We start from the raw sequence: 288,358 nt of genomic DNA on the forward strand, positions 1-288,358 counted from the left end.
ACCTTGGTGATTAACTATCACCTCTTGAGGTACAAAGCGGTTTTACAAGACTGAACAGGCTAACCAGTAGACACATAATATGGACAAAAGGATCGGGACACACCTCTTAATTATTTAATTCAGGTGTTTCATTCATTCCTATTGCCACAGGTCGAGTCTAGCACACAGTGGAGTGAAATTACATTCCTCCAGAAACAAGGTCCAACATGGAACAAAATAGACAATGCAAAGTGCAAAGGTGTATAAAATCAAGCACCTAGCCATACAGTCTTCCATTACAAACATTTGTCACAGAATGGGTCTTTCTAAAGAGCTCTGTTAATTCAAGCATAGTAATGTAACAGGATGCCACCATTGCAACATGTCAGTTTGTAAAATTTCTTCCCTCCTAGATATTCCATGATCAACTGTAAGTTGTGGTATTATCGAAAACTGGAAGCATTTAGGAACCACAGCATAGTGAATAAACGTCGCCAACACTGCTGACTCAATGACTGCAGGATTCCAAACCTTCTCTGGCATTATCATCAGTACAAAAACTGTGTGCTGGGAGCTTCATGGCATGGGTTTCCATGGCCGAGCAGCTACATTTAAGCCTTGTTAGATCCTAATGTCAGCGCATACTGATCAATGCACAATCCTGAGTCCATGAATATATCATGACCTATGGGGTTCAGGCCTATGGTACGCATAAGGCCTTAGGGCTTGCGTCATACAGAGGCCTCAGCTTATGCTCGTGCATTCATATGGGTAGTTGTAACCCATAGTGACAATGATATCTGATTAGCAATGTTCTAACATTATCTGTTGTTTAGGCTCCATGTTCCTGGACGTCATAAACATCCTTGGGGTCCCTTGTCCACCTAAATCTCTATTTCATCCAATCCTCTCCCTCTATTGTCTTGTCGCATGATCGCGCGATGATCATCTCATTTGTGTGTATATACACTCTGCTATTCTGATTAACGAAGGGGAGAGACTTTCTGAGTTCAGACACTGTCTCTGTGGTCATTTGAGTTTCCCCCCAGCTGGCTGGACTCTTAGAAGGACGGAGGGCTTCTGGCTAAGTTCACAGCTTTGGAATTGAGGTCGAACCCTAGAACCTAAAACACGATCAAACGATTCTAACAACCTGGTGTCAGAAGTGGGATGCTGTGTTGGTAAGTAAGACTTTTTTTCTTCTTCTGTCTTATTACTCGCACAGCATCTCATGGTTAATGTCTGAATGTATTACATAACCCTGTAAAGGCATAAGAAGCCTCCGCTGTAAGCGGAGCTGAGTTTCTCTTGACACGGGCAGGCTGGGATTCCGCCCTGTGCAGGAAAGGGTTGTTTTGTGCGCACTGAGAGAAAGGAGAGGATCACTGCTTGTCCAAATTGGACTGGTTTACTGTTTTTTTTTTCTGTTTTCATGCCTGGGTTAAGCTGAGTACATGCAGTGTTTGTGAACCTGAAGCCTCCCTCCTTCGAGTCATTCATTATCATTTTTCTCATTTTTGTGCCGTGTGTGTTTTCATTCTTGTCTGTGTTTTGTTGTGTGTGTGTTTATTAACCATTTAACATACTGCCTGTGAACCACGGGGTCGGGTGTTAGTTATGTTAAACCTAAAGCAGGGGAAACGCCAAAGGATTGGCTTGAACGTTGTAATTTGGGCTCACATTGCAATCCTTATATCAATTGTTTGGCTGGGTGGACTGAGTGTACAGGACTTAGGCAATATCCAAGAACTGGCTTATTTAAGCAAGAGATGCTAGATTTAACTCACTGGTTGATTCATGGAGTTTATGGGAATCCAAACTGGGATTATGATTATATGGAGGAATCATGGTTGGCTTGGGTAAAAGCAAAAAAGGTGTGGGATAAGTCGCATGGAATAGAACTTAGTAGGATGCCTAAAGCTCTGAAGCAGGGTAGTTTGTCTAGTTTGTCCTCCATTGGTCAAACAAGGGTCAACTAAGCTGGCAGCCTTAGTTAGTAAGTCTGATGTGAACCCTGCAATGGTCTCAGACTCTAATGACATGAAACAGGAAGTCAGCAAGGGAGGGGCCGGTGGCTGTGCTGCCCCCTCCTCTTCATGCTTGTCTCCCTCTTGTCTCATCACCAAGCACAATGCCCAACATCGGATGGAGTCATGTAAAGCACGTCGCCACTGGAGCAGTGAAAGCTTTTTCTGTCGAGTGACAAATCATACTTCTCTATGTGACAGCCTTATAGATTAATCTGGGTTTGGTGAATGCCAGGAGAACATCACTTGCCTGACTACATTGTGCCAACTGTAAAATTTGGTGGAGGAGGGATAAAACTATGGGGTTGTTTTTCAGGGGTTGGCCTAGACCCCTTAGTTCCAGTGAGGGAAACCTTAATGCTTCAACAACCAAGACATTTTGGACATTTGTATGCTTCCAACTTTGTGTGAAGTGTGGGGAAGACCTTTCTCTGTTCCAGCATGACTGTGCCCCAGTGCATAAAGGCGTGGCTGGGTGAGTTTGGTGTGGAAGAACATGATTGTCACACACAGTCCTGACCTCAACCCCATCAAATACCTTTGGGATAAACTAGAATGGAGATTGTGAGCCAGAGCATCTCATCCAGTATCCATGTCTGACCACACAAATGCTCTTTTGGATAATTAGGCAAAAATTCTCACACATTCCAAAATCTTGTAGATATCTTCCTAGAAGAGTGGAAATTGTTGTAGCTGCAAAGGAAGGACCAACTCCATATTAATCCCTATGGATTTAGAATGGAATGTAATAAAAGCTCTTGTAGGAGTAACATGTAGGTGTTTCAATACTTTTGTCCATTTAGTGTATTTCGGCAACATGGTACATAGATGTCTTTGACTTAACATCAAAACTGCTATTTCTTCACACTCTATCGATAATTTGAGTTAATTTTGGAATGTTTTAAACTATAAATTTTGTAAATTGTTCCACACTAATAATTTTTGAAGAGAGATATGTTAATTAGAGAGTGGAACCCTGTGATTTTTCCTTTCAAGATTTTTCAAAGAACTCTACCGCTGATGTCCAAAACTAGGAGTAATCTGGGTTAGAACACCAGCTCTTGGTTTCTCTAAACTGCACTTGAGTGAACTTGAGTGAAATTTTGCATTGGCAGGTGGTCCAGACATAGGCCTGAAAATGTAACCTTGGTTTTAGAGAATTGAATACCAGCCAATCAGCATGAAAAATTAGTCGCTGTTGGAAGCAACTGTTTAAAAGATAATTCACTGCTGGAACTGTTAAATTCAGTGTTGGAGCCTTTCTGCCAAAGTATGCCTCAGTTTCTTGGCCAGAAAATGATAATTAGAACAGACCAAAGTAAAAGATGTGAAACTGTGTAGTGCTTACTCAGCACACTTGCTCTGCAGAGAACAGTGTTCTATATTACTCTTGTTCCAAGTGAAATATTAGAGTACATTGCAAACACATGCAAACAAGCTTCTTCTCAGCATCTTTCTTTGGCTTTAGCAGAAAAGTTCTGGCTAGAATAGCACAACACATTCAGACTCTTTCCTTCTCTCTCTCATGCTATAAATGGAAATGGAGCTGAACACAGACTGCATGGCTTCATTGTTCGAATCAGTATGCACCTGTTTTCTCTTCATTATTGTCATACACTACTGTTTTAACTCATGTACGAACACTCCATAAAGGCACACTCCATAAAAGAGGACAACCCCCACTGGAGATTTTCAGCAGTATTTGAAAAGTAATTAGTCTTTGGTTCTGGTACGCTCTCTGAGCCGCAGCCTCTTATAGCCACGCGCAGCGTCAGGGTTTAATGACCCACCCTGTGACTAATTGCTTAGCAATCAGTGTGCTAGTCATGTGTGAAAAATGCCCCTTGTTTAAGCTGAGAGAAGCACATTTCCCCCAGTGAGTATGTGCCATATGCCACTCTCACACACACATGCACACACACTACTTGCTTGGAGAACAGGATGGGCATTTGATTACATGTTGAGCATTGTGCTGTGTGAGTATAACTCATCACCGTGCCTTTTAGGTCAAATGTATTACCCTCCGCTTTAATGAGACCTTTAATTACACATAAACAAATGTGTTATTTGGGGGACTACATCAATTAGGAGTAGCAGAGATGTTGTACCTGTGGCTAAAAACCTGGTGTAGGTGGACATAAATGGCAGCTGTGGGACAAGAATGTAATGATAGGGGGTCAAAGGTAGAGCTGGACTATGTACACACACACAGATACACACATTTCAGAACCTTTCAGGGATATTCCTACTCAATCAAAATGAACTACAACCAGGGATAATATCCTTAAGAGACAACGTTTTCTTTTGCTCTTCACAAAAACAAATGAAGACATTAGGAAGGCTATTTATGATTTTGGAAAACTGAAAGAGGCACCAAGATTTTAATCAAGTCATTCAGGAGCTGGATTCTTGATCCCTGTTTGAGCTACTTTCAGAGATGCTAGCACCATCTGTAAGGAAGCAGAGGACAACTAATCCTGCTGGTGATTACCAAAAGGTTGTGGTTATTGGTACATAGCTCTTCAGTTATCTTGGTTGTTTCCATGCCACCAGCTGAGATGATTTTTATTGGTCTTTGATTTTGCCTGCAAAAGGACAAATAAAGTGAAATCCAATTTCATTTCAGTTACACATACTAAAATTCATTTTTATTATTCATATACATTGCACAAACATAAATAAATTATGTGTATAGTTAAAAAAGGCTTCTAAATATTTTGCATTATTCTTGTTGATTGTCACGGTTGGCCCCTCCCAGTCCTGTCCATGTGTTTTGTTTTCCACCCCTGATTGCTTTCACCTGTCCCTCGTTTTCCCTGTGTACTTAAGCCCTGTGTTTGCCCCTTGCGTTTGCTGGTCTTTGTTTGATGTCTCGGTCTCCGTTTGTTGTGTTGATTCTGGTTTTTGTCATGTCTGTCCCCCCGATCTGTCCGTGTTGGCTATATGATCCTGGACTGTTTTGACCACAACCCTGGATTTGTCCCTAATAAATCTCGCTTATCTCAGCACATGCGTCCGCCTCCTCGCTCCCCGTTACATTGATGTGTGACAGGCTTTAGGAACCTCATTCTAATACTGTGTAGGACCTCACTTCTGGGAACAGACTAAAGTCTTTGTGGCATTGATTTTGCAAGGAGTTGTAAACATTGTTTTTTTTTTACGTAAACTTAAAAGATAAGGTAAAGGTCAGCTTTTTTCACAGCTTTTTTGAGTTTATTAAACTTAAGGGTGCTGGTGAAGCCCTATTCCCATTTAAGTTGAATGCTCAAGAAAGTTGTTACCTTGAAATTTTAAGATGACACTTTTTCAAATTTTAGTGTTTGGTCCACACTAATATGGTTGTATCACATAATTGCTGCAGATTTGTTAAAATTGCTGCACATTCATGCTGTTCAATTTCTACCAAACTTCAAATGTCCTTTGTTGGATTCAGACTAGGGAGCAATTGGATTCACTGGCCCTGTTCACACTTTAGTAATATGTGGTCCTGTATCTGCATGTTATCCATTTACAAGAGAAGTATAACCATATTTGTGAACGGAATGTGTTCTAGTTGTCTTGATCCTGAGGTAGTTAAGCATGCATTGTGATTGTGTGTGTAAACATAATGAGTGGTCGGTGGGTGCAGAATTAGCTACTTCAGTCAGTTAATGTAGTACAGCTCCTGTCATCAGCATTTCCCAGGATGCACCATGTGGAGGCTTCTGTATGCATCCTCTCCTTTTCAATGTGTACACAAACGACCAGCCCATACCGGAAGGATGCAGCAGGTTCATCTACACGGATGACCTAGCCCTGGCAATGCAGCAGCATGGCTTCTCAGAAGTCAACCCTTGAAAAAGGCCTCTGAGATATCTCAACATAATATCTACAAAACCATCTGCACCTAAATCATGGGAAGACCAAAATCTGAAGCTTCTACCTCAAAACAGGGAAACAAAACAGGAGCTTAACATAACCTGGGATGGCATGAGGCTAGAACACAACCAGTATCAGTATACCTGGGAGTAACCTTAGAATTATTTTATGTTATGTAGAACACATTAAGAAGACAAGAGGCAAGGTCTGCACCAGAAACAGCCTGCTATGACGATTAACAAGCTCTAAGCATGCTGTAAACAATAGCATTAGCCCTGTGTTTTTCTGCCCCCGAGTATGCCTGTCCAGTATGGAACAGTTCCTGCCACACACACAGAATCGACCCCATCTTCAATGAGACCTGAAACATAGTGACTGGGTGCCCTTAGAGAACTTCAGTACCCTGCCTCTATGCTCTTTAAGGCATCGCTACCCCTTACATCCGGAGAGCAATTACCACCTAAGCTGAGTGGACAAAGCAAGCCAATGACATCCAGCACCTACTCTGTGCGCACTCTGTTGCCCATGAACGACTTGGCTCCAGGAGCAGTTTCTTGGATGCCACAGATGCTCAGCCAGTGCCAGCGAATGGAATTGGAACATTGGAACAGCCTAGGCAGTCAGACAGCCTAATAAATGGAGAGAGGGATCACCCCAAATGAACGCCTTGCCTCCGGTCTTGACCAACCCTGGACTGTCAGAAAAACCTTGAACCGACTGCGATTCAGTGAGAGACGCTGCAAGGCATCCCTAAAGAAACTGAATATGATAACATCTGACTCATCCATGTGCGGTGAACTCCAAGCCATGGAACACCTCATGAGATGCAGTTTTGCTCCATAGTGCAGAGCAGGAGACCTGGCTGAACCAAATGCAACAGTGCTCGCCTATGTTAACTACCTGAAGGACATGATATAGATGACGGCTGGACATGAGGAAGAATGGGGCCAACTTGGCTACATTTGTGGTCTAACATTATATGCTTTCCACCCACAATTTTAAATATCCTTGCCACTTCTCTCATGAAGCAAGTTGTTTTTTAGGCTTTGTGTGTGTGTGTGTTCAAACATAGGCGTATTGACACAAAAGCAATTTAACACCTGAGAAGAAAAGTACACAGATCTCTCACCACTCCTGGTTGTAATTTTAATCCACATTTTTTTCAACATTGCTTCAGTTATGGATGCTTAGCAAAACACAACTCCTTTTCAGTTCTTCCTCTATAGTTTAAAAGGCCCAGAGCTAGCTACAGTGAAAAATATATGAAGCATTAAACACACCACAACCTAAATAGACTCTACCTACTCAGCACTGGTGCATTGCTATCCTGATTTTAAAATGTAAATATTATGCAGGGATACAAGATCTAATCAATATCTCAATATAGAAGCTATGTTTGAAAATGGCAAGTGTAAACATGCTATGTCTTAATGAGACTATGATCCAATCAGTCAGATCATGGTGATAATATGTTGATACCAAGTGTAAACAGGGCATTGTCATGGAACCAGTTTAAAAAGACTTGTGCATTGTGACAAAGTGCTGGAAGTACCCATTAGAAGACGCTACCATCTGCAGGTCACAGCAAAAATTCTGATTCATCAGAACAGGCAATGTTTTCACAATCAGCAACTGTCCAGTTCTGGAGAGCCTGTGCCCACTGCAGCCTTAGATTCTCATTCTTGGTTGACAGGACTGAACCTGAAGAGGTCTTCTGCTGTTGTAGCCCATCCGCTTTAGCTCATCTGCCTCTATAATTTAATGTGCTGTTCAATTAGAGATGCTTTTCTGATCACCACTGAACTACAGAGTAGTTATTTGAGTTACTATAGCCTTCTGGGCAACATAAAACAAATCTGCCAAGCTTCTCCTGACCCCTCTCATTAATAAAGCATGTCCATTTTAATCTTCCCATAAAGAAACAAATTGTATTTAAATAATTACAAAAAAACTGCTTATTGCAAGAGATGATCCTACACACACATACACTATATGTTCAAAAGTATCCCCCTAAATAGATACCTCTTCTAAATACTGAATTCAGCTGCTTTAAGGCACCCTTTGCTGACAGGCATTCAATTGTGTAGAGAAATTGTATAATTTGGAAGAAAAGCATTCCTGTCACAATGGGACTCTGGAGCAGCTGCTCAGGAACCTAATATGTTACCATGCCCAATTTCAAGCATCACCCCCCCCCAGCATTGGGCTGTAAAGCAGTGGAACTATGTTCTTTGAAAGTTGGAGGTCCATCCAATAGCTAAGGGATAATGTAGTGGCATTTGATTATTTGATTATCCAACATCAGAATCTGACCTCACTAAAGCATTTTGGCACAATACAGACAAATGCAACATCTAGGAAAGACTTCCCAGAAGAGTAGAGGCTGTTACTCTACAAAGGAGAACAAACTGCTTATTAATACCCTTGATTTCAGAAGAAAGGTTGGCTGAGCAGGTGTCTACAAACTTCTGGAAAAATACATATTCCCACAGGTATTGTAACATTGATTTCTGGTCTAGCTCTCTCTGTCTTTCTCTCTTATGGGCTTACTCTCTGTACACACTGAAGCAAATATGCTATAATCTGATCATACTTTGGCATCATTGTTACAAATCATTAAAATTCCTATTAGAATGTGTGCGCATGTTTATATGGTATAAATCTGCATTCTTATCTCTTGCTCTCTGAGCACAGAGATACTGATAAACATGGATTGGGCCAACAGAAGTCAACACCCTCCCCTTAGTCACACAAAGACACAGCACACACACACACACGCACACACACAGTGGCAGTGTAGTGATGGTGTGCAGAAATACTAAAATATTCATTACTTTCTCCTTCTATTCATCTAGGCTGAATTGAGGAGAGCCTAACCTGAGGGCAGAGAGAGACTCGAGTGTCTGTGGAGCCCACAGGGAAGCCCAGGTATCTACTGTAATAAAAGCAAACTAGTAGTGTAATAGTAGGCAAAGGAGCAGCATAGACATCAAATAGAGGAACCGTATAACAGAGGAGTTATTTTGGTGAGGGAAATGTGGAATGTGATAATCCACAGAGCATTGCAGCAGAGCAGGCGGCACTTTCAAGACCTATATGTATAATCTTCGCTGCTCCTATTGCATTAACACTTGATAAAATTGTGCAAATGTATTATATATTAACTCAATAACTAATAATATGCTTCCCAGTTAATATCACAGTTAGTTTAAACAAATAACACATTCTTCAATTAACTAAAATGCTGACCAGGTCTACAAAGAGCACATGCTCAATATGCTTCCTTATAAAATGCTCCTCTACAGATGTTTTATCTAGTGAAAAATCCATTGTGATCATTTTTCTGAATGCTGAAAAATATATTTTGTCATCTTATACATAATATCTATTAGTAATGAGTTCAAAAACTGACTGTCTTTTTTATTGTCTACTTAGATAATTTATCAAAAGGGAAAATACAACCCCATTTCCAAAAAAGATAGGATGCTGTGCAAAATGTAAATAAAAATAGAAGGCAATGATATGCAAATCATGTAAACCATACTAAAGGAAAATATGACAAAGACAACATATAAAACCATTGAAACTGAGAAATTAGATTTTTTTTTCTTCAATTTGCCCATTTTGAGCTTGAACCCAACAACACATTCCATAACACATCCCATAAGTTGGGACAGGGGCATGTTCACCACTGTGTTTCATCACCTTTACTTTTATCAATACTCTGTGTTTGGGAACTGAGGAGATCAATTGCTATAGTTTTGATAAAGAAATGTTTCCCCATCCTTGTTTGATATAAGATTTCAGCTACTCAACAGTTCAGGGGCTTGTAGTATTTTTTTATTTCATAACCCTCCGAATGTTATCAGTGGGTGACAGGTCTGGACTGCAGCAGGCCACTTTAGCACCAGAACTCTTTTAATACGGGGCAATGTTGTAATATGTGCAGAATGTGGTTTGGCATCGTCTTGCTGAAATAAGGCCTTCCCTGAAAAAGACATTGTCTGGATGGCAGCTTATGTTTTCAAAAACTGTATATATTGTTCAGCATTAATGGTGCCAGTCACCCATACCATGTGCATTAATGCACCCCTATACCATCATGAATACTGACTTTTAAATTGTGCAGTGATAACAAGCCTGATGTTCTTTAGCCTGACCTAACCCTAGTGTCCTTGATTTCCAAAAAGAATTTTGTATTTTTCAAAGATTTTTTGGACCACAAGACCCTTTTCCATTACACCTCAGTCCATTTTAAATGAGCTCAGGCCCAGAGAAGGAGGCAGGGTTTCTGGATCCTGTTTATATATGGTTTCTTCTTTGCTTTTTAGAGTTTTAACTGGATGCAACCACAAAGTGTTTTCACAGACAGTTGTTTTCAGAAGTGTTTCTGAGCCCACTACAGAATCATGTCTTTTTTTTAATGTAGTGCCAACTGAAGACCCAAAGATCATGGCTAGCAAATACATGTTGAGAAATGTTTTATAACCAATTATGTTACTGACCTGTTCTCAATTAACCACCAGGTATTTTTTTAAGCATTACACAACTTTACCAGCCTTTTGTTGCCCCATCCCAACTTTTTCTAAATGTGTTGCTGGCATCAAATTGAAAATGGGTAAATATTTTTCAAAAAACAATAAAATGTATCAGTTTCCAAATTTGATATGTTGTCTCTGTACTATTTCCAAGTAAATATAGGGTTAAAATGATTTACACATCATTGCATTTTGTTTTTATTTACATTTTGCATGTTTCCCAACTTTTTCGGAAATGGGGTTGTATATAGAACAGATTTGACAGGAAATGATCAGTTACACTTTTCATCACATATATCCATATGTCCAGAATTTAAGACTTTATTGAGCAATAAAAAATATACACCAGGGAAAATATTTTCTTTTTTTTCCATTAGTGTTTTCCTTTTTTTAACGATTTTTAAATTTTTATTCTCAAAATCAGATCTTACTCTCCTGCTCGTAGGATCTACAGTTCAAATGATCCAAAAGCATAAGAAGAACAATGCAAGTCAGTCTGTCTTTGTAGCTGACCTAATTTTTTGGCAGGATAACGGTCCAAGAACATTTCACGTTATTGATAAAACAATGAAATCCAGAGTAGCAAAAGAGGCCAGTTTGACTTGTCTTTTGTCTGTGTTGTTCATAGTTTCTGATCAAACTAGAAAAAATTAAGTCTGTTCATCTGCGTCCTTGGTAGTTGATTCGGATTGCACGTCAGCCTCTTCTCCATAGAGTTCGGCTAGTTTTTGAAATTCTGGACCCCATTCATCTAGAAACTTGTAATCCTGTTCTGAATGGATGCCAGCTGACCCCAGTGAGCTGATGGAACCTGCCGGTGACCCCTGACCTTCGTATGCATATGTCTGTAATGAATCATAAGGCGGTACACTGGTGTCTTGGTCCGCCTCTGATAGTCTCTGCTTGATAAAATCACGGACATCCATTTCCTCTTCTGTTCCCAGGGAGGAAAGGCTGTGGGTGCCATGGCGATGGTGTGGTCTTCCTGATGACCCTGGTCGATTGCCCTCAGGTCGTACATCCCGCCTGAACTTGAGCTCCTCGGCAGCTTCTGGGTTTCGGAGAGCGATGATGTCGAAGGCTTCAGTGTCCTCCTCCCCACCTCCTTCATCATCATAGGTAACCACGTTCTCCCGAATGTCTTCCTCAGAGATGATCAGTGGCTCCTTCTTGCTCCGTCGCAGTGTGATGAACAGAATCACAATGGCTGAAGAGAAAAGCAAATATGTCATTAATAAGAACCCTTTTTTGATTGCATTTGCAAACACAGGTTAAGATGTGTTGGCTTTAGAATATAATCACTGAAAAATCAAACAGCACTAAACAGAAAAAAACTAAGAAGAATATTTCAAATATGTATGCTTACTATGCTCCTGCACTTCAAAACTCCTTGTTTTTCTGATATGCTTTCATTGCATTAGTTGACCAACAAGGCAAGAAGAGAGATAAACAAACTCCTTGATAAGACAGATTGACTGAAAGGATGGAAATCAAACCAACTGTCAAGTGAAACCAAGATTCTATAACCATTATATCAGTGTTGATGCTCAGTTTTGGTCACAGCATTATTTAAAATGGTACAGACACTCTGTCTCCCCAGAGGAGTATGAACAGGCTTAAGTTAGAGGACATTTCTGTGGCCTGCAATGCTGCCAAAACTGTAAGCACATCATTACAATACAACCACAAACAGCTGCCTGTGTGGTCAACCATATCAATACAGTGTAACCCATATTTCAGCCCAGTTAAATGGACACTCCAGGCATAATAAAAAGTGTAACTATTGCTACATCTGTTGTAAACATGCCTACTTGCATTCAACAGCAGTCCCACAATAATCCTGAGAGTGAGATTTCCCAGTTTACAAACTAGCAAAATCTATTTCTGATGATGCATCTTGAAGGTGGAAGTAAATTTTGAAAGACTACAACTACTTTGGGGCAGATACTTTAGGGCAGGCCGTTGGCATTTTCCCCCACCAGCTTAATAATGTAGAAGTAGGCCAGATAGCTAGCGTTACTGCTAGGAAGCTGAACATTATTTCTATATTTATTATTGATGTCTCAGCATCAGCAAATTTCCCAAACGTTGCATGACACAATGTATGACGGATACAAAGGATACAAACTTGTTCATTCTGTTACTAATAATATTAATAAGGCTGAAGAATGCAGTGCTGTGCTATGGAATAGCATAAAACATGATAAATAACAGATTAAATGTTTTTAGACTGCAATATCCTTTTAACTAAAGCACATAGACACAAGCATGAATCACAAAGTCCCAACAGTGACTGAAATAGTTGGAGTTAGATTGTATAAGTGAAAACACAATAGAAGTAATAAGTATTGGTTAAATTAAGAACGCATTATCACAACCCTCATTTCTGGCAAAACATGGCATTGTCATTAGAAGCTTATCCTAAACACAAGCCACACTCACAGGAAGGTCCAGAGATGAAGACAAGATAATATAATCACAACAAGAAAACCATCAACATTTAATATTCACTGTAAAGGACACCAAGTAAGAGCTTAGTAACAGTAAAGAAAGAACGGCACTCATAATCAATATTAAAGGTCCTTCACAAGTCTGGAATTAAAAACACATTAAGATCCACTAAGAACTTGCATCAAACATGTGAACGCTACAAAATTAAGGTCAGCCACACAATTTAATTTCTCCTACTGTGCATACACTACTAAAAGTAAATGATTCACCCAGCTGGAATGCCACCATGCATTAAATTAGTATTCAAACGTGGTCTTAACAAAATGTGGGTATCAGTGAACAAACACATTCTGGACCAGAGATCAATGGTGTGAACGATGAATCTTTGATATCCTATTAGAATGCAGAGCTCCAATGAAGCATTGTGGAGCTGTAAGTCAATAACACACATTAGCCTTGATTAGCATGGGTGCAAGTGATGCACTGTTATCTGACTGTAGGCTTTTTGAAGGCGATCCCTGATTATCCCTGCCCAGCTAACCAAAAACATTCAACTTGGGTACAGAATGTACTGTCAAATATGAGGACATTAGCAGATAGTTACTCTGTCACTGGATTTGGCCCTATGATGTTCAGCCTTTGCGTTAATAAACAATTCAGAAAAACATCAATATGTTATAAATAGTAAAGGCGCTAGCTTAATGATGTTCACACAGCCTGTCATTAACCGCAGTTGTTACAAGAATGAGCAACCTACAGCATGTAGCCAAAGGTGAAAAGACATTAAAGTAGCATTTTATTATTAAAAAAAAAAAAATGACAGTTTCATGTGAGTGGATTTCATTTTCATTCCTAAAATTAATCCCCAGCACCGCTCTGTGAAAAGCTGTAAAATGTATATGTGTTCAGGAGGCCAATTTTTATTGCTTTTTATTGTCATGCAGATTGTGGCAACAATGTAAAGCTGAGAGATGTTTTGTTACAGGAGCTGAAGCACACTAGGCTCTGGGAGATATTTTTATCCTAAAGGGGTTGCTTGAGTGAACACTGGAGCTTTCTAGCCTATGAAAGGGTGACTATCACTCATAGGATGTGAGACCTCTCTAATCTATCCAGCCTGGAACCATGGAAGGAGCTGACAAGAAGTGGCAGGGAGAAAGAGAGAGAAAGAAAGAAGAGAGAAAGGGTAGGGGAGAGAAAGAATCATCACGTTGCCTCTGTGTTTTCATGTCTTGCACCTTTTAATACAGACCTGTGACCTGTCAGAGTCCCACATTGTTTCGTCCACTCTCCTGCTGTCCACTGCCTCTTTATACACCTCTATATTCCTCTACTGCTTTTTCCTCTTCTTCTAATTTCCCACCAATTCACTGTTTCTCTGCTCATGTTGCTTAGCTGACTCTATAATCTTACTCTAAATCAGTTGTTATGTGGAGTCTAAGTGCATGTCCACTCTGGGCAGGTTTATTTTACTAAACAAATCTTGCGACTGCTCTGTTAGTGCGGTTCGGTAGAACAAGAGAGAGTGCCCCAGATTAGTGGACTGAAACTAACTGAAGAGGTCAGTATTCGTGTATATACATACATATATATATATGTATATATGTGCAACTTTATTCTTTCATTCTTTCATGAGTTATTTACAAGTTTCTGACCACTTATAAAATGTGTTCAAAGTGCTTCCCATTGTGTTGGATTGTCAATGCAGCCCTCTTCTCCCACTCTTCACAACTGATAGCAACACCGCTGAAGAAATGCTAGCACAGGCTTCCAGTATCCGTAGTTTCAGGTGCTGCACATCTCGTATCTTCACAGCATAGACAATTGCCTTCAGATGACCCCAAAGATAAAAGTCTAAAGGGGTCAGATCGGGAGACCTTGGGGGCCATTCAACTGGCCCTACGACGACCAATCCACTTTGGAAGCTGGCACGTTCCCTGAGTTTTTCCAGCAAGATGGTGCACCACCACATTATGGGTGTCAGGTCCGAGCATTCCTAGATGAACAGTTTCCTGGAAAGTGGATTGGTCATCGTGGGCCAGTTGAATGGCCTCCAATGTCTCCCGTTCTGACCCCCTTAGACTTTTATCTTTGGGGTCATCTGTCATCTGTTATAGCAACTGTCTATGCTGTAATTCCAAACAAACTCTGGTGCAGTCAGTTTGAAATTTACTAAATTTACAAAAGTATTCACTCACTCATTCAAAGCTGTTATAGCTGCAAAGGGTGGGCTGACATCATATTAAACCCTATGCATTAAGAGTGGGATGTCACTGAAATTCATATGTGTGTGAAGGCAGAATACAGAATATGGGCAAATACTTTTGGCAATATAGTGTATGAACACAAAACAAACCAAACATGTAAATGCATTGAATACAGGGTAAACCATCATTTCTTCTCTACATGCCTTCTTTGCTACTTGCAACAGATTATGACTGTTGTCATGTCTCCCCCCTCTGGCAAGACTGACATGGACTCTTCCAGCATCTGCCTATTATCCTCCTCTCCCACACACCTGCAACTTATGTTGATCTCATTAAGACTGCTTTATATACTCCTTTGTTTCTACTGTGTGTATACGAAGGCTTTGTGGTTGTCACTTGAGTTCTGAACCTGTTTATAGTGTTTGATTTTCCCTGGGTAGACCCCTGCTGATCTCTTTGTTTTGTCTGATTATGGATCTGCATCTTCTCCTGCCTACCTACCTGCCTGCCTGTATGTTGACCCCTGCCTGCTATGATGAAAAACAGTCACTTCATGCTTGCAGCCTGCCTCTGAAGTCATGTGTCATTGTGATGGGATTCTTGTCATTCTGGTGCCACTTTATTAAAAACTCTGGGTACATGCTGTTTTTTTCTATGACAGAAATGAATGGTGTTTTCAAAAATTGTTGTTGTTGCATCCTGTGTTGAACTAAAATGCCCTAAAGCTGATACATTTTGTCCTGTGTACACTTTTCCCAGAGTAATTTAACTGGCAAAATACAAATAATGCTAAATGCATGCTAGAAGCACACTGAAATGACATTGTATGAAAGCCAGTCCGCTGTTAAACTTCAACACTATTATATACCAACACCAGCTACTCAAAACTGCCAAAACCTCTAAACTACTTTTGTGTTTGACAAAGCTGTGGGGTATTTTAATGAGGTTGCCAGTTGTACAATGTCATTTCAGTGCACGTCAGTGTTTGCTTGCATATAGCAATAGTCATTTCAGCTCCTTAATGACCTCGTTATTCAGAAGATCCAGCAATGTTCAGAGGGAAAATGTCCGTATGGCAAAATGTATCGGCTTTGGAATATTTTAGTTTACTACAGGAAGCAAGAGTGGCAATTGTTTAAAATGACATTTATTTCTGTTACAGAGAGAACAAGCTTGGACGCAGAGTTCCTTATAAGAACATGATGCACACTTTCAGAGGTCTGTGTGTAAAAGGAACATTATAGCTTTATTTATTAACTATTTTAAAACCTCAGTTAGTGCAGAGAGGGCAGACTAAAAAGGTTGTGTGGTAGAATATTGGAATCAGATTGAGAGAGAGAGGTGGATTCAGCTGTAGTTGAACAGGAACATGCTGAACAATTGTTAACCATTCTGCCAAATGTGGTGAAATGATTTTGGTGCTCTGGACAGGATTGTACTGCGTTTTTTGAACGATTTCTGCAAATGCTTTTCTTTTAAGCTTAAAGCACCATCCCACTTTAGCACACAAACAGTTCCACTTTACCTGAAAAAAACAGAAGCCTTTACAACTCTCAAAAACACAAACATGATTGTGTAGCTTTTATGAGGGTCCCCTGGAGCATTTACCAAAAAGTGTCCACCTTTTGCTGAGTAAATGAGACAGGCGGTGGTGTTGCTTGGGGGATTGTGGAATGAAGCACAGAGAAAAGAAATGGTGAGAATTTCTGAACCCCATGCAAATGTGAATTTTTCTTGAAACTAATTAACAGAAGAAATACATGAAGAAAACTTCCAACCAGTAACCGTGAACCATGTGAATTAAGTAAAAATTACAAACAAAAATAAAAAGCAGCAGGGTTTTTCCCCCATGTGCCTTATTAAGCTGTATTCTAAATGTATTGTGAATACTTTTAATGTGTTACGCAATACATCACTGAATTCATTTAGGACAGTATATTCAGTACTCAGCCATTACTACTGTTTCAAAGTATTCTGCCCAGCTCTGTTTTTAAAAATATAGCTACATAAATAACAGCATCATTATAGAAATAATCTGTGGATATTTTAGTTTATTCAGTTCAACTAAATAAAAAGTGCATTTAGGGTTAAGAATAGCACAGATATCTCAGTAAACTTCACTGTAGTTTCATTAAAAAGCATCAAATGGTCCACCTCTATTATGTATGCTTGTAAAAAATAAAAAAAAAACCCTACAATTTTGTTCTACTTCCCCCATTCTGGTAAGCTAGCCAATGCCACCTTAGTTAGCAAGGTTAAACTTCTCAAACTTCAACAAAAAAGAGAAATTCTCCAAACGTAGGTTAAAAAACTGTGCTCTGTTATTAGATGTACAGAACAATAGTATTTTATTAGGATGACTGGCAGTGGGAGGATGTCCTCTATAAAATGTCATTTTATATGACATTTGATGTCTGCTTTAAATAGTTTCCTCCTTGCATCCCACAGACTCGTTAAGTGCCTGTCATCCACTTGTTCTCTCTCTTCCCTTTGTTTACCTTTCATAACTTGCCCTCTCTGATGTGCCACTCTTTATCCCTCCACCTCAAGCTTTTTTTATGCTTCCTGTTTATCGCGTTATTAGAATTCAGCTGCTGCCCCCTTGCCTCCCCAGCTGATGACCCATTGTGTATATGCCCCAGTCTAAATGCAGGATATGAATATGTATAACCTTCATGCCTCACTGTTCAGGGACAATAACAGAGCTGATCTTCTCTCTACACACACACACACACGCACACACACACCTTTCTGTAATCCTAGCACTGTTGTGTCTGCTCAACAGGAAGGTTTATTTATGTTGGGCATTGGGCATTCATGTCAAAATCTGCCCTCTCTTTGCGAGAGCACTGTTGTTTTCCATAACAGCTCTAATTACACGTCTTGTGGATTTAATGGCATTTAACAGTTTACCAGGTGCAAAGGCAGCAGAGGAAGACGGGGCAAAAGAAAGGTTTGGAGTTTCCTGTCAGCATTGAAGAAGGACAGTAATAAAAAATAATAGTGCTACAGCATTTCAAAATTGTGCAAAGGTGAACTTTAATAAGTTCATGACCTTAAAATGCTTGCCTTGGTGCTCATGAAATAAGATCCAATACATCACATTCCACATTTTCTACTTGTGCAATAATTGTCTATCCAGGGTTAAATGCCTTGGAACTCATGACTTGGCTGGACATTGATCATTGCTGGCTTGTCGTGGAAGAGCCACAGCTTAAGGGATTAAAAGTTATGTTTTTTTGTTAGTGTGGTGGAGCCTAATTCAATAACTTAGAATTAGAGTGATGCTTACTGGCTAAGAGGTTAGAGGTTTAAAGCAGTTGGAGGTCAACATGGTCAGAGGTACAAATACCGCTAAACTAAATGTCACAGCTTAAAGGTTAAAATCAAGGAACAGGCGATGATTTTATGAGTAGCTGTAATGTCTGCAAGGTTTTGAAAAAATATTCTTTGCATACTCTTTGGTCAGTAAAGTGCAGTGGTCAAGAATTCAGTAAGCAAAAGACAAATCAATGGGTGAAAGGGCTTAAGTGATTAAACTCTTCAGGATAAGCTCTAGTGGAACAACTGAGGGAAGAAAGCAGTTCATATGAAGGCCATGAATTCAGAGCACAGTTAACATTTAACTAGTTAGAACTGAACACGTCTAGAGCACCGTTAGCACTTTATTAATAAGCATTTAACCAGTCAAGGACACAGTTAGTATTTACTCAATCAGTATTCAACCAGGTAAGTTATGTAACCTACTATCTTTTAAGTGGTGTGGAGTGTAAAAGTGGAGCTGTATCAGGTGTAGTGGGGAACTTACCCAGCAGTATGAGCACACACAGCAGAATGGCGATGAGCGCTCCGGTGCTGAGGCCGGCAGAGGACAGGAAGGCTTCACTTTGGCAGATCTTCAGCCTAGTTCCGCGCTGACATGGACACACTCGCAGCATTAGAGTGCTGGTGCTGCTTAACAGCGGCTCACCTCCATCCCACACAACCACTGGCAACTCGTATAACTCCTGAGTCAACCTGTGGAAGCGCCGCCGCCGCGCTATAATGCTGGCCGTGCTGTCTGAGAGAGAGAGAGAAGGAAGGAAGGAAGACAGAGGGAAGTCGGTTTGGAGAAAGAAGGACAGAGATATGACAACATAAATGACAGGATGAGGTCAGGAGTGAGAGAGAAAGAGAAGCCGTATTAAAGGTTTGCAGAAAGCATTGAGGAGTGATAGTGATTTGAGGAAAAAATGACAGGATGAGGTAAAAGAGAGGAAAGAAAAAAGAAGCAAATGAGCACAAAAGACAGAGAGGCACACAGGCAATTGCCAGAAAAGAAAGCAGTGGGGACAGGAGAAGGATTTTTTGGGGACAGGGGTGAAAGAGTAATGAACAGGACAGAAATACAGAGGACAAAGGAAATAGACAGTGAGGAAGAGAAGAAAGTGTGTGTGTGTGTGTGTGTGCACGCAAAAGAGATGCAGGGAGGTAAAGAAATATGGTGGTATGGTCGAGACATGAGAAGAAAAGAGAGGGAGATAGAAAAAGAGAAAAAAGATCATTAGATTAAATTAGTCTGGTTTGAGCGCAGGCCAGTCTCATTCAGGCTGTCTGGCTGTGCTGTGCACTTTCAGCAGCGCTTACGAGCCCATTCCCACAGATGGGCTTTTAATGGGGGAATTAAGGTGAGGCGCTGGCACTTAGAGCACACAGCAGATGAGTCCTATCTAATACCTCCAACTTGCAGCACTGAAAGCAAACCACTTAACCAGAGCATCAACCTAACGAGCTTCTCCTACCATGCCCCCCCACCCCACCTCCACCCCACTCACATTTCAACCATATCTGGCATCTCTCAAAATTTCAGCTAACCTGTAAGCGAGATGGTAAGAGAAAGACTAGATACTGAGAATGAGTGGATGGATATTTAAAAATGAATGTAATGGTGTGAAACAGATTTTGGTGATGAGAAGTAATGAAGTGATCAATCAGACTGGAAAATGCAGATGCTGCAGGTGGTGACTGGGCCAGATGACCATAGATGAACTTTTGAAAAGTTTTGACTACTATGATTTAGTCTTAAACTTAAGAACATTTGTGTCCGTTCCCACAATCAGTTCTGCACTCACTTAGAAGGAGGAGGTCTTCCCTGCAATTTTGCTTACAAACATTTCTTCCTAACCATGTGTATATATATATATATATATATATATATATATATATATATATATATATATATATATATATATATATATATATATATGATGCATCTATTGATTGTCATGTACCAACACTCCAAATCACGGCAAGCAGTGATTACTGCTGAGTCTCAGGCAGGAACCCCTGCATTTTTCACTGGGAGAAAATTTTCACACAGACGAAAGTCCATTTTGCTGAATGATCTCAGGACTCAGGCCTTTAGTAAAACATGCAGTAAAACATTAATTGGGCTATTATGTACTTACAGAAGAGAAACAAATATGCTAATTCAGTCACAATGCATTATGCATCCACAAGAAGTATTTGTTATTAGGACTACCCTGAATAAAGGAAGAAGAAAGATTTAAAACATAAAATCATATGAGAAGGTGGGTGAGCCAATCACTTCTGGGCAGCTTTTAGACTTTTTAGCCTTTTGATACACTTCAGACTGTCCAGACTACCATTTTCAGGTGGACCAGAGATAGCTTTTACAGTAGACTATGTGTACAAAACTGTCAATGAAATGGCCTTGGGTCCAGAAAAAACCTTATTGTGAAAACATCCTTAAAAAGAGGGTTTTTTAATTTATTTTTTATTTTTTAGATTTTCTAGATTTTGGAGCATTTCTATGGAGCCCTGCTGGTGGCATCTCATATAAAAAATCATGCATGACCACGACTCAGTAAGGCGTGGGAATGAGACAAGCTGTGGCTGCAACTTAGTAAGGCATGGGAACGAGATCTAATTGTGTGACCACAATTCAGTAAGACATGGGAATGACATAATTAAGCCTTGACCACAGCTTAATAAGGCATGATCTCGTTCCCATGCCTTGTTAAGTCGTGACCACGCATTAGTTTTTCTTATACTGGATGGCTCTGGTGGGCTCTGTACATTTCTGTTGCTCCATTAATTGTGAAATGTTAACACCTTGCAAACGGCCACTGGCATTTTCAAATTCTGAAAAGAAAAAAAAAAATTTCAACAGCGACATAACCATAAAAGTTTTTTTTTTTTATGACAGTGATGATGTACTGAGTTTGATATGAGAAAATGATAGGTTAGAAGTTCAAAATGAATGTAAAGCAAGATTACAACTACAAGAATCATGTTAGGAATTCATGAGGGGGCTGGCAGTCAGAAAGCTAATTACAAATCATGACAGAACTCAGAGAAGGATGTGATGGTAGACTTTGTTAAATTCTCTGGAGCATCCAGGTGAGTCTTTTTATCTGGAATCACCACTGACAGTGTAATTTAGGCCAGTATTAGTCTAAATTTATGCCCAGCATTTGACGTCAATATTATAAATGTTCTCTCAGAAATGTTGCTGTTTACATGCGCAGAACTGGTCTCAACACAGGTCTCTGAGGATGTGCTGTCATTTTGAAGCTCATCATAAACATTCAGATAAGCCTAGAATCTAAGGAATTTTGTCTATTGGGACAAACATCATTGCATGCCTCGTTCCATTGTTTTCTATGGAGCAATGTGCATTGTGACTGAATACCACTCCTCTTGGCTGTGCAATTGTCCAGTTTTGGGGTTCTAGTGCACATGTTCTTCTTTTAGTTTATTTTCTTTTCTCAGTAAAAGCTTCTTGGCAGCTACACATCATTCTAGACCCAGAACACTGAGTTATTCTCACACAGTGGTATGATGGACAGAAACACCAGTGGATTTTTTTCAGATTTGAAGCAAGAGTACAGCTTGATTTTTTTCTTCTCTTTCAAAGATGAAAGCTTTAAGTACACTGTTTATCTCATGGTGACCTACCATTTCTTGCACAGTTTTTATGAGTCCCATTTCACTAAAGCTTTTAATGTTTTTTAAAGTGTTTAAACTGTTTTGTACAATATGACACAGAACCTCAGAGGTTTATTTTAATTTCTGCATATTTGCAACAAGGCTGTCTCAGCAGGGATGTGAACCCATAAGCTCATGGTTAAAAAATGAATGTTGGAATTTGTTCCTTTAAAGAATCTGGAACAGGGCTTGGTATTGCATTTATATAAGTATGAAGTATCTGCTGTACCTGAAGCACTGTTGCGACAGTAACAGACATTTACATGTGATCTCAAAATTGCATAGCACTACTCAGTTCTGTGTTTTAACCTTTATAGATCAAAAGGCATGTGTTTACTGAGTGAGCATGCAGATATTAATGCATATGGAGAGATGACAAAGACCCCTGGTGAGGTGCAGTGAGTGCAAATCCATAGGCATAACATCCCCTGTATGATGTGCTGCCTGCTCTAATACTCATGAACATCACATTTTCATGTTTCTTTCCTTAGGTATGTATTTTCGCCAGGGAAACGTGAATGTGCATGCAGCATATTTGCTTTTTAATGTCCTTTCCATGCTTGCTCTGATTGCATGTGTGTATATGTGTATGGATGCGTATTTCTGTAAACTGTACGCCTACGCAGATGGTGGAGTACCTCAAGCAAGTGGGAAGGTGTGTCTCATATTTATGAGAAGTGTTTTCTTCAGTACACTGTCAAACAACTGCACAGAGCAAGACAGCTCCCACTCCACTCTCCAAACCAAATCCCATGAATAATTATAATGACAGACAGCTGAGGACACAACACAGCTTATTAACTTACACTCAGGAGAGAGAGAGGGAATGAGAGAAAGAGAGTAAAAGAGAGAGGGAGAAGACCAGCTAAGAATCTAAAGCACAAGTGAACTCCAGTCGGCTAAGCTGGGAGATCATGTGATGACAGCAGACCTGCTGTTCATATTCATGATCACACACAACTTCCCAATTGAACCTGGATGTTAGTGAATGCAGGTGCACAGCTAAAGCTCCTCTTATCCATTCAAGGGGTCATTTCGTATAGGTCAACAGTGAGCGAATGCAAATGACTGGTACCCTGCATTACATGATAATTAATGCTTCAGCACAAATCAATGCTTTTGCTCACCAAACAACCAATTGTCAGTGTTTTCTCACACAAAAGACAAGAATTCCATAATTAATAGGATGGTCATTTTGACCATTTGAATTTTACTTTTCTGTTAGAAAAGCATTAGATTACAAATCATTTACTTTCGCATTTGGATTCAAAGAACAATTAGACATAAAAGCAACTTTAACCTTATACTCTCTTCTTGTTGCTGCCTGAATATTCTCGCATATCTTTGTCAAGATATAGATATATATCTTGGACAAAAAATTGCCCACGCAGATGAAATACAGTCTAATGTCTTCTGAATAGCAGCTACAAAAATAGCATCTGACTCACTGGAACAGAGGGAAAAAAAATTTGGTTTACACAGACAAAAGGCATTCTAATGTGAAAATGACCGCTGTGGCCTTACAAAGGAGAAATATTCAGAATCATATTTCGTACTTTGTGATGTTGATCTCATAACCATGTCAGACTGTACATGGAAAAGTAGACATTGGGGTTTCATTTAATCTGTCACGATTGGCCCCTCCCAGTTCTGTCCATGTGTTCATGTTGTGTTTTGGTCTAGTTCACGTGGTGTTTGTTTTGGTTTCCTAGTCCGGCCCCTTGTTTTGTGGCTCCTCCCCTGATTATTCTCACCTGTGTTTCCACCTGTGTCTTGTGAACCCTTGTTAGCCCTCTTATATTTAAGCCCGGTGTTTTCCATAATCTAGTGCTGGTCTGTTATGTTTGATGTCTGGAAGCTTGTTCTGTTTGTTGTTTGATCATGTTTGAAGTGTTTTGAAGTTGTTTGGTGTTGTTTCTTCTGGCCTTTGTTGTTTGTTGATCCTGTGTTCATTTTGTCATGTCTGTCCCTCCTGCTCTTCGTGTTGGCTATGTGAACCTGGACTGTCTTGACCATGACCCTGGATTTGCCCACAATAAAATTACCTCAGCACATGAGTCCGCCTCCTCGCTCCCCGGTGTTACATGAGCAAAATGACTACCTTTCAAAATGAGTATATCTAGTGTTCATAATTTTACATGAACTGTGATGTTAGAGGTGGATGAATTGCAGATTTTAATAAATAAGGTAGATGAGACAAATGGGTACTTGTCTGCAAATTATTCATTCATTTTAGGTCTACAGATGCATAAAGACTGCACCATGAAATATGCCATAAGGTAAGTCCTGCTACATATCCCAGTGTAGTCAGGCGCACACATTTTTCTTATCCTACTGGGGTGCTGGAGCCAATCCAAGCAGTCGGTGGGAGGTAGGCAAGATACACCCTGGACAGGTTGCCAGTTCATCACAGGGCAGACAAGCAATACACACACACACGTGGCAATGTAATTGGTTTAACTGCATGTCTTTCAGGAACCTAACCTAGACCCTTCTTGCTAGTCAGCCAACATCTTATAGTCAGCAAGCAAGTAAGTAGTATAATGGTCTGTCATGCTATTGCAAAGAGAAAAAAGAGAGGGGTAAAAAATAACCGGTATGGCCAAAAGTATGTGGACACCTGACCTTTACACCCATATGAGCTTGTTGGAGAGTCCGTTTCATAGTCATAAACATTTATATGGAATTGGCCCCCTCTGCAGCTATAACAGCCTCAACTCCTCTGGGAAGGCTTCCTTCAACGTTTGGATGTTTATCTGTTGGAATTTGTTCCCATTCAGTCAAGAGCAGTTGCGAGGTCATGCACTAATGCTGCACAAGAAGGCTTGGCTAGCAGTCATTCCAATTCATTATAAAGGTGTTCTTTGGGGTTTACATCAGAGCTCTGTGCACTAGAGTTCCTCCACACCAAATTCATTAAAGCAGATGAGTTTTTCACTATGACCCCACTTTGTGCACATAGGCACAGTCATGCTTAAGCAGTCTTCCCCAAACTGCTGCTACAAAGTTAGAAACATATACTTATCTAAAATGTCTTTGTATGGAATAGCAGTAATAGTACCCTTTACCTCTCTCAAGGGTTGAGCTCAAACTCTGAAAAGCAGCACCTCCTCCACCAAACTTTACTGTTGGCACTATACATTCAAAACCCAAATTTGTCTATAGGCCTGCTAGATAGTGTAGCATGAGTCATTACTAACAAAGTTCATGTGCTAATGTTGCTTCTAGGGATAGATTGGAATATCAGAGGACAGATTTTTTTTTTCTCGGTACGCTGTTCATCATGGCCTGTCTCTGTGAGTGTGAGTCGTATATTACTTTCTTACTGAGCTGTTGTTTCTTGTAGATGCCTCCTTTTCACATTAGTTGTACTTAAAGATGACCAGGCCAGATTTAGCAGGACAGAAACTTCACAAACTGACTTGTGACAAAGTTAACTTCCTATGACAGTGCCACATTTAAAGTCACCTAGACCCATTCTACTATCAGTGTTTGTCTATGGAGATTGCATGACTGTGTCCTTGACTTTATACACCTGTTAGAAATAATATTATTAAAATAACAATCTGATTATTTCCATTGCTCATTTTCTGTAAGTTTTTCATAAAAATAGAAATTTAGCTTTACTTCAGTTATGAGAACATTCAGTTATAAGTTGACATAATAAACAGTTGTTTATATCATTCACCACAGCACTTGATGGGATAATCACAAAGTAAATGACAGTATTTGTATCTAGCAGAAAATTTAGCTTGTAGAGACAAACACAGGAAAGAAAATCACTCTGAGTGATCCCCATTTTTCTGCCACTGTAACACCATGTAATTAAGCTGACATTAGCACAGTGGAAAATTCCTCTGTCATTTCCAACCTGCAAAGTCTTCCCTTGTTTAGGGCACAAAGTGCTCTACAACTTCTCATTATACTGTATTCTAACTTATCTCACCACAGTTGACACAAAAGAACATAACTAGTGCCTGGATAGGTCAGTTTCAATGTTCTGCTTCTTGACCAAAGAGTTGTGACTTAGTAGTTAACTTTATCAGATCAACTTTATAGAACTTCCTTTCATTGGATTTACAGACAGAGATTTCACACTAATAAATTTGTATGAGTAAATATAGCAGCTTAGGCATTTGGCATTATGTTTGCAGTTTGCAATCTAACTACTTGTTTTATACTTTTCAAGGGAATAAAGTTTTGAAGTACTGAAGTAAATTGTGGGCTAAAGCATGCCAAGAACTGCACACTTGCAGACACACACTTTATGGACTTATGGACACAGTGAAGGGCTAGATGGAAAAAGTCACCCTGGAATCAAATCTGGTCACATAGTAATACTGCATACCTATGAGAATATCTTCAGAGTGTGGATCGTTAAGCAACAGCACGAGTGGCTGACTGCCAAATGGCTTTATTTATTTATTTTCTCTCTTCATCAGTCTTTCTGTCTGTCTCTCATTCTCAGTGTACCCTCCCTCCAGGGTAGCTTGGTGGAGTGTTATAGGTAAACGCAGAAAGTTCTGCAACATGACTAGAAGCATTCACTCCCCACGGTACAGGCTAATAGAATGCTGTGTTCTATCATTGATGAACCACTCTTCAGCTGTCTTTTTCTTTACCTTCTCATCAGGGTTTCTACATGGAGCTCAGCATTCTTGTGCATGTACATACACAAAAGCATCCTCTCCTGAGTCTGGAACAGCAAGTCCCTTTAAGTGGATGCTATGGAACATATGATGGTATGCTTTGTCCCTTTTGTCTCTCAAAGTATGAAGGCCTGGTATAAATTGTGAATAATGTCTGAAGAAAAGGCACTGCAGACACTGAGAAGAGCAACAAGCTTAAAAGGAAACACTAATGGAAGTTCACAAAGCACCTTAGTTTAAGAGAGTTGTTTTTGGATCCAGTCCCTTGTGACTAGCAGCAGTATAAACTCTGTTAAAAGTGAATTCCACCAATTTCTCAGAAGTTCTGCATAATTAAATGGTTAAGATGTAAACAAAGTCACTCAGAGTGTTTTATGTTAAATGTGCCAGTCTCTAGAAACTTAACAAGTCAGAATTGTTCACAGTTGTTCAGAGACGTCTGAAGAGTTTAATGCCTCTAAAAGCTTCATAACAGAAAGTGGTTTTATATGAAATGGTTATGAATATGCTGTTTGATACCTGAGACATTGTTCAAGACAGTTCTGAAAGGTTTGGCTTATAATGTTTTTTTTAATCCATTCAGAGATGTATATGCAGAGTGGTCTAAGGCAAAACCTGTTTTTCAGATTTATCACTATTTATCCTTATCAACATTACATATAATAAGTCAGAAGACATGAGTCGGTTCACTGGTCATTCTGGAGAAGAAAAAAATATATTTGCATTGTGGACATTGATCCATTGATCCAAACATTACCACTATAATATAAAAGGTAGTGTAAATAAATTTTCTACAATTCACCATTTTACATCAAACTGCTCTGAATGACTTTGTTTACACATCATAGAACTGAATTAGACCAAATTTGAAAAATAATGGAATTTCCCTTTAAAGCCTTTATACACTGATAACAAGATGAATAAACAACATGAAGATGAGAAATATTCTGAAACTATTTTTCCTACATTAAAACCATACACATTTTTGTTATTTCTGCTGATATTTGCACACAAAAAACAGGCAGATTGCCTTCAAATGCTCCTCAGAAACAAACAAAGTTTGTTTTCCATTGGGGGCTGTATTTTGGAAAAAAAAAATCACCACCTCACTCAGGAGCTGAAATTTATGAGCACTTTTACATATAGCTCTGATGCCCACAGCCCAGTTTGACCTGCTTTTGGTGATGCCACAATGTTTGAATTCATTTATTGACATCTGAATAAATAACACAGATAAAGCTTGCTTGATGTGTAAAGGCCTAAATTCTGAGAAACTAGCAAATGACATTAAAAATATATTTAAAAACGAACTGTTTTTTGGCTATGACATACATTTATGAAAAACCTTTAATTGGTATAGAACTTTTAGATTATGTGGAAGTTCATTGAACTTTAAAAAGATAAGTCTCATTTACAAACATACTTCTTTAAAGAATCACCCATTTAATGGATGCTTAGGGAACCAAAAATGGCTCTTTTATGGCATTACTGCTTAGAACTCTTCTTGGAACCTTTAAAGAACGTACTGGACATTGTTCCCATTCTGTGCTCTACCAAAAGAGTTCTCAAATGGCCTTGTCCTGGGACACGCTGTTCAAAACTGAGTTTAAAATGTCTAAAAAGCTACATCAGTAGGAAAGCATACATGTGCACGTTGTGGGCTGAGAGAAAATGATGGCAATGTTCCATCCCATAAGACCGCTTCAACCGTTTATACTGTGGCAGTGGCAGGAGATGTGTGAGTGACATGTCAGCTAATTAAAATTCCCAAATATCATCAGCCTGACAGCAATAGCTTTCAACTGTGGTGATTAGGGGCTGTTCCTGAAAGCCCCTTTTCTGTATTCAAATGTGAGAAAAGATGCCTTTAGAAATCAATTGATCTATTAAAGTAACAGAGTCATTTAGAGATCAGAGCGTCAGTTTAATTGCCAGAAAAAAAGAAAGCAAAATGTCATTGTGGTGATTGTGCAACAGAGGAAGGATCAAGGGGGAACCTAATTTCAAGTAATTGGGGAGGTGGGACATGCTTCTCCCTGGATTTCATCTTTGATAAGAAAAGTATTGCACAAAAGTAAGAAAATGTATTTATCTTATCTTAGAGGTAACAGTATTTGGAATTACATGCCAAGCAAAATGCCATGCTGGGTGAAAGCAGATTCTTATTTGGAGCAAGCTGCACAAAATACAGAGCACCAAAGATGAAAATGACTCATGAGAAAAAAAAGAAGAAAAGAAAATGAATTCCCCTCTCTGGGTCACACAGCACTTGTATGTCTATAGACAAGACGCCAAAATGCAAGTCTGATCCTTAATGTAGTTACACCTCCGCTTAAATCACCACAACTATTCTGATTAGACTGAAAACTTAAAGGGCAAGTAATAAATTCTTCACTCAGTAGCTTTTAGGAATACAACAAACTGCTCAGAGTCCGTCTAATCTCCTGTCTCAGGAAAACATTAACATTTTTGTAATAGCCTCTAAGTCTCAGAGTGAGTGGCCAATAAATGCGTAACTGTATTAAGGAAATAGCTGCAGACTGAGGAATGGGCCTGTTAAACAGCATCCACAGTCTAATGGGACTTTAATATGGCTGACTGTGTAGTCAGCCAAAACAGGACAAAAATAACACTCTCAAAGAAAACTTGCCTGTATATGTGACTTGGTGATTAACCAGGAGGAAGAAACTAGGAAATATAGGAGTAGTTAACTTTTGCTGGCTTGCTTATGAGTATACTTCTTGTGTGAATCATTGTGTTTGCTTATATTTTGTGCACATGCTTGATTGTAAATATGGTGTCTTCCTGTCCAAGTATAAGTTTCTGTAGGGTTTTTGAGCAGAGAGTGTTCTGACACTGGCTAAAATCTGTCTGCATATTGACCAGTCAGACAGAGTCCCTCTGAGTCCCACCCTCAAACTTAAAGCTAACACAGCCTCCATCAATTACACCTATCCTGCAAGGATACTGTGTGGGCAGTCCGGAGAAACCTGCTGTTTGCCGCAGGGTCACTCGATGCAAAATCAAACACCGACCTATTACTGTGACTAGAAATAGAGAGAGAAGGAGAGAGAGAGAGAGATGGGAGTCTTTATTTTATTCAATGTTGGTAGATGTGCTTGTAATATTGATGCTGGTTCTTATATATAAAATTTGCTGAAAAACATTTTCAGATTGCTCAGAATGACATAAAACTACTGCTTTTTGAAACAAGCGGTGATTTGAGTGCAATGTATTGGCTTCGGCTGCCTGGAAACGAGCACCTCCATACTAGTGCCTTATTTAGATACTGTCGCTGCCCATTTCTGTTGGTCATTTCATCATAAAATTTTAACACAATGTAAAAGACTATGGAGCTCAAATGATAAAAATGAAAACAATGGAAATATGTTTGTTTTTCATCAGTCTCATTAAAATACTAGACCTGCCACATGTGCCATGATTTCAAATTTGATTAACCATAAAACAACCATTTTTCTGACCTGTGTGTGGGTTTGATGAGGCAAATACACCCATGATGAAATTGATGAATAACAAAACTGTTAGTGAAATCTAAGTGTGCTCATTTTCATCGCTCCCTAAACAAAATCTCTAGATAATTGTGATGAAGAAGGGTCAATGACTTATAATTACTACTTCAGCACCATAATCAGATCATCTAAAACCATTTTATGGCTGTTCTCAAGAATACGTGCTACAGATAAAGAGGCCACTTGAAGGCTCAATATTCCATACATGCTTAGTTCCACAACAAAATCTGAGGGTGCATTAGGGTGCATTAGAAATAAACATAGGCACCATGCCCATGAATAGTAAGCTTACTTGCTATCTAGCTTTGCATCATTTTCCAACATTTGCAGACACCTAATATGCTAAACATAGAGGATGCTAACTACATCACAATTAACTGCAACATGCTCAAACATTGTCACATGCCTACATGCTGTGTAATTATAGTCTTTATCCTATAGTACAAGAGCACATCTACTCCACGCTACCAGTATTGTAGTTGAAGTACTTTACTGAAGTACTGCCTTCAATTCATGCCATGAATGTATCTGCAAACAAAGTGACTTCTAGAAATAACTATAGACTACAGTTAATACTGTTAGTCTTGTTGCTCCAGTGCTAAACTAATGAAGCAAGATTTGGGTGCCAAACATGTCTCGGCTGATCACATACACCTTAGAGAGTGGAAAATTTTGTAAATGAGATTTTTTGCCAAACCATTCCTTCAAGTATGCTCCACATTTTCAAACTAATTTCCCCAAAACTTGCCCAAGGATGCAAAAATTCTACATCAATACAGGCCGATGTCTTATTATTCTAATAGTTTAATTATCTCTCCTAACTATTTCATACTAATTGTCATCTTAAAGACAACCCGAGTCCCTGTCTTATGCTCTTGTTTAGTGTGGACACTTAGTATTCATACACACGCAGAGACTCACTCTTGGACAGCAACACAGGCACTTTCCTCGACACTAACCGCATGCTAATGTGGCTGAAGTGGAGCAGCTCCTGCCTGAGCAAAGAGAACATGCTTATTACGGCCTGAGGACAGAGAGAACAGTCATTTATAGGGAGTGAGAGAGAGAATAATAATAGACAGAAAGTGAATGACCATAGAACTTTAAACTTTAACAGAGAAAATAATAATGAGGGATTAAGGGATGGGAAGAATGTAAAGGGGAAATGAGCATTTGTTGTTTGCTGCAGTCTGCAAGAGACCCCTGGAAGTGTATGTGAACTTGATTAGCATTGAAATGATTCTGTTTTTACATATCTGATCCATGGCAGGGATATGTGTCTCCTTGACCAGTGATTGATGCCTCTGGGCTTGTGTCACTCTCTTCTGGGCATGCTCATGAATATTCCCCGGCTAATTACCCTTGATGCCACAACAAAACCAGATCGAGCTGTTCACATAATCAAAGTGAATATCTGTAAGGGCTCCTGCTTATCCTCAAGGCCCTTTAAACTTGTAATGGTATGCACAGAGAACGACATGGCAACTACAAAGCAATTCTTGTACTGAGAATGATAATGTCCATTAAACCCTGGGTTTACAGAGGTTTGTTGCCTAATGAAGGCACACCTGCAAATCTGGAAAGGCAGAAGGACCCAGACAGAGCTTTTTCAATGGCTGTTTAATCCAACTGTGCATGTACATATCAAGGAAGAAAATGAAGGTAGAGTGAGGCAGGAGCAAAGAAATGTGTTTAGTACAAACATTGCAAAACACTACGGCACAAAATGCCTGCAAAGAAAGCATGAAATGTTTCTCATCAAATCCTTCAAAAGACTAAATGACACAGACTAGCTATATTTAAACCACTTCAGCTCTTTATATCCATCTGAAAAGGACTGCGCTCTCTCTCTCTCTCTCTCTCTCACTTACTGATCTCTACAAGCTCTAGCACACCATGACATGGACCACCAACAGTAAAAACTGATAAGCGCTCTGCTTAGAATGGTAAGCACCAAGCATCCCAAAGGAGAGAGAGAGAGAGAGAGAGAGAGAGAGCAGGGGAGAGAGTCTATGACTGTGTGTGTGAGTGGCACTCGGGTAAATGAAGTAACCTCCATACTGCGGAGAGCTCGATAGGAAAAGAGCCAAATTCACAACACTCTCAGCACTCCAACCATTTTATCTTCCATTATCACATCGATTCATCCCTCTCTCTGCCTCGTCTGTGCCTGTGTTTCATTCCCTCTGACTCTCTCTACCCAAAAATCCAAAACCGACCTTTGCTCCTCCTAACCACATCAGCCACATCTATAAACACATCTAGAAGTGTCTCTCTCTCTATCTGACTTTCTTCTCTTTTACTCTTTTTCTACTCTACCCTCTATCCTTATCTTTCTCTCTCACTCTCTCTTTATATCCTAACCTCTCTCAGCCTCTCCTCCTGTATTTCTTTAACATGTTTTCTCTCTATCTCTCTGTCTCTGTTCCCCTCCTTTCTTTTTCTCAATCTCTACCTCTCTCCCTCTCTGTCTCTGTTCTTAACCTACCCTCTCTCTATACCTTTCTACAACTCTCAGTCTCTCTTTCTACCCTAACCCCGCCCCCCCCCCCTCTCTCTCTCCCTTTCTTTTTATCTTTCTTTTCCCCTTTATATGTGAGGCAATGAGCTTGTTTTTTGGTTTTGGTAAAAACTGTGAATTTGTGGATAGTCCCTCTTTCTCTCTCTCTCTCTCCTGCTCACTGTCTGTCTCTACCCCCCCCCTTTTTTTCAACCTTAACCTCAATCCCCTTACGCTTCTCTCTCTCTTTAGCCCCTTTCTGACTGTCTCTCTTTCTTCCTTACTCTCTCTCACTCTCTAGCTGCCAATCTTTACTCTATACTCTATACTCTCTCCCTATGTCTCTTTCTCTCCCTCCCATTCTCTACTGCTTCCTAGCTCTGTTTCTACTTTCCCCTTTTCTCTCTCTACCTCTCCATTTCTCTTCCAACCTCTTCTCTCTCTCTCTCTACCCCTCCTACCCCACCCCTCACTTATGTTGCTCATTCGTTCCCTGTTTCCTTTTGTCTTCCTTTTTTTCCTTCATATATGAGGAAATGAGTTTGTTTCTATGTTTTGGTATATATGTGGGTATGTGAGAGTCCCAATAAAGGGGGGTTTAAATTCAAATCTCTCTCCTTCTCTCTGTCTTTGTCACTCTCTCTTCCTCCCCTCCCTTCCTCTCTGCTCAAATGCCTCACTGATTACTGAGTAGAGCGCCAGAGCCCAGCACATCACACCTGGGACTAGAGCGGTCTCCACGGTAACCTCTAGCCGGCAGGCGTTTGTGTATTAGGTTAAGTCAGGTGGCTCAGGCATGGATGGATCAGGTAATCCGTTTGACAACAACAACGGCTGGGTGCCCAGCCATGGCTAGAGCAATAACCCTGCAGACACCACCACATGGCTTAGATGGCCATGGACAATGATAAAGAGAATGGGGTTTGCTAACTCTTAGTTTGGGGATGCTTAAAAGTAAAAGGCTGTCAGGATAGCAGGGAAAGTAATAAAAGAAGCTTCTGTGCCACGGTTGAGTCAGGAAAATCGACGTGAATTTTAAAAATGACCAAATGAATCAGTGTTTCAGCTTGTTTCTAAAGTATTTATCAAGATTTGCTCAAATGTGCTCTGTAGCTGCAGCAACCAATTCACGCTATGACAAAAGTTATTCTAGCTGGAAGTGCCATTTCTTGTTAAGATTGCAATGCTTTTGTTTGGCAGATTTTCATCAATACCTCACCTTAGGCCTAATTCCCCACACACCAGATTTAATTACAGCTTAAATGTTAGCCTTCGTCAATAGTTTAGTCTATTGACTGAATTTAAATACATTTTGTCACTTTTTCTAAAGGAAAATATGAAAACTTACACAATACGATGCATATTCCAAGTCATGTTTACAACTAATTACCAACCAGCACACGCCCACCCATAATTTAACTCTGAATGAATGTCAGGTTGACTGCACAGCATCCATTATACCTGCATTGTCCTCAGCAGAGGAATTAGGGAACACGCTCAGATACTCATTAGCAAAGTTACTATACTGCCTACCTTCATTGTCCTTTAAGGTAAAATTGGGGTTAACTGGAATTCCTCCAGGGAAAGAGAAGTAAAATCTCTGTCCATTTGCAAAGTCATCCTTATCCACAGCAGTGATCGTCTGTATGACCTGTTAAAAGCAGAAAAAGACCAGATTTTATGCACTGCCTCTCCAAACGCAGCCGTTAGGAGGGGAAAAGCTATTGTAAATCATATTGAGTCTACATTAGTCACCACATATCTCAATCTGTTAATGAGACATTTTAGCTTGTAACCTCTAAAGATTTGGAGAAAAAATGACAATGATAATTAGACTCATCATTAGTAAAAAGCCAGCCTGAAGTCCCTAATATAATCAATTCGGCTCACGTTTGGCTCAAAAAACTTTTTAAGTCTTTAGCTGGAATATGCTAATCAGACGGCACTTATCAATCCCAGCAGTTGTTTCAGGCCATCTGGTTGTTGTGGAACTATCACTCTGCTTCTGCTTTCCTTTTCATCTCAGTTTTTAGTTTTGGCTATAATATTCTCTGCAGCTTCTGTCAACGTGTCCTCAGATGCTGAGGGCTGATCTTTCTGGAACTGTGTCAATCCATTTGGTGGCTGGGGCTGCTGGGAATGCTCGAGAAAACCTAATGCTGCTTTAACGCCTTGTCCTTGTAAAGTGTTCAGGGGCCCTGTAGGCCTCAGCAGAAGACCACCTAGGAAAAGAAAGGTGAGAGCCTATAGGCTAAAGGCCTGCTGCTGATGTTTGGCTAATGGGAGCAGACTGTTGATGTTTGCCTTAACCCCTGGTGATCCCTCCTGCTAGCGCAGGCTCTTTCCATCATCTCTGCCATTGCAGGGAGCCGTTTAGTGATGCTACACTGAACTGAGCTAGCTTTTAGCCTGGTAGTCTGAGCGTACCCTAAAGACTTTAAATGCACAGACAAGAAATTAGCAGATTTTAGCACTCCGCTGTTTTATTCATAATGTCAGTTTTATTCCCTAAGCTCACAATATTGTACTTGACAATTAATGTAGTAACACATGTGGAAGACTTATGGTGATGACACATGCGCAGCAGCATTCCAAAGCATTTCATATCAACCCACTTATCATGTACATTTAGCATGATGTGTAAAAATGCCCCAGAATCTGTTCTGATTGGTCTAAAGTGATGACATTTTGGATGTACATCTAACAGTAGCATTTGAGTTCTTTTTGATTCCAAATCAAATTGAATTTCTTTATTGATTTACTTCATATCATAAAAAAAACAGAATTTAATATAACAAACTGCTTTAGATGGCTGTAGTTAAAATATAGCAGGTCCCTCACTTGTAAAGCTCATGTGCCATTTCTTTTAATTTCATGCAAAATGTGACCCACCACACTGTTACATGGTACAGGATCTTGCTCCATCTATCCTTGCGCTGCTGGTCCATTTTTATATGTGTAACATTACACCCTTGTACTGCAGGCCACTCATTTATTTTATAGATTTGTATGATGCAGAGAGCTACAATATAACATGACACCGGTGGATGATGTCACCCATGTTTTACATCTAATTTAGCTTTTCACTTGAAAACTCTATCCATTTAGAAGACTTTGATTCAGCACATATGAATATGAATAACAGATGCATGCTTTTTTGTTGACCTGATTTCTGTGTTTTAGCATTGCATGCATGATTTATCAGATTTTTATGTAGTTTTGCAACTGTCTTGATTATTAATGATGCATTTCAGACAATCCTGTTGTTTTTTTTTCCTTTTCTCTTCCTCTCCTTCTTTCCCCATCAATTTACCAGTAAATATATATGAAATATATATGTGCATATGTGTTTAGATGGGGGACAAATTAAAGGAAAAAACAACATAAAATGTCTTAGTAGGGTGTTGAGCCACCACAAGCTGCCAGAACAGCTTCAATGCATGTCATTTAATGTTTAGATGATGGTAGTGGAGAGCACTGTTTAAAACATTAGTCTAAAACAGAGTTCACTAATAGGTGGACCGTGGTCTGAGTCCGGACCCAGATACTGTAATGTGTGGATCTGAACCTATAACCAATAAACTATGGATAATTATTTAATTTTGACGAGGTGGTCCTATTTTAATAGGTCTAGCTTTTCTAGCTTTTACGGTTTTAGCAGCCTTGCACACACACCGCTACTCAGCCTATCAGATCTGTGCATTTCGTTGAGCACTGAGACTTGAGTGAGTGATGCGCACACAGGGGAGGGATGAGGCAAGAAACAGCAGTCAGAGAAGAAAGTGATCCAGAGGGAAGTTATTTCACATGGCACACTCTAAAAAGAGAAAACTGACAATAAATATTCTTGAAATATTACTGAATTGTACTTTATTGATTTGACATTAAGTTGTTGACTACATAAGATGTTGATATAACTACTAAGCTACTTCAGTAAACAGTATATGGCACTGAATCATGATGCAAGTTAGACATTATGATGTTCTGGACCTTTGCTTGAGGATATTTTCTCTAACTGGACCTTACTGTATTTTAATTAAAGACACCTGGTCTAAAATCTTCCACAGATGTTTAACTAAACTGAGCGCTGGTGACTGAGAAGGCCATAACATAGGATTGAAGCAATTTTACTCATTAAACCATTCAGGTTTAAGGGTCATTGTCATCCTGGAAGAGACTACTCACATCAGAATGGAAATGTTTCATTCATAGGATGAATGTGATCAATCAGAATAACTTTGTATTGGTTTGCAGTTATCCTTCCCTCCAAGGAGACCCAAGCCAACAAAATGCAACAAATGTGCATTTATTTTTGTAATGAAGGGTTTGTGCACTGCAACCCTACTATAATATCCCTCTCCATGTAGTTGTGGATGGATTGTTCTTGCTGACACAGCATGATCACATTCTTAGTCACTTGAGGAACAGCTGTACTTCAGCTTTTCTTTACATTTCACACTATTACACAAGCAACTGTGAACTGCGAACTGTTAGCCACAATTTCCAACCCTGTTTATTGATGTCTTTCCCATAGACTTCCATGCAGATGTCACTTCAGGCACTGTTTCTAGTGAAACAATAGCCAGTTGAGCTGTCCATGCCCCAGTAATGACATCTCTTTCAAAGTCACTTAAATCATTTCCTTTGGCCATCTTAATCCAAAATTGAGATCAACTGGTCCTTTTTAGCAGTTTTGTAAAGCATCTGCACTCATTATGGTTATCCACTTTATTTATTCAAAAATTTCCTTTCATTTTCACCCATCTGTTAGGACATTGATGCAAGACCATTTTTTTGGCAAATCCAGTGTAGAGAGAGAGAGATCTGAAATATGTAAAAGAAATTCTATGTTTTATTTAAAGCCAGAGATGGCTGCAAGAGTGCTCAGATGAGCCTGAAATTCAGCAATCCCAGACTTAATCAGATCTGTAAGGGCTTCTATCCAGCTCCTGAAGTCCTATATCAATATATGAGCTAGCTTGGCTGTGTCTGACTAACATGGAAGATAACCTGTTTCAAAAATGTTCTGTTGGGAGGGCTACAACACCATTATAGTTTAAATACTGCAAGCATAATGATTCTATGCATTACAAAACCTTATATCTCTGAAATGATAACTTTATATGAGAAGAAAAACTCTAACATTAACATTCTAACACGAATGTATGTTAAAGCAATGAGTTTTTATCCTAAGTAATTTTTGGTCCATTTGTCATTATATGCTCATACAATTCAATGTAAGAGGAAGCTGGCAAAAAGAAGAATGTTGATAGCGTTCATTTGAGGATCAGGCAGATGACAGTGATAATATACATATATACAATTATATAAAATAAAATTGATATAAAATGCATTTCGCATATTTTCAGTATTGATCCTCCCTCTCTTTCACTCTTTCACTTTGCACGCTTCTTTCTCTCTCTTTCTCTCTCTCATTCAATGTAAGCTGTACTTGTGTATCTGCAGTGCTCTTAATTTAAATGAGAGTTCTGTGCAGAGAGGAAAATGGCCATGTGCTCGGAGCTGAAGCAGTCATGCTTGGCTGCACAGATCTTCATTCTGAATGAGGGATGATTAGCGTGCCCTCCCATCTTTCCCTCCCTCCTTCCTTTCCTTTCATTTCTGCTTTTTTTTCATCCTCTCGTCTTGCTTTACATTAACAAATAAACTCTGTGTCCAAATCTGTGCGAGTGAGCATGTGTGCACGCATGAGATAGAGAGAGAGACTTTTGCGGAGGCTTACCTGTCCTGCTCTGGTGCTTTCACAAATGATTATTTCCTCCTCTGTGTTGATTTCTGGAGGGTTGTCGTTTACGTCCAGGACCTGAATTGTGACAGGGACATGGCTCAGAAGACTGGGGTTATCTGTAAATGAGAAAATGCCCATCATAAAATTAAAGGCAGTAGCACAGATTAAGGTTGTCAAGTAAAAGTACATAATGCATAATTCAACTCTGCGCTGTTTCTGCAAGACAAATATATGGCCACATCATGGGACAACAGAAAAGGATGGATACATAAATGGGGTTCTTGGCTTCAATGTAAAGTTCTAGGACAAAAAAAAAAAATAATAATTGATGTGGAGCCTTTAGATTACATAGATTTTCTTTAGACTTTATAAAAGTTTTGTCTTTTAGAAAGAACCCTTTTTGGAACCTTCATTAATCTACATTGCTAAGTTTTAGTATTTACCTCTGTTGTTTTGTTCATTTTTTGACTGTCATATAGCTTCTTGTCTCAAAAGGTTCCGTTTCAAAGAATAAAAACAGCTCTGTCCTACAACATCAAACAGCTTCTAAACAAATCCGTTTTGTAGTAACAAAATGTTTGGCCAGCATGTATGAAAACTGCTTGAAAACTGTCATTGTATGCATAAATATTCAAACTTATTCTCAAGAGGCTCTGAGAGATTCTGTCCCCCTGTTGGGTTTAACACAGTAAATAACATTCTCAGAGTGACACATGATTCAGAGGATAACTAATTAATATTCTTGAAATAATAATACAAATTCAACTCAGTAATCAAAATATGACATTAAGTTCTGATTGACACACATACTAGGGAGCATTCTTATGAAAATATTTTCTGTTTCTGAATTTTGTTACAGTATTTGAAAAAATACATTAATCAAAAGACAACAGCATATTTGTAGAGTTCATTTGGTACCCTAGAGTGTGAATTGGTTAATTTTGACAAGGAACGGGATTAATTACCTGGTAGGAATTCCCCAACACAACTGAGCCCCTGTTGACTTAAATCATCTGAGCCATAACAGAGAAAAGCAAAATCGAAATGGAAATAATAAACTCACATTTACTCATTATAAAAATGAAAAAGACATGCTGATAGGTGGTGGAATTTCTACTGTGTTTAATTCCAGTGAACAACAAATGAAGAAACTGTCAGTTTTTATCTATACTTCTTTTCATAGTTTGCTTTAAGGATCCCACACTGTCAATAACACCACAGTCTCAGGAGGGCTGCTTTCAAACTTTTCAAACAGTACCTGATTGTCCACATGAAGAGTTTTCAGTGCAAATATTTGTCCAAATATTGTCCAAAGCTTAGGTACTTTGTGAGGTATTACTTCTACTTGTCAGAGCTACTGAGTGTTTCATCTGATTGCCCTTGGTCTGTTACAATCTTGCCTTGGACTCGATGACTTTTTTGTTATGCTCAGTCTTTGTTTTTTGGCCTTTCTAGATTTGACCCTTGCCTGTTCAATAACATTGAGTTTTGCCAAACCCCTTTGTAATAAAGGCTCATTTTTCAATTTTTACCATGAGTGCCTGACTGGGTCGGTTTCATTACACTTAACAAGATTACAAAATATTTTATTAGAAAAACCTAAACTAGGAAGACTTTCAAAAGACTTAATCAAAAATGTAGAAAAAACACTATGTTGTAAAAAATGTATATACATAGGTGTCAGTCAGGCAGTTTCTCACTACAAGATCAAGAGGAGAATTTAACGTAAATAAATCTTCATGCATATTGCCAACTAGTCATTGCAGGTTGTTGGAAACATAAAATTATAATCAAAATTGTTTCTAATGAGTAATTGAGTTTAACTGCATAAAATAATTGTGACAGATGTACATCACGCTACAGAACTGAAAAAAAGGCAGTGAAACTGTTTTAATGTATTGTCCTTTTGATTTCATTGATGAGAAACCTTTTGACCTTCAAGCTGACTCACAAATTATTCTTCGATGTGACATATATATTTGTGGTCTGTCAAAACCCCATCTGACTTAAATGTGAGTCAAGATCTCTGCTTTCAGAGGGTGCTGTGTGTTGACATGGCAACCCATTTCAGGTATCCTGGGTGTCCTAAGTAGCACACCTGGATTTCTTTTTCACCTCATTTAGCATGAGAGACATCTTTTTTCAGCTTTTATGTGTGACTTCAGAGGATTAACGAACAGCTACCATTCTTCGTGTGTCCTCCTCCTTTTCACATGTTTACTTTTATTCTTTATATTGGTCTTCTACCATCTTTGTCAACTTTCCTATCTGTCTATCACATCATCTCCATCTGTCTGTCTAACTCTACATCTTTGTTTGGCTTTTTCTTTTCCTTTTGTTTCATATTTCAGAGTGAATATGTGGGAATAACAGCCTATTATAGCTCTTGGAGCCTCTTGTTTCCATGTCGTGTGTACTGCTCACTATTATGCCCTTTTCATCCACATTTCTAAAGGCGTTGGTGGGGAAGGTGCCGTACAATGCAGCGTTTTGTTCTGGCAGCTTTGTGTGTCAAATGCTACTTTTACTTGTTAAGGAAAGAAGGAAAAACTTAATAATAAGGAAAATGTTGGTAGACAACAGCAAGGGGTGCTTCTCTCTAGTGCTGGTTTATGGAGGCACAGAAGCTGTGGCACTGACGATTAGTTATTTCAGGGAAAGTATTGGATTAGCAGATAGAGATCTTGACTTGCTTTTGACCGTTTTTGTGCATTCTTATATCCATCACACAATAGCATGATCTATAAATAACAGAAGTATCCTTGTCCCTACACAAGTACCCTGTCTAACTTATCCCCACACACTATAACACAGCTTTAGCCGAAGTGGCTTACTCTTTAAAGCATCTGTCTGCCGGCAAACTGTCCCCATGGCAACTAACAACATTGTGCCAGTTGAAGATACAAACGTGTTTTCACCTAGTCAATTTAACCCCCAACCGAGGTGGACAGTGTCTGCCTCCAGAAATAATGAAACGTCCACCTTGAATTTCGAATTCCAGCCACAGCAATTTTGCGCTAGTGCTTTTTCACTGTCTGATAGGAGTGGAATATCATTACCAGAGAGTAGACTTTGCTATTAGTGAATCATTAGTACTGGGCGAAAGCTAGGGGAAAAGGGTAATTGCCTAGATAAGATCTACAGCTGAAGTGCAACACGGATCGACTCATATCAGCTACAAGAGCGAGTTGTGATTTTATCATCTTTTTGGGAATTGACCTGAGAACGATGTTGATTTTGTGGTGTCTTGCGTCCAGCAAAAACAAATGCTTATGCTCAAACATGCAGAGACATGAATGCATTCCCTTATCACCCAGACCTCGCTCTGCTCACAGCCTCTCTCTCACACTTGACATCAGCTGTGCCTCTAAACACTTTCTTGGATGATTACTCCCTGTCCACAGCAGGGCCAGACAAGGACCAAAGCTGGGTATTAAATCTGATAGCCTGGGTTTTAGCAAACCTTTGACACTATTCAGCATGACTGGGTTTCATTGAAAGCGCATGGTGATATATTGATTGCACAGGGTCAGTTGAGATGTCACAAGAGAGTAAATCAAAAGGATTTGTGTAACATAAAGAGAGCAGGAAATACAGTGGAGCACTCACAGGTGAAACAGCATCAGTGTAGATCATGTAGTACAACAGCAGGGGTGTAAAAACGAATCAGTACACTCTGCGTCAATCTGAAGGCGACAATTTAACTGCACTGATTTAGAAATTAAGAACTCCTTTTTATCTATTGTCTGTAAATAATCGGTGATCTAAAGTTATCTATTATAATGAATTGCATATTTTAGTAAAAAATAAAATAAAATAAAAATAAAATGTTAAAGTCTAATCCAACGTGCCTGTTTGTATCTGGTGGAAGCACTATATGTAGGTTATACCGTTTCAACATGGTTTCCTACAATTCTCAGATCAAATCTGCAGCATTGGTTCTACATGCTTTGCTTTATTTCTAAATGCCCTTTAAAGAACTATATACATAAAGTTCCCCATCATGTTCATGACTAATGCACAATAAATAGCAATATTTTAAAACAGCAATAGTAAATTGCTTTGGTTCCTAAAACTTTAACACATTATTGCGCGTGTGTGTGTGTACAAAAAGTATTGATCAGAAAAAAAAACTAATTTTAAAATACATACAATCAATATTATTACAATAAGTAAAATCTAATTGTTCATTAACTATTCATATATCTCTCCTCATGGCAGCCCAATATTTCCTATATTTTTTAACCAACTAGCTAATCAATATTTCATTATGTTAAATCAAGTGTGCTGCTGATGGAATTGAACAAATCTATGTGATGGCTGGGGGCATCCAGGAGTAATCTGCATCCAAACTTTGTTCTTCAAGCTAGCTTTCAAGATGTCAATTACTTTCTAAAAATTAAGAAATTCTTATTACTTTTTACTTACATTGTTATATATGTTACATATATATATATATATACACACACACACACACACACACATATATATATATATACATATATATATGTGTAACATATATAACAATGTAAGTAAAAAGTAATAAGAATTTCTTATATATATATATATATATATATATATATATGTGTGTGTGAATTAATAATTATAATAATTATATATATATATATATATATATATATATATATATATATATATATATATATATAATAATTATATTACTAATTGTAATTGGAACTGCATAAATTAGACCATTTTCTGAACTGAATCATTTTATCATTTACATAGTTCTTTGAGTTCTATATATAACCACTGCTGTTACTAAAGCCATTAAAGAAAGGCTGTACTGTTTTTCTTTTCCACACTACTCTGTACAGTGCCTTGAAAAAAGTATTCATACCCCTTGAACTTGAGTCCACCTGTGTGTAGTTTATTCTTAGTATAACTAGAGCTGTTCTTTGAAGGCCTCAGAGGTTTGTTAGAGAACATTAGTGTATTTAAACAGCAACATGAAAACCAAAGAACACACCAGACGTGTCAGGGATAAAGTTGTGGAGGAATATAAAGCAAGGTTAGGTTATAAAAATGAGCCCAAACTATGTATGAACATCTCATGTAGCACTGTTTAATCCATCATCTGAAAACAGAAGGTGTATGGCACAACTGCAAACCTACCAAGATATGGCCGTCCACATAAACTGACAGTGGAGGACACTCTGGAGGAGCTGCAGAAATCCACAGCTCAGGTGGGAGAATCTGTCCACAGGACAACTATTAGTCGTGTACTCCACAAATGGAAGAGTGGCAAGAAGAAAGCCATTTGAAAGCAAGCCATAAGAAGTCCTGATGCAGTTTGCCACAAGCCATGTAGGGGACACAGCAAACATGTGGAAGATGATATTCTGGTCAGATGAAACCAAAGTTGAACTTTTTTGGCCTAGATGTAAAACACTATGTGTACAGAAAACTAACACTGTGCATCAACCTGAACACGCTGCCACCACCATGTTTCACAGTGGGGATGGTATCACGCTGTGGGGATGTTTCTTTTCAGCAGGGACAAGGAAGATGGTCAGAGTTGACGGGAAGATGGATGGAGCAAAATACAGGCAATCCTGGAGGAAAACCTGTCAGAGGCTGCAAAAGACTTGAGACTGGGACAGAGGTTCACCTTCCAGCAGGACAATGACCTTAAACATACAACCAGATCTACAGTGGAATGGCTGAGATCAAAGCATATTCATCTGTTAGAATGGCCCAGTTAAAGTCTAGACCTAAATCTCATTGAGAATCTGTGGCAAGACTTGAAATTACTGTTCACAGATACTCTCCATCCAATTTGACTGAGTTTGAGCCATTTTGCAAAGATGAATGGACAGAAATTTAAGCCTTCAGATGTGGAAAGCTGGTGGAGACATACCCCAAAAGACTTGCAGCAGTAATTGCAGCAAAAGGTGGTCCAACAAAGTACTGAATCAGGGGGACGGAATACAAATACATGCCACACTTTCCAGATTTGTATTTTTTAAAAATTTGGAAAAGACTGTATAATTTTCTTTTCACTTCACAATTACTTGCTACTTTGTTTTGGTCTATCACATAAAACCCCAATAAAATACATTTTATATAATAATAAAATATTAATAATAAAATATATATTTAAGTTTGTGGGTGTAACGTGAAAAAATGTGGAAAAGTTCAAGGGGTATGAATAATTTTTCAAGGCACTGTACATGGTTCCTGTAGTTATATTTGTCTAAAATTCATGATTAAATTGTACCAAAATAATCAAATGTAATGTAATTTTAATAAAATAAAAATAATTTCCTAAAGAATCACAAATTTAACAGAATTGTGAGATTAAAGAATGTACCCTAATTTCATGAGACAGTGTTCAGTATATTTTCATTTGTCTTTCTTCTAACTAATAAGCTCTGAAAGCAGACTGTCTATGGCACTCATTTATGGTACCCACCCTCCTCTGTTGCCATGACAGTGATGTTGTGCCAGGGTGTGTCCTCTCGGTCCAGAAGCTGAGTGGTTCTGATGACTCCACTGACAGCCTCGATGTCGAAATATCCTTCGTCTCCCTCTCTTTGTTCAATGAAATACCTAAATATAGAAGAAATCATGATAATTAATATTGCATGAATCTCTCCATTTCTCCTCTCACCATCATGTGTACAGCATTAAAAGCAATGACTGCATGGATATGCATGATAATAGGAGTGCTCTTATTACACAGGGTTGATATTGGATGCCTCCCTACTTTGCATGTAGCAGGGCGGGGGTCACTGCAGTGGACCCCCTCAGCATATCAAATTCCATCTGGAAGGTTCATATAAATTGTCATAGGAATCGATTACTGGAGGTTTTACAATCTAATCAAGCACAAATCTTTTTAGTGGTCTATATCAAACTGTCTTGCACCAAATGTGTTGTGATTTAATAGAGAAAGATGTAACTGTTGACTAAGGGGGTGTTTCTCATGAGGCACCAACACAAAGTGAAGAAAAATTAAAATAACAGCACTGCACTCTCCTCTACATAATTTACGCCACAAATTTGACTTCCACCAAAGCAGTTGTTGCCATAATAGCAACTTTACAGGCAAATTCAAAACTCTTTCAATGTCAGTTAATAGAAGGAGGATTTGTGATTTTGGAGCATTTTATTGGTAGGGCAGTGAAGGCCAGCTTTAATTTGTGTCAGCCACTGAAAGTATTTCTCTGACATACTGTTTTCATATGTTGTATTACAATTAACAGAAAAAAAATGTGTGAGAGAGAGTGAGAGAGAGAGATGGAGAATGAAAAGAGAGAGGACATTTAATAGGTGAAAGGAAAAAAGAAAGAAAATGAAAGAGTGAAAACACTGAATAACAGAAGTAGCAAGGAAGAGAGGTCAATAAGTAAAAGAAAGAGAGAAAGAGAGAGGGAGGGAGAGAGGAAAGTGTCTGAATAAAAGAATGAGACAAAAAGAGAAATTTATAATGAATAAGAGAGGGAACACTGGATAAAAAAAGCAAAAAAAAAACAAAATGAGAGAGAAAGTAGACAGAATAAGTTTGTGTGAGAAAAGAGAACAAGGAGGAGAGAAATGGACAACTGAACGAAAGTGGGGGGATGGATAAAAGAAAGAGACAAAAAGAAAAGTAAAACAGACAGTGATTGAGAGAGAGAGAGACAGACAGACAAAGCTTAACAGGTGGTAATATTATAATCTGGGCTGAATAGAAAACATTCATATTCTGCTTTTATTTGCCAAGAAATGTGATGACTGACTAATATCAGTTTGACTGTAACACTGTCTGATGCAATATTGACAAGGTTACTGTGTTAACTCACTGTTTGCACAAAACCTGGATGAAAAAATAGGGTAACTGGGAGAGACACAAGAAGAAGACAAGACATAATGAAGTGTTCATGGTGTAGCACACTTGCAAATGTTGTGTTTATGCTCCAGAGAAGACCTGTCATGGCGTGCTATTAACATGCCCATAGAACGCAAATATTTTTTGTGCTGGGACAGACCTTGAAAGACACACTCAAATACATGAAGCATCTAGCATTCACTGCCTGTTCAAAAGACATAATCGCTGCACTTTTCTTTACCCTGACAAGTAGATAGATTTCATTCTGCTTTTAAGAAATTCAGTAATATTTTGCATAAGAAGAAAGCGTAACAAGCTGCTACAAAGGTGGATGTTTTTCAAACACAGAAATGTTTCAATCAAGGTAAAACCACCTTGAAGGGGTTCCATCAGTGAGAGCTGAGCTCCTTTCCTTATAAAGTTTGTTAATGAAGCTAAAACTCCACCTTACTGGAACAAACACATTGGAGCGGAAAAACCTGCCTAACTGGAACCAGTTCCACCCCACGTTAACAAACTCCACCCCAATGGAACAACAGAACTGGAACAAAAAAGTGAATAAACTCCAACTCAACACCCAGAACAATGTCCACCATACTGGAAAAATTGCCACCTGACAAAGTCCACCCTACCTTCACAAACTATCCCACTTTAACAAACTCCACCTTACTGGAAGAAGGCTCAGCCTAGAGGAACAAGATAACCCCATTTTAACAAAATCCACTGCTCTGGAACAAAAAATCTACCCTACTGGAACTAAATAAACTACACATCACTGGAAAAAAGTCAAAACAAACTCCATCTGACTGGAACAAAGTCCAACACCCTGGAACAAACTTTTGGCTGCACTAAACTGTTCTCTCCTGAATAAAGTCACTGATTATTTCTTGTCCATCCATTTTCTCACAAGCTGTGAGTCTCATCGACCTCAGTGCTGAATTCTCTCTATAGCACGGGTGCCTGATTAATAGTGTTTAAGGTAGTGAAAGGGAGTCAGAATAAAGAGAAAAATGGAAGTGGTTATGTAGGATAAGATCTGTTAATAGTGGCAGTTGGGAGGTGAGAACCCAAACGTGAAATATAAACCCAACTCGAGCCTGAAAGATATTTGGGAAAAGGCGTCCAAATCCATTCCAACCCAATGTGAGCAGTCAGGTGGTCTCCCTGGGTTCAGATAAATATTTCAAGTTCTACCTTGCAGTGCGTGTGACTTGAGATGATTTTGAGAAGCTTAGTAAGAGACTCAGAGGCAGCTTTGTTTATTATTCTTTATTTATTTATCACCTGAAGTGCTATCCAAAATGATGAAAGATTTTCTTTAAAAAAAAAGAGGGTTCTCCTCTACTGAAAGGCTCTATTGACATTCTTGAGTTTATCAACAAACTGAGCAAAGCAGTTCAATAACATCAAATGATGCTTCAGAAATAAGCTGCTTTGCAAAGAAAATGGATGCATGGCTTTCGAGTGCGAAAGCCCTGACTGCACTAATTACCATCATCCGAGAGAGAGAGAGAGAGAGAGAGAGAGAGAGAAAGAGAGATGACAAAGGGACACAGTAAAGCCATATGTGTCAATGTGTCATATCATCGCTCTGTCCTCTCATTAAATTTGGCTTTTCTAAAGAGAAATATACAATAAAGGGTATATATACTCTAGTGATATAACACAAGAAAGGAAACAATATGAAAGAGCAGGGTAAATAAAAGAAGAGAGCTGCAGCTATGCCATCAAATTTCCATGAATATATTACAGTTTATGAGCATGCATAATCTTATGATTACTTTTGAATAGTGTCAGGGAGGATGCATTAGTGATTGTGGTTTAGAGGTTATAGTTTGAAGGTCTGTGTCTGAACCTAGAGAAACTTCAACCCCCATGCCAACACCCTCGCTCATGTCCTCACAATTCCAACTCACTTTTCCATGAGGTCCACTTATGATGTTTGAGTTTACGTTCAGAGAAAAGCCATAAAAAGACAATCTCTTTATCCCTCATTATCAAACATTCTCTTTAAGACTGATATACAGTATACAGTCTTAGGCAGACATGAATATTTAAAACCATAGTTAAATAGCAGTAAGTGTGTTTTATGCCAGTAACAACACAATATATATCACAAGAAGAAATTCAGCTACTGCATTTTTTTTGTTTGCTTTCAGTAAATTATCATTATTTTAGAATAATACAGTTAGAAGAAAACAGGTCTGACTTTTTGATGCATTCCATCCACAATATGTTTTCGTTAAAGGAGTTTAATGAAGGCTAGATTTGCCTAGGTATTGGATGACAAGTGTAAATGCTGGGCATCCTTAAGAAGATAAGTATGTGTTACAACAGCATGTCTGTGTGATGAGAGAGAGCCGGTGTTAGACTGGCCTGCCCTCAGTCCTGACCTGTCTGCCTCTAAAGACATGCATTGTAAAGAGCAAGATATGACAATGAAAGCCCTGTATGGTTGCACACCTGAATCGTAGACAATTCTTTTGTCACAACCAGATCAGTTTGTGTCTTCAGTCCATAAATGATTGTGTTGATAAAAGGAAAAGTGATGTAACACAATGGTAAACATGCTCCTGTCCCAAATTTGTTTGAACATGTTGCAGGCATCAAATCTGGAATGAGTTCAAGTTTACTGAGCACTGCTTTCAGTTGTTATTAGCACTTGTTTGGAATTGAGGTTTCTATTTATTCTAATATTAGTGTTTTTCAAATGAATAAACACTTGCTATCCCAAAAAATAGCTGTTTTACACAGTACAGTAAATGACGTGAGAACTATATTTAAATATTCTGATTGACTGCTTCCTCTCCATGGATCACCACCTTATCGTGGTGGAGAGGTTTGTGTGCTTGAAGGACCCTAGGAGCTATGTTGTCTGGAGCAAAAGCTCCTGGTAGGGTCTCCCATGGCAAACTGGTCCTAGGTGACAGGCCAGATAAAGTGTGATCCATAACCACCCCTATGAGGACAACAAAGCAGGACTTGTGTACCCTGCCCGGATCAGGGTTACTGGGGCCCCACCCTGGAGCCAGGCCTGGGGGAGGGGCTCGCCAGCGAGCGTCTGGTGGCCGGGCATTCACTCATGGTGCCCGGCCGGGCCCAGCCCGAAGGAGCTACATGAGTTCCCCCTCCCATCGACCCACCACCGATGGGAGGGGCAGTAGTAGGGGTGCGGTGCATTGTGGATCGGGCAGTGTCCGAAGGCGTGGGCCTTGGCGTTCTGATCCTCGGTTGCTGAAACTGGCTTTTGGAACTTGGAACGTTACCTCACTGGCGGGGAAGGAACCTGAGTTGGTGCGCGAGGTTGAGAGATACCGGCTAGATATAGTCGGGCTCACCTCAACACACAGCTTGGGCTCTGGGTCCAATCTCCTTGAGAGGGGCTGGACTTTTTTCTTTTCTGGAGTTGCCCATGGTGAGAGGCGGCGGGCAGGTGTGGGCTTTCTCATAGCCCCTCGACTCGGCGCCTGTATGTTGGGGTTTTCCCCGGTGGACGAGAGGGTAGCTTCCCTACGCCTTCGGGTTGGGGAACGGGTCCTGACTGTTGTCTGTGCTTATGCACCAAACAGCAGTTCAGAATACCCAGCCTTCATAGAGTCCTTGGAAGGGGTGCTTGAAAGTGCTCCTCCTGGAGACTCTGTTGTCCTACTGGGGGACTTTAACGCTCACGTGGGCAATGACAGTAAGACCTGGAGGGGTGTGATTGGGAGGAATGCCCTCTCTGATCTGAACCCGAGTGGTGTTCAGTTTTTGGACTTCTGTGCAAACCACAGTTTGTCCATAACGAACACCATGTTTGAACACAAGGATGTCCATAAGTGCACATGGCACCAGGACACCCTAGGCCGCAGTTCAATGATTGACTTTGTTGTCGTGTCAGCGGACTTGCGGCCATGTGTACTGGACACTCGGGTAAAGAGAGGAGCTGAGCTGTCAACTGATCACCACCTGGTGGTGAGTTGGATCAGGTGGTGGGGGAAGATGCCAGTCAGACCAGGCAAACCCAAACGTATAGTGAGGGTTTGCTGGGAACGTCTGGCAGAAGAACCTGTCAGATTGATCTTCAACTCACACCTCCGTCAGAACTTCGACCAGATATCGGGGGAGGTGGGGGACATTGACTCAGAATGGGCCATGTTCCGCTCCTCCATTGTTGAAGCGGCTGACTGTAGCTGTGGTCGCAAGGTAGTTGGTGCCTGTCGGGGCGGTAATCCTCGAACCCGGTGGTGGACACCCCAGGTGAGAGATGCCGTCAAGCTGAAGAAGGAGTCCTACCGGACATGGTTGGCCTGTAGGACACCAGAGGCAGCTGGCAGGTATCGACAGGCCAAGAGATCTGCGGCTTCAGTCGTTGCCAAGGCAAAAGCCCGGGTGTGGGAAGAGTTCGGTGAGGCCTTGGAAAGTGACTTTAAGTCGGCTCCGAAAAGATTCTGGCAAACCGTCAGGCGACTCAGAAGGGGAAAGCAGTGTGCCACTAGCACTGTATATAGTGGAGATGGTGTGCTGCTGACTTCGACTGAAGACGTCATTGGGCGGTGGAAGGAATACTTTGAGGACCTTCTCAATCCCACCAACACGTTCTCCAGTGAGGAGGCAGAGTCTGGGGACATGGGAATAGGCTTGTCCATTACTGAGGCCAAAGTCGCTAAGGTAGTTAAAAAGCTCCTTGGCGGCAGGGCTGCAGGGGTGGATGAGATCCGTCCCGAGTTCCTCAAGGCTCTGGATGTTGTGGGGCTGTCTTGGCTGACACGCCTTTTCAACATTGCGTGGACATCGGGGGTGGTGCCACTGGATTGGCAGACTGGGGTGGTGGTGCCTCTTTTTAAAAAGGGGGACCGGAGGGTGTGTTCCAACTACAGGGGAATCACACTCCTCAGCCTCCCTGGTAAGGTCTATGCAAGGGTACTGGAGAAGAGAGTCCGGCTTATAGTCGAACCTCGGATTCAGGAGGAGCAGTGCGGGTTCCGCCCTGGTCGTGGAACACTGGACCAACTCTTTACCCTCTCCAGGATTCTCGAGGGTTCATGGGAGTTTGCCCAACCAGTCCACATGTGCTTTGTGGATTTGGAGAAGGCATTCGACTGTGTTCCCCGGGGTATTCTGTGGGAGGTGCTTCGGGAGTACGGGGTACATGGCTCTTTGCTACGAGCCATTCAGGCCCTGTACAAACAAAGCAGGAGTTTGGTTCGCATGGCCGGCAGTAAGTCAGACTTTTTCCCAGTGAGAGTTGGACTCCGTCAGGGCTGCCCTTTGTCACCGATTCTATTCATAATTTTTATGGATAGAATTTCTAGGCGCAGTCAGGGGATGGAGGGTGTCCGGTTTGGTGACCTCAGGGTCACATCTCTGCTGTTTGCAGATGATGTGGTCCTATTGGCGACATCAGGCCGTGAACTTCAGCTTTCACTGGATCGGTTTGCAGCCGAGTGTGAAGCGGCCGGGATGAGGATCAGTACCTCCAAATCCGAGGCCATGGTTCTCATGCGGGAAAGGGTGGAGAGCCCTCTCTGGGTCGGGGATGAGCTCTTGCCTCAAGTGGAGGAGTTTAAGTATCTCGGGGTCTTGTTCACGAGTGATGGTACAAGGGAGCGGGAGATTGACAGGCGGATTGGTGCTGGGTCAGCAGTGATGCGGGCTCTTTACCGGTCTGTTGTGGTAAAGAAAGAGCTGAGCCATAAGGCAAGGCTCTCGATTTACTGGTCGATCTACGTTCCCACCCTCACCTATGGTCATGAGCTTTGGGTAATGACCGAAAGAACGAGATCGCGAATACAAGCGGCCGAAATGAGTTTCCTCCACAGGGTGGCTGGACTCTCCCTTAGAGATAGGGTGAGAAGTTCGGTCATCCGGGAGGGACTCGGAGTAGAGCCGCTGCTTCTTCACGTCGAGAGGAGCCAGTTGAGGTGGTTCGGGCATCTTGTTAGGATGCCTCCTGGACGCCTCCCTTGGGAGGTGTCACAGGCAAGTCCACCGGGGAGGAGACCCCGGGGAAGACCCAGGACACGCTGGCGTGACTATATCGCCCAGCTGGCCTGGGAGCGCCTCGGAATCCCTCCCAGGGAGCTAGTGGAAGTGGCTGGGGAAAGGGAGGTCTGGGCTTCATTGCTCAGGATGCTGCCCCCGCGACCCGAACCCCGGAGAAGCGGAAGATGATGGATGGATGGATGGATGGATTGGCTGCTTTGTATTGTGCCTCATTCAAAATGCATGCCAAAATGCTCTTTATAACTTTAGCATGAATGAGTGGGGCTAAACATCCATAGGCAGAATAGACAGATCATGAAAGGTCAGATGTTGATCTTTGTGACATTATAAAGAGCTTACTTTCTGTGAATGGAGAACTGGAGAGTGGACAGTACTTTCTGAGATGTTAAGAATACAAATAGTACACCATAGTACATGATACCAATAAGAACTTTTTACATAATGTTCCAAACTTTTAAAGGCTCTTTAAAAGAATGAAGGGGAATAAATGAGTTGATGAGGTGAGTGGTTGGCAGTAGCAGGGTTGGTGAGAATGGATTTGAATATTCTCTTATATTCTATTCCATACTTCAATAAGGAGAATACAAGCAAATCCAAAAGGAAATGTGTAATTCGTAAGATTAATAGTTTTGTCCTCCATATCTTACCTGACTGGGCTGTTCTTGCTGTCTGGGTCCTGTGCTGTTACTGCTCCCACCTCTGTTCCAATTCTGGCATTCTCATAGACATCCATAATATAGTAATCCATAGAGAAAACTGGAGGTTCGTCTACATCACCAACTGTTATCTTCAGAGTAGCGTCGTCCTTAAAAGATCCCAGATGGGTGAAGCGAGGGTCCAGGTGTGTGTTCTCTGCTGCAACGTGCAAAGTGTATTGTCTCTTCTTTTCATAATTAAGAGGCTGCAAAGACAAAAATGGAAAATTAAGGGCTAAACAAAGACCTGCTAGGTGTCTGAGCAGTAGTAGCACAATTACACAACGAATGATTGGAATTTCTGATGTGCTAAACGCAGATATTTCTTTAATTCCATGGTGGTTAACTTCACTCAAAAATAAAAGCTTACAGTAAATGTTTTACAGTAAAGTTGATGTAGGCTTTCTTACACAGCCTTAACAGAAAATTACTGAAGTCAGCAACACTGTTACTTGACTAGAAACTACTTTGTTTCTCCTTAGCCTTTGGCTCTCCTTAGCCTTTGGTCAGCCAAATGACCATCACATAAAATTGGACATGTACTCTTTCTGTTGTTGAGCACAGAGGTTAAAGTGTCTTCTGAATGAGGTCTTGTCAATATGACCTCCAATCTCAGTTGGCTGAGCCTCTGACATGACTGAAAGTCTGAGATTGTTTTTTGGATGTTCTTTGGACCCAGATATCAACCTTGACCAAATGGATGGTGCTTTCAATGGTAGGAGATCGGTGCAGCTGCGATATTAACTCTTATTATGAACTTTACCCAGGAGTCTACAACACTGAACTTTCAAGCTTGAGTAGACATGTATGAGTGAATTTATCTTTGAAGTGACCCCAAGATCCTGGCTCACAACATTACAATGCGAAAAACAGAAAGCAGTTTATTTTCATAACCATGCGTTTTTCCTTCCAAATCTCTATTAAGTTCTTTATGACATACTGAAGAAGGAAGAAAGTGAAGGATGGTGTAATAACTGGGTACCTTTCTTAGACTAATGATGCCCTCTCTCGTGTCTTTGTCTGTAGCAATAGAAAACATGTTGGCTCCTTCAGGGTTGAGAATACTGTATTTGATGTCAGCATTGACCCCCACATCCTCATCGTTGGCTTTGATCTTTCCCACTGGCTTCCCAACTTGAGCAGACTCAGGCACATACACCTGGTAATTCTCTGCAGATACACAAAAATGTAAACTAGCATAAAACATAAAAGCTCTCAAACAGTAACAAAGCTATGGCTGCATGACTATTTAAATGAAATATTTTATATTAGTTTTCCAGATGTTTTTCACTGCAGAATGTGTTATCTTGGTACTTGGAGCATTTTAAATGTAGATAATATGTTTAGTATTTGACATTATGAGATTATTTTAAGAATATTTTAAGATTATTCCACCTATATTAATGTATGTTACCTAATGCAAAGTGATTTTAACATTTCTAAAAGTAAAACTACCTAGAAATATATTTCTCTATATATTTAGATCTCTAAATACCCTCATAATAATCTCTCTTAAGAATCTCATAATGAGAAATATTAGATATTGTCTAAAATTAAGATGCTTTCAATGGATAGGAATCTATTTTATCCACATTTTAAAAGAGAGTGCTGGTAATTATTATAAACAGAATCCGTCCAGATACTGAAGAACATTTTATATATTACAAAAGAATGAAAGAGTGAAAGCACACCTAATACAGAAGTTTCACAAACATTAGCTGTGTTTCTGCAATGTTTCAGTAGGTGGATTCTTGTATTTGTAAACATTAACTGCCAATAAATTCAGATGGCATTACTGAAACTGAAAGAAAAAAAAACAAAAACAACTGACATCTAAATTAACAGCCCACAACTGCCTTCTTTTGCTCTTTATGCATGCTGTTCAGACATCTGCTCTCCAGTAGCTAATGATTAAAAATGGCACTTCAGTGTACCAATGAAATGATGAGTCACACTGTAAAGAGAGAGCATCCATACAAGAGAGGGGAATATTACCATTTCTAATGAGGTATATTACCATTTCTAATGGCTCATCAGTCTAAAAAGGGTCATGCAAAAGGATGGATGTCTGGGAGTTTATAACTAACAATGATGAGGCTTTCAGATGGCATTAAAATAGTGTAAATTATATTAAAAAGTTTGTATTGTATTGTACTAAGCAGCAAAATAACCTAATGAGCTAATGAGTTAATATTGAGTTGTAATGTGGAGACAGAGATACCTTATTCAAGATTCACATTATAGTGCACTGCACTTTTTTCCTCAATCCCTGTCTATTGTTCTGAATAAGTACTTCACTCTAGCTTTTTCTTTTACTTTAATGCTTAAAAAGTTAGTGATGTCACACAGAGATTGACCTGTGAAATGAAAAAATAAAATAGAATCGAGTGTGCTATGAATGAAATACAACAATAATCTAAAAGGAGGCTTACATTCCTATTCCTATTCCTAGGCTTACATTCCTATTCCTTATTGTATTACATTACAGTGAATTTACAATTTTTCTAACAAACAATTTAAAATCAGTAAGGCTAATAGTGTCCAAGTTTTTTTCTACTATAGTGAAAGAGAAGGTAGTGGTTTAACTGGAAAAAAACAATGCTGCCAAACCCTCCCAAAGCTTTTGGCACATCTAAAGGTCTGCTGTTATTAACAAGAAATCCTCACTGTAAGAAATGATCTAATTTCAGTCATATCCGATGATATAAAGAAATTATATCCAACTAAACAATCAATAATCCAGTAAAAAAATAATCCTTGCTGTATCAGTTCACTTTGGCTGAACTGTAACTTGAGTAAGACATTAATAAAACAACATCAGTGCTGTGTTACTCACTTTGGGGAAACTTGGGCGGGTTATCATTGACGTCGGTTAATGTGATGTTGACTGTGGTGGAGCCAGACAGCCCCCCCACCTGTCCCGCCATGTCTTTGGCTTGGATGACCACAGCATAGTGCTCTCTTGCTTCTCGATCCATGTCGGCCAGTGCCGTTCTGATTATGCCTGGACAGAACAGAAGCAAAAGTTTGGTGTGATGGTTAGTTAAACCAAGTTGAAAGTTAAGTAGTGTAAACAATATGTTATACTATTGTTGTATTTTTATTTTTTTTACTGAGCTCCACTTGCTTGTGACATTTCATGCAGCAAAACAGTCAAAATTTATTTTTACATCACCTCTATTTATCCCTTCAAATTAAACAGGCTGTTATTTGTTACTGCGCCTTTAAGACATATATGTAAATGAGCTCTGTTGTAACAACTTGCCCTATATTATAATTTCTTTCAAAATGTAATCCAGGCTGAAGCGACTTTGTGACTTGAAAGTGACTGGCTATAGTACAGTACAGTACAGTACAGTACAGGTGGGGTTGCAGTGTCCATCTGGGATCAATAAAATATTCTGATACAGTACTTTAGGCTGAATACGTGGATATACATGTTGCTCACAGATTAGAGGACAAATCTTAAAAAAAGAAAACAAGAGCAGATGCTTCCACACAGGTGCACTTCATGATACAATTAAGCAATTAACATCCAACTATGCTCTGTGGCACGTGTGCCATTCTGAGCAGGGCCAGGTGACCTCGATTTTAGATCAAGATGGCAAGTGGAAAAGATCTAAGTGACTTGGAAACGGGATTCATTACTGGAGCATGGATGGCAGGAGCTACAGTTGGCTTTACTGACTGGTGTTACAGTAAAATGACATCTGTATTTGTATCTATGGGAAAGACCTTAAGTAAATAGGGTTAGAAACTGTGGTGGAAGGCACAAATTCACTGACTGTGATGCTTGTGCATTGGTGCGTTATGTAAGGAACAACTGTTCCAGACTGTTAATGCAAGACGTGGTCAGACTGTCAACAAGAACAGTCCATCCACTGCTACATAGAGAGGGATATTATAGTAAGGTTGCAGTGCGTGACCCCTTTATTACCACAAACCCACAGTTCAGTGGTGCAAAAACCCAGACACTGATCTACAGAGAAGTGGAAAAAAATGAAATGGTCAGATGAGCCATACTTCACCATGTTCTCCACAAGTGGGTCAGTGCATGTATGGCATACAGCAAAAGAACAGTACAGGCCTACACACTCTTCATCACTATCTCCAGTACAGTTCCAGAAACTTGTAGAATTTGTACCAAAGCGCATTGATGCAGTTCTGGCAGCTCGTGGTGGCCTAACACCATCCTGGGTCGCTTTTTTGTTGGTTTTTCCATTAATTTTTAACCCATCTCTATGTAAATGGAAAAACATTCATTCATTCATTCAAAGAGCTGTTTTTGTGAAGCCTGTTTTGTTATTTCCTTGTTATATAAACAAGGAAATTCTATTTTCCATGATATCTTTTAAAGTTCTTGACATCTTTGCCAGTTCACCGTCTAGGGTTTATAAGTTTTTTATGCAAAACAATACTGTTTGAAATGTATGCGCCGTCACCAGATAGGTTAAGATGTGGACATTTCTTATTCATTAGTTTAAATATATTTATACCTGGTTTGGTTTTCAAGGGCTTTTCGAGAAGTAATGGTCTGATCTGACAGCTTATATAACACACGTAATATAAAACACAAGTGTCCAATGTGCTCTCTATCTTGATTCTCAAGTTCTTTCTCTGCCAAGGCCAGCCTTTCTCTACTTTTCATTAAATTTCAAATGACTGTACAACCTTGGCAGGACACAAACACAACCTTCCACAATACTCATTCCATCATATTTACCATTACAGTGAAGCACAGATACACAAAAGCTGGAGGGGAAAATGAATAACTTGAATTTTTAAAATACATTTTTATGTTTAAAAAAAATTACAGCCAGAAAATTGATGACAAACATTAAAAATAGGCTTTATGGACTTCTTTTGAAAGGCCATTCAATAGAGAATTGGTTGAGGGAGAATGTCCCATTTACCACTCGCCTCTAAAGTATGCCAATTTATGCACTTGTTTAAGGGACGTAAGATGGCCAGACAAAGATATTTGTGTGTGTGTGTGTGTGTGTCTATATATATATGCTAGACTAATGAATAGTAAATTTTGTTTTAAAGCTTCAGAGCTTCAGTAAGTTCTACATGTAGTGGAGTCTGTAGGACAGTCATCAATATGCTAATATCTACACCTCTCAGGTCTAGATCCCAAGGCGATTTGTGTTATTTGCATTTCCTTTGTTAAATGACTGCATGTAGCTAAAGCTTCATTTCCATCAGAAGTGTGTCTAAATTGGTTTGGGGTCCAGGTACAGCAGCTAGAAATCCCAGGAATCATTCCATTGAGTTAATTATAATCAGTGTTCCAACATGCCAATGTGCTTGACCAGTGTTCCAATACGCCAATGTGCTTGAACTTTACCGTTAAGCAGTTCTGATGTGAATGTGTTTCAGCTTTTCTTTATGCAGTGTCTGATTGTTTGGTTCTATAGGCTGTATATTGTGGCATCAGCCATGCGCCACGCTGCTGTGGGGTGTGGTCATGCATGTGGCGTTTGCGATGTGCTACGCTCTTGGTTTAGAGAGGGACTGTTATGGTTGCTGTTGTTACGGATGTTGACGTTGTTATCAGTGTAGATGTGTAGCTTGGTGTAAATTGTGTGTGAGGAGGGTGGGTGTTTAGTTAACTAGTGGTTCTCAAATGTAATGTCCTCTTGTGTTAGCCCCTCATTGTGTTCATGTTCAGTTAGTGCTGGGTTTGGGAGTATCTTGTTTTTGTAAACACTTGCTTTTGAAGTGCCTGTTCAACAAAGAGAATTTGCCCATACACGCCATGTTTTCTATGTCTTCTTCTACACTGATGCTACATTATCTAACCAAAAGTTTAACTTCACTTGATTATTATGATTAGCTCAGATATGTAACACAGTCTGGTGCCGCAGCTCTTTACACAAACATATAAATTGGACTGCCAATATGTGGCATAAGCCTGTTTACATGCACAGCCCTGATTAGCAACATTTTGCTTCAAGGAACAACCATAGTTGTGTTAGTCCCTTTGGAGCAGGACTGGATGGCTTTAGACATAGTTTACTGCTTTGTTTGTAGGCCACTGATGAGTATTTATCACTCCACAGAATTCCTCTGAATAATTGAAGATTTATATTAGTGTATTTAGTAAATGATCTTACTCCGAGTAATTTACAAATTGACAAATAAAAATCTGTACTTTTTTTGTTTTCAAATGCAGCTTTTTTTTTTTTTTGCTTGGTTGTTTACATTTTAATTAAGTTCAGTTAGTAAAATCATGATGGCTGATTCTTGTCAAGACTGATGTATGACATAGACCTGCAGCCCATTAGGATGTTTGATCTGGCCTGCCAGAAACTTAGTGATACCCCACTCCCTCATCTAATGGGAGAAATCTCATACCTTTATACTATACACAATGTAATATATTCTCATAAAAATAAATAAATAGATAAATTGTATGAAACCCACCTACCTTCTTTATTTGTATATTGTTCTATATTTTAGCCCTGGGACCACTATGAACATTGCACTCTAGCCCCTTAGACATAATAAATATGCAGAACCCTCCAGAAAAGGAAATCTTCTTGCAATTTTGGTTAGAAAATGAAAGTTACGATTATGGTTAAAAGTTATGAACTGAGATTAGATTCACAACCTTACACTCAAATAAGGAATTCTGAGGGTTTTTTCTTATTGGAAAAATGAATAGCATTCTTGGAAATCCCCTCAACTGCACAACGTGGTAAACAATTGCACTCCTTCCCATTAAACTGACAATACAAAGTACTACACATTAACACTACTGTAAAACAACACCAGGTATTTTAAAAGGTAGCAATAGTCATAATTTGACTCCTTAACACCCAAAGCATCCAGTGATGTTTGTGGGGATGGGGTATACTCAGGACAAAAGATGTATGTGGAGCACTTTTGTTCACCACATAGTGCTATATATTTTGCCAAATACCATTCGTTTTTCCATTGAGAAAAAGCACTAAAAACTGGAGTTCCTTATTTGGCAATGGCACAGACTATAAAATGATGACACGACTTCAGAGGTGGGTGATTCAAGTGATACTGTTTTGATCCCACAACCGGGGAAATTCCATCTCCGCATTTAACCCATCCATGCAAGTGAAACACCACACACACACTAGGGGGCAGTGAGCACACTTGCCCGGAGCGGTGGGCAGCCCTATCCACGGCACCCGGGGAGCAATTGGGGGTTAGGTGTCTTGCTCAAGGACACCTCAGTCATGGACTGTCGGTACTGGGGATTGAACCGGTCACAGGGCCAGTTCCATAACCTCCAGCCCACGACTGCCCCAATTCATAGAGAAAGCGCAACCAGGCTATTGTCTATTTTATTGTTGCTGGCATTTGTTAGTCATCAAAAGAATAGAAAAATTTTGCAACCACTCACATTGAGTGGACATGGAGGAAAATGTGCCGTCCTCTAGGCTTTTATGAGAAAGAGTATAAAGCATTTAGACAGAAACCTGAGACAAAGCATGTTTTTGCATTTTAACCTGTATCAATGTTTTTCATACTTCTGCTACAGTTTCTCTTCACCCAACATACACACACACATTCCTGTTCATCCAAGAGGGTAATGCTCTGAGCAAGCAAATTTCTCATGTGGTGAACCTGTGAACATTTCAACCCAAAACACTTCAACACAAAACACTTAATTCCAGACAATGATGCCAACATTACATCCTAAGACCACAAATCTCCCTTTCGGTGCTCTGCATGTTTGATTTCATTATTGCATGATTTGAAATATGTCTGTTCAAGAAAAATGACAAGAACAATTGCTCTGTTGTGAAATAGATGTGTTATCATAAAATCCTATCTTGATTTATCTAGCTAGAGCACAGTAGGAAAGCTTTAGTTGCCTGAGGCTGCTTTTGATGGAAGGTATTGACTGTGTGCACATCATTGAATGCACACAGTCATTCACCAGTGGATTACCACTGTCTGATAGACTGCACTCTAAGCATTTTATTCAGTAAATACATCAGAACTAGGCTGACAAAACAGCAAGCATAATACCAATTCATAATGCATTGACTATTTTTTTCCACTTAACAGATTTACAGAAGTGTACATAGAGAATTACAATTCACCTTTGATCAAACACAAACGTTTTTGGTTCACAAACGGGTTCTCTCAGAGCAGTGTGTTGATGCATCTAATGTACAACCCCTATTTCCCACGAGTTCGACATGGATCTGTACTTGGGCCTGTACCGTTTAGATATTAATGAGGTTGGTGGATTAACTGAAAATTGTACAACACATTTCTATGCTGATGATAGTGTTTTATTCTTCTGCCTCCTCTGTGGCTTGCACTGGAAAGAAATTAAAGTCTACCAAATTAAATCTACCAAATGCATTGATTACATATCCTCTGAATGGCCATAAATGAACCTCTGCTTGAGAGTTTTGATAAGTAACTGACTGCCATTCATGTATTTATTCTCAATTTTTTTCAAGTGCTTCTAGAGAACCTTATGCTCACTGCTTCCAAACTTTATTAATTGACTGATGCCTATATGGTATACTTCTACTTTGAACATAATTTACTACAACAGCAATCTAGTGTAGATTTTCTTACTTCATACAGAGTGTGATGGCCCACTAAGGTCCCCACATGTAACATCAACATGGGTTGTGTGTGTTGGGTATTGGAGTGTGCTGGGGATTTCATTTCATTTAGTTTAATGCAGTTTTAAGGTGCTCCATATAAGTATAGAAATACATAAATGTTATTTATACTATGTATATAGGTGTCTGATTCTTTGGAACATTTCTAACATTGCTCATATCTTGTGCTAATGGTTGCTAATTTAACATCGTTAAAATGTATACTTTTCTATGCTAGCAGTGCACACTAGCAAGAAGAGTCAGACCATGGGTTGGAATGGTTTTAACACTTTATTGAGCTCACCGGATGTGTTTTGCCACCTTCTTTGTTTGTTCCCCAGGAACCATGTCTGCAGCGTGGGTCAGTGGGTGGTGCTTAAGAGGGAGTGCAGGCTTACGGAGCATGTCTTTATAGACATGCTTGGAATTCTGGGAAATGTGGACTAGACTATCTGGAACCTTTCTAGGGGGTAAACCAGAAGTACTCAGAGAGCTATGTGAATAATGTGTAACATTTCTGTTTTTATACCTAATATTGAAATATTATTTTGTTTGTTGAGAATGTGCTGTGAAATGGGAAACAGTGTTATTAAGCTAAATGTAATCTGTTAGTTACTGTTGTTGGAGAAGGTACCTTTTGGATTGTTTAATAAAATAAAATAATTAATATAATAAATAATAAAATAAATAATATTAATAAAATAAAATAAAATAATGGGTGGTTTTTGCCTGGCCAGAACCTTGTGCCCCCGTAAGGGGCAATAAATGTTCCAATTGACTCCTTGTTGTGCTCCTTTGCTTTTGGTCACACCCTGACACAGAGTCAGAAACTTTATTTTCACTTAATTTGACAGTTAAACCACTAAATAGTCTCTCCCACACAATTAGATAAACATACAAGCACAAAGCCAGTCATCTGAAAGCAGCTGGCTCTAAAGGTAATTGTTTTCCAGACACTCAGGTCTTGGATATTTCCAAGCACTTTCCTGCAGCTCTGAGCAGACAGGAGGATACCAGCACCATGGTCATTCACACAGGGGTAAACTACATCTCATCCCGTCAGAGCAAAAGTCCTCAAGGAGCATTTTGGATTACTAGACACCATTAAGAAGAGGGCTGAGGCCAGGATCATGAGATCAGGACCTCTGTCCACCTACAGGAGAGGAAGCGAGATGTTCAGCAGGCACTACACACTTTGCTGTTGGCTCCAAGGCTGGTGTAAGAACAACAGCGTCAGTCTCACGAGCAACTGGAGTGCTTTCTAGGAGCGATCTGCCAAAGGGATGGATTGCTGCTGTGGGACTGTCGTCCTCTCTGTGAATGTGGAGTGGGTACTACGCCAGGTCTGACTGGACTTAACAGCAGTAAACAACGGACAGGTGCATAGTATCAACAGCAGACAGGTAAATACTTTTCATGATAGAAACAATGCCTCCTCAATTTCTACCATTCCCCTCTTTCTCTGCAGTTGAAAGACTAAAGTGTCTGATAGCTATGAAGGGAGAACTTGTCCCAATAACGTCATTGGAGTCATCAAACCCTGTGCAATTAAAAATTTAATGAAAAACATGCATGGCCAAAACCCCAATTATTTGATTCATGTACCCCTAAAAAAGACCAGTCAACCAAAACACACGGTCTAGTCTGCAGAAAATTAAACCTCACTTTACTCAACGTAACACTCTTAAAAAAAGATGGCTCTTCGGGAGTTCTTTAGTAAAGAAAATGGTTCTAAATTGAACCACAAACACTTAAAGAACGCTTTGCATGAATAAAGGGTTTTTTTGCATGGTAAAAGGGTCCTAAAGATTGATGGAGAATGTGCTGTAGATGATACTATTTAACATCTTTTTGAAAAGGGTTCTATAAAACCCTCTTTGGTGCTATATGGAACCCCTTTCAAAAAGGTGCTATATAGAACCATCTGCAGCACATTCTCCACCAATCTGAAGAACCATTTCACCATGCAAAAATAACCCTTTAATCATGCAAAGGGTTCTTTGAGTGTTCATGAATCTATTTAGACTCAATGCTTCTCCCAAAGAAAACCTGAAGAATCATTTTGTAAGACTGAAGGTCACTAAGTAATGAAACCTCTGGTTTGAGATTTTATTGAAGAGCATAAGCTTGATTTTCTAACAAAACCATGGCTCAGTGAAAATGGCACAACTACAGATTTAAAACTACAGATTTATGAGGAGAAGTGGCAGGCATGTAACTGCAAAAATAACACTATTGGTGAAGATATGTCTTTTGAATATGTCGTAGTGAACCTTTTAGAGATACTTCTATTATACTAATCATAATATATAAACCTCCACAGCAAATTAGTAATTTTATGGAAGAAATTGTGGAATTAATATCAGTTGTTTCCACAAGCAATAATAAAATTCTTCTGTCTGGGGATTTTAACTTGCATATTGATAATCCATCAGACAGTACTGCATCAGAATTCATCAGATTTCTAGAGACATTTGATTTGAAGCAGCACATGGGCAGCTTGACCCACATCACAGCAGCTCATCACATCCTGGATCTGGTAATCACTAAAGGTTTAAACACAAACTTGGCCCCAATCTCTGTTTTTATCCCAAATCATTTCTGAATTTTCTTTCAAATCAATTTAGAATAAAGAAAAAAGTGTCTGTAAGTAACTTTAAAAGAGTTATATTGACTCAAAAAGAGTTAAGAAGATTTCAAAAATTTAAAAATATGTATAATAGTTCTGGTGATCTGGTGTATAATGATCTGGTCTCTAATCTAAATACTAGATTCAAGGAAACTCTTGCTCTTAAATGGAAGAAAAACTTGTGTAAAATATATGCCAGCTTAGGAGAAATTGTAATAAATCAGAGTGATTTTGGAGGAAAGCTAAACTCCAGGTACATTGTTATCCTTAAAGAGCAGATCTCCATCTACAATAATGCTCTGAAAATATCCAGACAGTCATACCTCTCTTGTGTAATTAATTAACACAAAGATAATACCAAAGTCCTTTTTTCCATCATAGACCGAGTAATTAACCACAGCTTTTCTGCTAGTGCAACTCAAGGTGACTTATCTTGTAAAATTTATGAAGAGCTCAAAATTAATGTCTAAATAAAATAGACTTGATAAGACAAAGCAAAGCTCAGCCGACTGAAACAAGCTCCAATAGCCTTCCTAATAAGCCACCTACATTAGTAATGACGTCTTTCTCTGCCATCAATTATTAGGAGCTTACAACTGTACAACAACAAATTAAGCTTATCAGCATGTAACCTTGACCCTGTTCTTAATTCTCTCCTTCAGATGGTTTTTGATTATGTTTAAAAGGACGTTTTAATTATAGTAAATAGTCTTGTCAATGGGTGCTTTTTGAGATGTTTTTAAAACTGCCTTAGTGAAGCCTCTGCTAAAACATAGTACTAAGTACCTTCCTTACTAAATTATTTTTGACCAATTTCAAACTTTTTTTTTAAGTAAAGCCTTAGAAAGAGTTGTTTTCAAACAGTTAAATGTATTATTTAGTATGTATTAAACAAGTTATACCACTGGCTCATACTGTGAATGTCCTGAGGCTCAGCATTGATGCACAAAATTCTTCTATCCTGGAGAGGCCTCCTTCAGTTATTTGGCTTCTAAACTGTGGAACTCAATTCCACCTTTTATTGGACAGTCAAGCTCAGTTCATACTTTTAAGAAATATATATAAAAATGTCTCTCTTTAACTTAGCATTTAATTAAAACTCGACATCTCTTAGTAATCTTTTTAATTTGATCTGTCATTTTCTTATGATTTTAAATTATTACTCGTAATTTCTCGTATTACTCTTTATTTGAGCTTTGAGCTGCCCCAGCATAAAACATGCTATATAAATAGTATTTGTCTTCTTCTTCTTCTTCTTATTATTATTATTCTTATTCTTATTATTATTAGGACTAGGAAGTCTAATGAATCAGAAAGTGAAAAATAAATCTGATATATGCTGTTCCTAAAACATTCATGATCATATAAAGTAAATAGAATATTCCCTAAATGTCTGCGGACAGACTTGAACTTTTTTTCCTAAATCTCTGTCCTCATTTTGTCCATGCTTCAGGGTCATCAGGTTACCATGTATTCAACAGTGACCTTCCTAACACACCATGTAGTAGAGTGGATATTTTCAGTCTATGAGTTGTTATGCAACACAATGTAAAAAACAAGCACACTGCAACCTCATATATTAATGAAAAATATGGCATTTTATGCATTGCATTTTATGCCATGGGAACATAGCCATTTCCAAAAATGATAACTTTTCAGCAGAAAGAAAACTTAACTGCTAATGTATTCTTACTGATATATTTGTCATTACCTGTTGACAAAATATAAGGGGCAGCCGACATTTTCAAATGGAGTGCAGAGGTTTGTACAACTGTATAAAAACACCATTGTTTCTAAAGGGCTATCCTGGTCATCCATAACAAGTTTTCATAAACCACTATTATAAAGTAGAACCCCCTTCAATATTGTAGCACCAGTCAATTTGTGCCAGTTTGCTCATGAACATCAGTTATCTGGCTGGTAGAAAAGACAAAGAATACTTTACACGTGATCTCAGGAGAAATTTAGCTGGTGGCATAGAAAATAGCCCACAGGCACACACACATATTATAATGAGATTAGTAGGAGACTTTTTTTAGTAATTTAATCTGGTAAAATTCTCAACATTATTTAGTAATTTAATCTGGTAAAATTGTTGTCTTCCTTTGGCAGATGATTTTGCTTGTGTCAAGAAATAATGCTTGAAGCAAAACTATCTACCAATGGAATAGGCACATTCACTAGATAAAATAACTTAAAACAATTTAAAAAAGCCTAGAAATAAGTTAAATAATCTTATAACATCCTCACAATAATCTCATAATGAGAAATATTAGATATGTTAAATATATTTTAAGATGATTTCACTTGCTGAGATATCATAAGTAGTGTAATCTACTCACCTACTCCCATTTTTACATTGTGATATTAGGTTTCTCTCTGCATAAATAGAAGATTGAATTGAATTTCATCCATTATTACTGTGGAGCTTTTTTATGCATGTCCTAAAGCATGTACTTTTCCACATTGTTGATTTCAGTCAACACCTGTATATTTCCTTCTGCAATATGGCTTTTCCTAGGACTTCATTGTTCTGCAGTATAAACATCAGCTCACACCCTAGAACCCCACTTTTTTTTTAGTGAAGGAGATGACAGACAGACAGGTCTGAGGTGGCCTAAGCTTGTCTTGGGCTGATTAGAACATTAGAAGTGGGTCAAGGAGTGAGCAACCGTAACCCTCATGATTAACATTAAGACAAAGTGCTCCTCAGTGTCACCTGCCACAGAGGAGAGAGTCAAGCTAAGTGAGATGGCTGGGCAAGTAAGTGGAGAGAAAGGTGGGGCAGATGATGAGTTGAGGTGAAAGACTGCCAGGAATGTGACTGCAATAATATAGTCAGGGAGGCCCAGCATAAGACTGTGAATTGGCACAGTGGTAATAGGTGAAATTAGCATATAACTATACAAATCATTAAAAAATTAGAAATTCTACCTTTGCAGTGTACTAAGAGATACTTTTGGCAACATTCACAATGCACACAACGCTAGTCGCATTCTCAGAACTTTTGGAAAGATTGAAGAGTGAAGGACATTTTGTCAATGTAATGTAATTTTCAGTTTTGCATTCATACTAGTCCCATAGTTTTTGTTGTTTAGATAATGTCTTTCCCTTTACCGCGATATGTTTTGTGGTTGGTTAGTTTGCATGTTAGACACATGGTCCCTTCCTGTCAAGATTCTTGGCCATGCTGAATGATGACACTTGGCTGAGACTCAGACACTACATTACATTCTTACTAAACCAGCACTGAAGCTGATTAAAAACGTACGCAGTTTTCTTCTCTCTGTAAGCAGACATACCGCGTACACCTCACTGTGAATTTCTGAATAAAGTCTCTTTCATGCATTGCATGTATCCTTTACCAAACACGGAACATAGCAAACCTAGGGATACGTATATTTTTCACCTATTCCCCACCAAAAGAAAGAAAAAAGAGAATCCTAGGCCTCTAGCTAAATCCCATTTCCCATCCTTAATGCCTTAACTCCATTTCACCACAGCCATTATTTCTTCTCCAGTGCTACTGCTGAGAGATATTATCCCAACTGCAGCATTACTTAACCTGGCCTCCTAAGGCAACAAAGGGGCCTTGGCAGACAGCCATCCACTCCATTAAAACAACACAAAAGACTGATGATCTGACCTTTCTCTGTTTCCTTCTATTCTTTAGGCAAGAGGGAGAGTCTCCCCTTTACCATCACTCAGGGTTATTGTTTGGAGGACCCGGTGCACTTGAGGAAATATGAAATGGACTTTGTGGAAAGTTTTGGAAAAATTACTGGATTTATTGTAAGAAAGTGGAGGGGTGCTGGCATGCCAAGATGTCCCAATGTCAATTTCTAACCTTTACATTGATCAGGAGCTGTTAACCCCTTTGAACCTTTGGCTTATTATTTAGTTATTAATCTTATTAATCAGTAGCTACTATGAAACTAATATGCAAGTTGTGTAGTAATCAGGGGCCCTAGGCTGGCTTTACATGGTGAAAATATGAGGCCATTTAATTTCCCTGAAACTTAAATGAAACTAAATTTCACTTGTGCTCTGTAGCAACAGTTGCAACCATCTGAATTTTGTGATACAAATTTAATGAAACAGTTGATCAAAACATGATATCTTACCACATGATCATGTGATTTAATTTCAATAGATTTATTTCAATCAACATAGCAAAATAAAACAGAAAAACATATAAAACAGTAAACTGCTGGAATAATGTTGCTTATCTGCTAATTAGCTTGTTAGCCAGCTAAACAGTGTTTAGCTTTGATTGTGGCAGCATCTGTTCGGCTTTATTAGCGTGTCTTATTGTGGCGCTAATGTAGGCTAAATAACACTGATGCTGATGTCTCGGTAGCTAACTAGCTAAATTTCCTGTTTTACCATAAATGGTGCAGCAGCTTCTGCCACTTGAGGTGGAACAGGGATATTCAAACAAGAAGCAGGCAAACAGTAGACTTTAGCTTCATATCATCAAAGAATTGGGGGTCAGCGATAATATAACCCCAATTCCAATGAAGTTGGGGCGTTGTGTAAAACATAAATAAAAACAATACATTGAAAAATTGAAAATTGAGTGAATATTTGCAAAAAACAATAAAGTTTATCCGTTTGAACATTAAATATCTTGTCTTTGTAGTGTATTCAGTTGAATATAGGTTGAAAAGGATTTGCAAATCATCATATTCTGTTTTTATTTATGTTTTACACAACGCCCCAACTTCATTGGAATTGGGGTTGTAAATAATTTTTGCATCCCCTCTGCCTTTGAAGGCATATGATGCTCTAAATTTAAGTAAACCCCAGCAGTGAGGTCGCTGAGCTTTACCACTTCTCTGCTATCACTGCAGACTGGCAGGGTTACCTACAGTGCACTGCTAGTAGCCTGTTAAAGAAGTAATGTTCTCCTTTATTTGAAGGGTGTCTCATTTTGTAGGGGAAGATTTTAACCACTGCCCCATGTAACTCAATTCCAAGGGGCAAAGTGACACTAGAAAAAAGAGGTAAGGGGTAAAAATAAGAAATGGGACTGGGGTTTGAGAGGTTGTCTCTGTCCAACTGTATGGGAAGATGTGGGTCTCTTGCAGGAGCGCCAGCACAGAGTCTTTCATCACAGAAATACACCTGCTCAAATACAAATGAATTAACTCATCCAAGCACAGTTTGAATGGTCAACAGCTCTGAAAGGCATCTCTGAACTTAGCATTATCTGTATAGCTACAGTGCTCCCTCGCCACCTCTTCACATCTCTGAATAGCAGGCTTTTAGGTGTGTGTGAAAAGGGTGCAGTTAATTCTGCACAGCCATTGAAAGAGAGACAGCTGGTGTGACCTGAGGTCAGTCAGGCTGAGAGAGACTGTTAGCCTTTTGCTCACCCCTCTCTAAGTCACAGAGAAGGTGATAGCATCACTTTCTCTTTCTGTCTCCATCACGGGCTGTACATTTCTAAAGCAGGACCATCTCCAGGGTGCACTAAGGGGATTATGGAAGATTACCTTTGGCTCTTGTTCCTACTGTCAGAGCCTCAGGCTCAGGTGTTACTTGAGTATAGGCAGTGCACTGATGATCTTGAGGCCCAGGTTTGAACACACCCTCCCTACACTGCCTGATATGGCATTAACCCTTTGGTCCGGAGGCACAAAGCAGCTATTTCTGCCTGTTACAGCACTCTTTTTCTTTAAATGCTGTTGTTATTTTGATATGTGAAGAAAGTAATCAGCAAAGCTGAAATCTGTAGTTTGTCATTGTAGTTGTAACACAATTTACCAATTGAACAAGCAAACATATAGAAAGGCATGTAGAGTCACTTGTATCTACATCCTTCGTTTATTTTATCAGGTTAATTTATCACGTAGGTGCACTTTGTAGATCTATTGTTGCACCTAAATGGTAAATGGAGCTGATTAAACAAATCACGACTGATCTGGCTTTGGTTGCACCAATTTTGCATAAGTTTGTACTTAAGTCTTTATTTGTACATAAAGCCTTTACTAAGTCCTTTGTTAACACTAGTTAGTTTTATGCTGCACTTTTACTAAATTTAGCTGCACCACTAATCTTGTCTTAACTAGTAACAACCAACAAATACACAGTGACAAATGCTAAACACTGTTGCTTTAACATCAATATAACCCATTCAGAACCATTCAATAAACACACTGCTATGGTGGCTTGAGCTGTCCTTTTTGCATTCAATGGAAAAAGGAATTAATTATAGAAGAGATTATGAATGAGTTTTATATTTTCACAACTGAACTGAATAAAACAGAATACTTACAAGCAATTTGTTTTTTCTCATGACACCTGAACTTTTGCAGCTTCTTAAACAGTTTCTGTTAGACTGATGGAAATGTGAGTGAGTGACATGTGATTGGGATATGACCTGAACTGAAGATATGATTATTTTCTTGATTTGAGTTGGAAGCTGAAAGTAAATCCATAGCACCCAGCATTTATTGTTAATTACCTGACTATTCTTAGCAAAAAGTGACTTCAGCAATAAGCCTGCTCTGTTTTCTTGTCAGGTCAGGTTTTTGTTCTTCTTTATGCTGTTTATGTGGTTCCTGTTGGTTTAACCAACCTAATTTAAAAACTAGCTCATATGGTGGAAGCTGTTTTGATTTAGTATTGTATAAACCACATGTGTCAGGCTCCAGTCCTGGTGGGCAAAATCACATGACTTCAGCATGGTACCTCAGAAAATAGACCTGATTCAGATTATGAGCTAATTAGCAAGGCCATCATGAACTGAATTCAGAGCATTAGATGAGGGTAAATGTTAATTTTCACTTTGGCCTCCAGTTTGACATGCCTGGCATAAACTCTAATCAACACTTTGCACCCTTGCACCCTGAATTCCATTCTCAGTGTGTAACTTTCTGCATGCTCTGACTGTCACAGTGCATCCAGCAATTGAGGTAACGTTATGCTTTACAGTGACAGAGAACAGCAACACACAGAAACCACCAATTCTACATGCTGATACATTTTCCAATGCTTCAAGTAAGCAGCAAAGTCGCTAAATGTATCACTGACTGTTTGTTAGGTAAGGCAGGGTTAAAGCCCGATGATATCACCACTGAATATGAGAAAAAGAGAGAAAAAACAACACTGCAAGTGCAAATAGCCATCTTTTCTAATAATAGCAAAGCTCGGTCTATGAGACAGAAACATCAGTGCTTACAGATTTACAATAACAACTCCAGTCATATTGTAAAGCCCATTCACTGTCTTTAACTATTTGGAACAGGATGTATATTTTAGATAAAATGATTCAGTTTGACTGGGTTTGGGATTGCCCAGTGGAAAGTGAGAGCTTTTTGTGTGAAGTGGCACTCCAAATGCACTCAGATTAGCTTGATATGTTTCTTGCAGTACTGCTATTCCCCACTTTCTTCATGTAGTGAGAACATGGCGACAGCTAATCAGACTTATTAGCAGCTGGGCAAGGACTCGACAAACTGGCATGCTTTTAAAATTTGATCTGTACAGGAAGTCACGCTAATCCTTCCTTTTAGAGACTCCGTGATCTGTGTCAGAGCAGCTCTACACTCAGAGGCTAAAAACCCTCAAAACTCCCCAATCAGCAGAGAAATTAGCCTACTTATCAGTGTGTGTGTGATATTGTAGGAGGGAGGGGGAGAGAATGAGAGGGAGAGAGAAAGAAAGAAACACAGACAGAGAAAGAGACAGACAAATCAGAGAGAGAGAGAGAGAGAGAATGACAGAGAGAGAAGGAAAGAGGGGTAGAAATGGAGAGAAAGAGACAGAAAGCAAGAAAAAAATAACAAGGGAGAGAGAGAAAGAGAAAAAATAATAAAGAGAATAAAAGAGTGAAAGAGAGAGAGGGAGGTAGAGAGCGAGAGAGAGCAGAGACACGGAGGAAGAAACAAATCAGAGAGAGGGAGAGAAAATAAAAGACAGACGGTGGGAGAGAGAAAGCATAAAGAAAGACAGAAAAACAAAGGGGGAGAGGGGCAGAAATGCAGAGAGACAGAAAGCAAGAAAAAAGCATGAGTAAGAGAAAGAGAAAAAAAAAGAAAAGAGAAGTGAGAAGTCAGAGAGATAGAGAGAATAAGAAAGGATTGAGAGAGAGATGGACACAGAGAGAATGAGGCAGAGACAGAGAATGGAAAAAGAAGAAAACAAGAGGGAGAGATATAAGTTACAGATATACAGCTTGTCTATTAGTTATTTTATTATTTAATGTTTATGTTTAATATTTATACACCATTATTGTGAAAGAGAGAGAGAGAGAGAGGGAGAGAGGGAGAGAGAGAGAGTGAGAGAGGGAGAGAGAGAGAGAGGGAGGGAGAGAGAGAGATAGAGAGAGAGAAAGCGGGAGGGAGGGAGGGAGGGAGGGAGGGAGGGGGGAAGGGCGATGGTCTTTCTTTTGGTAAAACATAAATCATTCTCCTCTCTCTGCATGTGCATTTGAGGGAGGGCTGAGGAAAATGTGAGGGTAGACATTCCACCTGCAGCTGATTACATAATCTGCTGTATTTACTCACGGTGGTCAGTTTGTGTTGATTTTTCTCTGCATTAGTGCTGCTGTGAGATTTCCTTTAAGCAAGCCAGCAGCCACAGCAGCCACACAGAGGCACAACCCTTAAACATATCCTGAAAGATTGCTTACTACCAGAATAACACTGTTTAAACTCTTGGGGCCAGATGTAAGAATATGTCATGATTCAGCCACAGTGAGCGCAGGCAGTATGAGGTCGTTTCACAAACTAGCTAAAATAACAGCCCTGTGGAATGTTTTGGTGGAGAAGATCATAATCTCTTCATTACTGAAGTTTTATTTTCTGTTTTGGCTTGTGCATAAGAGAGAGAGAGAGAGAGAGAGAGAGAGAGAGAGAGACTGTATGAACAATGATGCAATAATGAGTGTGTTTGAGAATAAGATACACACACATTCACTTGTGTGTGTGTGGTGTGGGTGTGTGTGTGAAGGTCTCTGAGGTTGAAAAATTCTCATTGTTGTCTGAAACCTCTCATAAGAAACTGGGAGAGACTATAAGACCCAGTCAGACTTATTAATATACTTTGAGTCTGTCAGCCCTGCTCTGTCTGAGGTGACATATGAGGACATGCTGTAGCGCAGCTATGTAATGAACCCTGCTTGTAATGAAGAAACTAATGCAGGTTTATTTTTTGTTTTTTTTTAAACATCACACTGTCTGGTCTGTCTGTGAGTCTAGTGCAGTCTTGCAGACAAATGAATCTCATTCATAAAACATGGTTTGTTGAAATGTCTTTGTCCAGCTTCAACACAAACACTATGTGTGATTCAGCAGGCAGTTGCAGAAAGATATAATTGTGCAAGAGTGAATGTTAGTGGGGGGAAAAAAGCAGCCCAGAGGAGATAATGGAGGCTTTCACTCTACTTCACTCCTAGCAAAATACAACATAGTTAACAAAGACAAGCTCTGTTTTACAAAGGAAGGGTTATGTATACTGTCACGACACCTCATATATCTAAAAATGGTACATGGAGGCCAGGAGAAGGAAAAACATTTTTAAACATTTTTTCTAACTGGTTAAACAAACAAACAAACAAAATATTTCAAACAGCCCAGCCTTTTTAATCTATTAATACAGCCTCTGCAGTTCTACCACCTTCAAGACATATCATCAGAGTGGGGGTTTCCTAATCTCACACTAGAGACTATGTGGTGCTGTAAGTGTTGAGTGAGCTATTTACAAGAAAAAAAAAACACTGGTTAATTTTTTTTTGTTTGTTTTGGGCAGAGTGCCCTTTTAACTGTAACGCACATTAATGATATAAGATTGTATTATAAGTAATTTTGGTCCTTTTTTATTGGCCCATTAATCATAGATTTTTTACACAAGTGGCTGACATTGGAAAATTATTAACAAACAAACAATTAAATCAAAAACAGAGATATAGGTTTTCTTCCACAGCAATAATATACAATAGGGTCCAAAGGTCTGAGACAACTAATGATAATGCAATGTATTTGTATTTAAATGGCTGCTAAATTTTCTTCGGGATCAATAAAGTATCTATCTATCTATCTATCTATCTATCTATCTATCTATCTATCTATCTATCTATCTATCTATCTATCTATCTATTGATTTGAATTGAGAGTAAAATAGTTTTTAAAAAACTGATAAAGACATTATTTAACAAATGTAAAGATCTTTTATGTAGAAAGGTCTTTGACAGTGGGAACAATACTATGGTGGAGTTTCATGGTGAGCAGGGATGTACATACCAACCAGAACAGAGTCGGGTAAAGTCAGGGTGAGATATACCAAATGACCTTTTCATTCAGTGCGATCATCTTTCTACTGTAATTGTAATTTTCCTACTATGTTATGTGTTTCTGCTTTTCTTTTCTTTTTTCCTTGTGTTTTGTATGAGTTGTTTCGTTGTTATTGCACTATTTTGCAATGTACGGTATGTCTGGATCCCAGGAAGAATAGCAGCTATCATGATAGCAGCTAATGGAGACCCTAAAAATAAACAAATAAACAAAGCGGAGTAAAATGCAACATCTTTAAAATTAGTATTTTATATAGCATTTGTATATTTTCATAGCATTTACTACATGTACATTTTTGTATAAAAGCCTTAATATGGTCAGTGTCACAAATTTACTTAAGACTGAATAGTGAATCTTTTTGTCTTTGGCTCTGGTCATTTCTTCTCCTATGTATGTGCACATATATTAGTAAGTGTATAAGTAAGCTAAGGTGATGGAGATATAAAAAAGGGTGGAAGAGATATAAACACCTATTGATTGAGCAGGGAGATTACGTCTCATCTTGTGGTATTAGACTGCACTTTATGGCAGATTTATACCCAGCCTCAGCCTCTGAACAGTTACAGACAGGCTAAATTAAATTGCACATTACTGAAACCTCAGTGTCTCCATAAATGACAAAGAGGCCTCTCAGGCCACACATTTGTTCTATTAGCCTAACGACCACAATAATCTCAAATTTCAAACTACAATTCCCTTATTCTTACTGTATAATTAAAGGACAACTCAAAGCGGGGATTTGATGATCATGCTGAAAATTATAGTCAGCTTTTCATTGTCTTTTTGCCTCTCCTTCTCTTGAGTGGTCATCTCCTCCATTTCCTAAGGGCAGTTTATATGAAGTTTGTAATCCTATTTGTCACCTGTTTTTGTGTTCTCTGGCATCCAGAGAGATAGCGCTTAAAGACCAATTACCAGCAAAGCTGTTTAATACCATGGTGAGAGATTCAGGCCAAAAGAATCTCATCTCAGGACTTGACTTTCTGATCGCTTTAAAAGCGGATTAGGTATGTTTGAAATTAATGTGGCTGAACCACTAAAGAGCTGTTTTGCAATGTTGCAGAAAACCTTCAGTTACCCTTGCAAAAGAAATGAATCTCATAAATGAAACTGTCGTGCCTTTCACACTTTATTGATGTTAAGGATAATTTTTTTTTCTAAAGAGAAAATTTCTTGGTTCACAATTTCTCTCCCCGTCTTGAATGTTGCTTTAGCTTGTGTTAATAAATCATAGCTGTGATCATATGGATTTTTCTACTGTTTGATCCCATGTTTCTGAAGAATTTCAGTACAGAGTAGAACATACTGTATGCTGATTTATCGGTCTTAAAACGAATAACTGAATGATGCAGCTATAGTTCAAAGGGGTAAAAACTAAAGGTTTTCAAAAATGAATAAATAGGATATCGTTTACAACAGAATCACAATCATGTTGAAAATGCTGTGCTATTTTACTTACTATGGATCACCACCTTATCGTGGTGGAGAGGTTTGTGTGCTTGAAGGACCCTAGGAGCTATGTTGTCTGGAGCAAAAGCTCCTGGTAGGGTCTCCCATGGCAAACTGGTCCTAGGTGACAGGCCAGACAAAGTGTGATCCATAACCACCCCTATGAGGACAACAAAGCAGGACTTGTGTACCCTGCCCGGATCAGGGTTACCGGGGCCCCACCCTGGAGCCAGGCCTGGGGGAGGGGCTCGCCAGCGAGCGTCTGGTGGCCGGGCATTCACTCATGGTGCCCGGCCGGGCCCAGCCCGAAGGAGCTACATGAGTCCCCCCTCCCATCGACCCACCACCGATGGGAGGGGCAGTAGTAGGGGTGCGGTGCATTGTGGATTGAGCAGTGTCCGAAGGCGTGGGCCTTGGCGTTCTGATCCTTGGTTGCTGAAACTGGCATTTGGAACTTGGAACGTTACCTCACTGGCGGGGAAGGAACCTGAGTTGGTGCGCGAGGTTGAGAGATACCGGCTAGATATAGTCGGGCTCACCTCAACACACAGCTTGGGCTCTGGGTCCAATCTCCTTGAGAGGGGCTGGACTTTTTTCTTTTCTGGAGTTGCCCATGGTGAGAGGCGGCGGGCAGGTGTGGGCTTTCTCATAGCCCCTCGACTCGGTGCCTGTATGTTGGGGTTTTCCCCGGTGGACGAGAGGGTAGCTTCCCTACGCCTTCGGGTTGGGGAACGGGTCCTGACTGTTGTCTGTGCTTATGCACCAAACAGCAGTTCAGAATACCCAGCCTTCATAGAGTCCTTGGAAGGGGTGCTTGAAAGTGCTCCTCCTGGAGACTCGATTGTCTCACGTGGGCAACGACAGTAAGACCTGGAGGGGTGTGATTGGGAGGAATGGCCTCTCTGATCTGAACCCGAGTGGTGTTCAGTTTTTGGACTTCTGTGCAAACCACAGTTTGTCCATAACGAACACCATGTTTGAGCACAAGGATGTCCATAAGTGCACATGGCACCAGGACACCCTAGGCCGCAGTTCAATGATTGACTTTGTAGTCATGTCAGCGGACTTGCGGCCATGTGTACTGGACACTCGGGTAAAGAGAGGAGCTGAGCTGTCAACTGATCACCACCTGGTGGTGAGTTGGATCAGGTGGTGGGGGAAGATGCCAGTCAGACCAGGCAAACCCAAACGTATAGTGAGGGTTTGCTGGGAACGTCTGGCAGAAGAACCTGTCAGATTGATCTTCAACTCACACCTCTGTCAGAACTTTGACCAGATATCGGGGGAGGTGGGGGACATTGACTCAGAATGGGCCATGTTCCGCTCCTCCATTGTTGAAGCGGCTGACTGTAGCTGTGGTCGCAAGGTAGTTGGTGCCTGTCGGGGCGGTAATCCTCGAACCCGGTGGTGGACACCCCAGGTGAGAGATGCCGTCAAGCTGAAGAAGGAGTCCTACCGAACATGGTTGGCCTGTAGGACACCAGAGGCAGCTGGCAGGTATCGACAGGCCAAGCGTTCTGTGGCTTCAGTCATTGCCAAGGCAAAAACCCGGGTGTGGGAAGAGTTCGGTGAGGCCTTGCAAAGTGACTTTAAGTCGGCTCCGAAAAGATTCTGGCGAACCGTCAGGCGACTCAGAAGGGGAAAGCAGTGTGTCACTAGCACTGTATATAGTGGAGATGGTGTGCTGCTGACTTCGACTGAAGACGTCATTGGGCGGTGGAAGGAATACTTTGAGGACCTTCTCAATCCCACCAACACGTTCTCCAGTGTGGAGGCAGAGTCTGGGGACACGGGAATAGGCTTGTCCATTACTGAGGCCGAAGTCGCTAAGGTAGTTAAAAAGCTCCTTGGCGGCAGGGCTGCAGGGGTGGATGAGATCCGTCCCGAGTTCCTCAAGGCTCTGGATGTTGTGGGGCTGTCTTGGCTGACACGCCTTTTCAACATTGCGTGGACATCGGGGGTGGTGCCACTGGATTGGCAGACTGGGGTGGTGGTGCCTCTTTTTAAAAAGGGGGACCGGAGGGTGTGTTCCAACTACAGGGGAATCACACTCCTCAGCCTCCCTGGTAAGGTCTATGCAGGGGTACTGGAGAAGAGAGTCCGGCTTATAGTCGAACCTCGGATTCAGGAGGAGCAGTGCGGGTTCCGCCCTGGTCGTGGAACACTGGACCAACTCTTTACCCTCTCCAGGATTTTGGAGGGTTCATGGGAGTTTGCCCAACCAGTCCACATGTGCTTTGTGGATTTGGAGAAGGCATTCGACTGTGTTCCCCAGGGTATTCTGTGGGAGGTGCTTCGGGAGTACGGGGTACATGGCTCTTTGCTACGAGCCATTCAGGCCCTGTACAAACAAAGCAGGAGTTTGGTTCGCATGGCCGGCAGTAAGTCAGACTTTTTCCCAGTGAGAGTTGGACTCCGTCAGGGCTGCCCTTTGTCACCGATTCTATTCATAATTTTTATGGATAGAATTTCTAGGCGCAGTCAGGGGATGGAGGGTGTCCGGTTTGGTGACCTCAGGGTCACATCGCTGCTGTTTGCAGATGATGTGGTCCTATTGGGGACATCAGGCCGTGAACTTCAGCTTTCACTGGATCGGTTTGCAGCCGAGTGTGAAGCGGCCGGGATGAGGATCAGTACCTCCAAATCCGAGGCCATGGTTCTCACATGGGAAAGTGTGGGGAGGTGTCACAGGCAAGTCCACCGGGGAGGAGACCCCGGGGAAGACCCAGGACACGCTGGCGTGACTATATCGCCCAGCTGGCCTGGGAGCGCCTCGGAATCCCTCCCAGGGAGCTAGTGGAAGTGGCTGGGGAAAGGGAGGTCTGGGCTTCATTGCTCAGGATGCTGCCCCCGCGACCCGAACCCCGGAGAAGCGGAAGATGATGGATGGATGGATGGATGGATGGATGGATGGATGGATGGATGGATGGATATTTTACTTACTAATAAGAAAGTCAACTTATGAGGTTGTAGTTTTATGTAGCAACACTTTTTTCTTTTTTTTTACATTTTTCCAGCCTCTCTTCATTCCTTGATACTAAACAGGCTGCTTTTGTCACTGCACCTTCAATATATTCAAATGACCTCTCTTCTGATTGTGCTTATTTCTACATCTCTCCTTTTTTGTGTTCAAGTTGCATTAGCAGTCCATGACAACGAAACATTTGTTAAAGGCCAAACATTTACATGAATAATGAATCACGGCACATTTTGGTCCAACAAGCTCAGCGAGAGCCCGAGTAAACATGTATGGTACATTCAAAAAGCAGTCCAGATTGGACCACTGCTTATAAGTTCAAGATGAGCAGAACTAAACTGATGGAGACTAAAAATGCAGATAAGAAAGCTATAGAGATGTGATTTGGTCGTAGGCACAAGCCGAAGACGAGTGCCATAGATCATCGTAACATGGCGTTTAATATGTTTTATTGTTAGTAGTTCCTTCTGCCAAATTATAGTTCTTTAACAAGCAGCTTGTTACTACGTCAGAGTAATGAACTCCGCTCAATCACTGCACAGCCAGAAGTTCATTCTCCAGCTCTTCACACAGACCAACTGACAGTTTTGAAATTTAGTGTAGTCTCATCTTCAGGGTCTGACCAAATCAGCTGTAAGTCAAATGTGATCTTAAAAGTATCCATTTTCTGTTTGTGCTCAAAGTAAGAAGTAAAAACATTCAAATGGCTTGAGCATCTCCTACAGCTGTCAAAGTTGTTGCTTAGCAACAGCATCTCAGTGGAAAACTGAAAAAGTGAAAGTGTTTGCGAGGAAAAAAAACCAGGATGGTATGGTGAAATAATAGCATGGTTAGAATGTGACTCAATCTCAATCAACTGGAGCTGTTGTATAAAAGTAAATGCATTAGTTTTCATAACATCACAAAAAACAAATAATTGGAATTAGGGTGTTTTTGCAGCTTAGTTTTTACAAATGAACTGATGGACTGGTAAACAGTACATTTTAAAACTTTAACAAAATTTACACACCACATCAAACTATTTTATTTAGAAAAAGTGAGGAAAATGTGGTTTTCCTTCAAATGGACACTTCAATACCAATGAGTTGGGAAACAGTAAAATTAACTTTTCTTCCTATTTTAAGCTGCTGTATAAAAATAGAGAAAAATATATTCAAACAACAAACAACACAAAGTAGAGTTCATGTCTTTGGCCAGCAGTGCCACATTCTGTAAGCCCTGCAGTGTCCTAGATCAAAATTACCAGCCAAGTGACAGCTGAGTGTAGAACAGCTCCAGTAACATGTTCACCTGTCACTCTTGCTCTTTCAGAGATGTGGTCGCTAGCTGTGGGACTGCCATGACAGGAAGAAATAGACTCCACAGTCAACCTTTGTGCTTGAAAGTGACAACTTAACATAATTCCTCACAGCTTACTGCCCAAGTGAAGGGTGAAAGATTCAATCTGAGAATGGCACATAGATGTGATTAATGCATAGTCCTCTTTAACTGCTTCACGTTGTTTTCTGGCTTGGTCAATTCAATTTAAATAATTAAATTTTATATGCCTATTATCCAACCTCTCTTTGTCGGTTACAATTACTGTGCCTTTAAGACTGAAACAGTTGTGCAGTAGCTTGGACACTCTTGGCTAAATAATAGCATTCTGCAAATGTTAATGCACAAAAAACAGGGGCGGCACGGTGGTGCGGTGGGTGGCGCTGTTGCCTCACAGCGAGGAGGGCCTAGGTTCAATTCCCCTGCCGGGTGACCGGGGTCCTCTCTGTGTGGAGTTTGCATGTTCTCCCCGTGTCTGCATGGGTTTCATTCCGGGTTCTCTGGTTTCCACCCACAGTCCAAAGACATGCAGTCAGGCCAATTGGACATGCTAAATTGCCCCTGGGAGTGAGTGACTGTCTGTCTGTCTGCCCTGCGATGGACTGGCGACCTGTCCAGGGTGTATCCTGCCTTCCGCCCGATGACTGGTGGGATAGACTCCAGCACCCCCGTGACCCTGATGGAGAAGCAGCTTAGAAAATGGATGGATGGATGGATGAAATGTTAATGCACAAAAAACTTTATATTTGACTTAAAAATAGGAAAAAGAGTAAAATACTAATTGTGACATGGGCAAAAGTTTGAACATTAGTCCAGTTGTAAAGTCTCAGAATTTATTTGTTAGGCTTTACCTGACTCATCAGGACTGTTTAGGCATTGTGATTAGTAAGGTTCAACTGGTGACCATTCCAGAGTGTAATAATTTCTCTTGCTTTTCAAACATTGTGCAAATCATGGGCAACAAAGCTAAAACATATCAAAACACTTCCAGCTTGCAATTTCCATTGTCTCTAATGTCACGAAGGGAATGTTACTGAGGGAAACTGTAGATGTCAAGACAAGATCTGGAAGACCTAGAAAGCTCTCAGATAGAACTGAAACATAAACATTAAGGCAAAGCAAAACCCTCATATGATGGCATAGAATATGCAGGAAGGTTTAGCTAACACAAGAGTGGTGGCTAAGCTTTCTTGTAGGTTCTTTTCTGTCATTTGGAGGTTTTGCTTTGCCTTTCGGTGGTTTGCACTGTTCCTAGCACAAACATCATTTGCTTGGAAGAATCATCTGATGGACACATCACCTGTGACCTCATTACATTGAAAGACATGCGTTACATTTTGTTGAAAAGAATATTGTGGAACTGTTTGGCCACAATTGCCAATGTCTGTTGGGAGATAAAAATGAGCAGCATTTGATGAAAAGAACACATTGCTCACTCTTAAACACTGGGGTGGATCTATTAAGATAGGAGTTGTGTGGCAGCCTGTGGCACAAAAACCACTGCATAGGTAAATGGAAATGGGTTTCACTAAGTATCAGTAAATTCTGGAGGCAAATGTGACCCTGTCAATAACAAAATGAAGCTTAAAAGAGACTAGCTTCTACAAAAGGACAATGTCCCAAATGTAACTCAAAATATACCATAAAGTACTTTAGTAAATGCAAGCTGAAGCTGATGGTTCTCACAATCCAGTGATATGAACATTATCGAAATGTGTGGAAACATATTTCTAAAACAAAACTATAAAGAATCCAAACTGGCCAGAAAAACCTTTGCAATCTGGGAAATCTGCCAAAGGGGGTGTCCGTAAGTATTGAGTACTGTGTCTAAACTTTTGCACATGCCACAATTAGGATTTTTTTTATTTTATATAAAGGTTGTGTTTACATCTTTTCATTTCAAAAACCAACCAATGTGTAATTTGGCCCAAACAACTAATTTTGGCACACAGCTGTATATGTAACTAACCTCTGTTCTGCAGTCCAGGCTGAAACACTGCTTATAACTTCTGCATAACAGTGGGGCTAAAATGCTTTAGGCTGAACAAGGGGATGTATATAATTATGGTTTTCATGAAATCACAAAAGCATTAAATACAAAACAGTCTGTTGTTCTGCCGCTTAGTTTTCATGTGTCAAACTTACTAGAAGAATTAGGGTTTCCATAATGTGAGCCCTTCAAAATAAGAGTTTCTAAATGGCTGGCTTGGACTAGGAAAAGTTCTATGAAAAGCCAGTAATTAATATAGACTACTCATGTTATGTTGGGGTTCTTTAAAAGAGGTTTTTTTAAAACCTTTAAAAAGAGTTGCTGACTTGATATCTCATTTATAAAAATCATTCATCGAAAGGTTGTCAATATGGGACCAAAAGTGGTTCTTCTATGGCATCATTCCAAAGAACCCTTTTCGGCATTTTTATTTTTAAGAGTATACCTCGGTCCTGTCTAGGCAAAAGCAAATGATGAAAAGAACACAATAGGCTTACTTTTGTTTTTGAGTTTTGCGTGTGTGTCCTTCAGAGCTATTGGCTCTCTGCTTGTTTGTGTTTTTGTTTTCTTGCACCTCCTTGGGGCATTGCGGTCTGAATAATACGAAAATAAACTGCTCTGAATATTGCAGGTGCCCCTTTTCATTTGTATTGTCTTCCTGCTGGGGGATCTGAGTCAACAACATGACATGTAGTAAGACAGAGAGAGAGAGAGAGAGAGAGAGAGAGAGAGCACAAAAGTGAGACAGAGAAGAGGGGCAGTGAAAGTGAGAGAGCAAGTAAGTGAGCAAGGAGAGAGGCAATCAGAGAGCATAATAAAAACAGTACTGGGTAAAAGTGCACCAAGATCCTTCCTCTTTTGCCTTTCCAGCTTGAACTTCTAGTCTCTTCTTGCTTAAATGTCTTGTCTCTTCTTGCTTCAATGTCTTGTATCTTGTCTGCGATGATTCTGACTGACTTGAATGCTGCACTGATACTCTTACCCTCCTCCACATTTCTAAAGATTTTTCTAAAGACCTTTCCATGTATCCTAACAAGAAATGTATCTGAAATGCTGAATCTATGTGAATCTTTTTTTTTGTCTGGTACTTGGTATGGACAGTGAGACGTATAACCATTTACACCTGCCATTTCCATAGGTAATTAGATTTGATCACTGGAGGAAGGCTACCATGCATGTTTTTACTCAGGCTCTTGCAATGCTTGTTGGACCAAAATGTGCCACGATTCATTATTCATGTAAATGTTTGGCCTTTAACAAATGTTTAGATCTCATGGATTGCTAATGCAACTTGAAGATCTTCAACACAAAAATGAAGATGTTGAAAGAAGGCACACGGCTCTCAGTTCTGCTGTCACAGTGTCGTAGATTTAGTTCTTTGTTATTGATGGGGATACATCAGGACACTTTAGCATTCACATTACAAATGTTGTGTGGTCACTGATCTCACCTGATCAATAAAGAAAATAAAACAGAAGATGGTTTATTGGATGGTTCAAAGAGAACCACCTCAGGTTTCTTAATGCATAACTTAAAATGGTAACCAGTTGGTTTAACAGCTTTTTTAATGGCTGCTTGTGCCCTGGATTATTCTTCTTCGTTACCCTTCTGGTATCGTAGCAAGCAAGCAAGCAAAGTTTATTTATATAATCCTTTTTACAACCGGTGTTGCCACAAAGCAGCTTCACAGAAAAATCCGGGTCCAAGCCCCTATGAGCAAGCCAGTGGCAAGGAAAAACTCCCTAAGAGCAGGAGGAAGAAACCTTGAGAGGAACCAAGACTTTGTCACAGACTGTGCAATTTATGACAAATACATTTTTAAACTCTATACGTTTTCTGGTTTGGTAAATGATGTTATTAAAGAAAAAGAACAGGTTTCAAGGCTGAAATGGTTTCAGAAGATTCTAGTATCTTAGATAACACTGTCACTAAGCACCTTGTGATATTACAGCACCCTGGACAGGTCTGATAGTTCTGCTCTGCAGTTACCTTGGACAGGGTCAATCCGCAACTACTTCAGCACCATGGACAGTGTCAACAACATAAACCCAATGTACTGTAAAATTCCTTTTCTGAGCGCAATGATGCACAAATGATTCATTTGATTACCAAAAGTGTGTTTCGCCATCTACACACCGCAGAGATAAGTCTCACGTTCTGCTGTGAAAGAAAATTCTCTTTGGGTGAAAAAGTACTGTATTATTAGACCAAAGAATCGATTCTTCATCCATATGTTATGAAGAAGTATATATAACCTGTATAGTGTTTTTGAAAATACACACACATGCACAAAGCGCACATTAAAGTACCTGTTCTTTTTGTTCTGCTTCTTTTTCCTTTTCAACACATACCACTCACAAACAAGTTGTCCCTTCATTAACATTTAATGGACCCTTGTAAAACCTCTCAAACAATAACCACATTTCATGAATGCTCAAACCACTCTGACTCCTTTTTCCTGTTTTTATTTTTTTTCTTTCATCCTCTTTTTTAAGCCTTTTTCTTCTGAAAGCCTCCACACAATTGCTCTCTCTTTGCCAACCTCAAGGGATGCTCTCAATTATAGAGCAGAGAGTGGACAAAGATCTCAACAATACGGTGCACACGTGAGAAGCCTGTTCTCATTAGTTATGGCCCCTGGTAATACTTTGTACTGCAGAGCTAAAGTTGATGTTATTCTGAACACAGGATTTCTCCAACAGCGAAACTCTAGACCTGGAACTCCTTACAACAATAAAAATCATTTACTGAGAGTAATCAACCCCTTAAACTACAAGCCCACTGTTCATTTCCTTAGTCTTGCAATTACATAACTTGGAAATAGCCATTACCAAACACTACAATTTATAGCATTAAGGTTAACACGATTGGATAAAGAGTGGAGGTTTGGTATCTTACCTGTTTTGGGATCCACAGAGAAGTATGGCTGTCCATGTAAAACACTGTACACTACCCGGGCACTGTTTCCATAGGTGGGGTCATCAGCGTCTGTGGCTGTCACTTGGAATACTGATGTACCTAGAAAAATGCAGACACTTTTAGTGCATGTTTCAGAACAGACGTTCTGAATTTGTAACAAAACTTACAATATAAAGACCAATAAAAAGGTCCAGACAATCTAAAAAGGCTTTGTACAAAAGCTATGTTGGTGACGCCAACATTATTGGAATCAAATTGATGTTGTTAGACAATTAAAAAAGTAAAAGATCTATCTGTTTTTATTATTTCACATAGTGTCACATAGTATTTAAATTTTGGAATTGGGGTTGTACAGAGATCTTTTTAATATATCATGAGGTAGAGTTGAGAGAAACATAGCAAGCATCATCTGTGCTTTTATTTTTTTTAATAATTGCATGTGAAGCACACAGTGGATAACACACAGTATGCAGAATGAACGGAAACCGTGTATGCTAGACATGTGCACTCTGTTTACGCCCTGCATGCATCCACCCACAAACAGCCAAAATTCAATACCAATTAAACAGTTTTGTAATTAAAAGTGGTTCACAGGAAGCCATTTTGCTTCAGAAAACAGACTGAGACCACCTGGGGGACTTGTTTACCTACTTAGTTTTTCAATCAAATCTTGCAAGGAATAAAACTGTCTGAACAATTTGAGCACTCTAATATTACCAGAAGACATTGTGCATCAGCCTGGGACCACAAAGATACCGGACAAAAAGGCAGTCTTTTTCATAGGCACCTGCTGATCACCACACATACTTAATGCATTCTTGGTCATACTCCATTATATCTGCACGGCGCACATTGAGAATAGTCCCATCCTTCATAATAAAAGCATTTATTCCCTCGTTCAGAGTGCTAGACATTTGTAGAGTAGCCAGGTGAAGCAGAAATGTCTCTCACATCTTTGTTTGCATTTTCCTGTTGACATTTTGTTTTTGCATTTTTGGCTTTTATTCATTTTTCTTAGTCTTATCCATTTGTTTTATTCCACTTTCTTCCTTCTTATTCTTTCCTCCAGCCGTGGTAGAGCCCTTTACAACTCAGGTCACATATCTGAACTCATTCATACACCATACTCGTCCCCCTCCCCTCTCTCTCTCTCTCTCTCTCTCATTACTGCAAACTGAGCTCAATCCATCTATCTACACTGTCTGATGTTGACTTATTGCCAGCACCACAATACACTGGATGTAGCTTTCAAAGCCCAGGAACAGAAATGGGATTATGGAGGCTAGGACTTTTCTCTACTTTCCTCAGCATTCCACCCCCCATCCCCTTCACTGTCTCTCTCAGGGCCAGATGTACATATGTAAGAAAGCACAGCACACAGTACGACAATGCAGCTGCAATACGTGCTTATAATGCATCTCAAATCAACATTTGATAGGCTGATATGCACATTCAAAGCCATTGACAGGCTCAGGTCAAATTAAAAAGGTTCAGATACAACAATGTTAATAAATGAAGTTATTTCCTAACAAAACATTAGACAGGGGATTAATTATCAGAAATTGTTGAAATTCCTTCTTAGAGTTTTGTCAGATACTCATTATAACACAGCAAATGAGGCGATGTACAAACAGTGCAAATTCATGGATGTTTGTCACATTTCACATTAAAAAAACATGCAGCAGACCCTTGAACACCTCCTGCTGTCTAGTGCACCGCACTGTAAAATAAAAGGTGGTTTTAAGTTAACAGAACAAGAATCTGTGTTTTATGCTCTGCCAATGTATTATTTTAAATTCAAATAATTCAAATATTTAAAACACCCCCTTTTTTATAGTGTGCATCTGAAATACTCTACAGACTTAAAGAAATGGCAAGACATTTTAAATTAGCCTTAGCCTAACGAGGACACTGCAGTGATTGCCAGGCTTCCACTGATATCGCCTCAAAAGCCACCTCACTAGGTTAGCTGCATTAGAGTCTCAGGGACTAGTCTGTGCAACAAGCATGTGCCACTTGCTAAAGGATGAATGACTTTAATATTTTCCAAATTCCAGCGTTGCCTGACAGTTGGAGGCATGAGTGTACAGGAGGCATGTATGAAATAAATGAGTTGAGAAAGACAGTGAAGCTGAAGTTGGCCTCTTATTCTTGTTTCCCATTCCACCTTAATGGTGCAGGTGGCACCTGTGCATGTGTCTGAATTAGCTGCTGCTACATTTAAGGTGTAACATACAATTTGAACAAAAAGCTGGTGAGTAAGAAAGCAACTTCAGCCTGGTCCAATTTTAGACATGAAACAACATCTAGCACAATTTTCCTGCTAGTTTTAAAAAGCAAAATTGACATAGGTTTATCTATGTTCTGTTCCCATTTGCTTTTACTGTTTTACACATGAGGGTGGCATGGTGCAGTGTATATGTCTGTCTGTCTGCCCTGTGATGGACTGTTGACCTGTCCAAGGTGTTTCCACCAATTGGCTACTGGGATAGGCTCCAGCTTCCCCCCATGACCCAGAAGAATAAATGGCTTGGAATATTGATGTGTTTTACACACACACATATATATATATATATATATATATATATATATATATATATATATATATATATATATATATATATTGCTGTCCTTGTTCAGGTCCTTGTGTGTATTGCTGCTGAACAAAACCTCTTATGTCCATTTTTGTCATTATTCAGTTTTTGATACAATTTAAAAATGCCTGTTGTCCCTTAGATTGCTTGTAAATTTCATGCTGAATGGACCAAAAGAAGTGGTCCAAAATTACTTGGAAAAAACTCTGGTTCCATTGAGTTACATCAAGAAAAAGTAAAGTAGGTTTTTTACTTCTCCTGTAAAGTTACTATTCTGGAGATACGAGGTTTTTTTCCAACAACAGTGATATATAGGCAGCTTCTGCCTATAGCTAGAAGGCCAGGCCTCCCTCATAGCTGTAGTAGGACTGAGGACTGAAGAACAGAGAGGAGATACAGTGATAGTAGGGACTACGAACCCATCGTCACAGGAACGGAAGGTGAGGACGTGAATTTATAGGGCTTTAGATTTGAGGAAGGAGGGGGTTCAGGCATGCTCCTACCCCCAAACTTCGGTTGTAACATAACCACACAAAATAGTTATTATTAAAAAGTGATTTTTAACTTTACTTGAACATCTTTTGTCAATATTTAAAGTTGCATTTATTGTGATATAAACTAAAACTGTCTGTAATTTGAATTATATTGTGATATAAAAGATGATTTATCGTCTGTGTCAAGACATTTCATAGGTAAGGTCCATGTATTTTTCCATGTTTTTTTTTTTCTTGACTCAAGTAAACTAGTCTAGGGTACCTAGTCCATTATTTAAAAAAATGGATGTAGCTATTCAAATACACAGGTATTCAAACTCATCTTAGAATTCATGTTGCTTACTTTGGGTATCTGAACCAGGCATGTGTAGTTTGGAATAATTAAAAAAATTTAAACTTCCAAATCTTGCAATTTTTAAATCACTTTTTGACAGTGTCCAAACTAGAAATGCAGAGAATGTGCACATGCACATGAGTTATCTTTGCAGTCATAAATTACATGTATATGAAGTAAAATGTCTAAAACCATACCCTAAGAAGGAAAATGGTTTAGACAGGTAACAGGTAAAGAGGCTCTTTGTAAAATTCAGAGTAAGACAAAGTAAGAATTCTCTAAATTGCAAAGTAAAGAATATGTTACATGTAAATCTCACGAGATCCGAATGTCCTCATTTATGTCCATAAGTAGCATTTAATCCTGCACGAAGAAGTGAATGTGAACCTCATTATGTTTGGTGCTTACATAATGGTGATGTTCATAGATGTGCTAGCTTTATGTTAGAACAAAACAAAAGCTTTTCAAAAAAAGAATACATTATATTAAGAGAGATATTTTCCCTACTGAAATCAAAAATATACATTTGATTCTGATGTACATTAAAAATCAGGGAAAATCATTACAAGTCAATGACATACTTCTGGGTATTACGAAACCTTGGATCAGTGACCTCTGCAGTGCCCCCTCTGTTGGGAATCAAGCAATATGGGCTTAATTCTATTGAGATTCTTTGTAAAGCAACAAGAGGGATTGAGCATATTATTGCTGCTGCATCAAGGGGCTGTGTCACATGCTTATATCGACCCTTTTGATTTGAAATGGTGTTATTCTGCTAGCAAATATTCTTTCAGCACATATTCAAGGTTAGATCCTTTGTTTAGGAGTTATGACTGATGTTATTGTTAAACGAATCTCTCAATAATGCCTTTCAATAGAGATGGCATTTAACCGAGATCAGGCTGATATCAGCAGAAAATTCTGAATCAGATTTTGAATGAAAAGGAAAAAAAATAACACATCTATCCTGAGGAATAAGAATAAATAACACATCTATCCTGAAACAGCATGCACATTGTGTGAAATTATGTTGTTAACCAAAAAAGTTGGGATTCTGTGCACAATATAAATAAGACTAAAATGCACTGACATGCAAATCATTTAACCCCTATATTTAAGTGATATCAAATTCATATCAAATGTTGAAACTGATCATTATATATATATATATATATATATATATATATATATATATATATATATATATATATATATAAAGATAACGATAAAGAAGGCAACAAAGTTTATCTTTATCTTTTTAAAGATAAAGAAGGCAACAAAGATAAAGTTGTGGAATGCTCAAAAAACACTTGCTGGTTGCTTGGTAACAGGTCAGTAGTATGATTGGGTATACAAAGAGCATCCCAGAGAGGCTGTGTCTTTCAGTAAAGATGGGGAGGTGCAACAATTCAAAAATAACATTTCTCAACATATAATAGCAAAGAACATTTGCTTTTCATCATCAACAATGCATAATATCATTAAAAGATTCAGAGAATCTGGAGAACTCTCTGTATGTAAGGGACAAAGCCAAAAACCAGTATTTGATGGCCATGATTTTTAGGCCCTCAGGTGGCACTGCATTTAAAACAGACATGATTCTGTAGTGGAAATCACTACATAGGCTCAGAAACACTTCTGAAAACCACTGTCTGTGAAAAAAAAGTTTGTGATTGCATCTACACATGCAAGTTAAAACTCTAAAATGCAAAACCAAATATAAACAGGATCCAGAAAAGCTGCCACTCTCTCTGGGTTCAAGCTCAACTAACAATGGACTGAAGCTAAATGGAAAAGTGTCCTGTGGTCTGACAAATTAAAATCGAAATTCTTTTTGAAATTCATGCACACTACATAGTCTGGGCTAAAGACCACCTAGTTTGTTATCAGTGCACACCCCAAAGCCAGTATTCATAATGGTATTGGCGGCATTAGTGCACATGGCATGGGTGATGTGCACATCTGTGAAGGCACCATTATTGCACCATTATTATATATAAATATTTTGGCAACATATGCTGCCGTTCAGATGACGTCTTTTTCAGGGAAGTCCTTGCTTATTTCAGCAAGATGATGCTAACACACATTCTGCATGTATTACAACAGCATTGCTCTGTGATAAAAGAGTCTGGGTGCTAAACTGGCCTGTCTGCCGTCCAGACCTGTCACCCACTGATAACATCTGAAAAAGATGACAAAGGAGACCACGAACTGTTGAGCAGCTGAAATCCTGTATCAAACAAGCATCTAAAAACATTTCACTTTCAAAATTACAGCAATTGATCTCCTCAGTTCCCACTAAAAAGAGTTGTTAAAAGAAGGGGTGATGAAACAGAGTGGTAAACATGCCCCATCCCAACTTTTCTGGAATGAGTTGTTGGCATCAAATTCAAAATTTGCATAAGTTAAATTGATTTAATTAAAACACCTCATTTTAAAGTTTAGTAAAGAAGAAATATCATGTCAATATCAGCCAGTACTCAGTGTTTCAATATCAGTATCAGTATTGGAAGACAAAAAGTTGTATTATTCCATCTCTGCATTTCAGATATAATGTGAAATTTACATTTTTTTAAAAAGTTGAATAAATAACCACTGGTCACCAAAAACAGACTTGTAATCAGCCACATTTGTGTCATCACAAAGTTTGTTTTGTTTTCTATCTATCTATCAGTGGTGTTAAAGTAAATGCATTAATGGCATATTACCATGTTAATTATTAATATTGGCATTTTTACTAACACGTTTAATGCATTTTTTCTAGTTAACCCCTTTAAACCTTCTGTTGTTTGCTGTATCTCTGACACTATAGCTATAGTTCCACTTGTAGCTCTCTTGATTGGGGGTTGTGCCACACATCCAAAAGTGGTAGGCCAAAACTTTTGTTTGAAATAAAAAAAGTAAAAAGATAAATCTAGCCACTGGCAGAGTGGCAAAATTCAAATGGACCAATGCCTTTAATCTCTAGCTACTATACAATCTGTATAAATATATTCATAAACAGTGTCTGTGTTTGTTTCAACCCTGCCCTTCATTAGGTTTGGCCTAAAATAGAAACATTTGCCAGCTAACATCTCTGAAGAACACCAGGCTGTTTTCAAACCCAATTAATTTTTTTGTGACATTGTATCTTTTTCAATTGGCTCAGTTTTTCAGGTTTCACACTGCAACAGCAAAAGTGGGCAGATTATACATGAGGGTTCCCACCAGCAGCAAACTGAAGTAGGGATCACTTAAAAGCAAACAGAGACCCACAGTTTAGCGGACCATGGTTAATTGTTCAGTGTTGATTCTTAATACGGTTGGAGGGTTCACACCTCAAAAGGACAGAAGTAAAGAAAAAGTCTGACAGGACTGCACCAAATATGATAGGGGTGAAAGAGCCATTAGATAATAAATATTCAAACTGGAATTTAGTAAATTCACAAAGTGCAGGAACATAAATTGTCCATTACTTTGTGTTTTGCCGCTACTGCCAGGCTTTGAATGTGTTTATCACTGAAATACATTGTGTCTGAAGTATTATGTATAAGGACAACACAACTAATGTCAGTAATACAGAATGAGACAGTGCTCCATTGATTAATCAAGAAGCAGCAAAGTAACAAAAGCATTAGCTAGGCGGAAGATTCCAGTGTTCCTCAAAATAAGATGCAATGTACTGATAATGGGCTACAATCATGGGGGAGTTGAACATGCAGCCACTGTTATTGGATGTCACAGGTTAAAACTGGAAACTGCATTCATCCTTTTTTCTGTGAAAACATGATGCAAGTAATGGTTAAATTAATATATTAATTAATGACTAATATATAAATTACTTACTCATTCATATATATATATATATATATATATATATATATATATATATAAATAAATGAGTAATTAATTATTAAAGGTAACATGCACACTGCTTATTTCGTCCACTCATCTAGGTATAACAACAATGGAAGGGTCGAATTTGTCAAAATAAGACAAATGCAATCAATTGTGATTAACTACACAACAAATGATTGATCCCAATTATTTGAATTGTTTGACAGCCTTATATATGTATGTCAGAGAGAAATACATTTAATGTTTTGTACATGCATAAGCTGCGTGTTTAGGCTCATACACCAGTTTAGTACATAACATACTGGCCTAATGCATCCAGTTTCTGTCTCAGTCTCAGTACACCCCCCCTTTCATCACTTCCCCCTCTCTCCTGCTTATCTCTATTGTCTTTTCATCTCAGTCTCAGAAAAGAATGTATGGTAACCACAGAACAATCCACAAGCTCCCCAACTTTTAACATATGTTCGCATCTCCATGTAATGTATGGAATGATATCTCTTTGATCTGTTTAACAGCTCAGCACAAAGCAGACAGCTGATGACAGTAATCACCTGCAGTGATGCTGCCTTAGAGCACTGTGGTTTTACTTCAGCAGGAGTAGCTGGAATGAGTAAAATCTTTTTTTGTACAGTGTGTAGCTCTCAGGCCCTGGGAAAAACATTTCTATCAGAGTTTGGCAGCCAGCAGAGATGATGAAAAAACTCATCTGACTGCTGACGGGCTGTTTCCCAAGGGGTGCGTTTGTGTGTATGAGTGTGTATCCATGTGTGACTATATATGTGTGTGCATGAATGTGAAGAGGTAATAATCCTACAACACTGGAGCTCAGACACAGGCACTGAGAAAGAACATGGTCAATTGAAATCTTCTTACTAAACAATGCATATGATACAAGTATAAGTGAATGGGTTGTGAGCTGAACTGAATACTATGCAAAATGGTATTGTAACAGTCCACAGTCCAAGCAGCTACACCATTACTATTTGCATAGTGCATCTTTCCTATTTTTTTCCTGTTTGTTCATGTGAAATCTTAGGCCACATGATTAGAAACATATGCTTTAAAAGCAACACAAACCCAGCTGCGCATTTTATGCATGCTCAATAACCAAAGGGCACTGCACAATTTAACATGTTGAAGTTGGTGTGTGGGTGTGAAGGCAGAGAGGGGGGGAGCGTTCTATTACAATAGCTCCATATCACCATATCTGAATCTTTTCTTTGGCTGTGAAGCAATAAAGCTGCACACAGAAAAACACTGTATCATCACTGTCAACAAACCTTATATCTCCAGAATGGTAACTTTATGGTAGAAATAAATGTTATTAATCTTAACATACAGTGCTGTGGCAGTCAGAGACCACCCTTAATTTATTCAACTTCAAAACTGCCATTAAGCCATTATCATTTTTAGCATCAGAAATAGGACAAAACATATTTAACAGAAAAAAATAAATAAATATAATCAATGTTTTCAGTATTGAGTGTCTCCTTTTATCTTTATTGCTGCTTCCATTCTTTTCAGAAGACTTTCTGACAGTTTATCCATAATATCTGCTAGCATATTTTTCATACCTCCAAAGTTCAGTTCAGAAGTTGGTGGCATTTTCTGCTTTGCATGATCCAAGTAAGCCCAAATATATTTAGTGAAGGTGAGATCTGGACTCTGGAGTGGTCAGTCCATTGTTATGAGAACACCAGCAGCTTCTTTGTTTGATCTTCCTCTTTGTCTATTTTGTTTTCTCAATAATGTCAATGTTTTGACAGGAAAGAAGTGTTATCTTTGAGTTCTGCACAGTATATTTAATGTATGTAATGTTGGATCAATGTTTGGTCCATTCATCCTGACATGTTCACACAATGTAAAGGACAGCTGGCAGACATGTGCACAGAAAGACCTAAGGCTGAGCCTCTGCCCTTTTGCCCTTAGACTTTACAAGTGCCCTCTTTGTCAGCATATAGAAAAATTGTATAATATTGTCAATGTTTAAGATTCATTTGGGAGAGTCTCATCAGAAAGCCCCGAAATAGAGCCAGTGGATCGGTTTGGGGTCCACAAGCTTCACTGCTCTTGGGCGACCACCCTGGTGCAGTACCAGCCACCCTGAAGACATGCTTCCTGGCTCTCAGACAAACCCTAATTCTCTTATGGACTCCATCTCCCAAGATGCATCAGTCAGTCACATGAAACAGCCAGCCAATCCTAAAAGAATTCTAATTGTTTTCACCTGTTACTTCTTTTATATATACCTGTCTGTTTGTTTCATTCATTGCAAAGTGTTGCCTCTGTCTTGCCAATGCATACTGAGCCTTTCTCATTTTATGACCTGTTTTGTCTGCTGTTGTTTTTGGAACCTTTCCCTTTGGCTAAGATTGTCGGTTTGTTTGGTCTTTGGTCTAGACTCTCGCTTGTTCCCTTACGACTCTTTTGTTTGACCATATGTACCATGTTCTGTTGGTTTTTGATCTGGTCTGGTGTTCACTGTGCTCTTGTGGATCATCCTCTTTTTAATAAAACTTACGGTTTATTTTACACTTGCAAGTGTTTATTTCATTTACCCAGTGTTGCACTACGGATGCCCAAATCACAACAGAGCTGGAAATCCTACCAATAAACCAATGATAATCAAAACAACAGAAAATGTGCTCATCATTCCGTACAGCAAATTTGCTTGCTATTATTAAAATATCATGTTTTCTTTTGCTTCAAATGAAGGTCTGTGGGGCTCTGTGGAGTTATAATTCACTGGTTGATACCAGGTAGATAGCATTGTGGGTAACTTTACAGTCTTATACGCCAGAGGTAAGCTGTTTGGCCAGTAATACCTCAAAACAGTGTACCTCAAAGGTACAACAGTGGTCAGTTCCCAGGGGAAAGATGAATATATGGAATATATATATGTGTATATTTATTTGGAAAAATAAAATAAAATCTCTAGAAGTAAGACATGGAGTATGTCAGTGCAACTTAAAATATACAATCCCAATGGAATATGGTACAATTATGTTCCATCACTGAAGATCCTGAAGACATACCCTTGAGGGTACCACCCCAGAGACACCTCAGTACCTTTTTTTCCTGAAAGTATACTATTTTTCAATGTCCTGGGAAAAACTCTTTACTTTCCTCTGAAATAGAATTGGACTGTCTCTCTGGATGTGAGTGAATGTAATATGCTGAAAATAAAATTAAAATTTCATTCACATTCAGACCTTTTTCCCCTTGAGCCCCTGTCCCCCCACACATTTGGTACACAGGTTTGAAGCTGCTTTCAATTTATTTCAAATACAGTGTGTTTATATAATAGCAATGATGTGTCTATATACAAATACAGGGACCCAAAGACCTGCTAACACAGTCATACAGACATGTACACTCACACACAGAGTCTTCTTGACAGTATTGGCTGAGTGTGGTGTTGAAGTGGGAAGCCCTGATCATCTTCTTCTAATGGAGTCAGGGGCAGATGAACATCTCGAGTGGAACACAACCAGAGCAATGAACAGAAAACACAATAAGTTATTTTCGTCTTCATGCCTCCCCTGCCTTCCTCAGCTCCCTCAATAGTACAACCCACTCCGACAAGCTCCTCATCGATAATGATTGATTGGGCGTATGTACTGCCAGCTAAAGCAGCTAACAAGCAAGGAGGATTGTGCTGTACCATCAAACTTATACAATAATTTAAATTCCCCTCCTAATCTTTCTTCACCTCTTTACTTTAAACAGAAATGTGGAAAATGCATGCGATTAATTTAAATTAAACTTAAATTAAAACGAATGGCTTAACTCCAGTGTTGTTTTTGCCTGACATCCTGGGCTCAGAAACATAATGATTTAGAGAAATTTGGAGATTTTAATGTAAAACTGATGCATTAGTACTCTACCCACAATTGTGTTCTTTTGTAGCTGTTCATAACTCACATTTTTGTCAAAGTGAATTGTGCATAATTTTTTCATCATGTTGGATGGGATAAAGTAAAGATTGGAATTTGTGATTTTTACTCCAAACACGGGATCAGCAAAAAATTATGCTGTGCCATGCTATGCCTACATAAATATTGTAGCATAATTGTGTCCAACTTGTGCTAAATAACCATTTATCTCATATGTTGATTTTGCTACACAGGCAATTGATACTAATTTTCTGTTTAAAATTTACAAAAACCTGAAAGTTTAAGGGCTTGTCAATGAACAACTAATGTTATTTACTGTATGTTGCAACTTTGGCTTATAAAAAGGCAAAGATGTGATTCATGTGTTCACTTTGTCCGACTGTGTCCAGCTTCTGGTTTTAAATAATAATTAATTGGTCAATGTGGTGGTAAAGAAATCAGATTCAGTCATAAAAAAATCATGGTCTGTGCAGAATAAATATATCTCTAAATCTCTGAATAAAAATATCTCTATTTCATTGTTTGTTTTGAGAAGAAAATGACCTGCTTGTTTTTGAAAAATTCTCCATTTGTGAAAGATGATGCCATAGCCATGGCTCTCTTTGTCCAGGTGATGTTGCCTGGAAATCAGGGCTAATGTGGTATTTATGCCCTTGAATCTTTAAATATCACCCATGGCTACAACCTTTCTCTCTGATTAGAACACAGTAGCGTACAGTGCTCAGCAGTAATTGGCTCACCAGCTGACCAGCTACTGCCACTATAGCCAATTACCTCTGTGACCTGAGAGGAATGACCTGATTCACACACACCTACATACACACACTAAAATCTGTACATTAGCAGCTTTGTTATACCTGTCATGCTCCAAGCTAAAGGTTAGGTCATCAGCTGAAATAGTCCAATTAATGAGGTTCCTATAGGTCTGCCTCCCTAAAGCAAAATATTTTAGCACTATCTACAGAACACGATGGGTACCCACTACATGCTGAGTCTTTGGCCAAAATATGACCCCAGACCAGATGACTGTGTCCAAGCAGGACAAGTTTATCAAAGTTTATTAAGTTATTACGTTTATTATTGCAAACCAGATGTAAAATGTGCATCTTGTGGTGAATGATACAAATTCAGTCTTATTTACTTCTACAAATTTACTGGAACAGACAGTTCAAAGTCTCATTTAAAAGTTAATTTAAAATTGACTCATCTGACCTCCCCGAGTGATTGAGAGAATATATTTTTATACTATGTTGTATGCAACTGTATATTTCTATTCCTAAGTACAAAAAAGTTTGTTTTTTTTTCTTAACCAAGTAATCATGATAGTCCTACTAATGAGATTGGTTCATGTGCTTGGAATTTTTAGCACAAAACCCTGTACATGGGTGGATACTCTGTCAACTCAGCTATGACTGGGCTTTTTACCTACGCTTACAGCTGCTGCATTCACAAAAGCAGTCATGCATCTGATCCACTGAGTAAAACTTTGTTGCTAAGGCAACAGCAACTCGGGATTCAAATAAACAAGAAACAGGGATTCAAAACATGTTGCTCAGCCAATGCACCCAATTGATTTGCACAAAGCAGAAAATAAGGAAATGTACCACTTACATCTATAACACTGCCATTCATGCAGCCCACATAAGTCAGTGCAAAACTATAACCCTCACTAAAGTATAGCAAAGTGTACACTTCAAGTAGTGATGCATAACCATAAATAAACTGTGCAGCACTTAATATATGTTTGCAAATAAGCTGCACCTCACTAACCTATCCATGCTTCCCCAAGTGTATTTGTTCTTAACAGTTGTTGTGAGGTTGGGCAAGCATTACAGAACATTTCCAAAAATAATGACAAATCATAGCACACATTATTTTTTGTGAAATTGCTACAGTAGAAATTATTATTTTGTATATGTGTATACATGTGGGTCATGATGTTAGCACAGATTGAGTTTAATAATTTAACCCCGCCGTACTACAGCTACAGCAAGTATCTGTGTTTAAATCATCCTCTAACTTTACAGAGACTTTGTGTGACTTACCAATTTATCTAAAGATATCCATCTGTGTTTTTCTCTGCATTGCTCATGCTTTCTGTTTTTGCCAAAAGTTTGGTATATATGGAATATGTTGTATATATTCTGCACTTTTAAAAAGGATCAAGGGTTCTGTAGTAAAGGCAATAGTTCTATTTCAAACAATGAGTTCAATATAGAACCATCTGCATGCCTAAATTGTTCTTTGCTCTCAAGAATGACAGCAAATGTGTTGTTTATGGTTCCATGTAGAACCTTAATTTAAAATGGGTCTTTATAGAACCAAAATTTGTTCTTCTATTGTTACAATGTCCAGCTTGTACCAGTAGAAGAATCCTGTTTGGCACTATATAGAACCATTTTCAAAAAGGTTCTGTATAGACACATATGCAACATGGTGAGCAGTTAGATCACATTGTTTTGAAGTAAAATGTTTCCCAAAGTCTGAAAATCAATGTGTAACTTTAAGAATTGTTACTACTGAAGCACATTTTCTGCAACTGAGTAAACTTTTTTGTGTTTTAATTAAACAGATTTATTTGTGCACAACAACTGTTCAAAGCTGTGTTTGCTAGTCGTGTAGTCAGGTATAAGTCAGTTGAACAGCTAAAACAAGTGAACAAGTTTTGTAGAATGATTCATATACTGCAAGTAGAAAATGTTGTGAGCAAATTTTCTTTTTAATAATTTCAGCCATTTCCTAGTAGCTAGTTATCTGACGTTTTACACATCAGTATCATTTGAAATTAATAGCACACTCTAATACTGTACATATTTTGAGGAAAACTTATATCTGGGCTACATTTTGAATGGGTTTGAATGGGTTGATAGCTAGTGTTGTGTAAAACTTGTCTAACCTAGAGATAGAGATAGACATAGAAACTCAAATATGAGTGATTTATAAACACAAGGTCAAATGGTAGCTTTCATGCAGAAGCTAACCAACCTCTTACAAAGTCAATGGTGAAAAAACAGTCAAATGGCCTCTATTTCCACAAATCGAGCTTAGAGTAAGGGGTGGAAGCGAGAGTGAGAGGATCTTTTGTAAGTGTGGGGTAAAATGCAGACTGGAATGGACTGAGTGTAAAAGATGGCTTCTGTGGTTAGGGCTAAAAATGGAATACATAGAACAAAGGCATGAGGATTGATGGCATCGTATGAGACTGAGGAGACTGAGCATTTCAGCAGCTCTGTCTGTGGGGAACTCTTTCTGTCTCTCTCTCTAGGTTTTTTTCTTTGCTACTTGAAGTAGAGGATTTCAGAGAACACAGAGAAGCATTATGGGTAGTGGGTTACTGAGTGCTGTCTAAAGGTTTTAGTGCTCCTGGGGGAGCTCAGTGGGTCTCCTGCAGAAAACAAAAACACAAAATAAGGTCCATTCCATGAATATGGGAGCATAGAGGAAAACCCATTTGACTGTGATGGGAGTGTGGAGTGAAAATGGAATAAAAATGCTCAGCAGTGACAAGTCATGTTTCTTTTGAAAGCCAAACTACTTGGTCTGAATTTGAAATTTTGGTTTTCTGTATCTGTGAAACTTGTAAACAGCATGAAACTAGACTGCATCTACTCTGCTGTCTAACAAAGCATCATATTTGTGTGTAGCATGTACCAAAAAACATACCAATTTCTGACATCTCGGGCACAGATGTGACAAAGGGACCATCTGGAAATTTGGGTGCGTTGTCATTAATGTCTTGCACTTTGATAATGAACTCTGACTCCGGTTCTAAGGGCTTGTTGGTGTTGATGTCAATGGCCTGAGCGTGGAGAACATAATGTGACTTCTTCTCTCGATCCAGACTCTTGGTGGCGTGGATATCTCCTGTTACTTCATTGATGATGAAGATAGTCCCTGCTCCTTCCCCACTTAGGATGTACCTGACAGAACCATCACCTTTGTCTGAATTTGAGTGAAGCTAAGAAGGGAGAAAAAATAGAGAATTGTATTTTAGTTAACATCAGAAAACTGCTGTTGCTCATGCTTTACATTAAGTTTCACTTAATTAATATTATTTAGTGCATTGGTTAACATGAACTTACAAATAATGAGCTTTAGCATTAAAAAACCTATGAATTACTCATCTCATATGAACCTCATATTAAAAACACACTGTTCAGGAACTAGACAGATATCTCAATATTTAGTTGAACGTAAGTTAAAAACAACCAAAACATCTGCAAAGCATCTATGTCAGACCATCATTATAAGTGTTCATTTAAACAACCATCGGTTTATCCAAGCAGCAGTACTTTGTAAACATTACTTATAGTTTATTAATGCTGAAGTGTACTGCTCGCTGAAGCAGGAACAAAATTTAGTTAGTCAAAAGGACATCCAGGCCTAAAACTTCCAATCTTATTTGTTACGTTTTGCGGCCGTCACCTCTCAGCATCATCTATTTGATAGAATTCACAATTCTGTACCCTGTTTGTGTTTTTGTCCATCACAGTTCTGATGCATTATTCAAAAACATTATACAACCACTGGGAATCTCCCCACAGTGATAAAGAAATCCTGACTGCTAGCATAGCATAGCTCCTGACATAGAGACTAATGTCTATAGGTGTGAAATCACAGTGACAGTCTTCCCCAACAAGCACAATAAAGAAGCTGTAGTTCCTCCCACCACTATTTTCCTAGTATTTAGACAAGACTTTCTCACTCTAGAAGGTATTGTGGCACAGCTGTATGATACAAGTAGATATATTTACAGCAGATGTAGTAATGATTAAAATTTTCATTTTGAAGGATGTACTATACACTTGCATTTGCACTCCAAGAAATAAAAAAAAACAACAAAAAAGCAAAAACTAGGATTTGCATTGCTAGAACAGCAGAACAGAGAGAAGAGAGAGAGAAGAGAGAGAGAGAGAGAGAAAGAGAGAGAGAGAGAGAGAAAGGAGAAACTTCAGCTATGCTTCTCTCTTAATTGATAGCAGGAGGATTACCGACAGCTCTCTTGCCGATAGATGAGCTGCCTCTCAGTTATGGCTCATCATAAATGCACGGCAGAAAATGCTTCATGAAAATAAATAACTCAGTCTTGTGCTCCCCACAGACTGCACCTAGGCTTGTATTGTACAATCTTGTACTGCTATAAAACTTTAGCACATCTCTTGCTCAAGAAAATGGATTCAGTGACACAGAGAAGCAGCAGAAATAAATGGTCATTTATTTTCTGTCACCATTTTGTCTAAGTATGTGGGTAAAAATGAAGATTCTGTCCAGAATTAAGAAGAAATAGACAGAGCTGAGGATCAAATTGCCACACACTGCTGGCATAAATCCTTAGGCCACAGTGTTCAGCAAAACATTCAGACACAAGAGCTTTGGGAACAACAGGTTGTGCTTCCTGAGTGCTGTCTCAAGGATCGTTGGCTTTCTGACAACACACAACACGGAGAGGATCTCCAATGCTCTGGAAGACAGTTTATCCCGAGGGTCTTAATGACACCATCTAATAACTGTCTGCCTCACATCCACTGCTGTAGCCTAATGATTCGCCAACAGAGGAATCATAAGTAGAACAGTCCTAACAGTTGAATTATGAAACAGATTCTAAAACTGCACTGTTTTGTGAAAGACTTTTTATTGCAAGTATACAAAAAACACATGTCCTGATATGAATTTGGAGACATAAAATCATTGATATACACACTCTTATGCCAGTAACACAGCAATATTAATATATTAATGTGCATGTTGTATAGGCTCCAGCAGCCCCCCGCGACCCTGAGGGAGAAAGTGTGTGTGTATGTTGTTTGTACTGTATGTATTGATAGATGAGACCAACATCAGAAAAAAAAAAAATATATATATATATATAAAGTAAATGGCCCATAACAGTGCTAAACATACCAGGTTTTGTTTAAATGTATTTTCTTAACAACTACAATTAGACTAAAATTCATAGTTAAAACTGAACAAACATACAAAGTAATATGGAATGCCATACAAGCTTCAAATGTCCATTTTTTGATAGCTCTGCCTTCAGTACAAATAAGTGGCACTATTGTCTTGATATATAACACAGGAAATTGCTTGGTGCCTAACAACATCCCCTACCTTTTCCTTAAATCACTGAGCAAGAAAGCTTATTGCTTTAATTATTATCCATAAACTGAAAATCGTATCATCTTGTATTTTGAGGCCATTTAAAAACATTTTCAACAAATTTCATCATTTCAACAAATGATCACACATCCTCTTGCGGTTTATTGTTTTATTTGACTGAACGTTGGTGTAATGCATCATATTCAATTCTGTTTCCTTTTTAGAAAAGTAACATTGTTTTATTTATGCTTGTTTTGCATGTGTTTATTAATTTACTCATAGCTATAGAAATTGTTCACAAATCTTATAATGTCTTAAATAACAGTGGGTGGAGAACAGATCCCTGCATTTTAGAATGCTAAGAAATTAAAAATAGCCATGGCTCGGGCTCAATGTGTTGAATACTCATTGACCTATTATTGCCCATGAAAACAACAAAGATCTGGGAACACTCTGGAAGTCTAATGAAACCATACAGTAATCATTAAAGTAGAAATGAGCTGAAAAAGAGCAACCCCCAAACACATCAATGACACATTCATGCTATCGGGATGGAAATCATTGCCTGTTGTTCTCAGAGCACTGAGAAGTTGAGAAGAGAGCACGGCAAAGCCGGCACTAATCCAAACAGCAATGCACAGATTAATCACTAATTAAAGAAAGCGGGGGCTGATTGCAGAGCAAAGCCCTCTGCCAGAGTGAACTGTCCTTTCCTTTCAGTAAACACAGCACTCAGACAAGCAGTCAGTAATTAGCTGAAGGGTCAGAGCCCAGACTGCAGTCAGATCTTCTCCAATCATGAGCTGTTAGTTTAAGGTAATGAGACTTTGTGTTAGGAGTCTGTAAACACACAGTGGAAAATTAGTGGCAGATCAAAAAGTGAATGAGAGAAGGAAGGTTTCATAAACAAATCCTAAATAGACTTTGTTTGGAGTGAGCCAGCCTCATGGTTATAGTTTTTGAAGATGTGCATCCCTGGTGGTTTCATTGAATTCTGAAAAAAATATGTGGAATGTCTGAAATATACTTGTTGTTCATGATAATGAAACACACAGTAGATCTAAACCAACAGATCTAAACCAACAGATAACAGACCTAAACCAGCAGATAATAATTTACCCAAAGATGAAACAGCGCTAATTGCCAAACCTTATAGAAGCCAAACCTGTGACTTTAATCTGTATATATACACACAGAACTGTATAATGCATATAGCTACATGGGGATTCAACTTCATTTGGATAAAAAATACAATCCATGCATTAGTTGTAGATCCTAATGCAACTACATATAATGTAATATAATATAATATAATATAATATAATATAATATAATATAATATAATATAATATAATATAATATAATAACAAATTCAGCCTGTAGCATTGCACAGAACTACTGCATTTCCAGCAAGACTGAAAGCAGCCTCTCTCCTCACACCTATGCTCCACAGCCTCCAAACCTAGCCATGGCCTCCCTTGTTCATGAGAGCACATAAATTTCACTTAACCTACAGTCAGGGTTCTAATTTGGCCGCTGACTTACTCTGGCACGGGCTAATATATCACACTCTCTTAGCAACACATCCCCAGTGTTCAGCCAGTCCCTCTCTAATGTCAGGAAATAAAAGTGTCATTGGGTCAATGAGGCTAGTGCTAACTCTCTACAACACAAGGTTAGCAAGTGTTCGGCCATCCAATCACTTACTGAATAATGAGAAGACACATATATTGATTTCAACTTCCAGTGGCAAATATACAAGATGGAATTACAGTGCTTTGGTCTTAATAACTGAAATACAGCCCAAAGGACACATTAGTATGACAGCTCTTGGTTCTACAACATTGGTTAATCTACCACTCGTTTTCCTTAAACATATTCAATAGTAACCATTGTTTAAATGCAAGTTTGTGATTCATTCACAAAGCAGCATAACACAAATTCTGAAACATTTACCATGTCTTTGTATTTACACCATGAATATTTAATATGATGTGTCCCTGGTTCGTACTACATTATTTCATTTATCTGTTCATTCCATAAATTATGTCCATATATTAACTGCTAGGAGAACAAATAATTCCTTCTCATGTTTGTGTGTAGTTAGTAATAAAGCAAATAGTTAACAAGTTTATTTATCATTTCTCATTGCATTGTTAATAAGGAACTGCATTGCAACATGTTACACAAAATGAACACGGCTGCAAAACATATATGCATGTCACTTATAACTTAAAATGAAACAAATGAAGCTGAACTAAAGGCATAATAATGTCACAATACTGCAAGACATTTTCAGAAAACAGATTACATCCATCATGATAAGATGTTTTTCTGATGTTTGATGAGTTAAAATCCGCAAGAAAGAACCATTCATTCATCATTCATTCATCATCGTTAAGCGCTTAATCCAGATTAAGCAGTTGGGAGAGCAGAGAATCCCAGATGACCCTGTCCCCAACAACTTCCTCCAGCTCATTCCCGGGGATCCCCAGCCACTCTCAGGCCAACTTGGAGATATAATCCCTCCAGCAGGTCCTAGGACAACCCTGGAATCTCATACCAGTAGGCCGTGCCTGGTACAATAGCACCGGGAGGCGTCCATGGGGCATCCAGATCAGATGCCCGAACCACCTCAACTGGATCCTCTCAATGTGGAAGAGTAGCTTCTTTACTCTGAGCTCCTCCCTGATGACCAAGCTCCTCACCCTATCAAGTACAGTGAAGCCTACCACCCTGCAAAGAAAGCTCATTTCTGACACATGAATTTGCGATCCCATTCTTTTAGTCTTTACCCAGTGCTCATGACCATAGATAAGGGTCGGGATGTAGACCGATCAGTAAACAGAGAGCTTTGCCTTATGGCTCAGCTCCCTCTTCACCACTACAGTCCAGCACAGCAACCGCATTACTGCTGCTACCCGTCCCAACCTGCGGCTGATCTCACAATCCCTCTTCCCATCACTCATACACAAGACCCTGAAGTTACTTAAACTCCTCCACCTGTAGCAGGTCCTTTCTCCTTACCTGGAATGGGCTAGGACCATGGAACTTGGAGGTGCTGATCTGCATACCAACCGCTTCACACTCGTATCCATGCAATCCAGCCAAAAGAACAACATCATCTGCAAAGAGCAGAAACAGCCTCCTCTTGTCTCCACACATAATGCCCTCTTGACCTCGACTACACCCTGACACCCTGTCTTTGAATATCATGAACAGGAGTGGAGACAAGGCACAACCTTGGCCACCCCATACTCCTGGAGAACCTTCCACAAGATATCTCGGGGAACATGGTCGTAAGCCTTCTCCAAGTCCACAACATCCCACAATCAATGAGAGGGTGAAAAGCTGGTCCATCGTTCCACAGCCGGGACAGAATCTACATTGTTCCTCCTCAATCTGAGGTTCAAACAGTACCACAACCAGTAGTGTCAAAAATATGAGTACAATGATTTTTATTCAAAAGTTTCACTTACTGTACTGCTCTAAACCCAAATAAATAGGCCTAATTATGCTCTCTTTGCAATGAAATATGCAGTTTGTCATTATTCTTTAAGCAAAAAAAGAACATTGTAACATAATGTGACATCATTTATCACAATACAAAAAAATGTCTTTATATTGTAAACTTTAAAGCTGAAGCAAAAGAAGACTAGTTTAGTCTTCATTTAAACGAGTTAGTTCAGTTTCAATAGTTAGTTTCTAGTAGTCTTTGTTTGAAAAGCTGACGTCAGTACATGCATGTCATAAAATTAGAGTGAACGCTACTGAACCATCAAATAGCATAGCTACCCGGTGACTTCAGACTGCTTGAGCCACAAACTTTCCCCCATTGAGCTTATCTCTGTGACATAGAGTGTGGAAAAATGCTTTCCTGCTGTGTTTTATTGATCAAGCCATTGAGTGTGTTACTCATGCGCTTCAAAGGCAGCACAAGCTGCTTTTGTGATCCCTTATGTTCAGTGACCTTTCTAATTGACTTAGTGCCACACACAGCCTGCATCATAACACATATTCATGCGCCGCATAATTGCAGTTTTCATTCATGCGTATGCATCACGATAGCACACTTTGTCATTCATGTCTAACAAATGCAGTGACCTATCACCTGTTCTGCCACAAAGTAAAAATACTTTCTGCAGTGAACAGAATCGCACACCCTCAGGTAACTCGGTAAAAATATCATTGTACATAAAAGGCCTATTTCTGAAGCTGGAATCAAATTGACAACCATAAGCAACCTTGGTGACCCTTTGTTTGATTCTGCTCTTTCTCTACTGCATTAGATTGCTCTTCGGCTGACAGAAGAGAGGGGATTGGGTTTATCTGCCTCTGTACGGTCGGTTTACTCAGTGCAACTGCGACGGGTGGCGGCTCTGATACAGCTGAAGTGTCTGGAGGCTAAGCATTATCCCAGAGTTTACATAAAAGGAATATTTTGGCAGTCTGTGACATGGCCCAGAGAGTAAAAGAGCAGGGGGTAGCAGGGCACAACCCGATGCATTATGGTTTTTGCTAAATATTTTTTTTTTAATATGTGATTAATGGTGCATTCACACGAGCAACTTAGCCAATCAGCTATAAATGATGTAAATTTTGTTTTGAGCACCCACCATTTGTGAACAATTCAGCCAAAAGTGGCACACATCTCAAAGTTAGTACTTACCCTATATGCAGGGTGATTTTTACCATAGTGAGAGGCTGAAGGTTACCCCGCTAGAAACATAAACATGGACCAGCATGCCACATTACCAACAATACCAGCTTATCGCTGCCATTGGAACAAAACCTTGTATGTCCACAAGGACAATTTTACTGGAGAAGGAAAAAAATATTTAACTTGTAATGCAAATAAATCTAAGCAGACTTTCAATCATTTGGGTGTTTTCTTTAAGTCCACTGATCATGCAATTTACACACAACGTAAAGGGCAATGGGCATGTCCAAATTATGTGGAAAACTGGAAAACAAGCTATGAGGTTTTGTTCCAACGTATATGTTGTGTTTTGGATGTTGCTTTGGTTCACCAGTAAACCCAGCATATATTGTGTTGTAGATGTTGGTATGCACTACATAAGCATAAACCAACTTAGACCCACACAGAATGCATGCTGGTCTGTGTTGTTTTTTTCAGCAGGCTACAGTGTTATGTCACAGTCGCCAAGAAGTTGCTAAAAAACAATGTCGTGTATTCTGTGTATGTCAGTAAAAGAAAACCACATATGATAGAAATAGTATAAAAACTATCAGGGTGAGTTTCAAGAAATGCCTGACAGGTAACATAAAATGCTGTTTTCAGATGTACAATTTTGTTTGCTACTAAATTTTCCCTTCATACTGCTGATTTTTAGCCTACTAGCATGAGTTCACCAGTTTATCTTCTTCGTGTGGTTTGAGTAAGAACTAGCGATCAATAATATCAGCCAGAACTCCTCTTTCTTCCAATAACATCGGTCTTCAGAGCCGCAGAACCATGGTTTCACTCCAGCAGTTTCACTACAGCAGAGTCAAGCCAGTGACTTTCAGCACATGTGCCCGCACTTGTTTTGCTTTTTCATAGAGAGCTTTAGGTTAATCAACATTTCAGTCATTTTATGCAGGTTCCCAAAAGATTTGGCATAAATTTGTGTTGGCCTAAAGTTAGATTTTAAGCTTTAGGCTGAAACAAATGCATATAGAGATTCACATGGTAAATATTAAACAAACTACAGCTTATGTGGTCTGGGTAAACAAATAGGTTATGTAGACATATAGCTCTATTAACTGATCCTTAATATGGGGCTTTATGTGTACACTTACATTACATGTACAGGAAAAAAACTTTACCTTAAGCACACTTAAACTGAACATAACATTAAGCCTTAGGCTTTAACAATAGCCATAAGTAAACCATGAGTTTTGGCTCATGGTGTAACTGGTTACCAATGGTTGATTCATATATTGGCAATAATATCCTTTCCTGAATGGTAATATGCACTGCAATACATACAACCAGTACAAACATCAGAGACATTATAAATGAGGAGACCAGCCACTGGTTGAAATCCGAATGGGAACGCCCATAGCACTCAACTTTCCTGTAAGGACTTTGTTTACGTGGCACAATCGTGCTATCCCACTGCACATGCATTCCACTGGCCTGAAGCAGCTGGAGTGAAACTGCAGGTGTAAATCTGCAGCTCTGCAGTCAGATCGCGCTCCTTTCTTCTTCCTCATGGTTAACCAAAAGTCTGCTTTTTATCTGTAAATGGATACTCAAACTTCAAAATTAGCCAGAACATCCCCCCAAGACCGGAAGCAAACTTTACTTTTATTATATTGGGGTTGTTAAGGTGTGCCTCGAGTTCTACAAACTGCAACAGAGGACAGAGGAGAGGACAAGAATACTTTGAGAACACGTAGGAGGGGAGGGGAAGCAGAGAGCAAAGAGAGAGGAAATGACAGTATGAAGGAGGACAGGGGAGGAGAGGGAGGGCAAGAAGAGAGAAAGATGGAGAGTAGAGAGAGGGAGGGAAGGGCAGAGAGGTCAGAGAGTAGGATAAACTCATCAATCAGCCAACCAAGCTTCATATTCACAATTAGCAAGGAGGGGTTGTGTGTGATTAAATCCTCTTTGCAGGAGAGTAAAGGCTTGAGATTTAATCAGCATGTGTGCCTATGTGTGTGTGTGTACGTGTTTCTTTATATATGTAGCACATTATCTGTTAATTATTCTAATTCCTCTCTCATTTACTTTCCTCATCATGTCCACTGGACCAACGCTGAGTCCACTTTAAGACTTCTACAAAGATTGATGCACTAAGCAGGTCAATACTGAAGGATCATTTCAGGGTCCACAGCTAGAAGAGAAAGCATGCTAGTGGATTTTGGGCAGTGTGCATTCACTGTACTTCATATGACTTTATTTAATTAAAGGGGAACTCCAATTATTTACCAAAATTACATTATTAAGATGCAAATGTCAGTCAGAGTGGTTTAATCTGAAATGCTTCATTCTAGAGAAAGTTACAGAGTCAGAATTGTTCATAGTGGTGGTGATGGGAACCAGACATCTGCATTGTTTAATGCCTCTAAAAGCTCTGTGAAAGAAAGTTATTACTTTAGTAGTTTTACAATCATTTTAAGAAAAGCTTTTGGCCTGAAACAGTGTTTTTATGCCTTCTTGGTGGAGAGGTATGTGCAGGTACCCCAAGGTAAGGTAACCCAGTAACAGTTTCTCTTTGATATATCACTATTTGATCATTATCACATTGTTACACATAAAAACTCTGAAGACATTTCGTTTTACTGATTGTTTTGGAGAGTATATAAAATAGCAATACTGAAGTTACAGACACTGGACTCTGCCACCTCTCGTTCCCATCATCAACATTTTAAAGACATTTGAGTTGGAATGTTTCTCTACAATTAGCAGTTTCACATCAAAACACTCAGAATTACTTTGTTTATATCTTGAAGAATTAATTATACAGAAGCTTTACATAAGGAGGAAAAACCATTTAGGTTAATGTAATGTCATTTTATTCCAATGTAATTTTGTATTATATAATTTTGTTTATATTTTGTCTCCTTGGAATTATAAAGCTCTTTCTACATTCTGAGATATTCAGAAATTTTGGTTCCAAATAGCAAAACTGATATGTTACACATGCCTCTTTCATAATTTAAAATGACAGATACCCTAAGTGTACAACAAGTTCTAAATGTACAACATCAAAATCCTATCAAATTTGTAAATTAGTTTTTTATGGAACAGGCCAGATGCAGATAAAACCTATTAATCCTAAGAAAGAAGTTCTATCTGGCAAAGCATGAAAAGAAGCCATAATTTTCAAGGAACATAACAGTTTGTTCGGAATTTGTTTTAAAACATACAATGAGTGTTGTAACAGTGTCTGCTTGGCCATTTATTTTTATTATTTGTTTATGACATTTATTTCTCATTTTAGGATAAATCATATAAATATTTTGTCCAGGGCAAAGGTCCATTTTAGATAGGAACTATGAGTTTCCTTTAGGTTTCACAGCAACCAGCTACTGTAATAGCAAGTATCCCAGCAAGTACGTGTAGCATGTCAGTATAAAGGCAGGCTGTGGTTTTGTTTTATATCAGAAATGTTACTCTAATGAACAAAATGTCTTAAAAGAAAATATGGATGAATTAATGTTTCTTATTTAATGTTTCTGTTGTAATTATAACTATATTAGTGTTAGTCCTAACGTATAAAAATTCAGACAACAAGACTTTTTTTAGAGAACTGCAGGCAGTGTTTCAGCAACATGTTTTCATGTTTCATGACGTTTTATGAACACTTTCCACATTCACTGAGCAGAGCGGTGACATGGCAAAGAAGCAGCACCTGATTGGTCCTCTTGTGTGTATTTGAAGTGTGGATTGGCTCACAGATGAAAACCTTAAAGAACTAACTTAGAGTTTGAGTTTGGAGAGTACAAAAATGCCTACAACTTAAAAAACACCTAACATAATGTTAAGAGGTTGTCACAGAGTAAGAATATGTGAATAGCTCAATTTTGACAAAAATGTCAGATAGAACCTTATAATTCCAAGGGGACGACTGATCTACTGCAGTAGATGTCTGGTGGAATTAAAGCCTCAAAATGATTTTCTTTTCATTTTACTTTTGTATTTGTCTGCTTTCCTCATACAGCAGGAGTCTCATCTTAACAAAACAACTTCTTTATGAAAACAAAACAGCTCTGCAACCTCCTCAAAATTGATATCCAGAGAACGCAGTGAATGATCATTTGAACGCATGGGTTGTGTTCCAAAATGCCTCTTCTTCTCCATTACAGATGGAAGGGGAGAAAGAAAATGAAATCTGTGACAGCGCATTCTATCTCATTGTAAATTACCTCTCACCTGATAATGAGCATTCACTACCTGATGTCTGCTTGCATACAAGGCATGAAAGAAAAAAAAGTAATTTAACTGAAACCCCTGACTTCACTTTTTTTCCCGCCACCCATCTTGTGCCACTAAAGAAGAAGCTGGTTTCCTGTTTCTGTCAAAGCACCTTCCATTTATAAATGTATGAATAAAACATTTGAAGCACCCTTAGTATAGGTGGGCATCGCACACTGCAATTGAACATAGGCAGAAAGAACAGATTCTTCTTATTCTGGTTCTTAGGACACTATCTGTCAAAAGCTTCTGCAAATATTACGGTAAACCTAGTTTAAGCATTAGTCAGGGAACTGTTAGACGCAGGGAACTGTTAGACGCAGTCAACTGTGAGCACAGAAACACAAGGGGGATCAGACTTTTGAGGGAGTAAAAGTTTCTAGCAGGTACTTGACAATATATCCTCTTTAGCCCACTCTGTGCCATCTGGGAGCTGTAAACAACATGGAGATAATCGATTTCTTCTTTTCTTTACTTTTCTCTTCTTTTGTTTGTTGACCAAGTGCAGCAACTTTTCTTAACATGTGCTGTATAACAGTTACTAATAAATCAAGCATGCTTGACAGTTTGCAAAGATCTAATATATTAGTTAGATGTGATGCTGTTAAATCTACATACACAAAAATAGCTTTGATGTAGTCGTCTCCTAAGCAATGTTTCAGTGTAATGTCATTTATTTTGACATATAAAGAAGCTGATCTTAGAAAGCTGACAATTCATACATTTTCATAATTAAATATATAAGCATATGAATAGGGATATATTTCGCTCTTCATTGAACAATTTTCTTCTGATGACAAAAATCATATTGCTGCTGTCCAAATAAAAATCTCCATTTTTTTGCGATTTTCATTTTTCTGCATCATCTAAGCAGGGAGGCCATTCTTTACACTATGTGAAAACTTCATGATGAACGGACCAACATGCATGCATCATAGCTACACTGGCCGCATATTTTAATGAGTTAAAGAGGACAAAGTCAAGGTCTCTGAATATAACGCTGACAGTACCTTAGCTAAGGGAGGTTTCTAATCTTGCCATTTTTCTGAAGAACTGACAAACACTTTGCAGGTATTTAATTACACATCAACGGAAATAATCAAACATTATTCAGTCGGTACATAGGGCTCCATATCTGTTACAGAGTTCCAGCCTTGGCTTTATTTAGTGATGTGCTTTTGTACTAATCTGTCCTAAACTTCCGGTTTAGACGAAGGTGTGTGTGTGTGTGTGTGTGTGTGTGTGTGTGTGTAAGGTTCTGAGAATCTCAAGAGGAGATTAAGGATTATGAAAAGGATTTTCCTTGCCAACCTGTTCGTAAGCTTCAAGAGCAGATAACAGCTTGTCTTGACTGAGTGTTGTGTTGTCTGCAGTCAGCTGAGGACAGCAGATTCCAGGCCTGAACATCTTTTAGCCTCCTAAGAGACTACAGAAACCCTGCAGTAACACGGTTCTTCTGAAGTGAGCCAGGCTTTCAGGTTTATAATGAAAACACCTGCACCTTCACTTCAATCACAGTCATCATGCATATGGCTGTCACTCTTCTGTATGACTTGAACACCTTGCTTCATAGTGGGGCGCAAAGCGAAGTACTCAAAATATCCATCTTTGACAGTTCAGTTCTGATGGTAAGCTTGTTGTAAGTAGGATGTTGCCTACTTTAAAAATAAATAAAGGTGTCAAAAGGGTTCTTTAGAGCTAGACCATAGAACAGTGATCACCAGCTCACCGACTGCTCCTGTAGAGTTTAGTACCAAGATGTATCTAACATGCCCCCACAACCCACCTTATGCTCATGCTTCTGATCCAGCCAATGAAGAACTTCTGAAGAAGTTAATTAGCTGAAAGAGATGATTCTCTGAAGTACCATTTTTAAATAGATGTGTGAGTGCAGGGATAAGTTTAAAGAACTTATACATAATGTAAAGGTTCTATATAAATTAGGGGTGAGATAAAATATCGACACGCCAACATATGTTATTACTTTCTTAAGTGATACATTATCAATGCACTTGCCAAATTTTGATTTATTTATTGAAGCATGCATGCACTGTAAATGCTCTAAACGGACTCCCCCTCCAATTTCATTAACCAGATTTACCACTTAATGACTCCACATGGTGGCGCTAATCAAATGATTAGGGTAAACCTGCGGTGAAGAAAAAGAAACTCACAGAAATACAGTATTGAAGAGACAAACGAAATAGGCAAATAATATGTGATTTGCACTTTTTAGTTAAAATAAAGTACACAGGCAGCACAACGAACATGCATAGCCACCTTCTTCGTCATCATCCTGAAAGCAGCTATCATTGCCACAAAATCAGCCTACAATTAACAGTTTTTAAAGCTAAACTTCCTTTTATGTCCCTGAGAGCTACCACTATCACTATGTCTTATTTACAAGGACCTTTGCCCAAACAGTGCAATCGAAAATTAAGGTTCGACTGGAACCAAGACACAATGTACTGTGATTTATTTATTGTTTCCCTGCAAGTTTACACAGATAGAAAATATTTTAGTGAGGCACAGCTGCGTTCTTCCTTTTGACGTTTTAAACTCAGAACTCTTCTGCTTTCTGGCAGTATATGGCTATTTTATATGGTTACAGTATATGGCAACATGCAACAGCTGCTCTATATACCTGCACACTTTATGAACAGCTGCTCTACATACTTGCACATATGCACACATAACTTTAATTTTTCTTTCAACTTTGTGCATAAAACTGTACTTTTTTACTATTGTTTTTAGTGTTATTCTTATATTGTCTATTTTTTTCTATTTTCTTCTAAGATTATATTAAGATTATATTTGCTGAATGGAGGAACAGCCAAATAAGAATTTCATTGTACAGTACTGTTCTGCTGTGGTTATGACAATAAAACTCTTGAATCTTACACTAAAATGATGAGTGTGTGTGTGTTAAAGAAGCATTAAGCTAAGCTATGCATTTTGTTGTACATTGTTTCACATTAGTTGTTAAATTTTGTGAAACTGACACTAATAAATACATAATTCCTGTTATTTGCCTGTTTAGGGGGATATTATTTTCTTTAGTTACACAGACATTGTGATGTATCATAGAGGATTGTCTTGCAATACATCGCCGTATAATGAGATCATTATTATCATGGGCAACATATCATGATAATATTGTACTGTGAGATGCCCTGTGATTCCCACCCCTAATAAGCCGCTTCTCCGTCAGGGTCGCGGGACCCCTAATATCAATTTTAATAACATTATTTTTAGGAGTGAATAGCAGGTGGTGAATCAGTATCAGCAATAAGTTTGGAATCATTTCAAAAGTCTTTCAACAACTCCATAATCTGCTCCCACAGCACAGCCACAATTATATCATAACACACATCATTAGGATGATTGGTTTGTACTTTTCCACAATATGAATCAAGTGGAGCAGAATTGATAGTTTTCAGGTGTAGGGGGCACCTGGCAGAACAACGACATTCCATTTTTATCTATTTATTCACTCTTTTCTGTTAAATCCAGCTTAGTGTGGCAATGTTTACCAAAGACAATATAACTTCAGCGTGGATTTTTTAACACATTTGTATTTTGGGGACAAAAGGTACTGTACTGTCACTTAATCCTCAGATTTAGTAATTATGGCACCTATAACAACAAATCAGTTCTCAGCCAGCTGGAAAAAAAAGAAAAAAGACAATAAACAGACGTGCTCTGCAAAAGAAAGGCAGTGTGTCATCTCTTAGAGACAGTTAGTCCTCAGGGGAAACTCTGCTAAGCTATATGTATGCATCTTCAACTTTTAATTAAGCAAAGACAAGAAAAAAACACACACATGCACACTCACACACGTAGTGGTGCTGCTGGGTGCTGAAGGATTTATCATCAGACTCTTTCTCAATCTAATTAAGGGTCATTTTGCATCATGGTCATATTTTTGCTGGCCCCTGCGATAGCAGTGCTTGTAATTAAATACAAGGAATTTAGCAACGCTAACAACCAGGGACTTTTTCGCATATGGGCATGTCAAATTTAATCCCTCATAATGACCTGTTTTTGTTCTTAATGACGTTTTCATCACGGATTAGTGCATTTTGTTGATGTCGTATTTGCAGTAATTTCTTTTTTTTTAATAATCTGTGCCAAAGTGATGAAGGTGGGCTGCAGAGCAGGAGAACGGTCTCACTCACCCCGGCACATTTGGGCAACCGACCAATCAACGCAGTTCAGAGCCAGCCACTACGCCACTAACACAGGCCCATGAAAAGTAATTATTATTTCATGCAATTAGAGGCCTGATAAGGTTCCATTATTGAAGAATGCAATTCAATCAGCGCCGTCTCGCTAATGCCCTTGTACCACTCCAGCTGCAATGTCACAGCTATGCTAAGAAAATGCTTTTCATCCCACCGGGGGATTTAAAGTTTACTCAAGCATTCTGAAGAGTCTGCAACTGCACCATTTCATCAACAAGCGCAATGTAACAGGATTTGTTTAGTCAACGCAGCGCCCTACTTAATGATTAATGCATGAATTTGTCACTCTATGTGTTTGTCACTGTGTGAATAAAGTGTATACAGGAACTGGAACTGTTTCATACAGACCCCCCAACCCCCTCTCAAAGATACACCTTGCTTGTGCATGCATAGATTGATACAGAGTTGCATGCCTGCCTGTCTTTCTCTCTCCATTTCTCTCTCTCCCTCTCTCTCTCTCTCTCTCCCTCTCTCTCTCTCTCTCTCTCTCTCTCTTTCTCTCTTTCTCTCTTTCTCTCTCTCTCTCTCTTTCTCTCTCCATCTCTCTCTCTCTCTCTCTCTCTCTCTCTCTCTCTCTCTCTCTCTCTCTCTCTCTCCCTCTCTCTCTCTCTCTCTCTCTCTCTCTTTCTCTCTTTCTCTCTTTCTCTCTCTCTCTCTCTTTCTCTCTCCATCTCTCTCTCTCTCTCTCTCTCTCTCTCTCTTTCTCTTTCTCTCTCTCTCTCTCTGAGGCATAATATGGATTAAAGCACCCAGGTGCATGTTAACACTGCCAGATTAAAACATAATAACTCCACTGTTTTCCATTTTTTAAATGTTATTTTTAGTATTTAGATTTATTTATGCATTTATTTTTTAGTTGAAAATGTCCATTGCATCATGACTGGTCAGAAAAGAGATGGTCCAAAAGGACTTTTTTGACCCATGCTGAGGTTTGAAAGGAGCTGTAGGGTGAGTAACCATATATATTTACTGCTTTAGCTTAGGTTATAAAAGCTAAGCTTGCTGAAGTCACTGCTCGAACTCTGTTAACACTACACACAGCATCCTTTCTGGTCTGATGCTGTCATAACCTCTGCCTTGATCAGGTGCCCCTGCTTGCCTGCCCTCTGGACCACTATGGAGCCTCCTGTATGTCCATTCACTTTCTTGCTGTGCAAAAAGCCACACCTGCATGCTCCACTCCTAATGATACTGGTGCCAGCACAGACTGTAACTAGAACTGTTCAAACATAGACACTGTTCAATTGCCTCACACTAAACTGGGTTTTTCACAAATTCATTCTAAGGTATCATTCTGATAGGCTTTAAACAGTAGTTTTTGCTCTTCATGGATTTAACTGTCATTTTTATTGTGATATGCTTCCAATAGTAGTGACTGACCTTCATAGATCTATTTCTCATTGTTACTCTGATAGCCCTCTAACAGTTGTCCTTTGTTATCATTGGTTAATCTAAATGGTTCTCTCCAATGACAGGCTAATTTATTTTCTTTTGTTCTATATTCACTATTGCATATTAATTGTCAAAGCTTATTTTCATTCATATTGCTCTAATGTTATTGCTTTGCCATCAACTGTTGACCAGAGGAGGATGGGCTCACCCTTGAGTCTTGATTCCTGTCAGGGTTTCTTCCTCTTGCTCTTTCTTTCATTATTGCTGTTGTATGTGGCTCATTTGGGACTTTGGGACCCAAATTTACTGTAAGTGACAATCTGCGTTGCAAAAAGTGCTAAATTACTAAATTCAGGTGTTTCATTCAGTCCAAATTGCCACAGGTGTATAAAGTCAAGAAAAAAATGGGTGGCTCTAAAGAGCTCACTGAATTTGAGTGCGGTACCTTAATAGGATGCCTCTGCTGTCAGTGTGCAAGTCAGTTTGCAAAATTTCTTTCTTCCTTTGACATTACACAATCAACTGTTATGGGTATTGGTAGCATCTAGGAATTACAGCAACTCAGACCACAGAAATTTACAGAGCGGGGTCACTGAGTGACTGAGTGCTGAGGCACACAGTAGATAAAATCAATGCTCTGCTGACTTAATAACTGCAGAATTCTAAACCTCCTCTGTCATTAACATCAGCACATAAAGTGTGCGCCCCAAGCTAAATGGCATGGTTTCCATAGTCAAGCAGATGCATGCAAGCCTTCCATCAATAAGTACAATGCCAAACACTGGATGGAATGATGTACAGCATGCCGCCCCTGGACCCTGGAGCATATTCTGTGGAAACAAATCATGCTTCTTTATCTCCAAGTTTGATGGATGAGTCTTGGTTTGGTGAATGCCAGGAGAACATAACCTGCCTGACAGCATTGTGCCAATACAGTTTGGTGGAGGAAGGATAATGCAATGGGGTTGCTTTTTATAGGGGTTGGCCTAGGCCCATTAGTTCCAGTGAAGCGAAATCTTAATGCACCAAGACATTTTGGACATTTGTATGCTTCCAACTTTATGGGAGGTTTGGGGAAGGCCTTTTTCTGTTCCAGCATGACTGAGACCCAGTGCACAAAGCAAGGTCCATAAAAGCATGGCTGGGTGAGGTTGGTGTTGGAGAACTTGACGGGCCCTCACAGTACCCTGACCTCAACTCCATCAAACACCTTCGGGATTAATTAGAACAGAGATTGTGAGCCAGGCCCTCCCGTCCAACAACAGTGTTTGACTTCACAAATCCTCATGTGGATGAACAGGTACAAATTCCCACAAACACATTAAAATCTTACAGAAAGCTTCCTAGAAGAGTGGATGTTCTTAAGTAGGGACCAACTCCATATTAATGCCTAAGGATTTAGAATGGAATGTCATAAAAGCTACTGTAAGTGTAATGTGTAGCCGCCCCAATACTTGGCCACATCCCCTATAGAGTATTTGGTCAACTAACTGCACTACTGGAATTTCTAACATGACATCCACTGCAAACAGTGCAGTATATCAAGATACTGATGGATTCACAGACACTGTTTACCTATTGATCAGCTGTCTGATTTTGGAGATGCAAAGTTGTATTACAAAGTTTGTAAAACAAAATTCTACAATTCACAAGTCTTTCCAGGTAACAGTTTAACCAAAGTCATTTTGGCTCACTGTGGAAGCCGCTGAAAAGACTCTACTTCAGAGAGAAAATGCAGTGAAGAAAGACAAATGTTAAGAAAGAAAACAGTTTGAAGCAGGGCATGGTTCTTTCTTTCTTTTTTTCCCCCCAAGTCAGTCATCTGTGTGACTTTAAAAGGCACTTACAGTCTGCACAACTGTGTAGCTCTGATTTTGAAACAGTAGGCTGTCAGTCTTTTAAGACGCTTGAACCAGAGTTTGATAGAAGAAAAACCTAAAAGTCTCATCGAAATGAAACATAAAACAGTGAACATACGCATTGCAGTCACAATGTTAAAGCTTTTGTCATAAATAAGTTCTCCTGAATTCATTCCTAAAAGCCATTTTATTTTAGACTACTTCTCTCACCTGGACAAACTAAACAGCAGCTGACTGAAAGTAGCATCAAGACCTTCCCTTTCAGAAGACGTGGAAATCTGTCATGTCATTCTATCAAATCATTAAATTGCAATTACATGACCCAAAAAGCTACACAGACAGATGAATGAAGTGCTCTCTGTTAAATATTTTCTTGGGCCGGGTAGAGCTAATTGAGTTCCAGATGTCACTGTAGAATGATATGATGATGGCTGGAATCACGACCAACTACCCACATACTTCATATGTGTTAACTCAGACTTGAGATCCTTCATTTGACTAAGACAAAATCAAACAGATATATACTTAATAGTACTGGATGTCTACCTCTAAATACATGAGTCTCAAGTATTTGCTTTGTTATTCCATGACAGACCAGATAATCCACAGCAAAGCTCCTCTATCAAACACAGTTGTCCACACCTGTGAGCCCTGTGCTCTTATTTTCTCTGAACAATTAAACCCTTATTGTGGCTACAGTAGATGATAATATTTATTACAGATTTATGTTGAATGTAATTCATACTAAACTTTGTTTCCTTCATGGTAAAATTGTTTTTTAGAATTAATTATTTTGTATTAGTATGTAATGCTAAAACCATTTGATTTAGTTGTATTTATAATCAATGCAAAAACCATAATGATGCGCTTGGTCAAGTTCCAGTAGAACAAAAAACAGGAATACTGTGGTCAGGCAATTAACAGAGGCACCAGGGATTTTCTAACATGACATCCAATGACACCCATTGCGAATAGTCCAGTATATCAAGATGCTAATGGATTCACAGCCACTGTTTACCAGTTGGCGTGGACAAGGGAGCCATGTTTCACAAGTCCGACAAGGCTGCGAGGCAAACATAGAGAGCAGACATGCATCCGGCCAAAATGATGATGGCTGTCAAAACTCCGACCCAAGCCAATAATTCACCCGACTTTTCTGAGCTCACAATGCCACATCCTGCTGCACTAAGCTAACTAGGTACGTAGATGTTATCGATCACGGCCAACTGTTGCACGAAAGTGATGAAATATGGGCAACAAAAGAAGAAGAAGTGACTACTAGATTTATAATAAACTCTGTATACCATGTACAAAAGAGTTTACCTGAACCCTTAGAAGTTGAAATTATTGTAGGTGACATCAGCATTTATTTGTTTCATTTTGTGAAGAGGATAAAAAAAAACAATACATTTGCCACAGTTTGTCTTTTCTTGACATTTTGAAAGATGAGAAAAAGTCAACAAACTCAAAGCTGTCAATGCAGAATTCAAATGGAATGGAAATGTGGTTATTACATAAACTGTGTAATTATGTAATTACATTTTAATATTATGGCAAAACTACAATTTGAGACTTCTACAGTTTAAACAGTCTTGTATAATGACAATACATTTACCACTGCATATGACAGTTTCAAGTCAAGACTTGTCAAGGTTGCTTGCTTAGGCATGTACGAATACTATTGGAAACTGGAAGGAATGGACATAAATGAAGCTTCTTGAGTGTAGTAATACTGTTTTATACAACCCCAATTCCAATGAAGTTGGGATGTTGTGTAAAACATAAATAAAAACAGAATACGATGATTTGCAAATCCTTTTCAACCTATATTTAATTGAATACACTACAAAGACAAGATATTTAATGTTCAAACAGATAAACTTTATTGTTTTTTGCAAATATTCACTCATTTTGAATTTGATGCCTGCAACACGTTCCAAAGAAGTTGGGACATGGGCAACAAAAGACTGGGAGAGTTGAGGAATGCTCAAAAAACACCTATTTGGAACATTCCACAGGTGAACAGGTTAATTGGAAACAGGTCATGATTGGATATAAAGGGAGCATCCCTGCAAGTCATTCACAAGAAAGGATGGGGCGAGGTTCACCACTTTGTGAACAACTGCGTGAGCAAATAGTCCAACAGTTTAAGAACGTTTCTCAACGTGCAATTGCAAGGAATTTAGGGATTTCAGCATCTACAGTCCATAATACCATCAAAAGATTCAGAGAATCTGGATAAATCTCTGCAAGTAAGCAGCAAGGCAGAAAACCAAACATTGAATACCCGTGACCATCGATCCCTTAGGCGGCACTGCATTAAAAACCGACATCATTCTGTAACGGATATTACCACATGGGCTCAGGAACACTTCAGAAAACCATTGTCAGCGAACACAGTTCATCGCACCGTCTACAAGCGCAAGTTAAAACTCTGCCATGCAAAGCGAAAGCCATATATCAACAACACCCAGAAACGCCGCCGGCTTCTCTGGGCCCGAGCTCATCTGAGATGGACTGACACAAAGTGGAAAAGTGTCCTATGGTCTGACGAGTCCACATTTCAAATTGTTTTTGGAAATCATGGATGTCGTGTCCTCCAGGCCAAAGAGGAAAAGGACTGTCCGGACTGTTATCAGCACAAAGTTCAAAAGCCAGCATCTCTGATGGTGTGGGGGTGTGTTAGTGCCCATGGCATGGGTAACTTGCACATCTGTGAAGGCATCATTAATGCTGAAAGGTACATACAGGTTTTGGAGCAACATATGCTGCCATCCAAGACACGTCTTTTTCAGGGACATCCCTGCTTATTTCAGCAAGACAATGCCAAGCCACATTCTGCACGTGTTACAACAGCATGGCTTCACAGTAAAAGCCTGCAGTCCAGTCCTGTCTCCCATTGAAAATGTGTGGCACATTATGAAGGGCAAAATACGACAACTGAGACCCCAGACTGTTGAGCAACTGAAGTTGTACATCAAGCATGAATGAGAAAGAATTCCATCTACAAAGCTTCAACAATTAGTGTCCTCAGTTCCCAAACACTTATTGAGTGTTGTTAAAAGGAAAGGTGATGTAATACAGTGGTAAACATGCCCCTGTCCCAACTTCTTTGGAACGTGTTGCAGGCTTCAAATTCAAAATGAGTGAATATTTACAAAAAAACAATAAAGTTTGTCCGTTTGAACATTAAATATCTTGTCTTTGTATTGTATTCAATTGGATATAGGTTGAAAAGGATTTGCAAATCATTGTATTCTGTTTGTATTTATGTTTTACACAATGTCCCAACTTCATTGGAATTGGGGTTGTAGTAATCTTGTATATTGCTGTTTCACCTTCATAAGATATCCAAAATTATTTCTATAAATGTATTATTTAAGACAGAACCAAAGCTAGTAACTAGATGCAGTGCTTACCTTCCCCACATACTGTGCATCTGGTCCAATGTGCTCCTCCAAGACAAAGAACTGGTTCCATATCCAGCCTCGTTTTGGCCTATGGTGGACCTCTGTCTCCCCATCTTTAGTCTGGTTGTGACTGTGGGTCAGGTTGTGGTTCCTGGAGATCACTTTGGCTTGTCCATGGTGGCTTGCCCCACAGCCCCTCTCCAAGAAGCAGAGACACAAAAGCACAGGGCACAGACAGGACGTTGGGCTCACCTTCATGATGGCGAGTCTGAACAATATTCCCAGTATTCCAAATTCTTGGGATTTCCCAAAGTATCACAATATTCCAAATAATTGAGATATTCCAGGAGCAATTATATTCCTATGGATGTGAATGACCTTCTTGTCCAATTCTTCTTCCTCCTCACCTTCAGCTACCTCCACTGATGCGGCACCCCTCCTTGGTGGTCTTTTAGAAGGGCTAGATCCAAGCAAATAGAGGGCCAGGGTCAGAGGTCCATAAAGCTTCGTGGATGCTCATGTTTCAGTTTTCCATCTCAGGAAGCAGACAGAAGTGCATTTACATAATGGACTCCACAGGGTCTTGACTCAGGAAACAATTGTTGTCACCTTTAGAAAGGCTCTAGTGAAGTTACAAAGAAACACACACCATCTTGAGTATCCTGTGAGGAAAAAAAGGAGAATGTAAGCTTGATATTTATATTATACAATTAAGGGTGTAACACAAAAAGATAATATTACACAGAGCATATTTACAGCCATGTTCACGCACACAGCCCCACTGTATGCTTAATTATTTAGTATTGTACAATGCTGTGCATAAGTCAGAGACCACCAGTTCTTTTCCCAGAGTCACTGACATTATGTTACCTTTCAAAGAGACATTGACTTTCACACAAGCTCCTACCCACATGCACCTTAGCTGCCTTGCAAAGTTCTTTTCTATGTGCATCTGAAGTGGCTAAAGGAGATATTTCTGAGAAAATTATATATAAGATAATCTACTAAGGAATGAGAAAGTCAAAGAAAAATAAATGAAAAAAACAATAGTTTCCAAAAATATTAAAAGATATAGAGAAAATCGCTATGGTCCGAAAAAATGTGTAGCTGTCCAGAAGCTGTTACTGAGAAAAGGACAAAGACAAAATAGGGAACATTAAAAAAATGAACACTTGCACTAAAACACGATAACTGATTCCTCAGATTATGAAAAGCAGGAAGTACAACCTCTAAGACGAAACTTTGGATGTGTTTACAAAAAAAAAAAATTCTTTATGAAGTCTCCCAAATATAAGTGTCAGGGTTCCTGGATCTCAAACAAATGCTATCTTATGGACTTCAACTCCCAAGATGCACCAGTCAGTAACATGACCTAGCCAACCAATCATCCATCATTCATCAGATCTCAATCACCAGAATTCTAACTGTCCACCTGTTTCCTCTTGTACATATACCTGTCTGTCTGATTCTTTCATTGTAAAGTATTGCCTCTGTTTTCAACCCTGTTGTGCCTATCATTGCTGTTTCTTGGATTTCTCCCTTTGACTAAGGTTACTGCTTTGTTTGCTCTTTGGTTTCAATCCTCACTCATTTCCTTACTACTCTTTTTGTCTTATACCACATACTGTGTTTTGCTCTTTTGGATTTTGATCTGGTCTGGTGTTAACTCTACTCCTTTGGATAATTTTTAATTTAATAAACCTTATGACTTATTTTATATCTGCGAGTGTCTGGTTTGTTCATCCAGCATTACAATAAGTTGTAAGAAGGGCAAAGGATGCACACAGTAAATAATAATACTATTAATACTACTACTAATAAAAATATTACACTTATTTGTAGAGGCTTCTGTATCCTGCCTTCCACCCCATGACAGCGGGGATAGGCTCCAAGACCCCCTCGTGACCTAGAAGGACAAGTGGTTTACATGATGTGTGGGTGTGTGTGTGTGTGTGTGTGTGTGTGTGTGTGTGTGTGTGTGTGTGGAGGCTTCTGTGTAATTCTCTATGTTTTCTGCTTTTTTCCTGATGCTAATCCATAAACAATAAATAAAGGCATGCAACTAATTCATCTTTTAATGTTATCAAGGCTGCAGGTCATATTAAGAAAATGCATTTTCCTCTATTGTGGCAGTCTAAATAATAACTGAATCAGAGAAAATGCAATGGGTTGAAAAGGGGAGTGTTTTACCAGCATGAAACATAATAAACCAACCAAATATGGACTAACAAAAGATGAAACTTGAGAGCCCTATTTTAAAATCAATCTGATGAAAACTTAGCTTCCCTAAACTGCACTATTTGTGAGCATTTCAAAGCAGAGATGGAGAGGTTAGCACTGCATATATTTGAGTGCTGAAAATGAATTCGGGTACTGACAGCTCGCATTCACTTACACTAATAGTTTGTCACACACTGGCAGAACATCAAGATTTTGTGAAAGCGCATTTACTGAAAGTGCAAGCTTTTTTTTAGTGTACACTGAAATTAAATACACAGTGTATTAAAATATGGACATGTATACACTCAAAAGAAGTTATCTTAAATAAATCTCAGTTAATTAAATAGTGGCTAAAACTAAAGGGGTCCGTATAACTTTACAAAATATATGAACTTCAATGATCACACATGACATCAAAAGAAGATGCAAATTTGCAAATTCCCTCATTTACTAGTGCTGCTTTTGTGACAACATTAGAAGACACTGATGGTATATTTCAGATGAGTAATTGCTGTGTATAATAACAGCACAGAATACAGATGAGTTGCAGATACACATGCACAAAGCTCTAAATCAGTCAGCTAATAGTGCAGAGCAGTCTCCAAATCTGTAGTCAAAAACAGGCACACTAGTCAAAAAAAACCAAAAAAAAAAAAACCAGGAGAAACATCAACCATGAGAAGTGCTTAGAGTACCAATTAAGATTATAGGAAGGCATCACAAATGACTTAGGAGCTTGTTGATAACTGCATAATTAGACCCAGGTGTGCTTAGAAGTGAAGTGGGTGGAACTGCAGCAGGTATAGTTTCAGAAGGCATAACGCTGCAGCTTTTTCACTGAAAAACACCTTATGAATTCACTGTCCTAACAAAACTATATATCTCCAAATTGGGAACTTTACACATGTTGATGTTTTGAAAAATGTTATGTCAAGTGGTTCCACACAACTGGATTAAATAGCTTCTAAGAAACATGACTGAGTAATGTGTACTCAATAAATTCAAATACGTTGTTCTGAAGCAAGGGTGCCCAATCCTGGTCATGGAGGTCTACCACCCTGCAGAGTTTAGCTCCAACCCCAATCTTGCACCCCTTGCTCCTTGCACAATCTTGTTCTTTGTTCCTTGTTTCACCATGTTGTTCCTGGAGGAATGTGATTTCACTCCACTGTGTACTTGTACATAGATGGAATGACAATAAAAGCCTCTTGACTTGACTTGACCCAGATAATAAAGGCCTTCAATGCCATATCAATATGTCTGAAATCTGCAGGGTGGTAGATCTTCAGGACCAGGATTGGGTACCCCTGCTCTAAAGTGAGTATATTCTAATTGGATTAAACTGGATTATTTTTATGTATTACTACTTTATGCAACTTACTATGATTATGTTCAGCTAATGAAAGAAGAACTATTTCAAGTTAGATCTATGTAGTTTAGCACATGCTAACTTTCACCCTCCGAGCTTGGTAACATGATGTGATATGAGAAGGCCTGGCTAGTGGGTGGAATTGGCAATGACTTAATTGTGGAGAAAACGAGGGTAAACAAAACAAACAAACAAAAGAAATATATGGAAAATATGGAGCATAAGGAAAATGCATATGCAAATAGATGGTGTCAGGACCCCTGGGAAAGAAGTTGAGTTTTATGCTCATTCAACTCAAACTTTTAGCTCATAAATTGTTCATTTCTACTCAGAAAGTAAGGTTTGTGCTCCAAGCTCAGTGTATGACATAAAAATCAACTTGGCTGCTCACATCATCAATAGTAATAAAGTTTTCTTTATTACTCATTTCTCTGCTTTTAAATCATATTTGCTTTAGATCAGTCAACATACATAAATAGTAGCTGGTTAAATCTGTAACACTAAGTATAAAGTTCACTGTTTTGAGAAGGACGTTACAGTTACCACTCATGTTACTAATATTAGCAAGTTTTGCTAACAACACTTGCATTCATGGAGAAGTCATGTTTCTTTCTTCTTTGTAGCTTAAACATGCATTGACTGAAAATGACACAATTCCAAGCTCTGACTTTCCACTTCCAAGTCAAGATGTATGTAGAATTACTGCTCGTCTGACAACTCACTGTATTTCTTTGAAACAAAGTTTTATTTAGTTATATGTATTTATTAATTCACTTCAAAGAGAGGAAACTGATCAAAACCAACAAAAGATTGATTTTGATTTTTGAGATCAGGAAAAGGCAAAAAGGGCCCTTTTAACTTAACTCTTAATTATGTAAGGTAATATAGCAAGATTTTATTCTAAGCAGTTCTGAACAATTTCTATTGGTCCATTCACACAATGTAGAGGCCAGTTGCAGTACTCATAGGATCTAAAGCGATAAATGTCAAATGCAATGGAGATAACTTGGCTTTGACTTTGTTGCAAGGAGATAATCTTATTCTGCTGTGTAGCCACAAACAATATAGCGCAATATAAAAGGCAGCTGTTGGTTAAAAATGGTGTAGAAAATAGTACCAAAAATACAAGCAAAATAAACAATTATGCAGTTTTGACACAGCAGTTTCAAGACACCTTTCACACATGCGATTACATGCCTCAGTTGCAGCCACTGATGACATGTACAAAGGGAGCTAGGTGTTAAAACAGGCCTAATGCCTACAGCTCAGCGCAACAGAGAGAGGGGGAACTGGGCACAGCATCAGAGAAGAGAGGGAAGAAAAGGAAAAGGGTGGCCAGGGATGAGACACGGAGAAAGAGAAAGGACAGGGGAGAAAGGGTGTGAATGCAATGCAGCCAAGACTATATTAACTGATAGAAAACCAAGTTAAAGCTAGACTATCAAGGACGCCTGCTCCGAAAGAAAAGGCTGTCAGTATAGCATTAATTCCACAAAAGTGAAAAAATCTCAGATTTTACCCATGACATGCCTAGAAAAGAAAAAAAAAAATCCTTTGTGCTTTTAGCTTTAGTTCCAAACCTCTACCCTTATTTCACTGACGTGTGTAGGAAGACACTGAGTAAACACCTAATGCTTATTAGCATCAAATCTGATGCTAACAGACAACAGCGGTTTTATTTATTTATTTTTGTTAAACACGGGAGTTGTTGTTTTAAACTACCCTACAATAATTATATTTCTAATGCATCAACCATAAGTTGCCACACAGTAATAAGCCCCTTGCCCTGCAGTGCAGCGCTGTGTGGCAGGGCTAGGAGCACTGTTTGGATCAGCTTTGGCAGTATGTGTTTAGGATTTGGAGAGCTTGAGTGTGAGTGGTAATTCTGGCAGCTTTAGAGGTGCCCTTCAGTCAGAAGGCTGTTGGTCTGATTGTGTTGCTGATTGTAATTAAAATACCTCACTCTACATCTTCTTTTTATAGCCGCCCCAACACCTAGCCCTTTCAGCTCTCCTGCCTTCTGTCTTACAGCTCTATTTACTCAGAGGCTGCAGGCTGGTGCTAGCTTGCTTAACCTCACTTTTTGGTGAAGATTAGGATTCAGGTTAAAAGCTGATGCTAGACCTGCATTAGATAATAAAAAAAAACATCATTGATGGATTCTGGAAAGATTGCATTGACTAGTTTGAAAGCACAGTCGACCTCTCACATTTGTAAAAACAAAAGGTTTTCTATTAGGGATGTAATACTTCACAAAATTCATAATTTTGTTTGATATGATACAGTAGGTTCTACAGTTTTTCAAACAGAATCCACTTTCTATGATAACAATAGGGAAAGAAACTATATATATATGTAAGAAAATGGGTAGGGCAGCTGTAACGTGCTGCATGGGCATCTACTGCCACTGGATCTTATGTTACAGTAACAGTGCATTTTATCACAGATGAGTATCAGCCAGCATCTCATGTGCTGCAAACGAGCAGTGAATGAAAGCCTTCCAGTTCACTTACCACATCACTTCCATTTGATTTATTAATAAAATATATTGGAAGTAAACACATTATGAATCATTACAAATATTTTGCTTTAAAAGTACCAAGTCCTCACACAAATCCTGTATTGAAAAAAAGATGCCTCAAGATGCATTGATAATTGTTTTATAATCGCGTTGCGGCCCTCTGAATCATAAGCTAATCGAATTGTGAGGTGCCTAGTGATTCCCTCCCCTTTACTACTAGGTGTACATACTAGGTGGCTTTTTTCTACAGACATGATATCTGTCTGCTGCAATTGCAGTGCCCACCGTCCCAAGCATATTAAACCAGCGCAGGTTACCAGCCAGGTTTCTTAAAGAATCTCGTCTGCATACAATATCACATCACCCACTATGTTTAAAAGTTTGGTTATGTTCATGTGTGGGAATTGTAGTGTCTTGTTGTAGTTTGCATGAAATAATTTTTAGAACTGATGTGGTAAATCTATCTGGAAGGTAAATAAGGCACATGATTCAGGCAAAGGATGCCAAAATATAGCTAGAGGCAAATATAAAGAGTGTTTGAGAAGAAAAAGACAAGCAATGATGGCAGTAGGTGAAACGTGGCGAAAGGGTGATACTTTTCACATAATGTCATTTTAATTGTTACAAGCACAACTGATTTCTGTAATACTCTTCCAAAGAAAACAGTAAAACCTCTACAACTCATGCAAAATGAGGCAGCATGGATCCTAACAAAACCAAGAAAGAGAGATCATATCAGCCTCGTTTTGAAAAAAAAACTGCACTGGCTACTTGTACCTTTTAGAATAGTACTTTAAAGTTCTGCTGGAAGTTTTTAAGGCTCCAAGTGACCTTAAAGCACCTCACAGAATATGCGCCTGTCAGTTATTATGCTTCTAAACCGTGGAACTCACTTTCCCCTTCTATTACACAGGCAAGCTCAGTTCACGTGTTTAAGAAACATTATAAAATCTCTGTATTTTTTAAACTTAATTTAATTTGATCTGTCATTGTCACGATTGGCCCCTCCCAGTCCTGTACGTGTTTGTTTTGGTTTATTCCATGTGCGTTTGTTTTGGTGTTCTAGTCCTGCCCCTTGTTTGGTTACTCCTCCCCTAATTGTCTCCACCTGTTTTCCACCTGTCCCTTGTTATCCCTGTTGTATTTAAGCCCTGTGTTTGTACTTGGTCTTTGCTGGTCTTTGTTTTGGTCTTTCTTTGAATCTCTGTCTGTGTTGTTGATTGTATTCTGTCATGTCATGTCTGCACCCTGTTCTCTCTGTATTGGCTCAATGACCCTGGACCATTACGACCCTGATTTTGGATTTGCCCTTAATAAAAGTCGCTTACCTCCGCACATGCGTCCGCTACCTCGCTCAGTCACTACTGATATGAAAAGTGCTCTACATATAAAACATATTGTTCTTTTATTATTATACATTTTATTATTCTAGAGATAATTTTAGAGATGGTAAAGAAAATTAAACAGTATAAATGTATTAAATACATTTTCTAAGTCATGCATGAAACACTTAATAATGCACCAGAATTAGAAACAGAGGTGAGAAGAAATTTGGAAAGCAGGGTTACTGACAGAGAGGTGAGGAAAGTCTCATGTTTTTCTACATTATGCTTATTGTAGCTAATGTATGTACACTAACTGCCAAATGGTTCTCAGCCTCCATCATGAAATATACATAAACAGGTGGGATGAGCATACTTGCGCACACACACACACACACACACACACACACACACACACACACAGAGAAAGAGAAATTATCATTCCAAGCCTACTTGAATATTCATCAAGCATGTTCAGAATATCTTCTATTTATGACAACAGCATGGGGGGAAATGTGATATTTTTTGGTCATCTGTGTCCAACTGGCAGGAAAAGTAATGCAACACCTGCAGAAAATGACAGTTTTCTTTTCTGCACACTATTAAAAATGAGAAAACTGCTTGCAACAGATTATTCATTATGGTTGTTTCCACGAGTGAATGATTTCCTGACTGACTCAATTTCCTCCATATCCTCTTCTTGTCAAATGGGGCTATAAGGAACTTAGTTGATACTTAAGAATTTGCTCAAAAAAGATTTGTTCAGAAATATATATATATATATATATATATATATATATATATATATATATATATATATATATATATATATATATATATATATATATATGTATTCTTCCAGCCTGGAATACAAAAGTATCTAATGGTTAGAGACCTGCATTTCATTTATATTTCTAGTTACTAGGTCTGCAAATGTCTGTAAAGTGCATTATAACATCTCAAATTTGATATTTTTTTTCCACTGTCACGATTAGCTCCTCCCAGTCCTGTCCATGTGCTTTTATTTTGGTTCTTTCCCGGTCCTGCCCCCTTGTTTCCAGATCCTGCCCTTGATTGTTTTCACCTGTTACCCTCTTGTTAACCACCCGTGTCCCGTTACCTGTCCCTGTATTTAAGCCCTGTGTTTACCCTAGTCTCTCACTGGCCTTTGTTTGAAGTGTATGATATTGTTTGGTATTTGTTATTCTGGCTTCCGTTGTTTGTTGATCCTGTGTTCCTTTATGCAATATGTCTGTCCCTCCTTTTCTCCGTGTTGGCTCTGTGACCCTTTTGACCCTGATTATGGATTTGCCCCTAATAAATCTCACTCATAAATCTCTGCGCATACGCATCCGTCTCATCATTGCTCCCCAACGTTACATTCACTTTTGATAAAATTCAGAAATATTTTATTCTACAGCTGCTAGCATGCATGCTATGGAGCCCTGCTGGTGACATCCCATATAAATAAAATAATGTATGGCCACACCTTATTAATGCATGACATTAAGATCATGCGTTACTAAGGGGGGGGGGTGGTACTGTCATGATTGGCCTCTTCCAGTCTGGTCCACGTGTATTTGTTTTGGTCTTCTAGTCCTGCCCACTCGTTTTATGAGTCCACCCCTGATTGTCTCCACCTGTGTTGCACCTGTCCCTCGTTACCCTTATGTATTTAAGCCCTGTGTTTTCCCCTGTCTGGTGGCTGGTCTTTGTTGGTGTTATCTGCTGTGTTAATTGTTATATGCTGTATTGGATGTTCTGTTTGTTCTGTTCTGTTGTATTCTGGTTTATGGCATGTCCGCCCCCGATCTATCCGTGTTGGCTCTATGACCCTGGACTGTCTCGACCCTGATTTTGGATTTGCCCTTAATAAATCTCACTTATCTCAGCACGTGCGTCCACCTCCTCGCTCCACGTTACATCAACTCTCTCAAAGGCTAAGACATGTCACTGTTCTGACACGAACACCCGTCTCACTCCGCTGCTCACCACACCATCACATCTCTTTGTCCCTCTTCTTCATATCTTTTCCATTTTTTTTATTCTACTCTGTATCAGCATGGAGCTCCATCCTGCAGCTTTGGGATGAGTTGTGATTCAAAACTAATCACTCACCATCAGTTGCTGACCTCACTAATGCTCTTGTGCCTGAATCAACAAATGAATCAACAAACTTTTGGATGTATAATGTAGTCTCACCTACAGTATTGTATCTTGTGCATTAACAACAGTACTATGATCACTAATCTTAGAGTTTACATCAAATTTGCCATACACATGCTCTGCCATAAATGCTTTATTTTATGTTGATACCGATTCGAAATTGGACAAGCTTTTTAGAACACAAAAATCCCATTCAACCTAGTGAATGATTGTATCACACAACTCAGTTTCTTGTCAAAATACCTGCATTATTAATTACACTGTGCAGCTCAATAGTGTAGCATTTCAAGCTGCAACCTCAACGCTATGCAGCGACTGTAAACAGGGATCGCTACAGTTTCTCATTAGGTTGAATGGGACTTTTGCCAATGTTCTGTAAAGCTTTTTCAGCCTCAAAATCGGCTAATAAAGATAGGTAAGTTGAAAGATATGGCTGTAAAGAATGTTATCATGAGCTCAAGGGTAAGAACAGCTCTTTGTATTCTATCTAGTGTGTGTACGATGTGAAGGTGGATAGGAGGCATTAAAAAGGGAAGGAGGGAGGGAGGAAAAGGCAAAGGGAGTAAAGGGGTTCCTCGTCACAGAACTGTATGGAAGTATATCCATCTGAGAGTCATTCTTACTCAATGAAATCTATTTACTTTCTACACATTCTACTTTCAAATCTCTCTCTCTCTCTCTCTCTCTCTCTCTCTCTCTCTCTTTCTCTGTGCTGCATTGCAGTATACTGTTAGGTATGAGAGCTGGGGGAAGTTTCAGTGATAATGTGTCTAACCAAATCAATCTTCAATAAGGCATTATCCCTACTATCTGTAACTAACAGAAACTCTGTTGTTTGCTCTAGAAGATCTACTTCTCCATCAGGAGATTGGTCAACACAACACTTTTTGTTTACCGCTGAACCTTCATTATCTTTTTTATAACACGATTCCATAATGAGATTAGTATGTAAATTATCCAGCGCTGTCGTGTTTATAGGATTAACCTCGGTTACTTGATTTAATAAAATCATTGATTAAAACTGACCTTCTCAATGAGTCTGCAGTGATTAGTTTGTAGCTTTGAAATAAAGCAGCTTGATCTAGCATGTTAAAGTTTCAAGATGTACCATTCACTCCCCAGTTCATACAGTCAACAATCATGAACCTTATAGATTCAAGAAAAATATAAGATATGGGCCCTTTAAATTAATCCACTCTTTACTTATTTTCTATCAAAGCATTGGAAATGCTATACATGGCTTGTTATTGTCCAGATAAGTCTTTTTTTTTGTTTGGCCACATTTCACAGCTCTGATTACTTGATTAATGAACAAAATTATTGCTGGATCACTCAGTAGATGACTAATGTAATTAATAGTGACACCTCCAAAAATAATACAGTTAGAGAGTGAGGAACTGAAGTGTGGGTTTAAGGGGTTAAGTGTATGACTAACAGTGGTATTCACAATTGCTGTTGCTACGGGAAATGATTAGACATGTTTTTGCACAGTAGCAGTTTTGTCCAATAATGAAAAACAGGTGCACAAGGATGAGCATGCTGACATATATGTGGGTAGTAACCAGTTTGAGTATAATGGGTATATGTGAGTGTGCTGTGAACCTCACCAGGATTGTGAGAGGGGCTGAAAAATAAAGAAATAAGAAGAGCTGAGCTGAAAAAACCCACCATGATTCAGCAGATTAGGAAAGTGAGGAAAGTTCAGAATGTGTTAGACCTCCAGCAGGGCCTAATGATGCTAACTAAATTCAGTCATGAATTCAGAGTCACAATTACTGGATTAAATTTGATTACTAAATAAAAATATTAGATTCAAATTTATATTCTCAATGAATGTGATTAGATTTAAATAACATTGTCCCCGCTGGTTATTATAAAGCTGTGTTTAGTCTGAAGACTCTCCACTGTTATAATGGCAATGCCATTTGGAATGCCAGTGGAATTTTCCCTTTAGCCCAGGGCTGGCAGCTGTACGTTAATTTCTATCTCTTGGTTTTGTTTTCATATTAAAAAGTGTTGATCAGCTGTAAAATAAGCTTGTAATTGTCATTTGCTTTGGTTTCATGATAAAACACTATGTTTAAAGTAGTGACAAATATGCTTTTAACCGTGAAAATAGCAATCCAGAGTCTTTTAGAATTCTGTTGGAGTCCAATGGATTAGAACATTCTCATAATGTAAATAACAGTACCAATTTAATGGTACGTGGTGTGTTTAGTATAGTTTTAGACATTTCGCTTCATGTGTGTGAATTTGTGATTGCAAACAATTACATGGATTCATGCATTCCTTTTTATATAATAATTTATTAATCATTTTATTCCAAACTGCATATGATTTATTCAGACACCTAAAGTAAGCTAGATGAATACTGGGATGAGTTTGGATATCTATATATTTGAAAGGCTACATCCATCTTTATGAAGTAATGGATCAGGATAGCCTAGATTAGGTTGCATTAGTCACAAATTAAAACTTTTATATGGATACTTGCACATGGAAATGTTTTGCCACAGTCCATAAATTGGGTATTGTTGCAGGAAAGCATGGCACACTTCAGCATTTTTCTTATACCTTTTTTTGGGAATTTGCTTGCATTCATTTTATAAAGCAGAGACAGAAAACCAGAGAACCAATATAGCAGCAAAAGGCTTTCCTTTGATATATCAAACTTGCATAAGTTTGGGGAGGGAGGATTAAAACCTCTATTCTCCAGGGTATATTTTGTTTTTTACATCTGAATTTACATGACCAAACCATAAGGCAAATTATTCAGTAACTGCATGAAATAAATGCAAATTTTAATTTTTTATTTTTTGTAAGAGCTCCCCTCAGATTAACAGAAAATGTTTTATGATCACACATATTGCAACATGCTTACAATTTACTGCTGAAAGCCAACAATCTTAGACGCTTGTATTACTTAATAAAAATAATCTTTACAGAATATATCACTGAATAGACACCATCTGTTTATAGTTTATAGCCCTGATTTGTGGAAAAACGGGTCGACTTTCAGTAGACGACAAAAATTCTTCAGCTTCATCTATCATAGGGGTTTAAAATTACATTACCCATCTATTTGACTTGAAAGAAGACAGTTACAGCCTCATATGACACCAAACTTTTGAATGTAGCTTATGGAATATGAAAGTTATGAAGAATTTGATTAAGTGTATTTTGGAACCAGCAGTGGTTCCAAGGAGTTTAAGAGGCTACACTCCTTGGACGTCTGGTTTCTGTCACCATGACCACTATTGACAACAATTCTGATTTGGTAAGTCTCCATGTGACATTGTTTTCATTTTAATGACTTCATTATGTAGAAACTAGTGAATTTCCCCTTTAAGCTTTACCTCAATAAGTAAAACAAAATATTTTTGCCCTTTTCTAAACAAAGCGAATCATGTAGCTATTGAGTCAGGGCCATTTTGTTACCCATGCTTTTCTCTGGCCTCCTACAAAGACAGAACAATTTGTCCTGAAACTGTATGAGAAACACACACACACACTTCTAATAGTGGCATCAGATGGTCTGATAAAGCGTCTGCTGAAAGGGAAGGAATCCCCTGTCTGTCTGCAGCAATAAGAGTGTCAGCTTTCAGCTGTACACTGAACTTTCTACAAAGTGGCTAAATGTAATAAAGCATAGATGTTATGTGTTTATGTGTGCGAGTGAGTGAGTGTGGGTGGGTGGGAGGAGGTGAGTGAGCACGCAGGCCTGGTTGCTTTTATATTGACTTATTTCACTGTGTGGAAGGCCACAGAAATATCCACTTGAGTCACAGAAGGAGAGAGAGTGAGTGTTTGTGTGAGTACATGAGTGTATTTCACATTAGGGCAGATGAATCGAGCTGGATGTGAGGATAAGTTGAGGTAGGTATGTGTGTGTGCGTGTGTGTGCGTGTGTGTGTGTGTGTGTGTGTGCATGTGTTTGTGGGTGTGTGTGTGTGTGTCAAGAGGGATCACTAAGTAGGTAATGTGTGGACAGATCGCCCCATGGCGCTTTTCTCATCTTAGACTGGAGAATCAATAGAGTGAGACTGTCCATCTCTCTCTCTCTCTCTCTCTCTCTCTCTCTCTCTCTCTCTCTCTCTCTCTCTCTCTCTCTCTCTCTAACCAGTGGCTATTTCTTGCTCTCTCCATCTATTTCCTGTTTCTCTCCTTTGCTGTTAAACATCACACTTCATTCCTTTCTTTTTTATGTTTCTTGGCCAAGTCTCCCTCATTCACGCTCTCTGCATGTTTTCTTGCTTTTCTTACTCCTGACTTCCTCTTACCTCCTCTCCCTCTCCCTCTCCCTGTCCCTCCCCCGCTGTCTCGTTACTGTAAAGGCCAATTAACACCCTCGCTCATAGTCTTCCTGCTCATAATCAGGGCTGCCTGTTGCTTTGCCACATCTTTAACACACAGTAATGATTGACAAGGCAGCGTTGTAAGTGTGATTTAATTGTAGCTATTCTTAATCCCAACTACTGAAGTCTTTTCCTGGTAAACTAACGCAAACACTTGAAAGTTTCAGTGTGTCTTATGGCTTTATACCCTTGAATAAGACATGTATACATATACAACGAGTATTAATATTTCTAATTTCTAATACACAAACAGGATAAACTTTGTCTTTTGTTGACTGCTGGACAAACCTGTAAGTATTAATGTTACAGATAAGGCTTGAGTAGTGGATGAACTGATGGTGTTGATAATGAGTAAATGGCGATGACTCATGGGCTTCTAGCTAAACAGATTTTTTTTCTCAGTGGAAAATATGTGGGGTATTAGGTTGTTAAGGTAATGCTGAGAACAGAGAAATATCTTTTCATTGCTTTTGGTTCAAGCTAACATCATCTGAAGTATCTAGAATGCTTGACCAGCAAACAGCTGCACAGTACCTGCCTTCTCAATCACATCTTCAACAACATGTTCTTGGCAATGTGCTTATATTAAGGCAAATGTGTTTTGTAGTAGAAAAGTATAAATTAATATACATCATTGCCTACACTCTCAAAGAAAAGGTATGAAACTGTCAATGGGGCAGTATCCCTCCTGTCACTGTGGTGGTACATTCAAGGGTACATTTCAGTACCTTTAGTCAGAGAACATAATAGTACCATAATTCATTGAAATGACATTTTCTAAGTTGTACTGACTCCACACACCCTGTCTCATCTCCAGGCTTTTTATTTTATTGTTCTGTTCGTCACACCTCCTGCCGAGGACACCTCTTCCATCTGTTCCTTTTTCCTCAGATCACCTGAGTCCTTGAACGGCCCAGAGGACTCCAACTCCCATGAACCAGTGGGAGACCACATGACTCTTACTCCATCGCCACCAACCAATCAACATTCATTTCAGCGTACATCCTTACCAGAATTCGAAATTGTCTCACCTGTTTTTCATTAAACTTCATTAGTCAGTTAGTATATAAAGGCTGTGCTTTAGATTAGAACTTTGCAAAGTATTGCCAATACCTTTGGTTGTTCACTTAAGAGGCCACCCAGGTGCTAGTGCAGTCTCTTGTCATCTTAAGGCTTAACTACTGCAACTCATTCCTGGCTGATCTTCCCATGCAGACCATCAAGCCTCTGTAACTCATCCAGAATGCGGCAGCATGGCTCGTCTTCAACCTCCCCAAGTTCAGCCACATCACCCGACTGCTTCGCTCCCTTCACCGGCTTTCTGTAGCTGTATGCATCAGATTTAAAACCCTAATTCTTGCCTATAAAGCCACTTGATGACAATGGTGAAATCTCGAACTGTACCACAAGCCCTTCGAGCTTTGAGTACAGCTCGGCTTGACCTGCCATCCTTCAAGCCGTGTGAAAGACAAGCATCAAGACTGTTCTCTGTACTGGCTCCCAGGTGGTGGAACGAACTCCCACTGGCTGTTCATACAGCAGAATCTCTTGCTGTCTTTAAATGCAGACTGAAGACACATCTCTTTATACAGCACTTCAATGAGCACTGAATTAAGTATTGATTGTAATGCATCATACTGCATTTATGTATTGTGTTGTATTGCACTGCTCTGTGTTCAACGCTGTTCCTTTTTCTTTGGGTATCAACAGTGACTTTTTTTTTTTCTAGCAGTATATGAGCTCAGGACTAGCTTTCTCTCTAACCTATTGATAACTAGCAAAGCAGTCTTTGTTTAAGTTCTTTTGTGTATGACCTGTTTTATGTATTTATGACCTGCCCTTTTTGTCACTGCCCTTTTGGTTTGTTAGCTGGACATTGTATGAGATTTTGGTTTTTGAACTCAGACTGGTTTTTGGCTACTCTCTGGATGTCCCATTTTGTTTTTGTTCTCTTGCTCTCTGGTTCTGACCCTCGCCTGTGGTGACTATGCTCTGTGTACCTTCATCAAAACATCAAGTAAACTTCAACCTTGTCCTTTTATCTGCAAGCATCTGATCTGTGTTCACATCATAACACTGTTTTAAACATTAGCTTATGAATAGGTACAAATTTATACTTTTCACCTGGGAGAAACGTTTTTAAGGTACACAGTTGGACCATAAACCACTATTGTAGCTTTTGAGTATACATTTACACTGTTTGTACCTTGATGAATGAAAAATGTACGTGCACAGAAGTTTTATTTCTAACTATGTATCTAAGTAAAACCATTACACCTAACAGCCCTGTTAAAACTCGTATAGCCTCCTAAGAAAAAATAAAAAAAATAAATAGGCCTTCAACAAAATCTAAGCCTTCACAATCATTTTATTAGTTCTACAATGAGAAATAGATTAAAAACACTGTGTTCCCTTCACTTTCCTGCACTGCTGCACTGGTTTAAAACAGGTTGTACAGCAGCAAAGCAACAGTGAAAATTTCTGCTGTGTAGAACTATTTCATGGTTTATATGAGGACATCAGACCAGTGATTTGTAATTATTGCTCATGCCAAGTATCAGGAGGGGTACACCATCTGTAGCCATGTTTTTTTAAATAAATTCAGAAACAACAGGGTCAATGTGTACAGTGTAGCTTCCAAATATAGGAATCCATTGCCTTGGACAACTGTTTGCTGTTTATTATGTGTAAAGTTTTATTTATTTACCTTTTTTCAGGTTTCAGTTTTCTGCAATTCCAGTTTCTGCCAAGAATGTTCATTTTAGTGCATCACTAATATTGTCTCCTTAACCTTTCAAGATGCAAAATAATGAATACCTGAAAATGATTTCAGTGGTTCCTGGAACAGTGTACCAAGTACTCAAATGTCTATACATATCCCTAATGACAAGACATTTCATGTCTATTTGGAACTTTTTCCATTAAAAATATTAGCAATGTATGAGTAAATGTCTTATTCCATATTACTCAGACCATGCTTCAACACAGCCAGCATGAACATGTACTCTTGATGTATCAGCAGTGAAGTTAAGGGCTTCCTCCTTATAGTTCCAAACAAAATAAAGCAAATTTGGTAAAAATCCTATGAATGATTCAACTGTAACATACAATAATAATCTACATTCAGAGTTCTTTAACTTGACTTTAATTTGCAGGAGGCCTACTGACAATAAACAGAGATAATGAGAGACATACATCATGGTAGACTAAGTAGATGCTGGAGGCAAACTGAGGTGAAATTATGTTAGTGTACATCAGCAAACACTTGTGAACATAAAAGAACCTGAGTTTTGTTTTAACATGAACCAGGAAGAGGGATTTCAAGTAGTAACTGGGTAGGGTTCTGTGTTCAGCATTAAGCACTTTATATGTGTAGCATCTCCACTCACAAATAACACACACACACACACACACACACACACATGCACACACAGAACTCAACTGGTACTCTCTGCTTTCCCCACTTTCCCCTCTGGTAAGTTCAGAGCTAACAGCAGAAGAGATGATAAATAAAAAAAAGAGGGTGGGAAGAAAAATATAATGCTAGGAGGGAGCTTTGGGGTTCCCTGAAGAAAAGCTGAAATATTATATAACCATGATGCCTCTTAAGTGCTGTTTAAAAATGCAAGACTAAATATATATTTAAAAGTGTGAGCAAACGTTTTTCAACACTGTTAAAAAAAAAAGAATTGCTTTCAGTTTCAAAACATTATGTGCAGCACATATGCCATATACGGCATGTCATACATACTTCATTCCAGTTTAGATCTTTAACTTCACATCTGGAGGCAAGATGACGTAATGCATTTATATAAAAGGACTTTCAGCAGGGTAACAAATGTTTCTTGGGCTCAGAAATCTTTGATTCCAGATTTGTCGTTCTCTCCATCTCTTGCTCAGATATTCTTAGGCCAGCCAGCCAGAACTTAGACCCCAGGGAGGCTTCAGGGGACAAAGTTTCATCAGAAATGGAAACTCTGCATCTCATTTTTTAGCGGGGAGTATCCCCTGCCCCCTCAGGTGATGGCTTTCTGTAAAGAGCTCCCCATGTATTCTGGCTATGCTTTAGACATATAAATAAACCTCAAGACATTCAATTCATACTGCCGCTGCCCTTTCTAACCTAAATGAGTCTTATCAGCCTCCTGGACAGAGGGAAATCAGACACTAACAATGAAACACTTCACTAATATAGCTACAATAACTGCTTTACTATAATAAAGCACCTTTCAATCATTTCCCAGAACTTATTCTGTGTAATGATAAATAATGACAGATTGCTGTAAATGGTAGAGAAATCAGCTTAAACTGTTCCTCTTGGTGGAGCAAGCAGCATAGCATTGATTTAATGTTTATATATATAAAATACACATTTTTTTTACATATTAAGCCGTATGTAAGGTTTTACTATGGTTACATAGTGATAATTATCTTTAAGAGGTATATATATCTGCACTTGCTGACCTCCTGTTTTCCAGTTTTCATAAAATGTGAGGGTAAAGTATACAATCAAACAGAAGATGAGGCTTTTTCATTTATGCAGTGATGGAGCTTATATGTTAATAGTCCTCTTACTAGCAGAATAAACTGCAGATCAATCAGCTTTGTGAACTGTGTACATAAAGAATGCAAAAATAAAGGAAGTCAGGAAGGGGAAAATACATTTTCAAAGCACAGTTTGTGGCATTCAAAGTATGTACATGTATGCTTAATTAGTTGGTGATGTTTTGTTTGTAAAACTTATTCAAAGGCAATGGTTAAATAAAAGCAAAGAGAACAGAAGAAAGGAATTTTGCATAATATTGGCACTTTAATTTAAATTATTAGAATATTGGACAATATTCTTGTCCTTGGCTGTGGTTATAAAATTCTTGCCTTGTTTGTTGATGACTGGTTGATGGTTTTGCATGCATTGCTCATCTACTTATCTTGTGATCCCTGCTTCTTGAAATGAAAAGATGGAGCAAACATTATGCAGTTATTGTCAAATAGTTAATTGAAAGACTGATTAAGAAAAATAGTATTACTTACTTGGCTAATTTTGGACATTGGGAAAAAAGACAACTGCTGAAAGAGGAATTGCTTGGGAGTTGAAAGAGTTGACTCTTGTATTCTTCTAACAAAGGAGACCTGTCACTCCTGTTCAATATTCTTATAGTCTAAATACTTTCTCCTGTGATCCTCTAAATCTAAATTAATTGCTGCTTAAGGAAAATGTTTCAAATTATGGAGCAAGTTTGTAGGTATTTCTAGATTCTCTGTATGTGTGTATTCTAACCCCCTGAGGAGTGTGAGCTTAGGGAAGAGAAGAGATTTCAACTCCAGTTGAAGGAAGAAACAGGCTGGAGGGAGTGGCTTTGGCATGGCACCCAGAGCAGAGGCTTGGCTAATTGGCAAGTGGAGGCACCTGTGAACTCTGCAGTCAAGAGTTTATAAGGCAAGCACTTGTACTGCTCTTTGAGACCGTGCTGGTGCTGAGCTACTCTGAGCTTAGCTCCGAGCAAGAGTGTATCTAGTGGGAGGAAACGAGTCGGATCCATCCATTCAGTGTACTCAAATTTACATCACTGTTGCTGTTGATACATGTGTCCGACACACTCTGTGGACTGGCTCATCACACTCTCATATTGGGTTTTCACTAAAAGTATCCATGTGTGACAGAACCCTGGGAAGTTTCAGTTGGAAGGATGAAGGATGTTTATGGAATGACTAACAGAAGGTGTGACTAGGGTGATATTTTTATAAAGAGAGATGTTCAACTTTCCACAGATGAGCTAAATAAGTCAAATCAGTAAAACCACATCAAATGTTTTTCTGCTGAAGATGTTTGGGGTGGATTTAGCACAGTTTTAGTAATAACATATATATAGTATCAAATATTTTTCATACTTTATGAAAATCTAGAATTCGCTACATGTGTCTCCTTGGGGATCCATCACATATTCTATTTACTGTAGTTTGCAAATACTTTGTAGTAGTTGCTGAATTATATGGCTTAAGATCAAACTTAAGCAGTTTAACTAACTGACCTGCATAGGGTTTGTTTTTGTTTTAATTTGGTGGTCAAGCTGTCCTACCAGCATGACCAAGCTGGTGTATCAGACTAGTCTAGTGGATGTTCACCTGGTCAACTACCCCGACCACCTTAGACCAGCAAAAATGTATATAATGACTATCAAAGACCAACTTAGACAATTTGAAACCAGCTACCAACTTAAGCTTTTTCATCACAGTACATCACATGCAGCCCCATAACATCAAGTTATGGGGTCCTGAGGACAAAAGTTTGTTAGGCCCCTACCTAGCTACCTTTTTTGGGGTGGTCAGTGATTTGTTTTATGATATCACACCAAGTTAAACATGGCCTATGGAGCACCACAATGGCAGCATAATAACTACAGTGTTGGCACATAATGTAGAAATTCAAAACCTAGTGTGATCCAGGGGACGTTGTCTATTGCAGTGAAGTTTATTTTGTTGTGCGCAGGCCACCACACACCCAGCTAGCCCGTAAGACATTGGGCTAATACATTTGTATAGCTGGACTGATGCCAAGATTAGACCCAGGACAAGGAACAGGTGTGACAAACATGGATAAACAAGAATAGACAGAAGAATGTTCTATATACAGTCACAGTACAGGCACACACAATACAAAATATAATGACATAACACAACACTAAACACATTACAGAGCAGTACATTTCCACAACAACAACTATGATCGCATCTCTTTTCCAATTGAGAAAAAACAGTAGCAAGATTATTTACACATTAAAGAGAACACATACATTTATTTTATTTAACAAATGCAACATTTTCCTATAAAGCATGCATCTGTTCTTGATAATAAAAACATTAATTCCAAAGAATACAAGATCATTTAAAATCAGATAGTTGAAATGCCCAGAACACAGACAAAAGCAGCAAACTTTAAACCCAAACAGTTAATCAGTCTAGCTAAAGCATACTGCCACTGCAGGCGTGCTTGTTTTTTGATTTTTTTCCCCCCACCGTCTGGTATCGTACCTCTGATGACACAGATCACTGCTGACAAGGGCAAATCAACTTTTTTAATTCGGGTGCTTAATGTTTTGCATATGGCTTTCAGAATTAGATCTCGTGTTTACAGATCCTCCGGCACATCTTTTGAATACCTGGAGCTTTATATTCATTCATGTTCACAGGAATGTTATAGTTCAATGCTAAAAACCTGAAAGCTTGAGTAAGACAATCAAGGTATACAGTATAGTACAGTGTTTAATAAGCAGTGATTGGAGGAGAAAAATAAACTGACATTTAGGTAAGATATGTAGAGTGTCAGGACTATGATCAGCCATAACACAAAACTACACTAAAGTGGGAGTTCAAATGTAGTATCACATCACATCATGAAGCCTGCAGGTTGTCTACAGTGGAAACACCAAATGTGCTTCGGGTCAAAGCATAGACAAACCACTGACCTATCAAAAGATAACTCCTATCCTGACAGAGCTGTCAGCTGAAGAATTGGGGGTCCGTCAAAAATGGCATTGCATCTCACTGCATCACACTCTGCTGCCTGTAACTAGTGTAGACATCCACACTGATTATATTGGAAATATTTTTGTTTTTGCTTGTATCGCTTGCTGTTATGACATGGTCTTAGCTGGTCTATTTTTACTGCTGTGCCACTAGTAAAGTTCCCACCATGAGTCAAAACAGCTGTTTCAGATTTGCTCATGGTAGCCTTCTAGTGGCTCAGGTCCTATTGGATGATCCGGGCCTGATCTAATGCTAGTCCAGTGAGAATTACTACCTTATACTAGAACTGACCATATGAAACCAGCTAAGACCAGCTGCCAGCAAAGCCTTTTTTATCATAGGATATCACATGGCAGTCCAGTGACTTACTATTTGGTATATTAGTTGGTATAGTGTAGTGGGTAACACTTCTGCACTGTAGATTGGGGTTCAATCCCTGCCTGGGTAAACATCCTACACTATACCAATAAGAGTCCTTGGGCAAAACTCCTGACGCTACCATTTGCCTTCCTGAGCAAAATAATCAAATTGTAAGTTGCTCGCCCTGCAGTGGACTGGTGACCTGTCCAGGGTGTATCCTGCCTTCTGCCTGATGACTGCTGGGATAGGCTCCTGATGTCCAAATGAGTTTAAACATTGTGATAATATCAATCATATCATACAGTAGGACGTTGTTTACCTATAACTGTTGGAGTATTAAATTGAAATGTAAAACATAAATATAGAATTGGCAGCTGTTATTATTTGTTATTGGCATTTTTAAACACCTAACATTGATATCAACCCTATAATTTTTATATTGATTGGGCCTTGTTGCATATGTTATTATTTTCTCTTTGGACATGGCTATGTATAAGTAAAACTGGATTCTAATCTTCAAAATATCTCCCATGTCCACTAGTTTAAGGTCCAAATCAAAGTGTGAACAGTAGGAGCTGGTCATATCACAAGGCTCAATCAACACAAGCTTTGAGCAGGTAGAACTGAAAGAAATGCTGGCATCACCTCCTGAGAATGAGTCACCGCCAGGTGCTCTCGGCCTGCTCGGATGCCTTATACAGTTTAGTCTGTAAGTAATTGGAGACTGATTTTTTTTTTTGGCTATGTATTTCAGTATGCTGAATTTGAAATGAAACAATGACTATGTGGAGCCTAGAACACTGATAGTCAGGTTTAAGGGTACTGAGATCTATATGTGGTGAATTCCATTGAAATAATAATAATTTTTATACATTAGTTTCCCTGTTTTAGGGGATTAAAACTGGATAAATGAACAAACAGTAAAAATAATTCTGTTTACTACTTGGTTGCAAATCCTTGTAGCCAATGACTGTCAGTGAAGTCTGTGACCCATACACATTACACTGCTGATGCTACCCCATGAAACTCAGCTATTTCCAGTTTTTGCTTTTTTTGTAATTCATTTCAGTTTTGTGTTTAATGAGCAAAATGAATGCTCGGTTGGGTTAAGGTGGGGTGATTGAGAAACTTCTACTTTTTGGGTTTGAAAAAAAATGCATAATTGCTTTAGTAGTAAGTTACAGATCATTATCCTGCTACAAGGTGAAGTGCCAACTTCTAGGCATTGGTTCAGGTTGGATCTGAGCCAGTAAAATGGTTCTTATTACTTGAGAATTCATCTCGTTGCTGTCATCAGCAGTCACATCATCAATAAAGACAAATGAACCAGTTCCACTGGCAGCCATACATGTCTTTTCCACCATGTTTCACAGATGAGGTGGTAGGCTTCGGATCGTGAACAGTTCCTTTTTTCTCCACACTTTCCTCATTCCATCAATCACTTTAATCATCTCATCTGTCCATAAGACTTTGGCCCAAAGCTTTACAGGCTTTTATGTATTCTCCACTATTGTGGTCCACCAGAGCCATTCCTATTTCTAACCAGTGTGTGCTTGCTTATTAATAATGCCCCAAATAGTTGGTCCACCTAATATTTTGGCAGTGTTATTACTTTCTCAGCCTCATGATGGCCTGTTTTATGCGCACTAACACTTCTTCAGTCCTCAAATAAACAAATGAGTGGTGCCAAAGCAGCTGTAATTGCTATGGATGCACCAATATAGGGACTGTGGGCTGATTTTCATGTACAGAACATTATAACACAGTAAAAAGAATTTAATGTTTTTAGAATAGCAATCAATAGCTGTTGCACTAGTTATAAGAACAAAGTTTAGTTCCTGACTTCTTCACAGTGCCCTTGGAAATCGAATGGATTTATTAAATTCCACCACCAGCATAGCTGTTTTATTTGAATAAACTATCGATTAGCGAAAGTAGTTATTGTATGATACATGTATAAACTACAAATAATACTTGGCTTCCTCACGGAGAGGTCTGGAAATATATATATATATATATATATATATATATATATATATAGGCACCCTTGATTATAAACAGTCTGCACTTTAGCTTTATAATTTCTTTTGTGCTGCAATGTGCTGGAGTGCAGAGCCAAAACATAAATGTCATTAATATTACTGTGTCAAAAAGTACTGGAGCACTCTGAATATGTCTAAATTGATCAGCATCATCAAAGTGGAATACACATCAAAAATCTTGTTAAACAATGCAGTTTCTCTTTGTATATTTCTCTCTCGCTGTTTCTAGCTTTTGTATATTAGCTCTTCTGTACTGCTCTGACCTGGGGCTGAAAGGTGATTACCATTACTGAATATATATATATATATATATATATATATATATATATATATGTATATATGTATAAAATGTATATGTATAATATAAATATATAAAATGTATATGTGTGTGTGTATATGTATGTGCATATATATGTACATATATATATATATATATATATATATATATATATATATGTGTGTGTGTGTGGGTGTGTGTGTGTGTGTGTGTGTGTGTGTATGCATATATGCATATATATATATATATATATGTATATATGTGTCTGTGTGTGTGATATACTGTATATATGTTTTTGACGTTTTTCAGTTTTTGATATAATTTGAAAATGCCAGTTGTTTTTTACATTGTGTGGTAATTTCATGATGAATGAACCAAAAAAAATGACCCAAAATGACTTGGAAACTGTCTGGTTCCATTGACTTACATTAAAAGTAACGTAGGTTTTTTCCTTCTCCTGTAAAGTTACCATTTTGGAGATGCAAGGTTTTGTTCCAACAACAGTGATGCTTGGCACAATGCTACCTTCAACCATCGGGAAAAAAATCATGCTGGTGTCAATTCTGAACCAGCAGAACGGTCAGCAAATGGTAGCTTTGCTGTGAGTGACTTGTTAGCTTGAGATACCACTAACCTTACAAAAATCACTATCTGGCTCATCATTAGCTCTTTCTGAACAGAATTTCAATTTGTCAAAACATTGCCAAATAGTTTATTGTCATAGCTCACATTCACAGGGCACATTTGAGCATATTAATTGATTATACATCAATTAATTCACTTGAACAATCAAATATCAAAATATTCGTTTTTTTGCAGCCCCACTGTGAAGTGTGTAAAGATAAAAGACTGCATTCCATCAGCTATTATGAACAAAAGTCTAATCTACTTCTGGGTTTGTGAATTGGCATTCCAGTGTACGCGTGCTTATGCATAGAACGATCTGATTTAACGTTACTAATCAAATGCTTAGCATGGCTGGCTCATTTTTTCTTTGATACCCTCTCACAGGTGGATGCGAGACAAAAATTCTGCTAATTGGAGAACTTATTCTGCTTTTGCGAAAAGAAGGAGGGCATGAGATTGTATGCCAAGCTGTGTTTTCGAGGGTGTGCATGTTTGTGTGCAGGGCATTTTGCTCGTTTTGTGTCAATAGCATAGGTTCCTCCGGTGGTGTTATCACAACAAAAACAGTCTAGGCCGAGGAAAAAGATGACAGTTTGAGAGAGGAGAGGAAAGAGAGTAAGTGATGAGCTGCAAATGCTCTCTGTGCAGTGTATCATTTGTTCAAGCCACATTAGTACATCTCCCATTTTCAATTAAACACCAGCAGAAGCATAATTACAGCTATTATGACTTTCATGAGCATTTTGGAAATGCTACGCAGCAGGTGTGGCTGTTAGGATCAAGCCTTTCCTCTATCTTTCTATCCTCTTGAAATGTGCTGTTTCAGTCATGCTTTCTACATGCACTTTCTGAACACATCATTGCACAACTAAAAAGACTAAACATTAGCCTCCTGTAAGCAAAGCTCCAGTCAGCCTGAAATGCCTGCTTGGTGCTGTCTTATTAATGACATCATTTGAATAGAGAGCCGGTTTGAGCTCAGCACTGGCGTGTTTGTTTAATTAGAAAGGGTTAGGGATTTAATAAGCTGTCAGTGAGGACACCATTGCTGGTGATGTCTGCACAATGTGGGTTATAGTATATTGCCTTACCACCATGATGACTCACTAGTGTAGTGACTGCAATAGGGAACTGAGCTCAGCGCCTAAACGGCAGGCTAAAGCTTAAGATCTCTTCAGGCATTGCTTAGAAACTTCACTCAGTGCTTTTAGCCTCCACGTCACGCAGAATGATATTTTAGGGATGCATGAGGTTAAGGTTCAAAAAACCAAAACATAATGCGTTTTATTTTTTTTTACTTTTTTTAATCCGACGTGCCTCCACAGAAATAGTCATTCTTGTGCAGCCCTTTATTTACAGCCAATGTGTCAAACACAAGGCCCCCTTCATACAATCCTTTCCAGCCCACAAAAGTGGTTTAATTTTCTATTAATATTAGCCCATTTCACAATGTGTTACACTACAGTCCCCAGAATGCACCGCAGCATAATGTGCTCCAACTCTCCTACCTCAACAGCTATGGAACAGTGGTTACACCACAATTCTACAAAATTCTGCACAATTCAGCTGCAGTTTAAGCAATATAAACATTTACCATCAGCTCAGGAGCTCAGAAATTAAGCTCAAGTCTTAATGAACTTGTAGGAAAGAAAGGATGCCAGGTATCTAGTTCAAGCAAAGAGCTAGGTTAGAAAGAGCGAGCACCAGGGGACATTTAACTTTTTTAATATTTCAAGTGTCCATGTAATATTTTAAGGTCTGCTATAAGTGTCTACATTTGTCTGTATAACAATGGCCAGTTTGGATGATATCACATTTTTTTTCCTCTGGCCCACTGATTTGATGAGGTTTTTAAATTTTATTGGGCGAGTTTGACATCCCTGATTTACAGATACTATGGCCAGAAACATTATTATGTGTAATGTTTTGGTGGTAATACTGGTGCACTGACTAAAGATAGAGTTGTAAGCAAAGTTTTGGGCATCCTTGGTCAAATGACGTTTTATTGATTCTCTATGTTAAAACATTCTCTACACATGTTTAGAAACGTATATTAGACATAGCAAATAAAGAGTAATTGTGCATTAAAATGTGCAGAAGTGTGTTTAAACTTATTTTCATTTCACTCACTCATTTAACTTTCACTAGTACTGATGAGTACAGGTACTGGGTCAAACTCAGCAGAAAATGCTGGATTGGATATCAGAGGGAAAAAAGAATGAATTCAATCCAATCCTGCCTGAAATTAGGCCTTAGCGATAGCTAAAATATTTAGCATGATATATTTTTCTTTAAACCGGTATTATAATATAATATTGAGTAGCTCATCATTTGGTTAAAAATACTTCACTTCTTGCTTTGAAAGTTGTGACTACAAGTGTGTGTTCATTACATTTTTCCACTGTATGTCGCACTGTGGGAAACCCCCAGCAGAGTCAGCAGACAACTTATTCTAACATAGTCTATGATCATCTTAAGTCTTTGAATTAAACAAAGCTCATCAGCTTAGTAGATTTTAAAGGCAAAATATCAGAATTGTTTCAGCATCACCTGATACTCAAGGTTTGAGTATATCAATGACATAAAAAGAAAAAGTGGTATGTGGCCTCTCTAGCACTGGCTTGGCTTGCTTTAAATCTGTTCATTTCCACATTAATAACACATACTGCATCAACAGAATCATCACTGAAAATACGTATACTGAAAAATAAACCTGTGTTAATGTAATATTTTTTTTTTCATGTGGAAACATTTGTGTACATGTTTTATGAGTGTGGCTTAAGCCTTGATGATCAATACAATCTGGCTGTTTCAAATATTTCTAGTGCTTTTTCCTGTATTCTAAGACTCTGTTCTGATGATGTGATGTGAGGAACCCTTGTTAGTCACCTACACAACAAAGAGACACCTACACTTAAAAACAGGCTTGAGAATTCCCACAGATAATTTTACTATTCCTCTACAGCAGCCTGCACAGAGATAGTTAACGCAGCTTCCTTTCTTTTTGCTTCTCTCTCACAAATCCTAGAGATTTATGTGAAATCATCAAGATTTACCCTTCAGAGAAATGTGTATAAGTGTGTGTGTGCGTGTGTGTGTGCACAGGGTGGAAAGGGGGCAGGGGGGTGTAGCACTGTTGGAGTCCTTTTTCCTCACTCTCATTAACCAATTCAACTAGAGTTGGAAAACATTGCACATATAAAAGAAGAAGGTTGATTAAAGTTGCAAAAATAGAGAAGATGGAGCGAATGTGATAATGTAACACAGTGTTGAGAACATTACTCATATGAATTTTAAAAACCTCAATCTAAGCCCTCCGTGTCTGAGAACCACACTAAAGCAAAGAGATGTGAGATGTGAAAAAAAAATGTAAAAAATACATTCAAAGGAAAAAAATAGGTTCTATACATGTAATGCCACAAAACAACTACTTTTGGTTGCCTAAAAAACATTTCGATAGATGAAAAAAGCATTTTTTGTAAATGATGTGTAAGTATGATGTGCAACCTTCTTGATGAAGGCCAGTCACAGTTATTTAATATAATGCCTGTAGAAGTGGGGCTTATGGCCAAAAATGTATATCAAGGTATAAACAAAAACAAAATCTGACAGTTACGATATATATATATATATATATATATATATATATATATATATATATATATATATATATATATATATGTGTGTGTGTGTGTGTGTGTGTGTGTGTGTGTGTGTGTGGGTGTGCGCTCCTGTGCAGAAGTAAGTCATGCCCAAAATATTAATCATTTTTACTTATGGTATTGGCCTTGTCAGATTTAGAATTCTAGATAATATTTGATCTCAAGCTGAAGACAAATTAGCTTGCAAATATTTTTTAACAGTTTGAAGTCATCAATGCTGAGTGGAATAATACTGACTCTTTTTTTCTGTAAAAGGCTATTCAACAAAGCTGAAGTTGGCTTTTTATTCAGCAGTTTTGGTTTGAATTTTATGTTCCATCTTAAAAGGAACAGCAGTTGCATTCTGGCACCTGCCCAGGTGCATGACATAACAGATGCACCATTAAAGGTACTTTGGCTTCATCAAATTTCTCAAGTCATTAGTCTTATATGTGCTTTCCATAAACTCACGCTTCCGACCATCAGATGCTGCCGGAATCTGGAAAAATTTTCAGTCACTCATGATCTCAGTACTAGCTGGTCTACAGCTTGTTGTGTGGAGATCGCAGTGCTGTCTGATGCAGCTGACCGAGTCAGCCAGGCCTCATCAGAATGGTGTCCATGTAAGGCTGAAGCTAACCCCAAAAGACTGGCAATCCTTTATGTCTGCTGCCTCAAAAACAAAGTGGGCTACCCTTGGCTCAAGCATCCCTGGCTCAACCACCTGGCTAAAGAGGCTATTGTTCGCATGGTTTGCACTGTTTGTGTGTCGCATTATCTGTGTGTATTTGTGGCTTATTGGTATACCAACCCTGCCTGATTCCAATTATTTGAGCTAATCAGAATTATCTGTGCTGCAGTTACTTTCTACAGTTAGCTTTCATGACCTTAGGTTTACATTGCAATGAACATAATGTGAATTGGGTGTGTTTCTCTGTTGAATTGAGGCAAATTCATGTAAATAGATGTCAATGTTTAAAAAACGTCATGGGTCTTCTAACCAGTGCTATAACACCTTTAGAAGGCAGTGGTGAATAATGTTTGTTTATTTGATGTTTGCTAAAAGCACCTTTAGAGGGTAGCAGTGAGATATGTTTGTTTGTTTATTTGAGCTGGAGCTGTCTGGCATCAATTGAGAGCCACTAAGTATTTCCAGTTAACAAGCAAGATAAGCTCAATCACTTTAGGCCTGTACTTTAATAGTTATAATAATGAACAAAAAAGTTTTTATCATTTCTAAAACTGGACTCAGCTTTAGGGCTTATTATCTCTTTAGACAGCGCTCCAAATCAAATTAGTCTTATTAGAGAGAGAACTGAGAATGTGCTGAACACCTTGACATATAACATGTGGGTATCATTTCATATCCAAGAGCCTTTTTGATGCTTTTAAGAATATATGCACAAATCACAAAAATGCCCTCAGATCCCAGAGGGTTAAAGTTGTCTAGTCCTAGTCCAGAGGTTCTATAACAGGGTTTTTCCTAGAACTGAATCCAAGCCAAGAAGCATTTAGGATCCTTTAATTTTAAAAGTGCATGTAACTAGGCCAATTGTGTGTCTGTTGCCTGGGGGTAGTGTGTGGTAGGACAGTGCTACTATACACCACTGAATACTCTTCAAAGCCGTACTGAATGCTCCTCTGCTATTTGCTCTCAGTCGAACCGTTTTGGAACAAGGGAGCCTGTCAGTAAGGGCAGCAAAATCGTTCTCCACCCATTGAAGAACAAAATGCAAGTGTATGTGCTCACTCTCACTGCATCTCTCTCTCTCTCTCTCTCTCTCTCATTTCAGAGATCATGCAATCAGCCCACAGCTCTTGGACTCAAACCACAACGATCCTTTCACGCTTTTAAACAGTCAACAGCGCTCCTTCTGTGTGTGTATCTCAGTGTATCCATGCGAGTGCCTTTGTGCGTGTGCTTCCAGCCTTAACATACTGTACAGTGCAAAAGTCAGAGACCATCCTTTGTTTATTTAAGTTAACATGTATTTAAAATGTCATTTAAATACGTGTTATTGGATATTTCTTAGGAGATTAGATATGAGATAATCTACCTGCATAAAAAAGGGAAAGCCAAAGAAAAATAAGTGGAAAACATGCACACGCCTGCCAGCTGTACATTGTGTGAAAGAAAATGATCCAAAATTTCATACATTAAACATACTGTGCAAAAGTCAGAGACTGCTCTTCACTCATTTTTATTAATTCCCATTATATTAGACATAAGAAAATCAAAGTCAAATGAAAATAAGTGGGAAAACATGTTTCCAAAACTGGACCTCAAAAAATTCCTTATAATAATAATAGCTAGAAGACCACAACTATCACCATCAGATAAACAATATATTTCATCTGTCAGTAAACTTTGAGAGGCAGTAGAATATCAAGCTCCACACTTGCTTCTAGGGCTGAAAAAGTTCACAGGTGTTTCTGACCACTGTAAGAAGACAACACTATGGGTCTGAAAGAACGTGTAACTGTCAAGAAGCCCTTATTGTGAAAAACAAATAAAATTTGCAAATTAAACAAAGAGGTTGCTGGTGTTCTCAGAACAATGACCTGAACAACGACTGACCTCTAGACCTCAACATCACTGAAGATTTTGTTTGAGATTTCTTGGATTGTTAGAGTCAGAAAGTACAACCAACTTCCAAGACTGAACTTTGGAGAAAATAATGGAAGCTGCATTACAGGCAATTAAAATTATATGTAGTTGCTGAAGCTTCTGTGTAATGTTTTGTTTCCTGTTAGTACCTAATGGCCATTTTGACTGGAAATGAAATAAATTAAGAGTGGTGTCTGATGTCTTCACAGTACCATAGCCATCTCAAAAAATGCCAAGAGATGAACTGAAGAAACTGGCATAGTCACAGAGAAATAGAAAAATAAACACACACGCCCTTCACACCCTGTCTTGACAGGGAGTCTAATGAGTAAAGCATTATTAGCATTCAGCTGTGGCCACTCCACTGTCTTCCTCTCTCTCGCCTTTGCAAAGATCATGAAGACATGACCTTCTCTCAGTGGTCTCGCACAGCTGAGTGTTAGAAAGTGGTTGAGAGCATGTCAGAGTGTAAGGTGCACCAGCGCAGATGAGTATTTAAACCTGGCTAAAAGCATAAGGAGGATAAGCTGCTGATAAGACACTGCCTCACTCCTCAGCCACGACTGCCATTGTGTGTGTGTGTGTGTGTGTGTGTGTGTCTGCTGGTAAGCAAAACAGAGTTAGGAAGCAGATCAGACCAGCAAAGCACAGACACGGACACAGCCAGTCCACAGGAGAACAGCAACTCCACAGAAGCTTGTAGTTCATGTAGCACAGCAAGAGAAACACAGCAAGTCTGGCAGCACATGCCACAGATACTGCATACAAATGTATCTCTCTCTCTCTCTCTCTCTCTCTCTCTCTCTCTCTCTCTCTCTCTCTCTCTCTCCTCACTTCTTCTCTCACTCTTAACCACCTCAGATACTTAATTCCTTTTCAGCTCCCTCTTCTTTTCCCCCTTTCTTTTCCTTTCTAACTCTCAAAAGAGAATTCATCATAACCACACTGTATGTATTCACTATACATACATATAGATATCTAATTTTCTCCCTTTCTTTTTAGATGCTCTGTCAGTATCTCTGCACATATACACACTCACTAAAATAGTACAGTCCCAATCCCAGAGGCATCCTCACACCAACCAGCAGCAGTAGAGAAACAGCTTGTGTCATACTATACCTCATAAGATGGATCCATATAAGCATCTCCTCTCTTGCTGGATGCGTCTATCTGCACTTTCCCTGGCTTTCGCACCATTTTCCTCCCGCTACTCTACTCCGTGAATGAGACTATTTCTGTTCCGTGCACAGTGTGTCTGTGTGTGCGTGTGCGTGTGTGTGTGTGTGAGCACGAGGGAGAATCCTCGCTGAATCCTCCACTGCAGCAGCTTAGATAAACTGGGCGCTCTGATTGGCCAGCTCAAAGCTCACAGCGCGTCTGTCATGCAGCACCAACCGTCCAAGATCTCCTCTCTCTCTCTCTCTCTCTCTCTCTCTCTCTCCCCGTCACTCTCGCGCTTTCTCTCTCTCTCTCACACACACACACACACTCGATTTGTTCGCATGTCCTTTTGTTATCACTTCAACTCTCTCATGTATTTTTGTTTCGCAATTGTTCGCTATTACAGAGACGTTCTGGAAGCCATCTATCATTTTCTTCCACTGCTGTCAATCACTGTATTACGAAGCCTCGCTGATGACATCCTGTATATATAAAAATAATGTTAATAAGGCGTGGGAACGAGATCCCAATGCGTGTCCACGACTTAGTAAGGCGTGGGAAGGATATGATTAAGATGAACGAGATCACGCCTTACTAAGTCGTGGCCATGCACTATTTTTACTTATACAGGATGTCACCGGCGGGGCTCCGTACACCTTTCTTTTTTCTCTTTCTGCAAAGCTCATGGAAGCCTTGAGATGCGCTCTCTCTCTCTCTCTCTCTCTCTCTCTCTCTCTCTCTCTCTCTCTCGCTCTCTCCCTCCCTCTCTCTGGTCAGATCCTCCTACTTCACTCTTCTCTGAGAAACACATCGTCTCAGATCTAGACCTCTCTCTCTGTCTCTCTCTTTTTGTGTCTCTCTCTCTATATGTGCTCTAGCATCTGTTTCTCTTCTCTTCTCTCTCTCTCTCTCTCTCTCTCTCTCTCTCTCTCTCTCTCTCTCTCTCTCAGCTATAGCATGTGTGTCTTTCTGTTTCTCCCTCTCCCCTCTCTCTGTCTGGGCTCACTCTCTTTTCTTTCTCTCCACTTTCTTTTCTTCTCTCTCTCTGTACACTAGCCTCTTTTCTCTCTCTCTCCCTCCCTGTATCTGTCAGCTCTTTCTTTCTCTCTTTTCTCTCTCCCATTCTATCTCTATTGTCTAGTCTCTCTCTTTTCTCTCTTTCTCAGTGTTCCAAGTTCCAAGATCCAGCCTTCCCTCTTTTCTTTTCTTTGTCATCTTTCATTTTCTCTCTTTTCTTTCCCCCTCTCCCCAAGCCCTTGCCCTCCCTCTATTCTTTCTCTTTCTCATGTCATTCTTTTTCTTTTCTCTCCCTCTGTTTCCTTCTCTCTGTCTAAGCACAAGCCTCTCTCTGTCTTTTTCTTAGTCTCTCTCCTTCAGCTCTTGAACTCTCTCTTCTTCATTTTTCAGCTGTATATCTATCTCTGCTCTAGCCATCTCTCTCTCTCTCTCTCTCTGTCTGTTGCTCTCACACTCTCAGCTCTCACCCTCACTCTCTCTCCCTGCTCCCTTTGCCAGTTTTACCAGGTACACTGACGGCTAGCGGCAACTCATCTCTCTCTCTCTCTCTCTGCTCTGAGGGGAAATATAATGAATAATAAAGGAAAGGAGAGCAACGAGGGAGCAAAGCAGGGAGAAAGAAGAAATGGGGAGAGGGAGCAAAAGGCCCTTCACCCCTTCGAGAGTGTGCATGGCTTGTGGAAAAAAAAAGAAAGATAAGAAAAGAAAAGAAACGAAGGAGAGTGCAGGCTTCTTCAGATTGTTCATTCATCAATTAGACAGGCAGAGGATGGAGAGCTTTAGTTGGTGGTAGAGAGAAAGAAGGAGGCCAGTGCTAACTATAAGGGGCCTGTGAAGAGCAGGCCGATTTGCCTGGAAAGAGAGAGAAGTGAAGGATGAGAGGCAGAAGAGAGGCAGCAGAGGGACGCTGAATGGCAGCAGATTTAAGACAGCAGCTAACTACTTGACTCCAGTCTGTTCATCATTCACACTCACCACTCAAACCATCCCATGTTCGAGGATTTACCCGATGCCTATCCATTGACTTACAGGGCAACAATATATGTTCTATCTATACTGCTGCACTTTGCACATGAATCTATGATTTTTTTGCTTTAGATAAACACAGTACTTATACACGAAATGCAAACAATGGACCTGAATCATTAGGGGCACCTTCTCTGCACACAAGGTTCTGACCTGGCCTGCACTAAACTGGCAATGAAAACTCATAGGAAATTTGGTCAAGGATAAGGCCTAATCAGTGAGAGATTAAAAATCTGCCCCTATCCCTACTCTTCTACGTTACTGGTCACTTAAAGGTTAGTGTAGTATGATAATCTGTTTGCCATAGTGGCTGCTAATGTACAGTGACATTTTCCATTGAACTGTCCATTCTTCACTCACAAATGTCTTTATCACAGCAACTGTAACAAGATTGGACAATCTTTATAACATGCAGGCAAAACCCTTTTTAGAGTGTAAACCTGTTCACATTGTGTAATTATCAATACAGACACACACACACACACACACACACACACACACACACACACACACACACACTGAAAATAACTCAACACACAGCCATTAATGTCTAAATAGCTGGTAACACAAGTGAGTACACCTCAGAGTGAACATGTCCATATTGTGCCCAACCGTGTTAGTGTCCCTCCCTTGCGTCATGTGACTTGTGAGTTACAAGGTTCCAGGTGTGAATGAGGAGCAGGACTGTTAAATTTGGAGTTTTGGGTACAATTCGCTCATACTGGCCACTGGATATTCAACATGGCACCTCATGGCATGCTCTCCACAAAGATGGCCTAGGCTATAAGAAGACTGTTAACACCCTGGAACTGAGCTATAGTACAGTGGCCAAAGTCATACAGTGGTTTTCAAGCACTATTTACTATTTCAAGCACCAGAGGTTGCCTTCAAAAAATAGACACATTAATGCTACCAGCATTGATGCAGAGGTTGAAGAAGTGGGAGGTCAGCCTGTCAATGCTCAGACCATATGCCTCACAATGCAACAACTCGGTCTGCATGGCCATTGTCCCAGAAGGAGGCCTCTTCTGAAGCTGACGCACAAGAAAGCCCACAAACAGTTTGCTGAAGACAAGCAGTGCAAGAACATGGATTACTGGAACCATGTCCTGTGGTCTGACGAGACCAAGATAAACTTGTTTGGCTCAGATGGTGTCCAGCATGTGTGGAGGTGCCCTGGTGAGGAGTACCAAGACAACTGTCTCTTGCCTACAGTCCAGCATGATGGTGGTAGCATCATGGTCTGGAGCTGCATGAGTGCTACCGGCACTGGGGAGCTACGGTTCATTGAGGGAAACATGAATTCCATGAATGTACTGTGACATTCTGAAGCAGAGCATGATCCCCTCCCTTCGGAAACTGCACCGCATGGCAGTTTTCCAACTCAATAACGATCCCCAAATATACCTCCAAGATGAGAACTGCCTTGCTGAAGGTAAAGGTGATAGACTGGCCAAGAATGTCACCAGACCTAAACTCAACTGAGCACCTGTGGGGCATCCTTAAGCAGGAGAAGGAGGAGCGCAAGGTGCAGTAACATCCAGCAGCTCTGTGATGTCATCATGGAGGAGTGGAAGAGTATTCCAGTAGCGGCCTGTGCAGCTCTGGTGAATTCCATGCCCAAGAGGGTTCAGGCAGTGCTAGATAATAATGGTGGTCACGCAAAATATTGACACTTTGAGCACAATTTGGACATGTTCACTGTGAGGTGTAATCATTTGTGTTGCCAGCTATTTAGACATTAATGGCTGTGTGTTACAACCCAGTATATTTACCATCCTCTGAAAATACAACCCCAATTCCAATGAAGTTGGGACGTTGTGTAAAACATAAATAAAAACAGAATACGCTGATTTGCAAATCCTTTTCAACCTATATTCAATTGAATACACTAAAAAGACAAGATACTTAATGTTCAAACGGATAAACTTTATTGTTTTTTGCAAATATTCACTCATTGTGAATTTTTTTGGTTTTACACAACGTCCCAACTTCATTGGAATTGGGGTTGTACTTTCAGAGGACAGTAAATATACACTGTTATACAAGCTGAATACTGACGACTTGAAATTATATACAAGTTTAATTTCTGTAGTTTTGTCCCATGAAAAGATATAATAAAATATTTGCAGAAATGTAAGGGGTTTACTCAGTTTTTGTGAGATATATATATATATATATATATATATATATATATATATATATATATATATATATATATTATTACAAATTTCTATTCTCTGTAAACCCTAGAGATGGTTGTGCATGAAAATCCCAGTAGATCAGCAGTTTCTGAAATATTCAGACCAGCCGTCTGGCACCAACAACCATGCCACATTCAAAGTCACTTAAATCCCCTTTCTTCCCCATTCTGATGCTTGGTCTGCACTTGAGCAAGTTGTCTTGACCACCTCTACATGCCTAAATGAGTTGTGGCCATGTGATTGGCTGATTAGCTATTTGTGTTAACAAGCAATTGAACAATTGTGTTAACAAGCAATTTACCTAATAAAGTGTCCAGCCAGCGAGTGTGTGTGTGTGTATGTGTGTGTATATATATATATATATATATATATATATATATATATATATATATATATATATATAAATAAATAATATTACACATTTGTGAGTGAAGCCAAGATAAATCTGTTAAAGTCTAGAGTACACTGACCAAACATTTTCCAATAAACACCAGCATTCTAATACTGTGCCTACATACTGAGAATACAGTGGTAAAATATTCTAGAAACTCCCCAGAAACACAACAGGTATGGCACACCTACTTGGGTATATTGGTATTTGTTAGAGGACATTGGATCAGTGTGCTATGTTTTGCTTGGATAGTAGCGATAACCTGAATACTGCATACTACTCTTCATTGGTAGTATACTGTACAGTATCTAGCACACAACACAAGTTGTGTGCTGTACTATAGGTAAGGGGCGCAACTAGACCACCAACATCAGGGACTGAGCCTATCAAATCATTGCAGGTCCTGTCCCATTTTCAGCTCTCCTATCCCTGCTAAGCAACCACTGCTAGCCACAGTGTTTACATTCATAGTTTGGTCAATAGATGTGCCTGTGTGACTTTTAAAAGACAATGATACCAGGCAGGATGCTGTTTTCTACCCATCTCCAAGGCCAAAAATAAACTGTCAGCTTTGGATTGGTGTACATGGCAATCCTGTGTGGTTTTCAAACACACCTGTTTTCCTCTGTTTGTGAGTAATTTAATTTTCAGTACACTCATAGTTGATAATATGAGCTAGTCTGACTGAATAATAAGCAGTTTGGCTCCACACAGGAGATTGAAAAACTAATGCTGAGAGGACTGCTCAGTTGAGATCAACTTCAGTAAGTTACTATTTTAATGGCATTATCTATGCAGTAAGTCAATGTCAGAAAAACCTCTTCGAGACCCGCAGAGAAAGCTGGAGTGCAGCAGCTTTTGGACATTTTTCGCTATTATCAATGTATAGAAAGGCTGAATCCAGGGCTTTTAAACGTCAGTGGTTATGTCCTCCTGAAATGACCGTGCTGATTTATGGAATGCAGTATGTAAAGAAGATAGCTTTGGCTGCATAAATGGAACATTTTGCATATTTTAAAAATTTGCCAGAACATACTGCTTACTACATTTGGGTTCAAGCCGTATGCAAGCAGTATGTAGTAGGGTATTTTGAATACAGCCTTAGACCAGGAGTGCACTTAATTGGAAAGCTAGTCCCTGTATGTACAATATGACAAGCTCAGACTCACTTAGAGCTGAAGATGTTGTTAAAAGATCTCTTGGCACTTGCTGATAAGGTCAAATGGGTGTCATCCATGCTTTATTATGGGTTAGGAACAGAATAGAGAAAAGGAGCTATAACATTTAAACAGCAGAGTAGCCCTGATTGATGCCTCCACATTGATCTCAAATACTCTTTCTCTTTCCTCCAGTGCCTTTACATAGCTGACATTCTGTAAGTCAGACATACAGTCCTATAACAGCCAGATCAGTCATGAATCAAGTAGAAATAGAAACCATATGCTCGAGAGTGACCCAACATGTGTACACAAAGACTGGGAATGAAATGATAACATCCAATGTTTTTGTCTATGTAAAAAAAAATAAAAGTGGCCGTGTGGGGTGGGGGGGTGGGCGTGGGGGAGGGGTTATTTCCACTTTCATGTATTTTGTTTAATGTTTTTTGACTATGGTTATTGTTGTACTGTAAACTATGGCGATGCCTGGCAAATAAAGTTGGGTACTAACTAAATAACTGTCAATCATGTCAGATAATCATACAGTAGCCTGCCATGCTAAGTGAAGCTGTTAAACTATGGAACAATCGATAAAAAAAAAATGGTCAATCTACAATAGTTCCATAGATTTCAGCACCACCCCACACATTATCATTGCTGCTGTTCCCCATAACTCACTCTTGCCTGGTGTGCACAGCGCAAGGACAGAGAGAAAGACACTGCTGCCAGAGGAACTGCTAAATGAGATTTGCATTAATGTTACTCTGAGCAGCATGCAAGGGAATAAATTGCAACAGTCTTGTAAAAGATTTATATTTCTTCCTTTTCCCCTGCAAGATTTGTTACTTGTCGCTTTTTAGAAATAATGTTGCCAAGTTAATAAGGTCTCAAAAGTCACTAAGTCTAGTGCCACAAGCAGGGATGAGGCAGGGATATGTTAACCACAAAAGATTCAGTGGTTGTACAAAGCCATAATTCATATAAATTATTTTGGCAGTAAAATGAGATCCATGAATACAGAAAAAAGACCCATGGCTCAATAAAGTTTGCCTCTACAGGAGCGTGTATGAGAGCTCTACGATATCATTCACAAACGCGTAGGGAAATATTATACATACAAAACTACCACATAAAAATAAATGTATGTAAATGTATTTATCAAATACATTTGAAAATAGCCAGAATACTTGTCTAATGTATTTTACTGTTTGGAATAACTTTTGAAATGAGTTTATATTGCGCCTTTCGCCCAAAGACTGCTGGGATAGGCTCCAGCACCCCCCGTGACCCTGACGGAGAAGCGGCTTAGAAAATGGATGGATGGATGAGTTTATATTGCTGTATCTTAATTTTAAATGTTAGCAAAAGAACCTTTAACATGACAAAAGCAAGTGTTGTAGGTTTTGATATTCTGTGAAAATGCAGTTATAATTTCACATCTAAAATGATTTATTTTGTTTGATTTTGTGTAATTATTTTGAAACAATTTATTTTATGTGAACACTGTCTTACTTGAATATGTACATGGTTAAAGCAAAGTACATTGCTAAGCACAATAGTCAGTACCATTTAGCTATGTCTGTAACCTTTATTAAAACTAAATGCAAAAAATAAATAAATACAAATAAATGCATTTTAAACATTTCCCAGTAAATATTCGGTCATTTTTATACATTGCAAAAATATATTTGATGAATACATTTAGATTATATATTTTCTCCAAATGGGTGAACAGCCAGGCACAGTGACAGCATGTAGTGTTGGAGTTGCTGCGATTGTGCCAAATGTGGGGTGCACACCCTTTTGCCACTAACATTGCTTCAGGTTTGCATGTAGTTTGAGGAGTCTTCTGCAACACTCTGCTGCAAAAGTATAAGTCATCCTTTAGAACTTTGCATATGTTCTTAATTCACAGTTAAAAACTAAGACATTTCAGGGGACAGCTCCAGCCTGGGACAGGCCACCAAAAATGGGGACCATTCCTGGAAAATGGGGGCATCTGATCACCCTAAGCTATTGTGAATGTAGGACCACTTTAAATGTAGAGCGGTAGTGTTAATTTGCCTTACATTGTTGCCAGACTGATTACAAAAAAAAACCTTATGTAATTGTGAAAATAATTAATTGCTGGAATCCCCCATCCTATACTAAATCATATGTAATGATTATGAAATATTTTATGCATTTTGCATGGGTAATGACGTCAAAAAGGTCCAGACAGGAGGTGTCCTATGTGTTCCTACTTTCCTATGGATCACATGATGATAAATATGCAACACTAACCTGATTATGCTTTAACCTGCTGCTGTGGAGTCAACAAATGCGCAAAAACATGCTCAGCTGCTGATGTTATACAAACACAGCACTACGCATGACTAGCTTGTTAGGCTAACATTTCTGTGCATTTGTCATGCTAGCAGTTTCTCTGTAACACAACTTGCCTGTGGGTTTTCAGCCAGTGCAAGAAACATATTCATGTTAATAAACTGACTTTGAACTCACAGAAAGAGAGTGCAAAGTTTTGAGGGCATAAATTTTAGCATTTAATATACAAGCCGGATCTTAACATCAAGTGTTTGTTGACAGCCAAAAGAATGACTAGTATGTAATTCGGAAAATATTTAGCCAACACTACACATCAGTTGGCTATGTTATAATTACAGTATACTTCATTTATGATAAAATCTACTGTCTTAATGCAATAATAATACATAGAACATATTTTATGCTACGTCTACAGCTCTAATAATAAGCCCAAAGCTGTGAGCAGCTCCTTTTGGGCAATTAATCTGGACTGAGCAGAATGGGAAGACATTATGCACTCAAGTGAATCTCATTTGAAAATGCTGGTTCAGGCTCTGGTGTGCGTGGGCTACTCTGAGAGACATGGACAAATGGCCACCAAGGTTGTGTGTGTGTGTGTGTGTGTGTTTGTGTGTGTGTGTGTAAGCGAGAGAGAGAGACAGAGAGAGAGACAGAGAGAGAGACAGAGAGAGAGTGTGTGTGTGAGAGGGAGTGAGGGAGGGGGAATAAGAGAAATGGCTTGGTAAGCCGTGAGAGCAGCCTCTGTAGTAGCTTGGCTGTTAAGGTATGTAACCTAACAGCCTGTAAAACACTGCTGAGGAAGATCCAAGGTTGAAGTGACTAAATATCCACAGGCAAATCCTTTCCAGTTAATTGTGCTGAAAGACGACCCTCTCAGGGGAGAACCCAACACCAATGAAAAGCGAGTTGCAGACCTTGTCAGTGTGCTTTCAGAGAATAAACACGTAAAAAAGAAACCCTGAAACTAAAAATACAAACTAAAGCCAAAACAGAAACACTGAAATATTGAAAACAGTACATAGAAAAAAAATGGAAACATCTCCATCGATAAGCAGTGGCACAATGCATCATGTTTCTAAATATGACTACAGCAAATAGAGACCAAATATTAATATGATTATGAATAATACTGGAAGGCAATATGTCTACTATTCCCTGCATGCATATTCACACCAGCTGTCTTGGTGATGACAAACTTTGCCCAACAGGAAGACATTCAGGCTATTAATTACTCAGAGGATCTTAACAAATGTTCAGTGTCACCACAAGAGGCAAAAAAAATGTCACTCTAAAACAGTATTCTCTATAAGTTCAGCTTGGGACAAGAGAATGCCGCATTACCACTCTGCTATTTTTTCTATTAGAGAATACAAATCACAGTGGATTTTACGGAGTGAAATTACTTTAAAATCCTATTATTCAGCCTTTCCACTTCCTCATTTCCTTCATATGCCAGGGATGAGGGGACTTGTTAGTGCCATCCCATAGCACACACAACCTTTTTTCCCTATCAACCACGGATTTTAACTTTGGTTGATTTATTGAAAGCTAGAATTTCAATCCAATTTTAAATATTTAACAAAAAAACAAACAAACAAACAAAAACATACAATGCAAAGTTTGGAAATTTGAAACGTGCTCTGAATTCCATTTATTTATTTATTTAGCATTATCTGTTATGACAAACCATGCTGAGGGCTTAATCATTATAATTCAGACCAGCTTTGCCCTATAAGATCATATGTTATGATATAGAATACAATAATATCACTATTCCATTCACATGCACCTCTGACCCCTTCCTTTAGTTTTAAAGTAAACGTTACGTAACCATGCCAGATGGAGTCTTTATGCCAGTTTCAGATGTAAATAGGATGTATTCTGCCTGCATGTTATGCAAAGTCAAACTGCCATACAAGCTTAAATGCAAGGTTTATGTTTTACTAACATGGAAAAATGCTAAATGCGTTTCTGGCCCTCATATGTATGCTTGTCGCAGATAATGTATCCTACAAAAATCTATGAGGATGTTGGAAATGCAGTACATTACATATTCTGCTCAATTTATTAAGTTTGCTCAACTAGCTGTGGCCAGTTTTATGTCTCAAAACTGGCCTATATTATGCCAACAGCATAAGACATGGAGAGGAGTCCAAGTGTGGCGACTTTTCAGGAACAAGAAATCACACTACATAAATACGTAAAAATTAAAGCTATCTGAACAGAAAAAGGCAACTGCTGCTGCTGGCACAGAGCTAACAGCGGTGCTTTTGACATTATAATAATTGCTTTATCATTTTCCACAGTATGCACTCACAATGTGCGTTATTGTTTCTCAAATTTTAGTTTTTGAGGTGGAGTATGTAGGAGTTTTTGTTTGCAAAGAGTTTTATTTATTTACAGTATTACCTTTTCATCACTGAACTGGCATTTTCTCTGTTTCCCAAGACTGCTGACAGCTCCACTGTTCAGCTCTGCCTTTTAAACATATCTGTCATAAGAGCACAGGTGATTAACACAGTTGGATTAGATATAGAAAATTGATTGTGACTCCATCAAGACATGCTTTGCATTACATCATTTAATCTACAAATATCAGACCAAGAGTTCATCTTTCAATATTCTGCATAACTGTGTGAACAACCATTACTGAAAGATGTACAATATGATATATACAACAAAGAAAAAAAGCCCAAAGAAAAACATGTAAGCATGTACATAAATATATTTTTAATATTTTAGTTTATTTGGACAGTTATCGTTTACATTGTGTGAACATTTCACAATGATTAGCCCAATAAAAATGCTCCAAAATCACTTAAAATCCTCTTTACATTAACTTACGTAACTTAACTTCAGTGCAGAAACACATGGTCATTAATAATTTGTCTACCAGCACAATACAGAACACAGGAGACAAATGTTGTGAGATGCTTTTTAAATATGCAAAATAGAGAAAGATCAGATCTGATGGGTGAGATGCATTATTTAGATTTCTGTTCTTTCCTCAGATATGGTTTAAAGGACTGATCAAGCTTAAACAACCAGCAATATTAGCTTGTTATTAAAGGTGGATCCTTAAATGACCTTGAAATTCTCCATAGCATATTGCAATAAGTTCTGGTTGACTGCTTCTGTATCCAGTCTACCTTAAGGCTGTAGGTCAAAGGTCCCTAGTGGGAGCCCATTACTTCCTTTCAGAGTCACTTCAGTGACCTTGATCCCTATCTCTACCAGCAACATATGAATAACAATTATGACCGCAGGGGAAAGGGTCTTCACTTATTATTGCATTATAATCAACCCAGTCCCCCTTCATGTAATCAATGCCTCTTCAACAGTTAAAATTCTCTCTTTTAATTTTTATAATTAGGAGCATGCTGACTCATAGCCACTTGAAAATTTTCTAGGGCTTTTGCTTTTTCCATTTATTAACAGAATTCCGCAGATTTCCTGAAAAAGAAATATTGTCACTTGTCGTAAAGCTTTAGTTTCTGGTGTCTGTATCTAAACAGTTATAGCTGTTTTATCTTATGTTAAATCTTAAAGTGTTATTTATCTTAATTTATGTTGCATGTGTTGTGCTGGGCAATACAGTGTTTGGGGTCATACCATGATATTGATTTTCATCCCACTACCTTGAGGTCCTTACTATTGATGAACAAGGTAGAAAAAAAGACTAACAAATGAATGTAGTGAAACAGATGGACTATGTTTTTGTAGAACTATAGCATGCACCCATATGGTAAGTGGACCTGATAAAATGGACAATGAATGTAGAAACAAGGTAGTTGTGCATGATAAAGTGACCAGTGAGCAATGCAGTAAGTAGCCCAGTGGCACAACAAATATATATATATATATATATATATATATATACATGTGTGTGTGTGTGTGTGTGTTCTGCACTCTTTGTCCATTTCTTTATCTTTCTCCAACACTTTGTTGTCTTACAATTGCAGACTGAGCACGGCACAGACCACCACAGATCAGATACTATTTGTGTGGTGGATCATTCTCCATTCTCCATCAGCACTGCTTTTTCTGACCCACTCATACCAGTTTCACTGCAGTACTGAGAGTAACCACCCTGCTCTGTGGTGATCCTTTAACAAACAGGGTGAACAACTGTAGAAACACAAAGAGCTGCTATATGGTAAGTGAAGGTGGTAAAGGGACAAAGAATGTGTGTGCGTGTGTGTGTGTGTGTGTATATATATATATATATATATATATATATATATATATATATATAACAAAACCTCACATTTCCATTCTTGTTGATTTTCAGTTTTTGACTTAATTTGAGGCATGTTGGCCTTTATATTGTGTGTGAATTTCATGAAGGATGGACAAAAACAAATGATCAAAGATAACTTTGATCTATATATATATATATATATATATATATATATATATATATATATATATATATATATACTGTATTGTATTGTATTGGTGTTCTGAAATACCATGATATTTTGCTAATTAAATACATGTATGTTTTCTTCTGTTCAGACACTGGCTTAATTTATTCAGGTCTTGACTAATTGCTTAGAACATTTAACCACTACTTTTCTTGTGTTTGTGTCTTGGTCAGGTAATTATATACTCCATCAATGCCCAACTTTAATTAAAGTCGACACATTTGACCTATTGATGTCATAGATCATGACCCTTTCATCCATGGACGGCTCCTAGTCTTGATTTTTGGTGGATGCGTCTGCTGCTTTCCTTGTTTATTATTATGCAGAGGCTAATGGAGGCATGCAGTGCCCTTTTGATGGAAAGGAAGATCAATATTTAGTCTGTGTGAAGCAGTATTCATCACTGCAGCTGAAACCTGATATGGAACACAGCAAGTTAAGGTCTAGCTCGAGACCTGCAACCAGCAGGCTACAGAATCGCCTGTAATGATGCTGCTGTGAAGGTTACCACAGATGTACGCCTGCATGGTGTAATGGGGTTAAATATATTCAATGGGTTGTATGTTAATTAGGCCTGTTGCATATAGGAGATTGTATGTTGCGTGTGTAGTAATTGAAAATATAGACAAGAAACATAGATTTATAGTCCAGTTACTGGAACATAGAAAGAATGGCAGTTCTACATTAAGGGTTAGGCTTGTTATGTTCCAGAAACCATTCCATGGATCAATGTAGTAACTTCTTATCAAATGCAAAAAGGTATTTGTTCTCTATTGGTAAAAAAAAAAACATTTTCTAAGTCTGTACCAACTTCTTGTAATCTTTTGAAACAACCTGAGTGCTCTGTGTGTACTTGTACTTGTGTTTAGTTTCGTTTTTTTGTTTTTTGTTTTTTTTGACCTGCCTGGAGATATTTGTGGCAAAGTTTCTCCGAGAAAGCCTCTGATCCTTTTACATGTTGTTTTGTTCTGGGTTGCCTCTACAGGGTTGCATTGATACCGCAATATGAAACCCAGAGTACAAGACAAAATTATATCCCAGATATGAAACCCCCAGCCCACCCACCACATGTGAGGCGCCAAATATTGACTGACCTTTCACTCCCATTGTCCTTCAGTAATACTATACAGACAACCACAACTGTGGAGTAAAAAGTAAATATCCATTTACTTTCTACAAGTTCAAGTACAGTTAAATGTTGTGTTTTGAGGGTAAGGGAAAATGGAAGCCTTGTAACAGAATGGTAGATTTTATCTAATAAATTAATCAAAAACTCAAAGATTCATAACCCCAATTCTTTTAGAAGATTTTTAGCACACAAGTTATTCAAAAGCATCTCAAATGGCACAGCTTAGACACTAGTTCTAAGTTATTTCTTTTTTTCAAATGCTCTGTGGGATGTCAAGCCAATGGTTGCAACCCATTCAAAGGCTTCCGTTCTTCTCAGCCTGCTTCACAAATGTTTCATTTACCCTTAGCCTTCCCTCATGTGGAATACTCTTTAAAATCTAAACCATGCATAAAAACAGTCCAGGGAGTGCTTTTAAAATCCCTCACCAACCCCCATCCAATTACTCTGCGCCGGTTCAATGGACATCAATGACAAATTCCTCTGTTCAGGAATAATTAAAATAGATAGGCCTCCTGCCCTAGCATTGTCTAAAGCTTGAAGGACTTTAAACACATTGCTTTGAACCATTCACAAAAAAAAATAAAGAAGACAATTACCCCTATTATTAATTTCTCTCTCCCCTTTTGTTGTGCAATTAGGAACATGTAAATATTAGAAGGTAGTGCCACTAACAGATGTAAATGTGAACCCTAACTTGAGAAGACTTCTAGTGAAAAGAAGCGTGTTATCTGAATGTACCTCTAGGGTAAGTCTGAATGAGTGGGTGTACATTGATTGCATGGAGGAGGTGGTGAGTTTAAAAGGAGAGATTTGCCATTTATTATACACAGTAAGTGTTTAACCTATACACCATAATATGCTGACAGATACATTGCCTGCTGAATACACTTCCCCTAATGACTGGAAGACTCATCAATTATCCTTTTCTGAAGTCATTAATGAATTATGCTGTTTTCATATGTAGCCACTTCAGCTTTATTACCACAAATCTTATGACACATCTTAATCCTTATGAGAATACAACATGTGACAGGGCAAAATGAGCGCTAAACAAGAGTGTAAAGAAATAATTACATTTAATAAAAACTGAATGTCTGTTTGCAAGTAGCTCTGCAATACACTACAGCCACTGAAAGGTAAGCATGCATAAGTGTTCTGTTATCATTCCAACCCAAGTTTTCACCCACCAACTCTCACAAGAGAGAAATCTGTTTCATGTCTGCTGAATATTCTTCATTTCTACTGCAGTATATAATATTTTATGTATCATAATTGTCTGGATGAGACATACTTTAACATTTTGTTACTTAAAGTTCGGAGGTAACTGTATATATTCAGACATTTGTATTTGTCTGTGTGTTCATGCTCACACAGATTTTGAATAAGTATTAGTGTGAAACAATTAGGTAATTGCAAGAAAATAGCTGGATATCTATGCTAATACTCATCAAGACAATACAATTGTGGCTAGCTAGCTAACTGAAATAAAGTTTGGAGGTAACTGTGACAATATGCAGACATTTGTATTTGTCTGTGTGAAATGTAGGTACAAACTTGCGTTACCTAATCATCAGATAACTTAACCATTCATTTTCTCTTTGCAGTGGTGGTAAACTGAGCTACTTACCTATTTTTGTGGTTCAAATCAATTCCAAGACTTTGATAAAATTGAGAAGTTCAGTAACTTTAGTAGCATTAAAATTAGCTCACAGTAGCTTGGCTTTGACAGTAGTGGTAGTTCATCTGTAAGTAACTAAGTAAGTAACTTGACTTTTGACAGGACTCTTGTTGGTCTGAATCAGGAAAAATAAAATCTCCTACCATCACAGTATTTTCTAAGTTTTAGAAATAACAGGGGAAATTATTACAATTGAAAATGTAGCATTGCGTCCTGTGCTTGCATTGGAATTAGCAGTAATTAAGTTCGGTTAAAAGAGTGTAGCTTGTAAAGTTAAAATAGTTTCTCAAATAACTGGCAGTATCTCTTTTATAAAAAATGAAAGTTGTTTTTCTAACTTGCTTTTATTATGTAACTGCTTCATTATGGAGCATTTTGTATTAATGTCACCTGTGAGCTGAGAAAAAGGTGGGAAATTGAACAAATCAATAACTTCTCTAAGATGCAGACAGAATACATTATTAATAGTGGTTTACATTTGTTAAGCATACAGGCTTCACTTTTCCTTTGACTTCAAATATTTATTGTAGTATGTATTAATTACAAATGCAAAAATATGAATGTACATGTAAAGTTGGATAGTTGGTGTTATAGGGCTTTGGTTAAAAATAAACAGTTTTGATGATGTTTATAGACAAAGTATATGGGATTATGTCACTACTACACCCCCAATAATTAAAGGGTGCAAATAATAATTGTTTATGGTGTTAATAGCGTACATTACTACATAAAGCCAAGGGGTAAATCATATACTTTGCTGTTTATTCAGGATTACAGTGAAAAAAAATGAAGTATTAGTATCACAAATTGTTGGTATTAAAGGTCACTTTGCTATTATCTGTATATTGTGTGATTCTTACTATATTTTAAGACTATGTCTCTTGTTCACTGAGTATGAGCCTTAACTGCCAGACGTTCTGCTCAGCCCTAAATTTGTGCTCAATGGCTCTAGACTGTCAGTGGTTGTTGACTCTGTGCTCTACTGCCTTAGTCGGTCAGGTGCCGTTTGAGGTAAGAGCAGGTCGCCTCCAGAAACACCTGCGTGCCCCTGTTATCTTCACGGAGACGGGGAAGCTAATGGCAGCTGACACGGCCCCCTGCCATGACATTGAATGTCTGTAGAGAGCAGACAGAGCCGTCTCACAGTGCTGGATCCACTGTCACGCTGAGTGAGTGAGTGAGGAATAGAGTGAAGACACACGCACACACACACACAAACACACACACACACACATATATATATATATATATATATATATATATATATATATATACACACACACACACACACACACACACACACAGATTTGTGAGATAGGGGCTGCACATGCTGAGACGAACACACAGGCTTTTCCACACAGTCCTAATCTCAGGCAGAGCAGAGGGAAGTGAGGGATGTGCAGTGAAGAATAAAGTCTGATTTCAGATTACTCACTTAGGTTGCTGGTGATAAACTAAATGACCATCAGAATTGGAGCCTCATCTTACCAAAGATATGAATCTGTCCTGCTGCATGATTTTTTTGGTTGAGGAGTAAATCAACTATCGTGATTCAGTTTGGGGAAGCAATCAACACTAATCAAATTATATAGTTACTTTCGCTCCCTGGAAAAAAGTTTTATTGTTTAAAATGTTTAATTCAAGCAAATATAACAGGTTATTAGTTATTGATGTGACAATGACATGTTGTGACAATATGCATGTACATTTTTCTGGTGAGGTTTATTAGATAACAAAATTACTGAAGAACAACTCCAGTCTTACCACTTAATTGTACTGCCTAATGGAAGAACACAGCAGCTGTCCTGAGCAAACCCCGCCTGTGCCCCATTCACTTCTCCTTACAGAGAGATACTGAAGGATAGTTCAATCAATCCTAACTTTAAAATGGCATGGAGATGCAGGCAGGTACACAGTTTAATAAACAGGTAAAGTATGACAGGTGAGGCAGGCATGAAAGTGAAATCTGAAAATAATCTCAGAATATAGATTTAGTATTTTTGCATTGAAATTTTGCATTGAAAAAATGCGTACAACAAAAATTCTAATAACATAGATCTAATCATTAGCAAATAAGTTAATTATTAGATAAGTCCCATGCCTTATGTCTCGTTATGTAAGTTATACATGCACTGCTTACCCCTTCCTGTGATGGACCCACTTATCTTCATAATATAATCAAGGGGGAACCAGGGCACCAAACAAGTGCAGTGAAGTATGAAAATTAAATGACAGTTGATTAAAAACATGCAGTAATGACCCATGAGACAACATCAAAGGTTTTGAACTTCAGTATTGTTTGTTAATGTTAAAACAAAATGTATATTTTAGTGCACTGCTAGTATTTTAAGCTATAAAATAAGGAACAGACTTAGGGAAGCAATATAATTGATGTTAAGCACCACATAAGTGTGCAGACACAGCAGCTACATGGGCAGCATTGTTAACATTCCTATAAAATCAAGCACATAGCTATGCAATCTCCTTAGACAAATATTGGCACTAGAATAGGATAAGATGCCACCTTTGCCACAAGTCAATCTGTGAAATGCTAGATCTGCCCTTGTCAACTGTAAGAGCTATTACTGTGAAATAGAACCATCTATAGTAGACACACAATGAAGTGCATCAGCTGGTGTGGTGTAAAGCATGGCACCACTGGACCCTGGAGCAGTGCAGTGTGTTCTCTGGAGCAATGAATGATGTTTTAGTATGTGGCAGGTTGATGAAGGAATCTGGGTTTGGTGGATATCAGGAGAACGCTACCTATTGGAATGCATAGTGCCAACAGTAATGTTTGGTGAAGGAGGGATAGTGGTCTGATGATGCTTTTCAGGGTTTGGGCTTAGCCCCTTAGTATCAGAGATGGGTAATGTTAATGCCACAACATACACTGTAGACAACTCAGTGGCAACAGTTTGGGGAAGGCCCTGTTCCAGCCTGACTGTGCCCCATGCCCAAAGCGAAGTCCATAAAGACAAGTTTATTGTGGAGGAACTGCAGTGGCCTGTGCAGAACCCTAAACTCAAGCCGACTGAACAACGTTGGGATGAACAGGAATGTTGATCTCATCCAACATCAGTGCCTGACCTCAAAAATGCTCTTTTGACTAAATGGACCCAAATTCTCACAGACACACTCCATAATTTTACGCAAAGACTTTCCAAAATAGTGGCAGCTATGGCAAAATAGAGCTAATAGATCAAAGGGGGCTAACTCCGTATTAATGAAAGAGCTGTCAACAAGCTCATATAGGAGTGATGATCAGGTGTCCACAAACTTTTGGCCCTATACTTTATATCCTATAGAGAAAAGGCCGAAACATTCCTACCTAGCACGTTATCATCCTTCACTACTGCTGCTAATTTTGCACAAAAATGAACATGACAACAGCTGAAGAGCATATATTATTGTTTATAGTGAGAAATTGGCAGAGACAGATGGCAGAAGTGGCTGTTGTCATACTTTGTTCAGTTTGCTGTGGACATCATGTCACGTTGTGATACATTGCCTCCTACATTTAGATTAGTACTGCATTTCATATATATATACACATCACATATTTCTGAGGATGTGCACAACCAATGCTCCAAATGAACATTGAATGTGTGGGATAGTCATTTTGCGTACATGTAGTTAAAATCAATAATACCCTGGCCCTTAGTCAAGCTCTCTGTTGTATAGTGTGGCAGCCTAAAACGTGCAGCACAATGATATTATGATATTTTTCTTTTTGTAGACAGTTATTTTAAATCATGCAGCAGAGTAGGTTTTTCATAAATTGCTGGGCTATTTTTTAGATCCAAACAAAAGACTAGTAACATTAGCTCTGTCTGCATCAGATCTAAAATTAGCATCGTGAATTGAAACATAATGCCTTAATCGAAATCCATGTCTCCTTAGTTGATGTTGGTGAGATTAACAGAATTTCCAAATTACTTACCTGCAGTTTTGCAATTATTACAGGTTTACCATGTTTTGTGACAATGATCTCTGACTTTTAATCATATATTTGGCAATCCTTTCAACATTTCCTGCTCTGCCTCTACCTAAATTAATTGCAGGAATAGTAACTGATGTGTTAAAGGGACACACTGGCCAAAATGAAAAATGTAACCATCACTGCATCTGTTGTAATACTTCCTACAGAGGAGTTGTAGTACTCGCAAAATTATTCTGTTTGAAGATTAGGAGTACATCACTCTGAACTGCATTAAGGTGGATTTTTTTTTTTTTGCTATTTGTTCTTTTCAGAGGCGGACAAATACAGAAGGAAGCCAGATATTTTATTGCAGCTGTATAACTGTGGTTTTCCCATCATTGTTACAGTTGTGGGAAAAAAAGCTATATTGTGTCACATAAGTTACACTAATGCCAGCTTGGTTGTATTTATTAGTCTGTTGTGTTGGTGTGTCGTTTGTGAACAGGTCAGCACTTTTAAGTGAACACTGGGAGCCAACTTGCTTTGAGGAGTGGATGCTCTAGCTGAAAATCACAGGACCCCTGTCTAGGATCACCTTAGAACATTATTGTCCCCACTTGTTATCCCCAAGCCTGCTGCTGCTTAGTTTAGCTCTGTTTTTTGTTCTTAGCGGATTTCTTGCCTTAGTTTGTTGATGAATTTGTCTTTTACCCATCTACTTATGTTGTGATCACTGCCTGTCAAAATTCTTTCAATGAAACTACTTATCAACATCTGATATCTTTGTATTATTCTTATTTTTCTATGTGATGCATTTTTTAATAGATTAGTTAATTAAAAGGTGTATTAAAAGTTTTATTTAATTTTGTTTTATAATATTAAATGACAGATAATATTGCTTACTTAGCTAGTTTTGGGGCAAAAAATGCTACTGATAGAAGAGACAAAAGTATCGGCTCTTATTTATGAGCTAAGCCAATTTATCTGACCCACTGAAAAGAGCCAAAATGCCCATCACTAGTCTACAGCTGAGAATTTAAGCTAGCAGTCAGGATTGCTTGACACCACAGGGATTCCCAAAGGCTGTATAATACATGTGCATGATGCATGCTGGGTACTATAGAAAGAACCCAATGAATGTGGAAAATGAAAAAGATAATTGTGAACTCTGTTAAACTGATGAAGCAGAGGGATACAGTGCCTGAGTACAGAATTCCGCATGTAGTAATACAACAAAAACATATGAAACACTGGTTTTAGGAACACCCCTTTGAAAAATCTAATATATTGTTAGTTGATCAAAATTCATGCATCACATGGCTCCAGAGTTCAGTTTCAGTCTCTGTCACATCCTGGCAGGTGTTACACGGTAAGGAAGAAATGTGGTGTTACTGAGATTACTTATTTATGTGACACCTTGCAAATAAGATTATACACTGCATTTTAATTGAAATCTTGGCTGATTTCAAGAAAATCTCACATCTTCTTTAATTACCTAGTGAGCATTTTTTATGCTGTTCTCTCTGCATCTCTTTCTTTCTTTCTGTTCCCACGATTAACTGATTCAAAAAGCTGATAGATCCATGATATGTGCTCACTTTTGCTTCATATCACCATCAGGCAGTCAGGCAAACAGAAGTAGGTGTATTCTCACATAACATGACAAGTAAATGAACTGGTTTTTCATTTAACAGGGCTGTGTGTGGCAGTGGTGTGATTGCACAGTCACTCAGGGCTGGGCTGTAATCTCACTCAACCTTGCTGCTCCAAAATGAGCCTGCCTGGCATGTTCACTTTGTTTGGCTTTTTTAACAGACACAGTTCATCAGTTTCTGTCTCCTTCATGCAAAACCAGGAGAGATGAACAGGATAGAAAGTGAGGCGATGGCTGTGGATTTCTCTTTTTCTGCTGTTGTTGCTATCGAAGGTGATTTGACTGTAGATTGTTGTCAGCATGCAATATGATTTATGTTTGCGAAAATAGCCCAGGGTTGGCATATGAATATTAATTGAAAACTCAAAACTTTGCAATTTTTTGCAAAAGCCCAAGACTTTTTGTAGCCAAGTCTGAGAGTTAAGACTGAGACCAGGAGTGGCTGACGCTGAGACAGGACCGAGACATAAAATATATGTATAAATAAAATTTGTTTGTAGTTAATTGTATATATATATATATATATATATATATATATATATATATATATATATATATATATATATATATATATATATATATATATATACTCATACATAATATTATGTTTTATACTATATATTGTAAAATATAACATTAAATAATATATAACACAATAGACGTTATTAATTATTATTTATAGTCTTAGTCAAAATTTGAATTGTAACTGGAAGCAGCGGTGAGATTATTCTCTGCTCCTTTCTTCTCTAAGCCTATTCAGTGTAACACCTCATGCTTCCTCTGCCTGTTCTATTTCCCTGCAGGATCACTGAGTCCATGGTCTGTCTAGAGGACTCCAACTCCCATTAACCACTAGGAGATCACATGACTTTCCTTCTATCATCATCTACCAATTAACATTCTTGCCAGTGATTCTCCTCACCAGAAATGTATGTTGTCACACCTGTTTGTTATTTCATTTCATTAGGTAGACAGTATAAAAGCCCAGTCTTTAGTTGAGTATGTTGTGATGTAATGCCAACTCTTTCTGTTTTGGGCTGAGTGGTCTTTGTCTGAAAAGCCTTTTCTGTGAGTGACGTTTTTGACCCGCCCTGTTGTATTTGCCCTTTTTGGTTTGATTGCTGTGTACTTTTGGTTCTCTGGGTTTTTGATCTCAGACTGGTTTTTGGTTTCTCTCTGGATGTCCCTGTTGTTTAGTTATCCTGCTTTCTGGTACTGACCCTAGCCTTTTATGGCCATGATCTTTGTAACACTACCAAACTATCAAGTAAATTTACACCTTGTCTTTTCATCTGTGCATGTCTAAACTCTGATGACTTTTTAACATTCAGAAAAACCCCTGAAGTCAAATGAACATACATTACCTCCATTATTATAGAAAATGTCCAAAGATTAATTCATTATTAATATCATAATTAAAAAATGATGTTCTATCAGTAGATTAGTAAGCATTGTGCTGAGCAGTGAATTTCAGCTAACAGTGACACATTACCGACTCTACCGACTATTACCCTGAGACCGAGACAAGACCATGTCCAAATGAGGTTGAGACCAAGACAAGACCGAGACTGCTAGTTTATGGTCTTGAGACTGATCTCGAGACCAAGACCAGACTTGAATACTACAACACTACTATAGACATGTTTTCTTATTCATTTCTTATTCTTAGCCACAGCATTACCAAGAAATGTGATTTCTGATGAAGATCAAGAAACATCCAGATGTAAACAGAGGAAATATCCACTTTTTGGGGTCTAGTTTTGGGATTAAAGCATGATGTTATGATGTACAACCACTTGAGCGAAACGTGTGAAGCTATTTTTGCTGGACCACCAAGCAGGTGAGCCTACAAGAGTCAGTGTCTCCGAATAAGTCAGTGATTGATTGATTACTTTTTTAAATATGCATGCACAAGTCGCATTAAATATTAAATAGTGTCTACCCTCCCAATGCTACCAATATAATATATAACACAATATAATAGGGTCAAAAAATAATAGAAGAGTGTTATATTTAAATATATACACATATTTACTCTCTCAATGTACATTTTTCTTGACTGAACAAGTGATTCTAAGTAACCATCTAATCTTAGTGGATGATGATTGCGTATCATAGGCTATTGCTATTTTAATAAGAGTTCTGTATATTTGTACTGTTTAAATAAGGTTAATTTTCTTGAAAACTTACTATTAGTATTACTATTATTTTTGTTGCTGTTGTTATTGTTATCATTATATACAGTGATATGATACTTAAGTCATGCTAACTAATGTAACATTGACAAAAAAGTGTGATAAACACATCAAAATATATGCTATGTTGTCCCATTTCTTATCTTGTATCCTGTATCATAGACACTTGCCATGCAGCTAATGGCAGTCCAAAAATACTGGGCTTGTTTAGCTTGTTTTAAATAAGGAAAAACATATTATATTGTGTAAATATATTAAAACTAAAGCAATCATAATGGTAAAAAGCAATGCTGAACTGACATAGTGGTATTGCTTATTGGGGTAATAATTGCTTTATTTTTGTGATCTTTGTAGTGTGGTGATATCCAATGGCAGGAACCAAGATTTTAGATGGGGGGGGGGGGGGGGGGTGCACAAGGGATTAGCAAGAAATTATTTATAGCACAGTGCTTCATTTGCAGAATTTCTGATTTGTTCTTTAGTGCAAAATGGCTACAATTGATATTACTTCATTGGCTTTCTCTATGTAGTTCCTAATACTGCAGCTAAATGCAAAATAGGAATGTGCACTGAGTATACATTTACATTTACGGCATTTGGCTGACGCTCTTATCCAGAGCGACTTACAGTTTGATCATTTTACACAGGTAGGCCAAGGCGGTGTTAGGAGTCTTGCCCAAGGACTCTTATTGGTATAGTGTAGGGTGTTTTACCCAGGTGGGGATTGAACCCCAGTCTACAGTGTAGAAGGCAGAGGTGTTACCCACTACACTAACCAACCACAGTATACCAAAATTACGATGTATCTTCAAACACTTATGAATTGAACAACAGATCATGTTGTCCTGTTTGTTGGTGCTCATACTGGTCAGAAAATGAAAATGGTATTAAAATAGGCATGAAAATATAAGATCAGTGTAAGTAACTCTTGCTGTCCTACGTATGTGCAAAAATAAAAATGTAGAATCATGGCACTCTACATCAGTAGTCCCCAACATAGGCCTAACTTCTTCTAGAGTCTAATTTGAACTATAATCTGCTACACCTGCTGAAGCTAATTAACTTTTTCAGAAGTCCCTGATTTGAGGTATGGGGCTTGGGGATGTGGGCATGTTAGATGCTGGTAGAAACTAAACTCAAAAGTAGGTCTCACTTAGTGGGGTTTGGTAATGACTGCTCTACACCCAGCTTGACTAACTGCATGTCCATGAGCCAATCAGAGGAACAAAGAGCAATCTAATCACACTCGCTGTGCATAAAATGTTACTCAGCTCTGCTTCGAGAAGACACATAAGGCCAAATATGTGCAATTACATCAATGTAAGTAGTATTTTATTTATTTCCATTACTGATTTTGAGATCAGGGTTGAGGTACCAGTTGGGGTTGCAAGGCTTATTTTAAGGGTGGAGGCTACTGCAAATTGCTACCCATGTAGCCACATCCCTGAATGTAGCCAAGCAAAAAATTCACCCTTGTGACACAGACAATCTTGGATTAGACTGAACTGAGCGCAGATTGAAAAACATGAAAATGTATCATTGCTTCATATGCATTTTTACCTATTAGTCCAAAACAATATGAAGTGCTCGTGAAATGGTCAATATCTTTCAATTATCAATAAATACCACTAAGCTGAATATCAATGTAGTTTATGGTATAGATAACATAGCGCTTAACACTAGAGTATAGAGACAGAGACTGAAGAGCTTATTTTGAATTTTCTGCAGCTGTGAAGACATGAACATTCAGCATTGCTATGTGTGCCTCTTACCCCCTGCTACACACACACACACACACACACACACTCCCTACAAAACAGTGCAACATAGAGTGCTTGGTGTATTCAATGTGGCTCAGTAATCTCGGGCTAAAAAGTGCTCTCCCACAGTGAACTGAGACAGATCACAAATGTTCTCTGCCTCTGTATCCACATGCGGGCCCGATTCAGCTCTCTCACACACATTCACAGGCACAAAATACCTCCTCTTCCTGTCTCACTGCTTCTCCAATCAACAAATTGTTGTTCAAAACGCATTGGAACTGCTGAGCTAAATAGGTGTTTTTACTTTAAAATTTGTATGTGCTTTAATGCTGGATATTTGGCCGTGTTTAAATCATTGCCAACAACTGCACTATTGAATGCTTGTCTACCCATAATTACTTTTTTTGTTGAAACAGAAATCAGGATATTAAAGAGCATGCATCATGAAAAAAAAAACAAGTTGCCATGCTTTTTTTACAGTTGTGAGTAGTATTTAAACATTGTTAAAGTTTAAAAAAGTATCATTCACCCCACAGTCCACACAGTCCATATATGAAAACCTGCAGACACAACCATTGTCACAACACACATAGCATTTACATATACAGACAGGTGACACATTAACTGCATTTTAATAGTGCTAGTGGGGAGCACCATCTAACCCATTCATCCAAAATCTCCCATAAGTGTTCAGCTGGGTTGAGTTCTGGTGACTGTGAAGGCCATAGCATCTGATTGACATTATTTTGATTCTCATCAATCCATTCGGTGACCCCTGACACCCTAAGGATGTTATTCTAGAAGAGACCACTCACATCAGGCTGAAAATGCTACATCATAGTATAAAGGTGATCAACAGATGTTGAAATGGTCTGGACTAATTTGCATGAACCCTTTCCTCTCATGAGACTAGTAGACCCAAACCATGCTAGTAAAATATCCCCAAAGCACAGCAGAGCCACTGGACTCCCTCAATACAGCAGTCAAGCATTCAAATATGTTCTTTTGGTGTACGCCACACATGTGCACATGCCCATTTTTGTGCCATTTTACTACAATTTCCAACTCTGTTTACTACAGGTTTAGATGCAGATGTCAGTTTGTACAGAAACACTAGCCAGCTGAGCAGTCCTTGTGATCCATTTGTTCATATCCAATCATCATGGAGTGTTTCAGCACGGACCTTGTGAGTGAAGCATAATACAAGGCAGCCAATCAGAGCAGAGGTCATTTACATATTTTCACTCTACCGCAAAAATGTTTTGTTTTTTTTTACTTGCAAAGCCCAGATACCATTTGCATTGTGTTAAAACTAATGATGAACACATATAGAAAAGCTTCAAAATTAATAGGGTGGGAAAAAATGTTTCATAATCATTACACGTTTTCTTTGCCTGTAAACTTAGCAATTTTACAGACGATTTGTAGAGGGTTTTCTCTGACAACAACAATATAGTAGTAGCCTAAAGGCACAGTAGCATGAACAGCCTATGTAAGAAATTAGAATTGGTTAGATAGATTGGAAAATACAGATGTAAAAAATACTTATGATTTTTTTTACTACATAAAACAAAAAAACAAACCATAGGTGGACCTTAGTGGGAAGAAAAAACAAGAAAAATGAAGAATGTGAGTCTTATAACTGTGCAACAATACAGGGATGAGTGTTAAACACCTTTCTCTTTCTGCTGATGTACAAAATACTGAAAGAGATCTTTTATACCTGCACCATGCTAGTCAGCTGTGGCTGGAATGAACTCAATACCCAAACACACACAATGCCTTGGCACATCCTGTACCCAGATGTAAGCCTATTATTTCATGGTGTCCAAAGTGCCCCCCTCCCCCCACCTCTCTCTCTCTTTCTCTCTCTCTCTCTCTGTTTAACATGAGAGTGACTTCTTGCGGGCTAATCTGCAGAAGGCAGAGGAAGGATTAAGTTAGCGCTTGAGAAATGTCTCTGTAATCCATAGTCCTGTTGTGTGTGTGAGATCTTACGTGTCTGTGAGGCTGCAGAGAAAGGGTTACAATAAATTATAAAAACTCCACAGTTACATTATTAGGAGTGCAAAGGATTTTGTGTTTTACACTTATTTATGTTTTTTTCTCTGTTCTGTCATCTGAAATACTGAGACCTAGAAATGCTGGGTTTGGATTGAGACCACAGTCCGTCAGTTGAGTTGATAATGCTGCAACTATAACCTCTCTCGCTTGTTCATACAGCTCATGGATTCTTGATATTATGGAGGCTCTCAAGGTTGAACTGGAGCTTCCTACTTTGCTGTTGCTTTTGTTATTTTGCTGCTCATTGGTTAGTCCATAGTCTAATAATTGATACTGCCACCATCTGTGTTTTTTGCTTGTAAACTTTACTTTGGACTATAGCGTGTAACAGAATATCACTTCAAAAGAAGATGTAAAAAAACAACAACAAAAAAGGTGAATATTTTGACAGAACAGTGATGAAAACATTGTATCAACCATGCCTCAACATTTAATGCAAACTAGCTAAGACTAGTTCCTGTACAGCAGCTCAGTCTTATTTAACAGATCATAAAATTTCATTATTTAATTTTGTACTCTGCATGGCTAGATGGTCTGAATGCCTCAGACACACTCAATGACAGGTTTTACTGTACCCACTCAAAGGTCATGAAAGATGAAATACAACTTTAGCACTGCTGTAACCCCTGTAGCTTTCTTTGTATTAAAACAGCAAAGTCTGTTGAATTCACTGATCTGTAGACACACATTTGAGCATAATGTTCTACCATGTTCAGGAAATTACTGGCCACAAACGGTTCATTTTGTTCTTTTAAATTACAAAGAGTTTCTCATTGCTTAGAATTCACTGTCCTTTTGAATAGACAGTTCTGGTTTATAGGCCACCACCAAGAGTTATTTTAATTGTATGGTATTTGGAAGTCACCTTCCTCTATTTTTAACATGAATTGAAACATCATAAAATGCACAAAGCTTTGCGAATAGCTGTAGCCAGTCAGTTTAAGGGCGTCAAACATCTAATCCTTCACCTTTCATGTCCCAAGGGCTGACTAGATGTTTGCTCAGTTAGTTCTACAGGTAGACCCTTGGTGCAAAAAGAAAAAGCTTTCTATGGCTTTTTTTTTTCATTTCATCATGTTTGCAGAGGAAGTGTTATTTGCCGCAAAGAAAACTAAAGACGTCAGAGTAAAGAGCTTTAAAGAAACTTCTTTTCCAGTCCCATCAGTTAAAATACTTCCGTACATTTTTTTTTCAGTATTACTACATTATTTCCATCTGTTGTCAAGTTAAACCTTGAAAATTTACACTGGATAGGGCAAATGTTTTAAGTATGTGAAATAATGTTTTTGTTCATCTGAACTAGCATTTTGCTTTGCATTGTTTCTTTCAAAGTGTTTATTTGGGTTGACCGGCTAAATTGTGATCGGACAAACAAGTTTGTGCAGTTTAGATTTTCATATAGTTGTAATAAATATGTAATGAATTTGTAGAATATCACTCTTGTTTGCTGATATTTAATTAAAACATCAAAAACTATGACATGTCTGAAGTCAAATAAAGATTTGATTATGTTTAAATTGAAATACATCTTAATTACTCATTTGGAGTTAGGACTGTGTTTTTCCTGCAGTTCTGAGATGACAGCAATACAAATCCCCATTGATCCACAAAGTACAAGCGTTAATGTCTTAGCCTTTGCACTTTATCAGCCCCTGTCCCTAATAAATCACAGTTACAGAAAACACTGGCCTAATGAAATAATCACTGCAAATGCTGTGCTTGCTAATGGAGTGCTAACAGGAGGAGGCTAACATACTAATCACTTACCTCATTAGCCTGCATAATGTGGCTAATATTCTCACGCCAGAAGCGGGGCCAAGCACTAACCAGAAATGAGCTCCATTGCTGCTGTCATTTTACTACAAACTCAGCATGACCACCAGTACATTGCTGGTTGCATGCTAGTTAGCTTATTTGGTTCGGTTGGTGAGCCAGCAGTGTGTACTCTTGAAAAACTGACACGGTTCTGCTAAACACTGGCTGTTAATTCTTGGAATAATCCCTCTTCATCATCTTACGGAGAATAAATCACATAAAGGGATTGGCTTGTTTATAAATGATTTGCAACACGTCTGTTCGGAGAGGGAATTTGGGCCGTGCCACTTTTCATTACACCACCTGCAGGGTTACAGCAAGACAAGCTTAGAACATGACACTGACACAGTGTGGAGGCAATGAACCTACATTCTGAGATAAAGTAATGGGTTTGGAAAGTGAACAATGATTGGGGCACAGACATACTTACACATGCTTGTTAAATTAATTATGAATTTAGGAGTTCACATTTTCTGTGAAGACCAGAATTTACATCTTTTCTTTTTTTTCTTTTCTTATTTGGCATTTTCACCTCGAAAGGGGTTTTGGATAGCACTTAAGTTTCAGTCAACTTCCTACAGGCTTTTTTTTTCAACTGCCAATGTTTGGAAAATGTATACTCTCATAATGCCACAGACTCTTATATAAAAGCACTTTGTGCACTACTGGAGGTTAATAATGGGCTGTGAGAGGACAACTGTCTGAAATAACAGTATGATGTTATAGACTTTTCCTACTCTTTCTCTCGGTGTCTCAAACACAACTCCTTCTCAAACACAACTCTTCAGCCAGAGGAATCGGTTATAATAGGATCTATGTTAGCATGGCTTGGTTGGGTCAGACAGGTGAACTCTTGCCTTGCTTCCTCTATCAGAGTTAGACTATATTAGATCTGGTGTTGGTCAGCACACTGTTTTGGGTTTGCACTTCAATTTTAAGACCCTGATTGCTGTGGCCAAGCAACACTATTTTTAGACCTGCTAGATACAACAAGGGAAAATGTCATATAGCAAGCTAGGCTGCTGATTGCAATGGATGATATAATGAAATGATGAAAGTCCTGTGGGTTATTCATCTGTACCAATAACTGCTGTAGTTTATTAAAAGGTCATGGACATGTTTTCATTAATTAACTTCCAGCAATTAATGGATGCAGTTCAACTCAAGATTCAAGATTGCATTTTAGTTGAGGACAATTGTAGTTTCAGTTTTAATGATATATCATTTGTATGAAAGGAATGTATAATAATCTATAAACTGTCAGTGTAATTGCAGACATTTGTTCCTGTATTTGTTGTTTCTTGTCTTAGCAACAGAAATACTACATTGTGACCAGTGCTAGGGTAGTTACTCAAAAAAATGACTTACTCCTTCTCTTAAACTGTAATGAAACTCTACTCATTACTTCCTAAAAAAGTAATCTTGCTACTTTGTGTTACTTTCTAACACCTATGCACATCTGTTCCAGCTGGAAAGTATAAAGGGAAATTCCATTTTCAGTACTTCAGTACTTAAATACTTTCAGTATTTAGAAACGAATAGCAAATCAAAGGAATCATCATCTAAAATGTATTTCACTATCCCTGCCTGCCTCTGCTCCATTCAACACATAGCCAGTTATACGTAGATTAAAATGACAATGATAGTTGTATTGTTAAATAGTAATATTTAGACACATGGAGTGTACAAGTAAAACCATGAATAATCTACATAGAGGAAATTTGTTTTAAATGCATCACATAATTAATATTGTTCTGTAAGTAACATAATAAAAATCTTAAGTCAGCAGCAGAAATGATCTACAAGACTTTGAATAATTATTTAACAGCAAAAAGTAATCACAATGTGCAACTGTGTGACCTTATGCCATGTTACTCCAAAACTCATTTTGTGAGAGTTGACTTATTACTGGCTACAGAAACTGGTTACAAAAACTGGCCAATAAGGTGTCACTTATTGCTTTAGACATATTGGTTGGTAATAACATTAGCTGCATAATTCATACAATACACTAAAATAGAACTGGACAAACATATAATATGATAATAAGATAATGCTGGCATTTACATAGCTCCACACTGTCAAGTCATTACTGACAGGGCTGCCTGTCCGGACTGTGCCATTCTCTCAGCATTTGGATAATGAGTGTTTTGCTGGGCATTTCACAATGCTGACCAGCTGCCTGTTGTGAGCTCAGTTTACAATATGAGGCATCTTTACTGTGTATTTTACATTGAAGTTATCCAGTAGAAGGGCAGTGAGGACATGTGTAAATGCTGGAAGATAATCTAACATGAGATAACTAATAGTAGAGGACTTCAGTTCTTTAGCAATTCTTTGGACCCTTTTTCTATCTATTATCACTATTATTATTAATAGTCTCATTTACAGGTCTGACATGGCCTAAATTCAATAAAGTGTCTTGTCTGCACTGTTTAGTTTTTCCAAAAGCCTCTATACATCTAAACCTAAGGCTGGTTTTACTCAGTAAAAATAATATTAAGTGACCCTTATTAGTCCCACAACAGGGAAAGCAGATGGGGGTTAGGTGCCTTGCTCAACGGGATTGAACCCGCAACCTTCCAGTCCCAAGGCTGGTCCCTAACCTCCAGGACGCAACTGCCTCCTGCAACTTTAGTTGCATGACTCCTGCTTAAAACTAAATGTCATATCAGCATCCTGCAACTAATTTAAAACTCACCTGCATGCGCCTGAACTTTGTGGAAGTTTCATAAAACTTTTTAAATTGCTTCATGTAACTGTAAAATTGTACAGAAATTGTTGCAGGCAACTTACACTATGCATCTTTTCATGGTGTAAAGTTAACTACTTTTGGTTCCCTAAAGAATGTTTTAATTCATGGTTCATTGAAGAACTATTTTTATAAATGAGATCAACATTTACAGAACCTCTACATTATATAAAGGCTCTTTGGAACTCATTTTTTTCCATATATCTAAGACAATAATCATTTAAGACCCTTTAAGAGCATATCACTTTTATGGTATTATGGTGCACACTTTAACTTTAGCAGTGTGTCAGATTCAAAGTAAGAGACTCATCATTAACTAAGCAGCACTCAATGTCCAAACAATATCTACATGGAAGGTAATGGTTTGCTCTCTTTTTGCCCAGCCCAAACCAGACAGTGTCTGAATGAGTGTCTCAAGTGTCCCACTCCCAGACTCCATCTCTAAGCTTGCCCAGGATCTCCTCCAGGCTTTCTCGAGCTCTGTAATGTCTACAGGGAGCTCTCCTTCCCCAGGCAGGATGAACCCTCCATGGGGCAGACTGGCACTGGGCATCCCTCAGGCAGAAAGGCCTGGGCATCTTTCCACCACTGGAGTGCCTCCATTATTTGGCTTTGGCATAAGCACAGCTGCCTTCTCTCTCTCTCTGTCTGTGAATATATTCTGTTTTACTCTCTTAGCGAGGACCAAATTTATCTACTGTGATAGAAGGATATGCACCAAATCCCCAGTGTCAGAAAAACATAAATTACTGATGTAGGGACATATTATTGTTTGCTGTGAGGAAACTTTGTGTGGTCTTTGCTAAGCTCTAAGAGTAAACGTTTCCTTTTATTTTCTAATGCTTATGTTAGGTACAGTAGTATTTAGTTTCATGATTGCGTTGTTCAGTGATAATGCAAAGACAGTATTACAAAACTGTGTGTATGTGGCACACACAATCTCTGTCTCTGTGGCAATCTGGCAAGCGGACTTTTGGTTTGCATCCTGCCAACATGCTCATGGTGTGCCTGTGGAGTCACCCAAGGGTGTGTTCGTGAGCACACAAACTCACAGCAGAGAAACCACTGCTTTATTCATGCTGCAGTGCTCCAAAAACTATACAAGCCTTTCAGATGTATAGTGCCATGAAAAGCATTTACTCCTTCCTGATTTTCTGCATGTTTTCTGCATGCATCTTTTTCAAGATGTATGTGTAGAGTCTTTTTAAGGGTTATTGCAGTCATCATGATCATAGTCCATAGGTCAGGGAACAGGCAGACAGTGTATAAGCATTTCCATAAAACAGCCAGGCAAAATCTGGATGAACACAGGATACACAGCTCTTATAGCAGCATAGTTTCTTCTGAAATCAGGTTATTAATAGATTAATAAGAGTTTGTCCCCCTTTCTGGGAAAGCTTGAAACAACATCATTATGGGGATTTGATTGGTTTTAGACACAACAGCATTAGCAGTCAGAACCAAGAGCATTTGTGAGGTCAGGTGCTCAGGTTGAAAGATTAGTTTTGGATGACAAACACCACTCCAACTCAACCCATACTCTCAGGAAAAAAGGTATGAAACTGTCATTGGGACAGTAACCCTCTTTTCACTGGGGTGGTACCCTCAAGGGTACATCTCAGTACCTTTAGTCAGGGAACATAATTGTACCATAATAATAATCCACTGAAATGACATTTTCTAAGTTGTATTGACTCCACAGACCCCGTCTCGTCTCCAAGCTTTTTATTTTACTGTTCTATTTTAGAACGTTAGCTTATGAAAAGGTATAAATATATGTACTTTTCATCTGAGGGGGCAAAAAAAAACTTGTTTAGGTACACAACTGGACCTTAAAACCACTGTTGTACCTTTGAGGGAACATTTACATTGTTTGCACCTTAATGAATAAAAAAATCTACATGCAAAGAACATTTATTCAATTATTAACAGTGCAAATGTGGATGGAACTCCATCAGTCTAGAGAATGCAGTAGCACTGCTCCAGAGCCCATTTCTGGGGTGTTTTACACCAGTCTAGCTATTGAGCATGGTGACCTTAGGCTCATGTGCAGCTGCTCCAGAGCACACAGGTCTATTGGCAGTGCTTTCCTAAGGATCATATATGCTGGGCGTACCTTAAAGTAGGTGAATTCACTATGTACATAGGGTGCCTACAAACTTTATCAGACACATGAACCAGGAATGATATGAAATATTAGTGCAAAATTTTGATTAATACCAGAAATAAAAGTGTATTTTGCATTATGTATTAGCTGTTGTTGTTGAAAATCTTCTTACATCCAAAGTTCACAAATGGATTTACAGTATTTTGGAAAACAATTTGTTATATCATCATTGTCAGAATAAAACCCTGTATCTTCAATTTTTTAGCTTTGTATATCACTACATCACTACGCTCCTAGAACGTGTAAGAAGCCAAAGCAGAGCCTTAACGTTGCATGGTCCACTTGATATTAGTTCCAAATAACTATAGAAATATGTCCTTTAATCAAATCAGTCCAGTTATGAAGATGATTTAGGTCAACATCTGAATACTTTTTAAGCATCTAGTTTGGGTCAGAAAACCTACTTAGTTTATTTTACTAGCTTTAAACTTGACAAAGTGACAAAATGCCATTATCCAAAGATACGCCTCTTTATTTCTGCTGAAGCAGTTTATTCCTATCAGTTTCCAAGTCATTTATGAGAACCATGCAGCTCTTCCAAATAACAGCTAGAGCCAAATAGTCTGCACATCATTAGCCACATTTCAATACCTATGTGGGCCTGTAGACAGGGACAGTTTTGTTCTGGACTGAGTGTTTAATGATGAAGTTTAAAGCTGTGAAATGGTCCTTTTAAAATTCTGTTCTTGAAACCAACCAATGCCACACTGAAAGTATATGAACGTATAAACAGAGTTGCCATACTGCTCAGTCACACTGAAACATAGTTTAAAATGTACAAATTGTGTTTGAGTAAGTGAGTGAGTGTGTGAGAGAGGGAGGGTGTGGCAGTGAAAGAGCAGTTCAGAGAAGCAGAAAGCTTCATACAGTAGACAGTTTTACTGGCTGAAAGTAGAAAGCAAATCATGAATAATTTGACTGCTCTTTTTAATTGAGTCCATACATAGTGAGGGACATTAATTTAGCATGGAAGTCATCCTCATCTGTTGGTCCTGGTGGAGATGAACCCACGGTCCTCCTCTAAATCTGACCATATGGCAGCCACCAGCGGAATGTGCCGGTAAGCTAAGGTTTACGACCTGACACATATGGCACTAGCTGGGGCATCTGCTGTAATGAAAATCTGTAGGAGGCAACAATCAGCGTTAAAACCAATGACCTATCACTGCATATAGAACCCCTTTAGCCTGCTAATATGAAATGTATGAATAGCATAATTAAATATGTTATGCATGTATTATACCAAAGCACCTGCATTTTAGAGCACATTCCTTTGATAACTGATGCAGGATATTTGTAATGCATATGCCACGTACATTATTTTGAAACCCTCAGTTCAGTACAAGCTTTTTTTTAGTTTAAGACATGTGATAAATCAGTTTATGTTAGTCCGCAGGTGCTCAGCAGGGTTAAAAGTCGTTTTGCTAGCGGGTATGCCATCGCACAGACGACTAAATTAGAGTTGAGCTAGAAGTCATATAAGCCATATAAGCCCCTTTTAAATGAAGGGATTAGTATTCACTGTGTGACCTTTCACAGCTTAGGGCTTAGGAGTGCTAATTTAAAAACACAGGATGATGTTGGAAGAATACAACAATATCTTGTGAGAGTTTTATTAATCATAGTTACCATTAATAAATACTTTTACCAGCTTCAAGCATTTTATTTATCAAATGTGTAAGAGCAGAAAATTGGTACTAACAGCTAAAAATATGAAGCCAAATTGAGCTCTACTCTTAGACAGTTTATCAGAGTTTAACATACAGACACTGAAGTGATAAGTGATACTTTTTTGATCCCACAACCGGGGAAATTCCACCTCCGCATTTAACCCATCCATGAAGTGAAACACCACATACACACTAGTGAACACACACACTAGGGGGCAGTGAGCACACTTGCCCGGAGCGGGCGGCAGCCCTATCCACGGTGCCCGGGGACCAGTTGGGGGTTAGGTGTCTTGCTCAAGGACACCTCAGTCATGGACTGTCGGCCCTGGGGATCGAACTCGCAACCTTCCGGTCACAGGGCCAGATCCCTAACCTCCAGCCCACGACTGACCCCCGAACCCCCTGAAATCACACTGTAATCATAAAAAAGTCTGTCCTACGCCCACCGACAACCTAAAACTTTTCGCCCCCTCCTGCCTGCAGTCCTGTATAGCTGGTTTCCATCTGCATTTGTCATGACTGAAAATGACTGCCACATGTCAGAGTTGCCATTATTTGGCTTTATTGTTGTGGACTCACCTTTTTAAAGTGGCCATCTGAATGTGGAAAGCCTGTAATGACTCATTGCTGTAGCCTGCATGAATGCAATTTGATTGTTCAAGTGATTGTTGGTTTCACAACTTTTATTTTATTATTTACGATTATTCAGAGAGTATTAACTGATTTTCATCATATTATAAGACTTCTCTACACATTTGTGTTGTCACGCTCCCACCTGCACTGGGCTGGTTAACTGCCTGCTCCCACGTGTGACATTTTTGATTTTTGACTCTTTGAAATTTGTTCGTGTCAAAGTATTGGCTCATTTTCTCAACGGTTTTACTGATTATGTTGAATGTGTCATTGTCAAAACAATGTCTTATTTGCCACAGTGCACTTCCATGTATACTACATGGAACTACATCAAAAAGCAATATATGTAGCACTGGTCTTCATCATTACACTCCTACATCACTATCATGCATCAGATAACAAAAAAATTTCACTCAAATTCTGGCACCCATCTACTGTACTGTATTGTGTTCTGCTATTGTACTGTATATTGTACTGTATCACTGATAAGCTTGTTTCCTATAGAATCTTACTATAATATCCAAATGTGTCTATATGTATACTACTTTGTAATAATGACTGCATTCCCACAAATGGTGCATGTTTTCTGAGATCATATTTTCTAGAATTTATGAAATGTTATATGTTCATTCCTGAGTCTGAAGAATTTTCTAGAAAGATTTCTTACGTGTATATATGCTTTACTTAGTTTTAAGTCAGAGTAGATTTCTTATTTTTTTTAGATTAGGGTGAAGTAGATTGTTTGGTTTTGTTTAGTTCTTTTTGTTGGTCCCATCTTTTCCCTAGAAAAGCACCAATCTTTTTTTTCTGGACTGAGGCTGACATTGGAACTCTGCATGCTTGTTAATGTTGAACTGTGATGGATTTCCAGCTTAAAGTCTCTTGTGTTTAAATCACTTCTCTTCATCCACCACATCTTCCACACCTACCTCATGGTTGTGAAGCCTATCCTCTAGATTTAAGCAATGTTAACAGACTGGACTTATGCTAGAGTTTGTACTACAAAGTTACATGAACAATGTTTTAGAATAAAAATGAGGAGTATTTTCTTGATTAAACAACAAAACAATCAGATTCCAACAATCTGGTTCCAGTTTCTTTGAAGTGCTCACTGTGACAGAATGTTCACTGTGATGCTTGCTCTACCATTTGAGAAACATCTTTGTGCAAAGATGCCTTCACAAAACCCAGCCCTGTTCTGTAAAATCTGTTCTCCAGACTGTCTGGTAAAAAAAACGCTAAATAAAGAAATAGACTGTCTTTGATTAAAAGCAGTCTGTCCAAGCATAGAAATATATACAGCTTTTCTGTAGCTGTATTACATTTTACTTTATATTATACAAAAAACCCTTCAAAATAATAGTTAGCAATTATTGCAATGCTTGTCAAGATTCCACAAAGCTGTCTTATGAAAACGCATGGGAAGCAGATCCTACGCCTCTCCAACAGTGGGCGGAGGAAGCTTAAATAGGTCTCATGTCCCACTCTGAGCTGGGAGATTTTTTAGTCATAAGAGCTCTCTGAGCGCATTGTTTCCAGTGACTAGCTTAGGGACGCTTGACAAATACTGCCCCAGGTATGCTGAGGAGAGAAGCTCAGAAAAGCCTTCAGTACACTCTTCCCCAAAATACCCACACTACAAAACTGAAACTGAATCATAGGTTTGTGATCATAGCACCTCTGCAGTTTCAGAAACATAGCCAACCACTCAAGGGATATAGGTGGCTATTACTCATATTTCTCCTCCGTAGAGGAGCTTTTTTTTGTGTTTTATTCATTTTATTTAGCTTTACTCTTTCTTCTGTATTTTTACTTTTAAATTCACTATCAAGAGATATTGGTGTTTGAAAACAAGAATCATAAGATCAGAAAAAAGTGAACACAGAATTGTGCTTAAAGCGTTTAAAGCAGAACTGCCTGACGTGTGGCCTGTGGGTTAAAGGTGGTCTGCAAGGACATTTCATTTAGCCCACCAGAAAGCGACCCTTATACTGAGCCCCTACCCAATAAAAGAAGAAAAGCATTTTTAGAGTATATATATTATTTAGATGTGCAAGTATTATCCTGTATTTTCCTTTTAGAACATGTTTTGACATATTTCAGTCAGAGAATATTATAATGATAGATAAACAAACAAACAAACAAACAAACAAACAAATAAATAAATAGATAAATAAATAAATAGATAAATAAATAAATAAATAAATAAATAAATTTGAACCCTGGCTATGTGCATTGGTTTATACTTCTGGCCTTTGACCCACCATAAACATTGCTCTTTGGGCCCCCTCAAGCCAAAAAGGTTGCCGATTTAGAGCAAGAATATCAGAGCTGAATGGTGAGCTGTTTTCGGATAATGTCTAAATAAGATTTATTCACATTCTATTTAAACCTGGCAACATAAATGCATCTCTAGACAATTTTAATTTACATCAGTGCTGGTTTTCCTGTCTTATGCAAATCCAAGGAATTCTCTTCAGGAATCTCAGGAGAAGATGCCTGGCCCCAGAAAGAAAAATAGTTCTGTACAGGTATTCATATTAAAAGAGCTCAAGGAAGAAACTTGCTCTGGCTTTAATGAACTTACATTGTAACAGAAGTAATATTGTATACAGTACTGATATAGTTCCATTTAGGAGGAATAAAGATTATTTATGCAGTTTACAGAAACATTTATACACTCCTAAGTAAGGGTTATTCCATTTTTTAAAAAGAAATATACAGAACCATTAACGCACTCAAAGAACACTTTGCATGATTCGAGTTCTTCATATTGATGGAGAATGTGCTGTAGATGGTTCTAGATAGAGACTTTTTGTAAAAGGTTCTATATAGCACAAAAAAGGATTCCACTATTGTTGCAAGCCAAAGAACCCTAATTGCCAAGAGTGTACTTATACACTGGTACTCAGTTGCACCTTGAATGCATGCCAAACCACTTCCTGACGTAAGAGCAAAAGAAGCATCTAGTCTCCTGTGTATCTTAGCTACATTTACACTTGGCTTATTTGTGATAAAACAGCTATTAGGGCAGGCTATATACAACCACATTTCCAAAAAAGTTGGCATGCTGTGCAAAATGTAATTAAAAATGAAATGCAATGATGTGCAAATCATTTAAACCCTATATTTCATAGAAATAGTAGAAAGACAACATATTGAATGTTGACACTGAGACATTTTATTTTTTTTATTTTTGAAAAAATATGTGCCCAATTTTAATTTGATGTTAGCAACACGCTCCAAAAGTTGGGACAGAGGCAACAAAAGGCTGGTAAAATTGTGAAATGCTAAAAAAACACCTGGTGGTTGATTGGAAACAGGTCAGTAACATGACTGGGTACAAAAAAGCATCCCAGAGAGTCTTTCAGAAGTGAAGCAAATAGTGCAACAATTCAAGAATAACATTTCTCAATGAAAAAAAAGCAAAGAACTTTTGCTTTTCATTATCTATGGTACATAATAACAATAAAAGATTCAGAGAATCTGGAGAAATCTCTGTATGGGACAAGGCCAAAAAACAGTATTGAAGGCACCATTATTGCTGAATGATATATACATGTTTTGGCAACATAAGCTGCCATCCAGATGATATCTTTTTCAGAGAAGGCCTTGATTATTTCTGCAAGACTATACCAAACTACATTCTGCATGCAGTCAAGACCTGTCACCCACTGATAACATTAAGCAAATTATGAAATAAAAGATACCACAAAGGACAGCCCAAACTGTTGAGCAGCTGAATTCCTATATCAAACAAGAATGGGAAAACAGTACAAAATTCCCAAATGCATACAGAGTGTTGTTAAAAGAAGAGTTGACAAAACATAGTGGTAAACATGCCCCCATCCCAATTGTTTTGGAATGTGTTGTTGGCATCAAATTCAGAATGGACCTATATTTTTCAAAATAATAATACAATTTCTCAGTTTCATCATCTGATATGTTGTCTTTGTACTATTTAGAATGAAATATAGGGTTTAAATGACTTGCACATCATTGCAATTTGTTTTTATTTACATTTTGCACAACTTGTTCCAACTTTTTTGGAAATTGGGTTGTAGTTAAAAACATATCTCAACATTTTTTAGCCTTTTGGTGATGCCTAATACCTAAAAGAACATCCACAATTGTAGACTAAACAGAATTCTTCAAAATGAATACAAGGATGGTATGCAATCTCTGGAATCGAATGCACCAGTTTCATGTATTGCTAATACATCAAGGGATGCTGCTGTTCTCTTACTCTCTAAGCCTTGTTCAGGGGTTTCTTCAAGAATGGGCTTTGGGTGCCTTCAATACAACACTGAACCATATGTTATGTAAAGTTCATATCTAAGCTACAATAAAAATATAGTGCACTTTCAAGAGTTCCTTTATTTGACATTAGTTGTTTTTTTTCTTATTGCTCTTTACTTATTTTACTCAGTCAGTGCTGTCATGTAAAACACTTTTACAGTCCCTAGAAGCTTGATTTTGTGTTCAGTAAACCATTTTTGTTGATCTGGACATGTTTTCTGTTTTCTGCTGGAAGATCTAATGACAACCCATTTTTAGTTTCTTAGCAGATACAGATAAATAGTGATTTAAAATGTCCTAGTACCTCATGGAGTTCCTGGTGCCATGGACCCTAACAAGGTCCCAGGGCCTTTGGAGGTAAAATAGCCCCACAACAACATAGACTCTCCATCATGCCAGGTATACAGGTTATTCTTGGTGTAGTCATCCTTCTTTGCCAAACCCACTTTGAGTATCTGTTGCCAAAAAGTGAAATTTTTGCTTCATCTGACCATCTGACCATAGAACAAAGTTCCAGTATTGTACTGCCAACTCCAAACATTTATGTTTATGGCTTGATGACAAGAAAGGGTTTTTTCTGGCATGCCTTCCAAACAATCTTTTCACATGGAGGTGGCATGTGAAACTTTCAAGCAGTAATGCATGACACACGGTAGATGCATGGTCGCATGACAGTTTTGAAGACTTGATGACCCCAAGATGATACTTTTTTGTATAACTCTTTAATAGTGATCCTTGGCATTTTTTTTACCTCTATTACCATCCTCCTCATTGCACATGGGGGACAACTATTTTTATAGCCATTCCCTGACTTCTGAAGGTCAGTACACTTTGTCCTTATTCAAATTGCGTGTTCTCTTGTTGTTCCCATGTTGAATAATGACTAAGGGAATTTGACCTGAATTTGACCTGTGTCAGCTCATATATGAATAGGAAGTCATGCATTACTGCTTAAAAGTTTCTGATCACTAAAAAAATCTAAATAAAAAAAAAAGCTTCAGTTACATTTTGTTTCTAAGAACTTCTGGGAGTGCCAATAATTGTGGCACATGTACTTTGATTAAAAAATACATCTCTTAGTGATTTTTCCTCAGAATAAATTTACTTCAAATAAAGGTTTGATTTTTCTCATTTTTTTAGTGTGAGATTAAGCTAATTCACCATAAGGTGAATTTTGTATAGCCCTTTTTACTCACCTGTGTCAGAGGTGCCGATAATTGTGGACTGTACATATATAGTACAGTATATTGTTTTGACCCCTATGGGCCTCTGGTGTGCCTCGAGAAATTAAGTATTATTTAATGCAAGGGGCTGGAAAGCTTCTACAATTTGTGAAGCTTCATCTCGTCATTCCTGCCTAAAATTTTGAGCTAACTGAAGGTATAATAGTGTAATATCTGGGGTGCATTTATTTAAGAATGGTTGGTTGGTTAGTGTAGTGGGTAACACCTCTTCCTTCTATGCTGTAGACTGGGGTTCAATCCCCACCTGGGTCAGCACCCGACACTATACCAATAAGAGTCCTTGGGCAAGACTCCTAACACCACCTTCGCCTACCTGTGTAAAAATGATCAAATTGTAAGTCACTCTGGATAAGAGCGTCAGCCAAATGCCATAAATGTAAAGAGCTTTTAGCAGTCAACAGGCAGAGGACTAAACACTAGGCAAATTCATTATGAAAAACTGACTGGAAAGAACTAGGGTCAAATCCCGGAGATCACACATAATTGAGCAAGGAAACAACTGAAAACTGCATGGGAATGTTTGCAAGGAGCAAGTATGAGCAGTGGGGTATATGCATTACAATAAATGAGTCCTGAAACAAGTCACAGGTATTAGTGATCTTAAGTACGTGAAGCTATGGTGGAGTTAGGTAGGCCAAGAGCAATGGGAGATTCCATGTGAAGTCTTTCCAGATGTGAGACATCATGAAAAACAGTAAGTTAACAGAATAACAATTTAAGTCATACATTCTTTTAACTTCATTGTTTTCTCTGTTCATATTTAGTAGATGCTGTAATGCACAACGATTCACAAATGCAATTACAGGCAAATGTAACAGAGAGCATTACCCAAGCACTCTTTCTTGTACAACAGTAGGATTTATACCTGGATGACGAATCAAACCCTGGTGAACTGTGCTCAGACACCTTATGTTATCCACTGTGCTATTCAATAATGGCTCTTTTTATTTTATGATTGTTCTTTTGATAATGCTGCTTAACTCATAAGGAGGGATGGTGTGAGTACCTTTTGTCCTTTAGCCACAAAAAAGAAGGAAAAATGGTGTACATAGGGATAGAAGGATGAAGTAAATGGAGTCTTGTGCAGAACTCATTTCAAACAGCAGGTACCTAGACCACAGAAAATGATAAATTAATGAAAGGAGGCATTGATAAGCACTGTGGAAATGGGTTTGGGAGGCTAAGATAAGGGTAATATTTGGTGGGATTACTTTGGGCTTGTTTTGGTAGAGTTTGTTCTAGTGATGCATCACAGGCATTAACTTAATCTTTTCTCTTTGTCTCATTCAGTTCTGCCTTTTAGACTGTATCCCTTTGCAAAAACTAAACATTGAATACATAACACAGCACACAGGGTGCATCATATGATTTTCAAAGCCATCCGATGACTGATAGAGCCACCATCTTACATGGCAGTGTGCTTTTTGTTCATGGTTCATTTTATTCAGAGTTTTTAGTCAACCAGCTTACAGAATTGTCTAGAAGGAGTAAGTCAAGAAGACTGAACTTTTGCTACCACAAGAGTATCCTGAACTACCACTACTAGACAGTATCTTCATCAAAATATTGAATTACACTATTAGATCTTTTGGCTGAACATCACTATCTGGTAGAAACCATCACCTTGCACAGGTTATCTATGACTGAATGCTAAGGATATACTATACTATATACTATATACATTACCTGTCCAAAAGTTTGTAGACACCTGCTCATCCAGTGTTTCTTCCAAAACATCTGGGTTTGTTCCACCTTTGTTACAGCAATAGCCTCAACTCTTCTGGAAAAGGCTTTGCACTAGTTGTTGGGGGGTGACTAGTTCAGTCAGATGCCCACAACTAGTTGTTGTGAGGATATGATTGCATTCAGTCTCTAGAGTATTAGTAAGGCCAGGTACTAATGTTGGATCATTCTTCAGCTCCTCCAAAATGTGCTCCATCACTTCACCCATCAATGCTGGAAAGATTTATATCCCTGTAACTGATGACTGGCATTGGAATTGGTGATCTTTGGTTCATGTTCAGGTGCTCCACAGTGTCCGTTTATATCGGCAATGCTTTTCTAAGGAGATTAAACAAGATGTGTGTGTGTGTGTGTGTGTGTGTGTGTGTGTGTGTGTGTGTGTGTGTGTGTGTGTGTGTGTGTCTGTTTGTCTGCAATAGAATCCATTTGGTAGCACTGGGTGCACCTTAAAGTAGCTGAGTTAACTAATTAAAAGGGTGATATAGTGAGACCCAAGTTGAAAACAGCTTCACTACTCAGATCCATTTTCCTTCTAACTGTATATTTCTAACCTAATACTTTATGTTAAATACTTATGAAATAAATGTAAAAAAAGAAAGAAAGAAAACAGTCTTTCAGCCTGGGTTGCAGAAGACATGCAAATTAATCTGTTTGCATATTATCCACCCACAGTTTTTGTTTTTTACTCATTGTTTTGTGACACCTAGAGGACTGACCAAAACTGCATAAAAATATGAATTTTCATGCTAAAATCAACAGCTTGCCCTGCTGAGAGCAGTAAACCACAGCACTCGCAGCATAGTAAATCAGCTCCCAATGCATTTTGTCAGTACTCACACCATGCTTTCATGCACTAAAATGCCAGCAAAACTTTAGCAAATTAGCATACAGACCAAGAAAATAGCTCTCACCACAGGAGTCCTTAACGACTGACAGTGGTTTTCCAGACACATATTAAGCCATGTTCTAAATGGAGAATCCCCACTGACTGTACAATTGAGCTCAAGAATACACTTAATCTGTTAAATGTCCAAATGTCAAGTCACCGAAAACATCCCTCTTTTGAAGCAATTCCCCATGAAAGCAATGCGCTTTAGCCCAGCTGAACTGCAGAAAGTGGGATGGCAGGCTATGAATCCTGACTTATAAACATCCAGTGCACCATCAATTTTATCTAACCTTCCCAGTCAGACATGTTTTATGTGGACTCTAGGAGGGACTAACAAACACAGGCTCAAACTAAATTCCCCTAGTGTCACTTTCTCTAAGTATAAATCGGCATTAAATCCTACTGGGCAGACCGCGGAGATAAATCCATAAATAGCCATTGTCTTTCTTAGCAATATAGATCAAAGAGCAACAAATCTTTTCTCTCATGAGTTAAAGAGGATTTAGAAATGTTGATATCGACCACGTTTTGGCTTTTTGTATGTGTTAAAGAACGTCACAGAAATTCACAGTGGTAAGATTACAACTACCAGTGCTGCTATAATCTCTGATATTCCTGAACCAACCAATAGTAGACAAAGCTAGACAACATGCAGCATCACCACAACACCCCCCACCCCCCACATACTTGCTGTCTCTCTCTCTCTCTCTCTCTCGCTCGCGCTCTCTCTCTCTCTCTCTGCTCTTTAATTAAAAGCATGTCTTTCATGCATATGTTCTAACAGCAGTTCCTGGCTACATGCCAACTCCTCATAAAACTGCAAATGCAAAGCAAAGAGCTAAAATATGAGGGAGAGTTTATGAGATAATAGTGTTGAACGTGAGGCGAGACATACCCTTAACAATGTAGGTTTAAATAAAAATGTAGGAGAATTAAAAGATCCTAAAAGACTTTTTGCAAGTTCAGACCTATCCTTCAACATGTAGTGGTAGTATGAGGGAAGACTAATTGCTGGAAGGGAGGGACTCTGAAGACTTGGGTTGGTGTTCTGGACAGATTTTGCCTGTATCTAGAAAGCTGGACCCATAATGATGGACCCATGGCTGTTAAAAGGTTTGAGAATATTTTCCTACAATCCAGTTAGCTAATCCATAGAGCCTTGCATTTTCTGCTATGCTTCAGAATTTTGTAGTTTTGTAAATATGCTTCATAATTTTGTAGCTAAGTATCTGTTTTCTGTAAAGGTTTAGTTATTCCCATAAGTCTTACATTATTCCATAGAATGAATTCTTCAGCATATTATTTGAAATGGTTCCAATGTACCATTTTGGTATTAACAATGTACTATAGTAGCTATGTCAGGTACTGCTAATGTTTATTTGTAGTAAAGGAACAGAATATTGTGTGTTCTTTGTGCCTACTCGTAATTACACCTACGATCATGTGTGTAATTGGTGTTTTTATTGATTGTGGAGCTGCATTCCTTTGTTTGCATATGGTGATATAATCAGCATCACAGGGAGAATTAAAACATCTGCCTAATGAACTCAAACAAAAATAGTCAGGGAACACTAACATATAATTTCTAAAGTGCTACTCGTTTGTACAGCGTGCATGATGTGAAATAAAAATATGTAAAACTTACCAATACCACTCAATAGCTGGTGTAAGAGATTAGTTGATACCCCAATACCAAAGAAAGGAGACAGAAAAAATGTGTGTACTACTATACAATTTCCCTTATTTCACACCATATTAGAATTATACTCAATGTCATTCCACACAGATTAGAGTCTTATACTGCAGGGAACAGTCAGATGTGCAAGCGTGATCCAGGAAAGGTAGAGAAACAAGAGATACAATTGCTGATTAACTCTGGATACATGAAAAATCCAGGAATTCAAGATGTCAATACACATTTCATTGTGTACATAGACAGAGTGGTTCCACATCAGCAAGGAAAGAAGACAAGGTTGCATACTATAGCCATGCTTGTTCAACATGTATGCAGAGCATGTACTAAAGGAAGCAGGACTGAAGAATTGAGATGACTGAGAACTCAAAAGCAGTGGAAGGAACATCATTAAACTTTGATGTGTGAATGACACAAGTCTCATAGCAGAAAATCAGGAAGACCCAAAAGCTCTCATAAGGAAAGCTCTAGAGCAGAGTCATGGGGTGGGACTTTATCTCAATATGAAGAAAATAAAGGGTATGACAATAGCAAGGGCTGCTAACTTTACTACTGTTAGTGAAGACATGCAGGGGGTGGACAGCTTTTGCCTGCCTGGATAAATTATTAACAACAAAGGATCCAGAAATTAAGCATCTGACACATATTGGCACATTGGTTTGATAGGATCTTCAAATAAAATAATGTGTATCTACAAACAAAGATCAGAACTGTCCAGGCTACAGTCTTTTCTCTGTATTCACATGAAAGCTGGACAATAAAAAAAGGGGGCAAGAAAAATACAAATGCCTTTGAAATTTGGTGCTGGCAAAGACTTTTAATAATGCCTCTGAGATAAACAAACTGAATCTCTCTTATTCTGGTCATATTATGAGAAGCACTGATTTAATGGAAAAGACAGTGATGCTCAGCACAGTTCAAAGTAAAGGAAGAGAAGATGGCTTACAGGAAAATGAATGGAAACAATCAGAGGAATTATCCACCAGCCATTAAGAAGCCTGAAGACCCAAAGTAGATATTGTATATAACTTATACAAAAATATCTTTCTATTGCAAATTTCTCCCCAGATCTTCATGCTGGGATTTCACTGAATAAACTGAATAGGGAGTGAGGGCTGAAAAGCATATGCATCAATTCAGTATGCATTGAAATAAAATGAGGCACTTAAATATAAATAGTGTTGTAAGCTACTTGAACCTTGTTATAATTAGCTTCCTAATGCAGCAGTCATTTAACTGCACATGAAAAAAGTCCAGGATTTAATTAAACCTGTGGAACATAGAGTACAGGGGGTATGCAATGAAAATAAATGCAGCGCTTCTGAGATTTAACAATGGCCACACTTTAAAGAGTGTAGAAACACCTCTGAAATAAGTTGATAAACATTATTCCACTCATATTCATATCTCACCTTCATGAAATCAGGTATAAAATCACATTGCAATAACACGTGTTGGTCTTAAATCTAATCAACATATTCATGTAAGAGCTGATTGTAAAAATGTTACAAGATTATTGAATAGTATTTATTTACATTTTTACTCATTTTTGATTATTTTCTCTAGTGAAATTGTCTTATTCCATTGGCAGATAATTTGACTTTTTACAAATAATGTTTTAAAGAAATAAGCAAAAATGTGTACCCGTGGAATAAGTCAGACAGTTTCAGCAGATGAAATTACTGAAAGCATGTAAAAATGTTTAGAAAAGATTGAACAACCATATAATATTTATAAAGCAATCTGATGATGAGATGTTTTCATTTTCTGACTTTTAGATGATTTCACTTGCCATTTTTACAGTGCAGGTTTTGGTGCTGCAAGAACAGAGGCTGTTTCCCATGAGTTACTGTCTCTCTGGTCACTGTAATTGATCTTATGGAGTTCTACTTCAGATACGGAGGCCAGAATAATGTATGCAGCCCACACCTTGTTTACCTTATCAGAATTCCACCCCTCAGTTTTATTAAGATTTGCATTTGAAGAGAATTACCTTACATCTTCCTCTCACTCAGTGGGGGAAGAATTCCATCTCACTGCTAAGGAGAAGCAAAGGTAGCCTTTCCACCTCATCCTTATCACCACTGATGTCCAAACTCCACTATAATTTAATGAAAGTCTTTTTTTGGACTATATAAAGTAGATTGTGCCTGTGTATTACGATGCATCCCATCTAAAAATCACGCAATTTCCCAGCCAGCTCCAGTGATTGGCTGATGGAAGAAAGGAAATGAAATTACTCTGCTAACAGAACAGTGGCTTTTTGGCCAGGAAGCTTAGCAGACATTCATCAGCCCTGCTAACTCACACTGACATGCTTTTGTTTGTTTGCAGGACCTTGCTATTATTAAGGCTGGGAAAAATAATTCCTAGAAGCATCGCAATTTTCTTTTGAAAATCTATGAATCAGTTCACAAAGCATAATCAGATTTTTATATAACCTCTGTGTTTCACCTACATCAAAACTCACACACACACACACACACACACACACACACACACACACACACACACACACACACACACACACAGATATTATAAAGTAGGATACTTTTGCACAGCCTGGCTTTGACAAGGGAAAAGTTAAGGATGTCACTCATGCATTTGCATTTGCAGTTACATATTTTGTATTTCATCACTGTCCAATGAAAAACAAATATCTCCAAAATATTAACTTTTCAGGAGAAGGCAAAAACACTCTTACCTGTCAATGGAAGTCAATGCAAAGAGATTTTGTTCCAAGTGTTTTTAAAGCATTTCTATTGGTCCATTCACCATGAAATTGTTACACAATGTAAAGGATGCTTGGTGTGTTGAAATGATGTAGAAAACTAAACTAAACAAAAATGGAGATACATTGTTTTCACTGGACAGAAGTAAAAGGCTTAAAACTATAATGCATATGACAGTCTCACTTGAATGTTAAAATGAATGTTAAAACAAGCAGAGTAAATATTAAAATACTAACTCCATAACATGGGAACAAGGACAAGTGTGATTTTCCATCTACAGCAGAATTCCAGAGCAGACCTGCTATATCACAATGAGTGGCAGTAGCTCATTACAGCCATGACAATATTCATAACACACAACCTTGAGTGTCCTATTGCTTTTATACAACAGTTCTGCAAAATAAATAAAAAGTGAAGCAAGAAATTCTTTTGCATTAGGAACGGTGCTGTGAAGCTTTTTTATTGGACATTCATTTGACTCATTTCAAAAATGTTTGCCATTAAATTTCACTCAAGGCAAAGTTTCAAAAACACCCAGCATGACATATTGTGATCAGCATAGAGTAAGACATGGGTACCCAAAGGTTTCCACTATAAGAAGTGATCTTTATTAAACACCAAAACAGAAAGACACATACAGAAGCATGAGCCCATGAGGGAGGTTACCACTAACCCAGGCTTCACCCTCTTGGCAGATCAACACAAAGCACACTAACTAAACTCACACCCTGACACAAAATAAAACAAATAGCATGCACTTAAAGTAAAGCAAATTAAAGAGATTTTCATTTAAGCCTACTACTAATCCCAGTTAAGGGGAGCTACTGTACTTACTACAAGTGATTCAATAGGATTTTGCTTTCTGTTTGCTAAATACATTGCAAATAAAACTTGAGATTGTTGCATATCAATATAAAACCAATTAAACCACACTGTTATGTACGGAGCCGTGAAACCATTACAACATCTGTCTTTTTCATATTTTGCTGATTAACTTGAATGTTGCTTGTACCAGTCAGTCTGTAAAGCCCTTCACATCCCGTCTTTTTTACTGAATTGTATTCTGTTTGTTTCAGGCTTTTTTTTCAGCCCCGCCTGGCCCGCCCTGAGCCTATAAATTCATATTACATGTGCAATACAAAACAGGTTTTGTCAATATAAGTGACAAAAACAGGATCTGATATGGCCACATTTGCTCTTTTTCTTGGCTAGAATAAAGCTTGTCTGCTATGACTGTGATGGCAGCAACAACAAACAATATCTAAAAGATCTAATAAATTAACATAACTGCAGGGAATGGGACAGTCTGAGTAAAAGTAGGAGAAATGGAGAGGGAAAAGGTGCTACAGCTGTCTGATCCCGAGGAGAGCCAGGCTATAGTAGGCTACCCACTATAGTGCCATTTCAGCTGTGCCCTTTGTTGTGATATATACTAATGTGTAAACACATCCTTTTAATTCTTTCCTTTTTGCTCTTAATTTTAAGTGTTTAAAATATGATTAAGGTGCTAACAGACTGAAGTTACCTAGAGTAAATATTTTAGAGTTTTAACTTGCATTTGTGGATGCAGCAACAAACTGTGTTCATAGACAGTGGTATTCAGAAGTGCTCCTGAGCCCATGCAGTGATTTCCACTACAATATCATATCTGTTTTTAATGCAGTGCTGCCTGAGGGCCCAATGATCACAGCTATCAAATACTGGTTGTTGGCCTTGTTCATTGCATACAGAGATTTCTCCAGATTCTCTGAATCTTTTAATGATATTGTGTACTGTAGATGATGAAAAGCAAAAGTTCTTTGTTATTTTACAAATGTTATTCTTGAATTGTTGCACTATTTTCTTGCACAGTCTTTCGCAGAGTGGTGAATTGCTCATCATCTTTAGTCCTGAAAGAGCCTCTCTGGAATGATGTTTTTATACCCAGTCATGTTACTGTTGTATTGCCAATTAACCACCAGGTGTATTTTCTTAGCATCACGCTTTACCTTTTATCAGCCTTTTGTTGCCCCAATCCCAACTTTTTTGGAATGTGTTGTTGGCTTCAAACATTTATTTTTAACATATTAACATATTTTTAAACAACAATACAATTTCTCAGTTTCAACATTCGATATGCTGTCTTTTTCAATTAAATATAGGGTTTAAATGCATCGTCATTGCATTTTGTGTTTATTTACATTTTGCACAGCGTTCCAACTTTTGTGTGTGTGTGTTTGTGTGTGTGTGTGTGTGTGTGTATTTATACACACCATCAATCACTCTGCAGTTACTCACTGCAGTTTTTTTTTTTTTTTTTCTCACTATATCCCTTGTCAGGCACTGGTCCCATATTACTGTTAAAATGCATACCAATAGGACTAAAATGCAAAGACACACTTTGGGTCATGCTTATACATCAAATCAATGGATTCACATACACGCTTTTGTAGAAGAATTGGCGAGTTCACACATGTTCATGACTGATTAGCTAGTAGGTTTCAGCAGATTTGTCACAGAAATAAAATGGGATAGTAGCAGAACCCCTGAAGGGCAAAGTGTCAAAGCTTTTAATCGCTTCAACATAAAATTAAGATTTACTGTAATTAGTCCTTTCTGTGACTGCTCTCTTAGGCAGCATTAGCGGTGTTCAGTTGCTGTGGTGCAGTGTGAGGGCTCTTACTGGGCTGGATTAGGGGAATAAACCAGAAAAAGCTTCTTAGCCATTGCGACCACCGTAGTGTAAGTGCTTTAACAAGTAAAGTGTTAAGTAGGGCAACCTGGACATAAACAACTGCCGTCTCATAAAATATTCTAGACACACACTTGCAGGAAGAAGGACAGATGCATATTCATATTTAGTCACACCAGTTTTCTCGCTCTGCCTCACACATACACACACACACACACACACACTGTTCCTCAAACAGCATAGATGAGTGATGGGAAATGCTGTCATCATGACACGCTTGCCTCACTCCCCTGTGAGCGATTAGACAGAGTCATCGGAAGCAGACTAACACAAAATGGATGGCGTTTAGAGCAGATCACTAATGTCCCTCCACTGACTTCCTCTATGGCCTGAGAGTCATATTAATAACTGTTTCTCATTCTTTCTCTCTGAGTCACATTTCACTACTAAAATCCAAGCCATGTATATTCTCCCTAGAATTACTCTGAATCTGTATCCTCATTATGCTTCAGACTATAGCTCTGCAGAAGTTACTGTAAGAGGCCTATTTTGTAGACAACAGATTTTTTTTGGAATAAGTTCAATGCAGCATTTAAACATTGTTAAAATGTGAAAACATACTGTCTTTACCTACAGCCCAAGAGTGACAATTAAGCAACAAAATCAGTCCATATAAAAGTCATTATTTTGCGATGCCTCAAAAAATATATTTAGATTAGAATATATTTAGATATATCCACCTATTCCAGCCTACAGCAGTTTAGCCCCACCCATTCACATGGAAGGAGTGCTTCAGCCTAGAATGCTTTTTGAATGAGGCACAACATTGGGCAGCCAATCAGAACCAAAATCATTTGCATATCAGTCTTAAAGGCACAGGAATAAAAAGAGGCTGTTTAATTAAATGGGATAAAAAGAGATTGGGAAATTGTCACCGTCAGCGCTTCCATTATTCATCGGTCCAGTTCTAAGGATTCATTTTATATTTGGAATCAGCTTGGTGCCAACAGGGCCTTATGGTCTTTGCAGCTGAAGCCAATAAAAATGTAGCAGTTACTCTTCCACAAGCACTATTACATCAACAATAGATGCATTGGGTTATAAAGTAAATGGGTATGTGAATGTGTTAATTGGTACTTTATTACAAATATTACTTACATTATGCCAGCATTGCAGAGTCTTTTTACTCGTGTTCTCACTTGACAGAGAAAATTATGAGCTTTGCTTGATTTTACAGTCTTGTAGTCATTTGTGTATGTGTGCAGAGTGATGCAGTATGTTTCATAGTAGCCAATCAGTTAAGAAAACTAGCAAGCAATGAGCTAATTAGCTAAATGAGAAATTTTTGATATAAATTGACCTAAAGGACAATTAAATCACCAATGGCTGTTTTATATGCAGGTACAGCTGTCTCTCTCAAGCAGAAAGAAAATGATCTAGGGCACCAAAAGTTCCATTTGTTCCCATAGATTTTTAATGCCTCTGAATATTTATCATAGTTATAAAACTATAGACTACCCAAAAAGCTTCTGTCCAGAAAATCTTTCCCTGTCATAGACGAACACAACATTTATAAATTACATTTCTAAAGTTTTGCAGAAACTGTAGATTCATTTTAAGAGATAATGTGTTTTCCTTTTAACAGTATTTTTATGGCTTCTTAAAGAGTTCTTATGAGGATTTTATTATAATTAGTTTCTTTCCCTACATATGTGTACATATCAGACTCTTTATCTCTTTTTCCCCAAAACAATAGTGATAGTAAACATCTTCGAACAAAGATTGTAATAAAACTATAAACTGTTGTGGGTAATACATTATAATGATTTGTTTACCTGTGAAGATTTTTTTGGTTTATTTTACTAAAACTTGAAAAAGTGGGCAAGGACATACAGGCTGGACCAGGATTAAAGAAAAAAAAAACCCAGAAACAAGAAAACAACAATGAAAAGTCATATATACATCCACCCCTGGCAATATGCATGATAAGGTGCACAATTTTAACTAAACTTATTGTTTGATGAACACATTTACCTATAAATGCAGACATGTTGAAATGTTGTTTGGTTTCAACAACATATTTTGATATTCTAAAACTATTTCAGTTAATTTGATGTTTCACCGCGCGAGTATGGAGACTATGTGAGAAATATTACGTGAAATTAACTTATTTAGTTATTGATCATGCAGCAGGTTTGCTCAATCCATTGAAGATATGAAGATTATGATGTCACTGATATCAAGGTGATGACAAGCATCCATCTGACCCTGTGCTCATGAAGGCCTGGGACATTTCACTCCTCAGTGGACTCAATCTCCCAGAACTCTAGACAGTCTTCTCACCAACATTAACCAATCTTTATTCTCCTTTGCCTGAATATTGATATGCTTTACCTGAATCTGGTTATGATGTGTTGTTTAGTTAGTATAGAAGGCCAGGTTTGTAGTTTAGTTCTTTGTGAGGTATTGCGTCTTCTAGAGCGCTATTGAGTGTTTTTTCTCCTGTATACCGTTTCTTTTGCCTGTTTTTTCTGAATTCTGCCACTTGTTTTTTCCCATTTGGATTATTTGTTTGGATCTCCTTTATGTACTTTCAGATTTTTCTGGTTTTCACATTTTAATCACACATGTCTGACCAGTCTGGTCACATTACTTTCTTAAAGGGGTAGTTATCCCATGACAGGGTGGACAACAGTTCTATGTAAAAAATTAACTAAAAATGAATTGCTTCACAGTGTTTGTATGAAATTTTTGCAGGGGACACCAAAGGCACATTACGTTGATACCTACCTCTAACACATAAACCTATGCACTAAATCCTATAGAACCCTTCCAAAACCCTTCCCACAGTGCTTGGTGTCCTCACACTAGTTGTGAAAATGATAGGCGCTGATAAAAAACTGAAGACTTGAGGTAATGATGGATAGCAACACGTGCTAAGCAGTGTTTGGAGGGCTAAGAAAATAAGCCAGAGACAAAAATCGCAGACCATCTTTCACAAGATTTAATGCATAGGTTTGGGCAGTTGGGGGCTGGAGGTTAGGGAATCTGAGCTGACAGGACATGACTGAAGTGCCCTTGAGTAAACTGCCTAACCCCCAACTTCTCCATGGATAGAGCTGCCCACCACTCCGGGCTGGTGTGCTCACCACCTCCTACTGTATGTGTTCATTAGTGTGCATGTATGTGGGTGTTTCACTGCATGGATGGGTTTAACTCCTTTGTGTGCACAGTTGGCCAATGGTTCTGAATTCTACCACCACCAATTCTACAAAAGTTACAGACCATCTTTCACTTATTTAATTTCTGTCTAAGTGCAAGCTATTCATTTTCAGTAGATTTTCCTGATTAGATACAAGTAAATCGACTTGTATAAGGAAGAGAAAAGTTAAGCTCCACCCCTGCTTCAGATCTGAAAATGTTAACTGATGTTTTTGTCCATCATTTCACTGTGAGAAGACAACTCAATGGTATAGGTCTGAAAGGATGTGTTGCTGCCAAGAAGCCATTACAGAGAAAGAACTTTAGACTTACAATGAAATAAATAAAATCTCTGACTTTTGCACATTACTGTAGATGTAGAAACTGCTATTAGTTGCAATGCTGAGTTTGTCAAACAAATAGAGCCATTGCAAGCAGCAACAAAGAAAGAATAGCAGTGAAGTATACATTCCACTAGTCACCATAAACCACTCTTGACATTTCATTGCAATACAATGATTAAGAGCAACACAGAGGCTGTTGGAGGCATCAGGAGACAGAGAGAGCATGAATGAGAGAAATAACACCCTTGTGACATAACAGTGAGTGCTGTGCATGTCAAGTTTCTTGTTTTAAGCAGAAATTCTGAGGCCTGGTTCACTAGTTCTTTTTCTCAAAACTCGTTCTCATGACACGCATTTTTGAAAATCTCCACACTACAGTGCAAAAATTACTCAAAAATGCTCGCATGCGCATGTCAGCTCAAAAGACGGTGATAATACTTCATAAAGCTGATGTCACATACCTCACACCAGACAATGTGAGCATGCATATCACACAAAAGCAGATATTTTCTAACAAAGTGACAGTAGTATGGTACAAACACAGCAGGCTTTGACTACAGATTGACAAGTTCAAATATTCAAAGCCTGATTTCTGCAAGAAAATAAAAGCTTTAAAAAGCAAAAGAAGGAATCTTATGTTGCCATGGTTGTGAAAGCCCCTGAAACACTGACACAGTAGAGATCATGTACACTGTTAGAAATAAAGGTACCATGCAGGTACATGATTCGTTTATCAAGGTAAAAACAGTGTAAACATTTCCTCAACAGTACAACAGGGGTTTTAAGGTCTAATTGTGTACCTGAAATAAGTTTTCCTAGTGGAAAAGTAGATATTTGTATCTTTTATAAACTAATGTTTTAAAACAGAACCATTTAGTAAAAAGCCTTGAGGCGAGACGAGGTGTGTGGAGTCAGTACAACTTATAAGAAAATATAATTTCAGTGGATAATGGTACAATAAAGTTCCCTGACTAACTGTACAGAGATGTACCCCAAAGGGTACCACCCCAGCGACAAGAAGGGTACTGCCCCACAGACTTTTTTGCTGAGAGTGTAGAGAAGGCAAGTTTTTTTAGCTTTTCACTTAATTTGAGCTATTGAGTTAAGATTTAAGATAAGATCAAGTTACATATCTTTAGAATCACTTTTTCATGTTTGCAATTGAGTTGTTCAAAAAATTTAGCATAGAACACTAAGCAACATTACAGTTTAATGAAAAAATAAAGCCTGAATGTTAGCAAACCTAAATCATCCCTTTATTGCTGAGCACACAGATATACAGTCATCAGGCATATTTCTGACAGCATTCTGCCAGAGACCCTCCCTGGGGGATAAAAATCACTGCATGTTTCAAAAAGCTGCCTTTTGTCTGGCCACATGAATGAAGTCACTGACAATGAAGTTTCAAAACATCTCTACCCTGGAGAACATGTTCAAAAACCTCTGTTTTCAGTCATTGAAAATGCAGTTGAATCGTTCCATGAAAAGAATGGCATTTGAATCCACAAGATGTGATCAGACTATTGCTAATACATTTTAAACCTAAATATATGAATTCAAAGTTCAGCATTATATACACACACACACACACACACACACACACACTCACACACACACACACACACACACACACACACTCTCTCCTAACACACTCTCAGAAAAAAGGTACGACACTGTCACTGGGGTAGTACCCATCTTGTCACTGTGGTGGTACCCCGAGGTGTACATCCCAGTACCTTTAGTCAGGGAACATAACTGTACCCAAAACTGTACTGACTCCACACACCCCAGTCTCCAGGCTTTTTATTTTATTGTTCTTATTTAAAACGTTTGGTTATGAAAAGTACAAAAATCTACTTTTCCACTAGAAAAAAATACCATTGGACCTTAAAACCACTGCTGTACCTTTTGAGGGTACAGTCACATTGTTTGTACCTTGATGAACAAATCATGTACCTGCATAGTAGGTTTATTTCTAGCAGCTTATGTGTGGACAGGTGTTGTACTGAGCTAAATGTCTCTGTTTAGTTTGTATGTCTGTTAAAAAAGGAGAAAAAAGCTCTCGCATGCAGGCCAAATTGTTAGTGAATATGAATGAACTCTGTGTTTGTGTGTATGCGTGTGCATTTCCAAGCGTGTGTGTTTAGGCCTGCTGGGCAGGCTAAAGGGATATGTATCTGCTTCACATCAGGACAGCGAGTGCTATGCTATAAAGCAGTGATCAAACTGTGCATGACAGAAGCGTGAGAGCACCGAACAGAGGGGTTATTGACCTGCAGCACACAGCACCATGGCGACCTGCCACACGCTTTCAGGCAGACACTCATATTCACTCCCACTTGGTTACACATAATTATGCACAAAACACACAGCAGCAGAAGATTAAAACTTAAACACGCACACACGTCCATACACCCACACATAGACGTACACCACTACATTCCCAGTGAGAGCAGGCGTGCTGTGCAGCATGTTGTTATCAGTTTGCCTGTCACCTGCATGACCAGAGACATGCTGATCTGCCACCTCGAGTCTGAATTGTCTAAACCTGAGCATCACACACGAGAGAGAGAGAGAGAGAGAGAGAGAGAGAGAGACAGAGGCAGAGAGAGACTTATCACTGTGGTGGAAAAAAAGACCTGTCTCTCAGGCAGAATTTATTTTAGCAATTACCTGTAGCATGGGGTGCGAGCACAAGGACTCTAATTGCTTAATGCAAATCCAGCTGACACCTCTCGCTGTATCCGTGTCTTCTAATTCAGTAATTTGTCGACTCTGCTGACATAACCCCGGTAAATAAAAGAATAAATAAATGACATTAAAAAAATAGTTAGAGAGTGTGGCTTTCAAGGGCAGGTTCGAGCATTTGTTGGACTTGATCTCCCTAGGGCTACAACAAGCTGTAGATTGTGAAGCTTACAGTCTCATGGTCTTACTGCTCCATGACATCATTAACTAAAGCATGGAGGGATCTTTCAGCTAGGGCACCAAAGCCACAAGACAACCATTACATCCCGCTCTTTATTGAATTGCAACAAGAAGAGAGAAACCGCAAATGTCTCCCAGTGGAGAGGAGCTGCTTAAGAAATGTGTACAGCAAAGATGGAAAAAAATCAGTAAATAAATCTACATAAGGCCCAGTTCCGACGGATACATGGTAGCAAGGAAGCCCATCTTGACAACATAAACTTACTTAAATATTTCCACTTAAAAGCTTTTAAAGACAATGAAAGCATTAAAGGTGGCATCTGTCATAAAGGCTGATTTTGTCACAGATCAGTTTGTTCAGATATTTGGTTGTGACGTGTGAAGTGACATAGCAAATTAAATCAACTTTGTAGCTTTGTGTATATCCCAGTGACACTATGCTGATGATGTAGCACAGCTTAAATCGAATAAAAGGCTAAAAGAAACTGACAATCAGACCCACTGATAATGTTCACTTTGATTAAATCAGCCTGACTTTGCAAGCCATGTTAAATTATAGGCATTATGACACTGTGAAATACACTGAGCTACAAAGTCTTTCATCATTTGACCCATCAAAGAGTCATGACACAACTTACCATCTGCAAAAAAGTGAGTCATTGTTCAAGACAGAGACCTGGACTCCTTGAATCTGAGTCAAGACCAGGACCAAATTATGATTTTTTCAAAATGTAAAAGTTTAAAAAGAAGAAAGGGGAAAAAATGTATTTGTAGTTTACTGTACATCCATTATCATTCATTATACATAATATACACTGACATTCCTCTTCATTAAGTACACCTCCTTATTTCTACACACATTGTCCATTTTTTCAGCTCCACATACCATATTGGAGAACTTTGTCTTTCTACAATTACAGACTGTAGTCCATCTGTTTCTCTGACGACTTTATTAGCCCCCTTTCACCATTTTCTTTAATGGTCAGGACCCCCACAGCACCACCACAAAGCAGATATTATTTGGGTAGTGGATCATTCTCAGCTCTGCAGTGACACTAACAGTGCTAGTGTGCGTTGCACTGGTATGAGTGGATCAGACACAGCAGTGCTGCTGGAGTTTTTAAACACCTCACTGTCACTGCTGGACTAAGAATAGACCACCAACCAAAAACATTCAACCAACCAACTGTCCTGTGGGCAGTGTCCTGTGACCACTGATGAGGGATGAGAGGATCACATGACCATTGAAGACCAGAATAAAAGGGGGGCATCAAAGTATGCAGAAAAATAGATGGACTACAGTCAATAATTGTAGAATTACAATGTGCTCCTATATGGTAAGAGGAGCTGAAAAATGGCAAATGGATACATATACAAGGAGGTGGTTTTAATGAAGTGGCTGGTTAGTGTATGTTAATACACAGACACACACACACACACACATATACAGTGGGGAAAAAAGTATTTAGTCAGTCACCAATTGTGCAAGTTCTCCCACTTAAAAAGATGAGAAAGCCTGTAATTGACATCATAGTTAGACTTCAACTATGAGAGACAAAATGAGGGGAAAAAAATCAGAAAATCACATTGTCTGATTTTTAAAGAATTTATTTGCAAATAATGGTGGAAAATAAGTATTTGGTCAATAACAAAAGTTCATCTCAATACTTTGTTATATATCCTTTGTTGGCAATGACAGAGGTCAAATGTTTTCTGTAAGTCTTTACAAGGTTGGCACACACCATTGCTGGTATGTTGGCCCATTCCTCCATGCAGATCTCCTCTAGAGCAGTGATGTTTTGGGTGTCGGCTCTGGAACTAAACTCCTTGATAGGGGTTGGTCCCTCTCCTACTCAGGGGTTGCACAGGGTGAGAGGCACTGGACGGGAGTGGAGATACTCACGAGTCCCCGGCTGTTTGGAGTTTGTATGAGTGTGTCACCTCAATGCAAATTAAAATCGCAGAGAGGAAAACTCTGACTGTTGCTTGTGTTTATGCACCAAACAACAGGTCAGAGTATTCGGCCTTCTTGGAGCGAGTGGGCAGGGTTCTGGAAAGGGTCCCGCCTACAGACTCCATAGTCTTACTGGGGGACTTCAATGCTCATGTTGGCAATGACTGGGAGACCTGGAGAGGCGTGATTGGGAAGAACGGCCTGCCATGATCTAAACCTGAATGGTGAATTGTTATTGGACTTCTGTGGCAGGCATAAATTGTCCATAACAAACACTAAGTTCGAACACAAGGATGTTCATAAGTGTACATGGTACCAGAGCTCCTTGGGTCACAGGTCAATGATCGACTTTGTTGTCGTTTCATCTGACACGGTGGGGTGTACCAGGCACAGCCTACCGGGATAAGGCCCCGGGGTCATCCTAGTATGCGCTGGAGGGATTACATCTCCAAGTTGGCCTGGGATCAGCTTGGGGTCCCTGGGAATGAGCTGAAGGAAGTTGCAGGGGACAGGGTCACATACATATATACACATATATATATACATATATATATATATATATATATATATATATATATATATATATATATATATATGTATATATATATATACATACTGTATATATACTGTGTATATATATATATATATATATACACACTGGTCAAAAAAATAAAGGGTCAAATAACACATCCTAGATCTGAATGAATGAAATATTCTCATTGAATACTTTGTTCTGTACAAAGTTGAATGTGCTGACAACAAAATCACACAAAATCATCAATGGAAATCAAATTTATTAACCAATGGAGGTCTGGATTTGGAGTCACACACAAAATTAAAGTGGAAAAACACACTCCAACTTTTATGTAATGTCCATAAAATAAGTCAAAATGAGGCTCAGTATTGTGTGTGGCCTCCACGTGCCTGTATGACCTCCCTACAACGCCTGCGCATGCTCCTGATGAGGTGACGGATGGTCTCCTGAGGGATCTCCTCCCAGACCTGGACTAAAGCATCCTCCAACTCCTGGACAGTCTGTGGTGCAACGTGGCGTTGGTGGATGGAGCGAGACATGATGTCCCAGATGTACTCAATCGGATTCAGGTCTGGGGAACAGGCGGGCCAGTCCATAGCTTCAATGCGTTCATCTTGCAGGAACTGCTGACACACTCCAGCCACATGAGGTCTAGCATTGTCCTGCATTTGGAGGAACCCAGGGCCAACCGCAACAGCATATGGTCTCACAAGGGGTCTGAGGATCTCATCTCGGTACCTAATGGCAGTCAGGCTACCTCTGGCAAGCACATGGAGGGCTGTGCGGCCCACCCCACACCATTACTGACCCACTGCCAAACCGGTCATGCTGAAGGATGTTACAGGCAGCAGATCGCTCTCCACGGCGTCTCCAGACTCTGTCACGTCTGTCACATGTGCTCAGTGTGAATCTGCTTTTTGCCAATCCTGGTGTTCCCTGGCAAATGCCAAGCGTCCTGCACGGTGTTGGGCTGTGAGCACAACCCCCATCTGTGGACGTCAGGCCCTCATACCATCCTCATGGAGTCGGTTTCTAACCGTTTGTGCACATTTGTGGCCTTCTGGAGGTCATTTTGCAGGGCTCTGGCAGTGCTCCTCCTGTTCCTCCTTGCACAAAGGTGGAGGTAGCGGTCCTGCTGCTGGGTTGTTGCCCTCCTACGGCCTCCTCCACATCTCCTGGTGTACTGGCCTGTCTCCTGGTAGCCCCTCCAGCCTCTGGACACTACGCTGACAGACACAGCAAACCTTCTTGCCACAGCTCGCATTGATGTGCCATCCTGGATGAGCTGCACTACCTGAACCACTTGTGTGGGTTGTAGAGTCCATCTCATGCTACCACGAGTGTGAAAGCACCGCCAACATTCAAAAGTGACCAAAACATCAACCAGAAAGCAGAAAGGTACTGAGAAGTGGTCTGTGGTCCCCACCTGCAGAACCACTCCTTTATTGAGTGTGTCTTGCTAATTGCCAATAATTTCCACCTGTTGTCTTTTGCATTTGCACAACAGCTGTGAAATTGATTGTCAATCAGTGTTGCTTCCTAAGTGGACAGTTTGATTTCACAGAAGTTTGATTTACTTGGAGTTATATTGTGTTGTTTAAGTGTTCCCTTTATTTTTTGAGCAGTATATATATATATATATATGTGTGTGTGTGTGTGTATGTGTGTGTCCCTGCGATGGACTGGTGACCTGTCCAGGGTGTATCCTGCCTCTGCTCGATGACTGCTGGGATAGGCTCCAGCACCCTCCTGTGACCCTGAGGGAGAAGCGGCTATATATATATATATATATATATATATATATATATATATCAACTATCTTACAAATAACATACTTTTTAGTATTAAACGAAAACATTACAGTGATAATAACATTTTGTTTGTTCTAAGTCAAAATGATCTAGAGACTGATACTAGTAATTTATGTCTTGAGTACCATCTAATACTGTATTCCTTTTTCTTACACTTTTTGAAAACATCAACTGCTGTGTTTATGTCTTTGTGTTCTATTTTCTGGTAGCACATTTCTGTCGGTCCATTCACATTTCATGGACAAACAAAATTGATCAAACAGAAAACAGAATATATAATATAGTTAGAATTTTCAGTCCCTTTTTAGGAAAGCAATGATATACATGCACATTGTATGCATATTACATGACATTGTAGATGACAATGGTTCAAAAAAAGTAAATATTATTTGACATTGATGTAATTACAAGCTATGCTGTAACAATTTCATTAGTTTTTATTAGTTTTAATTTTCTCTAGTATATATACATAATGGATGACAATCCTGCCATGCTGTCCTAGTAGAGTAAACCAGTAGATTAGCAATCGTAGTTGGCCTTTTTATTGTACATTCAGCCCACTTCCTTTGTATTGAACAGGACAGGACAGCTGTAGATGTTAACCTGGCTATAGTGTATTTGACACAGCCCCAGGGGTTTGAATCCTTGTGCACAGCACATCAGAGAGAGGGGCAGTTCACTTTGTGCTGTGGTGTGCTGCTTATAAGTTAAGAAGTGTCCTTGCATGTCTGCCTGTCTGGAACTGCAATGCCCATAAGCTCCTCCTTTCTCTAGTCCACTGGCAACTATTCAATATTCAGCACACCACAAAGACCAGCAGACAGCCTCTGAAGAGTCTGTTATTGGGAGTAACGTAAAGGTATAACCTGTATATGTTGCTTTCTGTCTCTCTCTATCTGTCTGTCTTTTTCTCTCTCTCAAACGGACACATTCTGAAAGTGTGCCCTGAGACACAGTCTGAATTCAGATGGATCGCAGGTTGCCTTTATGACCAATAGTACACTGTAGGACAGTAGCCAAACTTTAACCATCACACCATGAGAAGATTAATGTGCCCATGTGCAGGATCTATGATACACTTAACTACAACAGTAGCCTACTGGGCAAGACAAGTAATATTTTAAAACTGTTACTTTCATGATAAATACAGCAACATATTCCTTTATAGCAGCAGTCTTGCTCCACCATTTTTCAAAGTATTGGGGCGATGCTCCACCAATGTTTGATTGACTTACAACCCCAATTCCAATGAAGTTGGGACGTTGTGTAAAACATGAATAAAAACAGAATATTTACAAATCCTTTTCAACCTATATTCAATTGAATACACTACAAAGACAAGATATTTAATGTTCAAACGGATAAACTTCATTGTTTTTTGCAAATATTCACTCATTTTGAATTTGATGCCTGCAACACGTTCCAAAGAAGTTGGGACAGGGGCATGTTTACCACTGTGTTACATCACCTTTCCTTTTAACAACACTCAATAAGCGTTTGGGAACTGAGGACACTAATTGTTGAAGCTTTGTAGGTGGAATTCTTTTCCATTCTTGCTTAATGTACAACTTTAGTTGCTCAACAGTCCGGGGTCTCCATTGTCATATTTTGCGCTTCATAATGCGCCACACATTTTCAATGGGAGACAGGTCTGGACTGCAGGCAGGCCAGTCTAGTACCGGCACTCTTTTAATACGAAGCCATGCTGTTGTAACATGTGCAGAATGTGGCTAGGCATTGTCTTGCTGAAATAAGCAGGGCACCACAGGACACTTTCCACTTTGCATCAGTCCATCTCAGATGAGCTCAGGCCCAGAGAAGCTGGCGGCGTTTCTGGGTGTTGTTGATATTTGGCTTTCGCTTTGCATGACAAATGAAAAGAGTTTTAACTTGCACTTGTAGAAGGAGCGACGAACTGTGTTCACTGACAGTGGTTTTCTGAAGTGTTCCTGAGCCCATGTGATAATATCCGTTACAGAATGATGTCGGTTTTTAATGCAGTGGATTGGGGATCAAAGGTCACGGGCATTCAATGTTTGGTTTTCTGCCTTGCTGCTTACTTGCAGAGATTTCTCCAGATTCTCTGAATCCTTTGATGATATTATGGACTGTAGATGATGAAATCCCTAAATTCCTTGCAATTGCACGTTGAGAAACGTTGTTCTTAAACTGTTGGACTATTTCCTCACGCAGTTGTCCACAAAGTGGTGAACCTCGCCCCAGCCTTGCTTATCAACGATTGAGCCTTTCAGGGATGCTCCCTTTATACCCAATTATGACACTTACCTGTTTCCAATTAACCTGCTCACCTGTGGAATGTTCCAAACAGGTGTTTTTTGAGTATTCCTCAACTTTCCCAGTCTTTTGTTGCCCTTGTCCCAACTTCTTTGGAACGTGTTGCAGGCATCATATTCAAAATGAGTGAATATTTGCAAAAAACAATAAAGTTGATCTGTTTGAACATTAAATATCTTGTCTTTGTAGTGTATTCAATTGAATATATAATGAAAAGGATTTGCAAATCATCATATTCTGTTTTTATTTATGTTTTATACAATGTCCCAACTTCATTGGAATTGGGGTTGTACATCAAAAATTCTCATTGACCCCTTAAATGGCCAGGGCCCACTGGCAGGCCCAAAGTTTTATTGCACACTTGTATCATCTGAGAATAGCTCAGCCAGTTTGCATTAAGGTCTCTGTAGTCATTGGATAATGAGCCTTAGTACATAAAGCCTGGGTTTTTAAGTAGTTAAACTGCATGGACCACTGACCAACAGACATAAAGAGATGTAGAGATGTAGAGATGAGAGTTAAATACAATGGCAGAACCAATTCAAATTCTCTGTTACAGCTGGTGGGCCAGACCTTTTCTTAACAATGAATTCTTTGTAATCCAATGAATTTGGTCACAGTTAATGTTATCATGCTACAGTATGTGAAATTTATTTAATGTAAAGTTTCAATATTGCATACTGTCATCTTGCTAAACTAAGGTAGGCCCCTCAGATTTTAAGATTATTTAACTGCAAATAGAAATTTTAAAAAGGTTCTGATCTAAGTTGAAGACCTACATGTACTTGTTTCAGAGTGGAATTTGTATTTTATGTTGCATTCATATATTTCCAAAAAACTGTGGTAGCCATGCATTGATTCATTACATGTATTTTTTAATTGAAGTGAGACAAACACCATCTTTGTCAAGTGCAGGCCTAGTTGGGAGTGAGTTGCTAAAACACAATCAGGTTGCAAAGAGAAAACAGGAATAGAGTATGCAGAGATGTAGGCCAGTTATAAGTCCCAAAGTGGCCTATTATTGTTTTTCACTCAAAAATCATCTAATATAATAATGCCCTCAGTTTTGAAACATTCATTACACCTCCCACTCAGTGTGTGTGCAAGTGTTGGATCTCAGGGTGTGACTGTAGGTGTCACACAATTTGTACTGCACCACATCTCAAATATCTGATTGGTTGGCACTTATCTTATGAGCATACAGTTCTTACAGAACTAGTTAGAGCACCACCACGTCGGTGTCACTGCAGTGCTAAGAATGATCCACCACCAAAATAATAACTCCTTTGTGGTGGTCCTCTGGGGACCCCTGAAGAACAGGTTAAAGAGGCTAACAAAGTATGCAGAGAAACAGATGGACTACAATTTGTAATTGTAGAATGACACATTGCACCTATATGATAAATTAAGCTAACAAAATGGACAGTAAGTGGACTAAGGAGGTGTACTTAATGAATTGGCAAGTTGGTGTATGTAATAAACTTGAAGTTTAAGCATCTAAAGATGAAGCCCTATTATCTCCACCCCTTTCCTTTCTTCCAAAACCACACATCAGTATTGGTATAAGTCATAGCAACACATCTATCCTTCATTTTTTGCGGACACACTCTGTAAATTGAAAATAATGAAACTAACTTACAAATGGTAAAATATAAATAATAACTGTAATTTGATTGAAATAACTGTGACCTGGTTACATGTTTTAAATACATCCTACTCTGGTTCTGAGTGCTTAGTGTTAATGTATAATTCTGATTACTACACTGTATATCAGAAAGTTTGAGCTGTTCTACAATATATTGAAGAATCTTATTCCATTAGATGTATTTTTGATTATGAGAAACATCTTACTAAGATAAGTATAGATGTGGATTATATATGGAGGAATATGTGTGACACACATGGTCTCATTGTTTATATATGAAAAAGGCCTGCAGCTCCATTTTGACTTTCTTTTGTCTTTGGCAGATAGATAAAATAAATAAATAAGACAAGAAAGGAAACTGCGAATGAATGAATAATGCCACCATCTGTTGATGCCAATCTACAGCAGCCATAAAGTTGATTTCTTGGTTTGAGCATTGTGGAGATATACAAGGAAAAAGCCATTCAAAAAGCCATTATGGGCTTCACAAATGGTCCTTATATTTCATCTATACGAGTTAGTATCCTCCATGACTCTTTTTAGTGGTTGTAATAGCAATTGCATCCTATTTTCTTTCTGTTTTCTCCTTGTCTTGTAATGAAGGTACGCTTGCGCTTCAGAGGTAGTGGGAATTATGGCCACAATATGTCCTGTCACTGCAAGAAGGAGTTTCCAAAATGCGAGATGATAAAGGTGACTGCATTCTTATTTATCAGTTTGTGGTGTTTCTCTGATGCATCATGATCTGCTTTGAGTTTTACTTTGTTTATTGTCCACTACGAATCACTATATGGACTTTTCATTGAGTTTCATGTTCTCGCAATACACTAATGAGTGGATCAATCTCATCCATCTTCTACTTTGTACACAGGCAGGAAACAATTAAGTGCAGTCTATAAGAAATTTAGTGGTGACAATTTTTGCCAGTATTAACTTAAGGACACAGTTTGTGCTTGTTAAAAAAAAAATCAGCATCCAAAGTATTTGAACAGTTATTAACTCACTCTCAAGAGGTCTAACAAAAAAGCTGATCTTAGATGTTGCATCTGTTTTTATTGCAGTGCTAATGTCAGTAGAGTATGTTTCAGGGACAGTCAAAACATTGTTAATAAGAAAGAATGCCCTGGTGAGCCCTTAGCAGTAGTAAACAGACCATAGTCATGAAGTCACAGTCATGAAGATAAACACTATTTCAGGTCAGGAACATTATTCAGGATATAAGATATAAAATAGAGAGAAGAATACAGCAGAATGACCTCATTGTCTTTAACACAAAATGCAAACTACTGGTGAGCCTCAATAGAAAAACAAGAACACAGTTTGCTAAAGGGGACAAGTCTGCAGAGCTCTAGGACAAAGCCTTTTGTTTGGCTTAGATGGCGAATAACCATTCCCTGTGAAAGAATTACTGTATTACTGCACAGATAAGAAAGGAACTACATATGATCTAGAGCATACCACCTCATCTGTGAAACATGGATGGCTGCCTGGCTGAATTCTGAAGTGTACAGAAGTTTCTTGACAGGTCCGACCTAATGCCTCAAAACTCATTGGACAGCACTTCTCCTTGCTGCAGGACAATGACCTGAAACACATTATTAAAGGAAGTCTGGAGTTTTTCAGGGCCAAAAAGTGAAATATATTTAAGTACTCATGTCAGTCATTCGAACTGAATCCCATTGGGCAAAGATTTCATTTACTGAAGACCAGACTTAAGGCAAAAGCCCTGAAGAATGAGTGGCCATTGAAAATTGAAAATTATAGTCTGACAAAGTCTCACAAGGGAATCTGGAGAATGCTGTGATGGTTATAGGTTGCAGATTTCAGACAGTCACAATGTATTTTTTTCTCATCAATACATTTTGATTGTATTTGAAAAAAGTTTATTTAATAATTCTCAAAATTGAAGGGTTTTTGGATTGTTGATATACAGGAACCACTTTTGGTTCCTTAACGGGATGATTTTTATCCCCTTCCATGACCAGGGCTGAATGACATGCCAAAAGATTTTTAAACACTTATATAACCTAAGAATAGCTCAACCAGTGTGCATGGAAATTACAAAGTAATAAACCATATTGTGTAACTGTAAAGTCCTTCTTTGCCTTTTTTCATTTCTGCCTTTGTTTCCCTGTTTTGCTGGGCCATGTACTTTTGTTTATATATGCCATGTGCATTTGTTTGTTTTGGTTTCCAGTTCCACCCTTTTGTCACACCCCTCACCTGTATCTTGTGTTTGGACCCTGCCCAGTAATTACTTCCAGTTGTTTATTGTTGGTGTGTATATATACTCCTTGTTTTAGTCGGGTCTTTGGTTGGCGTTGTGTTTGTTGTTGTTCTGAGATTAGTTGCAGCTTTGGTGTGATGTTGTTTTAGTTTTGCCTCTTAGTCCTGTTTCATTTCTTGATTGTTTTCGTTGTGTTCTTGTTTTCTGGCAATTTTCTCCTGTCTTTGCCATGGACTCTGTAAAATACTTACATACTGTCTCATCTCCTGCTCACCCAATACTACAGTAAAAAGACTGGGATTTTGATGGGGTTAAAGTGGTGGTTCTCAAACTAGTCCTCAGAGCCCCCCAGATAGTCCAGATTTTTGCTCTCTCCTTGTATGTTGGGAATTGTGGTACATCAAAAATGTTAACTGTCTAGGTGCCTTGAGAGGCACTGCTTGAAGGATCATTTTTGTAAATGAGATGTGTCTGAGTGTGGCTCAGACTTCATTAAAAAGTGTTCTGCTTTGTGTTTGTCTTACATATAACACATTTCATTATGTAATTCAGAGAATCCGGAAAATTGTCTCCGGCCATTTTTACATTCCTCCACCCTCCCTTTCCTCCCTCTACAAAGACCAAGGTGATAATTGATGTCTTTCCATTGAGATTGTAAGGCAGACACTGAGAATAATTGCTTTGCTCTAAAGATGAAACATGTGTTTTACCTCTAGCTTTCAAGTCTTTTTCCCTATCTGCCCACCTTCCCCCAGCAACCTCTCAGGCCTGCCAATTCTTTGCTAATTCATGAAATCAATGCAGTCCATCATAAATAATTCAGGGAACAGCCACACACTGACTGATTGTGGTGGGTTTGTTTGCATGAAAAGGAGGTGTTCAGTTTTACTTGTCCTACCGTGAAAGAATCTCGCAATCTTTAACACACACACACACACACACACACACACACACACACACACACACACACACACACACCACACACACAAGAAGGACTATAAAAGCAATTATAGTGGAAAGCACTGTTCAGACAGGATTAGTTGTCCATGGGAAGGTGGGGTAATGCCAGTCTACCACAGGATATCTGTAATGTTGTAGTCCAATTCACAAGGGATAAGAAAACTCTGTAGAAATGACAAATGATGAGGATGACAGAGATGGGTGTGGGTACTTGATTTTACATATTACTTTTACTCCAGAAATGAGTAGCAACATGTCAAAACATTTCATTTAGCCATTATTCTGATTACCCTAACCATCTGTCCTGCTGTCTTAAGTGAATGCACTGTGTCACTAGCATTGTCATCAGCTTGGGAATTCATAGCCAGCAGTCAACATTACTGCATAAAACCAAAAGTTTTTTTTCTGTCATTTTTGCATATTTCGATTTTCAGAGTTCTACCCTTGAGGTAGGACAGAACATATCGACCTGATTTTAGCTAAGAGAACACAAGTAAATGCTTCTTCAACTGCCTCCATATTTCCAAAACGCCCTTTATAGACTATTTACAGATTATTTGCACAGGATTAGTATAACCCAAGATTATCCCTATGCTTCCCCCTTATTATTATACTGACTTGTATTTTGTTTGTAACTCTCCCCATTACCCAGATTTCCAGCTATTTCTTGGCACTTTTGTATTCATACCTCTTTGTATGCTGTTGATCTTTTGATATTGATTGCTGCTGTTTCTGTTTGTGATATTATTTGTCTGGTTTTGGTCCTTCTGCCTTCATCATTTTCCCAGCCTTTGTTGTTTCGTCGTTGATTAACCTGGACTCAAATAAGCAGACACAACATTCACATCCAGCTGTTTCTTCATTACAGTAGTGACCCTGCATAGCCCTTAGGCAGACACTTACAGATTGCAAATGTCACATCAAAATATCTAAGATTTAGAATTTGCTGTTTGCATTATGTAAACACTTTATAATTAATGGACCAATAGAAATGGCCCAAAATTATATTACTTAAGTTTTATAGTTATTCTGCTTCTATACACTCTCCGAAATAAAGGTATTAAACTGTCACTGGGGCAGTACCCTCTTGTCACAGGGATGGTACAATAGAGGGTACATCTCAGTACCTTCAGTCAGGGAACATAACTGTACCAAAATCCATTAAAATAATATATTTTTAGGTTGTATTGACTCCACACACCCCGTCTCATCTCCAGGCTTTTTATTTTATTGTTCTGTTTTAAACATTAAGTTATGAAAAAGTACAAATATGAATTTTTCACCTGAAAAAATGTATTTAAGCTACAAAATTGGACTTTAAAACTACTGTTGGACTTTAAGGGGACATTTACATTGTTTGTACCCTGATGAACTGAAAATGTACCAGCACAGAACCTGTCTGGCCCACTGATATTCTTGGCAAATAAACAACACCAGTGGTAACAAGTCAAGATCAACCTCAGACTTGAAACTCTCACTGTAATCCCCTTTTCTAAATCAAAACACTGGACACACATTTCAGACAGAATAACTGTCTGACATCCATGAACTCCTGGAGACAGCGCACTTCATTCTTTACCCCACAGGAGTAACCACTACTGCCCTGTCTACCCACCCATCAAAGACACTTAACACTGCAGAGATGGGTGCACTCACCTCAAAATCAGTCCCCTTGACCCAAACACAAATCTCAGAACTGCTCTCTCAGCAACAGTAAAGCTCCTCTCCTCTCCTGTAAAAGACAGAGATGGAAGGAGAAAGATGTTAATACTTGAGGACAGGATTCAGCACAGTTCTTTGCAAATATTTATTTAGGCCTAATATTAAGAAAGAACTACAATTTTTTTTGGTTGGGGGTAGTGTTAAAATACTACTTTTTAGGTTAATCATTTTTTGGAAGTACACTCTGCCACACTTGATTATAAGTGACAAGATTAATTTGCATCTTATTACAGCCACAACACAGACATCTGGCAGAATTATGAGTCACTGAAATGTGAACTTCAATTAGGAAAATAAATACAATTTCATTACCATTCACATTTCATTGACTCTCACACTTTATTAGTGGTATGAGGTAGTTTGATAAGTGCTAATTACATACAGTGTATCCCTAATGAATTCAACATGTAAGCCTTGCCTGTGTTCATATTGAGGCACACATGTAACAAACCTAGTTTTCTCTTAAGTTCCAAATATAGAAACAAGACCAAAGTAAAAATAAATGGATTCATTTGCAATGAGACTTCTTAATGAAAGATGTTCTTTTGTTTCTGACTGTGTGTGGTGTACGCACACTGCTCTGTAGATTTAGAATTTGCAGATTACATGATAGCACTTTAGTACTTTCAGGTACCATAAAATTAGAAGGTAAAGAAATGATGATAAAGGATGAACAATTCCTGTTATTTAAACAAAAGGAACATATCAAACATATGATTAAGCATTTTTCTTAGTCAAGATGAAGATTAAAGGAAATGGAGAAAACAGTGCTTTGGGCCTGGATTTAAACTGCCTTTTATAAAGGTTTCCATTTGAATTTAGAAGTACTTTATTACTCATTATTTCATTTCTCAGAATAATCACACCAAAGTTGATACGAACAAATGAAATGCAAAGGATGTAATCTCATAATAATGTCTGGGGACAACCATGTGTCACGGTTGGCCCCTCCCAGTCCTGTCCATGTGCTCCTTTGTTTTGGTTTCAGTCCTGCCCCCTGTTTGGTTACTCCGCCCCTGATTGTATTCACCTGTCCCTCATTGTTACGTGTATTTAAGCCCTGTGTTTGCCCCTTGCGTTTGCCAGTCATTGTATCTTTGTGCCTGGTCTTTGTTTGATGTCTGTTTGCTGGTTGCTCTGGTTTTTGTCATGTCTGTTTCCCGTTCCATCCGCATCGGCTATATGAACCTGGACCGTTTTGACCACGACCCTGGATTTGCCCCTAATAAATCTCGCTTATCTCAGCGTGTGTGTCCGCCTCCTCGCTCCCCCTTACACCATGAGAAATTTTGAGCTAAATGTGGGTGGGTACATAGCCACATTAAGGAGGCAAACTGTATGTGAAATTTCCAAATCAATCCAGTGCTTTATGAAGGTGGAGCTCAAAGTATGGAGCGATGGTCTGTTTGTTAAAAATGTCCAAAAGACAACAAACGGGTTATTAGCACATAAACGGAGCTTTAGCTTGTGTTATTGATTTAACTCATTAAAAAAAGACAGCATAGAGGAATTTGGAGTGGGTTCAAAGGGGCAGATTTCATTGCAGTTCAGCACCAACAATTTAACAAGTTGTCTGTATTTTGTCTGTATATTTACAGATTATTCTTTCATGTAATTTAAACAGAATGTTCATGTTTCTGCATTCTACTGTACCTTTTCTGTATTTTCAAGCATAGTTTACAGCTGCAGCAGGGGGTGCACAAGTCAAACCAGATTAGAGGAGAAACGATCATTCATTTGAGTTGAAGGAAACACATGAATTCTTTAGGGATAAAACTGTAAAATTATGGATTGTCCTGTTTATGAAGTTTAGAGTATTGTCCTATATACACACAGAATTTGAACTGTTATTTAAAATAATTTTCCATTAAAAAGAATCTGTTAACTTTTCATTTTCCATTATTATTATTTATTTATTTATTTATTTGACAGATTTTTACATATGGAAGGAATGGAAGTAATTCACACAAGTAAATCATGAAAGGACAATTCGAAGTTACATAAATCAGTTGTCTTAAATCATGTCAAACTTTTCTTGTTAGCAGTTTACTTATTTACGTATTACTTTCATTTGGTAGAAGTGAATCATTTCTTTAGATGTGGATCTCTGTTACAGAATTCTTTAGTACTCGTGATAAGATTCTTTCTTTGCAGAATTCTTTACAGTGCACTAACTCTTTGACATGGTGGCAGCTTTTACAGTGGGTCTGTTTGAAACGAGTGCTCTGCCTAAACAGCATTTTACCCTATTATGTAAATAGTCTGCATTAAACTGAGAAAGACTCACACCCTTAAAGCTCAGTGAGTACATTCTCAGAATTGATTTTCGCTTAGGTTTGCTTGGACATGAATTTTTCATGTTTTTCAGAGCAGATTGAGGAAATATGTATGAGGCGAAAAGAAACTGTTGATTTGTTCAGGCTAAAAGGATTGTTGAATGTCCATAATCCAAGCAGTGATGTTGACCCACTTTATTAACCAGACTAACATTGGCCTTTTAACACATAATTTTGCTTGCTTAATTCATCTTACAATATGCACTGCATTCTCAAAGCAATTTGTATGTTTTCAAGCTGGTTCTTCTTCTTGCACTACTCCTTTAATTGACCTGCTTCTTTAGCTGCCTGCTTAAAAACATTCTCTGCCATCTATTGGGAGTTGCCTAGTGGATCTGGTCGGATAGTTGGCAGTGGACATTAGTCAGTGCTGACAGATGGGAAACGTGTGATTTATGCTAGTGGCTGGGAGAAGGCAGGAACACCAGCACTATGTGACTGAGATTTCAAAGAGCAGGCATTAATCTGCTTCCCCACACCGTGTGGGCCAAGGAACAAGTTCAAGGTGGAATAGGAGGGATAAAAAAGAAAAAACCACGACAGAAAGTTGCTGAGATTGACAGTCGGGAGGTACAGAATGGATGACTAGAGAAGGAGAGAAAATGAGCAACAGTAAAGAAGATAGAGATGGTCAAGTGCACTATAAAGCTTTAAGTTCTTGAGATTTCTGATTAAGGCATTATAAAGGAATTTTATGTATTAAAGTTCACAAAAGTCACAGAGAAATTAGTGATAATCTTTCACTTTACTAACAGTGACGTCATTGACTCATCAGATCTAATGTTGCTCTATAAATTTCACAGAAAAATGATTGTTTTATTAGATGCTTTTGTACATTTTTAACCCCTTAAATTCTCAGGTATATTACAAGGCATATTCAGTTGTTACATGGAAACGTGTTGAGCTAAGGGGTCATATTGTGAAAAAAGTTTGATGTAGTACATTGTTAAAGATTGAGAACATACTCTTTACACCCTACTCTGTACAGCCCTTATATGGAAACTAAATTGAAAGAAAAAAATTATTTAAAATTTTAAAATTCGTTATTTTTGTGAAGTAATGATAATAATTGTATTTGTTTACATCCATGTACTTAGCCGACAGCAGTTTATCCCAGTTCATTTATACCAAAGCTGTAAGGGGTGTTTCAGTCTGTTCTGCTTTTTGAGCAATGTGGAATACAGGGCAGCCAATCAAAAGAGAAGTATTTTGAATATATCAATCATAAAAGCACAGTGGCAAAAAAAAAACTGTTTAAGAAATAACAAAACGTTAGAAAATGGTAATGCACAAATGAACTGTGAATGTTTTTGGTACATAAGTTCTCATAAATGTCAGGAAAGTATGTCAGAGATGAAAAAGTATAAGAATGCAAGAAAATACAAAAATACAAGAACAAATGGAGGATATATGCCCTTTTAGTTAGGGGTTTGGAGCATCTCCAGGCCATTTTAGGGGTTAAATGAAACCCCTTAACTACATCAGACCAGACATTTTATAAAATGGCAAAGTAAATATCATTTTCATTAATATAGTATCATTCATTTTTTTTAATTCTTATTTATTTTTATATTTACTTTTTTGTCTTTTTGTGAAAATAGACCTTAGTCGTCTGATTCCTTCTGAACATGAGACAGTCTTTTAGTATCATATATGATTTCAGGCCTATTGCATTAAATAAAATTGGACCACCCTCTCCCCCTCCTAATGTCACCAGCGCTCAACAACTCTATTAGCAAAACAGTAAACTTTCTTTATTGGTCACTGAGAAGCAAAATGCTTTGAGAAAGAATTTTGGCAAAAGATGGCTTTAAATGAAAAAAGAAGATGGGCAGATGCTAAGATGGATGATGGAGTCTGAGCAAGGTCTCTTAATGAGCAATAATTTTCTTTAATTGACTGGTTTGTTTAATCGGCTCAGCCTCCCTAATGACGACGTGCAGGTGAAGCCTTTGATGTGTTTTTTTTCTCTCTGTCTCTTTAGGGGCTGATGAGCTCATTAGAGCCTAAGATGCCATTCAGAAAGAGAGACAGAGAGATAGAGACAGAGTGAGGTGGAAAAGTCACTAAAAAAAAGAGGACACTCTGTACTCCTCCCTTTCATTTTTCTCAACCTTCATGTTTCCGTACTGGTGCTCTGCTCCCCTCTCCCGTACCTCTGAGGCTGGTGCTCAGTTCTGAGAGGAATGACAGTCTAAGACCACTAATCCTATCAGCATGTGTTATTCCATAGGACATGCCACCTTAGGCTCACTAAGTAATGAAGGAAGCACTTGAGTAATGTGGAATTTATGCTGTTCTGGCTCTCTGAAGAATCTTCAAGTCATTATTTCTTGGACTGTCTATATGTACTATATAGTCACTGTTATTTCAAAACCCTGTATCTCCCCTGTAAGCTTCTGTGTTTACATTGTGTGAACATTTCATGACAAGTGAACAAGTAGAAAGTTGCTCAGAATCACATGGTTTTTCTATAGGTACATTCAAGATTCAAATTGCAAGGCAACTCATGCATTTCAATAGGTTACCATAGACTACCATAGGCTTGTGAGTAGTTGGGCCAAAGGCAAGGCCAGCCTGCCCAGTGACTGCCAATTGCCTAGTTTACCTGTATGGGTGTACCAGGCCTGCTCAAAGTTAAACATGTAGAAGCTTATCATTTAGAATTTTGGTACTCAACAAGCAAATTAGAAAACAAAATTAATAACTTATTAATTTTTTACTTACAACTAGAGCTACATGCTATTGCTGCTGTCAGAACAAAACCTCTCCATTTTTGTTGTTTTTCAGTTTTTCCACATAATTTGAAAATGCCTGTTGCCCTTTATATTGTCTGGAAATTTCAGAATGCATGGACCAAAAGAAAGAGCCCCAAAATGACTTGGAAGAATGTCTGGTTCCATTACATTAAAAGTAAAGTAGGTTTTTTCCTTCTCCTGTAAAGTTACCATTTTGAAGATACAAGGTCTTGTTTCCGACAACAGTGATATGCTAATCATATACATATATTCTTTAGATGAGGTCTTGAGGTGGAAACTCATGTAAAACTTGATCTTTTTGTAAAGTGTTTCTGTAACTATGGTTCTGAAGACACCTCCTGCTATGATAAATAATTATTGCTGTGTTTTTTTCACCATCATGTACCTGAACTAATTTATGGGCAAGCACATGTTCTGAACAAATCTTCACAGAAAAATGAGGACTCAGACCTTACTGCCTGTCCTGAGAATAAAGCACCAGAGAGAAAAGGCGAAATGTCTAGAGTCATAGATTTCATGGCTTAATAGACTTATGTCTGCTTTCCACTGAGCCCATGGAGTAATGTCTGGGGTCTTTGCTTTACCATCTACAATTACACTTTAAAAATGAATGCTAACTGGCTGGCGTACACGTGGATGACATGGTATGATATTACAACCCCAATTGCAATGAAGTTGGGACGTTGTGTAAAACATAAATAAAAACAGAATATGATGATTTGCAAATCCTTTTCAACCTATTTTGAATTGAATACACTACACAGATATTTAATGTTCAAACGGGAACTTTATTGTTTTTTGCAAATATTCACTCATTTTTATTTTTGATTATTTGATGCCTGCAACACGTTCCAAAGAAGTTGGGACAGGGGCAACAAAAGACTGGGAAAATTGAGAAATGTTAAAAAACAAATGTTTGGAACATTTCAGAGGTGAACAGGTTGATTGGAAACAGGTGAGTGTCATAAAGGGAGCATCCCTGAAAATCTCAGTCGTTCACAAGCAAGGAGTTCACTTTGTGAACAACTGCGTGAGCAAACAGTCCAACAGTTTAAGAACAACGTTTCTCAACGTGCAATTGCAAGGAATTTAGGGATTTCATCAACTACAGTCCATAATATCTTCAAAAGATTCAGAGAATCTGGAGAAATCTCTGCAAGTAAGCAGCAAGGCAGAAAACCAACAGTGAATGCCCGTGACCTTCGATCCCTCAGGCGGCACTGCATTAAAAACCCACATCATTCTGTAACAGATATTACCACATGGGCTCAGGAACACTTCAGAAGACCACTGTCAGTGAACACAGTTCGCTCCGTCTACAAGTGCAAGTTAAAACTCTGCCATGCAAAGCGAAAGCCGTATATCAACAACACCCAGAAACGCCGCCAGCTTCTCTGGGCCCGAGCTCATCTGAGATGGACTGACGCAAAGTGGAAAAGTGTCCTGTGGTCTGACGAGTCCACATTTCAAACTGTTTTTGGAAATCATGGACGTCGTGTCCTCCAGGCCAAAAGGGGAAAAGGACTGTCCGGACTGTTATCAGCACAAAGTTCAAAAGCGAGCATCTCTGATGGTGTGGGGGTGTGTTAGTGCCCATGGCATGGGTAACCTGCACATCTGTGAAGGCATCATTAATGCTGAAAGGTACATCCAGGTTTTGGAGCAACATGTGCTGCCATCCAAGCAACGTCTTTTTCAGGGACCTCCCTGCTTATTTCAGCAAGACAATGCCAAGCCACATTCTGCATGTGTTACAACAGCGTGGCTTCGTAGTAAAAGAGTGGGGTACTAGACTGGCCTGCCTGCAGCCCAGACCTGTCTCCCCTTGAAAATGTGTGGCGCATTATGAAGCACAAAATACGACAACGGAGACCCCGGACTGTTGAGCAACTGAAGTTGTACATCAAGCAAGAATGGGAAAGAATTCCACCTACAAAGCTTCAGCAGTTAGTGTCCTCAGTTCCCAAATGCTTATTGAGTGTTGCTTAAAGGAAAGGTGATGTAATACAGTGGTAAACATGCCCCTGTCCCAACTTCTTTGGAACGTGTTGCAGGCATCAAATTCAAAATGAGTGAATATTTGCAAAGAACAATTTGAACATTAAATATCTTGTCTTTGTAGTGTATTCAATTGAATATAGGTTGAAAAGGATTTGCAAATCATCGTACTCTGTTTTTATTTGTTTAGCACAACATCCCAACTTCATTGGAATTGGGGTTGTATATGTACCATAATGTGAGTAAAATTTATGAATTACTTTATTGACACATTATATTTTTTTCATTCAATTATATTAAATGTCACTCATTGTGATGAGCATGAAACAAGTAAGCAGCAAAAAAATTGACTTCTTGTGCTTATTTTATGAAGCATAACCAACAAAGCTGGCACAACCAATTATGCATTCAAAACAGTTCTGAGAGGTTACCTAAGTTGTCTGGATCACACATGCAGAGTAAAACTCCACATTTTTGTATGTTCTGAGTGACAGCACAAGCTTTGGCAGACAGTGCCACCTTGTCACTTTTCCTTAAATCATTCCTCTCCTTCCTCCTCTCCAAAATGTCTGGAGACACAAGAGAAGGAATGAGATGTTAAAGTTTGGAGTGTATTATGTGACCAAACCTTGAGGCCTGTATTGATGAATTGTTGGCTGACATTGATGGATGTAGGTGTCGGCTGGACTGACGTGCAAGTCTAAATTACATTATATTCAGTCCGCTTTTCTCCTGCCTCTCAAGGCTAATGCTGCCATTCATAGCAATGAGTTGGCTAACCTTTGCAAGGGAGGGAGGAAAAGAACAAGCGCAGGTTTTTGGTAAATGAATGCAGACCCACAAATATTGATCATCAGAGAGCTGTCTGACAAGCAGAACAGATTGAAATCATTAATCATCCAAAATTAAGAAAATTACAATGGTAGTTAGTGCAGTCTTAAAGGGCCCTGCATTCCCTACATTTTTTTTTTTGCAATGTGTTCCTTTTCATTGAGGTCCACTCATGATGTTTGTGTTTTATGGTCATGAAACAATCAGCATTAATTTTCAGCCAACTATTTCCCAGTTTCTGTTTAGAATGAAACAGACTGCTTTACTGTTACTGTGCCTTTAAGAATGATTGGCTTGGCTCCTCTGTATCATACATCTAAAAAGCAGTTATGGGGACAGGACTAAATAGCTGTAGGCTGACTAGGTGGAATTATGTCAGTGTGCTGGTTTGTATGACATCACAAAAAACAATAATTTCAATAATTTCAGTTTAATTTCCATATAACGTCAAAAAAAAAATCTCCAACTGTGAACATGTATCTCCAAAACTTCACAGGATAAGACAAAATAGTCTTCATTTTAGGGCATTTCTATTTGTTCATTTGTAATGGAATTTTTGCACAGTGTAAATGAGTTTCTGTGTTCAATTGATTTTTTTTTTGTGGACAGTGTAGATATGAACCATATAGAACGGTGAATACATAGTATGTTGTGAAAGTTACATACTACGTCCGTTTCAACCAATTACTCTTCAAAAATGTTTGCAAAATTTGTTTTTCCATGATATTTAGTGAAGGATAACACAAAGACTATGCACTGAGCAATTCTGATTCAACTATCAGGGAATGGACAGAATTTCTAATGACAGAGGACATCAGTTATTTGTAAAATGCCAGACCAACACAAAAATTACAAGTGCGTGTTATCTACCACAATAATATGCGTTCAGACAGTTTTCAAAAAGAACAGAGTTTTCCAATTTCAAATTGAGCACAGTGAAGGCTGTGGTTGAGGGTTCTTTTTCAGTGCCCTAATTCACATCAAATACACATACACACACATACCCCGTCTTGTCCTTGCCTAGACTTGTCCCCTTGGTGACCATTGTCAAACTTGTGATCCATGACATTATGTGGTCTGCCCTTCAGTTCCCTTCTATTACACAGAACAGCTGTTACTCTTCTTCCCTTAAGAACACTCATGGGCTGTTCTTGAACATCATCCAAATTATGAATAGTGCTACATGTTTTTATTGAAAAGAAAGTCTAAAAGTACCATATAATAATTTACACCACACTGCATGACATATCAAGCTCAATAACTCATTAACCTTATTCAGTCCCTTCATATGCTAAACTATGGGCAGTAAAACAAGCCAATTCCAAAATCCTAAACTGTTATGTAACAGATTTACCCCCAAAATTTACATACACCAGCCCACATTCTAGCCCAGCAGGTGTGTGACAAACGACAACAGGGAACTGAACTGTCAATAGATATGATTGATGTTTATCAAATAAGGCTAATGTTGGCTTCCTATTCACCAACTCGATTGAATGTTCTATTCCACCTAAAATGCTACAGCTTGTATGAGCACAAGAATGTAACTGTAGCGCCGTTTAAGGCAGAACACAAAATTATATAAAAAAAAAACAAAAATCTGGCAAACAGAAAGACAACTGCAGCTCCCACCTCTTTAACAGAGCTTTTGACAACTTTGATTCAAAGTCGTTAGTTTGCTCAAACCATGGACAATACCGAGCACACGTCATCCAGCATTTGACACTAAAGAAACTGAAGAGAGGGGCTTCTGGTCTATTTGTCATCTATATACTCTCCCATGCTTATTGTTCTGAGTGGGATACAGTTGTTATTGTTAAAGAAATAGTTCACCAGAAAATCCAATCTATACAATTTTCCACTTACCCAAGCATAATTGATTGGGAAAGACATGTTTGTTGTCAGAAGTTTACTTCTTTAGTCTTGCATTAGAGCTACAAGGCCAATGTAGCTTACAAGTAATGGAATGTGTCACATAAAAGATACTTGGAAATATTTTTATTATATTAGCCTTGTAGCTTCAATGATTTTTTTCAGTAAACAATTTCCTTACATGAGTTTACTGCATTGATGTTGGATGTTCACTACTTGTTGTGCCACCACAGGAGTTGTCAAATAAGCATTGTCCTGTACACTGCTATATAATGAAGAAACGCTGTGAGTGAATCCAGTTGAAATTACAAATAATGACACCTCACTCAGATAACAGATGATCACAATCACTGTTCCATGTCTGCATTGATGAAACTGTTGCATGACATTTGAGCACAAATGATGAATCTGATTTTGATGTGTGAAAAAAACACACTAGCTCCTTTTTTACTTATCATATGCAAATGACACCCCAATTTGCCCACATATACATAGAATTCATATGAAACATGCCCTAATTATAGGTCTTGTGAAAGCAGGCCGCTAAAGGAAAGCATTCAGCTGGCTCAGGAGCTATTGGTCATCCTTTATCCTTCATTAAATCTGCCCCTTTGGTCATTGTTGCTACATCCGACAAGCTTTTGAGCCCAGCATGTCAAATGCGGAGTTCTCAATGTGAAGGGTAGATGATTTAGCCCATAAAATAATCAGTACATTTTGTGGCAGTACATCCAAAATTTTTCGAATGTAACAGTGTTGGATTTATGATGCCCCATGGATGCACATTTAGTTGAGTCTATGTATGTGGAATAATCTTAAATTATTCACACATAATAAAACACATAATAAGATGTTTTAAGTCATTATAAAACAATTTTGAGTGTTTGAAGAAGTATTCTAACAATGTAATGAGATGACTTTCTGAAGGGTAACAGAAGTAGTGAGCAGTGAGATGTGCTGAGCACTTTTTCCAGGAAGAAGTAGAGAGAAAAATCATTATTAGCTTGTAATACTTTACGTTTTTTTGAGCAATTAATCAAACACTGGGTCTGTCTATACACTGTTCTGACTGGAAAAAAGTTCTCTTTTAGAGAAAAGTGACCAGCTTTATGTTTTCCTTCATCTTTTTTGTGTCTCTCTGCTTTATGTCTAGATGACTTTATTTGATTTTCTCTCTCAACACCCAGAAAATCACATCAAAGTGCCAGCTCTCCATAATGTAGATTATCATTTAATTACCTTTTTCATACCGTTCTGTCTTCATGCAGTTGTGTCATCACATAACAATAAGGAATAGTCCATTTTAACCATGATCGTGAAGGGGCACTGAATTACAATGATTGAAAATAATCACTAGAGTAAAAAAAAGTTATTTTCATGATAAATTTCATAACAGGTTATTTAACATCCAAATGAACATGTATTTCTAATTTGTGTTTTCATCAGGCCCTTGGCTCATGGGGGTCCTGGGCAGCTGCCTACCTTTGCCTAGAGCAAAGACCGCCCCCTGGAAAGGAGGAGACAACTTTAAGTGGAGTGGAGGCGGTTAGCGAGGAGTCAATACACTTTCATGTGCAAATGCAGCGTGGAAGTCATCTCTGACTGCTGATTGTGGTATTACCGCAGGCCTGATTCTCAAGCTTTTGCCTGTTGACATGTACTACTCAGTTCAAGAAGTGAGTTTATGAAAATGGAAGTATGCAATTTCCGATTCCTATTTACATATTACATGTTGACAGCATTTGCAATTTACTTACACTCCAACTAGATGTGAAGTTGATTGTTAGCAGTAGCGAATTGTGACTAATAAAACTAGACTGACAGTTCAGGCCATTAATGTCAAAACTCCTCTATGATGATGCAAATTTTTGCTAGCAAACCTATGGAATTCTAGTAGTTAGTTAATGTCAAGCTAATAGCAATACACAAGAACAATTTTTGGCTATTATAGATATTATGTGTGTGTGTGTGAGTGTGTGTGTGTGTGTGTGTGTGTGTGTTGCCACTATTTGCTCTGACTGTATGAACTACTGCAGTGTCTTGTCAGACTGAATGTAATAGCATATAGGTTAGCAGGCAAGCAGAACAGACAGAAATGATCTCTTACACTTGAAGTACTGATCACTTCACCTTTTGCACTAGACACTTTAAAATCTGCTTTTCAAAGCCAGTCTGTCTCCTCTGCCTGAAAACTCATTTGTACTCTCGTGGAATCATAAAGATTTACCTTTACAGACCTAGAGAGAGGTCAGTGCTTTGAGAGTCTGGCACCTGTTCAAATGGATCATTTTAAAAAGAGTTTGTTAGAAATCATTTTGAATCGGCACATGAAAAAATACCCCCCACACCTCCACTCCTACCCCCGCCCTGCAATCCTACCCTATTACTAGACTGTTTAAATAGTGTTATTACCGTCTGGGTCAGGAAAGGTTAGTAATAGCACTATAACTCAAAATGAACATGCAAAGAATGATGTAATGACCTTGCAATCACCTCCAGGCCTTGAAGATGACAGTGGAAAATCTACTAATTGAATTTTGAAAGAGACTGACACAGTGCAAAACTCTGGCTGATGCCTTTGCTGTGTTCTTGCTGCCTATAGCCTCTAAGATGAGACTGTTAAAAGGACAGGTTTACAGGAGCAGACACGGCAAACTAAAAATGAAAGAGAGAGTACAAGTGTGTGTGTGTGTACACCAGATGTAATTATGTGTGAACGCTTGTATAAAGAGAAACATTGTTGATTAATTGTGGACCAATGAACTGTTTATTTAATTCATATTTTTGGAAATGTCATGCAAATAATTCAAAGCAATGACACAAAAACTGCAATCAATTTACTGATGTGCCAGATCTTATTATTACATTGTGGCAGTCTTCTTCTTTGCTTTTATAAAACATCGGCCAACATAAAATACAGAACATAATTTTCGGAAAATAATTTATTGTCAATGATAATAAATATAAATATGTATTCCACCAAGAAATGTAGTTACTTTAGAGTATGGTATTGTTGCCATGCAACCATGGACTACTGATTGAAGAGAACGTACACTGCAGTCATATAACAATAAACATATGATAGCAGAGCACTGTTTAATGCACTTTATATGTACTTTCTGGTCACCAAATTACCACCATGAGTCTTATTTAACACCAAGCCAGCAATGCCTCTCAAATGGCTCCTTGCTGCCTTCATAGTGCACTACATAGGGATTTAAATACTGGATCCTGCACCCCAATAATGCAACATATAGCTAAACAATAGTAATTTGAGACTCAACCACATCTATACCCCATAATCACTGCACTATTTGTCTGTAGAGGCTAGAATTTCTAAACGTTCATAGCTAGCACACTATTTAGGGAGTATGGAGCTGTTTGGGATTCAGTCTGGGTTTGACGCTACCTCTGACTGAAGCATGGACACTTGAAGTGTGTGATCCATTTAATGACATTCTTTAGACTTTTGTATTGCGGTTTCACAGTGAATCATATCGTAAGTACTTTAATTCAAGCCTGTGACATTAAATGTTGGGGTTGTTTAGGCTGTTAGCTATCTTTTAGCCTGTTAGCTAGCTGACCAGCCTAGTTCTAGTAAAGAACATAAGTTATCAGCCCCTAATTCAGTTCACACAATTCGGTTATTGTGAGATGGTCATAGGTGTGCACAAATTGTGGATTTTACAATGGCTTTGAACATGGCTCAGCCAATCAGCTTTTAGGACTATCGGTTGTATAATGCGCTACTACTACTACTACTACTACTACTAATAATAATAATAATAACTATAACTGAAATGATGAAGCTAAATTATTATAATGTACAATAATTAGAATTGCTTTATAACACTGCGTATACTGCAAGTTGAAATTTTCCAAGTGAAGTCAGACACAGCCCAAGCCAACTCACTTAAGGCCTAACAAGTTGATTATGAAATGTTACAGGTGGAGGGGTGCTCAGTTATGCCTCAATTTAAATGTTTTTTTTTTTTTGTATATTTGCAGAAATATGTCATTTTGTGAAATTGTTGTTGCTGTCTGTTTTTTTTTGCCAGGGGCATTCAAACTTTTGCATACAACTGCATATGGGTTCATGTTCAGTGGTATTTTCCTTTATCCTACTAAACATAGTTTCTTTGACACAGACGAGGATAAGGCGGCCGAGTTTTTTACTTTTTATATTTTAGATATTTTATGTTTTGCCTGTTAGGTGAGGTTAGCAGGATGCATTTAAGGGAGAAGTGAAAAAAGAAACAACAGTGTAGGGTTTGCTTTAAACTGTGAAAAGCAGGCTGTCATGGAGCACATATTATCTGATGGATAAACAATTTCTTCTCCTCCAACAATGATTCACTTTCTATAGCTCTAGCTCCATATGACAGAGCAGACTTCAGTTCAGCGCTGGTATTTCATAAACTACTTCTGCTATCTTTATCTGTCTTATTTTTTCCTCCCTTCATTATTTCTTTGAGTGTCCAGTTCCTGTTCTGAGATATTCTATCACAGTCTATGCTTTTAAAAATAAAGGTGTCGAAAAGGGTTCTTTGGATTCTGTAGAGCAGGAGAACCTAGTCTTGGAGATCTACAACCCTGGAGAGTTCAGATCCAACACAGTTGGCTCTGAATTTCAGTCCTGAAGGCCTTCATTAGGTTACGGTTGGCACTAAACTTTAGATCTCCAGGACGGGGATTTTGGTTCATTAAAGCAGTGATTCTGAAGCTGGTCTTCAGGGACCCCAGACCATCCAGATTTTTGCTCCAATCTAACATACAACACATGGAGACAGTGGACTGCCAAAGGTTCCCTGAGGACCGGTTTGAGAACCATTGCACTAAAGAACTTTTTAAGGGATTGTTCTTTATAGAACTAATTTGATACATCAGATGTGTGAGTGTGAAGAACCTAAGAAAAGTTAAAAAGTTTAAAGAACTCCCAGATAATATAAAGCTTTCACATGTCAAAACTTATTCACTTCTTTTATCTTTCCATTTCATATCATATTCCTTTTCTGCTTCCAATGCTTTTTCTTCTTGCTTTTTAACCACAAATTTGGGTTTTAGCTTTTCCCTTTTTCTTTTTTTATTACCTCTCCTCTGGGCTGTGGCTTTACCTCTGACTCAAACATTCTCTTTTCCCTCCCTAATCCCTCTCTCCTCCCTGTAGCTCTCTGATCACAGAGCCACATCACTCTAATCTCTTCTTCTGTCTGTCTCTGTCCATCACAACTTTTTTACTTCAAGCAGTGCTATGGAGACGACCAGAGTGAGTTTACTTTCTGTTAGTGCTTGTGTGTGTGTGTGTGTGTGTGTGTGTGTGTGTGTGTGTGTGTGTGTGTGTGTGTCTGTGTCTGTGTGTATGTGTGTGTGTGTGTGTGTATGCATGTCAGATGAGTTCTTCCCTCAACAAAAGTTCAAAGTAAACAAGATGACCAAAAACAACTGCAGCATCTCTAGTCTCTCTCTCTCTCTCTCTCTCTGTCTCTCTCTCTCTCTCTCTCTCTCTCTCTCTACTCTCCTTGCCTTTCTTGTCATCCCTCATTCCTCAGTGCAGAGGGATTGTTGCCATATTAATATTTTAGGCTGACATTGACATGGACGCTATGGCTGCAAGTGGGACAGTGAATATCAAAAGATTACAATGCAAGGGCCATCAGTCTTCATATGCAATCTATCACCCACTTCAAATGAAAGCTAAACGACCAAAAGAGAAAGTTGCTGCTCACTGACAGAGTGTGCACTGAGCAGTTTGTCCACACTGTCAGCCAATCGATACCCAGACTTTTGCATTAACATTAGCGCATGCTGTAAAGCATTGGGGTGTTTTAAGTACGTTGTGTTATTGATTTGATCATCAAGCAGCAAGCAGCATGACAACTGTTTCGTTAGGCTTTGGTTGTGCTAATGAGTAGATGTAGCAGTTTTGTTAGGCTTTGGTTGTGCTAATGAGTAGATGAATTACTTCCATTGGAAAAAAAAAACTACCCATTAAGAAAAATATGCTCTTACTTGATGTTTGCCATCTAGCATTGACATTCATGCATCATCTCATAATGGCTGCTTTGATGGACTTTGGAAAATTGTTTTGTCAGTAGGTGGTCATATTCTACAGTGCACTCTAGAAACATCTAACTTTATAGAAGTGTTTAAAGAAGTATAAAAACATCGTTAGTGGTACATGTTTGTCAGTAGGCCTGTTGCAATTATGAGATAATTGGGTCATTCCATGAAAAGAGTGCCATTTGAGCCTATAACAGTCAATGCCTTGTATTAGAGACAGAAATTTCCTTGTAAATGTTTTTTAAATTGAGAGTTCATTATTAACATTTTTTATATATATATATATATATATATATATATATATATATATATATATATATATATATATTGCCAGAAGTATTCACTCACCCATCACAATCACTGATTTCAGGCGTACCAATCACTTCCATGGCCACAGGTGTATAAAACCAATCACCTAGGATTGGTCGTGAAATTTCCTCACTACCAAATATTACACAGTCAACTGTCCATGGTATTATAAAAAAGTGGAAGTGATTGGGAATGACAGCAACACAGCCACCAAGTGGTAGGCCACGTAAAATGACAGAGTGGAGACAGCAGATGCTGAGGTGCATAGTTTGCAGAGGTTGCCAACTTTCTGCAGAGTCAATCGCTACAGACCTCCAAACTTCATGTGGCCTTCAGATTAGATCAAGAACAGTGTAGAAAGCTTCATGGAATGGGTTTCCATGGCCGAGCAGCTGCACCCAAGCCTTACATCACCAAGCACAATGCAAAGCATCAAATGCAGTGATGAAAAGTGCTGTCACTGGACTCTAGAGCAGTGGAGATGTGTTCTCTGGAGTGAAAAATCACATTTCTCTGTCTGGCAATCCAATGGACGAGTCTGGGTTTGACAGTTGCCAGGAAAATAGTATGTGTCTGACTGCATTGTGCCAATTGTAAAGTTTGGTGGAGGGGGGATTATGGTGTGGTGTTGTTTTTCAGGAGTTTCATTTCAATTACTTCAATTTCATGTTCCCAACTTTGTGGGAACAGTTTGGGGATGGTCCCTTCCTGTTCCAACATGACTGTTGACTGTGCACCAGTGCACAAAGCAAGGTCCATAAAGACATGGATAAGCGAGTTTGGTGTAGAAGAACTTGACTGGCCTACACAAAGTCCTGACCTCAACCCAAAAGAACACCTTTGAGATTAATTAGAGTGGAGACTGTGAGCCAGGCCTTCTCATCCAACATCAGTGTCTAACCTCTTAAATGCACTTCTGGAAGAATGGTCAAAAATTCCCATGAACACACCCCTAAACCTTGTGGAAAGCCTTGCTAGACAGTTGAATAGTTGAAGCTGTTATAGCTGCAAAGGGTGGGCCAACATCATATTAAACCCTATGGATTAAGAATGGGATGTCACTCGTTTGTATGCGTGTGAAGGCAGACGAGCAAATACTTTTGGCCAGTGGTGGATGAATTACACAAATCAAGTACTTGAGTTAAAGTAGGGATACCCAAGGTAAAATATTACTCCAGTACAAGTAGAAGTCCTGCTTTTAGCCCTCCACTTGAGTAAAAGTACAAAGGGATGTGCCTTCAAATGTACTTAACTATTGAAAGCAGAAGTACTAAAAGATTAATTAACTTAATGCCACTTAGTTTACAAGACAAAACAAAGTGCCGCTGTGCCGTGATTGGTGTTCTTGCTTCACTCTTCTTTTGTTTTGACATTAAATTTTTATACATGTGTAAGCCAAAAGGAGCGACAGATTTCACAAAATGTAGTGCAATAACAAGTAAGATATTTGACTTTGAAATGTAGTGGAGTGAAAGTTAAAAATTGACCAAAATGAAAATACTTCAGTAAAGTACAGATAACACAAAAAAAACTACACTAAAAAAGTACAGTAACAAATTACATTTGCTTAGTTACTGTCCACCATTTCTCTTGGGAATGTAGTGTATGTAAATTTAACACCTGAACATTCATTTTAAGCAAAGTTTAAAAGTCACACCAGGCCAGATTTCTTCTAATTTAAAACATCCCAAATTGTCTTTTTACCTCTATCATCAGGAACAAAGATAAAGCCATAAAACAATTAAGAAGACATCTCTCTGACCTGCAAGGTTTGTTGCAGTAGAGTTAAAGGCAGACACACACAGCCTTCAACCTCTTGGCTGATCCTATTTTAAACTCAGTCTGATTCTTACTTGTCAGAAGATGAGATAATGCCTATGAATTTCTGGATTGATACCTTGGTCAATTTCTGTGAACCCTAGGAACGGACCACTGACTGCTGCCACAGGCTGGGCCTAAGTCATTGAACTCAAGGACAAATGTTGAACATAATTAGAACTTTTCTCTGTTATCTTTTCCAGTGTGACATGGTGGTATGTCTCAAGATGCTGTAACATTCAACTCCACAAACTCCATTCAAATTTCCTCCAAATAATGGGAAAATTAGCACTATTCCTGTTGCAACTCTCTCTGTAGTGTTACCTATCAAGTATACCCCATTTGGAGACTAGCTTTTCCTGTTGGATTAGTGACCCAGTTATTATTATTATTAACTTCTATAACTGTTACAAAACTGATATTAGGATGTCTACTCTTCGTTACAGGTAGCTTGGCAGCCAATTTAGCCTGAAATATTCCACCCGATCACATTTTCCTCCATCACAAGTCCAGTGTCATGGGGAAAATCTGTTTTTGAGTAAGAGCAGTATACTGTAATATAATGCAATATAATGTAATGTAATTGAATCTATGGAGAGAAAAAACTGACACAGAGCTAGCCTACAAGTAGCATGCACATGTTCCAAGCACAACATGGCAGAGAGTTGCCCAGCAAAGTAATTTACCTACATTGTAAAATGCAGACTTATTTTTAAAAGTGCACAGCTGCTGCAGATTTTAAACATTTATAAATAAACCAAATAAAATACAAACTCCAACCTGCTGAAAACACATGTGGGTCTTTTGCTGCTATCAAAATATATTTAACTTTTTTGAACTTATTTATTTATTTAACAAAAGTAGCTGTCTAAATGACTAACTTACATTATTGTTTATGTTATTTCAATAACATTTTACATTTAAGCTGTTTGTTGCTTAGCAACAGACATCACAATTGATTATTATATATCAATTGGGTAGTAGTTAAAAAAATATATAAATAAATAAAATAAGATGCTATATGATTTGCTTCTGTAAAATAAATTTGTGAAAAATCTTAAGTCGACCTTGCCAGATGAAAAGATACAGGTTTGAAATTTCTGTAGTTTGACCCCAGGTTAAACCACAGAGTACTAGAGCAGCACCACTAAGTACACTAGAATAGTAATGTAGAAAGGTACACTAATGTGCCAATTGCTGTTTCCATAATTATCGCTTTGTGAAATGATGTTAGGGGGCTAATGCTTCTATGTTTTTCATCAAACTTTCACACTCTCAGGAAAAAAAATTACCTTAACTTGGCTCTACAAATTGTTTTGTGCAGATATGAGTAAATTCTCATTTTATATATATATATAAATATAATATATAATATATAATATAATATATATAAAATATATCCGGAGGATCCGACCCTTCCTCACCCGAGAGGCCACCCAGGTGCTAGTGCAGTCTCTGGTCATCTCAAGGCTTGACTACTGCAACTCACTCTTGGCTGGTCTTCCCATGCAGACCATCAAGCCTCTGCAACTCATCCAGAATGCGGCAGCACGACTAGTCTTCAATCTGCACAAGTTCAGCCACGTCACCCCACTGCTGCGCTCCCTTCACTGGCTTCCTGTAGCTGCACGCATCAGCCCCTACCTACTTGATGGCAATGGTGAAATCTCGAACTGTACCACGAGCCCTTCGAGCTTCGAGTTCAGCTCGACTTGACCCGCCATCCTTCAAGGTGCACGGAAGACGAGCGTCGAGAATGTTCTCTGTACTGGCACCCAGGTGGTGGAATGAACTCCCACTGGCTGTCCGAACAGCAGAGTCTCTTGCTGTCTTCAAACGCAGACTGAAGACTCATCTCTTTACACAGCACTTAAATGAGCATTGAACTATAAGCTGCACTTATTTTATTGTACTGCACTCTGTATTGTAGTTTATTGTATTGTATCTTATTGTTCTTGTATTGCATTGAATGGCACAGAGTTCTGCTTTCAACTCTGTTTCTTTTTCTCTTGGTGTCTGCAGTGACATATTTGTTTCTAGCAGTATCTGAGCTCAGGACTGTCTTTTTCTCTAAGCTATTGGTAACTAGCAAAGATACTTTCTCTAAATTGACAAAGCACTTCTTGGAAGTCGCTCTGGATAAGAGCATCTGCTAAATGCTGTAAATGTAAATGTATAAATATATATATGTAAATATATATATAATGAGAATTTACTATATATATATATATATATATATATATATATATATACTTATATGTATGTATATCATTTCATGTTTGTAGAAATATTAACTCATGAGTGAAACTAACTAGCACGCAAGATAGCAAGCCAGCTGCTTTAGGCTTGTACTATAATCGCTTTAGCCTCGAACTATAATAAGGCTTGTGATTTTTGGAATGACAGTTAATCATCAGGGCAAATTTCAGGATCTTGACAGGCTTACATCTAACCTGGAGAAAAGAACAGCATTTTCCCCCTCCACATGGTGCCTAGGGCTATCAGCTCTCATCACTGTCTGACATTTCATACTTATTGCTACTAATTAGTTTTTCCTTAAGACTCTGTGCTTTTAACTGAACGTTTCCTTTCCTTTCCCTTCAGTCTTACGCTTGAGGTGATTTTGTCATGATTCCAAGAAAAATTTGTGTCACTTATGACCAGTGCACTATTTGGAATGCATATTTACATACTGCAGCCCTCTTTTATTTTGATCTTTTGCTAGAACTTCCTGAGCAGAATTGATAGAGTAGCCTCATAAGCACAACGTCTGTGAGCCTCTTACAAACCCAAGTGAATATCGTCAAAGTTCAAAAAAACTAAATTTGAAACGGAGCAGACGAAACAAAAACAAGGCACTTAAGGAGAAACTGGCCTGGAGTCTTGCTGTGATGCCAACCAAAGTAAATGTGTTTAAAAAGCCTTTGCAAATCGGGTGACAAGTAAAAACTGAGGTCAGCATCATCTACGACTATTTTCTTCTGCCTTTGAGGCACGGACTGACTCACCCCACTCCAGCATGGAGCGTCAGCGACTGACGAACACCACTGTCAGAGAGGAAAAAACGGTTCATCTGTGTTCACAGAAGATCACTGACTGCTGCTTCTTTTAGCTAAGAAGAATATATAAACGGTGGTGTGTAGGTGGTAGTCTGACAACAGAGCTATATACAGTACATCCTATAAGAAATGCTAATTTAAACACTCAGGAAAATGTTCTGTTTCACTGAGTGATACTGCATGTGTGGATGTATAGGGACATCACTCCTTCTGTCTTCAGTCAGCACAATCAGTTCTTTCTTTCCCTTTAATTAGTCTTCCTGCGTCAGTGTTTCTTTTGCCTTCAGCACTACCACACATCACGAAAGGTGCTCAAGTTTATATCAACTGTTAGTCAAGCTAACCATATCCAGGATAATTGGCTTCCCAATGCATTTGGCCGTGCTCTGCCAGAGTACACAGTCTACTGCTCCTGTTGTTTAGACCTGGGTGGACAGAAAGTAGAGAGAGAAGAAAAGAGAATTGAGGAACAAGTGAGAGTGAGAAGCGTTCAGGTCACAGGAATGACACTTGCACTCTTCCTTCCCTGCAGAGATCAAGATTGCGCTGTTAGTCAGAGACAGGTTTAACATCGTTTTGAGGAAAATCAATGGCATTGAACCTTCACCATGGGTGTAGACTGGCCCCCTCAGCCTCAGTGTGGAAAAATACAATTACTTTGCTGTGATGGCACAGTAAGGAGAGATTCAAGAACTGGTATTCTTAGCTGGGGGTGCTTAAAGCAGTGAACACATTAGAGCTGTGTTCTGGTCATACAGGAACTGGGCCTTGAGGTTAGTTCTTGGAAATTATGGTTGTCACTGGTGATAACAAAAGCAGCATGTAATGTAATATTAGTCATTGCTCACTTGTAGCTCCTTGAAGCAAGCAAGATTTTGTTGAAAGTGCAGTACCTTCAATCAATATCATTTTTTGTGTTTGAGATATTTTATGATAATATACATGTGATGGAGAAGTATTGTGTGCATACAGCCTTGTTTTATAGAAAGGAAAGAATTACATTTTAGTCACGTTTTGTGATTAACTTCATCTTGAGTTGGAAGTGCAGACTCAAAGTTATCAATACAGAATGCAATTATAATGTAAATGTTATGTAACTCATTGTGAAATTCAATATGTAATTAAGCAATTGCCTTTGAAATTTATTGCAAATCGAAAGTAATAACTCTCAAATTTTGAGAATTAAAGAGCTTTGCATTATTTTCTCTGTGCTGTTTATATTGCAGGATGGGAGGAGACATTTCAGTGAAAAAATAATTGGACAGCCATGCTATACCTTGGCAATAAAAGCAGTCAATCGCCTTGATTGCAAAGACATAATCAGGAGAACCCCCCCTCCTTGTTAGAGCTAAAAACACTACAAATTATTTTTCAGTCATATATAAAAGTTTCATCTTCAGTCAAATTAAAATATGATTTTCTAAGTGACAATAAGTAAAAGCAATAACTGTGCACTAAAATTTTGAGAAGTGTGTTCATTGTAGAGAATCTGCTCATTTATTTACACTTAGAAAATAAAAAAAACCTGCCATTTGACAGGGGTGCCCAAACTTTTGCATACAACCCTTTCTCCTAGCTCTGTAACATGGGTAAACTGTGAGCTGCTCTGGATAAGAGCATCTGGCAAATACATAATTGTAAACTATTTCTGAAGTGTTAATGTGGTCTTTACCCTGCGATGGACTGGTAACCCGTCCATGGTGTATCCTGCCTTCCACCCAGTGACTGCTGGGATAGCCCCCCCCTCCCCCACAACCCTAAAGGATAAGCAGCTTAGAAAATGTATATGTGTGTGTGTGTGTGTGTGTGTGTGTGTGTGTGTGTGTGTGTGTGTTTGTGTGTGTGTGTGTGTGTAATGTGGTCTTTAGTTTGTAAGTTTGATCTTGTATGACTGGAAATAACTGTCCAGAGGCATTGCCAAGATGATCCCTCAGGGAAGAGACTTTCCTTTAAGGACTTTGATAAAATCAGTGTTAAAAAGGTTGACACTGCCACCTCTGTTTGAATGCAACTGGAGTAAAATATGAACCAATTCAAATATAAAATGCAGCAAAATGTAGCTCCACAGCTTTCTACAATACTGTGAATGCACTCTTTACATCTAGTTTCTTAAGCTGAACATTTTGCTTTCATTAGATTCCACATCTGGAAAGTACACATGGATGACTCATCAGCCAAACTCAAAATAATCATATTATCAAGTACTCCATGGCTCAGTAACAGCTGACAAAAACTTACTAGGTTGATGCATGTTCTGCATAATCAAGCACTCTTTTGAAATTCATATTCTGCTTTCTCCCACTGAGACCTCACAAGCACATACTGCAGACACACTGAGTGACATTATTATAAAAAACAATTATTCATAGCTGTAATGTGAACCTGGCATCATTCCTGCCTTAAAATGATAAAGCTTTACCTGGGCCAGATGTCATATCTTTGATGTTCATTTTGAAATTTCAGGTCTTATCATTTTCATCATCAGCGTATGCCACTGTGAATCATATAACCATTAATGCACTTTACTATATTGTATATTACCTTCATACTACTATACATCTATACATTGCACTAGTATAAATTTAGTCATACTCCAAGGCAGAGAGGACCATAGTTCATATTTCTCTCTATGATACTACAACACAGCTTACAATTCAAACATGATATAGTAATGCATTATATATGTCATCATGACTCCAGACGGCTTTTATATATGATATTGGAATGAATCCTTTATATATAGAACGTTTTTTTTAGTTATCATGTAGAGGACAGCTCTGGATGAGCAATCTGCTTTTTCATTTCTGCTGGCAGATTTTTGCCAGGCCTTGGCAACATGCAAGACTCCTGAGGGCTTGACATATGCTTTATATATTCAAAGCTGTATCATTATTAATGTAAAATATAATATAAAAATATATCAGTGTAAGGTAGTGTGACTTTCTATTTACTGACTGTTGGGAATAAAATGTAGATTTAATGTGCAGAACACATGTCAGTTTGTGCCCTTTCCAGCAAGTGATAACTGAAAGGAATAGAGCTCGTCTATACATGTAACATGGCATCTGTGGTCCTGTGCTGAAAATTCTTGTCTTGTCAACACTGGAGAAATGTCATGCTGCAATCTAATGAAATATAGTGCATGTCTACAGTCAGCAGATGTGTGACACATTTTAAGTGCAGTCATATTTGTTATCAGCTTTAGTGAAATGTCACAACTGTCTTTTCTATGTATAAATTTCTCATGTTTACATTTCATATGTAATATGTTTGGAAGGGTGCTGAAAAATGGCAGTCAGGAATCCTGCACTCTTACATATCTGTTCAAAGTCCTGGAAATGTGCAACTGACATGCCTATGTAACAGTTTCCAAATGTGCAAATGGCAGAAGGGGTGTAAATTTGCATCTGCATAGATAGACAGATGCCTATTGCAACTTTTTAGACAGTCCAAATGATTTAAACATAATCAAGAGCAATATAATCATATGCAATCAAACATGCTGTCCAGCGAAATGACATGAAATGACAATGACAGCGACTATGATGGTAGCTTGACTCTGGCGCCAAGTATGAACCAAAGTAAGTAGAACGCATGGGTTCCTGCTCTTCTTAGTTGATGTACAGTTCTGTGCAAAATATAAAGAACACCCTTCATGTATTGAATTGCCAGTGTAATTTCATTATTTTTCAGCATCAGCCGAAAAAACAGAAAACATGTATTTAGCACTAAGTTGCACACAAGCCTTAACAAATAACTATCGCATAAAATTGCTCAGCATTTAGTGTTTCCATCTATTGTCTTTCCAACAGTTTCCATTCTTTTCAGGAGACTAGCAATGGATATTTTTTCCAAACGTTCAGTCTTTGCATTTTCTACTTCTCATGGTCCAAGTAATCCCAAACGCATTCAGTGGTGTTGCAGTCTGCACTCTGGGGTGGTCAGTCCATTGTTCTGAGAACGTCAATAACTTCTTTGCTCAAGTTTTCCTCTACACATCGTTTCAGAACCATAGTGTTAAGTCATCTCAGAGCAAAGGAATCTGGTTTTTTTTTCATATCTGAAGCAAGAGTGGAGTTTGATTTTCTCCTATTCTTTATTTGATCGAGACAGTTTTGATGGTCTACCAGCCCTTGCATGGTTGTTAGGCATCCCCGTTTTAGAAATTTCTGTTTTTTCTCACTTCATTTTTTTTGACTTTGTAACGTTGGGGAGCGATGATGAGACGGACGCATATGCTGAGACAAGCGAGATTTACTAAGGGCAAATCCATAGTCAGGGTCAAAACAGTCCAGGGTCATAGAGCCAATACAGATAACAGGAGGGACAGACATAACAACACAGGATAAACACAACAGAAGCCGGAAAACACCAGAAAACACCAAACAATCCAAACAATACACTTCAAACAGTACAAACAAAGACCAGCAACCTAACATGGGAAAACACAGGGCCTAAATACAATAGGGATGCCAAGGGACAAGACACAGGTGGCAAACACAGGTGGTTACAATCAAGGGTGGAGTCTAGAAACAAGGGAGCAGGGCAGGGAAGAATCAAAACAAAAGCACATGGACAACTGGGAGGGGCCAATCATGACAGATTTTCCCCTTTGTAAATCTACTTGAATATCATCTAATCACCTCAGAAATATCTCCTGAAAAACAAATAATTAGAAATTAAATAAATGAATGGTGGCCTCTGACACATGCACAATACTGTAGGAGATAGCTCTCCATCAAATTTGCAAATATTTGTAGAAAAAAAACATTGCTGGTTCTTAATTCTGGTCCTGGTGTCCCACTGCCCTGCTGTTGAAGTGATTTTCTTGCTCTAGCATGCAGGTCAACTCAGGAAGGGCTTGTTAATTAGCTCTTTTGTTACATTAGGTGTGCTGGGAGCAGAAGCAATGCTGAAATGTTCAGGGTGGTAGTAGTCTGGGTGCCCCAGTCAGACTTCAAGTTTTGTTGAATTCCTAAGTAAAATCCTGCACATTCCTGCATTTTGTAATTACTGTTTATTTGCTGAATTTAACATACATATGTGGCCTAATCTTACCATCACCAATTTCTTTATCAACAAATTGGTTGTGAATTATTGACAACAGTTTCCAAACTTTTGGATGGTAGTGTTTAGTTAAAGCAACTGATGAATGATCTGCACATTCTGTAGTAAGCAGAGTTTTTAGATCCAAAAACTGAGCAGTAGTTGAAATCTGTCCCCTCAGCCAGCTTATTACATATTTAGGCTTATTATTCAGTAAGTACAGGGACTTCAATACAAACTGGTTGAGCTATTCTCGGGTTGTAGAAGTGTAAATTGTCAGCAGGCCCTGGCCATATAATGGGGCTAACTGCTGACTTATAGCAGTGCTAAGAGTAAGAACAAATACAAGCTCTTTGTGTTCTAGCTATAACTCAAATGCTTTAGCCTGTGCCTTCAATTGTGCAGCTGTTGAGACAATCCTTAAGATCATGAAAAGGAACATTTCATATTTCTAACTGTTTCTTCTATTCTGCCACTGCTGCTGCTATGGGAACAAAGACCTTGAGGTGTACCTTATCAGCAGACTGATTCATTTCTTTTCAAACAGAATGTCTTTCTCTCTACTTTCCTTTTTTTGATGGAACACGGAGAGGCATTATCTTACCACATCCGAATTTCCTCCCATAGAAACTGTTTTCCCTCCCACTGACTGTCAAAACAAACCAAAAAAGAAAGAGAAAATAGGCAGCACTTAATCTTTCCAGCTACACTGAATTGTGTGCTGTAGTAGTCTTGAGAGAAAATTATTGATTTGTCAGAGAGGTAGGAAAAAATCGATTTGGCCAGTCATCTCATTTTAAGGTGATCCAAGGTGACACCATTCTCAGCCTAGAGAATGCAACATCTGTCTTCATTTAATTACATCAATCATATCACAGCCTGACAGGGAAACTGAATACTTAGTCAAAGTGTTGAAGTTCACCTTTCAGCATTCATTTTTAATTTTGAATGAACTAGAAATTAATCCTGAATTATCTAGAGTTTTTGTTTTTGCCAAGAAAGATTAGAGACACAGGTGCAACTAGACTATGTATTCAAATTGCTTAAGATTTTCTTTATTGCACTCATTACATGGCATATAATAGATCATAACTATACGGGATCATAATAATGATAATTGTTTCAGAATTACCATTTGTTGAACACAACACTCAATATCTCCTGTGTGATGAACTGTGTACTTTTCTGGTTGTTCCCATAAGCTCAATCCATTCTCTTCACACTTGCTATGGATCTCGAAACATGCTATTTATCATCACTCTCAGTAATAACACAGTTCAGTTAGTCTGGTAACTAACAAGTGACACCAGTGCCAAGAGGACATGGACATTTAATTCACATGCTCACACACTACAAGATCGTCCTAATTACTGTCATTGCCACCCCCATCCAGCCATGTTCTTTCTTTCATTCAGCCCTCTCTCTCTCTGTCCGCAAGCTGTCTCTGCGATCGTCTGTGCTGAGAATTAGCCCTGCAGTTTCAATTTATCACCTGAAGCATGCCAGCAGGCGACAGTCATTTTGACCATGGCCATGTGGCGTGGATGCAGGAAGGTGGGGAGAAGCAAGGGGTTGACAGAGGGAGGGGTAAATGAGACTTGCTGCAGCCGCTCAGATGCCAAGTTTGTAGGCTGACTTGGCTGATGACTCCCATTCTAATGGGACGTTCTTTGGATTCGCTCAGTCTTGACTGACAGACTCTGCCACCATCTGTGATTTTTTTTCTAATTAATTGTTTTTCAATCATCAGTTTCCTCCTCCAAAGTGGAATCCCAGTGTTTGAGTTTAATTCTTACTCAGAATGAGCATTTAGTGCCAGTTCTGGGTTTTTACCCCAAGAGGGCCAAACAGATGGTCTGGTTAAGCTTGCATAGAGGTCTTATGTGTTCATTATCAAAATGTGATATTTTGGTGGGTGAGGTGATGAGACCAAAATAACATAGCTGGTGTGCACTTATTCCAAGGTATATATATTTGCTCATCTTACCTTTTATCTACACTCACTGTGCTTTTACTATAAATGCATATTGTAGTTCAACTACAATACCTTCTCTGCATTTCGCTTTTTAGACTGTTCGTCAAGGGTCAGCACCACCTCTGAGCAGGTCACTCACAGTCACTGCTGGGCTGACAATAGTCCACCCGAAAAGAACCAGCCAATAGTTTCCTGTGGCCACAAAGTGACCACTGATGAAGGTCTAGAAGACTACTAACAAAGTGTGCAGCAATAAATGAGCTATCTCTAACTTTACATCTACAGGGTAGTATGAATGTATGAATGTCTAATAGAGTGGACAGTGAGTGTACACAGTGTTTAAACACTCTAGAAGTGAAGCTGTGCGCAATCCAACACAACACCCTCTAACATCCACTACACAGTCAGTGTCACTGTATCAGTGCAGAACGATCCAGCCCCAAATAATATTTGCTCCTGACCAAAAGCAAAAGGGGGCTGACAAAATATTCAGATATACAGATTGAATACAATCTTGTAGAACTGCAAATTGTAACTACACTGTCAATTATTGGTATACAAGGTACTTATACCTAATAAAGTGGCCAGTGAGATTCTAAAACCCCAGCTAGAACAAAATTATCTAAGAAAAGTGAAAATATCTGTAAATGTGAGAGCAAAACTAAATCTGAATGGAGAGTATAGCTCACCATAGATAACAGAGTAAATGATAACATCCATCACCCAAATTCTACTGCATTATAACCTCAACACTCAACATGGTTTAAACAACCACACCAAATCACCAAATCAGTGATACTAATTCAACAACAACTCTCTGTACAGGACAAAAACAAGGAAACTCCATTTTAAAATCTGCATAAATATGAAGTGTTCTGTCTTATGTAATATACATTTTACATGTTATGTGAAACTGCAAGTTCCACATTAGCTCCAAATTTGATGGGGCACTCACCCACTCTTAATCATTTAAATCAGAACAGGAATGGACAACACTGACAACATCGAAATGAGAAATATCAGAAACCCAATGCAGTACACTGGCCTCATGACCATTCTCATCAGACCTTATTTGATTTCATCTCAATGAAAATTTTCTCAGTTCACTGAAGCTGCATTAAGCATGAAAGATTAAGCAGAGAGTGGCCTACCTTTCCCTCCCTGGCAAAGCTTTACTATGGAAACCTAAGCTTTTTGAAATGAGGGTCCAATTGCCATTACTATGTAAATTCAATGCGGGGCTGCAGGCAAAAAGCCAACAATTGATCTGGAAATTGACATGCTGTCACAGCGAGTGCCCTTCACTCCTTCCGAGATAAACAAACTTGAGCAGGAGAAGAAAAGAAAACGATTACAAATTTTTTAACCCTGATGAACTCACCAGGTGGCAACGCTTCAGGCCATAACTTTGTGATTAGTCAAATATTTTATGAATGTAATAAAAGCATGTGAAGAGGTAACATTAAAATACCATCATATTGCACTTATGCACACAGGAAGTTTTTAGATTTAAGAAAAGAAACTAACAAAAGAAGCCAGTGAGCACTGTAATATATAACTACATATAATATATATAATGTAAAGTAAGTATACATGTAATAAACTGTAATAGCAATTTGAATATGTACATATGTCTTTTTCATTCTTAAAAAAGGCCTGGCAAACAAAAATAAATTCATAAATATCATGGTTGCTGCTCAAATATTTCAAAGGTTTTTGAACATGAAAAAGAAATGATGCACATTCTTGCTAAGAGGCAAGAGGATAAGTGCCAATTAAAAGTCTATTAATGGACCATGCAATATGTTCAAATGGCACTTCGCCTCTTAGCACAAGAATTAACTGAAACCTCCAAAACCTGTTTTTTAAAAGTGGTTAAAGATTTGACTTCTATCCATAAACCACAATGTCAGTGCCATACAATCTAACATTTTAAAAAGACTTGGGGTGGTTCTGCATATCTTAGTGTCAATCATTGGTGCTTTAGTTTTCTAACTTGCCCAAAATGTCAAAGTGATTGATTGCAATGGTAAGATAGTGAAAAAGGCCGTAGGTAGCGGAGAAAAATGATGAAAATAAACCCAAGATAGGGAAAATAAACAGAATTGTAGCCATTCTAGTGGAAAAAGAGATTGAGTGTCTGTCTGTTTATATTTCTGTGTGACACTTCTCTATCATTCTCTCTACCATGTCATTTCCACCTTCCTCAAGTTTGCCATATGTTAAATTCCTGTGAAAAGTTGTTTTATTGTTAATATTAATATTGTTTATAATAGCAGTAGTAACAGTTGTAGTCATATTACTACTACCACCACTATTACTGCTCCTACTACTACTACTAATAGAAGTAGTTGTTGAAGTAGTAGTAGTTATAGTAGTCACAGAGGGGACCCTTTAGGGCTGTCTAGGTCTTCAGAGAAAACATTAGGTTTTCTGGGAATTAAAAAAAAAAGTCTGTAACTTTTAGTTATTTTTTTATTTCATACCATCATGCTAGTTGCATTTAAACTCTGTAGTGCCACTTGTTTCTATTTGTTTTGCTTTGCTTTGTTTTGTCTAAGTTGGAAGCAAAAGACAGAGAGGAAGTTAAATGTTTAACAGAAAATCATGCAATCCAGATGTTTTTTATATGTGATATCTAGGTAGATACACCCAAACAGGTTTTCGAATGGGTTACGATGTCAGGAGCTGGACAGAAATCCTTATTTGTTAGATTAATTACTAAAATAATTAGTAAGTAAATGAGGAATTGACTTATGTTTTGATTTCTACTGAGTGGAACACATTTCTTCAGAAAAATCATCACCAATCATCATAACTCTTCTGGAAAGACTGCCTCATACAAGGCAAAATACACTCACCAGACACTTTATTAGGTACAATAAGTGTTCAATTGCTTGTTAACACAAACAGCTAATCAGCCAATCACATAGCCGCAACTCAATGCATTTAGGCATGTAGAGGTGGTCAAGACAACTTGCTGAAGTGGAAACTGAGCATCAGAATGGGGAAGAAAGGGGATTTAAGTGACTTTGAACGTGACGTGGTTGTTGGTGCCAGACGGTCTGGTCTGAGTATTTCAGAAACTGCTGATCTACTGGGATTTTCACACACAACCATCTCTAGGGTTTATCGAGAATGGTCTGAAAAAGAGAAACTATCCAGTGAGCCGCAGTTGTGTGGAGGAAAATGCCTTGTTTATGTGAGAGGTCAGAGGAGAATGGGCAGACTGGTTTGAGATGATAGAAAGGCAACAGTAACTCAAATAACCAACCAAAATCTCTGAGGAACGTTTCCAACACCTTGTTGAAAATATGCCAGAATTAAGGCAGTTCTGAAGGCAAATGGGCGTCCAACATTTTACTAGCAAGGTTGTACCTAATAAAGTGGGCGTATATTTCTATCTCATAAACACTTTAAATAATACACAAGACTTATCTTTCACATTCAAGTGTGTATTTCTTAATCTAAAACCACCAAAGAATGTCCAACTAGTCCTCTTTGGTGCACCATCACTAGCTTAGCACTAACATGGTTTTTACATTTTTTGACATTTCCACATTTGTAACTCAATTGAAGGTCTATACACACCAAGAACAATTACTTACACAAAGAATTTACTCTTGCAATTTATCAAAACGCCAATAAATTATTTGAAACTTGAACATCAAACGTGATTTTTTTGGAGGGCAAAAACACAATAAATACTTCATCTTCTGTTTAATTATTGCCAACATTTACAGGTGAACCAAACTCACGGACAAATCATTGTTCTTTCTTGCATTGGCATGGTGACACCCAAGATGATTGGTTGTTTTCCTGCAGCTAAACCTCTTTGGCAGTTCAACAAAGGGTTCAATTGTGTTCTGCTTTACTACAGGCAGTGTTAGCATCTCCAAAACAGCTCAAATGGGACTCAAACTGGGCTAGGAATGTCTGAGTTACATGCTGATGCGCTCATAAAGTCTGTTAATTTATTTATGTTTTTTGCAAGCATGACAACTGTGTGTAGTTGTGAGGTGAAAAAAGAACGTTGTGCCAACATGCTTCATAATTTTCATGTTATTTATTTGCATCATTTTTGATGTGTAACAGCCTTTGTAGTCACACTTCCTCACTTAGCATTAGTAGGGTACAATGAGAAAGTTTGTGACGATGATGTCATCCATAGGTCTCATCCATTAAAAAGTAGACCTGAAAACCTTTTTTTATTCTAGTCTGTGCCTCCGAGTGCCACTCCCACTGTGAAAAGTTCTTGATATCAAATCTCGCTTTATCTAACCTTGACCCAAAGACCAACACACTGATGACTTCATTCTAATTCTAAAGCCTAGTACCTCAAAAGTTTCATTTGTAATAGCTTAAGCACATACCCGGCCCTCAGCACCCACCCCAAATCTGCTTTATTACAAGTCCGTTGCATCAGACTTCACTATATTTGGTAGTGGGCTTAAATGTCTATTTCTCTCTCTCTCTCTCTCTCTCTCTCTCTCTCTCTCTCACCTCTGTCTCTTTCTCACTCTCTGAATCTTTAAGTGATAACTCTTTAAAAAGTGCCAGTTCGATTTGTCACTGCTCCTTGTGACAAATGATGTCTCTGGTTTCTTGGCAGAGGCTCCCTGTAGAAGTAGAAGACGAGATTTGAGAAGCATTGGAGCTGCTAAACAAAGTGGTGGCACATGCCTCAGAATCACTCTTCCTTTCAGCTGACTTCTAATTAGAGTTTTACTTTTTTTGTTTTACCTTTTTAAAAGTTTTATTAATATATTATACATGACTAATTATTTTCTACAATGAGGATGTTTCTAAACTAAGACACTAATGTGTTGTCTAAACTGACTAATTGTGCTATATTGAAAACTGTTTTTTTTTTGTTATTTTTACTGTTTTGCAGAAAGAACATGTTTCCGTGTGAGCTTATTATTGATGATTAAAGGCAGGAGTGGTTGACATTTAAGAAAGGTCCATGTGAAGTCAGCCTATTAAAGTGCACTTAATGTACATGGAAATCCAGCAAACACACACACACAAAATCGCTCCAAATTTAACCAATGTTGCCACTAGTGCACAGAAAGCAATTTGTCAAGGAAGCATAAGTACATTGATGGTTGGGAGGGTTTCTTTAAAAATGTATTCTGTTACAGATTACTGATTGTTGAAAAATGCAAAAAAGGTAAAAGATTTCTTTATTATAGTAATGTGAGTGTGTTCAGTTCCTTTTGGATTATTTGTCTTGAAGCTGTATAACTGAATGAAAATACATGTAATAAGAAACACAAATATATTTATAGGTGACTGAAATATTGTACCTGACAATAGTGGTCACATTTATCAAAACAGCACCTAGGTGGAACAATGCATAGACACAATTCAAACATAAACTAATGTCTTTCTAATAATGTACCATGATATATAATAATATATAATAATTTATTTCAGTTTAGACATGCACATTCCTGACTAGTGAAAAGGTAAAAAGAAAATTCAGAAATCAAATATGAGTTATTTTAATGGGAAAAAATGGTTAGACTGAGACTAAAACAGGGAAACAAGCAATCACTTTAGAAAGATCCAGATCAAATGCAATATAGTTAAAAACTGTTCTGCTCTTGTGGCATTTTGCCTTACTTGTTCTGTAATCGGTTGCTTATCATGCCAGGTCAAAGCATCAATCTTGTAGAAAATCTTCTTTTGAGACCCCTCATCACCTATAACTAGAAACAGAGGCCATTCTAAAAGCTCTGACTGGCCGTCTATCTGCTAAAAATCCTATATTGGCTCATAACGTTTCACATTGATGTGATGTGTGACTTTGATGATCGTGATTTGTAGACACTTCCTCAGCTTTCAGTGGCTTTAGCCATGGACAGAAACCAATATGTTCTACAACTTCAAGTTCTACAATTTACAAAAAAGTGGGATTTTATTATCTTAGTTGCTATGATAATTTACACACATTACATTCAATGTTTGAAAACTACTGGAGAAAGAAACCGTGTAAAAATGAAACCTACTTTGCTGCTCACAAGACTTTGCTGTCTTTTCACATTTCAGAGCTGTTATTTGATATTAGCTTACATTAGAAATGAAATCTAATGTTTGCAAAAGTTTTATCTAGTCAAACTGTATTTTATGCAGCAGCAAATAAGAATAAATGAGTATACTCTCAGATCAGTTTGCTGCTGTAGAATCCTGTGTTATACTGTCAGAATAAAAGGTACCGTGCAAGTTCATTAATGTATAAACAATGTAAGTGAACCCTCAAAGGTACAACAAAGGTTTTAAAGATCAATTGTGGACTTCAATGCAAACTGAATGAGCTTTTCTTAGGTTATAGAAAGGTATAATATCACTGGTAAGTTAAGGGGCAAAATAAGTTCACCCAGATGGAAGGCACATATTTGTTTCATAGTAAGGGTGTGTGGTGTCACTGCTATTTTAAAAATATAATTGCAATGGATTATGGTACAGTTATGTTCCTTAACTAAATGTCTGACTACTGAAGACGTGGCAGGACGGGAACCACACCAGTAATAATTTTGTACCTTTTTTTTGGAAAGTATATGGAAAATAAGGGTAAATGACTAGTTCACAGATCTTCCACCAAGAGCAGCGGATATTAGTTCTGTCAATCAAAACAAAATACCCAATTTTCTATAGACTGGCTGAATAAAACACTGTCAACTGCTGGATGTGAGGGGGATTCTTCTGAAATCTCTCCTGGCAGCAGGACCCTCCTTGCTTTGCTTTTTCCCCAATATTAAAAACTATTTAAATCTGCATGATTCATGTGACATATTCATCATTATAAATGGCTAGTTTTGACAAAAGGTGACGGGTTTGCATGCATGAGGTTTTAATGTAATCCTGCTGGTAATCACCCTTTTATAATGTACCTGTAATCTGATTACTGTCTGCCACTGGAATGCAGGTATTTATTTATTTATTTATTGTGTCCTAATTAGATAACACTGTTACGTGTATTCCTTTACCACCCAGCCCTGAGCTCGCTTAATGCTCTTTCTTATAAGCTATGACTGGAAGGATCTCTAATTATAGTAAGGTACATTTTAAAGGTCAAGGATCTATGTTCTTGGTAATTACTGACCAGTAATACTCTTGTTAGCGGCAAAAATGTTTAATTTCTTTGGGTACTTTGGAAGAACAAAGTTGACTGGCATGCTTCTAGGTGACTCATAATGCCGAGTTTGATCATTCATCCATAAATCATCCGGTGTTCTGGCAAAGCAGTTCAATGTCAAATCATATACTGTTCTCCAATAATTCCTGTTGTCACTGTTGCGTTAACTGGGATTAAATAAATTACTACCATATGTGCATATTCTACTGAGTGAATTTGAAGAATATCTTTACACAGCCATAAAAATTATGTGAGTTTCAAACAACTGTGAAATGTTAATTTTGTGTTTTCCTTTAGGATGAAATACCATACAACTATAGAGGAGAGGGCCCTCAGAAATGCTTGCATTTATATTTTCAGACAACCCTGGACTCTCAGACAGATGGATCTCGCCTAAACCAGCAGCTAAACATCTGCTGCAGTTAGTATTTCTCCTTCCTCTCACTCTTACAAGAAAAACACAATAATCAGAAACACTCTGAAAAGCAGCACCCATTATATCAGAAACTGGGTTGTCAATGTTGATTAGTAATCAAGTAATTCAGCAATTATTTTCGATTTATCAAGTAATAATACAAACACAATATATATGAACACATTTGTAAGATGCTGGGGGTGTGGGTTTCCTTTTTTTAGAGACGCATACAAAAGTGCTAATAGCGACCCCTTGTGGAGAATGTTCAAGCTGCTGAGCTGATTTTATAATGACCTGCAAAGTAACTGTTTACCATTCAAACTTCAAGGTAATCATAACCATTTTGGGAGTGTTTTTCTATTGTGCCCTCACATTTGTTCTTTGTGTTACCTGCATTTAGTTTGTTAATTATTATATCTTCTGTGTGTTATTCTAGTGTTCCTGTTTTGTGTTTGTGTTGAAGGTCTAAATGTCAACTATAAACACAGCTTATGTGTTACATGTTTTCAATAAGAGACCAGCAGGCAGGCCAATTAAGCACCTGCACTCTTTTACTTCAAAGCCTCATTGTTGTAACATGCAGAACATGGCTTGGCATTGTCTAGCTAAAACAAACAGGGATGTCCCTAAAAAAAGACGTTGTCTAGATGGCAGCACATGTTGCCCCAAAATGCATGTGTACCCCACAACATCAATGGTGCCTTCACAGATGTGCAAGTTACCTATGCCATTGGCACTAACACACCCCTATTTGGACTTTATATTGGTCCTTTTCTTATTTGGCCCAGAAAACATTATACTGATTATTTCCAGAATCAATTTGAAAGTTGGACTCATCAGACTACAGCATGCTTCCACTTTGTGTCAGTCTATTTCAGATTATCTTTAGCCCAGAAAAGTCAGCAGTGTTTCTGAAAATTGTTGATAGATGGCTTTCACTTTGCATTTTGAGTTCAAAGTATTCCTGAGCCCATGTGATTATATTCATTACTGATGTGTCTGTTTTAGTGCAGTGCCATCTGAGTGATCGAAAGACATGGACATTCAATACTGGTTTTTGGCCTTGCTCTTTACATGCAGAGATTCCATTGTTTTCCCTGAATCTTTTATGACATTCTACAGCGTTTAGGATAAAATACCTAAAACCCTTTCAAATGCTTCTTTCCTTTTTAAATGTTCTTAAACTGTTAACACAAGTGGTGAACCTCAATCCATCCTCTCTCATAAAAGATACAGTCTTTCATAAATGCTCTATTAATATCTAAGCATGATGGCATCACTTGTTGTGGATGTTTTTGAAACATGTTATCATTCTTAAATTGCCCTATCCTAACTTTTTGGAACATATTACAGTAAGTTTCAGTATAATATTTACAAAAATAAGTAAAAGATGACACATTACATATCTTAGTATCTTTGTGTTTTCATTTAAACACAGATCAAATTGAAATTAATTACAGATCACTGGATTTATTTGCATTTGATCTACTTTTACAACTTTTTTTGGAATTAGGTTTGATCATATAGTTCATATATATATATATATATATATATATATATATATATATATATATATATATATATATATATATATATATATATTATAGATAGATAGATAGATAGATAGATAGATAGATAGATAGAGATATCAAGCTCTGAAGCCCTAATTACATGTTAACCAAAGGCAGAATTGACTTATACATTATTTTACTAATGTAACATACAAAGCTAGGACAGACATAGGAGACAGGTACCCTATCAGCTCATTCCTGGCCTTAAAACCACATTAAAGCTCCCCTTGCCTTTGATGTGGTGTCCTAATGTGCCGTTAATGGTGAGGACATTAGTATACATGAGACAGGGAGTGAGACTGAAATGCAGGACCTGCCTGAGCGAGGGAAACAGAGTTTGCTGGAGCGATGCTGAATTGAATTGACAGCTGTGATGACAGAGGAAGTGAGAGGAGCTAATCAAATAATGGTGACCATTCTCACCTTGGGCTTCCTCCAGCAAAATAGCATGCCAGCCATGTCCTTGGCAAATCTCTTTTAGGAGACAAAAAGAGTAGCAAAATGATGGAAACAATGATTTCTCAAGTCGGTTAATTAGGCAGATCTTTGCTATGTTAATCCCCTGTCACGCTAGGCATGAGTGTGGGGATTCATTTCATCAAAGTACGCGTCAGTGCTTTCTCTGACAGCAGAGAGGCTGTACGTGATATTTTGCAAATCTGCTAATATTGCATTAACTTTTGCCCTACGCTTAAAGCCTAAAGCTTTACCTGGGGCAGGAATCATTATTTCTTAGCAGATTAACCTTTTAGCTCTGACTTTCAATCTCACCTTTTTTTTCCCTTTTTTTTTACGAGTTGCCAGACAATTGACTTCCTAGAATTACTTATCCAGGTCATAACCTGTCAGACCCACTCAGCTTCGACATTTGTCTCTTTGCCTCATTTGAAGCCCTCAAATGGGTGAAGTTAAAGTCCCTCTGTGCTCTTGCTTTTCTTAATTCATTAAAGTTCAACCAGGGCCTCCAGGGAAATCAACAGTGGTGGAGTCCACCGAGCTTCAACCTAATGCCCAAAGATGAGTAATGCAATCCCAATAGCTTTAGGAGTAATAAGGAGAATTAAAATGCTTAGCTTAAAGATGCACAGAAGGCTTTAAATAGTGAGGGGGGAAATGAGTGGAATTTGATTATTCCTTCCTGTTGGTTTTGGAAGGAATAAATGGAAGCAACTGTGACTGATCTTCTGGTATGACTCGTGTATTTTGTGGGGGAGCCCTGGCAAAATTCAGCAGGAGCATCTAGGTCCACTGCAGTTTCACAGGAGAATTGGAGGGCTTCAGTTTCAATGTGCCATTTATGAATCATTTAAAGGGAATGGCAGCTTTGCATTAGAAATGAATGTTTCTCTGCTCAAAAGAGAGGCTATCGCAAATTTGCTTGATTTCCATGGATTTCAAAGCAGGATGAATTCTGAGACAACATTTTAAATCAGAAGACATCTCTATTAAGCTACAGCCTTTCAGCAGTACTGTAGATATATTTTATTAATCGGATTGGGTACTCAGAGCTGTACAGTCCTAATCACTGAACTTGATGGAATCAAACCTACACTATCCCAATTCTGCATTTCTCCATTATAATGCACAGTCAGTTTTCACACCTCAAAGTGCAATGCAGTTAAAGAACAATGGTTTTAAAAATGAAATGAAGAAGTAGGAAAAGAAGCATGTGCGCCATGGGTAGCTCACAGTAGGCCAACCGTATTCTTTAATGTTTTTACCCAGCATGCAACAGCACATAGTTCCACACACTTCAAGTGCCTCTTCATATTGTTTGCTACACAGCTCTTAAATAAGCCATGAAACTCCAAACGTCACCACATTTCTCTTCTTTGGCTTGTTGTTTTGCTCTGTTTGATGTGAAAGGAGGAGAAAGCTGTTTCTGTTTTGAAGAGAGAAGAAGGATCTGAGGGCTAGCAGATCATGTTTTGCTTCTATTTAAAGCTAAAGATGTGGATGAGTGCTGAGTATCATTATTGATAACTGGTTCCTTGTTATGTCTTTCCTTTTGAAAATGGTTCCACACAGCACCAAAAAGGGTTCCACTATTGTGAGTCAGAGAACCTTTTTATCAGCACAATACACCTATGACCTCTGTGTTTCAAGATTACGAAATATCCAGTTAGAGAGTACGAAGGTATTGTTCGTTACCAATTTTTTACCAAGTCAAAGAAAGTGTGCTTACCATTTTAAGTATTGTTTTGTCCCAGTAAACCTCTCTGAGGCATTCTGGGACAGCATGCAGTTTGTGCCTGTCAATACAGATGAGTGAAGATGACATTATGGCAAGAATGGCAATGGAACAAGTATAAATAGCATAGCAGGCATAGGAATGTGGCTTCATAAACACAAAAGTGTTGTTATAGTTATAGAGCCCATAAAATGCCACCAGATGAACTGCCAGTTGAACATCAAACTAGAAATTACATAAACATCCCATACCGCACGAGGCTAACACCACTAGCTTGATGCTAACATCATGTGTTCCAGTTCAGGAACTGCATCCTTCAGAGGCTGCATTTGAAGGCCGATTGCATCACAGCGGCGCGACTAGGCTGTCACATTTCGAAGCCTCCTTTATAGGCAGCTGAGGAATGCATCCTTCTTTTCCATGGCAATGAAGGACCCAAGGGGTGGATCCTTCAGCAGCCAGCATATCCCGAGGTTCATTGTGTGCAGGCGAGGATTCGAGAATATGGCAGCAGATGAGCGAATGGTGGCTGTGGAGTACACTTTAAACCTAAGTATCGGGGTCAAACTGAGTCAAAGAGCTAACAATACAAATGTTAAAAAAAGCCAATGTGGTCTAATGTTTCATTTTGTTTTAGTGAGCAAGGAGCTGACACTGAAAAGCATCTCAAGCTCTAATAAATGAAAAAATAATAACACTAAAATCAAAGTTTATAGTTATCTTTAAATAACTTTAAAAGAACTTGACAGGAGCCGTGTTTTGTGATGCCTCAGCAGAGGCGGGATCGGCGGCGCTGTAATGCAAACAGGAAACCCGTTGTAGTGCAGAATGTCTCATCTCAGTTCAGCCTTCACAAGTCTATGCAGCCTTTAAAGGACATGCCTTTGAAGACCATGTACACTGATAGATGCAGCCCTTGAATTGAGAAACAGCTATTGTCGAATGTCCAATTTCTACATTGGACATAGCTGTGTGAGCACAGACTCTTCACACTCTTCACACTCCTACCTTCAGGCAGACGTTACAGGAGTGTAAAGTCCAGGACAACTAGACTGACCAACAGTTTCTATTCACAGGCCATCAGGCTGGTGAACACCTCACTAACTACCTCTTCCCCCCTTCCAATCTGAACTGATTTAACCTTGCACTCAACAACTGCACCTTACCTGCACTGTACTGCTGCTGTTAGAACAATACTGTTTACATCAATTACTGCACAGAGTAATATTGTTTACTGTTTACTGTTTACATCTGTTTTCATCTGTCACTTGATGCAGTTTATGAACAGCTGCTACACTTATTTGCACATACGCACATGTAACTTTAATTTTATTTAAACTTTGCACATACTGTACACTTTTTGCTTTTACCTTTTACTACGGTTTTTTAGAGTTCTAGAATTCTTATATTTTATTTTTTTTTATTCTCTTAAGAGTATATATGGTGAATGGAGGAACAGCAAAGTAAGAATTTCATTGTACAGTGCAACTGCCTGTTCTGCTGTGCACATGACAATAAAACTCTTGAATCTTGAATCTAATGACACTGCTTTATGGTTCTCTGCCCGTACCCGACCCTGAGAGTAAACACAATTAAAACGATGAGATGAGATTAAGTGACCTTTATTAGGCCCACAACAGGGAAATTTCACCTCCACATTTAACCCATCCGTGAAGTGAAACATCACATACACTCTAGTGAGCACACACACACACTAGGGGGCAGTGAGCACACTTGCCCGGAGGGGTGGGCAGCCCAATCCACAGCACCCGGGGAGCAGTTGGGGGTTAGGTGTCTTGCTCAAGGACACCTCAGTCATGTGCTGTCAGCTCTGGGGATCGAACCGGCGACCTTCCGGTCACGAGGCTGGTTCCCTAACCTCCAGCCTATGATTAAATGAAATGACATTGTTTGCATGACTAAGTGGTATAGGCTATAAATACGCAGAGTCAGATTTATGTTGACCAATCCACACAAACATAGCACACAAGTATGTAAGATGTTATAAGCATTTAATATGTTGTCTGTTAACACTTCGCTGGAAGTTCTGTCCACTTAAAGCAGGTATAAGGTGGATATAGAACACTTTTGCTAAGAATGTACTGTTGCAGACAGAAGTCATATGATTGACTGCAGCAAAGTTTTCAGTCCTTAAAGCAACTCAAACCCACACTGGTTTATGTACAGTGTGGGCCACTGTGACAAATATTGTTTTGTTCTGAATTTTAAAACACTGTACAGAGCTGCAACAATGTGCAACTGTCCACCTAAAAACTAGTAATGACCTTTTTCCTCTGTTTTCTTTTCTCCCAATACCTCTATTCTAACAATGCTCAGCCTGAAATGCCTAATGTTAAATAATAATGATTATTTTTGTTATAATGATTAAATCATGGGTTATGTACTTTGGTCTTTGCACAGGTTAGGCATTATGCAGAGGATTTGTTCAGGGCTAGGCAATGCCTTTATGACACTTTTATCACTAATGTCCTTAATTTCTGACTTTTTTTAATCATTATCTTAAGAGAGACTAAAGCGAGCCACGAAGCCACCTCTAGGCTTTCTGCTACTCTATTTCAACTCACTGCTAATTAATCTTACTGACTGATTTTCACCCTGGTTTGAATAATTAATTAATGTATGTATGAGAATCTCACTCACAAGGTCAGATAAAAGATCTTGTGCCTTGTGGGTGTAGCCCTGTCCTGGTCTGAAATTTGTCTTGCCATTTCACATATAATGCTAATTGTATAGGGGTTGCTGGTCCTAAGTGAATTATTGCTATAGAGCAGCATCTCAGAGCAGCTGTGTAACTGATCAGCTGGGTAACTGACCTTTACTGTCAGGCCTCAATGTTAAATCAATCAAGAAGGCTCACAACTGGACCACACAGATGGCACCTGCACAGGATTACAAGTATTAATTAAAAGGTAAAATGCATTCATCAGTGTATGAATTCATGTAATTAACAAACTGATGTCCAAATCTGAAATATTACATTTTCCGCCCACATGTTCTCCGATCTAATCACAATACAAAACCATACGGATAAAAGTATTTATCACCTAATTTATCACACTAAATGAAAGCAATGAGCTACGAGAGATCACAGGTTACAGTGATTTTATTAAGATTAAAGGTGTTATTTGGCACAACACAAAGCACATCAAGGCCTTAAGTAGCTTATTTGGTTTTATAGAATGGCAAACAACATGAAATATGATCAGATATCATTTGTTTTGAAAAATAATTAATTTTATTGTTTATAATAATAATGGTCTAGATAAACAATGTTTCCACCAAGAGTCCTTTTTGAGCATGTTATTGTTGCTATTCATTCATGGACTGTTGAAGAACAAGGGCGTTCAGTTGCCTATCATTTATATCACCATCATTTCATGAACTTTTTAGCTTTTTCTCATATAATGAGGAAGACATCATAATATAGCACTAGTTAATGCAAAAATATTCCATTTATATGTACTGTTTTGTCCACTGCAACAGCAGTGCTAATTTCCATTACTGTCTGTATATGTCTTATTTACCACCAAGCTAAAGGTATGGTATGTCTTTTTCTCCATGTTGGGGCTTAATCCTAAATGGCCTCCTACTCTCCACATAGTGCACAACATTGGAATTAAAAATGCTGGCTTCTGCACACAAACAGTGCACAACAGAGGGCCCAAAGTTTTATTATTTACTTCTGCAATCTAACAATAGCTCAACTAGTTTGCAGTGAAGCCCTATAGTTACTGAATAATAATATTTAGTATGTGTTAAGCCTGGAATTTTAAGGGGCTAACAAGACAAACCATAATACTAGCCATTATGTTAATTGCAGGGTTGTCATAGGCAAGTGTGTATTGGGTATTCATCATTTTACATGTTTAGAACTGGAGCTATCCCGTTTATGATTAATCTTTTGGTCAAATGAAATTACAGATTTTAAATAAAACAATAAAACTGGATTTGCTTTTAAATAAGTATGAAAATATAATAATACAAATGGTTCATATGACATGTTGTTGTAAATCTTTGATTTTGCCAGGGCAGAAATTCAGGAGACCGGGGTTTGCAGAAATAACAATGGGTTTATTAAAAAGAGAGAGCTCAATATATCTGCCTTAGTCTCACTCAGCAGCTCAGACACACAACTTTTATGCTATGCAACTGATCCCCCACCCCCAATAGAGTCATATAGAACAGTGTGGAATATTTGAATCATGTCTTAAATACCTTACTATCTAGGACTTATACCCTTCTTAAAACTCTCTTAAACCCTTCAGCATTAATAATGTTTAACAATTAAAGGAAAATAAACAGAAAAGTAGAAAATACATAAAAGTAAAACCATTTCCAACAATATTTATCCAAGATGTGGTCGTGGTTGGGATAGTGTAGTGGTTAACACCTCTGCCTTCTATGCTGTAGACTGGGGTTCAATCCCCACCTGGGCAAACACCCTACACTACACCAATAAGAGTCCTTGGGCAAGACTCCTAACACTGCCTTGGCCTACCTGTGTAAAATGGTCAAATTGTAAGTCGCTCTGGATAAGCGCTTCAGCCAAATGCCGTAAATGTACACACACACATTTTCTAAGCCGCTTATCCTTCTGGGTTGCAGGGGTTGCTGGAGCCCATCCCAGTGCTCAATGGGAGGAAGGTAGGAAACACTCTCGGCAGGTCACCAGTCATCCAAAATGTAACCATTCATTTTCAACCACGTCCAAAATTTCATCACATTACTCTAAGCAGGACAACACCTTTGGCCTTTTCCTTATCAAACTAAATTTAGACACGAATGGGTTAAAATGAAAGTACAGAAAGTAATTCTTTTGAATGCGTGTTTCAAAGGCCAGAACTGGAGTTAATGCTGAATTACTTTTAGTTGAGTTACTTTTACAGTCAGCACCAGAAAGCTGTAAAATGCTGCCTGCACTGTTTTAGCCTCGAAAAGCCATTGAACTGGAAAACAGAATCTGACACCCTCTTTTCTCTCTAATCGAGCTTAAAGGTGATCAATAAGACGACAGACACCGGCATTCTTATTCCCTCCTCCTGAGAGTGAAGAAATGTTCTTTGTGCCCCAGATTTGGAACTGTCTCACTCTCCACCACTGATGCTTGACGAAGTATGTGGGATTAATGGGGTCAGAAGAGGCCAGAGAAAGAGAAACATTCAGGCTGTTTCAGGTGATCTTAGATGAGATTCTGTTATTCATCCATCATCCTCAATCAGGACTGGGATAGTTATTCTGTCTTGTTGTCCACATTATTCAACTATATCTTCAAAATAGTAATGTGCATAAAATTAGAGCCCCTTGAAAATAAATGTGAGGCCCTGTTCTCACTTAGTATTAACATCCGTTTTCAGTGACTGGATTAAAAGTGCGTATTTTTTATTTCCAAGTGTTTTAAATGCATCTCCAGTGAGCAGATGTGATCGTAGCTGGAGGAAGAGGACCAGTGGTCCACCCACATGTATAATGTCAGTCTCTTGTTGTGTTGTTAGACAATAATGTTCGTATAAGGCCTTGTTTGTATAAGTGTAAGGGCTGTAGTAGCAGTTTAAATCACATGGATTGCTAACGCAACTTGTAAACAAACGGGAGAGGAGCCGAAAAAAGAAACCACACTGCTGTTTTCATCTCTGGTGTGATGACATAGTTAATTAAATTGGTCCATCACCCACTGTTGAGCACTCATTCAGATGCTTTAACACTCATGCTATGAAGTTTATGTGGCCATATGCTTCCCTGACCACCTCCAAAGGTGGTTTGAGTGATCAGATTACAATATGCCTCAATACATTGTATTGCGTTCATTGGATGCTGTCCATTTATGATCTCACCAAGGGTGCATATTGATGCCAGGTGTAAACAAGGCCTTAGTGACAGAAGGATAGTATACCACATTAAATGGTCTGTTAAGAATTATCACAGGTTTTCAGTACTAAAGGAAGAAAAAATAGAAAAAAAATGAACAACAGTGGCTCTGAGGAGAAGCTTTGATTGACAATATGGCGTATGGAGTGTCACATTACTGATTTGTCTAATAGCTTTATTTAGCTGAAAAGGTGAAAGATTGGAAAATAATGGTCTTTCTCTGGGAAAACATGCTCAAATTAGCACAACTGATGACATGTGAAGTCAGGTCAAGTTTATTTATAAAGCACCAAAGTGAAACAGTTTAAAATAAACTGTAAAACTGATTAAAATGAAGAAAACAAGAGAATAAAAGAAAGGCCTCTCAATAGTAAAACATATATATAGAAAAAATAGGAAAATTAATACAACATTACTGACTCTAGAAGACAGGATAGCATGATACTGCAATGTAAATAAAACTAAAAATAAAATAAAACTACAGCATTGTGTCAGAAGTAAGAGATCGGCCTTTATTTAATTAATTTCCAGTCAAAATTACCTCTTTTTTTTCTGCAGCAATATTTCTGCAGCAATATTTTTCCACACCTCAAAGTTCAGTCTTAGAAGTTGGTTGTGTTTTCTGCTTTTCACAACTCAAGTAATTTCAAGTCCAAATTTTGACTCCTTAATTCATAAAGCCTCAAATGTCCAATTACAGTGTTCTAGAGCATTTTTATTTTCTCAACAACAGCTTCTTGACATATACACATCCTTTCAGACCCATAGTGTTGAGTTGTCCTCTCACAATGGAATCATAGACACAAATATGTGTTTTTTTAGATTTGAAGCAAGAGTGGAGCTGGATTTTCTCCTCCTTCCTGAAAATGAAAGCAAAGTGCTGTTTATCTGATGGTGACAGATTTGGTGGTCTACCAGGTCTTGCACAGCTGTTAGGAGTGTTGTTTTTCACCCATTTTATCTTAACGTTCACCTTCCTTATGTAACCAGATTACCTTTTATCTGATCTGCCCAGAAATGTCTTCTGAAATTTGAATTTGTCCTTGCACTTGAACTTATCCTAAATGATCATTTTGACTGGAAATGAAATAAATGAAGGGTGGTCTCTGGCTTTTGTATAGTACTGTAGATTAAGTAAATCAGTGAATTGAACTAAAGAATCTTAAGATTTAAAAGTGTCAGTAGTGAGAGTGTATGTGATATGAAACATGGAATATGGAGATAATACACTGGAACACCGGAGAAAAAGGTTCTTTAGAATAGCGAGAGTGGCGCTTATAGACTTTTTACTTCAGTGCAGTATATAGTGTGCTAATAATTAAACACAGATCACTGCAGACCTACTGCATACTCTGTTCAGATTCAAAGAGAGATACAAAAGGTATTCTGAGCTGAGGTTTTCGTGTGCTTCAACTGAAATGTCACAGTATCGATTGACTTTAAAAAGTGATTTTAGCTGAATATTGATGAATGTGGTCTTGCTTTTTCTGCTGTCTAGAGGCAGGTATGAAGAGAGCAGGCAGCTGAGGGGAATGCAGGTTGTTGGTGGGAGAAGTGTTTGGAGAGGAACTGCAGCCCAGTGTTTTCTAGTAATATTGACTGTCTAAACCAAAAGGCTGCTAACAAACATATCATAAGGCTGCGGTATTGGCTGCTGGTAGGTTGGTGCATTTTTAGGCTCTGTTTTTTTCCTCTTGGGCTATTTAGCTAGTGTGTATTTCTACTTAGCCATACCCTTATACATGCAGTACTGAAGTCAGAGACCACTCTTCATTTACTGAATATCCAGTCAAAACATCCAAATATATCCAAGGAGATATTTCAGAAGAGGCTCCATAAAAGATAATCTACTTGCTTAAAAAAGAAGGAAAAATTAGGGTACAACTTTATTCGGAGTGGTCCTTTGTAGATGATTAATAAACTATTAACAGAGTATCAATAATATATCAGTGAAGTAGCAGTAGTGCAGAATCTGAATACATTGAGGTAAATATCTTGACGATGAACTGATGATACATTAAGTCAATGTATTATTGATATGCTACATGAAGTAGACTTAATATGGTACTTCCATTAAGCAAAAGCTTAATATGGTACTTCCATTAAGCAAAACCCAACCTTAGCCAAGCTTATCTGAAACCTAACCTTAACCCTAACCTTAACCTCAATCCTAAAGTCTAACCCTCACCCTGGCCCTAATCCTAACCTTAAACTTAACTTCAACCCAAAACCTAATTCTAACCCTCACCCTGGTCCTAATCCTAATCTAAACCTAACCAAAACCCAATCTAGTTGAGCTCCACTTGGTGCAGAATGGTGTCAGCAATGGTGTCTATTACAGCTTGTTGAGGATAAGATGGCCTGTATTAGACATGTTAAAATCTGTAGATATGAAATTGGACATGTATAGAGTAAAATTAATTAAATTAAGTGAAAAACTACTGAATTCAGCAGATTGTAAACACATTTTATTTGCAGGATTAAGTAAGAGTCTCTCAATAATCTACTGAATGTATTCTTTGCTGCTACATCATTATGTTGTTGATATTTCAGCGAGAGTCGGCTGGTGAAATCAGTGAAAAAACAGGAGTTTCCAAAATTGGCGTTCAAAAATATTATTAAAAGATAGAGAAAAAATGGGACTCCTGACAGCTGTGCAATACCTGGTTCACCAAAACTGTCCCCATCAGATAAACAGCACTTAAAGCTTTCATTTTTGAGAGAGAGGAGAAACTCCACTATTGCTTCAGGACTGAAAACAACAGTGTTTCTGTCGATCCTTCTACTGTGAGAAGCCAACTCAATACTATGGTTCTGAAAGGATGTGTAGCTGTCACAAAGTCAATATTGAAAAATGGAAATAAAGATAAAAGAAGAAAAACTGCAAATCAAACAAAGAGGCTGCTGGTGTTCTTAGAACACCCCAGAGCCCAGAGCCCAGACCTCAACATCATTCAATGTGTTCAGGATTTCTTGGATCATGAGAAGCAAAAAAAAGCAACCAATGTCTAAGACTGAACTTTAGAAGTACGGAAAATATGCATGTCTTTGGAAAATTGAAAGTGAAATCAGTGTAATCTGTAATAATGACAAAGGGTGGACACACTAAATACTAACAAAGCTACCCTATTTTGTATTTTCTGCTTTTTCCTAATGCTGAATAATGAATAACGGTCGCTGGAAAGTAAATAAATGAAAGATGGTCTATGACGTTTTCACAATATTGCACTTATTAGCCATGTCTCTGATTGGCTACTAAGGGTGGACAGTGAGTGTGTAGTGACTCATTTGTATGTTTTCATTTGATATAAGGTTTGAAAACATGCTTGACTTATTGCAAATGCATTTTCCAGCAAAGAATACAGCCAATTATTGTTACAAATAGATAGATGCAGTTCTGTGAAGCCCAATGCTAGCAGCAGTCTTGACAGGAGACTGTATGGGCATTTATGTGGCTTCTATGCAGCATCATGTTTCATCATTTCCCTGTTCCAACACACACTCATAGTTAGCAAATAAATCAGTACTATAGGTAAAATGTATTAGAAGCATAGAAAACACAGAACAGTTCAGTGCAGTCGTGCATCATGGCTGGAGTTGGAAATCACATGTGCAATACAGAGTCTACAACATTTAATGCAAAAGTCAGACAGCATTAACAGATGATGAGATAGCTTGGCTTACTTAGCAAGCACTCAGATTAAGCAGGTTTACTAACTGCTTGACATCTGGGTTTGCTGTCAGCGTACTAGCTTCCTAATGTACCTAACTAAAACATTGTTTTTTTACATACAGGCTGCACAGAAAAATCAAATCAAATCAAATCAAATTTATTTATATAGCGCTTTTTACAACTGATGTTGTCACAAAGCAGCTTTACAAAAATGGGAATCACAGCACAGAGAATCAGACAAAACACTGAACATAATATACAGAATATACAGAACCCCCGTGAGCGCTGAGGCAAGGAAAAACTCCCTCAGAGCTGGAGGAGGAAGAAACCTCGGGAGGACCAAGACTCACATCTAAAGGGGGGACCATCCTACCACTGGTCAGACAACTTATAAGTTAAACATTGAAAAGTCAATTTTACATCCACGCAGTTCTAATATATTCAGGTGTGTATAATCAACAGTGGAAACAATTAGAGTTCATATAGATTTGGATGTGATCTGTAGTGGAGAAGCTGCGTTCCAGAAACTTCCATCAGTCTGGTCAATCAGGGGGACAGGGGGACTTGAGGGTGGGACATCCATCAGTATTGGGCCGGACCGGTGGACAGTCAGTAACTCGGAGGAAGGAAAGATTTAGGAATTAGTTTAGACTGGATTTATGAAGAACAGAAAATGTAAAAAATTATCAGAGTGTGACTAATGACTCCGGCAGGTCTGAATATGACAGCCTAGTTAAAGGGAGAGAGCCAGAAGGTAACATAGACACGGAGGCTCCCTGAGACACTGGCATTCACCCACTCCACCGTCCACAAACCTGAGTGACTGCATGTAGTGAGTGACAGCAGCACCAGCATCTCAGTTTACCCACAATTCACTATGTCCATGAACCCCTGGATCTGCAGCCTTATCTAAAGGGAATTAACATTAACTACCAAAAGCTAAACTAAACAAGTAAGTTTTTAGTCTAGACTTAAAGATTGAGACTGTGTCTGAGTCCCGAACATTATCGGGGAGATTATTCCAGAGTTGGGGCGCTTTATAAGAGAAAGCTCTTCCTCCTGCAGAGCTTCTCTGAATTTTGGGAACTACTAGGAAGCCAGCACCCTGTGATCTAAGTAATCGTGGTGGTTCATAATAGGAGATAAGGTCTCTCAGATACTCAGGAGCGAGCCCATGTAGGGCTTTATACGTTAACAGGAGAATTTTATAGTCTATGCGGAATTTGACTGGAAGCCAGTGAAGAGCTGATAGGACTGGACTAATATGGTCAAATTTTCTAGTTTTAGTAAGGACCCTGGCTGCAGCATTTTGAACTAGCTGAAGTTTATTTAAGTTACTGCTAGAACATCCTGACAGTAGCGCATTACAGTAGTCTAGCCTTGACGTAATGAAGGCATGTACTAATTTTTCTGCGTCATGTAAGGATAAAGCATTTCTTAGCTTGGCGATGTTACGGAGATGTAGAAAAGCTGTTTTAGTAACATTAGATATGTGTTTATCAAATGCTAGATCTGAATCTATGATAACGCCAAGATTTTTAGCTGTTGAACCAGGTGTGACTGAGAAGTCGGCCAGATTCAACATTAGGTGTGATAATTTATTTCTAGCAGCTTTAGGGCCTAATAGAAGAACTTCTGTTTTATCGCTATTTAATAGAAGAAAGTTGTGTGACATCCATGATTTCACATCTTTTACGCAATCCTCCATTTTCTTTATTCTCTGTTTGTCATCAGGTTTGGCTGATATGAAGAGCTGCGTGTCGTCTGCATAACAATGAAAATTAACATTATGTTTTCTAATAACTTTGCCCAGGGGGAGCATGTATAACGTAAATAATAACGGTCCTAAGATAGAGCCTTGTGGAACTCCATATCTAACCTTTGTATAATTGGAGGGTATATTATTTACCCTCACAAACTGAAAACGATCGGTCAAGTATGATTTGAACCACGATAAGGCAGTTCCAGTTATACCGACCATTTTCTCTAATCTTTCTAGGAGGATATTATGATCTATTGTATCAAAAGCTGCGCTCAGGTCAAGAAGTACCAGTAAAGAAACGCAGCCTTGGTCAGCGGCAAGAAGCAGATCATTTGTTATCTTAACTAGAGCTGTCTCAGTGCTATGATGAGGCCTAAATCCAGATTGGAATTTTTCATAGATCTGGTTTCTTTGCAGATAAGAGCCAAGTTGTTGGGCCACGGCCTTTTCTAAAATCTTAGAAATAAATGGTAAATTTGAAATAGGTCTATAGTTAGATAGTACACTAGGATCAAGATTTGGTTTCTTGATCAAAGGTTTAATTACTGCTAGTTTAAAGGCTTTGGGAACATACCCCAGGTTTAATGATGAGTTTACTATTGTTAATAGTGGTTTAATTATGTCTGGTAATACCTGTTTTAATAGTTTTGTGGGAACTGCATCAAGTGTACAGGTTGTGCAGTTTGATGAGGAGATAATTTTCTCCAGTTCTAAATGATGTAGTGGGTTAAAAACTTCCAACCTGACTTCGGTAGCTGGATTTTGTTCTATATCAGCCACACCAGATGACAGACAAGATGTGCTATTTATCTGTTGAACTTTGTCCCGAATATTTTCGATTTTATTATCAAAATAGTCCATAAAAGCATTGCTAGTGTGGATTGCTGGAATCTGAGGATCAGTACCTGCCTGATTTTTAGTCAGTTTAGAAATAACACTAAAGAGAACTCTAGGGTTGTTTTTATTAATCTCGATCTGAGAGGCCAGATACTCTGAGCGGGCTTTATTAATTTCTCTTCTATATTCAACAATACTGTCTTTCCAAGCAGAGTGGAATACTTCCAGTTTGGTTGATCGCCATTTTCGCTCAAAATTTCGTACTAATTGCTTTAAAGTACGAGTTTGGTCGTTATACCACAGCGCAAGTTTTTTCTGTCTCTCTTTTTTGTGTTTAAGTGGTGCTACACCATCTAAAGTAGACAAGAAGAAAAACAAGAAGGACCACAAATTTTTGCTATGTCTCCTTGTCTTAATATCCCTTTTTTGGTGAACCCAGCACTGCACTAGGTTCTGTTTTCAAAAGAGTCCCCTGGTAAATGTGTAGCATTAGGGTTATATTGGCTGAAAGTAAATCATTAGTTCAATGTGTTTTTGTTTGGTAGTTGCTGCAAAGAACTGTTGGCTGATTTAACCCCTTACATGGCCATGGGTCCACTGGCAAGCCCAAAGTTCTATTACACACTTCTATAACTTAAGAATAGCTTAACCCGTTTGCACTGAAGTCCCTGTAGTAACTGAATAAAAAGCCATAGTATGTAATAAGCCTGGGATTTTAAGGGGTTAACAACCAGCAAACAACACAGTTAAACTGATCTTCTTTCTCATGCATTGTCCTGGCTGGCAAAAAAGTTCTTTATCTTATGTTTGTCAGTGTGTTTGTTTAACCCCTTAAAGTCCCAGGCTTGTTATTATAAAGGCTTACTATTCAGAAACTACAGAGACATCAATGCAAATTGGCTGAGTTATTCTTAGTTTGTAGTATATATAAATACTATTATATATATGTAGTATAATAAAATGTTGGGCCTACTGGCCCTGGCCATTAAAGGGGTTCAACAGTCCCAAACCTCTCCTTAAGTAACACCTGGTTTATCTAATAAATACTTAATTATGTGAAACCAGGTATACTGGTGATGGAATTGAACAAATCAATGCAATAGCAGGAAAAATCTGGAACCAAACTTTGTTTTTAAACTAGCTCACTAGTAAGATATCAAATACTAGTTAGAAAATGCTTTGATTTGATTTTGTTTTGTTTTATTTGTATATTTTTCTCAAATAGATGGCATTTTTACAAGCACAAACACTGTCAATATATATGTCAACATAAATGGTTTTAAGCAGTGCGCTTAATTAGCTAAGACCTACTGTGCATTTCTTTGAGATGAAGGCTTATAAATAGCAGTTTTTACATAAGTAGTCCATTCTAATGAACCTAGGATCTACATTACAACTGGAGACATTTTTGAAGCTATTGGTGGGTGGAATCAATGTAATCACATGCAAACAGTGTGTGTATTTCATATTTTAGCATTTTTTTCATGGAACTGCAAAGTATAAAAAGCAATGAAGCCCTTGGTTTCTTTAAGAAAAGTTAAAGCCAGTTACAGAGAGGAACTTCAATGCCTCAAAGCTACTGGTTGCTTTCCCGTGTGCTGAAGCCACTCCCTCTGGCAAATTTCAGCATCCTTATTTTGGACATCCAGACTCTGCATAACCAGAGGTCTGGACTGCCCAATTGGACACGGCTATCTTCCACTAAGGTAAGCCACCTGTCCCCACTCCACCCTCCAACTTGTGGTCTACAAAAGCTCTCAAGTGTAGAAGGGGAGGTGAGTGGAAACAAGAACTTCTCCTTGCACTTCAGTTTTTCTGCTTCCTACAGACAACAAGACATATGGTGAGGATCCGCTTGCCAACTGGTAGCCTCAAGACGTCAGGCCTGCTGCTCGGTGATCTTCCCACTCTGAGCTTTTTCCCACACTGTCTGCGAAAAATCTAATAAAAATGGTCCCTTTGGGGCCTATCACTGGCCATCTCTGTGGTCGTGAGTTTTGTGTTCTGCCCTTGTGGTCATGAGTACTTATAAAGAATGTGTGAATATGTGTCTTCAGAAATGTACTATTGTGTAAGATGGTACATTAGGGATGTATCAATTAGCAATGGAATCCACTTCAAAGGTCACTTGTGTAACTAGACCAGAGCAAATATGAATGTGTCACCATTGGGAACAAGATAAATTGCTCATTATTCGTAGGAATTTAAAACCTAAAATTACTTAATGGGCAGAAAGTGGCAGTTTTGCCACTTTGGATCAAACCTAGTCATGGACTTCTCTTCATAGGGATTCATCAAGTTCTTTGAATCATGCACTCTACAGTAGAATATTATATCTTTAAAAAATGATGCCAACTAAAAAAAAAAAATCTTTAGACCTGCTTGCGGTCATTTGTCCCTAAGTATACATTACTCAGTGTATTTAGATAACATAACTTGTATTGTTAACTTTTTAACCTGAGTTAAAAAGTGTAAAATGAAACAATGTTCTGTATTTGTCACAGATGAAATATTCACAGAGCTTTCCACAGATGAGCCTCATAAATAATGACCTCTTTATCATAAAGAGTTACAGAGCTCATCAAGCAAACCTAATGATCTGTAATGTTTCCTTATTCTCTCATGTACTTCTGCGAGCTACATCAGTGGAGCACCACAATCAGTCACACTCTGCAACTTCTGTGAAGTACAACTAGCAAAAAACGTATCTTCTGACTCGCAAATGTATAAATCATTTCTGCCATTGATGAATTATTAACAGCTAGGACCATGTGTAATATAGAGTCCAACAACATGCATAAAGGAAGCTGTAATGAATCTCTGGAAAGTCTCATTCTGATGTGATATGTACTGCTTTATGATAGTGTTCATGGTGCTTTGCTGAAGTATATGGGAAGGGTTTAATTCCAAAATGCTGTGTAGCCATTTGTATATCCATCCATTTTGGGCATAGCACATTTTAAACAATAACAGCTGGCATATAATAGAAAATATTTTTATTTCCCCTATAAAGGTGATATTAATCATAGCATACCCTATGCCTTCTGGAAGTCCTAATTATTTTACTGACCAGCTTTTAGTCAGTTGTTAGGGATGCATCGATATAGGTACTGGTACTGGTATTTACTCGCACTCATACTGATTAAAATTCACAGATACCAACATCTGATACCCGCTGATACCGTGTGAAGTAAGCTGAGCGTACACTGCCTTGCTAATGAACAAACGACTCAAGCTGGCAGTGAAGGAGGCTCAGCTCACACAGAGAAGCACTACTGATTCCATAAGTCAGACACAAAGTTGCTGGTCACTTTAAACTTTTTGCCTTGGCAGATTCCCACCAGACCTACACTGTGAGGTTTTAGACCATTTTTAAACATTCAATCACAATTAAATTGTGTGTTTACAATCAAATATCACATTTTTGATTGGAAACACATGATCTAAAACGTGTATTCATACTCTGTCTGAAAAAGTGGTATCAATGCATCCATGGTTGTTAGACATGCTAAACAACACCAGCCAAGGCTCTCAGCCAAGAGTCACTAAAGACTACAACATGTAAGATAAAATAAATGTTAATGTTTATCACAAGCTTCAACTGCAACATACGTTTATTACAAGCTTCAAATGTCTGGTGTGGTGGTTGGTTGGTGTAGTGGTTAACTATACATAAACTATACCTTTGCCTTTCACACTGTAGACTGGGGTTCAAGCACCCTACACTATACCAATAAGAGTCCTTGGGCAAGACTCATAACACCACCTTGGCCTACCTGTGTAAAAATGATCAAATTGTAAAGTTTCTCTGGATAAGAGCGTCTGCCAAATGCCGTAAATGTCTGTTTTAACCAGAGCAGCCACATTTCATGTGCACCAGTGTTCAGTTTGCTGGTGCTAACATACTATTAGAACAATCTAAATGGCATTGATTAATTACTAATTATGAAATTATTATGGTATAATTAGTAAGAAATTAAAGCGACTGTTTAAATGCTTGGATTATGTTAACAGTGGGATTTCTTGCCTTGTTAATCCTTGCAGTGCTGCACCCTAGACAGAATATATACAAAGAAAGAGAAGCTGCAGTAGATTGGTATCCTGGGTAACTACAACATAAGAATTCATAACATTTCAAACCATATTCTGGATTCCAGGGTATTTGTTTTGATATCTGAGGTAGTTGCAACATATGAATTCATAACATGTGAGATAAAATAGAATTCTAGCTGCATTCTGAACCTGAACTTAAGTTACATCTTACTTCGTGTACATGAACGCATGTATGCTGCCTCAGAATGAAGTTGCTTTTGGGCTCTTCATGAAGCTCCATAACAACTTGGCAATCATTGGAGGAGTAAACTGATAGCCAGTGGACACAAAAGGAGCTAAACGAGTTGAGTGTGTCTTGCTGGGTGAGAGCATTGAACACTACGGCTGCTCACAGGGGCGAGTGAAGAGGAGAGGAGGGGTGTCTGGCATAATCTAATTACATGGACACAACTTAATTCTGGCCCAACAAAGGGCCAATCGATGATAAGGAAGTGCTGGCAAGTAGCTTTGACACAAGTCAATTGGTTATGTCAGTGTCCAGCACAGCTGGTGCATGCTGGCACACAGTCAATTGAATTAGCTAGTACTTCTACTGGAGTAAAGAGAGAGCCTTCTTCTTCTTTTTCTTCTTTCTCCCTATTTCCCTCTTCTTCTCTTTTTCTTTTTTTCCTTTCTCACTCAGGCTTCCTCATTCATTTTGACTTGCTTACTCATTCGCTCAACCCCCCCTCCCTCTCTTTCTTTGAGAGCAAAATGAAGAGACACTGTAATGTTATGCAGGAGTAGCGCACTGGAGTCAGGCGCCTCATCATCAAATCAATACTCGCATATGGAGGTTCTGATGCTGCACCCCCTCACGCAAATACACACACACACACACATCTGCTGAGAGGGATAGTGAAATGTGAAGCTGTGGCAATGTTACATCAGTCTATTAAATTAGAAAACTGTCAGATAGGTGGAAATCGTATTTAGCTACTGATGAAAAACTTTTAGCATAGTAAATGGGTGGAAAAGTCAAATGGATTCAGACAATATTAAATCACAGCCATCAGAATGACTCGTGCGGAGGCTCTGCAATGCCAGGAAATAAAGCACAGTACTGAATAATGATGTGCTAACGGTATATTAAGAAGAATTTTCCATTAAACCTTGTGGAAATCTTAGGAAAAAAACTGCCTGCAGTTTCTGGTGGGAGTCCAAATTTTACCAGTCACTTTTTGTCAATACACAATTCTTCTGTCATACTATCACTGAAATTACTAATATCATTAATAGTAAGTATTACTACTACTACTAATAATAATAATAATAATGATAATAGGTGGAAAGTAAATTAACTTGTTTAACCTCTTAAATGGCCAGGCCTGCCAACAGGCACAACATTTTACTACACACTTCTATAACTTAAAAAAAATAAATTAGTTTGCATCAAAGTCCATGTAATTACTGAATAATAAGCCTTAGTATGTAATAAGCCTGGGATTTTAAGTTGGTAAAAAGTACGCAGATGCTGAGTTGTCTGTTTTTCTCAATCTCAGACCCTATGTCTGCATGTCTGCCGTATTGGCGAGGTCAAGATCGGCTTCTAAACAAATACTTGTGTAAACATAGAGATATGATGCGTTCTCATTATTAAATCAGTCAAAACTTCATTATTCAACTGATTTTCACTGTTCTTTTTCATTTAACTGTCCAGTTTACATGCTGCCATGTTTGTAAATGACATTGGATACCAACAACTGGCTGTAAACAAACTGTCAAAATTGAAATAAAGAAGCTGAGGACAGCCATAAGAAGTGTCTGAGTGAAGCAATATTTACACTTGTTTAGAGGTATTGATGGATCCCTCTGGGCAAAGAACAGCAGATCGAATACAATCAAGAGGTTTATGTTCCTAAACATTAATGTTAATAAAAACTTGTTACTCTCACAAAAATCTGTTAATAGTGAAAACAAACCCTGAAAGTAATATGTAAGAACTAAGTCCAATGATAGGACCACAAAGTGCCAAGCAGACTTTTGAATATTTGCTTACACATCCACTCTGAAGTGCTAAAAATTTAAAGAACACATCTTTAGCTAATAGCGCAGATATCCGTGATTGTATTGGTTGCTTTTATGCTTATTTCATAAATGAGAGCATGCTAGTTAGCTAGCTGTTGAGAACAGCAGCAAACAACGTCTTCAGTTTGCACTCCAAAAAATGAAATCACTCTGTTGTTGGTTTTGTCAGTTTTCTCTCATTGGCTGTTTACATGCAGAGATTTTTGCCATTCTGATTGAATACATTCCAATTACAGACTCAGACTGAGGTGTTTATGCTCACTCTGCTCAACAATCTGATGAAAATCTTCCTTTACATGCTCACTGCAATAATCCCATACAAAATGACGCGCATGCGTGGAGCAGCGCTGAGAGTAAACGTTACCATGACAGCGAACATCACGTGATGTCCAGTCAGCGTGAGATGAGTTTCCAGCTGGCGCGCTTTAAACTGATGTCAGACTCAGAAAACCGTCCTTCACATGTACTTATAAAGGAAGCGGCGAGAGGAAGACGTCGTGCTCTGAGACACATAAGCTGGTCGTCCGTCCCGCCGCCATCTTTTAAAGCTCAGAGTGTAAACCTCGTCTCCTCGTAAACCGCGACGCGCATGCGCAGAATGTACTTACATGTTCTCGATTGGAGTGGAATCGGATTCAGGCGTTCACACGGATATTATTCTCCTATTTAACGGATTATTTTCAGGATTACCCACCTCATTCAATCGGATAGAAACTGTATTCCGAATGGCCTCAAGTCTATTCCGATCAAGGCGTTTACATGGGCGTCTTCTATTCTGATTGAGCTATTAATCGGTTTATTAACGGATTATTAGGCTGCATGTAAACGTGGTGAGTGATACTTTCAAAAGCATATGTCAGTTACACTGAGTTAGATGTTTCAATGAAATGAAGCGAGCTGCCACATTTACTACATAATTGTGCATTAGATCAATGTAATTGTGTAGAGTTAAACTCAGCATCTTTCCCATTGGCTCCATCAATTTGCATATTGTCTTACTCAGCCTTTTCATGTTATCTTTCTCCCTGCCCTACCTTCCCTTGTGTGTGTGTGTGTGTGTGTGTGTGTGTGTGTGTGTGTGTGTGTGTTTCGTTTTTATTCTCCACGGTTAATGGCCAAGCCACATTATTGTTGATCTGCAAGTGCAAGTTATCATACTGCTGAGCGTAACTCTATGACAGCTCCACAAATTAAATCTACTCACTTTATATTCTTTTTCTGTTTAACATATTAAGTTGAATCTTAAAGTAATGCATAAAAATGAATACATAAAACTCACATATGTGATTTAGGCCACATTCATTGCTCATTTTTTTGCTCAGATCCAATCTTTTTAACTTGATGTTTCATATTCATGTAGGTAGGTGATTTAACTCGTTAAGTCGTTAATGTGAATGAACTTGTGTCCTGACACAACTCGACTGTGCACGTCCTAGTGAATAACATCATATGAATTAATTACTTGTGTTATAAACAGCAAATTAACCAGCAGAACAAGCCTTCATCACACAGATAATTCAGCTCTCAGCTCCTATATTATATGTTTACTGGCACTAATGTCAGGTTTAGTATTACTGTCACGCTGTATGATGTTGTGCAGTGAAGAAAACACACGACTTCTGATCTGAGTGCCTTCATTAAGCTCTCATGGCCACAAATCACATACATATCTGTTTGAGGACCACCTATAAAATGCCATGTTCAGACTGCAGGAGAATTGGATTTCTTCCTCAAATCAGATCTTTTAAGGCAACTGTCTGCATTATTATTTGCAAGTGTTCAGATCGGATTTGTGTCCAGGCTTCACCAACCTATTTGCATGGGTTGCTGTGGTAACGACGTAGGCATCAGTAACTACGTAGCTGTGCTGGCGATGCAGACTTGAAACACAGATGTGTTTCAAGTATAGATGGAGGTGCATCATCTCGTCCTCCAAACTTTTCTAAGTTCTCGTTCTCATTCATGATGTCAGCATGAATCTTTGGTGCTCTTTTTGAATTCCAGCTCTTCAGTCACTGTGGATTTTACATCGTCGTTGTTCACCACAATGTGAGTAATAGGACACCTCAAATCTTCAAATGTGGTTTGAATCCGATTTGCAAAAATGTAATTACAGTTGCATAGAACAAGTTTATAATGTTGTTAAGGAAATCAAACATTTCATTAATTTAGAGAATGACAGCACCCCCCCCCCTAAAAAAAAAAAAAAAGCACAGGAAGAAGGTATTAGTCTAATATTAGGATTTCAGATTGGTTTAAATCAGGCATGTTAAACTGGGGACCTTCTAGGCCCAAGATTAGAGATTAGTGTTTACCCTCATCTAAAGCTCTGAATTCAATTCATGAAGGCCTTGCTAATTAGCTCACTCAGGTGTGTTTAATAAGGCACTGGGCCGAAGTCTGCAGTGTTTTGGCCTGCAAGGACTGGAACATGACACGTGGGGTTTAAAGTATGGCTAGAGTTGCATATATGTTCAAATCTACAATCAATGTACATAAAATAGTATAAATTTAGATCACATAAAATTAAAATACTGTATATGGGTAATATAATTAAATAAGCTTAATAGAAAACCAGAGGAAAAACGATTATAGTCATATCTATACATTAATATCGCACAAACTTAGCCTGTATGTTCCCCTATATAATCCTATCAAGCCTCCTGAGTGCTATGTTCTTTAAATAGTGTAAATTTGGGTGATACTGTTCTTAAACAGCTGTAATTGTAATTGTACAGAATGCAGTCCAGCAGTGATGTTAAATGCCCCAAGATGGTGGTGCTGATGACATCATCATCATCAGCATCTGTGTATGCAAATCTATGGTACTATGCTACACAGTCTTCATCATGTAATTGCAAAGGAACAGTAGCAAATGTGTTCTCTGTGGGAGTATTTGATTATTCATTTCATAATTGACCACTGCTAGATAATGAAGGAATATATTAAGACAGAATTATGTAGTTTTTTCAGCTACATCTAAATTATAATAACAAACTGTTATTAACGTAGTAACATATTAATCAGTCTCAAATTATTTCTGCTCACACATATGTCTACATTAACTAAGGATCATGTGTAGAGGCATACAAAATGTACATTTTCTCTTGAGAGCATAAAAATATGGCAGAAGTAACTTTGTTTTTATAAGCATACATGTTAATATTTCTAGCATTAGAGCTTCTTGAATTATTCACTGATTGAGGTTGCCCTATAGCTGGTGTATCTCTTAAAAATTAAACTTTTATTTTTATAATTTTCAACATTGAATCAAAGAAAAGAAATGTAATTACTCATCTCAGGCACAAAATTTCTTTGCTGATTTTTTAAAGGGGTTAACTGCAAGATACGAAATGCAGGTGGTCCTGGGAGGGTCCAGAATCTCCTACATAACTTACCTACATACATCAAACCTACATACATCAAATTTCTAGGGGGATCCCTGATAATAAACCTGTTATGATTGTTTAGCCTGCTTCACTCACAGTTGGTGAGCTTCTGTCTTTGATATTCTTGACTAACTACTGTGCCTTTGGCTAGTGTCTTCATAGCCTACCAACTGTAACTATGCCAGGGATAGTTCTTAACAACTTTAAAATCTGCTGTAACATATTTATAACTCTGAAAACGTGCTCAATTTTCCCAAGAGATTGGTGGGAAGAGTGAACTGTTATTCGTTTCTCAAACCAACGATAAAAAAGGAAATGTGTTAAATCTATATTAATGTGTGGAAGAACACATTTCCAAACTGAAAAAAGAGTATTTTCAGAAGAAGGATTTTTAAACCAAATATTTTGTCGCCATTTAATTAGCATTAGAGCTGAACACCAGGGGGTATTTCGTACACTGGTTAAGAGGGTCCTATATTCCCCCTACACACACACACACACACACACACACACGATCATATGACATCACTTCTCTTATGATATACATCACTAAGTATGCTTGAACTGTCCCCCCATGAACCTCAAACTTCAGTCACTTAACTGGACACAATATTCTCCTTTCCTCCTTTCCATTAACATGCATAATGTCTCTGCCCAGAAGTCAACAAGAGGAGTTAATACAATTTTAATGATATTTGGAACACAACTCATCACTGCTTATCCACTTTCCATGGCAACAGGCGCTTTTGGAAATCCATCTCATCTCAATGGGTCGCATTTTAAACCACGCAATGTTCACTGCATGCAAAGCCCTCACAGTTTCTGAGTGCTCTGTGCATGAAGTAATTAAGCAGTAGCTCTGTGTTGATGGCCTGGGGGCTGCAGTTAGGACTGCATTACCACCAGTGACCTATTATGCATGTAATACTTTCATACTCATACATAATGCTATAGGCACAGACATGTTCCCTCCTCTGCTAAGTGGTGTCATATATTTAGCTTGTTAGTTAATAACAAGACAGGCACTTCTTTCCTGTGTTTAGGTGTTGATGGCACACTTTTGTTTTTTTGCATGTATAGCAGGTGTGGGTATTTCTTCTACACTCACTAAATGCTGCATCGGTTGGTGCTGACACGCTGTAATTATAAACACTGGCTGTTATAAAACATGTATGCGTACATGTGTGGATTGTTGACAGGTAATGTGTTGAAGCTTACTACTAGAGGCTATACAGTATGTGTCATACTGTATGTCATTTTTCCCAGCATGACCACAGTTTAACAGTGATTCAGTGAAGAGATATCAGACTCCTCATATTATGCCACAGCATTCCAAACAAAAACAAAGCAAAACAAAAAAACAATGCATCCACTACATGCACAGATAAGCAAGTGCACAGACAAACTACAGTTAACAACAACAGTTTGGGCACCCCTAGTTAAATCACAAGTTTTGTTGATTTTCTAAGTGAAGCTAAATGCTGTTTATTTGCTAAATTTAACATTTTGAAAAATGTGGCCTGTGCAGAAATTATTTTATGGATGTTTTTTTCTAATATGAAAAGAATAGGACTTGCACTGAGGACTGTTGCACATAAAAGCCATATTTCTAATCCTAGATGTTGCATGTAAAGGAAGTCCTAATTTATATTTACTTAGAAAAACAACACATGTAATTGGACATGGGGTCTTCAAACTTCTGCAAATAACTGTATATATCATGGCTCTGATATAAATATCTCAAAGCTCCATTTCTTCATTTCAAAACATCCAACTAATTTGTACATTGTCTGGAAATATCTCCAAATATGATGGAATAGAAATGGACCAAAATCACTTTGAATAAAATCTCATTACATTAACTTTCACATACACTGTATGTTAAAGTACATCAATTGCGCATTAATATTTTGATGAATATGGTAGAGAGAACTGTCTAACAAGTGGGTCCAAAAACAAAAGATGTTCAAATG

At 38.4% G+C, this 288,358-nt stretch overlaps 1 protein-coding gene across 3 annotated transcripts; it reads right to left on the reverse strand.

Annotated features, from left to right (window-relative positions):
* Positions 1 to 10,699: 10,699 nt before the first annotated feature.
* Positions 10,700 to 225,338, reverse strand: LOC108430851 (cadherin-18). 3 transcript variants are annotated; one of them, XM_037544460.1, is made up of 12 exons: positions 225,272 to 225,338; positions 122,269 to 122,921; positions 99,996 to 100,290; positions 85,157 to 85,276; positions 55,826 to 55,993; positions 53,972 to 54,159; positions 52,942 to 53,195; positions 44,912 to 45,048; positions 38,473 to 38,594; positions 34,263 to 34,380; positions 18,869 to 19,120; positions 11,053 to 11,609 (listed from the first exon to the last, which is right to left on the reverse strand). In XM_037544460.1, exons 2-12 carry the CDS (start codon positions 122,515 to 122,517, stop codon positions 11,053 to 11,055), a joined length of 2,460 nt encoding a protein of 819 aa, XP_037400357.1. In that variant the 5' UTR covers positions 122,518 to 122,921; positions 225,272 to 225,338. The 3 variants fall into 3 exon arrangements, with proteins under 3 accessions (XP_037400358.1, XP_037400357.1, XP_017559131.1); XM_017703642.2 differs by lacking the exon at positions 225,272 to 225,338 and adding an exon at positions 154,411 to 154,662; XM_037544461.1 differs by lacking the exon at positions 225,272 to 225,338 and having other exon boundaries at positions 10,700 to 11,609; positions 122,269 to 122,517.
* Between the last annotated feature and the right edge of the window lie 63,020 nt (positions 225,339 to 288,358).

The sequence above is a fragment of the Pygocentrus nattereri genome, chromosome 13 (assembly GCF_015220715.1).
Source record: "Pygocentrus nattereri isolate fPygNat1 chromosome 13, fPygNat1.pri, whole genome shotgun sequence".
Lineage (NCBI taxonomy): Eukaryota > Metazoa > Chordata > Actinopteri > Characiformes > Serrasalmidae > Pygocentrus > Pygocentrus nattereri.

Coding starts and splice junctions, on each gene's coding strand:
- LOC108430851 (XM_037544461.1), bottom strand. CDS start 122,517: ATGAAGGTGAGCCCAACGTCCTGTCTGTGCCCTGTGCTTTTGTGTCTC. Junction 85,277..99,995: donor GCCCGAGATGTCAGAAATTG/GTATGTTTTTTG, acceptor GCATTTTTCTAG/GTACATCAGTATTCCAAGTG. Junction 34,381..38,472: donor AAAGCACCAGAGCAGGACAG/GTAAGCCTCCGC, acceptor TGCTTTTAACAG/GTCATACAGACGATCACTGC.